Source organism: Tinamus guttatus, unplaced genomic scaffold, assembly GCF_059628265.1.
Source record: "Tinamus guttatus ecotype Peru unplaced genomic scaffold, ASM5962826v1 Tinamus_guttatus_pri_ptg000296l, whole genome shotgun sequence".
NCBI lineage: Eukaryota > Metazoa > Chordata > Aves > Tinamiformes > Tinamidae > Tinamus > Tinamus guttatus.
Genome location: NW_028288830.1, coordinates 361,514 through 614,577, shown reverse-complemented (window position 1 = coordinate 614,577; position 253,064 = coordinate 361,514). Strand labels below are relative to the sequence as shown.

At 51.6% G+C, this 253,064-nt stretch overlaps 15 protein-coding genes and 3 non-coding genes across 26 annotated transcripts; 9 read left to right on the top strand and 9 right to left on the bottom strand.

Moving 5' to 3' along the window:
- The first annotated feature begins 2,158 nt into the window (after positions 1-2,158).
- Positions 2,159-8,191, top strand: E2F2 (E2F transcription factor 2). Its single transcript, XM_088527915.1, has 6 exons — positions 2,159-2,425; positions 6,293-6,398; positions 6,624-6,843; positions 7,037-7,195; positions 7,420-7,534; positions 7,748-8,191. The coding sequence occupies exons 1-6, from the start codon at positions 2,159-2,161 to the stop codon at positions 8,189-8,191; spliced, it is 1,311 nt and encodes a 436-aa protein (XP_088384041.1).
- A 2,944-nt stretch (positions 8,192-11,135) lies between these two features.
- On the top strand, positions 11,136-25,723 carry ASAP3 (ArfGAP with SH3 domain, ankyrin repeat and PH domain 3). The gene is made up of 26 exons (XM_088527932.1): positions 11,136-11,261; positions 14,511-14,583; positions 14,832-14,977; positions 16,125-16,199; positions 16,385-16,434; positions 16,693-16,819; positions 18,757-18,842; positions 19,246-19,321; positions 19,478-19,564; positions 19,811-19,920; positions 20,028-20,097; positions 20,994-21,081; positions 21,611-21,659; positions 21,911-22,098; positions 22,210-22,343; positions 22,621-22,715; positions 22,904-23,084; positions 23,192-23,277; positions 23,389-23,504; positions 23,604-23,671; positions 23,763-23,870; positions 23,956-24,211; positions 24,430-24,715; positions 25,171-25,306; positions 25,444-25,566; positions 25,643-25,723. The coding sequence occupies exons 1-26, from the start codon at positions 11,136-11,138 to the stop codon at positions 25,715-25,717; spliced, it is 3,015 nt and encodes a 1,004-aa protein (XP_088384058.1). The 3' UTR covers positions 25,718-25,723.
- A 1,504-nt stretch (positions 25,724-27,227) lies between these two features.
- TCEA3 (transcription elongation factor A3) lies at positions 27,228-33,333 on the top strand. Its single transcript, XM_088527931.1, has 13 exons — positions 27,228-27,482; positions 29,059-29,121; positions 29,269-29,374; positions 29,586-29,754; positions 30,111-30,164; positions 30,280-30,357; positions 30,726-30,803; positions 30,884-31,035; positions 31,123-31,184; positions 32,117-32,266; positions 32,800-32,946; positions 33,046-33,117; positions 33,265-33,333. Exons 1-13 carry the CDS (start codon positions 27,414-27,416, stop codon positions 33,271-33,273), a joined length of 1,209 nt encoding a protein of 402 aa, XP_088384057.1. The 5' UTR covers positions 27,228-27,413; the 3' UTR covers positions 33,274-33,333.
- A 7,410-nt stretch (positions 33,334-40,743) lies between these two features.
- Positions 40,744-45,033, top strand: OPRD1 (opioid receptor delta 1). The gene is made up of 3 exons (XM_088527939.1): positions 40,744-40,937; positions 43,834-44,183; positions 44,425-45,033. Exons 1-3 carry the CDS (start codon positions 40,744-40,746, stop codon positions 44,955-44,957), a joined length of 1,077 nt encoding a protein of 358 aa, XP_088384065.1. The 3' UTR covers positions 44,958-45,033.
- A 4,753-nt stretch (positions 45,034-49,786) lies between these two features.
- Positions 49,787-53,360, bottom strand: RCC1 (regulator of chromosome condensation 1). Its single transcript, XM_010214499.2, has 9 exons — positions 53,280-53,360; positions 52,967-53,154; positions 52,590-52,769; positions 52,402-52,498; positions 51,325-51,447; positions 50,942-51,097; positions 50,425-50,544; positions 50,158-50,310; positions 49,787-49,995 (listed from the first exon to the last, which is right to left on the bottom strand). Exons 1-9 carry the CDS (start codon positions 53,350-53,352, stop codon positions 49,820-49,822), a joined length of 1,266 nt encoding a protein of 421 aa, XP_010212801.2. The 5' UTR covers positions 53,353-53,360; the 3' UTR covers positions 49,787-49,819.
- A 7,426-nt stretch (positions 53,361-60,786) lies between these two features.
- Positions 60,787-62,391, top strand: GJA9 (gap junction protein alpha 9). The gene has a single exon (XM_010214489.2). It carries the CDS (start codon positions 60,832-60,834, stop codon positions 62,389-62,391), a length of 1,560 nt encoding a protein of 519 aa, XP_010212791.1. The 5' UTR covers positions 60,787-60,831.
- A 1,016-nt stretch (positions 62,392-63,407) lies between these two features.
- MYCBP (MYC binding protein) lies at positions 63,408-67,334 on the top strand. Its single transcript, XM_088527938.1, has 5 exons — positions 63,408-63,497; positions 63,654-63,726; positions 65,123-65,171; positions 66,024-66,153; positions 67,236-67,334. The coding sequence occupies exons 1-5, from the start codon at positions 63,483-63,485 to the stop codon at positions 67,278-67,280; spliced, it is 312 nt and encodes a 103-aa protein (XP_088384064.1). The 5' UTR covers positions 63,408-63,482; the 3' UTR covers positions 67,281-67,334.
- A 1,474-nt stretch (positions 67,335-68,808) lies between these two features.
- On the top strand, positions 68,809-79,972 carry RRAGC (Ras related GTP binding C). Its single transcript, XM_088527928.1, has 7 exons — positions 68,809-69,094; positions 73,567-73,770; positions 74,517-74,716; positions 75,540-75,654; positions 76,950-77,092; positions 78,277-78,425; positions 79,460-79,972. The coding sequence occupies exons 1-7, from the start codon at positions 68,837-68,839 to the stop codon at positions 79,609-79,611; spliced, it is 1,221 nt and encodes a 406-aa protein (XP_088384054.1). The 5' UTR covers positions 68,809-68,836; the 3' UTR covers positions 79,612-79,972.
- Positions 79,973-87,291: 7,319 nt separating this feature from the next.
- On the bottom strand, positions 87,292-149,168 carry PUM1 (pumilio RNA binding family member 1). 8 transcript variants are annotated; one of them, XM_088527920.1, is made up of 22 exons: positions 149,064-149,168; positions 144,738-145,111; positions 131,670-131,738; positions 124,982-125,090; positions 122,519-122,697; positions 121,014-121,180; positions 119,815-120,085; positions 114,910-115,003; positions 113,461-113,577; positions 108,446-108,597; positions 105,044-105,182; positions 103,734-103,877; positions 102,748-103,044; positions 100,476-100,712; positions 96,172-96,439; positions 95,535-95,664; positions 94,937-95,071; positions 93,590-93,727; positions 92,153-92,278; positions 91,056-91,177; positions 89,601-89,793; positions 87,292-87,423 (listed from the first exon to the last, which is right to left on the bottom strand). In XM_088527920.1, the coding sequence occupies exons 2-22, from the start codon at positions 145,098-145,100 to the stop codon at positions 87,292-87,294; spliced, it is 3,582 nt and encodes a 1,193-aa protein (XP_088384046.1). In that variant the 5' UTR covers positions 145,101-145,111; positions 149,064-149,168. The 8 variants fall into 8 exon arrangements, with proteins under 8 accessions (XP_088384046.1, XP_088384048.1, XP_088384049.1 ...); XM_088527922.1 differs by having other exon boundaries at positions 94,943-95,071; XM_088527923.1 differs by having other exon boundaries at positions 113,461-113,565.
- On the bottom strand, positions 89,270-89,352 carry LOC148594112 (small nucleolar RNA SNORD103/SNORD85). The gene has a single exon (XR_015913567.1). It is a non-coding gene; the product is annotated as a small nucleolar RNA SNORD103/SNORD85 (small nucleolar RNA).
- On the bottom strand, positions 110,321-110,406 carry LOC148594111 (small nucleolar RNA SNORD103/SNORD85). Its single transcript, XR_015913568.1, has one exon. It is a non-coding gene; the product is annotated as a small nucleolar RNA SNORD103/SNORD85 (small nucleolar RNA).
- On the bottom strand, positions 114,616-114,696 carry LOC148594110 (small nucleolar RNA SNORD103/SNORD85). Its single transcript, XR_015913569.1, has one exon. It is a non-coding gene; the product is annotated as a small nucleolar RNA SNORD103/SNORD85 (small nucleolar RNA).
- Positions 149,169-160,630: 11,462 nt separating the features above from the next.
- NKAIN1 (sodium/potassium transporting ATPase interacting 1) lies at positions 160,631-172,655 on the bottom strand. Of its 2 annotated transcripts, none has more exons than XM_088527936.1 (7): positions 172,581-172,655; positions 164,072-164,209; positions 163,904-163,984; positions 162,855-163,052; positions 162,063-162,123; positions 160,976-161,057; positions 160,631-160,694 (listed from the first exon to the last, which is right to left on the bottom strand). In XM_088527936.1, exons 1-7 carry the CDS (start codon positions 172,632-172,634, stop codon positions 160,685-160,687), a joined length of 624 nt encoding a protein of 207 aa, XP_088384062.1. In that variant the 5' UTR covers positions 172,635-172,655; the 3' UTR covers positions 160,631-160,684. The 2 variants fall into 2 exon arrangements, with proteins under 2 accessions (XP_088384062.1, XP_088384063.1); XM_088527937.1 differs by having other exon boundaries at positions 162,885-163,052.
- Positions 172,656-180,795: 8,140 nt separating this feature from the next.
- On the bottom strand, positions 180,796-190,567 carry SNRNP40 (small nuclear ribonucleoprotein U5 subunit 40). The gene is made up of 10 exons (XM_088527919.1): positions 190,364-190,567; positions 190,097-190,226; positions 189,436-189,529; positions 188,552-188,717; positions 187,832-187,954; positions 187,040-187,160; positions 186,201-186,283; positions 185,709-185,770; positions 182,750-182,853; positions 180,796-181,027 (listed from the first exon to the last, which is right to left on the bottom strand). The coding sequence occupies exons 1-10, from the start codon at positions 190,562-190,564 to the stop codon at positions 180,978-180,980; spliced, it is 1,134 nt and encodes a 377-aa protein (XP_088384045.1). The 5' UTR covers positions 190,565-190,567; the 3' UTR covers positions 180,796-180,977.
- A 463-nt stretch (positions 190,568-191,030) lies between these two features.
- ZCCHC17 (zinc finger CCHC-type containing 17) lies at positions 191,031-206,323 on the top strand. Its single transcript, XM_088527929.1, has 7 exons — positions 191,031-191,096; positions 191,472-191,529; positions 193,055-193,155; positions 194,940-195,031; positions 195,811-195,911; positions 197,187-197,335; positions 205,988-206,323. Exons 1-7 carry the CDS (start codon positions 191,055-191,057, stop codon positions 206,165-206,167), a joined length of 723 nt encoding a protein of 240 aa, XP_088384055.1. The 5' UTR covers positions 191,031-191,054; the 3' UTR covers positions 206,168-206,323.
- A 2,360-nt stretch (positions 206,324-208,683) lies between these two features.
- Positions 208,684-212,209, bottom strand: FABP3 (fatty acid binding protein 3). Its single transcript, XM_088527934.1, has 4 exons — positions 212,100-212,209; positions 211,322-211,494; positions 208,888-208,989; positions 208,684-208,791 (listed from the first exon to the last, which is right to left on the bottom strand). Exons 1-4 carry the CDS (start codon positions 212,170-212,172, stop codon positions 208,738-208,740), a joined length of 402 nt encoding a protein of 133 aa, XP_088384060.1. The 5' UTR covers positions 212,173-212,209; the 3' UTR covers positions 208,684-208,737.
- Positions 212,210-216,198: 3,989 nt separating this feature from the next.
- On the bottom strand, positions 216,199-217,124 carry LOC148594109 (cAMP-dependent protein kinase inhibitor beta-like). Its single transcript, XM_088527935.1, has 3 exons — positions 217,027-217,124; positions 216,757-216,908; positions 216,199-216,338 (listed from the first exon to the last, which is right to left on the bottom strand). The coding sequence occupies exons 2-3, from the start codon at positions 216,899-216,901 to the stop codon at positions 216,256-216,258; spliced, it is 228 nt and encodes a 75-aa protein (XP_088384061.1). The 5' UTR covers positions 216,902-216,908; positions 217,027-217,124; the 3' UTR covers positions 216,199-216,255.
- A 20,303-nt stretch (positions 217,125-237,427) lies between these two features.
- SERINC2 (serine incorporator 2) lies at positions 237,428-244,267 on the top strand. Its single transcript, XM_088527933.1, has 10 exons — positions 237,428-237,496; positions 240,884-241,045; positions 241,459-241,646; positions 241,726-241,805; positions 242,109-242,246; positions 242,403-242,572; positions 242,749-242,839; positions 242,954-243,089; positions 243,404-243,616; positions 244,102-244,267. The coding sequence occupies exons 1-10, from the start codon at positions 237,458-237,460 to the stop codon at positions 244,238-244,240; spliced, it is 1,356 nt and encodes a 451-aa protein (XP_088384059.1). The 5' UTR covers positions 237,428-237,457; the 3' UTR covers positions 244,241-244,267.
- Positions 244,268-253,064: the final 8,797 nt, after the last annotated feature.

Below are 253,064 nucleotides of genomic sequence, written 5' to 3'. Positions count from 1 at the left end.
TATCAGCCTTTCTCTCCGGTTGCTCTCCAGTCCACATGTCCATTACTCCCATCCTGAGGGATTTCTAGGAAAGGTGAAGGCTGGGGGGCGATGGAGCAGAGCTCCAGGCTGAGTGGAACTCGGGGGCTGCAGCATCACCAGCGAGATGAACGAATGTTCCCTCCTCTCATGGTGGCGTTTGGGTGGTGGGTCTGATGGACAGGATGGGTGGAGAGCTTCCTCCTAACGCCACCGCGTTGTGCCTCCCAGGATAGTCGAGGAGGTGAGGGCCATGGACTTCAACCAGGCACAGGAGCAGGAGCTGATCATGCGGAGCTACCTGACCAGCGCGGACAACCCTTACTCCAGCGATCGGTGAGGTGTGGGCACGTCCCCAGCGCTCCTGTCATGCTGAGGGTCCCCATCTGCAGCCCTCCACGGCCGAACCCCCTCCCCGCTCCCAACCAGCATCACACCAGGTCCACTCTGTCCCGGTGTCCTTCTTCCAGGGGGGTCTCTTCATAGCAAATGCCATCCCACCATGTCCCAACAATCCCACCTGGTGTCCTTCACACTCCCGCTTTGCTCCTTTCTCCAGGCAAACATGATTGCCACCGAGGAGATGCAGGACACACTGCACCGCAAACGGGTCACAAAACCAGTGGCCCCAGCTCAGAGCGCACAGCCCCGAGGATGGGACGTGACGGTGGAGGAGAGAAGAGGTGCCTGGCTCCAAGGACAGCATGTCCCGTCCCAGGCCCCCCATGTGGGATGCCCGGACGGATGGAGGATGCGCAGCGGCATTGGGACGGGTGGGACTTGTGCTTGCAGCGCGACACTGGACCGATGTGGCAGCAGGCGATGACATAGCGAACTGTGTCCCCAAGGAGGTTGGGAGAGAAGCAGAGAAGGCAAATCCAGCGTCCTGGCACGTGTCCTTGCCCACTGAGCCTTGCGGGAGAGCGGACAGGCCACCTGGACTCTGCCTCCCTGCTGTGATGGCTGGAGTGAAAACACAGAGTTTGGAGACCTTGGGGACCTTGGGGGACCAAAACCCCCGATGCCTGAGTCGCCCTCCAGCCTCCTGCCTGCTGAACTGCTCCAGCCCCCCATATTCCTGGCTGTGAGGGCATTCGCTGCCAGGCAGGATTTGAGTGCAGGGCTCTGAATTGCTTTTTTTTTTTTTTCTCCCAAACAGATGGAACCCCCTGGGACTGATCCCGCAGCTCTCTGCAGCCTGAGGGGCAGGGGATAAATTTGGGAGAGGTGGTTTTTTTTTGGAGGAGGGGGAGCAGGGGTATTTTGAGGGGGGTATTTGCAACCCACAGGCTGCAGCTGCGGGCCTTTCCTTGCAAAAAGTAAAAAAAAAAAAAAAAAAAAAAAAAAAAAAGAAAAAATTGCAATCGCGGTGACGACCAGTCGTGCCCCGGGTTAGAGAGAGGGGTCAAACCCACCCCCACGTCCCTCTTTAGCAGGAGCAGGAGGCGCCAAAGAGGCCCCGCCTCCTCATTTGCATGCGGACCCCTCCCCGCTGCGCGCCGCGCTGCCCCTTTAACGCCCCCCCCCACGAGGGGTGGGAGGAGGCAGTGGCAGCCAATCAGCGCGCTGCGTTTTCCGCGGGAAATCTGAATTTCGCGGCACGTCGTTTGGCGCTTAAAAAAAAAAAAAAAGCTAGCGAAAGAGAAAGGGAAGGGAAAAGAAAGAAGGGGAGAAAGAGCGAAAAAAAGGGAAGGGAAGGAAAGAAAAGGGAAAGACAGACGGGAGCGCGGAGGGGAAGAGCCGGGGCCGCCGCCGGGCCGTGCCGGGCCGCGCCGCGCCGCGCCGCTCCGGCCTCCATCCGGTTCGAGCGCGAACGGCCGCCGGGGGCGACTCTGGGGGCGAAACGCGCCTTTCCCGCAAGTTTTTGCCGGCCGCGGACTCTCCCCGCTCCCCACTTAATTTTCCTCTCCCCGTGTTCCAGCTGCATCTGCAGCTTTTGAGCTGTTTTTTTTTCTCTCTCTTTTTTTTTTTTCGGGAGTTCCGGCCGCTGTCAGGGCCCCGCGGATCCCTCTGGCGGCTGCAGGCGGGCAGCTCCCGCGGCCCCCCCGCGTCTTCCTAGCCTCCCTCCCCCGCAAAAACACAGCGATGCCGCCCGCGGGCTCGTGACCTGCCCGCCGGGCCTCTCGGACGGGACTCGCCGATGCTGCGGCTCCCCCGGGGAGCGTCCCCCGGCGCGGGGGCGGCCGGGCCCCGCCACCCGCCGCCGCCGCCAGCGCGGGCCATGTCGGCGCCGGGCCCCGCCGAGCGGGCGGCCGCTGCGGGCCGGGGCAGCCCCCCGGTGCCCGCCGGGGGCTTCACGCAGCTCTGCTCGCAGGGGGTCCCCCCGGCGCGGCGCGGCGGCCTCTACACCACCCCGCAGGGCCCCGCGGGCCCGGGCATCAGATCGGCCTCCGCGGGAAGGCTGCCGGTAAGGCGTCCTCACCCCCACCCTGCCCCGACCCCAATCCTGGCTTTGCACCCGCTCTTCTGAGGGTCTCCGGAAGGGAGCGGGGCTGGGGGAGCTCCTGGCCGTGCTCCCCCCGCCCCCCGCTGGGGTCTGCGACCCACAGGGTGTCTCCCCACCATGGAAGAGGGCAAAGGCCAAAATCAGGGGTCGCGGTGAAATGGCTCGAGGGTTTCTCAACTTCCCCTGGTCCTGTGTGCCCGCAGAGCTGGCCCTGCTCTTCCGCTTCTCTCCTTTTTTTTTTTTTTTCCCTTCTCTCTCCCTCTTTTTCTGTCCCTGCTTGCTCGGGTGGTGGCTCCAGTGGTGGAGCCGAGGCCCTTTCAAAGTCCCATATCGTGGTAAGGAAGTGGAGGCTGCGCAGGCACCGTCCCTGCGCTGTGTCTTCACTGCCCCGGCTTTGGGCTGTGACACCCATGGTGGCCTGTCCCCCCCAGGGGACGAGGGCCCTTTCTGCTTCACTGCAGAGGCTTGGTTCCTGCTGGGGCAAGGATGAGATATTGAGTTTGGAGGGTCACAGTGGGGCTTGAAAAGTGTTTGCTGGGGATGAGATTGAGCTGCGAGGGGTCCCCTGCTGTCCCTGTCCCCCCGGGGATGCCCCTTCCCCTCTGGGCTGCCTGGGCAGAGCTGGGCTGGGGTACGTGGCTTTGGGGGGACAAGGGGATTCCTGATAGCTGTGTTTGGCAGTGCCTGTGTCATTGCGACGCAGGCAAGGTTTGGGGCCAGGGCTGTGCTTGCCAAGCCTGCTGGGCTAAGGAGAAAATGGGAGAACTGGGGGTAAGAAGTGTTGGACGCTGCCCATCCCGGTGCTGAGCGGGTCGGACACAGGACAAGCCCTTGGCTGGTCTTTTCCCGGCTTGGGCTCTCCTCCCGCAGGGCCCCGCTGTGCCAGGCAGCTCCCTGGCAGCTGGGCATTTAATTCCCGCCTGTCCTGCTTTGGGCGCGTGTCCAGTCTGCACTGGGAGCCTCTGTTCTCCCAGGGCTGGGGGGGCATCCCAATGCGCCTGCCGCCCCACTCCGGCTTTGCCTGATGGATGGGTGGATGGATGGATGGATGTTCCCTGCCCGCTGGGGCTTGGTGCCAGCTGGGGATGTCACTAGGGCTGATGGTGTCTCTGTGGATGCGGGGCTGGCAAGGAAGGAAGCACCTGTGCTACTCCCCCTTCCCGAAAAATACTCCCCGAATCCCGACGAACAACCCTTCCTGCTTTTCTGAGCATAATGGCAGAGCTCATCCAGGCTCCAGTGGTGCCAACGTTGGAGCATTCCGTGCTACCGGTTCCGGAACGGTTGTGGCCCCTCTAGGGATCCTGGCTCACTGTCCCAGCCGGAGCCGTTGGAGCTCTTCGTTTTCCAGGCCCAAATGGTTCCTCAAGTGCCAGTATGGATCCTCAGGGATGATGGCTCCGCTGTGGCAGCCCGGAGTGCCAGGGTTTCCAAAGGCCGGCACAGCAGCGTGCCAGGAATGCCGTGTGGCACCTCGCCCTGATGAATTAGGACTCGGAGCGGTGGCCTTTGCACGCGGAGCTGGAGCCAGTGGATAAGGAGCGTTTGCTCCCGCTTCCCAGCAGGCGCCGGCAGCCGCTCCCACGGCGTGCCGGCCGCGTGGCACCCACGGCATGGGGAAAGGTCGCTCGCTCCGGCTGCCCAGCGCGGGAAGGAGGGACCGGCATCGCGCAGCTGCCGCTTTCCCTTCGCCTCGGGCTTGGAGATGTCCCCCATGGATGCGCGTGTTTCGGAACTGTTTTACCCAGTGCAGGGTAAATCCCAGGGCCATCCCGAATATTTGTGCTGCTTGTGGCCACTTGGCATCTCCATAGGGCTACAAAGGAGTCTCGGGAAGAGTGTTGGCTTTGCTGGGGGTTCCAGGCTTTCTTAACCCTGAGAAAACTGTGTCCGCAGCGTGTTGGTGGAGCCGTTTGGATTGGCGCTTGCAGGGGCCTTTTCTGCTTCCATTGTTTATTGCCTCTTGTGCCTTTGGAAAAGGGGGAGCAGAAGTGGCTCGGGAGGCTGTTGTATTTGCAGGAGGGCCCATGGGCACCACGTTTTATCCGGGGATGCGCCTGGGGGGATGTTTGGCATCCGGGGGGGCGGATCTTGGGGGCTCCTCTATCCAGTGCATGGGATGGGGGTGGTTGTTTGCAGGGCCGGGCTGGCGGTGGCTCCGGGGGGACGCTCTCGGGGCGCCGCGTTCCCACGTCCCGGGAGCGCGGGGGCCGGAGGAGGCAGGAGGTGCGGGCAGGGCCCGGGCAAGCCCGGAGCGCGGGGCGGGCGCTGCGGCGGCGCTGGCAGCGGCGCGGGGGCCCCGGGCAGCGATGGAGCCGCTCTGATGCTTGGGCTGGGCGCAGGGTGCAGCCCCTGGCGCCGCGGCTGCGCCCGGGGCTGCTTGGCGCGGTGCCCGTCCCCCCCTCTTCCCGTCCCTCTTGCCCTCTCCCAAAACAGGGATCCTGCCTCTTCCCCCTGCCGCATCCCACCCGCATCCCCCCAGGTGGGGGGGACTGTGCGATGACCGGAGAGGGCAGTGGAGGACACAACCCACCGCGCTTGGGGACAGCAGGGTGGCTTGTCCCCTGCTCCTGGGCACTCCGTTTTGCTCCCGTTCATCCGCCCCGTGTGCTGCCCGGCTCAGCTGTCGGCCCCCTAATCCCACCCGGCAGCTGGGACTGAGCCTCCCCCTTGTCCATTGTGTGTCCCCAAAGTGGGGGGGCTGGGGGGGAACAGGGATACATGGGGAGCCCCCAAAGCTGCTGCCAGGCCTGGATTCCGGCCTGGGATCTGGCAAGTCGGGGGCATGTTGTTCCCACTGGGATCTGGGGGGTCTCCGTGCCGAATCATCGCAGGGCTGGCGGATGCGCCGGGGTCTGATCCGGGGCAGGTGTTTCCCACGCGCTCAGTGCCGGCAGCTCCGGGGCAGAGCCGGGGGCGGCGGGGCTGGTGACGGAGCCGCCTTTGCCGGGGAAAACCTGCTTGGGGAAGGGAGGGGAGGGAGCGCATTCCCACAGGAGCCAAGCTCCGAGCTGGCTCCCTAGCCGGCTGGGGGGGCGGAAAACCGCCGGCGGCGTCCTTTCCGCCTGCCCCCTCGGATGCCAACACCCGCGGAGGCTCCAAACCCCTCCCCGGGAGCCGGGTGCCGCAGCGGAGAGCGGAGCCGCTCCGGGCGCAGGGACCATGCGGGATGCGCTGGTGGGGACCCTGTGGCCCAGCCCGGCCTGGGGACAGGTACTGCTTGGAGGAGGGCACAGAGCTGGGGCGGGGGCTGCCCTCAGCCCAAATCTGCTGGGGTTTGTTGCCACTTTTTGGGTTTTGTCGCTGCTAATTCCAAGGGATCTGCAAATCCTGAAGGATTTGCACCACTTGAGGACTGGGGGGGCATTCGGGTTCATTCCGGGAGCTCCTCAGGGCTGCACCTGCTGCACATCCCTTGTCCTGCCCCCTGGGTGGCACCGGCAGGTCCCCCTGCCAGCCGGAGCGGTTGGGTTCGTGGCGGGGGCATCCACGCGGTGTGGAGCAGGGCCGGATCCAGGTGCTCCGGCGCCAGCCATGTGTTCCCACCACGCGGGCAAGAAACCGGAGGAGCCGGTGGTGCAGCTGGTGCCATTCCTGGGGCTCAGGGCCAGAGAAATCCCTGCGGATGGCGGAGTGCCGGCGGCTGCGGGAAGCGCTCAGGCTGCCAGTGCTGAGAGCATCCGGACGCATCCTGGGAGCTGCTGCGGGAAGGAGGGAGGCGGAAGGTCCCTCCGTGCCATCCATTCCAGCATCCCGCTGGGCTGGAGTGGGGGCTGGTGCCTGGCTCTGCCCTAACTGGGTTGTTTTTCTCTATTTCTCCTGCTCCAGGCCAAGCGGAAGCTGGACCTGGAGGGCCCAGGCCAGCCGGGCTGCCCGGAATTCCGCACGCCCAAGGACAAGGGCAGGAGCCTGGCCCAGGTGCCCAGCCCCAGGAGTAAGTGGTGCCGGGCCGAGAGGGGAGGAAAGCGGGAGGCTGGTTTGGGATAGAGGGGCAGACCCCATTGCTCTCCCGTTTAGAGCTGCCGCTCTCTGCACTGTCCCCTCACACTGCCCCAAAATGACCCAAACCTCTTTAGAGTGGCGAGGACCATGTCTGGCCCTGGGGCATCCGTGTCCCAGCCTGAAGCAGGGGCCGGAGGGGTCTCTCATTTCCCTGCAGCCCCCAAGTCCCCCGGTGAGAAGACCCGCTACGACACCTCGCTGGGGCTGCTCACCAAGAAGTTCATCCGGCTGCTGAGCGAGTCTCCCGACGGCGTCCTGGACCTCAACCGCGCTGCCGAGCTGCTCGAGGTGCAGAAGCGGCGCATCTACGACATCACCAACGTGCTGGAGGGCATCCAGCTCATCCGCAAGAAGTCCAAGAGCCACATCCAGTGGATGTAGGTGAAGGAGGGAGGGAAGGATGGATGGATGGATGGATGGATGGGTGGATGGATGGATGGATGGATGGGGGAAATGGGGTGAGCTGGCTCCCAAGGGCAGGTGACAAGTGGTGAGCTGGGAAGGATGGGGCGAGGTGGCTTGGGGACATGGGACACAGTGATGGGTGAGTGGAGCTCGTGTGTGGCACAGGGGGACGGGGATCTTCGAGGACGTGTCAGTGGTCACCAAGCAGCAGGTGCTGCGCCAGGAGCTGGCCGAGCTGGCCAAGACGGAGAGGACGCTGGACCGGCTCCTGCAGGACTGTGCCCTGCAGCTCAAGCAGCTGACGGAGGATGAAGCCAACCAGAGATATCCTTGTTGGGAGAGAGCCGTGCATGGGACTCGGAGCAGGGGCTTGGGTGCCGTCCAAGTCCCTTGCCCTCTCTTTGCTCCCATCCTGGGTGGACAAATGCACTTCCTGGGATGGGGAAAACGCTGGGAGCTGCGTGTTTGGCAGCAACATTGCGGGGCTGGGGGGAATGGAGGGGTCTCCCTCGCAGCTTCGTGTTTTCCTATACCCCTTCCGTGTCCACGCTGGCCTACGTCACCTACCAGGACCTGCGTGCCATCGGCACCTTCGAGGAGCAGACGGTGATCGCGGTGAAGGCTCCGCCAGAGACGCGCCTGGAGGTGCCTGATTTGCAGGAGGTGTGTGGGGGCCGCTGCGGGGCAGGGGGGCTGCCTTCATCTTGAGTGGCTTCATCTGGAGCATCCCGGGGGACATCTCCAGGTGGTCCTTTCTCCGCTGCATGGCAGGGTTGGGGTGTCCGTGTGCCCCATGGGGCTGCTTGTCCCTTGAGGGGCTGTGGGAGCTTGGGGGACACTCCAGAGGTGCCCTGAGCCCCCCTTTCCCCCTGGCAGGACAAGCTACAGCTCCATCTGCAGAGCACCAAGGGCCCTATCGAGGTCTATCTGTGCCCGGAGGAGATGCCAGAGGAGCCCCCCGCTGAGGAGCCCATCCCTGCCACGCACCGCGATGTCCCCTCCCCTGAGAAAGGTACCCAGGGGGGCCAGCGCTGGTGGCCGCGGGGACGGCTCGATGCCCCCGTCCCCTGCTCACCTCCGCCTCTCGCCGCCGCAGCGGAGCCCCCGCGCATGGAGGCCGGGCTGCTGGGCTCTCCGCGGCACCTCCTGCAGCACACGGAGGACCAGCTGCCCTGCGCCCCGTCCTACCTGGACGCGGGGCCCTTGGTCGGCTTCTCGCCCCCGCTGGCCCACGACGACTACCTGTGGGGGCTCGAGGACGGCGAGGGCGTCAGCGACCTCTTCGAGGCGTACGACTTGGGCGACCTGCTCAAGAACTGAGCTGGCCCAGCCTCGCCGGCGCCTCTTCCTCTCGACCTCTGCGAGCCTTCGGCCTCTTCCTCTCCCTCGGTTACTTGGCGCGGCCAAGGACCCCGAAGGTTAAACCGATGGCGGCTCCTGCGGTGGTGTTGGTGGCATCGTGGTGGCGGGTTGATGTCTGCTACCCTTGTGGCCTTTCTTCCCTCTCTGCTGGTCCGTTGCGGAGGGGCTTTGGGTGCCGGGTTGGGGCTCCTTGCTGGGCTGTGAGAATTCCCAGCTCCCATCCAAGGAGTTGCTCCGATCTCATCTGATTACTGCCTATAGAAAAAGGAAAGAAAGAGAAAATAATCAAGCGATTCTTGCAAGATGAGGCCGTCTTGGTGGTGCCCCAAAACCTGTCCCTGGGGGGGCAGCTTGTCTTGATGTCCTTCCCCATGTCCCCCAGTTAGGCCAGTTCTTTAAGGTTGGGACTGGTCCCTTGGGGGCATTTTGGGTAGGCAAGAGCCATATGGATCATGTGCATGCAATTCCTCATTCCTGGCTCTAGAAATTGTGGGAAGCACCTTGGCAGGATGCCAAGCGCTCGCTGCAGTATTTTTTTAGGAGGATCCAGCCCCTCCAATCCTCCACTTCAGTGTCTTAAAGCTATTTGTACTGGGGATATTTAAACTGGATCCCAGCGCCGATCTGGATGTGGCCGCTCAGGGGTTATTCTTGGCCTCAGCACCGTGGGCGCCGTGGGGACAGTCCTACTGGGAACGGCATCCTGAAATGCGGGAACGCAGGAGCTGGACTTGCCGACAGTGAGCAGAGCTGATCCCCAGTGATGTCCCTGCCATCACCTCGCATCTTCGAGCCCTTCCCCTTGGGAATTTGCTAGGAATTGGGTCCCAGAGGGGTTGCTTTTGGCTCCAGGTGTTGTAAAATGTACATAGCGATTGCACTGTATTTATACGGGACCCACCTTCCAACGCAGCAGTGTTGAAGCTTTGTTTGGGATTTGGGTTTTTGGATGTGTATATTTAAGTTCTGCTGCAGTTTGGCTTGGACTCTTGTGGGTGAGAATGTGTTTTATTGCAAAAAAAGAACAAAACAAATCAAGAAAAAAAAAAAACTTGTGGCACTTGATGTTTTCCGCTCAGTGGGGGATGAAAAATAAAGACTTTGAGTCAAAGAGCTCGTGCTGCTTGGGGGTTATTTGGGGAAAAGGTGGATGTAGGGCTGGCTTCTCTCCTTGCTCCTTGGGTCTAAAATGGGAATATAGAAGCTCCAGAGCAAGGAGGAGGCTGGGGTCTGTGCCAGGCTGGGATGGGCTCGTGCTCCTACCTTCTAGGACAGGGTTTGGTGGCTGGAGAGTGAGGAACCTTTTTGGTCCTTCTCCCTGGTGCTGCCCCAGCAGCACTGGACCAACCCAAGGTCTTGGGGCGCTGAGAGCCAGTGACATCTCGTGGTATTCGGTGACATCCCACAGTACTCGATGACATCCTGTGATGCCTGGCGGCTATGAGCCCTGCCATCACTCGTCCTATGGTATCCGGATGGGCAGAAAAGGAGGAGGAGGAGGAGGGAAGGGCAGGGCGAGGGAAGCCGAGTGAGGGGCACAGAGGGATGGGGCCATGTCCCGTGTCCCCAGCCCCCGTTCCCGGGTCGCTGCGGGTCCCCAAGCGGCCCGGCGGGACGGAGGTGGCACCGGCCCGGCTGGCAGTCCCCACGCTGGCCAGGAGGTGGCAGGGCCACCCTAGGAAAGAGAGCCCGTGTCCCAGCCCCTGTCTTGCCGGGGGGACCCGCTCTGGGCCTGGGGGGAGCGAAGGGGACTGCGTTTTGGCGGGGACGGGTCCCGGGGCAGGAGAGGTGGAAAACTCGGGATGCAGCGGAGAGAGGAGCCCCCAGACCGCGGGCGGGTGCGATCGGGGGTCCGTGTGCTCCAGACGTGCTGGACTGGGCCAGAGACTTGGGCTGACTCCGTGCATCTGGCCTCAAAGCTGCATTTTCCTGGCCCCTTTTCCAGGCAAGAGAAGGATAGAAGGGAGGAAAAGGAAAGGGAGCAGAGGGGAAGGGAGAGTCTGGCACCTCAGACAAAAGGGATCCTAAATCCAGCCCTTCCTACCAGGCTGGGTTCACCCTGGGCGGCCACAAGTGATCAGCAAGATAAAATCCTGCTTTTCTGTTGCTGCGAAGGGCCAAGTGCTCTGAGAAACACGCTGGCCAGAGGAGCTCTGGGCAGTCTCCACACGGAGACGTGACCCTGGCCTCCTTCCCTGATTCTCTTTCCTGTTATTTGTGACCAGCTCCTTCTTCCCCTTTCTCCTTCCCCTAGAAATCTGTTTGTTACTCCCAGCCCTCATATGTCACTTTGGGGCTTTTTGGAGCAAAGCCGTGGCGCAGCATGAGAAACTGGGGACAGCCTCATCCTGCCCTCGAGCTCCAGGCTGTGACCAAGGAGACTGGCGGCCCCCATGTCCCCTGTGGTGCTGGACCACCCCCACAGGCTGCCCTTTCCCTCCATCCTGGGGACACTGCTTGTCCCGTGGGTGCTGGATCCAGGGACATTGGAGTGATGGAGCGGGGGCTCTGATGCTGGAGCCCTGAATCCTGCTGACAGCAGCGAGGCCGAAGGGTTTAGTCTTCCTCGACGAGGCCGAGCAGTTTTGTGTTCCTTGCCCCCGACCGGGAGGCGACCGGCGGGGTCCCCGCGGCTCCCGGTGCAGCGGGGCGGCCCCGGGAAGGTCCTCGTCGACTCTTCGCCTTTAACGGGCCGGCGGCCAAGCGGCGGGGCGGGCGCGCACGTGACGGCGGCGGCGGGGCGGGAACGAGCGAGCGAGCGGGCGGGCAGAGGGAGAACCTCGGCGGCGCAGCCCGGCTGGCTGCGGGCACGGGGCGCTGAGCGGCGGCGCCGCCGGGACCGAGCCCCGGTGCCCCCCGCTCCCGGTGCCGCCCCGCTCCCCGGCCCGCCGCAGCCCCCACCATGCCGGAGCAGATGAGCGTGGCCGAGTTCCTGGCCGTGACCGGCGAGGATCTGAGCTCTCCGGCTGCCGCCGCCTTCGCCTCCAAGATGCCCAAGTGCCGGGGGGCAGTGGGGGCGCTGGAGGAGGTGAGCAGGGCTGGGAGGGAGGGAAGGGGATGCGCTCCCCACTTGGGAAACAGCCCCCTCCATACGCACACACCCCCCTTCCCCTTTCTCCCGGGACTTGCGGTGCCTCTGGCACCCATGGGTGCTCTTGCTTGCAGCATCTGCCCTCTCTGCTGCGTCACCCTCTGTTTATTGGGGTGCCCTGCTCGGCCTCCCCCAGCCTGGCAGGGAGGCCGGCGCAGTGTTTGCGTCACTCGTGTTTTTTGTTGCTTGCCCGGGTGCCGCGTCCTCCTGCGTCCTCCCCACAAACGGCAGCATGAGGAAACTGGGGATTGGAAAGCTTTTTGGGGGAGGCTTGTGCCATCCCTGGTGCCCTTCAAGGTGTTGGGTGGGCCGGTGTGGGGACCGGGTGCTGCGTGAGACCGCGAGACAGCCCACGCTCAGGGCTCCATCCCCGCAAAGTGCTTGTGCCACCTTTCCATTGATTGCACCCTCAGCACCGGCGGTTCCTCTCGGAGTCGGGAAGAGCAGCAGCCTCTAGCTCTGCCGTTTGGGGAAGAGCCCGCTGGCATCAAGCAGGAGCCAGTTCCAGAGGGATGCCCCCCCGGCGTGAAAAAGCCAAGCAGGGTTTTAGCCCCCCACTTGGCAGCTTCAGCAACCTTTTTTGGGAAGGTCCAGGATACGGCAGGCCTCCTTCCCCCTCTCCTGCCTTTAATTGAGGCGCTTTCCAGCTGGTCCCGTGTCCTTTGCCAGCTCCTCTTAGCCGAGGAATGGCTTTGAAGGAGAGCCAGGCCGCGCCGGGAAGCGGGGCCAGAGCCAGGGGCCCCTGCTCAGCCCCCCAGCTCCAGAGTCCATCCTCCAAGCTGGAGAACGGGCCGGCGGGGAGCATCCTGGCACGTGCACCCGCTGCTGGCTCTTCCCTCCTTCTCCCCTGGCCTGGGGTAGGAGGAAGCAGTGGGAATTTCATTCGGCTGCTTGGCATCCTCGGGGGCTGCAGTGGATCCGTGTCCCGCAGAGGTTCAGTCTCTGCCGCGAGGCAGCGGCGGGGGGCTCTGCCGCGTGTGCTTGGGGAGGGGAAAGTGGGGCCCGCATGGGATGTGACTTGGCCCGGAGCCTGTGTGAGCTTGGGGCTCTGAAGTTGAATTTTCCTGTGAACTGATGTGTTTTTGAGGCCTGAATCCTCCCCGCTCCTCCCCTCTGTGCTGCATCGGGGACTCCACCAGCACTGCAGCCACCCAGTGCACGGGTCTGTGTTGGCTTCTTGCAAGACCAGGGCAGCAAAGCAGCTCCCTGAGGTCTGAATCAGCTCCGGTCGCTTTCCTGTTTCCATCTGTTGAGCCATTGGGAAGGGAGGGGAAAAGGGGAGTGATCATCAGGGTGCTGGGGGGTGCTGAGCCCTCATTCTGCTCTCTGGGGTGGGCTAAGAGGTCTACCCTGCACCCAGTGGTATAGGGTGGCACTGGGTGCTGCTTCAGGCACTGGGCGCTCTGGATCCGGGCAGGATAAGCATTTCCCCCATGGGGGATGTAGGTGGAATGACAGGGCAGGGGTGACAGATGTGCTCGGGATGCCGATGCCGCTGCCTGTCCCACGGGGATGGAGGACGGGTCGATGTCCTGGTAGCCACGGCGGCTCCTGCACCGAGCGGCACGAGCTGGTGGCAGGAGGGGGAGGTGGAAGAAAGGCCCCTATTGAGCATCCACGAGGGATGCAGGAGGGATCCAAGTGCCCTTCACCAGTGGCTCGTCCTGCTCCTCTGGGTGCAAGCGGGAGCCGGGGTGACCTGGCCTGTTCCCGCAGAACATGGAGCTCTTCCTTCCCTCCATTGCGGCTGAAGTGTCGAATCCAGCCTTGGTTTCCTCTTCCCCAGGCTAAGCTGGGCCCCTTTTGGCAAGCCAAGTTATCCAGAGCTGTGCCCGGGGGTACCCCGGGGGCTCCAGAGCTGTGCCCAGGGGACATTTGCTGCCACTCCAAGGCAAGTAGGTGCCCCAGGAGAGCCCATGGGCTGGTGCAGCAAGGGGACACGAGTGGCTTGGGGACCTCAGTGGCTCCTTGAGGCACAGTGACATCTCCCAGGGCTGGGACAAGGGTGGCAAGTCCTGGAGCTCATCCCGCGGCTTCCCTGTGCAGCCATCCCCTGGATGACAAAGGTGTTTTCCTCAGGCCTCCCCAGCACCATGGGGCAACCATGGCCGGGGGCGGCCGCTTCCCGCCTCTTCCCTCCACCCCAATCCTCGGCCCCGCCAAATTCTGCCTCCCTTGGAGCCGGGCTGACCCCGCTGTCAGGAAATCGGCCTTGACATCAGCCCGAAAACCTCCGGCGAGCGAGCGAGCGGCTCTTTCTTGCAATTCCTCCGCGGTTTCATCCCTCGCCCTTCTTGCCGTTCACGCCCTCCAAATATTTCCAGTCTGTTATCATGCCTCTGGTACCTGCGGCGCAGCCAAGCTGCCTTTAACTCTTTCCTGATGGAGCCGTCCGCAGCTGGCTGCCTGCAGTGCTTCTTTTCCCGGTGTTCCATGTTCAGCGGTTGCAGGTCAGATGCATCCCAGTCAGATAGAGGTGCTGGCAAGGGAGTGATGTGGAGGGGTGATGACCGGGGAGTCTCCATTATGGGATGAAATGGGAAGGGATCCCCACAACCGCTATCCTGCACGTCCATGGTTGGCAGCATTCCTGCTTCTGGGATTTGCTGTCTGCGTGTTTGAAGGCCTTGTTGGGCCTTGGAAAGGTGGGGGATGTGTTTTGTGCTCTGCGTGGAGCCCTGCACTCTGCTGTGCCCACTCTGGCTGCATGGTGGGGACAGGCTGGCTGTCCCCGTTACGTGATGGGATGTCCCTGTGTATCCCCATCCCAATCACGTCTCCCGTGATTGCTCTGGAGGCATTTTCCATGGTGACTGGAAGCTGCTTGGCTCCAAACAGATGCTACCCCCCACTGCTGCAGCCACAAAGCATCCCCGCTCCCCGTGTGCCAGGAGCGCTCCCCGAGCCCATCACCCGGCGCTGCCACCTCGCTCGCGCGCAGCCGCTCCAGGTGCAGCCAAAGCCCTTCCCGGCAGCGCACGGACCCCAGGACGGAGCCACGGCTCTTGGTATCCCCAGGCCGGTGCTGGGATCCCTGGGGCTCGGCAGCTTGGCTGCGGCCCCGCACATCTGCGTGGCAGAGCAAGCGCCGCTGCAAGGGCCCAGTGTGGCCAGCTGGGCCGGGGGGGCCGGCCGTGCTTGGCGAGGCGCGGGATCTCATTGGGGTTTGTTTCTGCGCTTTCACAGAGCCTGGATGGGGACCAAGCCATACTCCAGAGGATAAGGAAATATGTGAAAGCCATTCATGTCTCCGGGCTCAGTAAGTCGGGCTCTGGGAGGCGCTGGGCATCCCCCTGCCTGGGCAGTGCCTTGGATGTTCCCATGGTCTGTGAGCAGCCTCCATGCCCATCCACGGGGAGGCAAGCTTAAAAAGAGGGAGGGAAAGGGGGGTCCTTGAGCATCCCAGAGTATCCTTGCTTGAGGATGCAGGGATGTAGGGGGGATGCTCCGAGCATCCCGCAGGCATGGGGTGCTGCGGGGCTCTCACCGGGGCTGTATCCTGCCCAGCGCACGCGGAGAACGAGGAGCAGTACAGCGAGGCCCTGGAGACCTTCGGCAACAACCACCTCTCGCAGAACAACCACGAGCTTTCCACCGGCTTCCTCAACCTGGCCGTCTTCACCCGCGAGGTCACCGCGCTCTTCAAGAACCTGGTAGGTGCCCAGCATCACGGGCACAACATCCCCAGTCGGATATTGCCTGGGGTGGGTGGGCGGTCGGTGCTCCGAGCACAACCAAGACCCCTGTGCTGCATTTTGCTGCTCCTTCCCGGCTCTGCCGGGGCCGTGACCGCCACGATCCGCTTTGGGCTGTGCTCTTCGCTTGTTTATTTATCCCTCTTTACCCCATCTCGCATCCATTGCACCTCTGCCAAGAAAGCGAATCCAAGCAGCCCCGGGGAGCGGGAGGGAGTGCCGGCTCCCTGCTTTCCTGAGAGAAGCTGCTTTTTGTTTCGTTTTTCTTCCCGTTGTTTTCCGGGGAGGTGAGGGCTGCCGGAGGCCCAGGCGGGAGCTGGAAAGCTCCATCTTGGGAAGCAGGTTGCCAGAGGGAGCCGGGTGTGTGGTGCCCGGGGCAGCCGCTGGTGCCCTGTAAAGGGACATTGCCGACTCTGGAAAAAGACGAACTGCCCAAGTGCCCCGCTGTGGGTTACCTGCGTTTTGGGGGCACTTTCAGTGGCCTTCCCTGACGTTTACCCTACCAGGCCTCCCTGCCGCCTGCCCTCCCTCCTCCCAGTTATCCCTGCCCGGAGCCCCCGCGTGCTCTCCCGACGCTTTTCGGGGAAGCGGCCGGGCAAAGAAGTCCAACCGGTTCCTGGGGCGAGGGAAGCGCTGCGCGCCCATGCCCCGCACGTGGGAGAGGTGGGAACAGGCACCGGGGCTGCTGCTGAGACCCCCCGGCCACGTCCCCCTGCTTCATCCTCCTCCTCGAGGCTGAAGGCAAGTGCAGAGCCGCGTCTCCGGAGCAGGGATGAGCTGCATCCCTGCAGGGCGCTGGTGATCCCCGCTCCCGGCAGCGGGGACGCAGCTTGGGACGATGCCGGGAACCTCCCAGTGTCACAGAGTGGCCGCTGGGGTGACCCTGCCAGGGAAGGGGGACGAGGATAGAGCAGCGATTTCCCCAGCAGGCGCCAGGGCGGTTAGTGGGAAGGGCCCCACGTCACCCGTGTTGCAGCAGCGAGCCCCGGCCTGCCCCGCCGCTGCCTGCGGCCGCCCATCGCAGCCTCCTTAACCCTTGGCGGGGCCGTCCCCACGCTGTGGGGACGCTGGTGCCATCGCCACGCTGCCCTCTCCGCCGCGGCAGGTGCAGAACCTCAACAACATCGTGTCCTTCCCTCTGGACAGCCTGCTGAAGGGGCAGCTCAAGGACGGGCGCCTGGTGAGTCCCCTCTGGAGGGACAGAGCGGCCGGGGGAGGTGGCATCGTCCCCCAGCTGCTGCAAGGGGTTGTCAAGGGCTGTGATGGCTGGAGCTGGGGAATGTCCCTGTCGGGTCGCCAGACTTGGGTGGCCGGACACTGCTGCAGTGCCGTGGGGTCCCTCACCGCTGCCCTGCTTCTCTGCAGGACTCCAAGAAGCAGATCGAGAAGGCCTGGAAGGATTATGAGACCAAAGTGTAAGTCACGGTTGCCTCTGGCCTAATCCCCCAGCGCACAAAGGGGTTTTGTCCTGGGGCTGTGGCTGGTGCCGCATTCCCAAGAGCTAGAGAGGAGTGGGAAAGCCCTTGTCCCCTTATCCCCACTCCCATCCTCCCTGCTGGAAGGACATGAACATGGAGGGAATTCTTCCTATTCCTCCCTGCGGGTGCATCCTGCTGCCCCATCCGCACATCCCAGCTCTGCTGCGGGACCCTTTCCCGCTTCCTGCCCAGCAGAGGGAAGATGGAGAAGGAGAAGGAGCGAGCGCGCCTGGCCGGGCTCCCCCAGGCCGAGCCCGCGGTGCCGGAGGCGGCCGAGGACGCGCAGAGGGAGCGGCGGCTCTTCCAGCTCCACATGTGCGAGGTAGGAGCCAGGCCTGCCGCAAAATCCTGGGAGGAGCCGGGGCGGGATGCGGGATGCAGCGTCCCCCGTGTCCCACGCAGGGCTGCGCGGCGCCCTCGGCCCCACGGGAGGCTGGGGCTGGGCGAGCGGCGCGGGGCTCGGCGCGGGGCCGCGCCGCTGGGGCCCGGCCAGATGAGTCATTCCTTTGAATAGCAGCACTGTTAAATAAATAACAGCACATGGAGAGGCTGCTCCGAGCGCCCCGGCCGGGGAGGGGCCAGGCAGCCCCGCAGAGAGGGGCTGCGCGGGGGTCTTGCACCCCTGATGCTGCTTTCGGGGGGACCCGGGCTGCATGTGGGCCAGGGGCTGGTTTTGCATGCATTGCATGCATGCATACATATACATGCATCTGCATGCAGGATTTGCTGCTCCTGGGGTGGGGATGTGCTCCATTTTCTTCCCGAGATTGATATTGAGGGGGTTTGGAATGGCCAGATCCTGATCCGTTGCGGTGCTGGGAGTATCCCCCTGCTCCAGGTGGGAGGTCGGAGAGCTGGGACTCTCCCGGCACCTCCCTTGGCAGCAGGGAGCTTCCGTGGCAGCCAGGCATCTGTGGTCCTTTCCGGCTGGGACTTTGCCCAGGGCTGGTCCAATGCTCAGGGCTCCGGGTTGGGAGTCCCTCCGGCTCCGCAGTTCCTGATGGGCTGGAGCGGTTTAACAGGCCCTTTGTCCCTGGAAGCTCCTGGTTGTGCCTGGGTAGAGGAAACTGAACCCTGAGCAGCGACGTGGCCCAACCACGCACTCCTCCCAAGGAATCAGTTGGAGCCCGGACAGGGACCCAGGCGTCCTGCCCCATCCCTGGCCGCACAGCAGTGGGAACCCCCCTGTTCTGAGCGTTGCTCCTGCATCCTCTCCCGCTCCTGCTTCCCAGCCCGGCATGGTGCATTCCCCTGGGCCACGCTGCCATTTTTCACGGCTCTCGGCACATTAATCCAGCTTCTCGACACGTTTATCCACCCTGCAAATTGCTACACCCGGGTTTTGATCCACAGCATCCCATGGGCATCTCTGGGGCCAGTGCAGAGTTCGGGCCGGGATTGCCCTGAAGTGTTTTCCCCTCTGCACTCCGCCGGTCCTCCCAGGGTTTCCTCGCCATGGAAAAGGCCCGGAGCGCTCCGCAGCTGGAGGAGCGGCTCGAGCGCCTCCCCCTCCGCTCGCCTCCTGCTCGCAATCCCCAGGAGAGCGCGCGCCGGCGGCCGGGAGGAAACTTTACCTCCTGGGCAACTTGACAGCTGCGCAAGCCTGGAGATGAGCCTGCGGAGGGAAATTTCTCTTTGCTTTGCTTTTTTTCTGCTCATGTGACCCAAATTTTGAGATTTTTTTTCCTGCCTGTGGCCGATTGATTGGTTTGGTTTATGAGGCTGAAGCGCCACGGGCGCTTGTCCCCCAGGATGTCACCGTGAAGGACCGTGGCCTCCGGGGCTGCTGCATTGCAGGCGCTCTCTGCTCAAGATGTGATTTTGGGAGCAAAGGGGTCGCGTCTTGAAAATATTTGGCCTATTTTATGTTTTCTTCAGCTGCGCTGGGTTGGGGTTATTTATTAACTCCAGAAGTAATAAGCAGCGAGTGAGGCATGCTCTGTTGGTAACCCGAGGGGCCTGTCTTGGCCCCTGAACTTCCCAAGGCTTGGAAGACTTCCAAATCCAGGTTTTTTTTCCGAGGGTGGTCCCCAGCGAGTTGCCTTCAAATCCTACATCTTGACTCGGCATCTTGAAAGCAAGCCAAAGTTTTAACCCTCCTCCCTTTCAATGTGCTGTCCACTAGGAGCGAGAAATCCCGGTTTCTGAACTGCTTTGCTATGGTCTTCACCACTGTCTCACCCATCGTGCTCTTTCTCCTGGGAGTTTTCAGGTAGTCCTCGCTTTTGCTGCCTAACCTGGTGCCTTCTCCCTCCCCAGTACCTGCTGAAAGCCAGCGAGAGCCAGATGAAGCAAGGGCCAGATTTCCTGCAGAGCCTCATCAAGTTCTTCCACGCTCAGCACAAGTAGGTGCTGCTCACCAGTGAGCCTGGGACGAGGGTCACCTCTGTTGCACCAGTGGGGAAACCAGGGCAGGGAGGATGCAGTTGTGTTGGCCAAGAGCACGTCCTTGCTTGGGGTCCAGTCCTCACAATCTGGCCAGCATGGATCCTCATGAGATGAGAGAGGAGCTTCTACTGAATGCAAGGCCAGTCCTGTGTCCCCAGATGTTTGGGTTGTCCCAACCCTTTGGGCTGGATCATCCTTCAGCAGTGTCTATCCCTAGGCCCTACTAGCAGGGGAGCCGCAGAGCAAAAGCAGCTTCCTGGGAGGCTGCTCATTTCTCCTGTCACGTTTTCTGTAAATAACCTCTTTTTCTCCATCCTCCCCATTTGCATCTCTCCTTACTTGAATGAAATAAATGCCCAGTTTCTTCCAAGATGGCTGGAAGGCTGCCCAGAACCTCTACCCCTTCATTGAGAAGCTCGCTGTGTCCCTCCACGCAGTAAGTGCTCCATCCTTCTGTCCAGCACTGCTCAGACACCCGCTAAGATGTCACGTTTCCCTCTTGTTGCATGTCCCCCGGTCCCCTGCGCCACCCCGAGGTGCTGAGAACACATGCGTTCAGCACAGCAGTGACAGCAGCTGCTTCTCTTCCCAGCTCCACCAAGCCCAGGAGGAGGAGGTGAAACAGCTCACGCAGACGCGCGATTCCCTCCGGAGCATCCTGCAGCTGGAGAGCAAAGAGGTGAGACCCGGGACAACGGGCAGCAGGGACAGGGAAGCCGGGGATCAAGGGGGACATCCGCAGGAGGTGGCAGAGCAGGAGGATTGGGGAACACTGGGAGAAGGGCAAGGACTGCAGGAGCTCTCCTGTCCTGATGGGCACGTTGCCGGTATCCAGGCAGTGTTCTCCAGCTCTAGGTCACTCTGGCATGGACACCGCAACTGCTTCTCATTTCTTTTAATACCGTTTTTTCCCTGGTGAGCTCAGGAAAACCTGAGCAGGAAGAATTCTGGCAATGGCTACAGCATCCACCAGCACCAAGGGAACAAGCAGTACGGGACGGAGAAGTCGGGGTTTCTGTACAAGAAGAGCGATGGGTGAGGGCGAGTACAACAACCAGAGAGCAATCGGCGGTGGTTTGGGGTGATGGAGAGATGGGGGTGATCAGGCTGGGTAATGATTCCTCTTTCCTTCTCCGGCTCAGGATTCGGAAAGTGTGGCAGAAGAGGAAGTGCGGTGTGAAGTACGGCTGTCTCACCATCTCCCACAGCACGGTAAGCAACGGGGATGGCAGCTCCAAGAGCAACCTGCTGTCGGGCATGCCTGTGTGCAGACCCTGCCCTTTGGGAATGTGACCCGGAAGCCTCCACTCCTTCATATCTTCCAGAGGATCCCTCCTTTAGCTGGAAAGTCCCAACTACACCCTGTGGGTCTTGGCAGGAAAACAAGCCGCCACCAGACCACGACTTCCAAGTAATGCAAGACCAGATGGGGTAGACGTTTTCTGTAGGACCCACCTGGTCCTTGAATGCATCCTTCGAGTGTTGTTGCTTTGAGGTCAGGTTTAGTTTAGCCCACGCTGGCTTGAAATCTCACCTGGAGAAGCAGGGGCTCAGCAGTGCCTGAGCCCAGGCCTGGAAATACCCAGTGGGGAGCTCCCTGCTCGCGTCTCGTGTCCCCCGCGTTTTGCCATGTGCCAACGCCAAGGAGACGTTTTTGGCACGGGCAGCGAGATGGGCGTTGAGGTTCCAGAGTGGGTCAAAGGGGCCGAGGCCGTTCTGGAGGCAGCTGCTGCCCTCTGGGGGCGGAGGCCGTGAACTGCAGAGAGGAAGGAGGACGGAGATGGGTCCCCATGGGCCCTCCTGCAAAGGGAGCGCGCGCAGGGTCCAAAACCTCCGGCAAAGGGAACGTGGAGGGGTCCAAGACCTCCTTCAAAGGGAGCTTGCAGGGGCCCAAGACCATCTGACTGGCACTGTCATCCCACCGGGATCAAGAGGCTGAGGGACCATCTGGGGTTGGTTGCCCTCCTGCTGACACAGTGGCTGCTGTAGGAGATACATGGTTGGCCATATCCATCCACCGGTGCATTTGAACAGCAGCGACTCATTCCGCCTTCCAGCTCCCTGCTCACCCCAGCCCTTTCATGTGGCTCTGTCCTTGCTCCACACAGATAAACCGGCCCCCGGTCAAACTGAACCTCCTGACCTGCCAAGTGCGGCCTCACGCCGAGGAGAAGAAGTGCTTTGACCTGGTGACCCGTGAGTGATGGGGAGGGAGGTTCCAGCACTGTGTATGCTGTTTGCTCCGTCATCCCTCCTGCCCCGGCTGGTGGGTGGCTCCGTGGCCAGGATTTGCCCTGGGGTTCCGATCCGGAGGCGGCGAGGGGCGGGAGTGTTGACATGTGCAGCCTGGCCGCCTCCAGATCAGCTCCCTTTGCTAAGGGAGTTTCTCCAAACCAGTCCCAGCGGGTTCTCCCGGCTCCCCGTGGAGCTCTGCCAAGGTACCTGGGCACACTTTGCCCTTCTAATCCGACTGGGCGTCTCCTGGGCTGCCCGTGTGGAGGAAGGACAAGTTCCTCCAAGGAATAGGGTGGGATCTATCACGGTCAAGACATCTGTGACCCAAAGGAGAGTGTGGGGCAAGGATGTGGTGGTGAAAGGGTGACATGTAGTGATTTTATTTTTTTTAAAAATGCAGCCCTTTGGAGTCGTTTCAGACCCTCTCTTTGGCTCTCCTGAATCTCCCCCTCACCTTTTTCTCCCCTCTTCCTCCTCCTCCTCCCTGCAGACAACAGGACATATCACTTCCAAGCGGAGGATGAGCAAGAGTGCGTTGTGTAAGTGACACGGCCCATCTCCGTCCCACGAGGTGGGCACCACGGGTGGGCAAAGGCACCGCTTTAAACCCCCATCGTGAGTAAAGCGGCTGCCTCGGGTGCAGGACACGGGGCTCCTGCTCCAGGCTGGGCAAACCTCATCCTTCTCCTTACGCACTCGGAGACCCCGGGGAGCGTTGGGCCGGCCTGGCACGAGGGCCGCTGGCCCAGGGTGGCAGCGGGTGGCCTGACCTCAGCTCCCCGCTGCCCAGCTGGGTGTCGGTGCTGCAGAACAGCAAGGACGAGGCGCTGAGCAACGCCTTCAAGGGCGAGCCCAACGGCAGCGCGGCGGCGGCGGGCGCCGCGGCCGACAGTGCCTTGCAGGAGCTCACCAAGCTGGTCCTTGGCGAGGTGAAGAACATGCCGGGAAACAAGCAGTGCTGCGACTGCGGGGCCTCAGGTGGGTCGGGGCTCGAGGGCCCCCGTCGGCGGCTCTGGGGATGGGGACAGGGCTTGAGGTTCTGCAGAGGCTGCTCTGGGGTGATGTGCACTGAGAGCATCCCACCTGCAGACCCCACGTGGCTCTCCACCAACCTGGGCATCCTGACGTGCATCGAGTGCTCTGGCATCCACCGCGAGCTCGGCGTGCACTACTCCCGCATCCAGTCCCTCACCCTGGACGTCCTCAGCACCTCCGAGCTGCTGGTAAGTGGTTCCTCGAGCCCGGCTGCTCTGGCTTTTGGGGTCGGGAATGCAACCTTGGGGAAGCAGTTTGCGAAAGGGAGGGATGCTGGGAGCCCTGTTAAAAGCAGCTTCCCCCATGGACCTTCTCTGTGGCGGGAGGCCCTAGGAAGATGCCAGTGCAGGAAAAGCTTCCAGGAGTCGATGCACCTATGGGGTTGCGGGTTGACAAGTCACAAAAAGCCAGGTTGGGTCATGGGCTCAGCATTCCCTCTGCCCTGACTGCCCCTTTCCCGCTCAGCTGGCCATCAGCATCGGGAACAGCCGCTTCAATGACATCATGGAGGCCGCGCTGCCCGCGCAGGACAGTCCCAAGCCCACGGCTGGCAGCGACATGTGAGTCGGAAGGCCCAGAGGTGGGACAAGGATGCAGCGTTTTGCCCTGGAGGGCTCCCACCTCTTGGAGGGGAGCTGCTGCCTTCTGGGTGTTTCCATCCCATCCTGAGTCTCGGAGCAGGAGGCGCAGGGCAATGGGCCGGCTGCTCCGCAGTTCCCCCCGCTCAGCTCCGACGCCATTCCCGCAGGAGCGCCCGCAAGGAATACATCGTGGCCAAGTACATGGAGCGGCGCTACGTGCAGAAAGGCGGCCGGGACGACCCGCAGCGCCTCTGCGAAGCCATTCGCACCCGGGACCTGCTGGCCCTGCTCCAAGCCTTCGCTGAAGGGCACGACTTGACCAAGCCCCTGGCTAGCCCCGAAGGCCAGGTATGTTGCCCGCTGCGGGCATCCTAGCAAAACGGGGGTCTTTTCCTGCCCCTGTTTTGCTCGGAGCATCCCGGGGCGCTGAAGCCGCTGCTCTCCTCCTATGGCAGGAGCAGGGCGAGCTGGCGCTGCACATGGCCGTGCGCTGCGCGGACCGGGCCTCCCTCCCACTCGTGGACTTCATCATCCAGAACGGGTACGTGGGGCTGGGGACATGGGCACAGAAGGGAGGAGGGTGACAGGATGGGGACCTGGTGGCTCTTCGGCTGCTCCCGGCCTTGAGTTTCCTCCCTGTGGCTCGGCGCAGGGGAACCCTGGACCGGGTGACGCAGGAGGGGAACACAGCTCTGCACTACGGCGCGCTCTACAACCAACCCAACTGCCTCAAGCTGTTGCTCAAAGGCAAAGCCTCCTTTGGCATGGGTACGGGGCACTGCGCGGCTTGGGGCGCCCTTCCCGTGGGCATCTCCCGTGGGATTTGGGTAGGGGGCATCATCTCAGCTGCATCCCTCCCTGGCGCAGTGAACGCGGCGGGTGAGACAGCCCTGGATGTGGCCAGGCGGCTCAAGCACGCCGAGTGCGAGGAGCTGGTAGGTAGCACGGGGGGGACCCACACGTGGGCCAGTGGCGGTGGGCAGGGGTGGCCATTGCTGAGCCCTGCACCCCGGCCCGGGCCCACAGCTGGAGCAGGCGCAGGCGGGGAAGCTCTCGCTGCAGGTGCACGTGGACTACGACTGGGAGCCCCCCGCTGAGTACCCCTATGACAGCGAGGACGAGCTCGAGGAGAAGGTACCGCTGCCATCCCCAGCGCCGGGCACGCGGGGTGGCTTTGTGGGGCTGTAACTGGTGATCTGGGTCCGTTCCCCCTGCCCAGGTGAGCCCCTTGCAGCGCTCCTTCAAAGGCCCGTCACCCCCGGGCGCCAGCCCCCCCGCCGCCTGTCCCCAGAGCGCCCCAAGCTGTCCCCAGAGCCGCTGGAGCTGCGCGGGCATGGACATCACCAACAGGACCTACGAGAGCATCCTGGTGGCCGCGCGGCCCGCGCCCCGCCGCGCGCACAGCGACGAGATGCCCCCGCCGCTGCCCCTCAAAAACCCCACGCGCGCCGGCCCCCGTGCCAAAGCACCCCCCGGTGAGTTGGGGATGTTTGTCTGGACCCACAACTGCTCCGGAGCCGCTCTGCTCCCGGTGTTTGGACCAGAGGGATATAGGGAGGAGTGGAGAGGGCTGCTGTGCGGGTTGGGTTTTACTCCAGCGTTGCCCCACTGCAACCTGCTGTTTTTTTGAGCACCGCTGTACTCTGGTATCACTTGCTTTTTCCAATGCGTCCCCGTGCTCTCCGGTCCCCAGAGCGCCCCGAGCTTCCCCGGCAAGCCTCAGAGCCGCATTTCCCCGGCCTGCCGGAGGCGCCGGCATCCCGGAGCCTCTCCTCCTCCAGCGCCCCGGGCACCCTGGACAGCGCGGCCGGGCACCTGGCCCCTGCGGCCCGCAGCCCCCCGGAGAGCCGCCGCGCCGCATACTGGGAGACCCGCTCGGAGACGGAGAGCGGCAGCGCGCGGAGGGCGCCCGAGCTCGGCCAGGCCCCGGCGCAGCCGCCGGCCCCCGACGTGCTGCAGATGCCCCCCGTGAAGTTCAGGTGGGGACAGGAGCCCGGGTGGGTTGTGGGGATGGCACCGTGGTTTGGAGCCCTGCTGGCCACCCACAGGACATGGGCAACCCTACGTTGTCACCAGCGGTCCCCACTGCCACCCTCCTGTCCCCTCGGTGGTGACCCTGTGGTGCAGGCCTTGGGGTGCTGGGCTATCCCTGGACACTAGGATCAGTTGGGAGGAGAACGCGGGATTGGAAGCCCACAGAACTTACCAAGCTTATTCTTTTTTCCACCCTTTTTTGGAAATGAGGTTGGTTAGGGTGAGAGGGGACAGGGCGAGGAAGGGCACAGTCTTGGGTAACCCACGGGCCCCCTCTCCCTCAGCATTCGCCTGGGGCTGTGGTTGGGAGCAAGGACCGTGTCCCATGGGTCTCATCCATGTCCCCCTCCATGTGGAGTGGGATGGGGTTTATTGACACTGTCCCTGTGGTCCCTGGCAGCTCAGAGAGCACCCGCTCCTACCGGCGCATCAGCAGCATTGGGGGCAAAGCCACCTCACCCGTGTCCCCCCAGAGCCCCGAGGACCCCGCGCCGGGCAAGGCGCCCCCCGTGCCCATGCCCAGACGCTTCGCTCCGGTAGGTGTCACGACTTGGGGGGTCTCAGAGGGGCCTCATTCCTGCATGGAGATGTCAGGAGGGGTCACATGCATGGCAGGGTGGCATGAGGGGCTGTCGCAATGTGTCCCTTTTCCCTCCTCGCTGCTGCTCGGCAGGCCAAGGGGCGGCAGAAGCGGGTCAAGGCGGTGGCCGACTGCAAGGGGGACAAGGCCCGGGAGTTGACCTTCTCCAAGGGCGAGGTGATCGTGGTGACACGGGAGGAGGACGAGCAGAGCTGGGTGAGGATCTACACCCTCTCCCACTCCTCTCCCGCACTGCCCTGCTTCCCACTGATGCCCCTTTCTGCATCCCCAGGTCGGCTTCATCGAGGGTGACGGCTCCCGCACTGGCGTCTTTCCAGCCAGCTTTGTCCACCTCTTGCAGGACTGACTGAGCTGCCCCTTGTCCCCCTGTCCCCTCGGCATGAGCTGGGGCCTGGATGGACTCACAAACAGAGAGCTCAGCAGAGCTGGGGCACGAGGGACAGGCACCCTCGTCCATTCCCATCCCGTTCTCCGCATGCTGGAGTCTGGAAGCTGCAGCCGACACTCTCAGGCTCGAGACCCTGGGGCCACCTAGGGACAGTCCCCCATGGCTGGTGGCTCTGGAGGCTGAAGAGCTGCCCCTCGCTATGCGGTTAGCACAGAGAACAGACATGCTCGCTGCATGTGTGGGATGAGATTTCGGTGCTTGCAGGGGCACCCTCCTCCCTTAGTGGCCTCAGCTGCCTCTGAGGAGGGGATGCCCCCCTTTAGCACTGTCATGGGGGCACAGAGCAGCCAGGGGGTAGCAAGGGGCAGTGGGACCCCTGGCAGCATTGACCCAATGACAGTCACCACGGGGCCGGGGCTGCAAAAGGCACAACCTGGGTCCTTTTGCAACCTGCTCCCCTATTTGCCCCCTGCCCAGACTGTCCCCCTCCCCCTGGCTCCTTTCATCACTTTTGCTCCCTGGCTTCCCCGGGGAGGGAATGGGAAAGGGGAGGTTATTAATTATAGGTGAGGTGGCTTAAAAATCACCCAACCCTCCTCACGCAGTGTCACGTGAGGGTTTGGGGATGGACGCACTGGAGCCAGGGCCCCATTTGAGGGGAGGGGGGCTCACCCCAGGCTCCCCCTGTGCTCCCGTCCCTCGAGCAGGGGCTGATGCTGGATCACAGCCCCCAGCTCAGGCAAGATGTGGGGCCTGGGGAAGGCACGGACCCCCCTCCCCAGGCCCTTGGGGCCTCCCTGGGCATTTTTAGGGACCAATATTCCCCCAGGCTGCTGCCCCCCATCAGCTGCCTGCCCTTGACCCTTGTGCCACGCTGTGATTTATCCCCGTGCCCGTCCCCTTTACATGGCAAACGGTTCATTTCAAAAAGCCGTCCTTTTTTGTAAAGAAAACCAAACATTTCCTCTCTCGGATTTCTAATAAAACCACAGGTTTTGTAGGCGTGGGGTGCCCGTGTGCAGCAGACGTCCCCCTTCCCGGGTGCGATGTGTTGTATTCGCAGGGAGGCCGCGCACGCAATGCACTTACTGCTCGCGGCACCCCTACCCGCGCTCAACGCGCTGTTTATTTTACCCCGGGCGCTCCGGGGCTGGCACCGGGGCTCCTTGCAGTCGTCCCTGGCCACCAGCACCTTATCTCCGCCCGCAGCTGCTCGCCTCGGGGCTGCTTATCCCGGCGCGGCGGAGGGGGGTCTCCCGCCCCGTTCCCCGGGACCCCTCGCGCTCCCTGGGCCCGGTCCCCGCGCACCCTCGGGGCGGGCGGCCTGGGGACCCCCGGGCCCGGCCGCGCTGCGGTCCTCGTCCCCCCCGCGCCCCGCCACCCTGCGATCCTTGTCCCGCTCGGCGCTCGCGGCTATTTTTAGCCCTCCCCCCGTGCTATTCCGCCCGCCTGGCAGGAGTTTATAACTGGCCGGGGCAGCCCCACCTCCTTTCTGCTTTCTCCGACTTGCTTCCCTTCCCTTCCCTTTCTTTTCCCCCCTTTTTCGCCCCGCCGCCGCCGCCCCTTCCAGCCGGGGGGCAGCCGGGTGCCCCGCGTCCCTCCCCTCCAAGCCCCGCATGTCCCCAGAGTCGCGGCGCTTGTTGGGCCGCCGAGAATGGGGCCGGCCGAGGAGCTGGTGCGGATCGCCAAGAAACTGGATAAGATGGTGGCCAGGAAGAGCACGGTAAGGCGGCCGGGATACGTGTGCACGCGTGTGCAAGCGTGTGCACGCGTGTGCAAGCGTGTGCGTGTGTGTGCACGCGTTAAAACTTTGCAACGTGGAGCAGAACAGGGGGAGGGACAGAAGCCGCGAACTTCGCGGCGTTGGGAGGGAGGAAGAGGGGAGGCTGCTCTGCCCCTCCTCCCGCTGCTGCCTCGCAGCCCAGGAGGGGCCGAGGGGGTCCCCGCGTTGCAGAGCCCCCCGTCCCGGCGGCACTGAAGCCCCCCGGTCGCCCCTGGGCCGGGTTTGCTCCTGTCTGCGGCCGCTGCTCCGGGCCGGGCGACACGGAGCGGCCGGGGGCGACAGGTGCCTGGCCCCGGCCCAGCCGCGCGAACCTGATCCGGGCCGGGGACAGAGCCGAGAACGTGTTCCTTGCACGAGCGCGTGAAGTGCCCCTTGCACAAGCGTGTGCCGTGTCCCTTGCACAAGCGTGTAGCATGTCCGTTGCATGAGCGTGTGCCGCTTTCTCTGCGTGTGTGCCATGTCCCTTGCACATGCGTGTGCAGTGCCTCTTGCACAAGTGTGTGCAAGCACACTCGGGCGAGAGGATCTCCATGCCGGGCTGCTGAGCCGTGCGTCTGGCTTTGCCCCCTTCACGCCGGGTGCGGATCCATCCTGGGATCCGGTTGCACACAGGCCGGCGGGGCCTGGCCCTTGGGGTTAATATTTGACCGTCGCAGGCAGCCTTTGCCCCCGCAAAGTGCGGGCTCGCGGGCAGGGGAGGTGGGCACAGCCTCGAGCCCCTGCACTGGGGCTGTTGGCAGAGCCAACCCATCCCACAGCCTCCGAGCCGGAATCCCCCCTCCTCAACACTGCCTGGACGTGCCGGAAAGCAGGAAAAACTCGTTCTTGCCATTGGAGATTTGTCCTTGGGGCTTTGGTGACCACATCCCAGGAGTTGCTCTGCCCAAAGCCTCGGCCACACGGGGCTGGTGGCTTCCAAGCTCCATCCCCGCTGGGGACAGATCTGTGTGGCTCTGGGGCAGCATGGTCCCAATGATGATACCTGGGCATTTGCTTGTGTTCATCCAATGCTAAAAATACCTGGGAGGAAAACAACCCTATCGGGATCTGGGCCCAGCTATATTTAACGCCACCGACATTGCAAGCCCAAGGGCTGTGCAGAGCCCCCATCCCCTGTGAGTGCCTGGAGCTGCTCAGGCCCTTCCCAGTAGCCGGGTTTCCCTACGGAGTTTGTTTTATTTTATTTTCCCGTCTCAAAGCAGATAGGAAGAGAGGAGAGCAGCTGACGTGGCCAGCAAAAGGGCTTCCAGCCCTTATAGCTGCAGGATCCCATGGCTGGTGCCGAGGGGAAACTAAGGCACGTGCCCGTCTGGCAGTGGTCACATCTGTCCCCATCTGTCCATCCTGCCTGCTCTGCAAGTCACCCCATTGGGTGGCACGAGGCCACCTAGGATGTGCTCCCAGCTGGTGGCTTTCACTGGGGACAGGAGAGCCGGGGGACACGGCTCCCTCCTGCACAGCCACAAGGCTTCCCCTGAGCTCCTGAATGGCTTCTCGTGGCTTCTCGTTGCTCCAGGAAGGGGCCTTGGATCTGCTCAAGTCACTGACCGGCTACACGATGACCATCCAGCTGCTGCAGGTGAGAGACCGTGGGCTGATGGTGGCCCTGCAGTGGCCAGGGCCATCACTCCTGCGTGTCCTCCCTCGTGCGCCTGGCCCCGGGCTGGGGTCTAAGGCCGCGGTGCCACTTCCCTCCTCCCTAATAATGATCCACACGTGTCTCCAGACCACGCGCATTGGGGTAGCCGTCAACTCGGTGCGGAAGCACTGCTCGGACGAGGAGGTGGTGGCCTCGGCCAAGATCCTCATCAAGAACTGGAAGCGGCTGCTGGGTGAGCGATGCCCAGGACACCTGCCCTGGGGTGTCCTGCTCCACCGGCCCCCAACTCACTTCTCTGTGGGGCTGTGGAGAGCGGAGAAGGGTGCAGGGTGGGATTGAGCTTCCAAGGTTGGTGCTGCCACCTCTCACCTCCTTCCTCTCGCTGGGATGCAGCTCCCGGAGTGCCTGGCACTGGTTTAATCCACGTCCCTTCTGCCCTCCAGAGTCCTCTGCGACGCCCAGGAAGGAGAAGGAGGTGGATGGGGAGAAGGAGAAGAAGGAGAAGGACAAAGGGCTGGATTTTCCCAGCTGGTCCAGCGAAGGGGCGAATTCGCACGTGGCAAAACATGGCAAGAGCCCAGCTGAGAAGCACAGGGAGAAGCACAAGGAGAGGTGGGGGCTGGTGCACACACAGGTGGTGCCCCGCTGGGGTGGCCTTGGGGACAGTGGGGACAGCGGTGCGGGGAGGGCTGTTTCCAAGGCGCTGCTCTGACACCGCTCTCCCCCCAGGAAGCCCAGCAAGCCTGGCTTGGACCTGGCCAGCCCCAAGGGCCAAAGCACCGACGCCAAGGCGGAAAGGTACTGGCCCAGTGACGGAGGAGGAGCAGGGGTGGCTTTGGGACATGGGCAGGGTCCAGCCCACCCTGCCGCTCCCTGGGGTGTCAGCAAAGGGACGTGGGCGCTTTTGGAGCCTGAGGATGTGGCTCGTCCCGCTCACTGCATCCCTCCTTATCCTCGTGCTCCTGCAGCAGGACCCCACCAGCTGCCTCCAAAACGTCCCCTCCACCCGGCAAGAAGGAGAGGTGGGTGCTGGGGGTGACTTCCCGGGGGCTGCTGGGTCCCCCGGTGCCACACACGGGGTCTGGACCCACCGGGGAGCTCATCTGACGTGTGGTTCTGCTCCCCGGGTCCTTCCAGGAGAGACTCTGCAGACGCGAGGGGCTCCGCTGCCGTCTCCTCCTCTTCCTCACCGCAGAAGAGGCCGTCAGGGGAGAGGTGAGAAAGGGGCGCAAAGCGAAATATCCTTATCTGGCAAAGGCCTCTGCCCGGCAGCTGATGGATGGAGAAGGCCGGATTGCATTGCAGAGGGTGCAGCTGGTACCTGTGTGGTGGTGGCACCACTGCTGGGAGGCTCTGGTCCTTAGTTTGGGGGTGCTGCCACCATGGGCCACCTGTATGGAGCAGCTGGAGGAGGCTGCAAGCCCTGATCCCGCTCTGGGCACTGGGAAAGCCCCATGCGGAGCAAATCCTCCTGCCTGGGGGCTCTGCGTTGCACTTGTGCCTGCCTGCTCGTGCACGAGCATCCTGGTCCCCATGCTGCCGTGTGTCACCTCCCGTGCCATTGTCCTTGTTGTGTGTCCCAGGAGAGCCTCCACGGGCTCCAGCCCCTCGCCAGCTCCCGCCGGCGCCCGGAGAAACTCCAGCGATGCCAAGGAGGAGAGGTAGGAACGGGCCTAAGGATGCACCCGTGGATGGGGGTCGCTCCCGCGTCCCCGTAAGCACCGTGGCCTCCCCCCTGCAGAGCCAACAGCAGCAAGGGCAGAGCGGAGCCGCTGCGGAGCTCGGCCAGCCCCTCGTCACCCAGCGCCTGCCTCCTGTCCCGCTGCTACCTCACGGGGGACTCGGTGCGGGACAAGTGCATCGAGATGCTCACGGCCGCGCTGCGCATGGACGGTGAGCGGGCGCCGCGCGCGGGAGGCGCCGCTGGTGCCACCCCCTGCCCGGGCGCGGGGCATCCTGACACCTCTCTTTGCCCTGTAGATGACTACAAGGAGTTTGGTGTCAACTGCGAGAAGATGGCGTCCGAGATTGAAGAGCATATCCTCTGGGACACGCGGGGGGCCCGGGGGGACAGGGACGTCACCGCCGCCCCCCAGCTGGAGGGGTGGCAGGGCCGGGGGCAGCTGGTGATGGGCTCTGCTCAGACCCGACGGTGCTCGTTGCCTGCGGAGGGAGGTTGGATCCCGGAGAACCGGTGCCAATGGGCAGCCCAGCACATCCCAGCCGGCACCATCGGAGCTGCTCATGTGTTTTGCAAGCCCCAACGCTCGCGGGAAGCAGCCGGAGCCCCCTGCTCCCAAAGCTCACATCGTGGCGACGGTCCCCGTTGTCCCACAGCCTGGATTTACAGGGGGACATGAAAGAGCATCCAAAATCATAGAATCACAGAATCATAGAATGCTGAAGGTTGGAAGGGACCTCTAGAGGTCATCTAGTCCAACCCCCTTGCACACACAGGGTCACCTAGAGCACGTGGCACAGGACTGCGTCCAAGCGGGTTTGGAAGATCTCCAGAGAAGGAGACTCCACAACCTCTCTGGGCAGCCTGTTCCAGGGCTCTGGCACCCTCACTGTCAAGAAATTTTTCTTTAAGTTCCTGTGGAACTTCTGGTGCTTCAGTTTGTGGCCATTACCTCTAGTTCTGTCGGTGGCCACCACTGAAAAGAGGCCAGCACCATCCTCCTCGCCACCTTCCTTGAGGTACTTATAGACACTGATTAGATCCCCTCTCAGCCTTCTCTTCTCCAGGCTGAGAAGAGAAGCTCCCAAATCCCGAGCTGAGCATGGCCTTAAATCCCCAAAGAGGGAAGCCCTGACATGTACTTTTGTGCGACCACAGCCACCCTCTTTGAGGTGCACATGGGCCTTAGCCCCAGTGCCAACCACACAGAGCTTGCAAAGTGGCAGCTGGTGCCTGGGGCGCTGGTGTCCCCGCCACATAGTGCCCTTGATTCCTTGACGGGCAGCACATATCTTCCAGGAGCTGAAGAGCACGGACATGAAGTACCGCAACAGGGTGAGGAGCCGCATCAGCAACCTCAAGGACCCCAAGAACCCCAACCTGCGAAGGAACGTGCTGTGCGGGGCCATCGCGCCCGGCCTCATCGCCCGCATGACGGCCGAGGTGCGCAGGGGGCCAGGGCTGGGCAGCAGCCTGTGCCCACGGTGATCCGGAGATTGGGAGCAGGGATGGAGCCTGCTTGGCTCCCCAAAATCCACTTGGCAAGGGGGGACCCAAAGGCCAGCTGGATCTTGGCTTGGTGGTGCCCATGTGGTGTATGGGTTTGTCCCACTACATGGCACAAAATAACCATCTGTCAGACCCAAGGAGCTTTGTGTGTCCATGGCTTCCTGGTAAAACTCTTGGTGGGTCTGTGGCTTCCTGGTGAAACTCTTGGAGATGGTGTTTGCTCGGGCATTAGGAGCATCCTAGGAGGTGGCATCAACCCAAAAGCTTTGGGTACTGCTCCCCCAGAGCACTAGGACCAGGACAAGCCACTGCAGTCTCTAACCAGCACCCGAGGATGGGCTGATCCATTCCCAGAGGGAAAATTTGGACCCAATGCAATGCGGTGGGTGGTGGAATCTTACCCACAACTGGGACAGTTGCCTTGGGCATGATGTCCCCACGCTGACCACAGCCACCGCTCGTGGCAGGAGATGGCCAGCGACGAGCTGAAGGAGCTGAGGAATGCCATGACCCAGGAGGCCATCCGCGAGCACCAGATGGCCAAGACAGGTGGCACCGTCACCGACCTCTTCCAGTGTGGCAAGTGCAAGAAGAAGAACTGCACCTACAACCAGGTGAGCCCCGCAGGACCACCCGGGCTGGGGGTCTCCCTGTCCCTGTGGTCCAGGGACAACGTGGGGACTCTGTTGACCTGTCTCCTGCCTTGTCCCCAGGTGCAGACGCGGAGCGCCGACGAGCCCATGACGACCTTTGTGCTGTGCAACGAGTGCGGGAACCGCTGGAAGGTCAGGATGGGGCAGCAGGAAGGGATGCGCGGATGTCCCTCGGGGTCCCCAAACCTGTTCTCCCTGCACCGCAATGGGGTGCAGGGGGGTGGCCCCTCGGGGTGCAGGTTGGTGCAGGTGTCACCCCCCTCTTTGCTTCTCTTGCAGTTCTGCTGACGGCGCCGCCTTTGCTGCGGATGGAGGGGAGAGGCCCCAGCGACGGGCACGTCCCTGCGCAGGGGGACCGGGGCTGGCATGACCGGGGGGCAGTGGAGATGTTCACACCAGGGGCTGTTCTCTCTCTCTCCGAGGGGATGGGAAAGGCCTGCCCCCAAATCGTCCTTGCCCCTCTCCTAAATGCACCCGGTGGGGGAGTTGAGAGGGTGCTCCCAGGAACATTGCTGGGATGCCACTGCTGTCCCTCCGTGTGGTGACATCTGGCTCCAGGGACCTGTGTCCCCAGGAAGGGGATGGGATTGCGGGGCAGGAAAGTGGGAAGTGACCCTCCAGCTGGAGCAATAAAGGCGTGAAACGTCCCTGCGACGTGGCTGCTTTCCAAGGAGACCTGGCCTGGGAGAGCCGCCGGGGCTGCCAGCGCTCCAGGGTCCCTTCCCGAGTCCCCACATCCCCTGGCTGCTCCCTGGGGCCTCCAGCTTGATCTGAAGCCTCCTGGTTTGAGTCCTGAGGACATGTCTTGGGAGCACCACATCCCAACCAGCCCCTGCATTTCAGAATTCCCAGCAGGATGGAGCCATTGGAGCTCCCTTTACATTTTGGCTGGAGATGGGGATGGGGACAGTGGCCAGTGCGGCACAACCTGGATTTGGGATGGGAGCCTGGATGGGAGTGTATGTCTCGCAGCAGCGCATCCATGAATCCTGGCAGTGCAGTGGGACCAGAGGACCCCGAGGTGGCCGGTGGCTCCACGGGGACGCAGCCCTGGGCACCGGTGACTCCTGGAGCCTGTGGGAAGGGAGCAGGTGATGGATTTGTCACAACGGCTTTGCTTGAAATTCCAGTACAGGAACTAGGGGGATTGCAGCCCAGGCCATAATTCCAGGCAGGCTCCGGAGCTGCCAGGCTCCAGAGCAGCATCAGGGCTTGGAAGAAAAGAGGGAGAGCTGAGGGCAGGGCGGGCTGCAGCTGGAGGGCAAATTTCCCAGCTCTTTTCCCATCAACATCTACTCCTCCCTCTCTTATCCCCAAGGGTGTCCCTGGCCGAGGCAGATTTTCCCCAGTGTTCTGCAGGGAGATGTGGGATTTGGTGCCTGAGCCATGGACATCAGTGGTGCTGGGGGGTCACAAGGGTATCCTTGGTGTCCAGCTGTTTCCAGTGGTCAGGATGGGCTCCCAAGCTTTCCAAAAGGAAGATTTCCCCCTTGCTCTCTGCAAGGTGGGGTAAATTCCCACCCCACACATCCTGTTGCAGGGCAAATTGTCTGCCTCGGAGTGACGTCTCTGGGGTTTTCCCTTCCCTCTTGGCTGTGGATGTCACGGATGTCGTGACTCCTCTCCCTTCCCAAACCGGGTAAGGGTTAAACCCGGCAGTCACTTTCTGTGCCCGCAATCAGCTCCCAAGCACCCTCTTGCTCTGCACTGGAAGTGGCCGCTGCACTTAGGATTCCCCGTCAGCGCTCGAGCCGCGGGGATGGGTCTCCAGTGGGCGCGCAAGAGCGGCTGCCTCCCCTGGGGCTGCACCCCAGAAGCAGCACATGCAGACGGGCAGCACATGCAGCATGAGCAGCACAAGCAGCACATGCAGATGGGCAGCACATGCAGCACATGCAGCATCCCCGTGGCACGCTCAGACCCAGGGCTGAGCCTTGGTGCAGGCTCTGCAGCTCCTGCCCCTTCTCGCCACCCAGAGTCACTCGCCGCTGCTTTTCTCCCCTGCAATTTTAAACCCGGCCTTGGGAAAAAAAAATATAGAAACGAAAGCAACAGAGGTGCTGACAGCTCAGCGGTTTCCGTGGCAACCCTATTCCTCATCCCCTCGCACTGTAGCCTCTCTTGCCCCCTCCCCGTGGTCCCCGTGGCCAGCGGGTCCCTTGGGACGGGCAGGGTGTCCCCCTCCCCGCGCACCCGCGGGCTCCGGTGTGAGCAGGAGGGCGCTCGGGCCCTGCAGCAGCGCCGGCTCGCGGCCGCTCCGGGCGCTCGGAGCCCTGGCTGCGCCCGGGGCACCCGCTTTGCAAGGCGGCACCGCCGGGCGCGCGCTGCCAGCGTCGCCGGCGCGCTGATGCCACATGCAATATTCATTGGCTGCAGAGGCGCACGCTCGCGGCCCGAGCGAGCCACCGGCGCGTGGGATTGGGCTCCCGGGATTTGGCTCCTGTAGCGGCCACGTGGCTCCCTGAATTTGTGTTGGGCTGAGCCAGCTCGCTGCTCCTTTTGGGAAGCCCCCAAAACCCCGCGTGCCAGACGGAGGTGGAGTGACGACGCGCTCCGAGTAGCTCTGTGACGCACCAGGAGATGGCAATTAAGATTGCAATTAAAACAAATAACCCAAAAGCTTGTGCTTTATACGCGGGGGCTAATGCAAGGCCTGGCATCAGGGTCAGATGGCAAATCTCAAGTTAACCCCATCCAACACATGCAGGAGGAGAAAACCCTGCAGCCTGATTGGGACTGAAGGATCCCCCCAAATCCAGGCAGCTCCAAACAGGAGCTTCATTTCTCTCCCTCTCCCCTCTTTTTGGGCACTGATTTCTCATGAAGCAGCTGCCGGGTGCAGATCTGAAGCCTCTGCTGATTGCCCGGTGCTTGCAACTCCACACGGCGCCGTCATTAGTGCTGCCACAGCTCGGGGAAGCCACTTCTGCAATCTCCTTTTTTTTTTTTTTTTTTTTTTTTCCTACTTTCTTCCTTTTTTTGCTATTTTGTCCCCCATTTTCCTGCTTTGCACAGCAAAGATGTGCCGTGACAACAGACCTCATCTGGACCCTGCTCTCCCAAGCTGGTGCCCGGGGCTGAGCAGCCCCAACGTGCAGAACAAAAACACTGATTCAGACTGATAGGACTCTGTTTTTCCTCTCTTTTAAAATATTTTTCCCCCTGAAAAGAAAAAAAGAAACAGGACAAAAATCAATCTGTCGCCGGCAACCTTTGCGAGTTGAAGGGCTGGTGGGTGCACAGCCGCGGGTGCCGAGCTCGGCCGAGCCTGCGCGCGATGACTCAGACCAGCCCCAAATGAGCTGTGCGGAAAAGCACAAAATCGACCTTTTTTCCTTTCTTTTTTTTTTTTTCTCCTCCAAAGAAACATCAATGCCCTGATATTTCTGGGCCAAAGGAGGCCTGCGGAGCTGGCGGAGCACTTTGATCTTGGCTGCTTGGAATTGCAATACTTGGCAGTGAGCTCGTTTTTCTGCCTTAGCTAAACGGGTGGAGGGGGAAGAATGAAGCAAAGATCCCCTTGCCGGAGGAAAAACCTTTCCAGGGAGCAGCACAGCTGGAGCAAGGCCTGTCCTCCCGTCGTGGGGCCTGGAAGGAGGTGGTGGCCATGGAAAATTGCTCGTGTGCGGCGCTCGCCATCCCTCCGCAGGGCTCTTGGCCCTGCTGGCGCTAGGCAGATTGCTGCGGAAATGCAGGATTTGGAAGGGGGAAAGGAAAAAGAAGGTGCCGAGTGCTACAGGACACATATTTGGGGGAGCAAATCCTGCGCACGTGCAAGATCAGACCCCGTGTGTATTTGCTCTGTCCCGCTCGGCGGTGACGAGTGGCTGATGGATCATCAGTGATCGGATGCCGTGCTGGAGAGACCTCTTTCCACTTGCTTTGCACATTCCCTTTCCATGCAATGTCCTCGTCCTTCTCCTGGACTCACCGACGGGCACGGGTTTCGGGGTGCTGCCGCTTTGCTGTCTCGCAGCTCCCCTGCAAGCACGCGGCGTGCGGAGCCCGTGATGGTCACCCGGAGCCACCACCGGCCCCTCGGAGCGAGCCCGGTACCTGCAGCAGCCAATTTGCTCCTGCATCTGGCAGGGTCAGCAATCATGGGGGAAGCAAATGCTAATTAATTGCACTCTGCAAAGCAGCCCGCTCGTGCGCGCAGTGCAATTAGCGAGTTAACTTCAGCCTCCACCGCTAGGAAACGAGGGCCGGAGGGATGACAGAGCTCCTGCTTCCCGGAGATGCAGCCGCTTTGGCCCTGGGGTGGCTCCTGTTGCAGCTCTCCATTTGCAGCAGGGACATGCGTGCCCATCACCTTGGCGTTGGGGCGGCGCCCAGGACCAAGGCCAGCCGGCCCTTGGCTTGTCAGCTTCCAGGTCTGCAGGCAAACCCATCTTGTCCTCAGGGTGGAAATGCTGCTCCGAAGGTAAAAACTCCAGGCAAAGGGAGCTGCAGCGCCCAGGGGCCTCGGAAGGGGGGGAATCATGTGCTGATGCCCTTCCGATTCGGAGGCGGTGAGTCATCCAAGGCCTCCAAGGATCCAGCCTGCGCCAGGATACGGAGGAAGGTAGAAGCACAGGGAGAGAGAGAAAAAAAAGCCGTTCTATGATAGCCTGGATACAGCAAGGAAAGAATATATATATATATATATATATATGTGTGTGTGTGTGTGTGTATATATATGTATATATATAGTCCCTCTTGCCATCTTTCATGGTGATGCCCAGGTGGCACAGCGGGAAAAGATGCAATAAATAAAATAAATTTCAATAAAAAGGCAGAAAAAATATATATTTCCAGTCTAACCCCCAGTCAATAAAAGCTCATATTAGGAAAGAGTTCCTTTAGGCATCGGTCATTTCATATTGCCTTTAAATACTTGTGTTCAGCGCTCAGCCATGCAACCTGCTAAACGGGCATCTGGCTTTGAACAGGGGTGCTGGCACTTTGTGTTTAGAAAATATATATCTCTATCTATATTTAGGCGCCCTGCAGCGAGCCCTGAAAACAGAGCTGGTGCAAACATTAAGCAGCCGCACGGAGGCTCTCCATAGTTTATTCTTTATTTTGGAGCACATCGGGAGCCTGGTGGCCCCCGGGGATGTGCGAGCTGGAACCTGCAGGATTTCTGCACTAAAAGGGCCTTCGGCAACAAATAGGTAAATAATTACATAAATAAAAAGACAGGATTGGGGAAGAGAAGAGAGAAATACCCATCTCCTCTGTCTCTGGTTTTCCAGGCTGGTGAGGAGGGAGGAGGAGGAGGGCGAGAGGAAGATCCCTGTGAAGCTGCAGGGAAGATAAATGAGACTCTGGGAGCTGCTGCCTCCGCTAACGTCTTCTCCCTCATCCAGACACCCTTGGGTCCAGCACCCACCTCTGCGCTGGCACCCTGTCCCTTGGGCACCCATCCCTGCCAAGCTAATGGAGCTGTTGGAATCCCCCATGGAAAAACACCCGCTCAAGGCTGCTGGTTATTAAATCGCTTGACTTACGCATTCGATACTTATTTAATTGCTGCTATTAATCAGCACGATCGATGCAGACAGGTCAAGCCTTGGCATCCCCAGCTTGGTGGCCAGAGATCCCTTCAGACCTCAAAACCTCCTGCTCTTTTCCACTGGGAAAGCGGCTACCTCCTCCCCTCTGACCCCAGCTGAAGCCACAGCGGGTCCCAGCCTTGGTCCCGGATCTGGGGATGGGGGAATCCCAGAAAAATGAGGCATCATATCCTGGAGCTCTGGCAGGAAGCTGAAAAGTTGCATGAAAAAAAATATATATATTTTAGATGCCATGGTGGAAAGACCTTTCGGATTTGCAGAGCGAGGTCCCAGAGCAGTGCTGCTCTTGACGTGGCCTCTTTGGTTTCTTCTAAATGCAACGGAGAGATCCTGGGATGCTCCAGGCATCTCCATCCCAGCATCTCCATGTGATCCAGGCACTGAAAAAGCCAAAAATAAAAATCCCTTTGCCAGACCCAGGGTCTCCTTGCATCCTTCCTCTCCCCAGCACCCACACACCCAGCACATTTTGCCCAGCAGAAGGGAATGGGGCTGAGTGTGATTTTTTCCTGGTGCCTTTTCCTTCCTTCCCCGCAGGAGGAGCTGCCTGGGCTAAAAAAGAGCAAATCCAGCCCAACAAAGTTGCTCACTTGGCAGGGAGCGCCCGAAATGGGAAAGGTGCCCAGCAGCAGCTGCTTTCAGCTTCTGGAATTCTGAATTTGCCCACGGTTTTTAATCCTTTGCTGCTACAGGGAGGGAAGCACTGGGAAGGATGGAGACAAGTGGGAAGAAAAATGTGCAAGTTCCTGTTATACCTCCCAGCCCTGAGTTGTCCAACACCAGGTTCCCAACTCCTGGTGGAAGGCCAGGACAGGATGGAGGGAAAAGGCACATTATATCAATATTTTCTATACAACAGAGGAAATCATCATCATTTGGAGCCCCGGAGAGCTGGGAAAGCCTTGGGAGAGAAATCAGCTCTATTATCTTCCCATCCATTCAGGGATTCCCATGGATTGGGCTGGAGCATTGCCAGAGCCGCTCACAGGCGCCAGTGTGATTTTTTTTATGGATGTTTTAATTAAAAACAAGGAATTCTGGCGAGGAAGAACGTCTTCCCCGATGGTGCCGTACACAGTGACAGGGGCTGCTTGCAGGGGATGGGGGCAGCAGCTCCAAGGTTGCTCCAAGCAAAGTCGGGACAAGGTGGAAAAGATGTATGTGGACATTCCCAGGGGATGGTCCCAACGTTCCCTTGCAGGTGCCCTCCCTGCCTCAGTTTCCCTCCTTTTGGAAGCACTTTGGGCACCGTGGCATTTGGCCAAGCTGAGCGGCTTGATGGCCAAGACTGCTAAAGATTTTCCATTTGTTTTCCGCAGCCGTTTGGTTTATTTTTGATGTTCCAGCTGAAAAAGGAAAAAGCAACAACCAGCACAAGCAGGGAGCGTCTCCCAGCCCCTGCTCTGCCGCATCTCTTGTGGCCCCCTCCCCAGACACAGCGGATACCCGACCCCCTCAGCCCCAAATCCTCCCTCTCTCCTGCCTCAATTTGCCCTTTTTGGGGGGATTTTTGTGCCCCTGCCGCTGCGTTGGGCCCCCTCTGCCCCCCAGGAGCAGCTCTGGCCTCCTCCTTGCCTGGGGGATGGGTATATGGGGGGTGGGGGGGGGGGGCACACGCAACTCTCTGGGCATCGGTGCTTGGGGACCGGGACGGCAGGATACGGCCCCTCAAGGATGCAATAGGGCAATGGGGGGGCTGCAGTGGGATCAAAGCCACATATAGAGGCGGGGGGAGCAGAGGGATAAGGGGCTGTTTGACCCCGCTTCCTCCCAATTCCCTGGGATCTGCTCCCAAGCGCTTGCTGCCGGGGCAGGAGAGAGCGGGTGGGATAAGAACCGGGGAGGGACCCGGCTTAGAGGATGCAGGGACCGGGGGGAGGCAGCAGGGATGGAGGAGAGCGCGACACTGAGGAGGGGCCCAGGCGGCGATGGGGGGTCGGGAAGGAGGGATCGGTGGCCGCGGCGGGGGACGGGCAGCGGCAGCGCTGCGGGTCGGAGCTGCGGCGGGGGGAGCAGGCGGTGGGCAGGGACCGGGATGGGGGACGACGGGCCGGGCCCGGCCCCCCCGGCCCCACGTGGGACGCGCCAGGGTTTATAAGACCCCCCCTCGCAGCGGGCGGCTGCGCGCGGCGGCGGCGGCGGCGGCGGCTGCGGGACTCGAACCCGCGTCCTCGGTGCGCGCGCGGCGGCGGCCCCGGCCATGGAGCTGCCCGGCGGGGACAACGACAGCGCCTGGGCCGCCGCCTTCGGCAACCGGAGCGCCAACGACACGGTGCCGCAGCGGGCCAAAAACGCCACCTCCATCCTCATCGCCGTCGTCATCACCGCGCTCTACGCCGTCGTGTGCGTCGTGGGGCTCCTGGGCAACGTGCTCGTCATGTACGGCATCGTCAGGTGAGAGCGGGACACCCTGGCCACCCCGGGGGGACGTGGCCCATGGCCTGCTGTCACCTGCCTTTGCATCGGGGAGGGTGCGTGGGGGTGGCTGCGAATTGGGCTAGCTGGGTGAGTGTGCGCTAGGAGTGAGTGTGCAAGCGTGCGAGATAGCGCCTGGAGCGAGTGTGCACTGAGGGTGAGTGTGCACTGCGTGCAAGAGAGCAGCAGGAGCGCAGCAGGAGTGAGTGTGCACCATGTGCGAGACAGCACGGGGATGAGCGTGCACTGGGGTGGGCATGCACCAGCCTGAGCTTGCAGGGAGGTGAGTGCGCACTCAGGTGAGTGTGCTCTGGGATGAGCATTTACCACGTGTGAGACCGTGACAGAGGGCCGGTGGGTGAGCCTGGGTGTCCATGAGCTCAGGTAGCCCTGAGCTGGGTGTGTGCGCAGGGAGAGCATGCGGCATGCGCGTGCATGGCGTGCAAGGGCATGGCATGCATGTGAGTGAGGAAAAGCTGCCTGTCCTTCTGGGGCTAAAAGCTCAGAAAAGAAGATAAAAACATGTGTGCATGGGGCAGGGCAGGAACCGGCTCTGTCACCAGGACCTGATGGTCTCCAAGAGAGAATTACTGAATCTCCTTGGATTCGTGGCAGCAGCTCCTGTCAGCCATCGGACTCCAGATTTCCCCTGACAAAGAGCAGGGACTGACACAGCCCAGTGGCACCTGAAGCTGATGCCACCCCCTGGGCACCCTGTACTGGTTCTATCAACCACCTCAGGAGTCCTTGGGTGTCCAGTCCCCACTCCCACCAAAGCCCCTCGGGGACGGTCACCCTGAAGCCTCAAGGTTGCATGGTGACACCCACACACTCGTGTTTCAGTGGGAAGTGCCATCCTGGATTCCCCCAGCCAGCAGCTCCAAGTTGCATTTTTTAGTCTCTTTGCAATGAGGAAGAGGGGGACAGATGGATGGGCAGCAGGGTGGATGTGCCATGCCCTGACCCTACCTGCGATTTTTGCATCAGCTTCGAAACCAGCCCCAGACAGAAAATTAAATGGAAGGAGTCGGTCCGGAGCACTGGCCGTGCCGTAACAGGCTGCCTTTGCACGGCCTGAGCTCCCGCAGCAGCCGCAGCCACATGTGCATCCCATCTCCATGGTTTCTGGCCCCCCGGTCTCCAACCTGATGCTGCAATGGGAGCGATCGGCGCCCTGCGAGTGCCTGCGACAGCGACAGGGTCTGCGGGTGCGCTGCGAAGTTGAGCGCACGCCTCTGTGTGCCTCCGTTCGCCTCCGTGCGCCTCCGCGCGCTTCCGAGCGCCGGCCCGGGACCGCTCGGGAGCACGCAGGGAAGCGGGAGGGGAGCGCGGCTCCAGCTCAGAGCTCTCCGCCCGGGAACCGCTGTTGGTCTGTGTCCCTTGGGACACCTCCTGGGCCCTGGGGAGCCTCGGCGGAGCGCACGGGCAGCCGGACGGAGCGGGTCCCCCTGGGCTTGGGGACCCAAGGGACACACTGGGATGAGCATGCTGCAAAGCCTGGATCCACGATCCCCTTGGAGCCGCATCTATCCCCACATGTCCCCATGGGCTCACGCCAGCCGTGGAGACCCCTTTGCCGTGCCGGGCGCCCTGAGCCAGGCTCCTTAACCCCAAGCTGGCTGCTTTAAGCATTCCCAGAATTTTTCCACTAATTTTCTTCCCCATTCACTTATTTTGCAAGCGGTGCAGCCTTTCAGATGCACCCCAAGGCCTCAGATCTAGAGGGGCCAAATCACAGCATCCCCCCACGGCTGCCCTCGCCTGGGAGGGGACACAGGCTCCAGCCCCTGGCACAGCTGGCAGTGGGATGCGGAATTGCTTAGACAGCAGCAGCGGCAGCGCTGGCCGCATCCCCATCCTTCCCCTTCACTGCCAGCACCCAAGGAAACAAAGCAGACATCAAAGCACTGTAAATGCTACAAAAAAAAAAAAAAAAAAAAAAAAAAAAGTCTATTTTTAATCAAGAGGAGCCAGAGACCTAAAAACACCAAAAATATCTCAAGATTTTGGGTTTGCCCAGAATGAAAATTTTCCATATGCTTTCAAGATGGAAGCATCTTTTACCATCGTGCTCCCCTCAGTTTATTGCACATACCCAGCCTGTTTCCACCCAATTTATTGCACATCCCCCACAGAACCTACGAGCCGAGGCCAACGTATTTCAACGCAGCAGCAGCCGGGTCAATTCCCCCGGTGCTGGGCACAACCCTGGGCACAACCCTGGGCACAACCCTGGGCACCGTGACACAATTGGCCACCCCTGCCCACGGCCGAGCCCTCCAGCGCCGGCCCTGGGGACGCTCCCAGCAGGTTCATCCATGCAAGGAGATGTCCTGATGCAGTTGCTAATTCCGGAGCTGCCCGGGATGCTCGGAGCCGTCTGGGATGCTCGGAGGTGGGACTCGCTGGAAGGAGTTAAGCCAGAGGCGCTCCAGGCTGGCCCGCCGTGCTGCTTCCAGATGGCCGGCACTTCCGGGGCTAATCGATCCAATTTCTGTGAGCAACCTTGATAGGGAAGCAGGCTGGATAATCACGATTTACTGGATGGAAAATCAGATACAGTTTCAGGGAGGTAAAGGGCACCATGCAACTTGCTCAGGGAAATGGAGTAGATCAATTTAATTGAGAAAAAAAGACTTCTCCCTTCAGGTTGCCTTTGTGCTCTGAGTAAAGGAGCTGCAGGAATGACCAGCGCCTCCCTGGTCAGGTTGTGGGTGAGACCTTGAGAAGGCCTGAGCACGTCCTACAGGCTGGGATCAGGGTCCCAGCACTCGGGGTGCACAAGAGTGTGACCCCATCGCCGGGATGCGCGTGGATGTGCATGGTGAGCCCGCCCTGAGCACGCGTAACGGCCCCCTTCTCGGCTACCCCCCAGGTACACCAAGATGAAAACAGCCACCAACATCTACATCTTCAACCTGGCGCTGGCGGACGCGCTGGCCACCAGCACGCTGCCCTTCCAGAGCGCCAAGTACCTGATGGAGACATGGCCCTTCGGGGAGCTGCTCTGCAAAGTCGTGCTGTCCATCGACTACTACAACATGTTCACTAGCATCTTCACCCTCACCATGATGAGCGTGGACCGCTACATCGCTGTGTGCCACCCGGTCAAGGCCCTGGATTTCCGCACGCCGGCCAAGGCCAAGATCATCAACGTGTGCATCTGGGTGCTCTCCTCTGTCGTCGGGGTGCCCATCATGGTCATGGCGGTCACCAAGACGAAAGGCAAGTGGCTTTTGGGGATGGGGCCCCATCTGTCTATCCCAGGGGTGATGCCTTGACCAGACCCTCATGGCAAAGCAAAGACACCTGGTCCTGGAGCAGGTTGGAGCTCGGTGATGGGCACCCCTCCATGTAGCAGCATGAATGGTCTGCCAAGTAAAAATCACCACAGTGTCATTTTTTAAGAGAATTTCATAGTATTCTCTCTGTTTTAATCCCTCTTTGATCATCTTCTCTCCTGCAGATGGGATGGTGCTGTGCACTCTCCAGTTTCCTGATCCTCCCGTCTACTGGGACACCGTGACCAAGATCTGCGTCTTCATCTTTGCCTTCATGGTGCCCATCTTGGTCATCACCATCTGCTACGGGCTCATGATCCTGCGCCTGAAGAGCGTCCGCCTCCTGTCCGGCTCCAAGGAGAAGGACCGCAACCTGCGCCGCATCACGCGCATGGTGCTGGTGGTCGTGGCGGCCTTCATCATCTGCTGGACGCCCATCCACATCTTCGTCATCGTCTGGACCTTGGTGGACATAGACAAGAAGAACCCCTACGTAGTGGCCAGCTTGCACTTCTGCATCGCTTTGGGCTACACCAATAGCAGCCTCAACCCCGTCCTGTATGCGTTCCTGGATGAGAATTTCAAGAGGTGCTTCCGAGAGTTTTGCCTGCCTTTCCGGGCCCGTATGGATCCGAATGGCTTCTCCCGAGGCAGGAGCACCACACGGGAGGGCATCTCCACCTGCACCCCCTCCGAAGCCCTCCACAAGCCGGCATGACTAGCCGTGGAAAGCCACGAGCGGCGCGGGGACGACCTGCCCTCCGAGGTGACTCAGGTCACCACCACGGAGCTCTAGCAGGACCGACGCAGTGGCACGAGGACTGCTCCAGAACACCACTGTTTTCCCTCAAAAAAGAAGAAAAAAAAAAAAAAAGAGTGACTGCAAAAACCTGCAAAGAGGGTAAAGAAATAGGATCTTTTTTCCTTAGGAAAAGCAAGATATTGCAGGAGACGCATCACTTTGCAACCCTGCAGCCATGGCAGCATCTGCAGGAGCTGCTGGCTGGGCGGCTTGGGCTCCAGGAGAGCAGATGGCTCCTGCCGGCCCCTGCTCGCTGCCCTAATCACTTTTATTGGGCTAATTGCTGCTGCCGGAGGAAGCAGGCGCGAGGCCGGAGCACCTGGGGCCTGGTGGCTGCTGCGAGCGCCGGCGTCGCTGCCTTCCCCCCGGCCGCTTCTGTTGCGCATAAGGGAGGACGTTACCTCTCCAGCGTCAGGACCACGCTGCCGAGGTGGCCTGAAGCCATTGCTCTCCATCTGGGACAAAATGGGATGAAATTGCCCGTTTGGAGCTAAAACAAGCATGATCTCCCGCAAGGAAGGGCCTCTCGCTCAGCATTGCCTCCTTCCAAGCATCTCCGGCTGCACAAGATGCTGCAAGGAAGGACTAGCCCAGAAAAAAGCAGAGTGGAAATTTAACCTTGCTTCCACCCCAGGAGCTAAGAACTGACAAATTGAGACACCTATGGGGAAAGGCAGAGGGTTGTTAATTTTTTAAAAGCTTGTGGTGTCTTGCGCTTTTATCCTGCCTTGGTCCCCGCTGCTGCAGCCCAGCAGCTGTCCCGGCTGCCTGCACTTTGAGTCAGGTTTAGCTGAATAAAATAAATGAATTTTCCTGGCATAGGACAGATACCACATTTTTAATAGGCTTCAATCCAGCCTCCCCTCCCGAAAAGCAGCTTCTGCAGCTGCCACTAGGGAAATGGAGTGAATCCCAGCAAGCTGGGAACCCATGGCTACCTTGCTGCATGTCTCTGTATACCTATGTATATATATATATTTATATATAAAATGTATAACTCAGTCTACAAATCTCTGGAATTAAAGTGACTCCTGGTGTCCCAACGCCCCTGCTGTCACGTGCACCGGAGTCACATCCGGCTACTGGACCTGACCCTTCTCCCGGGGTTGAGCTCATATGTCCAGCCGTCAGTTCTGGGGTTTTGATGACATTTCTGTACAAGAAAAGCTGCTTTCTAGAATAAATAAATACATTAAAGCGCAGCAGAGGGTTTCCGGCTCTCCTTTGCCATCTGGGTGTGCAGCGAGTGCGGCTCCGGGCACGGCTCGGAGGAGGCTCTGGCTCTGCGAGTCCCAGAGCATGAACGTTTCAGGCAGGTTCGAGTGTGTCCCGTTGTCAGCCCCACCAGGACAAACCAGGGCTCCCCACTCTGCGAGGGCAGCGCCAGCCCCATCTGCAAAAGCCCAAGGGAAAAGCCAGGGAGAGAGAGCAGCCTGAACCCTGCTCCAGACCATGCTCCATCCCTGCGGGCACAGGAGCAGCTCTGGCTAAAGCCGAGACAGACAAACTGTCTCCTTCCAGCAGCATTACATCAACTTCCAAAACACCCTTATTGGAAAAGTGCACCCCAAGCTTTCCGTATTTTTTATCTCTTTGCATTCACCCCTTTAGCTCCAGTAGCTCTGCAAGTCCTAGCAGCCAAAAGCCTTTGCCTGGGATCTGCATCACTGCTGCAGGTTACCCAGACTGAGATTTGTTTTAATAGCTGGGTCCTTGGGCCTTACTTTATTTGCAAATAAGGATTGGGTGTGAATGCAAGACAGGGGGGTGCTGCAGGCTGTCACCCCACTCCTGCATGAGATGACATGGGATATTGGAGCATTTATCACCTCTGCCAGAGCAATTCATGAAGGTCCCAAGGAAGCAGGAGACTGCAGGCTAGGAGATATGTCCATGCACTGTCCCTGCAGTCGATCACCACGTCTGCTTCTGCAGGGAACATTCCTTCCTGATTAATCAACCGCCTAACGAAGTCTAATGCAACAGGCTTGATTCTTGCACATGTGATTAATTAAACCTCCGCCCGCCCCTTTGTCTGCACCGGCGTCATTAGTGCGCGCGGCACCCGCGGAGCTGCTGCTCGCCTTGCAAATCATCCGCTAGAACCGCAGCAGGCAAATCCAATGGGAATAACTCAGAATTCCCAGGCATTTCTTATCACTGCCCTCTAGCTGGGTGGGAGCAGAGAGGTCCCAGAGACCTGAACCAGACACCACCATTGGGCTCCTCTGCCAGCAGCTCTCTGTGTATATGTATATATATATATTTGCACACACACACACAAACATATATACACACACATATATATATGAATATATACCAGCAATTCTCTACCAGCCCCGGCGGCTCTTGGTGCGCACGGGTGGCTCGTCAGCATCGCCCCATCGCCGCCGGAGCCCCGCGTCTCCCCTTATTAAATCTCCCTGCACTTATCAGCTATAAATAGAGCAGCAATGTTGGGAGCGAGACGTGCGTCACTGCGAGGAGCACCCGAAATAGGGACTTTTCGCAGCGGGCGACGCAGCCGCCGCTGTCACCGCGGGAAAGGGCTCGTGCCGGCGCCTCCACTCCTGTTCTTCACCCTGGAAAGGATGCAAAAATAACCCCTCTGGGTTTGGAAATGAGGCGTTAGCACTGCCAGGAGCTCCTTCCTGGGAATCGGACCAAGGCAAGGCGGTTTTCCCGGCGGGGCCACAGTTCCCAGGATGGAGGTGCATGGGGATGAGGTCCCCTCATGGCAGCGGTGCTGGGGAAAGTGAATTGCAGGGAAGGGCCTGCAGCCCATTGGGAAAACATGTGAAACTGCCTCCAGCCCCCTCAGCACTGGGATCAACTTAGGGTGATGAAGGAGCAAGCAGAACCAGGGAGCCTTCCTCCTCCTCCTCCTCCTCCTCCCATCCATGCAGCTCCCAGCACCAGAGCTGGGCAATTAGCAAGCTAACGAAGGGGCCGCAAGGCCCGGCCTTTCCCTGTCACCATGGTGCAGTGGGGCAGAGCTGGAGTATTTTGCAGAAAGAGAGAAAATAAAGGTTGATTTGTTTGTGCTATCCCCACCTAAAGCACCAGCCGGCCCCTCCGCTGCATCCGAGCCCTGCTCCGGGCCAGGGACAATCGTCACCGCGGTGCCACCGTCCCCTGCGCTCCCAGCGCCTGCTCCTGCTGCCATCCCGCGGCCGCGTGTCCCCATCACACACGTGCACACGCGTGCGGCGCCGGCATCCCGCAAACCAGCGCCCACCCTCTGCCGCAGCCTCCCACCGGGAATTCCGGCTGCTCCGGGGAGGGCTGTGATCCCAGCGGATGTTCCCAGCAAAGCCCCCAGCCCCTCGTTTCATGGCAGGTCCCAGCCTGCACCCCCCTGTCCCCCACTTATCCCATGGTGGAGCCATCGGGGACAGGGCTGGCGCTGGGAGCGACCGGCCCCGCTGTCCTTGCAGCACCAGCGTGGGGAAAAAGAAACAAACAGGATTTATCAAAACTCATTTTATTCCAAAGATTAAAAGATTACAGTTTTTTGCCTCTCTTTCTTGTTTAATCAACCAAAATACTTTACATTTTCTTTTTAAAAAGTTCAACCTATTCTGAGCATTGTACATCCCCCCACCCCCGCACACACACACCACTTTTCCCCTATTGCTATAACTTAACTTAAAAAACTATCTTTGCAGCAGCCCCTCCTCGGGCTGGGGACCTGGAAGGCAGCAAGGAGGGAAGAGACGGGGCCGGCGCAGGGAGCGAGGGTGGTCAGGCCACGAGCTGCACGTGCTGGGGACGAGGGACAGGCCGGGCACTTTGTGCCATCAAATGCATAGTTGGATTCTGCCCTCTGTCTTCTCAGGGAGGCCCCAATGGCAAATTAACCTTCTTCCTCAGCAAAGCAAGAGGAAAGGAAGGACAGTAGAAATGACAACCCCCCAAAAGACAGGTTTTGTTGGATTTCCAAAGGTGGCTAGATCGTAAAAAGCAGGGAGGGAGGAGGCTGCTCCAGGCAGATGGCAAGTCGAGGTATTTGATGGAGCGACCTGCTCCCGGCCTCCCTTCTTGTGGGATTTCGGCTCAGACCCCCAAGCAGCCAAGCGAGAGAGGCAGCAGCCACCACCTCCAGCAGCAACCGAGTCTCCGAAGCCGAGGACACATCCGTGCGGGACACGGGCCAGGCTCCTGGGACGTTCCCAGCCCTGGGAGCCCCAGGCTGGGAGGGAGTCAGCGCCCTCCAACACAGCAATGAGATTCCCGCGAGGGAGTCTTCACGTGTGGGAGAAACAAGAATGAGGGATCCCCCCATGCGCCCTCTGCACAGGAATGTTTCTGCTGCACTGGGATTTCACCCCAAACAAGCTGAGAAGGGCACCAGGGACCTTAGAAGCCTAAGAAGCCCAAATCCTTCTGCGTAGGGAGGGACAAGGCCCTCAGCTTCACTGGGCCAGGATTTTTTTTTTTAATACAACAAAAACCAGGTTGCAAACCAACTTAACCACAGTATTGGACCGAGCTGCACTGGGGGAGCTGAGACAGCACCTCATACCAAGGGAAGACAGACCCAGCTCCCAGAGCATCCCTGAGGAGCCCTGCTCCAGCCACGCAGACACTGCCCGGGCAGCCTGGAGCATCATGGCTGCAGGGCCCAGCTCTGCAGCCCCCCGTCTCCCTGGCACAAGGACACGGGGCAGCAGACCCGGGATCCGGTCGCCCTCGCGCCCCGGGGCCGGGGGTGGCCGTGGTGTGTGTGTGCGCGGGGCCCGCGCCGCTGCCGTGCTCGGCTGCGCGGAGCCGCTTCATCAACTCTGCTCCTTGTCCTTGACCAGCAGGACGGTGTGTTGGCCGCCGCTGGACACGGCCAGGACCACGCGGTTCTCCAGCTGCTTGCCCGTCATCTGCACGGGGCTCCAGACGTCGTCCTCCTCCCCCGTGCCCAGCTGGTAGTTGGTGCCCATGCCCCAGGCGAACGCTCGGCCTGCAACGGAGGCAACGCAAACGGGGCTCGTTGGGGAGCGGATGCAGCAGCCAAAGGAGAGGGAAGCGGCTCAAATCTGGCCCGGGGGCAGGACCCGATTAAGCTGCTTGGGAATGGGACACGAAGCGGCGTTCCCGAGCCCACGGAGGGCCTGGCACTCACCGTCGCTGCTGACGGCGTAGCCGACCGACGCGCCGCACGCGACGGAGGAGACGCTGGGAAGCTCCGGGATGACCGTGGGGGTGCTCTGCTCCTCCGCCCCTTCGCCAAGGCCCAGCCGGCCGTACTCAGCCCTGCCCAGGCTGTAGGCTTTACCTGGGACACAGGGGACACAACGGGAATGATTCCAGCAGGTGGGAGAAGCCTGCGGCAGGACCCTCCCTTCCCCAGGGAGGAGCATTGCTCCTTCCCTACCACATCCCCACTCACCCTCCGAGTCCATGCACACCGTGTGGTGCTGCCCACCGGAGAAGCCAACCCAGGACTTGGTGGAGTTCTTGAAGGACGTCAGGTTCTGTGGAGAAAAGCAGGGCTCGGTGCCCTGGGTCCCTGCGGGACGGGGAGGCACCAAACCCAAGCAAATCAGGAACGCAAGCACAGACGGCCCATGCCAGCCACGGGCAACCGAGACACCCATCCAGGAGCTCATCCCCATCAGAGACCAGCCCAGCTCCGGAATCCCCAAAATCGAAGGTCAAACTTTTGATCAAGTTCACTGGCTGCAGGGACTTAAATCCAGAGCTTTGCAAGGTGACTTCCCACCCCAATTCCCAGCTCCGGGATGACCTGCGGGAGACACCTGGAGGAGGGTGCACGAGGGGTGTAAGGTGCTCTTGATCAGGGGAACCCTGCAGGGCCCCCATTTTGAATCAACACAGCCAGGGAACGGGGAGTCTGTGGCCCCACCAAACAGGCAGGTGAGCAAGGGCACAGACGTGATGCTTACCCAGCTGGTGATAGTTGGAGAGGCCAAAACCATAGACGTGTCCCTCCTGCGTGACGGCGAAGGTGAAGTAAGCGCCACAAAAGGCATCCTGGAAACGCATCTTGCCTCGGTTGCCTCTGCCCTTGACAGGGACACGCTGGGGGACCAGGAGGCGCTCTGGGGGCAGCAAACAAGGGATCAGACATGAACTAATGATTTACGGCCTCTTCAACCCCACTCAGATCCAGATCACTGCATTCAAGTATTTCATTTACAAGCAGCCCTTTGGTACCAGGGGAGGAGACTGGGTGCAGAAGAACACTCAGGCTCCTCGGCCAGGCTAAGTGTTGGTGCTCAAGGACAGCTCACCACAGCACCAAATATCCCTTAGCAAAGCGACTCACGCAGGCCCTTCCTTCCTCCTCGGTTGGCAAAGATCTCCGGCACTCTCCCCAGCTGGCCCTGCTCGCCACAGCCACACGTGAACAGGTCACCGTCCACTGTCAGCATCACTAGGTGGTCATTCCCTGGGAGGAAGAGTGGGAAAGGTGAAGCAACAGTCACAGGCTCCGATCCCGCGAGAAGCCCACAAGAGCCAGGGTCGGAAATCTCGCGTTTTATCCCCAGGTATCCAAGCTCTTCAGGTCTCAGCAGGGTTTATTGCATCAGATACCTGGATGCCAGTGTCTGCCATGGCTGAAAACACCAAGATCTCTCTCCAGCTCATTTCAGTCCCTGGTCTGAAACTCCAAAGAAGTTTGGCTGGGCACATTTAGAGGCCTAGGTCACTCTTGCCCTCACCTGGGCCTCTCCTCAGCTTCTCCATGTCTACAGGCCAGGGCTTTGACCCCATGTATCAAAGAGTTTCAAGTCAGATTGGATTGAACCCAAGAGGGATGTGGATCTACTGGAGAGGCTGAGGGAGCTGGGCCTGTTCAGCCTGAGGAAGAGAAGGCTGAGAGGGGATCTAATCAGTGTCTATAAGTACCTCAAGGGAGGCAGTGAGGAGGATGGTACTGGCCTCTTTTCAGTGGTGGCCACCGACAGAACTAGAGGAAACAGCCAGAAACTGAAGCATCAAAAGTTCCACAGGAACATAGGGAAAAATTTCTTAACAGTGAGGGTGACTGAGCCCTGGAACAGGCTGCCCATATTGGTTGTGGAGTCTCCTTCTCTGGAGATCTTCAAACCCGCTTGGACGCAGTCCTGTGCCACGTGCTCTAGGTGACCCTGCGTGTGCAGGGGGGTTGGACTAGATGATCTCTAGAGGTCCCTTCCAACCTTAACAATTCTATGAACATTAATGATACAGCTGGCGCTGGAAGAGACTCAGGGCCTGCTTGCTCCAGAACCAGGAGGGAACAAGCACACCCTGCACCCAGCTGACAGCAGCACAAGGACACTGCTCATTCTGGACCTGCACCCTGAAACAGTCTCCTTCAGCAGCCTGACCCACACGCACGCACCAGGCTCTCACTCACCTGAGACAATTTTAACCACCGGCACGTCGAGCTGAAGTAACACAGGGACCGAGCTCTTCTTCATGGGCTCCAGCAGCCCAATCACCCCGTTGTTGTCCTGCACGAAGAGACAGACACGGGCAGGTGAGTCACTGACATCAGGCCAGCGATCACTGGCAGAGCCTCTGGCGTCCAAAGAATCATCGTACCCGGAAAGAGCCCCAGACAAAAACCCTGCCGTCATCCGTCAGCGCAGCTGTGTGACTGTCCCCCGCTGACACCTGCACCACCTTTTCCTGCAGCTGCACCTCCCCTGGCTTCATCTCCGAGCCCTCTGCGGAGGTGTCACGGCCGAGGGCGCCTTCGTCATTGCAGCCAAAGGTGTAGATCTGCAGATGAGAGCGGCCTGGTGAGCAAGAGACCCCAAGGACAAGACGAGCACAAAACCAGCAGACGGAGACCCACCACGCTGAATTCTCCTCCTATCCCCAAACTATGTGGCCCAGCACACGGAGACCAGGCTCAGGCCAGGAGCTGGAGTGTCCCTGTGCGTGTCCCTGTCCCCAGAGCTCCGTGCTGCTCTCACCTTGCCCGTCTTGCTGAGACACACCGTGTGCATCCCTCCTGCTTCTGCCTGCACGATCATCTCCGGGAGCTGCACCAGGGCCGGCTTCTTCCTCTCCATCACATCCTCCCCCAGGCCCAGCTGCCCGACGTCCCCCTGTCCCAGCGTGAGCACCAGCCCAGGCTCTGTCCGGTGCGAAGCATGGCAAACTGCAGCAGGGGAAAGGGAGGAAACACCTTCAATACTGGACACGGAGATTAAATAATCTGAAAAAAAGTATTTCAGCAAACAGTATAAAACCAGGACAAACTCAGTTCCCAGGTGGTTTTCTTACTTTTGCGCTTCTTCCTCTCTGGAGACCCTTCTTCTGATGTAGGGCTTTTCCTCGCAGTGCGTTTTCCTGGCATGTTGCTTCAGCTCTAAACAAAGACACTCTGTTAAGGCACCAGCCAGCCGCCAGTTTGGGGCAGAGCTGCAGCTGTCCATTAATATTTTCCACCTAAAGAGACACTCGGATTGCTCCCCTTTGCTTTCGGATCCTGGATCTTCCAAGCGGGCAATGAAAGCAAAGGGGGATTTCTCACCAAGCTCAATCCCCTCCATATCCCACGTGCTGCCCCTGCTCTCAGCCCGCCAGGAACCTTCCTCGCCTTCCCAGTGGGGAATGACAGACAGGCCCCGCGGGAAGCAGAGCAGAACATGGGAATGCCCTGAGCCCTCTGCCTCCCTACGGAACACTCGGCTCTTTGCACACAAGGGCTCAAACCCCAGGTGCTCCCCGCAAAGGAGAACGGGGAGTTGGAGCCTCCTCCCACCCGCAGGCCGAAGTTCCCGGCGCTTTTGCAGGAAGCGCTCAGTGCCCTGCAGGAAGCGCTGGATTTTCCCGCGTGGATCCCCGCCATGTCCCTGCGGTTCCCGCCGCCGCTCCCGCTCTTCCCGCCGCCGCCGCACGTGGGGCCGCGCAGGCCCGGCCCAGCCCGGCCCGGCCGCTGCCCCCTTCCCCGCCGCAGGAGCGGGCCCCGGCGAAGCACGTCGAGAAGCGGGGACGAGTTGGGACGAGGGCCCCGCGCCCGGCCCGGGTCCCCGGTGCGGCCCGGTCCGGCCCGGTGCCGCCCTCACCTCGCTCCGGCTCGCGGAGGCTCCGCCGCGGCCCGCTCCGCTCGGGCCCTTCCCGAGCATGCGCAGAGCGGCGCCCGCCGCCGCCGCCGCCCCCTGCCGGCCGCCCGGGAGCGCCGCCCGCCGGCCCCGGGGCGCCCCGGGGGCAGCGCGAGCCCCGGGATGGCGGAGGAGCCGAGGCCGAGACCCCCGAACCCCACGAGCCGAGGCCATGGGAGGGACCCCCGAACCCGAGGAGCCGAGGGAAGGCCATGGGAGGGACCCCAGAATGTCAGGAGTCAAAGCCGCAGGAGACCCCCAAACTCCAGGAACCGAGAAAAGGCCGTGGGAGGGACCCCCAAACCCCAGGAGCCGAGACCATGGGAGGGACCCCCGAATGTCAGGAGTCGAGGCGGCAGGAGACCCCCAAACTCCAGGAACCGAGAGAAAGCCACGGAGAGACGCCCAAATCCCAGGAGCTGAGGCCATGGGAGGGACCTCCAAACCCCAGGAGCCGAGGGAAGGCCATGGGAGGGAACCCCGAATGTCAGGAGTCGAAGCCGCAGGAGACCCCCAAACTCCAGGAACCGAGAGAAAGCCATGGGAGAGACCCCCAAATCCCAGGAGCCAAGGCCATGGAGAGACCCCCAAATCTCAGGAGCTGAGACCAGGTCACAGGAGATACCCCCAGATCCCTCAAACTGAGGGAAGGCCTTGGGAGAGCCCCCTAATCCCAGGAGCCGAGGCCAGGCCGTGGTAGAGACCTTGAAATCCTTGGAGACTCCTGCAAGCGGAGTCTGAGCGAACATTCCTGCTGTGCCCCTGGGGCCTTCCGCACACCCTGCGCTCCCGCAAGGAGCGTCAGTTTGGAAACTGTCTCCGTTACGGTTACTTGGTGCCCTATGAGGGCTGCGATCACCACCCCAACGCACAGGGAGACGCAGGCACAGCGAGTGGTGGGAGACGGAGCCATGGTCAAGGAGGGAGAGGTTGAGGAGGAAGAAGTACATGGGGGTGTGGAGATGGTGGTCGCAGGCTACGGCTGCGATGGTGAGTCAGGTAGATGCCCAGAAAGAGCGAGAAGTGCGAGACTGGCATCTCCTGCGTGTTGGCAAACGGCTCCCGTGGAGCTCGCTGACACAGCTGCTGTTGGACGCTTTGTGCCCTCCATGCATGGGAGGAAAAGACAGTGTCAAACCAGGAGAGACTTTGTTCAAAACTTCTTCCCTTTCTCACAGATACCTCCCAACACATGAGCAGACAGGTGTGCTCCCCTCCACAGCATTTCTTCTCAGCAGCACCTTCATTCATTCAGCTCCCTGCCTTGAGCTCCAGGTGTGAGAGGCAAAAGCTCTCGCTGTGACTTTGTACAGAGCCACCAGAGCAGCTTTCCACATCACATTCCCAGCTGCCTTGGGCATTCACCTCTCAGCTGGGGGACAATCTCACCCTAAAGTTACCCTTGAAGGACACAGGCCAGCACTGCCATCGGTGTCCACTTGCAACACGCAGATCTACAGACGTGCCTCCCTTTCTCAGCTCACACGTCCCGACAGTGATGGAGAGGGTGTGACAGCACATGGCTCTGGTGATCGGAATAAAGACACTGATGAGGTGCTGATCTTGAGGGAGATTCCAACGCTTCCCTTCTAGGCAAAGACATATGGTGCTTAGCTCTGTTGCCCACTGCCAGCCGTGCCCAGCAGCATTTCATAGAATCATAGAATCACAGAATGCTCAAGGTTGGAAGGGACCTCTAGAGATCATCTAGTCCAAACCCCCTGCACACACAGGGTCACCTAGAGCACGTGGCACAGGGCTGCGTCCAAGCGGGTTTTGAAGATCTCCGGAGAAGGAGACTCCACAACCTCTCTGGGCAGCCTGTTCCAGTGCTCTGGCACCCTCACTGTTAAGAAATTTTTCCTTAAGTTCCTGTGGAACTTTTGGTGCTTCAGTTTGTGGCCATTACCTCTAGTTCTGTCGGTGGCCACCACTGAAAAGAGACTGAAAATTCCATTTCCTTAGCCCCTCTGTGGCTTCTGCATGGCACATTCAGCCACCACAAATGTCCCACAGAAGAGCTGTGCCCCTCTGCAGGGCAGCGCACAGCCCAGGGAGAGTCAAAGGCCTCAAATAGGGGGTCTCCTGAAGGACAACCAGCTCCTTCCCCAGCCCCACAGGAACTCCTTGGAGACCTGTGCTCTTATAGAGGGAAACAAGCACTGCTCGGAGTGCCAAAGGCACTCGAACAGCACCCAGGGGCCCTACGGCTCATCATCTGCCCCCTCAGTCCTTCATGTGCACGGGACTCAGTTGCCCTCTTGGCCTTCCTGCGGCCTCAAGGGGCCTCTGTGCACACAGGCCCAGGGGGCCGTACAGGCCTCCATGCGGCCCCAGGGCCTCCCTATTCACCTGGTCAGGAGGGTCCTACGGGCTTTCATGTGGCCCCTCGGGACCTCCATGTGACCAGGGCCAGGGGGACACTAGGAGTATTCGTGCGGCCTCCCAGGGCCTCCATGTGCAAGGGGCCAAGGGGCCTCTACGGGCCTGCGAGTACACGGGGCTGGGAGGCCCTATGGGGCTTGGGCAGCGCCCTGCGGCCTCCGTGCACATGGAAAAGTCTTGGAAAAAATCTTGGAAATCTTCACAATCTTGGAAAGTCTTCACAAATAACGCATGTGCAAGTGGAAACACAAATCTGCACCTACCATATTGCACACATATCACTGAAATAAAAAGCTATTTTATAACTTAGCATGGATAACAGTCAAAGGTTAAGGACATATGCCTTTGCCTTTAGAGTTTACTCTGTTAGCTGCCTTCAAACACTACTGCCAGATTTTGTACTCAGCAAGACTATATTGAGTTGTACCATCACCCAAATTTCTCATTTTTACAGTTAATTATTTGTGAATCTAAATTTACAATTGCAATAGAATGATCGGAGTAAGTCTCCATTATCCTGAAAGCCAGTAGGAAATATCCAAAGGATGTTTGTGCCTCTAGTTATCACTTTGTGGGTCAGACAAATACAGCAGAAAATGAAAATCAATTGTACATACAAAGTACATATTATTGATGAGTAGGAGTGAAATGCTCTTTATCTTAAGAGAATTTTTCCATGACGGAATGATTTTTATGGTGTTTGACCTTGACCTAAGAAAACATGATCAATATAGCAGTTAGATAAAGTTTGGGGGGATATATAATAACCAGCAAACAAAAAAGCATTCAAGACAACTTCTAGACCAGGGAGAAAAATGAATATTTTGTACATGCATCACTAAATATTTTGTTAATAAATACTGAAGGTTGATATGACAGTTTATATAAATATTCACAGAATGTCTGAGCTAACATAAAACAGCAGAATCACTACTATAAAATTGTGATCAGCACTTCAATTAATTTTGTGAATTTTCCCTCTGGACTTGTCAAGATGTCATTTGACTAAAATATCATTTTAAATGAGATTATGCTTTTTTTAATATCATGTGTAGATTTTTAAATGTTCCTTTTAACATAAATCTTTTACAAAACAAGTTGTTCCTCAGAATCCATAGTTCATTCAAATAAACTTGGCTTCAGTGTTGGGCTGGGAGCGGGGAAAAGCCACTTTAATGGATCAACAATCTTTCTAACCAATAATAAAATTCTTATGGCAGAAATACGTGTTCAGAAACTTGCTTTGCGCATTTATTAGAAATGTTCTCTCTAGACAAACTGCCAGCTTGCAGAAACAATTGATTACTTGTGTGTTAGCTTTCATTTAGCTATGAAATCGGACATGACCTATTGATTGATCTTCAGCACCAAAATTAAAAGATACTGATTTGCTGTTTAGAGTTTTCAGTATAGGAAGTTTATCTATTCTACATAGGCTGTTTGTATCGGTAATACATTTCTGCAGTGCACTGATGAAAATAACCTAAAGAACTTTTCTAATGGTATATATACTTCTCAACTCATTGATCCTAGCAGTGAAAATTACACATGATTAACAGGCTTGTGTAACGAGTCTGTATTCTTGGTCCATATGGTGCTGATCCCAGCTCCAGGAATCTCTTTGCACACAAAACAAGCATATTTCCTTCTTTATCCTCTCTTTGCAAAAAGGAGGCTGGTTTCCATCCTCTCCTCACAACATTTTTGCAAGCATTTACCAGGTTATAAAACATTTGAAAGAGTGTTCTGCAGCCTGCCATCACTCTCAAAATGTACTGTCATGGTACGATCAGCTCAAGAAATTCTTACTTGAATTTTAAGCTATAATAAATATATTTTTTGCATCAGCTCAACTTACAAATTACAGTCTATCCACAGCTGCCAGGCAGGTTCTTTTAAAGGTATTGTTTGCTGTGACAGGGTACCTTAAGTCTCTAAAACTTATGCTACGACTGTTCCACATTAATCTTTCCTTTTTTAAAAAACTTGGTGAAGGGCAATTTAGGGCATGGAAAGCAGGGGAGCCTGGAGAGATCACAAAAGCCACTGCTGATTTTTTACATCACAAGTGTAATGCAGAGCATTCTATTCCAGTAGAATAGATTTCCAGTGTAAAAGTTACATTGTATAGTGATCGTAAGGACGTTATTTCCTGCCTTTTGCTCAGGCAAGCTGAGTATTCCTTGCTTTGAGATATGCAAACAGACTAAAACGTCATCTGCAAGTTGGTAGTTCCATAACTGCTGAGTATCTAAATATGTATCTATAATTTTGTCATTCACTGAGTCAGTTTGGCTTCTGTTCATATTCTGAATCCATTTGTGGTGACATACATTTTCATCAGAAATGTCTTCGCTGATTCAAAGTATAAAGTATCTTCTGTTGCTTGACAACGGTCTGAAGCTGAGGATTTTTCTTACAGTTTGGAAGAAAAGGGATTGAAAGAGGAAATAATCTAAAGGAAGTTAGAACTCTGTTTCATTTCTAGCTCTTTGAAGAAGATTCTTTCACTGCAATTAATAATTTGGCTATAATTAAATTTGCTAGGAGCCATAGCAAACTGAACGACAGATTGATTTTCTCCTCCCTCCATCCCTCGCAAATATAAGCTCAATGTGCAAAGCTTGCATTCCTTTAATTGCTCCCATAGTGAAAGTATGTGGTGAAACTCTTCTAAAATATGAAATTTGCTCACACAGATGGAAGATGGCAGGAGTTATAAATTTTCATTGGATGCCTTGGACTTTCAGTTTTGCAGATTTTTGTAAAGAAAGGTATGTTTTATTTTTAAAATGAAATTTATTTTTATTTATGTTATAAATGTTTAACTTGTCTATAAGCCATTTTGAAAGTGCATTTTCATATTTAATAGGCTCTTTTAGATTTCTCTATAATCATTATTGCAACCATATGATTTCAAATTCAATGTAATAATTGTATTTTACATTTGAACAGAAAGATGTCTTGAAATACCTTTCTATTCATAATATAACTGAATTATATTAATTTGCACTGTATATAAAATGTAAAGGTAAATCCCTTAACATAACTGTCTTCCCTGCACATGTAGAAGTAAAATAGTTTTATAAAGGTTTACAACAGCATGGATACTGAAACAGAATTTAAAATCTTGTGTACAACATAGTCTCCTGTAACAGAGATCAAAACAGAAACATGCAGGAGTTGTGACTACACACAAAAATATTACCAACTTATTTGTATTCAGAAGATAATTAGAAATGCAAATACTAGTACAGATTTTTTGCATAGATCATTTATTTGTAATAAAATCATGGCCAAAGAGAGCAAGAACTGACACCTATGCACTGTTTTTGGTATTTCAGATGCAGGCATTCCTGATCGGAGGAAACTGGACTAATATTACAGTGACTGTGTTTGCTTATTTATTGCTGTAATCTACAAATGAAATTTGTTCCAAACTCTATGCTCTTGTTAAATGTTAATGCTACATTTTTAGTTTAATACTTTGTTTCCTCACAAGATGATATATATATAAAAAAATCCACCACAAAACAGTTATTGGACATTACCGTAGACTTCAGCTGCAACGTGGAGTGCAACACACCTGAAAATGAAGACCTGGAAATATTTTTGTGTTCATTTACAAGGAAATTAACACGTCAGTTACTTAGGAGCTGTCCTAAACAAAGATGCTGCTCCCACATTGCTGTCAATTGAGTGATGACTCAAACAGGTCACAAAATGCTCTTCAAAATCCCCCAAGGGTCACGGAGCAGCCTGCTCTGATGGCTGCACTTAAGAAGGAAACACTTAATTATCAATGGGAACTGTAACTAGTTGCTACAATCTTCCTTCATAAAGGCCAATACTTTCACTTTTGATATATTTTCACTCTTCTCTATGACCTTTATGAACTTCTGGTGAGTATGATAATATTTGATCGACTTTAAAAATAAAACTCATCTTACAGTTTTTGCTGACCGCATGCGAGATCGTGATGTGTTTACGTATGAATTCTCTCAAAAGGACGTATTTAAGAACTAAGAGCTAAGAACCCAATCCTGTTAGAAGTCAGTAACCTCAGGTCCCACGGACTTTGATCCAGATTGAGGGTGCTTAATACCTCCTAGCTATGTCCTTATCAGCGTGTCTTTTACGTTATATAAATGTGGACGGACACTGCATTTCTGTCGTGATTACCAGCGAATAGCGGGTTATCATGCACTGGCTAAAATGTCAGATATGATGGTTCTTCTACTGCAATTTTGTTGTTAATATATTAAGGAATGACTGCAGCTTTTATGGTATTTGATTTTGTTTCTCTTCTTTCTCATACATCTTGGTGTTAAGATGGCAGAATAACCATGGGAGACTGGAATTTCCTTGGAGGCATTTTAGAGGAGGTCCACATTCATTCTACTATTATTGGAAAGATTTGGCTAACTATCCTCTTCATATTTCGAATGCTTGTCCTTGGGGTGGCAACTGAGGATGTTTGGAATGATGAACAATCAGAATTTATATGCAATACTGACCAACCTGGTTGCAGAAATGTGTGCTATGACGAGGCCTTTCCTATCTCTCTAATAAGGTACTGGGTCCTGCAAGTTATATTTGTGTCTTCCCCATCCTTGGTGTATATGGGTCATGCCTTATACAGACTAAGAGCCTTAGAAAAGGAGAGGCAAAAAAAGAAAGCTCAGATCAGAGTGGAACTTGAAAGTACTGAATTAGAAATGACTGAAAATCGAAAAAGGCTGGAGAGAGAACTCCGGCAGCTGGATCAAAGAAAACTAAACAAAGCACCCCTGAGAGGATCTTTGCTCTGCACTTATGTGATACATATTTTTACTAGATCTGCAGTGGAAGTTGGTTTTATGATTGGGCAATATCTTCTGTATGGCTTTCAACTAGATCCCCTTTATAAATGTCAGAGGGATCCATGTCCAAACATAGTTGACTGCTTTGTATCAAGACCGACAGAAAAGACTGTGTTCATATTATTTATGCAATCAATAGCAACTGTATCATTGCTCTTAAACATCTTAGAAATTATTCACCTAGGATTCAGAAAAATTAAAATGGGACTCTGTGGACTGGATAAAACCAAGGATGACCTTGATGATTTCTACATAAATAAATCTAAGAAATATTCTGCAATACCGCAGTCTTCTTTGGGAATATCTGCAACTCCGCAAAAAACTCTTCCTTCTGCACTGAGTGGTTATACCTTTTTAATGGAAAAGCAAACTGATGCCAGTGTCTATCCAGTTCTAAGTACTCCTCCTGTCTTCCAGTCTATTCAGAATAACCGTGCAGAAAGCAGCAACAATTGCACCCATCACAGTCATGAAAATAAACTGCCAGAGCAGAGGCCACATACAAATGCTTTAGACTATCAGATTCGAAATAGTAGCACAAATAATAATGAAGGCTTAATTAGGGAGCTGGTTACTGAAGAAAACGAGTCTCAAAAAGATGCTGAAAAGAAACATTTCCTTGTTTGTCCTCAGAACACAGATGCAGCTTCAAGCACGTGCTTGAGAAGCTTTCCTGAAATGCCATCTCAGAGCTCACTGCAGCCTGATACTTTTCCTATTAACTGTTTAAGAAGACAACGAGGAGCCGGCGGCTCATGGAACTGCTCCGCGGTGGCTGAGAGCGCCGGGTCCGCGACAAATCCTCTCCAGAAGAGCAGCAACAGGAGAGCAAGCAGCTTCAGGGCAAGGAAGGGCCACGCTGCGGCCAAAGCGGACCCGAAAAACCCCAGCCGACCAGGCACCCCGGACTCCGGCGGGGAGGTGAGCTCGGAATCCAAGCAAAGCCGAAACTGTGACAGCCCCCAGCCTTTCCCTCCGCCCAGGCGGGTATCGCTGTCGAGCAACGCGAGCAGCAGGCGAGCTCCCACCGACCTGCAAATTTAGTGGGAAAGCCGCTAGCGACGGCTGCGACACTTACTGCACGCTGCAAAACAAGTAATAGCTGCATCTAAGAGTGATCAAATTAATCAGCTTTAACCAGGTCTTCCACATAGATACACCTTTGCTTATTAGTGAAATAATATTTAAACAGCATAGTTGTTTTGTTGTTCTTTTTAATAAAAATGATGACTGAAACCACCGTGTATAAGCTTTTCCTTTATCCTTGCAACTAAAGAGGAAATGTAAAGCAAATAAAGCCACATAATAGGGAAAAGTAATAAAGTTTAGGTTAAAACTTTAGGCTCCACAGAACACAAGGATTAAAATTACAGTTGACAGTATTTAAACAGAATAAAATTAGAGAACAACAACAGTCTAAAGGTATATATCCCAGCTGATACTGCTATAGTAGCTTTAATCTTTGAATTTTCTGGTGTGACATTACGGTGGACATGTAAATGTGTGCTAAAGTGTATTTGCATTTAATGTGCCTGTATTAAAAAGTGTATTTTTTACTGCAATTCCACTGTCTAATAATAGAAACATTAGATTCAGATGCTCACAAATAGAATTTGTAATTGCAAAATTTGATGGTTAAAGGCAAGATACAAAATAATCTGTTTTCTTCCTGCTGTTAATAGGGTTGTTTGCTTTGCCTTTTTTTGGGCGGTGACGTGTCAAAAATAAACCACAACAAAAAAGGGTTAATCGCAGTAACTTTCCAATAGGGAAATTTAACCTTATTCCACAGCAAACTTAGAACACTGCAGAGAAAAAATAATTTAAAAAAGGTGCAAAAAGACTCTGGAACTGCAGGTGTAAGACTATATATATATATATATGTAATGATGGCAATAAGGAGTGTATTGTTTATCACTTGGTGTCGCCGTGTCTCGCCCAAAGGACACGGAATCTGCGCGTATTGGACCAGGCTCGGGCCGTGCCGGGCCGGGCCGGGCCCTGCGCGGCCTCACGCAGAGCCGCGGGCGGGGCCTGGCTGCAGGCCCCGTCGCCATGGTGACCGCCGGGAAGCGCTGGCGCCGTAAAGGGCGCATGCGCAGAGCCGCGGCCGTTGCTGGCGCCGGGCGGGCCTGATGGCGCACTACAAGGTAGGGGGGCGCGCGCGCCGCTCCGGCGGCCGCCGGTTCCGCCCGGGTCCGTTCGGTTCCGCTCGGCTCGGCCTGGCCCGGCCCGCCTCGGCGGCGCCGGGCCGGCAGGGACGCGGCACGGGGCCGGCGTTCTGACCTGTGCGCCGTCTCCACAAGGCCGCGGACTCCAAGAGGGAGCAGTTCCGCCGCTACCTGGAGAAGTCGGGGGTGCTGGACACGCTCACCAAGGGTAAGTGCCGGGCCCGGGCCGCCTCCGCGGCCCGAGAGCGCCGCTCGGCTCGGGGGGCCGAGCCCCGGCGCTGCCCGCTCGAGCGCCCGGTGCCGCGGGGGGGGCCGCCGCCTTCTCCGTGCCCGGTTGCACTGGGAACCCCACGCGTGTGTCCGGGCCCCTCCTGGAAGCAGCGTTGAGGGCTCCTGCGTGGGCAGAGTGCCTGAGGCAAGACATAAAACGGGCTCTTAAATTAACAAAAATAGAGCAGAAGCTCCGAGTTCCGCTCGATCTCATGAATTTAAATGACTAAGCATCCGTATCTGACTAGAGCAATACTGATGTTATGCTTTAAGCCTCCCCTAACTGTATGTCCCAACGTTGGTGTTTTTTCTTCAATCACTATGTTAAGGAAGCCTGTTAACATTCCTGCTTGACAAGGGTGTTGTTTAAAAGGAGAATAGGGGAGCAGGTGTTTCAAGAAAATTAATACTTTGCTCCTAGGAGTCTTGGCCTATGCTGAATGTAATAGCTGATGATTCTGTTGATGCATTTGTATTATCACAGTGCTAAACATCCTCTGTGATGGCAAAACACATCCTCCAAGCAGCAGCCTCCTATTTTTGTTTCTAACTTGGGTGCTTAGCTTAAAACCCGAGTGGCTCTGCAGTGCGGAGATCAAAAGCTGGGAGAAGGGCACCCAAGTTCCCTGTAAACATTACTCGGGAAATATTTATAAAAGCAAACATTGTCTGTGGCTGTGTGTGTGGTTGGTGAAAGTGTATTTTGGGGAATTTTCTCATGATTCATGAGACTGAGTATTCTGTGTACGGAGTTGGATTGCTTGGAGGTGGTTTTATTTCAGCTTGTTATGGTAGTGATGCTTGTGCCTGGTCTTCCTGGCACCCTGTGCAAGGGAACCCAGATCCATAAAGAGTGTTAGTGAAGTGGTGAACCTCGTCTACTCAAGATAGCCATGTAGTTGCCTGATTGTGTTTGGTGGAGGTTTGCCTTTATGGAGAAAGTTACAAAAGAACTGGTGATGCTTGCAGTACAAAGATTTGGCCTAAGCAGAAATAATAGCTCCTGAAAGGAGAGTTTCAAAATAGCAGGAATTACCACGTTGGCGATTGAAGCTAATGCTGTGATTGCGTGTGGAAAATGCCACGTTTGTCCTGGCTGTTTGTATGTGTGTTCTGAGCGAGAACAGCTTAATTCTGTGGGCATGGGAATCGATGAAACTTCAGAGTAGCTGTTCTGGCTACTCCTACAGTCAAAGGAGGTGAAAATCCTGTTAAACAGAAGCTTTTTCTCAACGTGGTACTCCAGCCTGTATGCTTCTTTGACTGCTGGAACATCCTGTAAATCTGAAGTTTCATCTACTGTTTGCAATTGCTGAGTTATTTTCTATTTCCAGTGTTGGTAGCCTTATATGAAGAACCAGAGAAACCAAATAGTGCATTGGAGTATCCTTTTTTATTTGTCAACTGTTCATAGAAACTTAATGCAACACACAAGTGGTATTTTTGACTCCTGGATGAACGAGAGAGGCTTGTATGGAACACTTAAGCTTAGAAGAAGCTTTTAGATATTTTAGTTAACAATAGCAGTCTTGCAAGTGGCTCTTGATCAACAAAGTACAACAAACAACTGGAAACTCCTCTTAAGCTGAACTAGCTGCTCTGTCAACCTCCAGACTGCTGACATTTCCAAGCCACTGTTTTTCTGTTGCTGGCTGCTGTTTATCACCAAAGAATTTAACAAACAAATGTAAAATTCTTCGTGCTGAGAACCTTTCAGGTCAGCGAGCTAACTCCAGCAGGGGCAAGAAAGCCACACACATCAGTGTGACAGCAGTTAGCCCAAACCTTATTTGTGTATTAAAGAATGTTGTATCTGCAACATCAGATTTGATTGTTTACTGTATTTGTGGTGTCTGAAGTCTCTTCCATTTTCTGACACTGACTTTTTTTTTTTTAACACAAAAGAGCAATGAAAAAAATATGTAGTGTTTTGTCTTGCTCTTTCTAAGCTTTTATTTTATTTTTTACTATTTTTGCACCTGGTGTAGCAAAACATTTGCTTTTGTCTAGTAATGCCTTTATTTTAGGAATTTGCTAGTAGTTTTAAAGCTTTCTTATTTGTGTAACTTCTGCAGAATAGTAATAATTTTTAAAAAGTAGCAATGTAAATGGTTTAATGCAATTTTAGGCATGTTTACATATTTATTCCAGCCACCAGTAGCTTAATCATAAGTGTTAGAACTAAAATTAAGTTATACTGTTTAACTGAGGAAATACTTAACATCTAAATATCAGCTTTCTAAAGCATCATCTAGGAGCTTCAGCTCCTGAAAATCCAGAAATAGAGGCACTTCGCTTGGAAGCAGCAGAGATGAAAGAAAAATATGAAGCTGTGCTGGAAGAGAATAAAAAACTCAAAAGCAAGGTAAAAAGTCTGCTTAGTGTTCCTAAGGAGTTCTGTATTTCACAGCAGAAAGACTGCTTTGATACTTTCAATACAGCTACCTTTATTTCAACGTAGTAAGTAAATGTTGTTTCTTAGTCACAAGCTTAACAATGCAAAATTAATTCATTCCTCACTTCCACCTACTGAAGGCTTCTTGATTGGGAAGAGACTTGTTTTCTGTAATATTGTATTGTTAACATACATGCATATTTTGGTATGTATATGTATTTTTAAGGGTCAGTTAATCACATATCTTTGATCCATCTGGATGTTTTAAAATTGTTTGATACTAAATTGCTCATGCTTCCTCAAGAGCTTTTTTTGTAATAAAAAACAAGCTAACATATAAAAGCTATATAACCATGAAAGCTCTCAAAAGGCTGTTTGAGGGAGGAAACACATATGTACTAGTTCAGGCCCCCACACCTGATTTGCCTGTAACAGGATATTATGGGTAGAGGCACTTTATTTCCCCCAGAACAACTAATTTTACTAAAACAAATCTGATGTGCTTGTATCTGCAAAGAGAGTCTATTGGAAGTGCTAGCCAATATAAACCTGTGCTTTTATGGGTCTACAGGCTGTCTGAAACAGTTCTGAGATGTGGACAACTTTCTGCATACGTTCCAGAAAGCATAATGAAAATTGTGATAATTGTAGGAAATGTTAGTTTGGGTGTTATTGCTAATAACAACTGGTTAATTCAATCATTCTGGTGAAAATTGAAGCATAAAAGATACTAATCAATATTACTGATACTAATCAAGCTGCTATTTTTGAATAAAAGCACTCTTAAGATGCAGAGCAGGAAACAGGTAAAAACTAAATGCAAGACAAGTTTTCAAGTATATTTGCAGATCCTCCTTTTTCTAGCTGCAGGAATAGACAGTGCAGCAAGCAGGTGTTTTCAAAGAATTATTATTTTGTTGAGAGGACTTGCATAAATCAGTGGTGATTAAGAATGCACAAAGTAAGTGCAGCACTACTGGGGCAAACTGTTTACTTAATATGGGAGTTTTATCAAAAATGCTGCAGCTAAGTTCCTCTTTTTACATCCACAGCTGGCTCAGTATGAACCACCTCAAGAAGAGAAGCGTGGTGAATAGCAATAGTTTCTTCTTTAATGCCTTGACTGAATAAAGGGCTTCCTGAGAACTGCAGTCCTGACTTCTTCTGTGTGTGAACTCTGCATCTTTATCGAGTTATCTCTTCTTTAAAAGAAAAAGGCCGTATTGTGTATACAGCTGTTTTTGTGTAGCTAAAGCAGCAACTGGTAGGTTAATACAGACTTGTCAACTTCTTTTTTTTTTTTTCCTTAAGAAATGCTGATGGTTATAACAAACCAGAGGGTGATAGGTCAAGCATTCATTCCATAAAAACACTCATTCCATAAAAAGAATGGATATGGTTTTGTTAAGTGATGGACATACCACACTGTTGGAAAGGCATTACCAACTGAACTTTGTTTGCATAACATGTACCTATTTCTCTGTAGCTCGCATCCACAATCCTATTTCACAGACTGGACCTTGGGGAGTATCTCAAGATACATCTGGATTGTTTTCCACAGGCTGCCTAATCCTTGCTCCAACAGCTACGTCCTGTGCGATTAGAGTGCCTAGCAGAGTGAGAGTTGGGGAGTTTGCCATATGATTCATATAATGTGGAAAAGAAAATCCCTGAGGCCAGTTTTGTGGGCACAGCAGAAAATCCAGGAGGTGTGACTTGTGATTTCTCATTTCCCTTCAGGTTCTGTCCCCTATTATTCCCAATCAGACTCACAGCTCTTCTCAAATACAATGTTATCCTTCACAAGAGAGGTGCATCTCTGAGAACGTTTTTCTTTTTTCCTAAAACTAGGTAATTTAAAGGCAATTGCTGGTAGGAAAAATAATGGGGGGAGGGAGGGAAAGGCTATAGTTCTGTGTTTGATCTACTTGCTATTTTTTTTCCTTAGAATGAGAATTGTAGCTGGTGTACAGGGGTAGTAGCACGCAGAAGCTTATTTTGTTAACAGCAGTGAATAAGGGCTACTAAATGTAACTGCTACTCTGCCTCTTCTTAGCCCAAAGAGAAGAAAGAAACTAAAAAGAAGCATGTTGTGTTCAGTTAAGGAAAGACAGTAAAAGAGTTAAGATTCCCATGTGGGTGAGGACATGTCCTCGCTATAAAGCTGTGCCCATGATGGGGAGAGATGAATAACGCCGCGAGGAGCTCGCACGGCTCAAAGCGTGAGGCGAGGAAGCGCAGCGGGAAGGGTGGAGGAGCCGCCGCAGCCGCGCGAGGTGCAACACAGAGGCGGCTGCAGCTCCGGCAGCCGCGGCCAGGAGGGCAGCGCTCCCCGCGCCGCCTTCCGTGCCAGGAAGCGGCTGCTGGCGGCGCTGCCGCCTCGACGCTCCCTGCAGCCCCGGGACGGGCAGGGCCGGCCCCGCGGGACCCCCGCGCGCCCCGGCCCGGGCGGCGCCCGCCCGCCCTCCCGCTCACGTGCGGCAGCGCCGTCACGTGCCCCGCGCCGCCCGACCGGCGACAGCCTACCCCGCTGCCTGCCTGAGCCAATCAGCGCCGCCGGAGCTCGGCGCCCGCCAATCCGCCGAGGGCTGCACGGCAGCGGGTTGGGTTGGGCGAGCGGGGCGGCGCCGGCGGGCGGGGGCGGCGGGCGGACATGGCGCTGCAGTTCGGCGCGGCGGGCGCCGCGGAGGAGCCCGCGCTGGTCGGGGGCAGCTTCGGCGCCGCCGACTCCTTCCCCAAAGACTTCGGCTACGGGGAGGAGGAGGAGGAGGCCGAGCTGGAGGGCGGCGCGGGGCCCGGCGGGGCCGGCGGCGGCGCGGGCGGGCCCGGCGGCGGCGCGGGCGGGGCGGACTCCAAGCCCCGGATCCTGCTCATGGGGCTGCGGCGCAGCGGGAAGTCCTCCATCCAGAAGGTGAGGGGCGGCCGGGCCTCGCCGGGCCGCTGCGGGCGGCTCCTCCGTTCCCGCGGGCGAGGCGAGGCCGAGGGGCGCCGGCCTCGGGCCGGCCGTGCCGGGCAGCGCGGCTCGGAGCCGCTGTGCCTCCCCCTCGGAACGCCTCAGGAATAAACAGCAAAAAGGCCGGGGTGAAGCTCATCGGCAGGCTTTTTTTTTTTCCCCTCCTTCCATGTAAAACTTTTCCCTGGACGTGCACCGAGCTGAGCTGTGGGGGAAGCGCTCCTGTTTTGTGCCCCCGTCCCACCTTTTCTGCCTTTGAACGAGTCTCCTGCGCCTGAGTCAGCACAAGAGCGGCCGCTCCGTGACTTTAGTGCTCCAGCCCCGCCGGAGCTTTCCTTAACGGACAGACCGGAGCGTGCCCAGGTGCAGCCCCGCTCAGGAGAAGGGGTGCCAGGGATCCTCTGCGTTCCTCTTCCAACGTTTTTGTGTGCGCCGCCTATTACAGAGTTTTCCGGTGATGTTTGTGGGAAGGAATCGCGTAGCAGCGCACGGGCTCTTGAGCTGTGGCCCTCAGCCTGCTTCTAATGCGAGTGCTGAGTCCTTGAGGCTTTTCCATAAGGGTTTTACACAGGGAAGCAAATAGGAATTGCCTCTTAGCCATCCCATGCAGACTACTTCGTAATTCACAGACTAGTATAGCAGTGGCTCCCAATCTGATGAGCTCTATAGACTGCTGTAGACGTGTCCCTTTCTTTGGAATAAAGTTTGCAAAACGCTCTAGTTTTGCAAGGAAACTGTTCCGTTGTGCTAGTGTCAAATATAATAGGCTGGACTGTCGCTGCCTTTCTTGTTGTCCCCACACTGTTCAGGCCTGGTGCCCCGCTGCGCATCCCCGTGCAGTGATTTCTTTCTGCAAACCTCTAGAACAGTTTTTTGTTAACTCTCATTAGGGATCTTGTTACATGAAATGTGAATTTGAAAAAGGTAAAGCTAGGCGAATCCAAATTCAGCTAGATTCTTAGACTTTGCAAGACATAGTCTGGTAAAAACATATATAAACAGTGCTTTTTTTTCCTCTTTCTAATAATTGTGGCTGGTAGCATCAGTTGTCTGAACACCAGTTAAAGTAGGTATATAGGAAGAAAGCAGTGAGTGTACAGTAAGAGGTGGGATTTAGCTGTTGGAAAGTTGCATATTTAGCTTGAGAACAACCATGGGAATAGTGTGTGATTGTCCTCTGGGGTACCAGGTTGTTCCTCTGCAGCTGCCTGCCAGGCTTAGATCTGCCAGGTCCCGACGCAGGCAGCCCTGGACGTCACCCTCTGTGTGCAGCGTTGTCACCCTGGCAGAGAGAGGAACGAGCAAATTCCCTGTGTCAGGAAGAGTATTGGCTTGGTGGGGGCAATCTGGAATCTTGTGTGAAAGCAGTTAATTGCGCTGCCCTTACGGCCTTCTGCCAAGTGCAATATTATCAGGAGCCCTTTTACAACAGACACTGATGGCCCTGGGGAAGGACGTTTTGCTTTGATTTAGTCAAGTGGATTTTCTAGACTGAAAAATCAGAATCAAAGTGGAGTTTGGGGATGATCTTGGGAATGCGATTGTTGCTTCAGATCATAATTTTGTGTGTGTGGAGGGAGCAGACTTGCAATTTATGTAACTGGGCTTAATGTTACTTAAAGTTACATGTGGAGACAGTTGAGATGGAGCACCTGGAAAAACCTAGAGCAGCAGCTTACTTGGAGCTTTTGGGTACCTTTCATGTACACCTCTTTTTCTTTAAAGGAGCTAAAAAGACTTAACAGATTGAGGGAGCAGGGAGATAGTCAGAACAGGGCAATTATCTAACATCTGTTACGTAGCAGTCTCTAATGCTCCAGGAAATCTTACAGCAAGGTGTAATGTTGTGCTCCTTGTAACTGGGGAATTCCTGTAATCGCTGCATGTTTTCCTTCCACTGTTTCCAGCTCTGTTGCTCCTATGGTGTCCTATCCCTAGCCCATCCTATGGGAAGGAAGGAGGAATGCTCTATTGCTGTTAGGGAAGCCCTTGGATATTGCTTTTCGTTGTAACCTGCGATGCAGATGTTCACTTCCAAGTAGTAGCTTCTCCAAAGAATCTTGCTGGAATACGGTACCTTTTCGCTCTTTTCAAGGACCTCCTTTGCCTGAGCAAATTCTTTAATGGGCAGCGGGGCAATAGAAATAGGCTTACATTACGTCAAGACAAAAAAAGGGCTTTTACAATATCTAGGAGTGGGGGAGGAAAAAGGGAGAAGTTTGAAAACCTGTTGTGCATTTGGACTTACAGGTAAAGGCGCCTGTTTGTACGTGCAGAACGATGCTGTGCTGCAGTGGAGAAACTGGCTGGTTCTGGTGGGTAAACCCCAGTGGTGCTGGATTTCCCCGAGTGCTCCGTAGCTGTCCGAGACGACTCCCAATGGGGGGTTCTTTCCTACAGCTTTCCTGCACTGGAAAAGCTCTGGCTCTCTTGTTGCCTCCTTTCTGAGGAAAAGGATATAGTTTTATCAACTATAAGCCAGTAATTTATGCTTGCAAAGTGTATGCAAAAAGTGCCAAAAAGGGGAATTTATCCTGTGTTTGTTACTTGTCTTAGTACTCAGCAACTTGCGATTTCTCTGTTAACTCTTCTTCCTTCTTGTGATTTATAGGTGTTGTTGTAGTGTGACTGATGTGGTGCCTTGCAAGGGCAAGGTGGTTGGATCACGTGTGGATGTTGTGGGAATCATACCTTTCACCTGGAGTATAGGATTGAGGTCTGGGAATTTTGCTTTGCGTGGATTCAGGCAACACTTCAGCTAGGGTGACATTCTGAGAGGTACCTCTGACAGGTAAAAACAGATACCCCTTGGGGGAGTGAAGAGAGAAGCTGAGAAGCTTTACTGATTCCGAAGAGTTTTTGTGGCCTCGTCTGCTCTGTCTTGTGTAAACCGCTCGGTTTCAATGTGAGCCGCATGATTCCCGTTGGATTCTTCCACAGCCTTTTTTTTGCTTTATCAAAGTTGCTTAAGCAGGTAGCTATTGGGTAATAAAAAATGGAATTAGACCCAAACTGTGCCCTGGTTCACCTGTTTAGTGTAAACCTACCTGGGGAATATTCATCTGAAGAAACACTTTTCTTTGGGAGGTGGCAAGATGACATTGCTTCTCAGCCCTGTTTTCAGCTTGATTCACTATTTCTGTCTTGCTCCCTGTGAGTTCCAAAGAAAGAGTATTGATTTCCATAATCCCTTAAAACTGTTCTTCAAACCCTGGGGAGTTTCAGCTCTTGTCAGTTAGTGCCCATCTGAGAACTGTTCTTTCCATACAACTGTTTCGTTGCCTTAAACCGTGTTTGGATTTGGGTTCCTCAAGTGTCTGCCTCCAGCATGGGAATTTATTTCCTTTTGCTCTTCAAAATCTAGTTTGATATATTATTTTGGCTTCACTATGCAGTCCCTTAACTTTGCTGGGGCAGGGGGTTGTCTGGTGTTGCAGGGTTCGACACAAGATTGCTGCATCTTGGCTCTTTTATGACTGACTTCTAGAATTGTGTGAAAGGGGCTGTGTGTGTATGTATGTGTGCATATTTTTTTATATGTACACATATATATCCATATACACACATACATACATACCCAAAGTAGTGTTTCATAAGTAACATCTTTCTTTCTGCTGTCTTAGCCTTAAACGAATTCACAAGTTGGGATGACTTTTATAATATGCACTTTAGTCTCTTTAAAATAATGTTTGCTGTTTAAGAGTGCTTGAATTACAGGCTGTTCTGCTGTGCAGATATTTGCTTGCCTTTTTTTTCTTCAGGAAAGAGCTAAAATCCCACTGAGGTTTCTGCATACTAGCAATTAGTACATTTATTATCACTGCAGCATAACTATTTATTGACTAGCTTATAAACTTTAATCTTCTGTTTAGGATGCTTGAAAGGAGAGTGTCAACAGAAATAATTCATTTGGCAGCAGCTATTAGCATATCTAGAACAGAAATGTTATTTTTGTATACTTTTATTGCAGTTCAGGAGCAGTTTGATTGTGTTGTACCGCGGTACTCAATACTAGACTAAAAGCAATACTAAGAAGAAATTCCCAGGACTGGAAAGGAATTGTTCTTAACTGCTTAACAGAGATTTATACCTCATGGTAGTTGGCTGTTTATACCTGATGGTAGCAAAGAAAATACTGTTAGATTTATAAGGGGAAAAACAAAACAGTCAGTGGTTTGTCTTTGTTTTTAGTTGATAGCTTTATTCAGACCTGTAAATATGTTTAACTGAATTCAGTTGTGTAGTTCTGGTCACCTGTGTATAATCTACTGATGCAAGAAGCTGTCTCTTCACTAACACAGAAGGAATAAATATGTGTAGGATAAGCTGTACACTTCAAAATGGACAAAGCTTCTTGTGAGATTGAATTCACAGAGCTTTTATTGATCTTCCCTACTAAGTTAGGACTATAATTAGTGTTCTTTTAACAGGTGGTATTCCATAAAATGTCTCCCAATGAGACTCTATTCTTGGAAAGTACCAACAAGATCTACAAAGATGATATTTCCAACAGTTCATTTGTGAATTTCCAAATATGGGATTTTCCTGGACAGATGGACTTTTTTGATCCAACGTTTGATTATGAGATGATCTTCAGAGGAACAGGTGCTCTAATATATGTTATTGATGCCCAGGTAAGTACAAGTCACTAACAACACCAAAGTTTTCTTGTGGCACTATGTGTGTGAGGACTGATCAGGAAAATAATAATTTAAATTTTTAGGTAAGTTCTTACAGCATCTCTTGTGTATGAGTGGCTGTTTTTGAATTTGACATGTTGTCTAATTTTGTGGATTCACCAGGTAGGACACACTCCCAAGGGAGAGTGTGGAAAAGGGTAAGTTCTCCAAAGCCCAGAGTCTGCTGAGTAGGGAGAACCTGCTCTACTGAGTAGTCTGAATAATCCCCTCCCTCTTCCATTGACTACTACAGAATTAATTTAATAACAGCTCACTGCTGACCTCGGTCTCTGGGATCATTGGGTATCTGGTCTCATTAGATATCTGGCAGCTCCTAATGAACCCAGGAGGGAACTCTGAGGGTACCTGGCTATTGGGACTGTCTTGATGCCACATTCTGCTGGAGTTGAAGTGTAGCTACATGTAAGAAAAGCTTCCTAACACCCTGTGGAAATTCATTTTGCACTGTGAAGCCCTGGGGCCTGGTTTGTACAGCTGAGCCTTATGTAGCTAATGACACTTACATTACAGAACTCAACCTAAAACTTGTTACTTGGGTTTCTGATTCTCCAAATCCATGTTTCTCTTTAGGAATGAAAGTAAAATCAAGTTCAAATACCGAATTATTTTATCCTTGTGCAGAATAGAATAGTTATTGTAGCTAAGCCATTTTATTAATTCCTGCCAAAACTGATTTACAGGATGACTACATGGAAGCTTTAACAAAACTCCACACCACGGTTTCTAAAGCCTACAAGGTCAATCCAGAAATGAACTTTGAAGTTTTTATTCATAAAGTTGATGGTTTATCAGATGACCACAAAATAGAAACTCAGAGGGATATTCATCAAAGGGCCAATGATGACCTTACAGATGCTGGCCTTGAAAAACTTCACCTTAGGTGAGTGAGACATTCTGGCATATGTGATCTTACCATTGCTGATACATGTACAGATTAATAGCACTTAGTTTTAATAGTGGGTTGGAACAAGGTTTTGTTAGTTTCTTAAAATTGTGCAGACTTTTGTTATAAAATACATCCCATTGGCTGAGTGTCAGCTGTTTAGCTGACTAAAATAAGGTAAGCTATTACATCGAATTCTAATCAACAGACTTGTTCATAAACTCACTGGTAATTCAAGGTCCATTTTGTCTTGTTTTCATGCAGATTAACAGGCTAAAATTGTGCATATGGCCTAGAGAGGCAAGGAAGGGAGACAGGAGCTGCTTCTCTGTTCTAGCACTGACTAGCACTGACTTTTCAGTGTGATTGTTTTTAAGTGCTTAGTCTCTCACCAGATATTTGGCTCATAGCTTAAGAAATTTTGTAGAGATAAGTTTAAAACAATGTATCTCTCTCTTTTTACTGTTGTATGTAATCTCATAGAGTGCTAAGGTATTGCCAGTATTTCAATGCTGAGAGGCCAGGACAGCATTTTAAGAGATCTAGTTAACTGCATTAAGCATTCTGTAGGCAAAGTCTGGTTTGAAAATGTGCTCAAATTTCTCTCACTTCTCCCATTTCATGGAGAGGGGAGAATCTGTTTCATTCAGCAAAGGGGTTCTTGATGTAGCAGCAGCAAAATGCACTTGTGATAATGGATTCTGGTTAAAACATCAAACTTTGAGTGTTATATTACACAGCTTTAACACCTCTATTTCAACTCTAATTCTGTATTTGAATATTTTTGCTTTTTTTTTTCCTCCCTCCCTGCTCATCCCAGCTTTTATTTGACCAGTATCTATGACCATTCAATATTTGAAGCCTTCAGTAAAGTGGTACAGAAGTTAATTCCGCAACTGCCAACACTGGAAAATCTACTAAATATCTTTATATCAGTAAGTGTTAAGCTAACTAATCTAAGAGAATTCTAAGCAAAACCTTTGGAACAGTAGGACAGATCACTTTGATAGGGAGCATCCGCTCGAGCTGTGTGCGGGAGATTCAGATGCCACCCTGATGTTGGTGTTTTCTGCTGGCACTGTTGTCTGCATCTGAAGGTCTTTATCAGGTACCTATGCATGATTTACCAGGTTTCTCAAAACACTGACCAAGCAGAGTTTAGTTAGAACAGTTGATGCAGCAGGTTTCTGCCAGCACAGTGTACTAATTAGTCCATTAATGCAGTTATTTATGCAATGTGGCTGTGCTGGCAAAAGGCTTTTTTTCCTAAGTTAAATTTGGCCTTAAACTAAAGTGTTGCTTTCATGCAGCCTGAGAACCATTTGCCCTTTTTCTTGCAGTGTGGGGCAGAAGCCTCACGCTGTGCTGCTCTGCTGCTTGTTTTCTGTTGGGAGAGGAGCCCAGTAATGCAGCTCAGCAGGTAACGGGCACGTTCACGGGACTGAAGAGCAGAACAGTAGGGAATCAAGTGCACCCTGATGCCAAAGGATGAGCTGGATGTCTCCAAGGCATTGCCTTGGCTGTACCAACTGGGCAGGTGGAAGGAAAGGTTCCTGGTATATAAACTGCAACGAAGCTTTGCCAGAAAACCCTGTTGGTAACTGGTGTGTGACAACTCACTGAAGAGCAGAAGGCTTCTGCAGTCATTATGAGCACGTGGACTGTGTCCAAGTGCTCAGATACAAGTAGGAAAATACAATTGTTTTGGTGCTTTCCTTATTCATTACTGCCATACTGTGATGCTGTTCTGAAGCTGTAAGATTAGAAGGTGACTTTATTTGCTCTGCATGTCGAGTTGTATAGCAGCTGCCTCATATAGAAAGTATGTGTTGACACTTAGTAAGTTTTACTACTTAAAATAACTCACCTCCAGGATTATTCCAGCAGGTGAATGTGAACATATACCTCCTCTATTTCAATAGATTCACAAAAGGTGAAAACTTCTAAGTTTGGGCCTTGAAGTATAGTAAAAAGTAACATGAATTATGGTCTGGTAGCTTATAAACTAAAAGAATTCTAACCAATCTCAAGTTTTATTTTGTCAATTGGAATGTGATGTTAGTATGCTCTACAGCAACTAGGGTACTGTACCTATAAACTGTACACTTCGCTGTTTTAAACGTCTAAATTGGTTATGTTTAAACCATTACCTGCTTTAAGAATGTGAAACTATATGACTTCTTCTGAAGATGAAATACAGTTTTCTTAAAAAGTCTTTCTCTTTCTGAAGAATTCAGGCATTGAAAAAGCTTTTCTCTTCGATGTAGTCAGCAAAATCTACATCGCAACAGACAGTTCCCCTGTGGACATGCAGTCGTATGAGTTGTGCTGTGACATGATTGATGTAGTGATAGATGTTTCCTGTATATACGGGTAAGTGATGAATACTCTTAGGAAAAAAAAATCCTTAAAAGTTGTAGAATAGGTTGCAAACTACACAAGTCATGTTGGCTTCATCATTCAATCAGACACTATCAGCTGGTCTGGAAACCACATTCTTTCTGCAAGCAATTAGGAAAAGAAAAAGCTAACTGATTAGCAGTCATAATCATAGCATTCATAATCAGTTTCCTTCTCCCTCTACTCATCCTTGGAAAAAAAAAACATCTGACATTTCTAGAAGCCAAGTACTTAATGTAAAATGTGAATGCTGCTGTGTCACATTTGGGTGGTGGATGCGTGTTGGTGCCTACAGCAGTTGGTGATGGACACATCCCCTCGCTCATGGTGTAACTCGTAATCACAGTGCCCTGTTCCTTCTGCATAGAGCACCTGTGCAGAGTTAACTCAGCCTGTGTTAACTCTGCCCAAAGAATGCATGTAGTGCCTGTTTCTTGAAATTTATGGTTGAATTCTGTGTCAAAATAGTTTTTGAAGTGCCTGTGGGGAATACCTCCCTCCTGGCGATAAAGTTGGTCCTCTTAAGGGACACTTTTAGCTGGAAGTGTAGTCATTGTATGGCCTGAAGGGTATCCATCCTAAAAGCAGGAATGTATTGGCTACCCTTTCTCTGGAGTGGCAACTCTGAGCCCTTCTGAGAGACTTGTTCCATCCCTGATACTGTTCTTCCTTTATATTTTATGATACCCAACTGAAGCAGTTAGAAGAGCAACGTGTGGAAATAAGTGCAACTGGATTCTTGTGTTTAACCTTCTTTCTATTCACTTCTGTGCTGTTAGGTGCTAGATACAAGGACGATTATTTTTTGTAGAGGGCATGGTTGCACGTAAAACTCAGTAACAAGCATTAGGAGAAAGCAATATTTATTGTAATTTGGTTTGTGCCTTGTGTGTGCTGAGAGCTTGCTCTTAATTATGTTCCTAGAAGATATTTTATTCATTTTATTCTAGCAAAGTTTTTTTTTTGTTAGCTTTGTGATAAGGGTCGTACTGGTATGAGAATTACGAGACTTGCACTTCAGGTTTTTCACTTGCTCACCATTCAATATATGTAATATTCTTCCACGTGTTGTTATGCTGCATTTAACAGGTATTAAATGCTTGTCTTAGTTACATGTGCCTTGCAGCTTGGGGGTGCTCTAACTTTTTCTTTTTTAGGTTAAAGGAAGATGGCACTGGAAGTGCTTATGATAAGGAGTCAATGGCAATTATCAAGCTCAATAATACCACCGTCCTGTACTTAAAGGAAGTAACAAAGTTTCTGGCATTAGTCTGTATTCTTAGAGAAGAGAGTTTTGAGCGCAAAGGTAAGGACTTCCCTGATTGAATTTACTCAATAAACATTATCAACTGTACAGGTTATTATGACTTTATAATTCACCTGAATTTCATATGACTGAATTTGTTTAATTTATTGGGGAGAAGGGGGTTTAGCCCTTCCAGGGAGATAATAGGGGTCTTATTTTTATTTTGTGAGTCACTGCTCTAATCCATATCCTCCTGCTACGGGTTTGCAGGCCACCTTGGTCTGTGTCACTAGCTTCTGCTGTAGTAGGATCAATCAAATGCAGTAATGCTCATTTTGTCCTGCAGGAACAGAAAATTGTCACCAGGTATATGCTCTGTGTGTCACAGTAACCTTTTTAGCCTATGACTGAAGGAATCAGCAGAGTAAACTAGTGCAGCATATGGTGGGTACTTGCAGCAGTGCTGAATGCAATCAAGGTTTAACCAGCTGTGAAGCTGCTTGGATTAGAGTAGATAAAAGGGAGGGTTGGTCTCGTGGGTGCTGCAGGGTAGAAATGAGAGCTCTCTGGTTTCAAAGAACAGCTCTTACATCGGGGCAGTGCCTGCCTTGGCATTCACACGCTGTTCGAAAGAGGAAAAGCAGGTGTTTTCTCTTAATAACTGCCACGTTTGGTCTTGAAAGTTAGGAGATATGTCAGTGTCGCAACCAAAAATTGCCTGATTGTGTTCAAGTGACAGTCACTGCCGTGTCACACCGATTCATTCATGCAAGACAGTTTTGTGTAGGGTAGAGTCTCGTGTTGTCCCCCCTTCCGCTGTTTAATCCATGTGTGTGTGTATATGTGTGTATATATATATATATGTATATATACACATCTTGCCTTTCAAATTAGAACTTTATATCTAAATACTGAGAGAATCTAAAATAATGTTGGCATTGGTAAGCTTGATTGTTAAATATTTTGAACATGCTCAGATAGTGAAGTAGCTGTTTAGTGAATGAAAGACAAGTGTTAACCATCAAGCTCTGTTGATGATATGGCCTTGCCAAGCTGAGCACACTTCCCCTGTCCCTTTCTCTTCCTTTTCCCAGGTCTGATAGACTACAATTTTCACTGTTTCCGCAAAGCTATTCACGAGGTCTTTGAAGTAGGTGTTGCCTCCCACAGATCCTGCAACCATCAAGCAAGCACCTCCAATATGAAAGCAGTGACTCACAACGGAACACCTCGGAACGCGGTCTAGAGCACGGCGAGGACACGGGACAGACTTTGGGGAGCTCTTCAATCCAGTCCAAAGTTAAGTTTTTGTGGAACAAGAGAAGACCAGTCTGAAAGCCTGGAGGCCGCTTCGCGGGAGAGGAGCGACGCTGGCCTTGGATCAGCAGCTTGGAACTCATGTTGGACAACTGCAACTACTGTAGAAACGCTTCGAGGCCAGTGGAGTTAGAAACGGCAATTTGAAACGAGCTTTATTCCAAGTATGGTGTTTTTGCAGTTCGGAGTCTTATTTTAACAGTCTGGCTGTGACTCAAGGAAAGACTTTGTGGTCAAAGATTACAAATGATTGAGTTGAGCTTAACATGAAACACCGAATAGTCACCTGCTCAGCCTTTTTTTTTTCCCCTATTTTTTTTCTCTCTCTGTAGAATATCTTTTTAATTTTTTTTTGTTGTTGTTGTTCAGTAATCTTTTGTCATGCAAGAAAAATTGCTTATGAAAGTCATGCTTTTCTGTTTTGTGAGGCTGGTCTCACAAATCATTCCATAAATTTTTTTTTCCTCTCTCCAGTTTGCTCAGAATATTCCCATAAATTCTGTATTTAAGTGGATGTAAAATAGAGCTCTGTTCCGATGATTCTATGTTTGCTTGGAGGACTGAGCTGCAGCTTCATTTTAAGAAATCTTGATTACATTGCTTTCAGAAAACCCTTATTCATAAATCCCTTCCATTGGGAGGGAAGTAGCAAAAGCTGAATGGCCTACCTGCTTTATTCTGCAAAAACATGGATGTCTTAAATCTGTGTGAATAAATCTAGTCACAAACAAGTGCATGGTTAACTAAACTGTCTGTCATCTGTTGGATTAAATCACTTCCAGCTATTTCTGTATGAAGAAATGACCACATATGATAGAAGAGCTCTCTTTACCCTCTGATAATCAAGGCAATTCTTAGGAAACTGTCTCAAGGTGTTGTCTTTGCATAGCAATTAAATATCAGAGTGGTGCAGCTTACTAATACCAATAATTGAGATTGCAGTGATGCCATGCAGTGGTAAACAGCTTGTTTGCCACCATGCAATCTAAATAAAACAGCAAGTTCTATGACCTTGTGAATGCTGAATGTCATGTTATGGGAAGTATATCTGAACCGTTTTTCCCTAATTTATTGGTAATATTACTGCAGATGTCATATTGTACATCAGTCTTGTTGAGCAGCAGGCTCAGCGGTTGTTCCATACGGTTGTTCCATATGGTTGTTCCATGCGGATCTCTCCTCTTTTCACCTGTCCCTAGGTTTGCATGGCTGTTCAGAAGCCACTGGACCAACTGACTGTACAAGTGCCACCATAAAACACTTGTGTCAAATCTGTGTCTGTAAATGGTGTTTGCAAGTGCTGTACTTCTGTGGTCAGTTCTATCCAGGGTTGCTTCTCTATTTATAGAATGGATTTTCATTGAACTATGTAAAAATGAATAGACATGCACATTAGGGTGTGGGCACATACTGGATAACTGCATTTTTGCTTTCTTTTAAAGATGATGTATGATAATCAATACATAAAGAATCTGCTCCAGGAAGTAACTCATGTGAGTAGGAGACTTGGGAATTGGAGTATTCGTGTTCAGGTCTCTCATGGTAGTGGTATTCCTAAGTCTAGCCTGGCCCCTTTTTTGGTAATGGAGCTCTGGTTTGTGGAAGGGCAGTTTTTGGAGGTGCTTTTGGCTTTTCAGATGGCGTTTGGTGCCCTGCAAGCTCATCCGTGTTCAGGTACCTCAAGGGGAGAGGAGAAAGAATTGGCAAGAAAACAAGTAACAAATCATTCCCATCTGTGTGGTGAGATTTCCATGTTCTGAGTACACCTGTATGTCCCCATCTTTCTATCTTCAGTCTCTATATGATTCTGTGCTAATAAAATTAAAAATGATATATATATATATATTGTTTCTGTGGGAGAGTGAGAAAATTCCATGGAAGTCTACTGTAGTCAGCCATATGGTTAAACAAATAAGAAAAATACCTGCAACTTCTCTGATTTTCAGAAAGACTTTAAATGCATTCTTCCAACATGAGACTCTCAACAGTTCGGTCAGCCTTAGCTTCCCTCTTGATTTAATGCTGATTATGAAATACTCAGTTTTCATAAGATGTTTCTAGACTTTTAAGGAATATGAATGACAAAGCGACTCTTGAATCCCGAGTATTAGGTTGCATGCTGAAAATCTGCCTTTTTTAACATTGCTTTTTCCTCACAATAAATATTAGCCTCTCAAAACACACCACTTCTCTACTGTTAGCAGCAGAAAGGTCTGAATTTTATTAGCCCTGGAAGTTAAATTTGTGCATTGCACGGGGGAGATTTCCTTAGCTTCCCAAGCCCAGTTTGAGGTTTGTATTGCTCTGTCGGAGGTGAGCTGTGGGCTCCTTCCTTAGGGGAGGCTGTTGCTCACCTTGCTGCTGCTCTAGCAGGGCTGTTTCTCAGTTTGCAGGGAAACGTTCGTGTCGCGGGAAGGAGAGGGCGAATCTGCATCCTTTTCCCCAGGTGCAGGGTCCTGTCTGCTGACCTGGTGCAGCGAGAGATGCTCGGAGAGGTAAGGCCGGGCAGGGAGGCGTCTGGGTGAGGGACGGAAGGAGCAGCTCGAGTACGTGCTCCATTTCCTTTATTTCTTCTCCTCTCTGTCTCCTCTCCTATTACCCTGGGCCATCGCAGCTGCTCTGTTGTCCTTCCCAGCCGCCCAAGGCGCGTGTGCGTTTGTGAGGGAGAGGGCGGTGGGCAGGGGGGACAGTCCTGGTGCCGCCGATCCCTGGGGCTTCCCTGTGCTGGCACCTCTTGGCGCCGGGAGCCGTTGGCCGGGCGGATGAGCGAGCGATTCCCTCCTGTCCCCTCCGCCCTCCCGGCACCGTCTCGGTGAGCGCGACCGAGCTCCGGGTTTGAGCGGCCCCGCAGCATCGAGTCGCGGGCGCTGCCCCCTCCGAGGCGCTAATGGTGGCGGCAGCGCCTGCTTCCCGCCTGCGGCCGCCGTCCTCCATGACAGCACCACACGAGGTGCCACGGCCACGCCGCGCAGGCCGTAAGGTGCCATGGCCAGGCAGGGCAGCATGAGGTGCCCTGGCGCAAGCCAGGCCACACGAGGTGCCCCGACGCAGGCCATGACGTGAGGCCCGGCCCGATACGCCCCAAGTTGCCCGAGGTTTGGAGCGTCCTGCTGAGGCGGCACCGTGAGGCCTCCGGAGCTGCTCGTTAGTCTGCGGACTGACGTGTCCTGCGTGTGGCCTGCTCTGCCTCTAAACATGTTCTGCTGTTTTGCTGAGTGGGTTTTTGGTAGTTTTTAGGTTGCGCTCACGGTAGATGGCAGCCTTGTAACACGTCTGCGAGGAGATTTGCAATGTCGCTTCTCTTCCCAAAGCTGTTTCCTTTACTTATTTCCTTTGCTTTTTGTCTCAGTAAGTCCTGCCAGGGGCAAGTGTGTGTCCAGCTGTGCGGTCAGATTCATCAGGGCGCTCGTGGGTTTCCTTTATTTGAGAAATGCCTTTTCTCTCCGTAAATTCCTGGGTTTTTTAAAGTGCTGTTGCTGTATCGTGGGTGAGGTGTTTCTTACTGTTTGTTCATTTTGGTTTTGCTTTTTGTTTTCCTGACTTTACCACTTGTACATGTACTAGGAGAGGAGTATGCTTGGAAAAGTGGATATGGAAGTGCCTTTTCTGAATGTTGGAGTGTGTCTTGACTCAGGATGCATTTGACCAATGCCTCATGCTGTCTGCATAAATAGGTTCAGTCTCCTCTTGGTTTGCTCAAGAACAAAGTAGATATTTTTAAAAAAACATAAGACTTCTCTGAGGAGCTCCGTTATTGGAATCAACTGATAGAGACTCTTTCTGGTAGGTTTTTAATTTCCAGCATTTTACTACGAACAAAGTGATAAATTTCTAGTTAGACTTGTGGGCTGCATAGTAAAGAAAGAACACTATACTTTTATTAAAAAATATATATATATAAAATAAAATCTGCACGAATTATTACCAGACCAAGAGGAAAAAAAAATGCCACTTATGCTTTCTCAGCTATTGATTATCCAGAAATATTGGGTTAAAAATAAAGTTCATGATGGCTAATGGTAAAGTGGATCTTTTTATTTAATTGGGCTTCTTGTTTTCATCTTACAGTGACTGAGTCACCGTGTGAGCTGGCGCCGGCCCCGGGCGCGTGGAGGCCCCGGCAGGGCCGTCCCTGAGCTGTTCCTGGCACGGCCCCGAGAGCAGGCGACGGCCGAGTCCTGGCACGGCCCCGCGCCGCCCTGTGCGTGTCCTGTGCATGTCCCGTGCATGCTCTGTGCATGTCCTGTGCAGTTCCTGGCACAGCCCGGAGTGCAGATGACGGCTGAGTCCTGGCACAGCCCTGTGCCGTCCCGTGCGTGTCCCATGCAGAGGGCTGTCCCTGTGCTGTTCCTGGCACAGCCCGGGGAGCAGACGATGGCTGAGTCCCGGCACGGCCCCCGCCGCCCTTGGCAGGCCCTGCGCAGCCTCCCGCCCAGCTGGCAGCGACGCGTCCTCCCTCGGCATCGCGTCCTCCCTCGGCATCGCGTCCTCCCTCAGCATCACGTCCTCCCTCAGCATCGCCACCCTGGCCGCGCTGCGCTCGCCTCCCCGTTTCTGCCTGACCCTCCTGCTTGCTGGCCCCGTGTGCACTGGTGTAGGGTAAGTTCACTAGACGATGGCTCTCTCTGATATGAGCGCAGGGGGCACAAGTGACCCCATCATCACAAAAGCGCTCGTGTATGAGCCCAGGGGAGGTCAGTGCCACGGAAGAGGCTCCTCTGGGCGGTGACGGGTCCCTGCGGCTGCTCTCACCGTTGCTCTTGGTGCTCCTGGTAGTTGTGGCCTCGATCTAGACTAATTGCCCGATAGGGCAGTGCCACAGGTGGCCTGTAGGCAGCACAGAGCTGGCCCGGGCTCAGCTGCTGCCTCTGAGCCCCCTCAGCTGGAGGCTTTTTGACCCAGCTATTTATTTATTTATTTATTTTAAACCACCTTCTCAGTCCCTCCCTCTTTTTTGGAAACCAGCTGGACACCACACACAGCCTGTGCAATTGGCTCTGAAATTGTGTTTTAACAACTGATTAAAACTGATTAAAGCCAGGACTGGCTCCCACGGACAGTGTTTTCCGTGGCTGGGTGGTAAACACGAAGCAGCAGTGCCAAAAGCGGCAGCAATTTTTGCACTTGTCCTTGCACAAGTGCTTAGTGAAGAAACGGCCTTGGTTTCCAAAATGATTTTGGCAATATCCTTCAGAATCACATCTATAAAACCACAAGCCCTTGAACTGCAAAGGAGTAGGCGGGAAGATACTTAGGAACTGGTCACTCCATGGAGCAGGAGTCTCAGTCGGGCTGCAGGGATCCCTGTGGTGGGAAGGGGCCCAGGAGAGGGCAGGAGACGCCAAGAGGGACGGTCCCTTGCGGCACTTCCTTCAGATCCTGGACGTGGTCTAAGAGCCCCAGACATTTGGCAGCTGGACCCCAGCCTGAGGATGAACCAGGAGTGGAGGAAGGTACAGAACAAACCCAACCCCGCACCTGGCCCTGCACTCCAAGCTCAATATTGCCTCTTGGAATAAGGTTTTGGGATGGTGGAGTTTTTCCCTGGAAACCTCAGCTTCACCGGCTGCAATGATGTTCTCGGGTCCTCTTGTAACCCTTCTCCAGGGCTGCAGGGAGTATTAACCCCAGGAAACCGGCCCCATGCCCAGCTGGGGCACAGGGTGCTGCTCCCCAAGCCCTTCCTCCCCCAAGGCCCAAGTGGAGGAGAAGGGACCCCGGGAGCCAAGGAAGCCCCGTGCTGGGAGCGCCAGAGCACCGGAGCGACCAGGAGCCGCTCTGAGCCCCAAACCCTTTGGGTTTTAACCCAAAAAAGGGTTTTAACCACCTCCAAGGACAATACCAAAGAAGCCCTCGGGGTTATTAAGCATCTGCAGAGCAGCAGGTCCCGGGGCGGCTTCGCTGCGGCCCCGTATCCCAAGAAAGCGGCTGAGACAGATTCCAAAGTTCTGTATTTTTCAAAATAAAGATCACACGTTGTTTAGAGACAATCTACACAAGAGTTACAAAAAATAGGCGCCCAGGCATAAGCATACACAGGTTTGTTAATTATACACATATGGTTACAAGTGTGCTTGCAAAAAAGTTCATTGGAAATATACACAAGGCTCTGTAAATGTACACCGTGTAGTGTTACAATTCTATATTCAAACAAGGAAAATTGACAGTATGTTACATTCACTTACAAGTAGACAAAATGCAAAATACAGTTCATCTTCTGTACAAAAAGGGAAGGTGATTCACACTTTACAAGGTGAAAAGGGACTCTGATTGTAAGGAAAACTAGGGGGGTTTCTGTACTTTTGCACTTTTTTTTCTTTTTTTCTTACTGTCACAAAATAAGCAAAACATTACTTTTTAAGATTCAAAAAAACACTATTTTGAACTGAATCATTTTTGTATAACATTTAGAAAGGATTGCTACTGTTCAACTAGGTGACAAATAAAACCAAGCATTTTATTTTCCTTTTTAAACATTAACTAGGCTGTATAAAGAGAACATTTCCTTCAAAAGAAAAAATTTACTTCCGGTTGAAATTACAATTTACAATATACAACACTATATGCTACGACCATAAAAGGTGTGAATATACACTGAAATGCACAGGTTTTGCTAATTCTTTTTTTTTTTTGTTTTTCTTACCAAAAAACGGGTTTATGTCGATTCAAACTTCTCCACATTTACATTACAGAGGTTTACAAATGTACAATTGTACAGTCAGAAGTATGTTCCACTACTAGGGTACATTATAGATACAGATCAGACATCAAAACAAGAAAATACTACAAATTTTTATATATGTAAAGTCTACACCAAGTATACACTATATATTTATAGAAGCAAGACCAAAGCCGAGTTGGATTTTTTTTTTCCTCATGCTAAATAATCAAATTTTTGTCTTTCAAGGTTAACAGAACAAACTGAGGAGGCAGTAAACGAATCCACCGGCCCCCACCCTGTTGCTTTAAAACCTTTCTGGGTTGTGGATGTTTTTCTTCCAAAATCCCATCGCTACCTCCTTTAGCAGGTTATACTCGAAAACAGAACAACAACAAAAGAAAGCAATTAAAAAGTTTCAAAAACTTATTTTTTTTTAAACTGAAGCTTTAGCAAGTTGAATTTCCTTTTTTATATATTTATAAACAGCGTTAAATGCGTCTTTTGTGCCATTTAACTAAAATTCAAAACTTCTTGCCGACTTTTGACTAAAAGGAGAAAAAACAGGTATTTGCAAAAGAGTTGCCTGCAAGGCAGATGAATTAAAAACTTTTTTTTTGTGTTTTTTTGTTTTTCCTTTTCTTCAAACCAACCACCCTGAAAGTTTCCACATTTGGAATATAGATACAACAGTGAACAAAAATGTGGCCTTCCATGTACATTTGAGACCTATGTACAAGTATTCTATACACCAGTAAAACAGCAGGGCAATTAGTTAATTAAAAAAAATAATTAGTACATGTTATGCATAATAAAATTAAAGAAATTTACAAAGGCTTTTTTTACTCTTTTTGTGTGTTTTCTAGTAGTTTAGCAACCATGAAACGGGTTCTAGGTGTATCCTGGGGTCTCGGTGGTTGCTGGTTGCGGGTGCCCGATGCCCGGCGCGTCTCAGATGATGCCGTTGGGCGGCCCGCAGATGGGCCCCAGGTCCACGCCGTTTTTCATGTAGTATTTCTCCAGCTTGGCCAGGATGTGTTTCCCGTAGGTGTATTTGCGCAGGGTGGCAATGTGAGGCCGGATCTGGAGGAGAGAGAGAGAAAAGGGGGGAAAAAGAGGAAGGGAGGCTCAGCAACCAGGCGGCAACGAAGCAGCGAGGAGCAGGAAGCGCTCGAGATACCCGAGTTTGCTGCAGTCACCCCAATGGCAACGTGTCATATTCGTGTTTCATAACTCACTAGTGTTGTTCTTAATGCCCAAAGGGGACTCCTGGGCACTCGCTGCCCTCCAAAGGCACCGGTGACACCGCGGGGCCCCCCGGGACTGCTCTGCCCTCTGCCACCCCCGGGGGCAAACGGGCCCGGGCTGATGCACAATGAGCCCCACTAGGGCACGCGAGCGGCTTCTACCCAACTTGGCAGCAGCAAAATAAGCAAAAATAAGAGTTCTGCCCTCCTCCTAGGCTGTGTTTTAAAACTGCTGAAAGGCTGCAAGAGCTCCCAGGAGGAATATCAGGAGTCCATGTGAAACTACGTCGGGAAAAGCAAACAAGAGGCCTGGACTTAAAGCAGTTACTGCTTAAAAGCAGTTTTACTGCTTAAAAGCAGTAACATTTTTGAACCTGACAATTAAAGTAGATTTTTCTAGGCAGAGGAGATCTGTGGACACAACCTGCACGCTGTTCACAATAAGAGCTGCTTCCAGCTCCGCTCTCGTTGCTCCTCGGAGAGCACAGCCATCCTTCCTGCACATTACAAAGGCTCCTTCCCGTTTTAGCCACAGTTAACACCATTTCACTGCTCAAGTCCTGCCGGACGGCTGCAGGAGATACGAGATATTAGGACGATTCGTTTTCATTACTCTATGAGAAATACCCCAGGCCCCAGGCGGGTTCTTCACTAATGCAGTTAGGATGGACCTTTAACTCCGAAGCAGACGCTGGAGAAAGGAGGAGGAAGCATCCTGGGCAGCGCTCCCTTCTCGTCCCGCGCGCCGGGACATGGATCATCATTACCTGCCTGTGCCGGGACTGTCTGCAAAAGCCTCACGGGAAAAACGGCCCTAGTTCATCCTATTTTGTCACCTCTGTTCTTTTTCAGCTCCAAATCCTTCTTCAAAAAAAGTCATCAGTTTATGCTGTGGCTCTCCCTGTTCCTAGGAAGCTCCGAGTGCTACGCTGTGATTACGGAAAAACAAAGCATCCGAGGTCCAAAAGATCCTTCTTTCTTGCTCTTTATTCCCAAGACAAAATTCGGACTGACAGAACCCAGGGCTTATTTTTTTCAACATGGAAGGTGCTGTTGTTGGCAAAAACATAGTAAAAACTCCCTGTTTGTACTAGTGGCAGTTTTTACCATCAAAAAAGCAACAGTTGATAGGCTCAACCCTGCCAAGCTTCCCTCGGCTTGACAACATCATTAAAATCATCACATTCAGGCAGGCTTATTTAGCTGTCATCCTCGTTCTATTTTTGACAACCCCACTGATAACCTAGTTACCATTTTACTCAAATGCTTGGCTTGACAGCAACGAGAACATACCAGTAAAGATCATTTGTATATATATATGTTTATATATATGAATCAAGATACAGCAAGAGGTTAGCAGAACTACAGGTCACTCTGCTCCAACTTTAGCTACACCTATCCCTTTGTTGAGACCTTTTAATTAGTTTTTCCTGATAAATCTGTATTAATCCAAAATAAATTGGTTTAAAAGAACTTCTCTGAGTGATTCCTAGGCCTCAGACAGAACTAACATTGTTGCCTGAGGCGTATTTAAACCACATGCCTGCTTTTGGTTAGGAATAACACATGTGCCCTGCTGATACAACGATCCCAGCGGCTCTCCTGACTCTCCGACCAGGATGGCAAAGCTGGGACAGGAGGTGACAGGCAGCGGCTCTGGGCTGGGCTCCAGTGTCTGCAAGGCTGGCTCAGCTCTGCTGAGTACGTAGAGCTCTCATCAGCGAACAGTGTTCCCAGTGAGGGCAAGAGCGTCATCACTGCCAGGCCCTGGAAGGCACCGCGAGGCACAGGAGCCGCAGCCAAAATCCCTCCGACGTTTCATTATTCACTACATCACGGGCAGGGAACTAGGTTACTAGGTCAGGAAGAGAGCGCTGCAAGCAACAGACTGATTTTAAAACCCAAGCTCATTATTTCACATTTTGGTATTTCAGAAACGTCGTCGTCGCTAGGACCTTCCGTCTCTCTCGGGCAACCAGTCCCGCGCCCTTGCGAGCCCGTGGCACCGCTCACCTTGTGCATGACGATCTTCCGCTGCGCCGGCTCTGCCACGTCGATCATCTTCTGCACCACGTAGTTGGCGTACTGATCCTTCATCATGGTGTATAAGGCACTGTGAGGGCCGTCGTTCATAGTGCACACCTCGTCGATCAGCATGGCCCGCTCCGTGCGGGACGCGTGAGTCACGCACTTCTCCACAACGTTGCTGCAAAGGTAAGAGAAGGGCAGCCCGTGAGCACCAACCACCCTCACGAGGTCTTCTGCTCAATCCCAAGTCACTCTCCTTAAGCTTCTAACAAGGGCAGATCATTTGGGGACAACGTATGTGCTGGCATGGAAATCCAGCAGCGTGAAGCAGAAGAGCAGCCCAAGGAACACGGACACATTCGCAGGGCACATTTTCAGATCAGGGAGTTGAGGGGGAACTGGCAGCAGTCCAGGTTTTCTGTCCCCCAGGTTTATTTGGGCATCTCCAGAGTGACACCGGATTGGAGAGTAATGTCTGTTCTCCCACATTCCCCTTTGCAGAACTCGGGCTCTTCTTTGGCTTTTCTCAATACAGGAGCTCAACGGGAAGGGAGGTACAAGGTTAAAACAGGACGGAAATGCAATTCGGGAACAGAACAGCTTAGAGAATACAGAAACCTTCCCAGATTCCTGAACACAGGAGATCACTGGCCTTTGCTCTCTGGAGATCCATAAATGGGATATGGGAAAGGGGAGGGAGAGTTTTGCCAGCCTTATCTTCTGCACCCCTGACTGAATTGAAAAAAATCACAGTCATTTGCCGCAAACAGCACTCAGCTCGGGAGACATCATATACTAAATAACACATCTGGAAAGAAGGCTAAAACAGAGAGCAGGATCAGCCATGGAGGAAGACGCCGATAAAATGGCATTAAGACACCTTCCCTCCAAGAAACCAGCATTAAGACACCTTCCTTCCAATTCTTGTCCATGCATGGCTTGCTTCGAGCCACGTCTGGCTCTGCAGCATCTGGAGCAACAACCTCAGACTGTTTCAGCTTCCCTAATGGGTTATCATTATACATTTATCTCAAAATGCCTGCAAGGCTTAGCATATAGAAAGAGCAGATTCTTTTATGAAACAGGGAATGAAAAAGAGGTGTTATTCCAGTAATTTCCCTTGGGTAGACAAGGCCTTCTGGAGTTAGTGAAATTCTCTACAACAAGTTGCTATCCAAGGTATAAAGTCCACTTAAAAAATAACTCTTGGTCAAGCTCAGTGATTTGGATTAGAACTCTGATATTTTCACCCTTCCTTACAATACAACTTACCTTGCCAATCGCTCGTCCCAGCTCCTAAGCAGTTATAAAGAGCATCCTGCTGTTAAATAAAGAGTTATTGCCACCTCCTTCCACCTACCTACAACCCCATCCCTGAACTCTTCTGCAAGGCCAGAATGTGTCCACAGGGTGTGGAGACTTGAAGGAACAAATTCATACCTAGCAAATTTATGTTGACTCAACACGAGCACGTTGCCTCTGATTTCTGCTACAATCTTGCTCTTATCCTCAGGCCGACCGTGTTCTAGTACATGCTGGATAACATAGTTCCCATACTGATCCTGTTTTGAGAGACAGCAGAAGAGCGGGACAAAAATGTGGACAGGAACCATTAGTATCAAAGTAGTTCCCAATGTGCATCAAGACTTACACACTTAGACTAGACACTAATTCAAATATCTACTGCTTAGGTCATGTAAATGCTTTCTACTTCTACAAAAATATGCATTCTGCACCTCCATCAGGAGAAAAAACACTAATGCTTTGTATCAAATGAAAAGCTTAAAACGATTTCACTTCATCATTAAGTGTCATTAACTGCTTATTTCAAGTTTCTTGGATTTCTCCAAGATCTAGAATAAGAAAACACATAGTGGAGGGCTAAGGCATGGTTCTAACTACACAAGAGTGTCCATATGTGTGTTCTTATTCCAAATATGTGTATACTTAGACCACAGGATGTGTATTTTTTCACTTAGTATAACCAAAGGCACTTCTATGCCCAACCTCTTCCCACTTTCCATGTGCTTAACACATGAGTATACAGGATACTCATCCGGAATTATACTCATGGTGTCTGACAGCAGAATCCTAGAAAACATGAGTTTTCAGAAAACTGCAGAGGGAAGCAAGCAGGCAGGAGACGTGCATAAAAACAACCCATTAATCAGAACCCCACTTACTAAGCAATATCTTTTCCTAAAAGTAATTGCATCTTCACATTAAATCCCTTAGGATCTTATTTGCATTGGAACTTCTGGGGTGAAGCATTTGGACACACACCCACTCGATACTGAGATACTTTTCGTAAGGAGTAACTACAACTTTGATGCCTTCTGGATGTTTACACATAGCCCAAACTACTGCTGACCGTGTTGTTTCTTGTCTGCCGTGTTCCTCCCCATTCCTCCTCAGAAATGGAGCTGTTATGTCCACACAACCCCAGCAGCACTGTAACTCCAGCCTCACTTAGGCTGCTGGCAGCCTTCCTATTGCAAGGCAGTAGTCAAGAAGCACCTGAGAGCAGCTGCACCTACCTGGACGAGCTGCTCAGTGTGTTGGTGAAGCTCCTCCAAGATGGGAAGAGTCTGCTCGGGAAGACAGTGCTCCAGGATCCTCTGGATCACGCGGCAGCCGTACGGATGGGTGGACAAGGCGAAAACCTGCGTTCGACACAGACAAACACAGGCAGCAACGCGGCCGTCAGTCCCCGTGAATCCTGGCAAACTTCCCGAATTCACCGAACACTCGGCAGCTGCTGCCAGCCCTGAATCTCTGCTCAGCTCTAGGTGGCATAAACTGGCAGCAGAAACGTCTGCTCCCCGCGGCCGCGGGAGCGCTGGGCACGTCACGTCCCTGTCTGTCCTTCAGCATCTCCACTCGCAACACAGGAAACCAACAGCAACGTGACTCGATTAATAAAAGCACTGGGAGAGCCAAGCAGCAGTCAAAGCTGTGCTAAAACACTGATTTGGAAGGTTTTGATTAACCCAGCTAAGGCTATGCAAGAAACAGCATGAAACACAAAGATTAAATACATGTGTGTATAGATATGTTCAGCAAAAGATTCTGCTTGACTACTTGGATGTGTGTGGTAAGTTTTGTGGTATCAATGGGATGTCAAAGATAAAATTCCCTATCAACAGGGTTCCCAGCTCAACGGCTGCCTTCTCAGCTCCAAAGGATGGCCCCATCACCCAACTCTAACTGGCAAATTTGCTGAGCAAGTTTCCAGCTTGGCTCCTGCTTGTTTGGACATAACCGAGCAAGTCCGGCTGCTCCAGGAGCAGAAAAACTAATAAAGGCTCCTGGTTCCTGCTCTAATAAGCCCAGGTCCTCCTGGCCTCCCTGCAGTGAAAGCCTCAGCACTTCAAAGCCCTCTTTCCAAAGCCAATTAGGGTGAAGCTGGAGACGCCCAGGACGGCTCTTCTGTAATGAAAGAGGCCAACTGTAACAAGAATAAAGCTGGCTACACAATTAAATCAACATCCAGGACGTCGATTCAGGAGAGGATAACTGAGAAGAAATAAAACGTGAGAATGAAGCATGAGTTACTGGCTTTTCCTAGACAAAATTCATGTTTTCCCCTTGGTTTGGGACCCTTGGGAAATAGTCTTCTACCAACCTCACCAAAGGATCATACTGAGGTATGTCCAACCCAAATCTCTGCTCCCCACTTTTAATGTGAATGCGGATTAACAAGAGACTTGTTTGCTCCCCATCAGTGAGAAATATCAGATGTTGCAGGAGAGCAGCATTTTTGGGGGGAATGGCTGCTTTATTGTATCATACTTGCACAAAAATTGCAACAGAGATGTAACCAAAGAGTTTCTAGGCTCCCATTTTGCACAAATCTTCCAATTTGTGCACAGATTTAAAAACCCAAAGACGTGTCCAAGTTACGGCTACAAAAGCGCTCCTCAAAGCAGCACTGAAGGAGACAAATAACAAGAGTTGAGAGCTTAAGCACTCACCTGTCCCTTAAATGCATCGATGATGAACTGCAGGGACTGAGGCTGCACGCACTCAATGCACTTCTGCACCACGTGGTTCCCGTTCTGGTCTTTCACACACTTGAGGACGTGGCCGTCCAACTCCCGGACCATCTCGTTCTATTGGGGGGAGAGGAAGACAAGCAGAAAGCACCACCAAGATCCACGGGGAACAAACGGCCAGGGCCTGATGTCTGCTGCTCATTACACTCAGTTTTAAAGCTTGCACCAACACCCACGCACGTGAACTCGGAGTGTATCCCTTGCTCCTCCTCTCTAAAAGAAAAACGCCTAAAATGTCCAAACTTCAAGCTATTAACTTTTCTTTTTCTGGTTTTATTTATTTATTGACTGACTCATACACTACTGAAATGGAGTCATCGCTAGGATAAGACCTTGCTAGCAATTTCAGAAAGAAGGGCAATTTTGTATGGTAATTAAGGAAGCAAAGTCAATGAGACTTACGTATGGTTAGTGTAACGTATGGACAGGTTAAAAGCTTCATGACTGGGAAAGACAGAACTGCAGATTCTTGATTATTCAGCAACACCACCAAAGTGTTAAACTTCACTGTCGCATCCAAAATAAATGGGTATTTTAAGAGCAGAGAGTACTCAAAAATAATCTAAATACGTGGACCAGCAGTGCCACGATTTGGACCATGACTTGCCACTGCTGAAACACAGGGCTGTGCTAAGGCCAAAGCTTCACCCAGCTGTTTCTTCATCTCTCCCCCTCCACCCCCTAGTTCTCTAACCTAAATTGAGGTTCTCACATTAGGATTCCTGGCGTGCACAGTGGAATTTTCATCTCAAATCTCTGTAAAGAAAATCTAGAGGAACTGCTTTATTTGAGAGGATTGATTTGAGCAGAATTCCAGCTATTCCCCACATGGATCCAATGCCTGCTCTGCCTTCACAGGACCCAGGAGTTGCTCCTGTGTCCGACTGTTGGAGACCACCGGCCCATACATTCAAGCAGCCACAGCTCAGTGAATGCTACAGGCAGAGCTCTGCCAACTGCTGGCAAAGACATCTAAATCATCCATTTTACTATTATTTTTCCCAGCAGGAAGACTAGGTGATCGGATGGCAGGGAACAACAAGACTCAACGGAGAACTGACGTTGTTAAGTGGAACAGTAAGATGACAAGACCCTGCGAACTGCATCACGTACTGGTCATGCACATTAAATATTAAGAAAAAAAAATCACATACCATAAACCAAATCAATGGGAAACCAGCCACAGACAATGTAAAGGTTGAGGTTCACGGCACCAAACAGCAAGGAACGTTCAACATCAAGAAGAAAGTTAAAATTGAAACTTACAATTACCTGCTGGTCTGGGGGGATAAACTCCAGGGCCTTCTGGATCACCCTGCAGCCGTACATCTGCAGCGCCAGGGACAGCACGTGCCCACGGATACGCTCCGCCAAGGCGAGCTTCTGTTCCAGGCTGCCAAACTGGAAAGACAGAAAATCCAATCAAAATAATAATAACGAAAACTAAATGGATCAGAACAGGCACAAGAGAGGTGGCTGTTCTTTGTCCGATACCTCTGGCATGCAGAAGAAAATGCAAGAGTCCAAGGTGCTGCAACCAGAGGAGGGATGTGCACCAGATCACTAAAGCAGCAAAACTCGTGACACAGGTGCTATAAAAATCACTGGGTAAAAGAATCACGGCCAGCTTCGTGTAGAAGGAACTGAGCGCTCTTCAGAATAAGAAATGGGCATCTAATCAACCATTGCTTTCCATCAAACAACACAGCCACAAGCGAGGAGATGAAGACCATCAGTGTTGCCAGAGAGTCCATCCTTTCAGACAAACACCGAGGTTTTTTTGGAGTTTTACTTGAGCCCACCCAATTACCTCAAGACAGAAGGCACCTGAACAGCCCTAGCAAAGAGGGGAACGAAGACCTACCTCAAAGAACTTCTGGATGACGTAATTTCCAAACACATCAACCATTAATTGATAAGCTGCCTGGAGGATCTCGTTGAACACGAGCTGACGTTCTGCTGGGGTAGCACGCTCCAGTTTCAGCTGAATAAACCTGGAAAATAGGGTTGCTGTGATGCCACTGGCACGTACACACTCACCATTTTTGTTATCTCAAGTCCATTCAAGAGCCTCACACATCAGCTGCTTAAAAAACAGCCTCTTTTGAACGTAGTTTCCTCTGCAAACGGGCTTGGGTGTTCCCATGTGTCACAGCTATTGGATGGTGACAGTTTGTGCCTATGTCACCGGTCAGCAGCCCCAAATCTCTCTTTTCCAAGCAAAGCAAATCTCAATAGGGGAACACTGCAAAGTCTCATGCCCACACAGCTCCTTAAAATTAAAGAGTTGGGCTATGCCAATGGGACTAACAGGCAAATTATGAGAAAAGAAGGCTGCTCCTTAGAGAGGAAACTTTGCAAACACATTTAGATAGCATAAAAACAGTGTTACACTGCTTGGCTTCATGGCTTTCTCACAAAGATACGACCTGCAAACTACGCTGCGCCCAAGAGCAGCCGTCTCCAAAGCCTCCCACGAGGCACAAGGGTCTTAAACCTACCTGGATCCATGCTGATCCTGGGAGAATTCCATGATGTGGCCGGCGATTTCCCTCAGCTGCAGGTTAGGGTAGCGGTTGTTGCGGAAGTCCTCGAGCAGCCGGCTGCGGCCGGAGGGCATCACGTCGGACATGCCGTAGCGCAGGCGCGACGACGGGAACAGGGTGCTGCTGGGGCTGAAGAGGCTCGAGGCGCTGCTCGCGCTGCGGTACTTGGCCTCCGCTCCGGGGGCGGCCGAGATGTAGCGACCGCTGCCGTTCGTGAGCCCTCCTGCAACGGAAAAAGCATCTCCAAGGATGAAGCCGTCAAAGGAGTCATTTGCAAAAGCGTTTACAACCTGAGCAGGATGTTTTACTTCTAAATCACTTTTTAAAAATTGTTTTTATTTTACCCAAAGAGCTGGCAAGTGCTTCCAAACAAGCTAGACAAACTGCTCCAGAATTAATTTTGGTGAGGACACATTCAATACGTGTTAATATCTGAGGGGAGAATGTAAAGAGGATGGGGTCAAACTCTTCTCAGTGGTGGCCAGTGACAGGGCAAGGGGTGACAGGTATAAATTGAAACATAGGAAGTTGCATCTCCATGAGGAAGAAATTCTTTTCTGGGAGGGTGACAGAGCCCTGGAACAGGCTGCCCAAAGAATCACCATTCTGTGATGCTGGGTGATTCTCTTCAAGCATTCTTCCTTAGCGGAGCACCGTCGTATTCAGTGAGGATGAGCTACATATTTCAGCAAAGAGGCTATAAGAGGCTTCTGCTCCTGGCTTTGTGTGGAAAGTGTATAAATCAGACAAAATCACCGTTTTTTCTACCTGTTTTTTTCACTTTTGTTTCATAATCACTCTTTTTTCCTATCATTTTTCCCCCACCTGTCCTGTTGCTGCACAAAAGACTAATTTCAAAGAAACCAAAATGGTGGGTTTGGTCCACCATGACAGGAAGGAAGGAGAAACGAGGAGACAGAAAGGCAGCCAGAAATGAGTAAAACAATCAGGGATTTAGAAAGTCGCTCTCTATTCTGCTAAGTGCAAATAGATGTCACAAGGAAAAGTCTGAATAACAACAAATAAGTCCCAGTAAACAAATACCTCCAGAAAACCCCTGGTTTTGACAAATACCCTGAAAACTTTCATCTACACTAAGACAGCCACTGAATAAAGCAGCATAGCAGCAGGGAATCAGTAATAATTCCTCATTTATTTAGGAGACTGTAGGTGCTGAGGAGTAACCTGCTTAACACCAAAAAATGTTGATTTCTCGGCCGTATTTCTGGCGATCCGTTCTCTTTCCGAGTTCGCTTGCCTTGTTGCTTCTCAGAGCTCTGGTAGGATTTGCCGAGTGTTTTTCCTCCTCTTCCAGGGCTTGGGATCCCTCTGCTGGCCAAGTATCCCCAACGGCTTTGCCAAGTATGATTTTAGGTGAGCAGGATGAGAAGGATGGCGTGCCCAGAGGACGTCCTCTCCAACAGAAGCTTCACACCAAAATCTTGTTGTCTCTTTGGAGACTGCTGTTCCTCTAACAGAGGGGCTGACTGCAGATCCAGGCACTTGGTGCTGGTCTGAGAATCAGAGATTGTGGCAGGGGGGTGACAGGTTTCCTAAATACAGCGAGTGCCACCAGGAAGCCACCTGTGACCATCACAAACCTCACAGGACCTCGGTCCTTCGTGCCTGGGTGCGTGAGGTCTCTCCAGCAGCTGCTGTGGTGGCAGGAGGCTGCAATGGGACCTTACCATCGCTATGGCAAAACAGCCTCTGCTTCAGGAGGTTGGAAAACCTCTTGGAGACACTGAGATAGGATGAAGGGGCAAAAATCCCAAAGAGGAGACGCCTGGAAGATGTTGGGGTGGCACCTGAGTTGCTCCTGTGTCCAAGGAAGTGACAGATGTAGCACAGACCTCCAAATGGTCTAAGCAGCCAAAAGAAAAAGCCTGTATTTGCTTAAACATCTGGGATATATAGAAACACATCAACCTCTGGGGAGCACAAAGAGCACAGACTCCTTACCCTGGTGCCTCCAAAACTGAGAAGTTATTCAGACTCACACTGTGGCCATAAGGACTGAGAATCTCCTATTCTGAAATGGTCAGTCATCTTCTCCATGCTTGCTGGGACACTTTATGAGACTGATGTTAATCAGAAAGAATTACTGAATTCAAGGGAATAAAAAGGACAACCAGAGGATGAAACAAGAAGTGGGAAAAAGAATGAAAAAGAAAAAAAACAGAGGAGGGAACACAAAAGCTGCTGTGTGAAAATAAAGCAGGTCTTAAGCAAGCTTCCAGGGGAACTTCCTAAGGTCCCCGAGACGCCCTGAAATGTAGGAGGTCTTGGTATGAGAGACAGGAAACTGATGGAAAACAACAAGACGAAGAGACAGGGCCGGATGCCCGCCCAGCTGGTCACAGCTCACTGCTTTCCAGCTCCCTGGCCAGTTTTCGTTTTTTTCTGGCCCAAAAGTGCATGTACAGGTGTTTTACCTATCTGTTGTAGATACCCTCGAGCACAAAGCTTGTTATTCAGCTAAGTTTTCCTCTTCCAGTAGTCCTTTTTGCAAGAATTGCTTGCGTGTTATTTCAGGTACTTGCAAGTGCCCGGGTATTTCACAAAGTCACTTTGCAACACTGGGAAAAAAAGCCTAACTTGATAAATATGCACCATTTTGCACAGCTATGAGTTTTCCAAAAGCTGAAAGGGCAGGAGGCAGGAGCTGAACCTCTCCCTGCTTTGTGCAGCCCCCTAAACCAAACGGGGAGCAACTTCCACACCCACGACGCACGGCAAAGCCCAAGCCTTATTTCTGCAGCATTTACCCACGGATTAAGTGATTGCAAATGAGATTCATGGGCAGCTTCAGCTGTCATCCAGCACTCCTGAAATCAAATTACTTGGAAACATCTCCTCCACCTTGGCTTCCCTGGAATGATACAATAGTGGGACTTGCTTTGAAAGACGACTGCTCTAATTCTTCCTTGCAAACAACCTGTTGGAGAGTTCCCACTTATCTTTTTATTTTTTTAGATTTTTTTTTTCCTCACCCTCTTCACACAAACTCCTTTTGCTAGTGAGCTCAAAAAGGAGGCAGCCTCATGCTTCATATGAAACAACAACAAAAAAAAGGCAATGCCCCTGCTCTTTCTGGAGCACTAGAATATATCTTCTAACCAAAGGGAAGTCTGACTTCACTTAACACTGTAACTTATATTATAGATGAAAAATAAACATGGAAAAAAACCTAAATGACCTTGCACAGATTCTAAGGTGAAAACCACACAGACACAGTTATTTCCAAGAGATCCTGCTGAGCATGAAGTCAGCCACTGCGAAAAACTGGCTACAGGGAGAGGAGTATTTTGTCAAAATGGGAAGCTCACATGCTAACTGCTTTGGGGCACAGTCTGTGTATGTAAATGGTATCTCTGCTTTCTCACCAGTACTTGTTCTTGAGCAGATTAACCTTTTTCTGATCCAGTTTTTAAGATTCATTCTCTTTTGTTTGCCCGCAGGGGCAACAGACTTCTTCTAGTGCCAGACTTTGAATCTGGTTAGTCCTCAGCATTAATTTATCGTTGCTATTTAACTGTCAGCATAAGCACTGTACAAGCACATAAAGGAAGCTAAAAACCCTTCCAGTTCTACTAAATCTAAGAACAAGGAAAGGTTTTAAATGTAAGCTTAAGCTGAAAATTTGTATTTATTGCTATTCTATCTTAATCTTTAGCCAGCATCAAGTTTACCACATGAGTGTAATAAACATGATAAATATGCATACACAGTCTTATGCATCAAGCACTATACAAGAGAGGTGCTCTGATAACCAAATGTTTTGTTATATGCAGACAGATACTTGACAGAAGCAATATCAAGTGGCATTTAGAGCATATATTGAATTATTTTGTGCAAATGTAGAGAATAAGTCATTTTCTTTGTTCCTTTGGCCTGAAAATGAACACCTTGGGTATTTCAGAAGAGCACTGCTTTATTTTTTAATATTTGCTTTATTTTAAAAATCTATCTTATGGTGCGTAGAAGTTCTGGCTCAATTATAATTTCTTATCGAAGACGTAGCTTTTAATCCCACACAATGATGTGCTTTTCATAAGGCAAAGATTTGTGGGCTTCCATTTGAAAAGGCAATTTTGAGAACTGCCCAGGAATAAGAGCTCTGAATGCCAACTGGATGGCATGTATCTCACCTACACTGCAGCAGGACAGGGGGTCAGGTCTCTGCACAAGAGGAGAGCTGTTTATCAGCAACCAATCTCTGATATTAGGTAGCCCCTAAAAGTGGCAGAGACTCTTACCCAGGTTTAAACTTGAAGATGACCCATGTGAAGATAAGGAAGGTGGTGGAGTCTGCGAGTGGCCAGGTCCTTGGCTGGGCAAAGGCATTCCAACAGGTCCAGGAGAGGAGGAAAAGCCAAGGCCATTATAAAAACTGTGTCCTATAGGAGTCAAGCTGCTGGATGTCCTCTTGTACAGGTCGCTGCTGCCTGTAAGGGAGTCCCGGCGAGAGCCGCTGCCAGTGTTGGAATTAGCAACTGAAAAGGGGAAGAAAATAAAGGAGAGACGTGAGCAAGCTGCCCGGGACAAGCAAAGGTACCTTCAGAACGACAATTCAGCAGCACCTAGTACAGCTGTACGGCACCAGGCTGCTGTTATCCTAAAGCATGCACGTGCCCAAGTGAAATGCAATAATTAAAATCATGTTTCTAATGAGCAAGCAGAAACCCTTGATTTAAATAATTGGCTCTAATCCTGCCTTTGCACTCACACTTCGGCAGCTTTTGCGCTAGCAGAACACATCAATAAATACGGCCCCAAATATCTAAAAGCAGAAAGATCAAGAAGATACAGTGTATGTGAAGGAAGCCAGGGATGAGAAATGACAGTGAACATTTTGGCTTTGGGGCACACCTGCTTTTTTCTTTCAAATCTTCAGAAGAGGGGTTGTATACTTCAAAGCACATCCCTTGGCTTAACAGAAGATATTGGATCTCCTTACTGTGCCTCACTTTTATTCTTTGACCAACAGAGATAAAATAAATGCAATGCGAGATTTTATCTATTCGTGTTTACTTAAGAGGATGTCTAAGCTTAGTGCACATTTACTTAAGTCTTGTTCTCACCTTTCATTACATTAGAAAACAGCTGAGGAGTCATCTCTTTTTCACTCCTATTTGCACCAGAGAATCAAAATTCAATTTAACACACACTAAACCACCTTTTTTTAAGAGCTTTCTTGCAAGTTAAATAAATTGTCCTTAAATGCACTGCGTATTTCAGAGGGAGGAAAAAAAGGAAAAATCAATTTTGCATTAAAATCTTGTTTGATAAATAGTGGAATTGGGGCCTGTAATGAAGGAGTTATTTTTTACATCTGCACACCAAGTTCTAGAAGCAGCAGCCTCATATTTTTATTCAGAGGTTGAGGGAAAACGAGTTTGAGCCTTTCAGCTTTGAACAAACTAGTCATTGAATCCAATTAGCTGAATAAACTGCAAAGAAAGCAGCAAATGAGGCATTTACCAGAATCCAAGATGGTTCAAATCCTCAGGCTGGGTTTAAGAATAAATATTTGAGTAACTTATTGAAAAACTTGAGATCTGATCCAGTGATAGCATATCAATCTTTTCTGCCAGCCCAGGCTCAAAAGGCACTTTGGGACTTGCCCTTCAGATTGACGAAAGCAGAGAAATCAGGCTATAATTACTACCTCTAAGACTAAACAGTAATTAAAACAATTGCTCTACTTCAAACAAAGAAAAAACGAGAAAGAAGAAATAACAAAAAAACCCCAACCCACATACATCTTTCTGGTTTAGTTTTATTCTGAAAAATCTTTTGTCTTCAACTGCCTAACAAATACATCAAAATAAACCAGGCATATCATTTTTCTTGCACTCTAAATGACTTGGTTTTGCTTATGATAGCAGCAATTCCCAGAGTAACACGTGGAAGCACTTCAGATGATAACGCTGCTCAAGTCTGAGGTTGGACTTAGCACCCAGGCTCGGGAACTGATGCCTTCGTAGTTCAGCATCTCCCCCAAGAATAAGCAAGTGAAAGCGAGGAAACCCCAAAGCTGTCCAGCACCTCATGCAAAACGTGTGAAGTTCCACCTAGTTTGGGCAAGTGTCTGACATGGCTGCTCCTTAAGGATCCATAAATTTAGAGCTGAAATGAGTTTCAGCTTGTGGTACAAGTCTGTCAATTTTGCAATCTCAAAACATGCCCTTTTTTTTAGCTTTTTCTTTCTTTCTTTTTTTTTTTTTTTTAAGAAGGGGCGAATTCCATTCCCTACTTCAGGAATCTGATTTTTAGAGCATTTTTGTTCTCTGCAATCCCTCGGGCCATGTATTCACACAGCTGAATCTGTCCCAGCACGGCTGTATAACACACCAAACGTCACCAAACGCGCCTGAGAAGAAGCTGATTTTGCTACTTTTAATACACCGCCCACTAGAAGAAGCTTCATCAGCAGGTTTTGAAGTCTAAACAGTCCCTCCAGCAATATTTCCACCTGGCCACGGTGATTTCTCCCTCTTCCCCATGCAGAATGCAGCAAACTCCTACCTGCTGTTCCAAAGCCTCCCAGCGCCGAGCCCAGCGTGGCACCGAGAGAGCTGCTGCTTCCGAAGCCCAGGGAGGTGTTGGCAGGCTGGGCAGAGCCCTGGGAAAAGAGCGAGCTGCTCTGGGAATTGCTGCTGAGCGAGTTGTTGCCGTAGAAGGAGCTGGACGCCAGGTTGTTGGTGGGCTGCTGCTGGGGCTGGGGCTGAGGCTGCTGAGTTCCCAGGGGGCGGAACGGTCCGTTCGTTGCTCCGGCCAGGCCGCCGGCCGCCCCGTTAGCCGAAGCCGCGGCCGCCGCGACCGCTGCAGGGAAAAGCAATTGGAAGCAGAGGCTGAAAGAAATCCGTTTTCCTATCAATTCTGGAGGTTAAAACCTAGCAAGGTCTTTCCATACGCTATATATATATATTTTTTTTCCTCTCAGGATGAAAAACGTCCCTGCTCGTAAAAGCAGCACAAAGTCTCCTGGTCTTCTACCTATCCTCTGCATAAACTCACTGAACGCTGACACTGCCAAGTTATTACTACTGCTCTCTTTGTTACTGGAGCGCAGGAGATCTAAGAAGGGAAAAAAAGTGACCTTTCTCCCAAGATCTAATATTTAAATCAATACAACCACACATTCAAGTATTGAATTAAGAAAGGCAGGTTTTGAAAACACCAAAATGACCCATTAATGATGAAACCCACCCTGCAGCACTAAAGAACACCAAAATCAAGTCCTTTTGCTTTGCAGCCACCTCGAAAGTGAAAAAAAAAAACAGAAGCAGCTTGGCAAAGTAACAGGGTCGGGTCTAGAGCAATTCTCAGTCTTTTCCTGTGGCTCAGGCCTGGAGCACAGAGCAGGCTCTCAGCAGGGGTCCCGGCTGGGGGATCCCCGCGAGGGCAGGCGGGTCATCACGGCCGCCGCGCAGCGGGACCCCGGCTCGGCTCCGCGCGGAGCAGCGGCATCGCCGGAGCGGCGTGGAGCCTCCGGCTGCAGCGGGACTCACCTGCCTGCGCCGCCGAGGAGCTGATGATGACGGGAGCCGGGGCCACGAGGCGCACGGGGGCCCCCAGGCCGTTCCTGGCCCCCGCGTTCACGACGAGGGCGCCCGTCTGGTCGTAGTAGGCGGCGGGAGCCAGCACCGGGTAACCTGCACGGGGAACGCGAGACGCACGGCTCAGGCTCTGGGCACACGGCACACGTGCGCCGGCTCACACTGAGCAGCATTTTTACAAGAAAATCAGAAAAGGCCGAAAAAAAACAGGGGGGAAAAGAAGACAAGAGTTTTTCTTCTAATGAAGCGAAAAAGCCTTCTGTCTCCACAGCTCAGGACTTTCATACCAATATTTTTACACTAATGAAGTTTTCACTAATAAAGCTTTTCCACTTAGCCAACTATCCTAACATGGTGCAAATACATACTAGTTATAATAATACATACTACTACCACTAATATATAATAATAATTGTTATATTTTTTCATTTTTTAAAATAATTCTGGTAATGCACAGAGCATCAAAATTTCAGCAATATAGAGCTATTATTCAGGCACCAAACAAGCACACCTAGAAACTACTTAAGTGTTACCATTCACACTGGAGCATTCTTTTTAAGCGTAACAAAACCTGTGATGCTGCCAGTGAGGAGACCTGAAGACCTGAGGCTGAAATAATCAGGCTCTCTTGCATGGGGCCAATCAGACAAATTTGTCCATTATTCAAAAAGCAAAATGCTCATCTTTGCATTTTGCAGTTCCAGTAATATCCCATGTGTTGCACGCCAAAAGCGTTTGTACCCCACGATCTCATGGACAACGGAGGGGAAGTCTTTGCTCTGTTAAAGTCAAGCACCTTGCAGGGATGGAAGGACAGTTAATCCATGGGACTAAGGCATCCCAGAGATCTTAAAATAAAGATCACATAAGATACCGTGATCCACACAAGTACCTAAAAGCACGTTTCAAAGGAAGCCAGCAATTCCTTTGAGCAAGATAAGGGCTAATGCTCCAGGACAGCAGCACAGGTGATAACACAGGGGTCTAAACCTGTTCCATTTAAATGCTGCATACAGATTTTGTGCACATCTAACAGTGACTTCAACTCCTTGTGCATACACAGATTAGAAACAAGAAATTATAGAAATAGAAATTAGAGTATAAAAATACATACTATATATATATATATATAATATATACTGTATAAATTATAGTCTAAAAACTAAACGTTGCTGAATGCCGGGCAATCACGACACCGCGCAGACTCATGAGAGGACCTTCTAGGTGCTCCGAGGGCTCCGGAGAAGCTGCCGGGTCCCTACCTGGCATCCCCGCTGCCAGCCCCTGCCCGAAGGCAAGGGCAGAGTTGACGGCGGCGGCGGCCACCAGCGGGTCGGTCTGCTGTCCCTGCTGGTTCTGGTTCGGGGTCAGCGGGCGCTGGCTGGCTCCTCCGCGGAGGACCTGAAGACGACACAAACAAGGACGTGTTTGAGACCCAGGTGACACCGCGCTCACCAGACACGTCCAGGCACCTCTGCTGCAGGATGGATGAGCAGTTTTTGGTACCCAGCAGCAGTCACGTCCTACCTAGCAGGTCATCTTCCCCTCTTACTTGGAACAAGCTTCTACTGTGGATAAAAGCAGAAGACTCAATGAAACCAAGACCGCTCTGTCTGAGTTTACTGAGCATATTCTGGAAGCCTTTCATCTTCTGGCCTTCTCGAGCGTCTCGACAGACTTTCAGTAAATGTCCTTCGTGCAAGTCATCTGTCCCGTTGTGGATAACACAAAATCATCCTTTAAAACCCACTTGAGCAAACACCTGACTGGCTCTGTGGGCCGGTGACACAGGGTAGCATGGGATTTTTCCAACTTGGGAGCCTGCATATGCAAATGGTGGCACCGTGACATGCCACTTACTCACTGGAAATACTGACACAACGTGACACACGGTCTCCTCCTCGTCGCTCCTGCGGTTTAAGGCCATGCGCTCGCAGGGGGAAGGCAGCAAAGTGAACTTGGCTGTAATTGCCTGTGACAGGACTTGTCTGCAAAGCCTTTTACTGCGGGTGGCAAGGCCAGAGTGACACTCGCTCGAGAGCCGCTTAATGCAGGCAACTTGGCTGCCTCTTTAGGGACACAGCGTGTCCCGCTGCTGCAAGCCGACGGGAGCGGATGCGTCGCTCAATGAAGTTATTCAAAAAAAGAAATGACCCCGAGCACCGACAGACCAGGAGACAACACTGTGGTTGGGGAATTTAAATAAAAATCCCAGAGTTGGCTCTTTGTCAAAGCTGGAACATCCGCCCCCAAGAAAAAAAGAAAAAGAAAAGAATTCTTTGGAATTTTACAGAAGCAAGGTTTGCATTAGAGGCAACACACATGTGTGCACCCCTCTCGTAACTGCTTTGTGGCTAGATAAGCGAAAAAAATACTTTTTTTCAAGGCTATGGGTGACTGATATATCTGACATACTCTTTCAGCTGGCGGCAGGGCAAGGGGTGCCCGATGCGCTCCTGGCAGCGCGGTGCCAGCCGGGCAGGTCTGCCCATTCGCTGGGCCGAGAAGGGAAGTGTCCTCCTCCTGAGGGCTCATCCAGAAGCCCATGTGTTTTATTGCTCTCGTGATCTGAAAAGGCCTTGCAATAATACAAAATATTGCGATTTCTTTCTTTCTTTGCTCTTGTTTTAGTGGTCCTCTGGGCAACAGGTAATAAATTCACACACCGTAAGCCTGACACCGCAAAAGCACAGGGACCAGGAAGGAACTCTTCAGGTTAAGATGAAGAAGGAGCTTCCTTGCTGCTCAAAAATATCACCAAGGTGTTTTTTCCCCCCAAGGCACAGATCCTCTACTAAACAACCCACCTGGGGCTGTGCAGGAGCCACCAATGGAAACCTGCACATAGATCTTGGCTTCTACCTTACAAACCTTCCTGAGCTCCAGAAGAAGAAAAGTGCTGCAGATCCCAACTCGGAGAAACCCCACGCTACCCTGTGCAACCCCTTTAGCACTGAACTTCATTATACATTTTGTATCAATAATTCACTCTCACCATCAATGTAGTTCGAACATTTGGATTACTTGTTTTTTAAAGGTGAATTTAAATAGTAAACTAGCACTGCTACACAAACTTATACAATGTTTAAGACAACTCCTCACTAAAGCAAAGGAAAACGTTTATTGTTTCGTGCTAATTCTCCTCTCAATTCCACTTTCTCCTGCAATAAGTTACTAAATCAACATTGGTGTCATCTGAAGAAGCGCAACTGCCTCAACTCCCAACTCTAAAACTGCTTACTTTAACTAAAGCCAGTAATTTATCTAGGTTAAATCCTTTTGGCATTTTCCAAGCATAGACACACAGTGAACAAGAAATTGTGCTGTGATTCATCAAGAGGAACACGACTTCCCATGAAAGAGTGAAAGAACAAGCGATGCCATCCAGTATTTTGTCGCTGCCAGCAGACTAAGAGGGTGCAAATCCCACCAAACACATGATTTGCTATAGCATGCAAGGAGAATTTTCCCCTCAGTCACCTGCCAGTGATCCTTTCATGCTTTTTTCTGTTGTATTTTGGAAAAAAAAAAAAAGATACCAGGTAAATAACTCAGTCTGAGTACTCGTTGCTAACACACTTCAAGGGCAGCAGTGGTTCGGATGAAAAACCTTCATTTATTTTCTTTTAGGTATCAAGTCCTCTTCTTTCTCATATACATTACAGCAATCTTCATGACGAGACCATGCCATTTACTGACATTTAGTATTTAACCCACATTTTCAAATTCTTCATAACAATACTCTGGCACACAGGAAACTGGGTTGTATGACGGTAATTTCCACTACGGCACCGATGCGAAGTGTTCGCCAAGGCAACAAATTCACAGCACATCTGTTCTATCAACTGCATCAGGTATCTATTTTACATGAAGTATCATCCCATCCTTACCTTTAAAATTCACACACCACATTATCTATTGTGCTTTTTGCTGGTTTCTTATGTGTTCATCTTTTCAGTTAGGTCTAAGTTAGGTTAAACCTAATTTTAACCTGACTTAGCTCTAATAAAACCTCTTGCTACATTTTGGACTCTTTTGTGTTGATTGTTCTTAGAGATTTTTCCCTAAAAGCTAATGCACGAGAGGACTTCAGCTCAATGCAGAGAGCTGCACTGAAACAAGATTGCAATGCAGATCAGCAAGCCTGCTGGTTTACCAATGTTAACACTAACTGCTGCTAGTTCTACTTTTCACAGTTTCTCCTCTTTAACAGAGTTGGTGCATTATTCCTATTCTTATTTCCAGCAGGAAACACACAAATCTGTCCTAAAACTACCTTTGCTTTATCAGGAACAGCTTTCCCCATATTTTTGTGCCTATCAAAAAAGATCTTCCTCTCCCAACTGTTCCGGTAGGAGCTTCCAAAATGGGTTATCCAAGTCAAGAGCAACAGGAACGTGGCACAAGCTTCTATCCACTGCACCCTCGCTGCTAAATTCAGATTGATAGTGTACCAAAGAGCTCACAGCCACAGGAATCCCATGTACCACACAGCAAGGCCAACTATGTATAAATTGCACAGAAAATAGTTCTTCCCCGTTGTCTGCAAGAGGCCAGGGGGGTTTTTTGCTGCTTGCAACTGAGGGTAAGAAGCTCGAAACTGCGAGTCTTCCACACTGGCTCCTCTGTGAATGGTTTTACCTGCAGGGACTTTGGCCACTTACCTGCTGCTGGCCCTGCTGGGTCTGCTGCGTGGTTTGCTGGTTCGCCGAGTTGGTGGCGGCCGCGGCGGCTGCCGCTTGCTGCTGGAAGAGACTGGCCGGATAAACTCCCCACGGAGTGACTCCGTAGTACTGGTGAGGGACAACCGCTGGGCCTGAAACGCCAAAGGGGATTCCATGAACTCCTGCAGTGACAAGTGTTAAACAAACTGCAAACGGCCCCCAAAAGCACTCGAATGTCATCTTGAACAAATCCTATTTTAAGGCAATCTGTGTGGAATAATCTGCAAGTCCAGGGGGATTGTGTCTTTTGGGTTGTTCACTTGAAAACAGCCTGCAAACCAGAACTCAAGTTTCCTCTTTTCCTTGTTATTACCTTAGTGGATGAGGTCAAATTCTGCTGTTGTTGATCCTGCTGAAACCTCATGTTTCTATGGCTGAGCCCTGCTTTTTAGAATGAAGGAATCTCTTAACAAAAGTTTGGACAAAGGAGCTCATTTAAGCACAGCAGAGACACAAGTCCCTCCAAACTAAACTACAGGAAAATTCTTCCCAAACGGCCAGCACCGGCTCTCGAATGTGTACGATGTGTTTTGTTAGCCAGTCTGTCCTGCTTTGCATTTGCAAAACTCCATAAAAGAGCTCATGAAATCACAGATCTTCTCATGGACCCTCCTCCCCCCAAACTGCTGGTTATATGGAAGAGGGAGGAAAAAAACCATGGAGAGCATCAGAAGTGTGACTTTTGCAGATTCGTTTTGTGTTATATCACGTCTCGGGACACTATATCCTTAATTATTTTCGCCAGGGAAGATTGGCATAAAAAGAAGAAATGAGCCCTCTGCGCCAACGATGCAGTTCTTCCCAACAAATATCACATTAAACCCATTAGTGGGTTTGCATATATGTCTGTGCTGTTATCTTACTTTTCCCCCTGATCCCAAGGGTTGTACTGCTTATATTTGAGACCACAGAGCAAACAAGTATTTAGACCACACATTCTTTTACAGAGTAAAAATAGCTTCTATGTGAAGAGAAACTGCATTGGAGCTCTAAGCAAATCATTAAGTATTTCTATGAGTTACATCCTTCAATTTGGAAGTCACTGCGAGGAGAACTTAAATGCTCATATTCATCACGTGTCTTAAGCAGAGACTTAAATTATTCCAAGAAAAATGAAGGATGATGGTAAAAGGGAGACAAAAAAAGACATCGATGACTGCAGCTTGGGTACAAAGAGGGAGAAACAAAATCCAGCAAGTACTTTTTAAAATAACATATCCTTGCCTCAAATAGAACTGCTATCTAATGCAAAAGCAATGCAAAAACGGGTGCCCAACAGCCTGGATTTCTCATGTATAAACTACTGCTCCTCCAATCCACACCACAAGCTACCAGCAATAGTTGGAAATACTTCATTTCAAATTTGGCATTAAACATGGCAGCTCTGAATTTCAAGGTTTTTATCAGGGAATGAAGGGCGCTCATCTACATGTGATAGTAGTTTAGTTTATCCTACTAGTCTCGTTCTGTGGGGTCTTTTTAAATCATTGCAATCCCCATCAGTTTAGGATTTTATGAAGGGGCATGTTTGTATCTCACACTGAAGCCTAAGAAACCCATTGCAGCTCTATTGCCTGTACGGTCTACTGGAAAAACTAACTTGTTTTTGGCCCAACATCCTGTATCTGGGCAAAATCTGGGGATCCCTCCCAGTTCATCATGGTTCCAATTATCACACAAGTGTATCCAGATGGCTTTTTCTTAGCTAGAGATGGCTCATCAGACCTGCAAAGGCCTTAAGTGCTTAAAAAACAAGAGGAGGAGGTGCAAATCTTTGCAGTTTGCAGCGGGGCTCGAAGAGCGGTGCATTGTGAGGCTGGCTCAGCTCACCTGAGTACACGGTGACGCTCTCAGCAGCGAACAGGGTTCTCAGTGAGGGCAAGGTAGTCGTCATCGCCAGAGCTGCACCCACAGGCCGAATCCTTCCTCGTTTCAAGAGATACTACCCTTGTTTTCACACTTATTAAAAGACACGTGTGTGCATGCAAGGAATAAAGCCCATCCTAGTGCCTCTGAATCCAGGTGTCACTCCTCTCCTCGCGTGCTGGCCATGGGCAACCACAATTTGTCCTTTGGAGAACCATTAGCAAACCCAGCTGGAAGTGTGTTCCTAGCAAAATTAATTAAGCCCTTTAATCTCAGCCTTTGCACTCAACTCATTTTCAACCAGAAGCCCTATCTATTTGCTGCAGAAACAGCACCAAATATCCCAGGCTTCTTGTCAAGGACTAGGACTTGGCCACCGCCAGGATGAAGCGGTCACTGCCACTGCCCAATATGCGAGTTCCATGCCAGAAAAATGCAAGGTTTTAACTTACTAGTGTTGATTTGCAAGCTGATCATTTCAGAATTAACCGTACTGCAAGCAGACCTCCAAAACTGGGGTCTTTTCTGGATGATGGTGGGAAACAGCCAAACTCAGTGATTCTGGAGAAACCCACATGAACTTCCCCACAGATCAGGAGAGGAGAAGACACATTTGTGTGCCATGTGCCCAAGCTGGCTGGGGAAGAGGCAGCTGCACATGCTCCCCATCACCCCAGTGTGAGGAGGGATGTGCAGCAACCAAGTGGAGAAGGCTTCGAAGCAACCCAAGTTGGAGAGGCCAAATGCACATGCCCCCAGACAGACTCTACTCTTCATCCAGAAGCACCGTGTTTCTCCTTGGGCCAGATTATTCCAGCATCAACGTTCCTACAAAGGACAGAATCACCTCTACTCATCGAAACCATCTTGGAGGGAATCAACATTGCCCAACTTGACTTACAAAAGACAGGATTTCCTTTTTTTTTCTTTAGTAACATCCTTCTAAAATGACAGAAGAATTCTCTTAGCCACAAGACACACACATTCCCATGCTTTCTAGAAGGGACAGTGGACAATAAACTAGTAAGAAGTCCAACTTCATTTTTCCATCTCATTAACTACTTCTGCCAGTCCTCCCAACACAGCAATCCCACACAAATCAGTGACTCTTTCTGGTAATGGAGTTTACGCATAGCTCTAAATAGTGAAATAGTCCCACACCCCTGCAGTGTATCACTCATTTTTATTACCTAGAAAAAGGTTTTCCAAGTTGTTCGAGTCCAAATGGAGTAGATCGTTGCTAAAACCTTTGTTAATACAAACACCAACTAGAAGGGAAGGTTGGTAGATTGCTGCTTTTAGCTTTCACAGTCCAAAAACTCGTGGGATTGGTGAAGCAGCTCACATTGCTCAGAATTATAACACTTACTACACTGCACACCACTTCTTTTTGATTTTAAGAGTTTTAAGGATTAAAAACTACTCAAGTATAGATTTTGATGCATGGTTTTGAGATGCTTTAGGTATTCTGAGCTGTGTGTTACCTAATTTAAATTTATGAGACCTCTATCACAGATTCATGTAATTGCAACTTCATCATTGCTAAGGAAAAGGAAATGGAAAAGGAAAATGTGCTCCAGAAAAGGTTGTTTACTTCCCAGAAATCTGGCAGCAGTTACATGTGGTCTTTCTATGAAATCAAGACACTAACCTGCTCCATTAAACTTGAGCCAAATACTTACAGAATGAGCACTTGCTTCAGGAGCACCAAAATGATCATTCACCATCACATGAGCATTTATTGACTCACAGACTATTGGAAACCTCCTCGTAGTCGAGCTCTTGGCCTTCTTCCTTTTAATCACTGCCTCGTTTGTTTGGCAACGACACGCTGTTACCTATGCTCACCTTTCATTTTTATTAGGCAATCAGCATACAAATTCGTGGCAGCCAACAAATTTGCAACAGCCAACAAATTCCACAGCCCACATCTTAACATCACCTTGATTCCTAACGCACTTTTATATGAGCCATTAGAAAGACACCGTGCACCCTGGTAACAGTTGCTGCAATCCCATTTCAGAGCTTGACCTCAGACTGGCCCCGAAGCTTAAAAGCTAAGCAGTGGTTATGTAACAGCTGTTAAACATGACAAAAAGTCACGTACCCACCCGCCGACGTGGGCTGTGCTGAGCAGAGCGCTCTGCCTAAGTTTCTGGGTTAGATCTGGTACAAGCTGTGCCAGAGCTGGAAAGGTTTACATTAAGTACACGAGCTGCACATATAGATGCAACGCGGCAGCACAGCACAGGCGCGACTGAAACCCACCACTCCTGTGGAACAGGCAGATGTGATTTGACATCCAGACGACACCTCCAGGTGACTCACGTGAAGTGAGGAATGGCCGTAAACCTACCCAAGGACAAATTTTGCTTTTGTTTTCCCCACTCGGGCCCAAACTTTGTGATGTACGCAGTGATAGTTCGGCACGCGATGTGCTCTTCGTGCCGTCGGAGAAGCTGTTTTACCAAGCTGTCATCTCGAGATGCAACAACTTGGGCTATGACAGTCGGAAAGGATTTAGAAACCAGTACACTTGGGAGAAGGATCTTGCATGAAGACAAGAACCACCATCTTGGCTCTGCCATCTGGAAAAACTACGTATTTATCATCTAAGCTTCACAGCGGATATCGGATGTTTTTACTCAGAGAACCTATAAAGCATAAATGCTTGACACATGTAGAGAAGGGGAGGGGTATCACAGTGCAGTAAAGCAAGCTAAACAGCAACAAGACATAACTATCCTGGCAGGAAACACATCCTACACCATTCTAACAAGTGTGTATTCAAAAGTATCTTTTAGTTACAAGGAAACTGTCAGTTACAAGAAAAAAAAAAGTAACATTTGCCTCCAGAAGTTTTTAATTTCACGTTTGCTTTAGCTCTTGTCCTTAACAAGTGCTATACAATAATTAACATATTTGATCTAGAGAAAACCAGATGTTCAAGTCAAAGCACTACACTGATATACATTATCATCTCTCCATAAAACTTACAGTGTACTAATATTTGATAGCCACAGTCAGCGCAGAGTTAAGGCCCGTTTGGGTACAGAAATGGCACCGAATGACAACTGAAGGTGTCTCACCTAAGGTTGCGGCTGCTGCAAGTCCAGCTGCATACGGATCCGTCCCCGGCGGAGCGGCACTGATGATGTAGGGGTTGGGTACAAAGGCAGCAGGAGCTAAACCTGCTGAAAACATACCTGTCAGTAAAAACAAACTGGACTAGAACTGCAGCCCTACCAAACGGGCTGCAACAGTCTGGCTGGCAGACCTGAACAGACACAGAGCAACAGCTCGTGTTGTTTTAGTGTTTTCAAGGTTTCTACAGGTTGTCTTCTATAGATAGCCAGCAGGTACTATGTTTCCCAGAGTCTTTTTACAAAGAAAACTATGGAGGATGTGACTTGGATAAAAGAAATCCCATTGCCAAGACGCACTGCCCCATGTGGAAGGCTATACCCAATGCCCATACCTGTTCAGGCACGGGTAGCACAGATCTGCAGCACATATACAACTTCACAATCACAGAATCATTAGGGGTGGGAAAGACCTTCAAGATCAGGTCTTACTGTTTCGGTAGCTGTTAATGCCAGCTAGGTATTAATCTTAGCAGGATTGCCCATTATCCTTCTGTATTTTTTTCCTATAGCAAGTTAATCAAGAAGCAATTTACCCTACACTCTGAGTTCCTGTCCTCCAATTAATTAGTTGGAAAGCAGCTCAGGTTTGTCAGGGTAACATTGCCGTCACTTAGAGTGACTCCTGGCACTGCTCTGCAAGCTTTATCTTCCCCTGCAAAGGAGTATTTTAATTAAAGAAATTACTGGGGCCAAGGAGGAGGGCAGGAAAGAGGAGGGCAGAAAAGGTAAGGAAGTTAAAAAGCTTTCAATAATTTTATACTGGATTTCTATTCAGGAAGAACTATCATTTAATTTGCTGATTTTTCTAAAGACTTTTAATCCAGAGGTGTTAATATTTTTACTCTCACAATCTACGAGAAGCCTTTCTACAGTTCTCCTACTTTTCTGTGCAGGACATTAAGGGCATTTTTCCCAGTTAAGCCATACTGTTTTAATAATGAGCACTGTGTTAGCATAAATTATATCCTTAAGTTGAAGTCAGACTCTAGAAAGCTTAAAATCTATAAATTTTAAAGATGAACTACAGGAAATACTTAGGTGTACACCAAACTGTGCATTTTTCCCCTCCTTTCACTGTGCTACTTACCCTAATTCATGTCTGACTCAGAGCAAAAACTTCAAAATGTTCCCAGGACTGAACAGCATTCTCAGCAGGGCAGGAGTGTCATTCCTGCCAGACACGAATGCTGTACAGCTTTTAACAAGTTATCTCCATTGTGTTTTTCAAGAAAATCTTGAAACAGCGTGCTCCCACTTTTGTGTCAACTACTCACCAGGTGCAAAAACATCGTGAGGATTCTCTAAAGTCTGGCAATCCTTTTTTTGACCTGTCATTTCCCAAGCACTAAAGAGAAGTCTAATGAAATGCAAATCCTTAAGTGCAGGACTTACCTATGTGAGGCTGGTGGGCAGCTGCCAATGCATACTGCTGCTGCTGGGCTGCTGTTAGCTGCTGAACAGCCAGTGCGTTCGGTCTTTGGAACAACTGGAGGGACAGAAGAACAAACACGGATCTTTACTTGTGCACTGGAAAAGCCTTTTCCTTCTTCCTTTTAAAGCAATTTCTTCAACTAGATGAATTTTCACAGCTACAGACATTGTGCTTTAAGAGAAGTAAAATCTCAAAAGGGCATAAAAAAAATCTTTGAAATCAAGCGCTTATGTTAATCCGCCTGAAAAATTATCTTTAATGTACGGCTAAACCACAGCCAGGGGGTTCCTTCCAACCCGCAAAAAGCACTTCTGCTGAGAGGCAATGCCCAGAAACCCTTTTTTCCTCCAACTCCTCCTCAGCTGCAGCCTGTGGAGCACTAGTAGCTCTTGCATTTGCTCTCAGGCCTTGAACAACTCTGGGTATGCTGCAACGCAGTCGGATCCCCAGGCAACCCCAGCTATTTTTACAGATGCTCAGAGACAGCAAAGGAGACAGCAGGCAGACTGTAAAACTAGGGAGGGGAGAGATGAAGATGAGAAGGTGGAAAATCTCCTTGGATCCAGACAAAAATCAGACCTCAGGACTTTGTGGTGAAGTCTTCCAAAGCACAGATAGGTTTGCCCAGGTTACAGCTCACTATAATCTTCAGAAACCATGTGCAATATTACTATTCTCAACAAGGAAAAGGAAAATTATCTTAGTATTTACAGGAAGAGTAGTTTCACTTAGATGTTTTCCATTCATTTAGATCACCCTAAGCTTATTTCTTTCCTTTCTGGGCTAGACTAAATGCTTGCAAGTGAAATTTGCCACTTTAGACAATCTTCATTCAGCATCAGTTACATCAATTAATACAATACATGTTGAGCAGCTACTTCAAAAATCTCTCCTCCAAAACGCAGTTACTTTTAAAGTGATTATTTTCAAAGTGTGACCCACTGCATGAACCGTGGTGATAAATGTGTTCTTTCTTTATTCACTTGAAAATTACGGGCTTGAATGCTCTACAATTTCTCCCTCCATTAGTGCTGCCCTCTCTCAGGTCTCGGACAAGACAACCCAGCTATTGAAAGAAGCAGCAAACTTAATCCTGCCCAAATTCTGGTGCACAAACTTACTGGCATCAGGAAGCAGCACAGGATCATTGGAAACATTTCCTTATGGGTCAAAATTGGAGCTGGTGCTCTTCAAAGCAGGACGAGCATCTGTGCTGTTTAGATAGCAGACTTGAAAAAAGATAGCAGAGAGCCTGCATCATCTGTTTTCTTCTCTTTTATGGGTTCAAGAAGAGGAATGATATCTAGAAGCTCAGTATCAGATTTGAGATCCAGAAACTCAATATTAGGAGATGGACTGCTGATCTTGCAAGTGCTAAAAATACAGCTGCAACTATGTTTTCTCCAAAGACACTTAATGCCTTAAGAGGCCGAGGACCCTGCACACCCACCACGTGTGAGTGACAGTGCCAAAACAGCCCCCTGCTCCATTACTGGGTGCAGATACCCCAGAAGAATTATTCTTGCTGCCTCCTTTTCTATTGAATTCTGCAATAAAGTATTCTACCTTTTACTGGAACAGGAGATATTAAAAGGATGCTCTTTTCTTTAAATTACACCTGGTGTAACAAGCTGTGACAGAACAGGCTCAAAGTGACCTGTTCGGCTTGTAAACAAGCTTGGAAACACAGTTCCAGAAGATATGAAGTGCAAGAGAGCGCAGCCAGCGGCAGGATCAGCATGTAAAAACAGCTGGAATCTCTGGGGTGACATTTCAGTGACTGCTTTTCAGAAGAGATTTCCCAAAGATTCTCCAAACTGGCTTCAGCCCGGGCCATTTTGATGGGGAAAAAAGGCATCATCATGGTCTTGAAACCCAATTTCATTTGTGTCACAGAGTCTAATGCCTCTTAGTTTGCTGTTAAAGGTGGTTACCAAAGTTCCATAACCGAGGCTCCAGAGTGAACTTACCCAGAAGATATTCAAAGTGAACGGCTAAAACTTGTTGTAACTGTGGATTTTTTGGAGCATACAAAAGGAGACAGGGCCAACAGACCACGAGCAGCATTTCAGGCTTTACTTAGCCAGATAAGCTCACACGCCAGCAACATCAACCCTACATATTTAAGCAGCGTTATTAAGCCCTCAATGCACTTTCTCCATCTGCTGACAGCAGCGACCTATATTCCAAGAAATACAGAGGAGCAAAAGGCGAGGACTCCGTTAAAAGCTTGTTGTCAACCTATCTGGAAGCCTACTGTGCATCAAATAAAGGCTAAACTTCTTACCAAGGTGAAACAGCGCTCTCTTGCAAGTGGAAGAATGGAAAGAAATCCCTTCAGAAGGAGCATTAACAGGAGTCAGCCAAGTGAGGCTGAAGTTAAATCACATTTATACAAGATCATGCCCGTTAATGGTGAAAAATACACAACTGGGCGACATAGTCTAAGAGAAATTCAGCAGTATTGTTCTGTACTTCAAAAATGAGGGTTTTTTTGCTTCCCCTCATGCATTTGTGTACAAAGTATCATTCACTATCATTTACCCGTCAAAGTATCATTTAAAACCTATAGTGGAGCCATAGATGGATCTCCAAGAAAGCAGAATATCTATTTTGCAGTTAGGGAAACCCTCTAAGATTAGATTGCTGTAATCCAGTTTCTCCTGCAATATAAACATCTGACTTCTCTAATCAGATTACGGCTGGCTACGACCTCCCCCTTCTTAATATTGCTTTGAGCTGCACTTGCTTGTAATCCCTTCAGAGTACATGACGCTTTCCAGCAGTCTGGGAAAGACACTTTCACAAAAAACACAAAGGAAAAAACCCACCTTGGCTTTGTTCAAGTTTTATTTCCTTCTCAAAGTAATATACTGGGAAAACTAGACTTCCAAAAGGCAAATTTCCTTCATACGAGCTCTAACTGGCAGGCAGTGGACACCAAGAAACCCTGGCTGCTGGATATAACGTATTAAAGAAACGGGCTCTATTTGTTGGGCCAAGGGACGTTGCCTTTGTACAAACACACTCTGCGAAATTGCACCTGGCAGCGGGGCGAGCGAATCCCTCATCCTCACTACAGCCTTGATGTTTACAGAACACTGGCAGTTGGGTTAGCTGCCAGGCTTAAGCAGCCACTGCAACAGAGGGGGAAATTTTAAATAAGTGAAATGCATTAAGTAAAATAAATCCCTTTTCAATAGATTCAACAGATTCTGTTCTGCTTATTCTCTGCTTATTTTAAGTGCAGCAGCCACATCCAGGGGATGCAGAAGCTGCATGAACCGTGCCAGGGCCTCTGCTCTCCCACCGCGATTCTGTTTAAAGAGAAATAGAGAATTGCCACTTTCCAGATAACCCAGAAGAAAGCTGGAATCATTATTATATTTGTGTTGCATCAGCTGCAAAGCACTATTACCCTCCACTTTATAGAAAGAAAAATTGAGCGTGTCCATGGAGTGTGGAATGGAAGGCCCTACTGCAATGCATCCTGAAAGGGAACTTTCCAGGTGTGATTTGCTTCCAGAGATGTTATTGCCACAGGTACATACAAGAGGTGCCAAATTTCTAAGCTTTATCTTCTTATTTTGTTCTACCCCTTACTAACTGGCAGAACTTGTGAGTGAGCCTTAATTTAAACAGAAAACACAACAAAACGCGAATTACACTCAGCATTTCGGCAGTTACTTTCCAAAAGCTAACTGTTCTTTAAAAAGCAATTAACTTTGTTGGCTCTAACATGATGTTTTGAAAACATACACACTGATTTTGTTGTTTGGAAGAGCAGAAGTAATTCTTGTGTTCTTGGTTTTACACCACGGAGTAAGGCAAAGACCTGAAAAACAACTCATTTTCTCCATTTCTAAAAAATGCAGCAGCTATTTAGCTTAATCATTAAAATCATTTTCCATCACTAGCCTCCCAAACACCCTACATAATAAAACAACCAACTAAGCTATAACAGAGATATTTACATTGCTTTTAAGGCTCTGATAACTGTCCAAAAGAAGGCTTTGGGTACGAACTTGGCAAAAGTCTTTCCCAATTAGGCTGTTTTGCTAAAAAAGATCAGACGTTTTGGGAAAGCCAAGAATAATTATATACTCCTCCAATCAACTAAAACAAAAGGTTTTATTCTTCTCTGACTGACAGAGTAGTAACAAGAGGAAAGCAATAAAAGTTTATGATTGTCACCCAAACTAGCAGGAACAGCGGTAGATTAAGAGTTGATCCTTGGATCTTGGCCCAGCACTCGAGGGAGGCCAAAGAGTGAAGCAAAGTCTTGTTTTACTCTTCCAGGATGAGGAGCCCGGGCTGCTCATGTGGGAGAAAAGGTCCAACGAGCCCACTGGGCTGAGATAAAGTTTCAGAGTGCTGGACTCTGACCTCGGTAGGTTTTAAACCACGCAGGTAAGAGCAAGGCAATCGAAACTCATTTTTGTTCATATTCCATCAGTTTAGTTTGGCTCAGCACTGCAGAGATCCCAAACCAGGACTCCAACACCTACAATGAGCCATACCCCAACCTTTAATTCACTTTTAGGGCTTGAGGGTTTTTTGCTTAATTGTTTTTTTTTTTTTTACTGATTACTTTTTTTCCAATGCAAACTTACTTGAAAGCTAACCATTATTAATCAGCAGCACAACTGCTGTCATTACAGATCCTTAAGATTGGTTTTCAGATTGCCTTATTAAGCCTATCAGCCACATGGAGCTCACGAGGACGTTACCTGCAGCACCCTATAGAGCCATATGGCCATATACATCACGGAGCAGCTCCAATCTGCCCACTGGGACCCACGGCGGGTCTGGGGAGGACCCACAGCAAGGCGGGCAGGGGGGAGAGCAGCCAGCAGACACTCTACCTGCTGCTGGGAATTGTAGTCGAAGAGCCCCACGGTCGCGGCGGCCGAGTCCACGGGTACTTGAGTGCCGGAATAGTCAAACTGAAGCGGCTCCATGCCCACGTGCTCCATGGGATCCAGCGGGACGCTCTGGGACTCCATGTTGGAGAAATCCTCCACCGGCTTCGCGCCGTTGGTACTCGCCAGCTGGGCTAGGCCCTCTGATCCGTTCTGGTTTGGACCCAGTAGATCCACTTCGCTAGCAGAGTTCTGGCAATTGCCAGGTGTACGGCTGCACAGAAAGAAGAGGCTCCTAGCAGTAAGGACATTTATTTAATGCAACGTCAGACACTATCAGTTAACAGCAATGGGCACCTATACCAGACTGGGTTGCTTGTAGAAGTTGTTATACAGAAAATATATCTAATTCCCTAAATGAATTCTTCGGAACAAGAATTGCTGTGAATAATAATTTTTAAAGCACCCAAAATTAACAAATTGAATCCTTCCCCCAAGACACACTAAGCTACATACAAAAATGTAATCTCTCTTTTCTCAAGTGAAGAGTCAGTCATGACAAGGCAGGATTTCAGAGCAGCCCAAATTATTTTGCATAAACCTACACAGTAATGATTCACAATTTAGCCCTCTAACACTGCATCCTGCTTGAAAGTTTGCTGAAGTAGCTGTCACAGCTTCCTAATTACCCAACATAAGCACTGAAGAGAGGAAAGGTTCATCTCAATTTGAGGGCCGTCACTATGTGTCTCAAGGCACATTTGTTTTGCTCTTACAGTTTTCCTGTATGTCAACAGAACAAGGCTGCAATGAGTAGGTAAGCTAGCAAAAGTTTCAGAAGGCTATAATTTTTTGAGAAATACAAAACTTTTTGTATTTTGGATTTTTGTATTTTGAACTTTTTTGGGGAAAAAAGATGTCCAAAATCCGAGCTGTAATTTAGATTGATCACCATCTTCAGTAGGTATTTCCACAGGAATTCCACAAAAGGTAATTAAAAATAGGCATGTAAATAAAACAAAAATGCATTATACCAAACTAAGTCTGTGCAGACAGGCTAGAGCTATCAGTTCTCCTCTGTATCTCTGCAGTGTTTTCCTGGATACAACGTCGTGTCCCTGGTTCTCTTTCCCTACTGTTTATCACAGCCCAGAAAGTCTTAAGTGTGACACTCGTTAATTAACACCTAACGAGGCACATACCTGAAATCTTTGACATCTGCATCGATACCGTTCTGCACAGGCAAACCATTTGTTTTATCCATCACATCCCCCTCCTCCTTCAGATCGCCCAATTTATCACCATCAAATGTGCCCTTATTCTTCTTATCCCCTTTGTCATTCTCGTCGTTCTCTGCATCCCTCGGCCCCTAGGCAAAAAAAACATTATTTTAATAAGCTTAGTTTTCAGATCAATTTTACTTTTTTCTTCTCAGAGATGGTTGAGAATCAAAGGAGCATGTCATAAAGAAATAAATCACTTTCAAGCATTAGCTACAACAAATAATACAAAAGAGCAAAACAGTCAACCACAGTTGAAGAAACAAAGGAATTTAGTTTTCATTTTCTTCCAAAAGAGGTTTTATCATCTATTCTGTTGCTTATTTTTTGTAAATCAAGGTCTGGCTCAACTCAACTAGTGTCTCAGCAGCCTCTTTGTAGTTGGATGTTACTGTGACACAGTTACGAGCACTCAGGTCAATCACTAATGTAACCACAGGTTCACTCCATCAGTGGTGTTACATGTGAAGCACGTCTACCCTTAAATGTTGGCATTTCACCTCACCTAGGAGCAGACTAAAGGCTGATGAAGCCCAGGGCAGGGTTCTGAACGGCAAAAGGGAGAGAAAGACAAGGTAATCTGTGAGATGAACCAGCAAGGGAAGCATAAATGTGTATGTTCTAGATAGCTTTGGGGTAGTCATGAGGCCAGATATTCGAAGGCCATCTTCCACTGTAACTGGGAGACAAGTACTTCACATGACAGGGCATCTGAATGCTGTTTCAAGTAAATCATTTTTCTATTCTTCTCATTTGGGATATTTTTTTCATATTTAGAACAAAAGGTGGGTTTTGAGCAATTGCCACCTGACACTTTGTAAATAAAGTTGTTCTTAATATCAGAGAGCAGAGCTGGAAACGCTCACTATAAATGCAAGTTCTGGGTCCAGATCTCATGCACACAACACTATTCCCAAATGAGACCCTTGGTTTCAGAACTAACACCCAGATCATAAGTGCTCTAAAGCAGTCACAACTCTAGCTCCAACCCGGGGTGACAAGCTGTCTCCTTGCTCTGATTGTTCAGTTTCCCAAAATCATCTTTTTTAGGCTCAAAGGTTCAACAAAACTATTAGGTACTTACTAATGATGGACAAAAACATGCAGATGGATGAGGGAAACCACAAATGGGCTCCCCAAAGAGATGAGTAAAGGCTGGCAGCAACAAACCTTTCTTATTATGCTTTGTGACACTTATTAAATACCACTCTCAGCTATGGGATAGAGCTGAGATGGAGCCTAGAGCCGCTACCCTACCTAATTAAGCAAGAGAACTAAACAAAGAGCAAGTAAAATGAACAGGAATTATCTGTCTCTAAGAAGAGACTAGAATAAACGGACAAAAACTCCACAGCAACAACAACAAAAAAGGAAATAGTGAATGGAGAAAACACCATAATTCAAATTTTCTAATGAGGCACACTTACAAATCCTCCTTTCCTTAGGCAGGAATCCCCAGGAGACGAGCTCAACACATACTCCACCATGCTGACTCCGAGCCCTCCGCTCTCTGACCGCGGTGAAAGCACCGAGTTGACTTCGCTATTCACATGAAAGCCCTGACCAGGTCTTCTCTGAACCATAATAGGCTGGGAAACCGAGTGATCTGGAAGAAAAACATGTTTGATTTGTAAATAGATCCAGCTCTTGAAAGGAGGCAAGTTATTAAATGCATACTCTTTATTAATTGTACTAATGGGTGCCAGCTTTGACTGATGTCCATTAGAAGGCTGACTTTCTTGTGAAATATGAGAACCTGTAAAGCTGGACATAACTACATTTAAGCTCTAAAAATACAAAAATCAAGTTTCAAAAATTTAAGTCTCTAAATAAATGCTGCAATTAATAGAAGAGCTTTATTAAAAGGGAAAAAATGGAACTTTGTTTTTAGTACAGTGTAAAATGGGCAGTCTCAATTTCAGCTACAACTGTCACTTAAAACATCACCATAAGGTTGCACCACTCTACTCTCATTTCCTTGGGTCATATGAATTAACACTTTCTTATGTCATGATCACAGTTTCTCTTTGCAGCTATTTCCTCAAGAAAAAGAAGTTTGAGAACTTCATTCTGTCTTTCTCACCTTTTGCACCAGTTCTATCTTTTCATCCCCTCTTACACAGGGATTTGCTTGCAAATTCAATCCAAACTGACCAAAGATAGGTCCTTTTCAGTCCGTATAAGCTCTGCAAAAGCTGATGGCCAGGTATGAGAAGGTGACCTTGCATATGCACTTAGGAAACACAAGGAGCACTTGGTCCCTACTCATTCAACCCAGCTATAGTCACCAAGTCAAAAATAATAGGCAGAATATGAATATTTGGCAGGGGATGGGGGAATGGACAGGGAATGATGTTGATCTGATAGTTTCCAAATATTTTAAAGCAGGCGTATGCCATCAGGAGAATTAGTTCCATTCTGTCTTTGTTCCTAGCCATGTTTTCCTGTCGTCTCCCTGTGTGGCCACAAAGTGAACTGGGGAAACTCTTGATTAGCTTAATCCCGGGGAAAATAAAAGCTTGTTTTAAGCCAAAGCAATTCCACAGCAGGCTTCATGGTACTGCTGCGTATTTCTATCATGAGCTGAGGACTGAGTGACTTGCATGAGAGAGCACTGCTTCTTCTTGCAACGCTGCCCTTAGATACCTCCAAGGTTCAAGCTACAGCACTGAAGCAACGAGCTCTGTGAGGACTTCAGTGAACATGGAGTGAAAATGGATGAAGCAAAAAGTATCTTATAGAAAAACCAAGCTTCATTCATTCTGTTGCTCACGGAACAAAGCAGTCTGCTGGCCAAGGACACCCCTACATTGCATCTCCTTCTTCCAAGTTCCCCTTCTCTGTGGAAGTGACCTTGAAGTGCTCAGGCCATGACTGGTCTCTTCCTTTTGGATGAGCCCAAGGGAAACTCTTCCCTGACTCACAGACAGCAGTGCAGGGCAGAGCCCAGGAACACGGGCTGCAAGGTGCACTGGATCAATTGAAAATAAACAAGGAGCAGATGAGACAGGGCTTTGACTCATGGAGGTTTTGTGATCGGCCAGCGGAGGAGGTTGCCTCCCGCAGACATCTGCCCTGCTTCTCTAGTGGATGCAACCAGCCCAACAAGCGAGGCAGCCACAGGAGAAAGTCTCACCCAATCCTGCCCCTTTAATCCAGCCTCAACTTCAGATGACATTAATGCTGCTGTGGTTGAGGACTGGATGCTCGTGCTGCTGCGGAGATCCGCTGGGGACCTGCAAATCAAGGCAGCCAGAGGCAAGTCCCCTAAATGTCCCCAAGATTTGAGTCTTCAGAGACCACAAATCATAGCCAAGATTCTGCTAATCACACTTGGAGCAGCTACATCCCATTTTCCAAGAAAAAAAACAGCCAATTTGAAATTTGAAACAAGTGTAAAAATATCGGAGTACTCTGCCTTTAAGTTCAAAACAAGGGAAATTTTCTGAGCCAAGAACTAAATTCTTGGCAGACAACTCCAGCATCACTAATTCGAAACACCATAGCATTCATATTGCTTAGCTTTGGTCAGCTAAGTAATCACCAAAATTGTTTCTTTTTCACTAATTTTGCTTTCTAAGAACTTTATACTGAACTGAAAAAAAAGGCAGAAAATATACCAGAAAATTTAAATGTTAATGGCAATCTAAACATTTTAAGCAGCTAAACATAAGAGTATAAGTTCGCATCAGACAATCTTTCCATAATTATGAATATCTTAACATTATGACAGAGCAAAGTGGGCTTTTAAAGTTTTCTCTTATGTAAAACAGATGGTTTTCACATCTTTTAAAAGCTGGGTCATACAAACCGGCCAGCATTTCCGAGTGAATGAGCTGCATATTTCCATATCCAATCCCACCCCAAATTAACTATAATAATTGAGCTACCTGATGTTCCCCACGCACTGTCTCTCCACTGATCTCCCAGGAATATCCCTTTTGGTCCATCTTTGCTGGAATCGTCAGATTCCCAAAACTTTTTACCTGGCAACAGCTGCTGCAATTAAAATAAAAACACACACATACAAAAAAAAACACAAAGCATGATTAAAATAAGTATAAAATGCAAACACAAACCATAAGCATCTCCCTTCTGTACGTGAAGCAATTGTTAAAACACAAACTGATACAAGCTTCGATCAAAATATTTATATACTCTTTGGATGGCAGCAACTACAACAATATTCCAGTCTCAGCAATGCTGTTTTAACAGTCTTAAACACTTTTTGAACACGCTGAAGCAAGCACACACAGACACCCCACACTCTCCAGTCTCCAAGCACAAGAGCTGTTGCAAGAACAGCATTTGGGAGAAAACCTGGTCTGGGCAAAATACTGTTATTGGGAAGAGCCCATGAACCTCGCAGTGATTCCCACAGCAATTCGTGCACACAGTTCCTGCAGCTCCCATCCTGGCAGGGCCAGGAGACCTTGAGAGGTGTCAGGAGCTCCTACTTGCCCATTATTTAATGGGTTCTGAAAGCTCTCGAGCTTGGAAGGTTGTTTGTGAACACTAATAACACGAGGGAGCCTTTCTGGCGTGTGGGCGACGCGCTCCTAGGAGAGCAGGAGGTTACTGGGAGGAGACCACAAGCCACCCTTGGCTTGAATGAATCCCAAGGAGACCGTGCTGAATTTGGAAGATGGCAAAAAGAGCATTTTGATGGCACGTTTTGAAAATACCAGAGGAAACAGGTGCCACATGGCATCTCCACCAACAACAGGGACAGTTTCAAGTCCCATTCAAGTGCCTTCTGTGTGAGGGATGTGGTCTTCAAATTGCATCTTCAGGCTGGATGAGAGGCAGCGTAATTCACACAGGGAACAACAGGGCATTCATAGTGGGTAGCAAAAGAAATGAACCTTGATGAATTAATTTGGAGTAAAACTAAAGGAAGCGGAAGAGCTCACGTAAATCTATAGGAAATTACGACAGCACAAGAACCATCAGATCTGTCAATGCTTCCTATAAGCTACGGTAATTGGTAACTACATAACCTGTTAGCAAGTCTGCACGTCTGCAGAGAAATCCAAGGCTCACAGGTTTGGATAACGAGGGAAAGCGGATTACAAAAATGAGATATGTTAATGAAAGCATTACCAACTTTACCCAATGCATAAAAAAAAAAAAAATCCTTCCAAACTCTGCAGAAACCGCTGCAGAGGAGAGCGCAATGGCATTCAGTTATTTAACTAAGAAAGAGACAGTGATGCTACTGGGCTATCTTTCAAAATCAATTTTGCTTTCTGCAGCCCAGGGAGCTGAGAATGAGAGCGGGAGATATGGAAAAGGAACCACCCGACCCAAACTTCAGCTGCAGCCAAACGGTTCTGTCCCCAAGAGGGTGTAAGGATGCAATCTGTTACACAGCCACGTCAGCAGAGACAACAAAGACCATGGGCTTGCACAGGAGAGTGTTTAACTACACCTTACACTTAGTCAAGAAATGGCATATAATAAAAAGGAAAAGGAAACCTGCCTCTCCCTAGCAGAGAAAAAAGGGGTGGCAGCTCAAGGACTGTCTGACAAGTGCAGTCAAAGAAATATCCGCTCGCAGCATCTTTGAAGCAATCCTAAAATCTGGACCGAGCACAACTGAAGTCTCAGGGGGATTTTTGCTAAGCAAGTCTGTTGCAAATAACTACATTCAGTCTTCTTGCTTGGCTTTAGTACTTTAAAATATCTGGCTTCTTGGGTAATGTAAACAACAACAAGAGAATTTTTTTTCCTTATTTTCTGTTTTAAAATTCACAACAGATTTCCAATCCAGTAGCTCCAGCAGAACTTTGCTTTCTTAGGACGGCCTCGGTTTACCAATTCTTTCTTTCTTCGCTTTAGGAAGAACAACCCCGAGCAGCTTTGCTCCAACCAAAACTAGGGGTTTAGTTATGTATTAAACACCTTGTACTAGATTATAAAGATGCCTCCAAAATAAAGCTTTCCCCTGGCAAGCACTGGCATTGCAATGGAGGGAAAGGGGAATAGCAAAAAATGAAAACAAAACAAAAAAGTCACCCACACACCTATTTTAAGTGAAAAATCACGTTGCAAATCAACTCCTTGGGTTGGAAAATAAGAAAGAAAATGCAGGAGGTTACAAAAGTTGTTTATTTGCTCCATATCTTTATTAAAAATTGACCCTATATAGTATGAAAATAATCCCTCTAAGCCCTCTTACACAGGGCTTAACAGAGTTAGGCCAATATTCAATTTAGCAGGGTGGGAGCCGGTGGGCAAGGGGGAATATACACCTCTGCAAAAGCAATTCTACAACCAACAAGAGACGGAGCCCACAGATCCCACTGAGACGGGATTATGAATTAGACAAATTAACAAAACCAATCGCCTTTCGACAGGGCGAATATTAAGACAAAAGAAGCCATCTGTGCTGCAGCAGAGCCGTGGGAGAACTGGGCTTAACTGGCAGAGGAAAGCAGAACCTGGCTCTGCAAGGTAAATTCGGACAAGTGCCACAGTTGCAGTTGCAAACGCTGCAAATGCAGTTGCAAACGCTGCAGCGTTTGCAACTGCATTTGCAGCGTTTGCAACTGCAACTGTGGCACTTTTGCAACTGCTGAGACTTTTTTTGCCTTCTTAGCAAGCTGGGAAGCCAGGACAGGGTTTAACTGCACGCCCTTGAACCCTTGGACGTGAGCTGCCTTTCTCAGAAGCCAGTGCTGCCCCAGTGCTGCTCCTTGGGGTCTTCCTGCTCAGCTGCTTGGCCGTGGATGAGCAGAATCCTTCACAAACGCTATCTCGACGGTCCCATGGCCACAGCCACTAGATAAGTAAAGGAAAGAACTGGACCAGGATTTCACGCAAAGCTTTCAATATTCTCCATCCCAGCTGCCAATGAATCATTGATTTCCAAGATGGCACTGGTGTCATCATTAGTGAGGAAAAGAAAGCCTTTTGGATTGTTCTTTTGCAATATATGTGCATATGTACATGTATATATATGTATGTGCTGGTTGCTGGAGAAGCAGGATCTTAGGCAAGACCCAAATGACTGCATCAAGGGCACACTGCAGGGCCCCCGTGGGCCGCCCATCACCTTGGCCGTGGCTGTTCAAGAACCGTATTACAGCAAACTGTGCCCGTTGCAGTAACTGCTCCGCGTGCCTGCGGCGAGATGCGCTAACGCCAGCGCTCAAACCTGGCAGATGGCAGCACCAAGCGCAATAATTACTCGCCTGTCACATGAAAATGGAAAATATTCATTACTGGCCTGTTTTCAAGAGTAGGAAAGTCACTCTTCTGCCAGATGTTCGTACGTCAAAGGTTTTGGTCCATTTTTTACGGTTTTTGAAGTTGAGAACCCACCAGTTCCCTAAGGTGTTTCTGTTCCTGTGCTCCGCCCACGCTCTGGATTAAGCAGCAGCCAGCAACTCACCCAGCTGCTCTCCTGTTCTAGATGCAGGCTTATCTCGTGGCATAACCTAGCACCAAAGCAAGAGCGCAGCAGCAGTTTAGAATGCCTGCAGGACACCGGTGACAAAGACAAATAACACCTCACGCTCTGTTTGCATTCTCCAGAAGACCAAAAAGATACTGCACAACCACTTCATATTGCAAAGGTCCCGATAAGAGAGATCCAAGTGAAGAAAAGCTGCCCTGAAGAGCTGGGATGAAAAATAACTTACAAAGTTTGTGTTAAATCTCAGAAAAGCATCACTGCTGTATGATCAAAGGCCTCACTGCAAGGAGCACGGACACGTACTTGGATCCATGCCCGTTCTCTGAAGTTTTTCCTTCTTCCTTTACCAATCGCTCTTCGGCCTCTTCCTTCGTGACTTTCCAGTTCAACGTCTGGATTTGCACTTGGATTCACAGAGAAATTTAGGGGGGAACGAGGTTGGCTGCAGTACAGGGAGGCTGGGATTTTGAAGACTGAGAGGACCGTAATGCAGATGAAAGCTGTGGGACTTGAAATGGTTCTTAATTTCCTCAGATTAGGCTATCTGCTCATCATAAATCAAAAGTTATTATCTATCCTGATGTCAGAATTCAGAGAAGACGTTAAAGTGTTTGACAATCCCTCTTTTAAAAGTAAGCGCCGATGTCTTCAGATGCACAAACTCCTTAAACTGCCACAGTGAAGAAAAAGCCTACAAAAACATGCAGCATAAAACATTTAGTGCATCTTTTTGTTTTCCTGAACCCAAATAAAATAAAATAAAAACAAAATAAAAATCCTTTTGCTCATCTTTCTCCTCCAGGGTTTTTCACATCAGCTCAGTGCTTGAGATTACTAACACTTCCTCCAGGTAAGGTTTAGGAATTTAAAAAAGAAAACAAACAAACAAAAAAACAATGCATTTTCCTTCATATTCAACAGAAAAAAAAGCTAAAACACATCAATGCTCTACTGCAATAATGTTTAAATTACAAACATATAGGGCATGCTGCACAACACCATGTCTCAAAAAAAGCATATTGTCTTGAAAGCTAAGGCACATATTATGCACTGAGGTCCATTTACACAGTTTTCTTAGTTGCACTTTTACTAAGGATATTGCAATATCTCAGGAAATGTAGAGCTATCTCACGGAGAAAATCCAGTGCATAATGACAGGAAATTCCACGGCTCAAAAAAAAAAAAAAAAAAAAAAAAGAAAAAATGTCCAAGAGAAACAACAAATATTGTCTTAGGTTAGTGAAAGGGATGGCTGAAGCATTACCTGTCCTGGAAAAACCCACTTGCTCCCATGCATGGACAAGCACAAAACAGAAGGATGCATCTCCTTGCAGCAAGTAGGAGGCAACTACATCAGAGTTGCAACATTAAAATAAGTAAATAAAAGATGAGCCATCATTTGGACAAAAGGTCAAAAAATGCCAATTCCTTCAAAAAAGAATATCACCAAAGAAGTGAAAGAGTTGGTAAATATCAATGTATTTAGAGACGTCTTCAGGCATTTAAATTAACATGAGCTAATGCCATGTTGAGCACAAAATGCGTGCTTGAGTACAAAACTTACTCTTCACGGTCTCAGGAAGCCTGTATATTCTATGTCTGAAAACAAACACCTTCCCTAAGTGATATGCTAAAATATAAATATATAAAATATAAAATATAAATATATTTATATATATTTTATATATATATATTATATATTTATATTTATATTTATATATATACTATATATATATGCTATATATATATACACTATATATTTATATATAATATATATATATAATATATAATATATAAATATATATTTATTTATTTAAAGAACACTCACACTCCCACCAGTCCCCTGACATGTTTCCTATCACATGCAGGCACATCAGCTGGTTCTTCGCAGCTTTAGACTGATTTTTTGATGTCGTGTTTTCTCCTTCGAAAATCATTTCCATCTACTCTTAAGTTAACAGACTTGATGTATGCTAATGTAACCTGGAAAAAATTAAATTTTCCTACGTAGTGCCATAAAATTAACTTCAACTTGGTATTAGGATCTTCCAGGGATGGAAAGAGGAAGGAAAGGGAGATGCTGCAATGCTCAATGAGCTCCATGAGGTTTTCACTTTATGGACAGCACCCACTTGTGAATCACCCCCCACAATAATCCTGATTACACATTTGCTCAGAAATTATCATTTCTGAAGCGTTCAAGGGACATAGATACATTTTTAAATCCGATTTGTAATTTTGACAACACAGAAAAGATGCAGGAAAGATGGAGAATATAATGTTTGAAGACAGGATCACAGGAGCCTCTCCAAAACAACAGACACTCTTTAAACCTTAATAGCCTCCTATAACACAAGTTTTTCTCTTCCCTATCCTTCCATAAGCCTCTGAGAGGAACAAAAAGGAAGTGAGGCATGGAAAAAAGCATTTACACCCAACCTCCATGTACCTAACGCAGTCAAATACACCGACTTGCTGTTCTTCCAAGAAGCTCCAAACAGTTATCTAGGTAACTTCTCTTCATTCAAAGCACTGGGCACATTCCCCAGATCTGCTGCTTGTTTACTGCACTGGGTGATTAGAATGATGCCAACATCATGGCAAAAACAGTGAGAACTGGAGAACTCATTATTAGACGACTCCTGCTTGGTTCTTTGGCCTGTCTGGACACTTACTGCTTCTGCAGCCCCAGCTGAGGGCACTGAGCTAATTTCAACAGTAAACACAGTTCTGTGATTTGGGAATGGCCAGTAGCGGCCAGGAATCAAAAGGAGGCAGCAAAAAACAGGACACTACTAAATCCCCAGTATTGTGGTGTCTCAGGTCACCGCATACTAAAATAAACAGGCTACAAGCATCGTAACACTTGTCACAGGACATATTTCTGCCTGTTCTTTTACAAGCACCATTTTACCATTTGATGATGGAACAGGTGGAGGGCTTAGCTGTTCCTCTAAGACAAATTCCAGCCCGACGGGTTTTTATTCTCTTAAAACACACACAAACACACACACACCCCTCCGAGTTATCATGGAGAATGTTCTCGAGCTCAAAACCACTCTACCAGGCTTAAAAAAAAAAAAAAAAAAAAAAAATCCCTCTTCCCTCCTTCCCCTAAAATACACATTTTTTTTTCCCTGCATAGGTCATTCACTTACCTCTCCCATAGTCCTTCCTTCCAAAGCAAGCGCTTGAAAATCATGATTCAGTTCATCCATGGAGCGCACCTATATATAAATGGGTGAGAAAAATCTACCATCAGCTGTTTGCATTTCTCTAAGATAATCAGGGTTTATAGCATTTTTTCTGATACAGACAGCAAGTCATATTCCAAATTCCAGCATATAACAAGGCAATTGGGCTCTAGGATGCAACTTACCTTGAAGACTCCCAGAAGCTACAACTTAAAGAGGGTCAAGTTTTTATACAGGCACAAAAAAGGCAAAATAAGCAATTAAGACAACCTACTGTAATTTCCTTTGCCAAGCTTATTGTAAACATTTATATTGCACATTGAGCTGTATTAATTTCAGGTGATGAAGGAGTCAATGCATAAGCAAGTCAGTCTGGATCATTTCCTTTCAGGCCAAGCCAAATAACTCTTGTGTAAAACAGATTTATATTCAACTTACATTGACATGAAAGAGAAACTACAAGAAAGACAATGGTGGGAACAAAAAGTAAATTAAGTGAAGAAAAAAAAAAAGTCATTTGAAGCTAAGGGCAAGGGACGAAGAGAAAGAGAACAAATAACATCTTAAATTCCATTGCCAATTTTAGCTGCTCCACCCGGAGTCTCAAAAGCCGCTAACACAATGACACAAAAATGTATCGTGGTGCAAAACACGACAGACACGGTGGGTTCAGGCCCTGGCTGCAGTATGTGGATTTGGGAGAAGATGAGAGGATACAGAATGTCGGAGTGAAGTCTGACGTGCAGAAAGTTCGTAAAGTGAAAAGGGGAGAAGAGACAAAACTGCATCGAGATCTGGGGAACCACTTCGAGTTAGAAACCTGCAAGGACGCAGCTGCATAAATGGATCTGTACTTATCTTACAAGGGTTTTTAATGGTTAAGCATTTACACAAATGTTTGCCATGGAACAACCAACTTTTACATTAACACAAGTCATTTCTGTAGCTATATGTTTACTTGAGCAATTACAGAATTTTCTGCTCTGGATCATGGCTTGAGGAAAGTGGATTCAATTAAAATAATTTTTTTTGAAAGGGCTGCAATTTAAAACTGTTAGCTAAAGAAATCATGCAAAAAATACAAAAGAACAGGTTTTCTGATTTTCATTCCTAAATTTTACCCAAGCAATTCCCTATGAACCCAAAGTACTGAACACACAAAGACGCACACAAAGGCCTACAGCCTTGAAGGCAGCACTGAAGCAACACCATGGTGCAAGGATCCAGATTAAATTATCATCCTCCCTGGACAGGGTGTCTGCATATTTAAGCTGTGCTCATGACAACAGCTGCAGGTCGCCTGTGCTCAGCAAACCCTGAGAAACCCACTCGATCCAAAACCTATCTCCTGCAGAGCGGCCGCAATGGTTCACACGACATTTATGAGTAATCCAACTCATACGGGTCCCCACATTCCTTTTTAATCTGTTTTGGGCATGTTGAAGAGTAATAACGCAATGTTTAGTCACTGCTGAAGACTTTGATGGATGATTTGGATGCTTTTTATCATGAAAAGACCATAACGGTGCTAACGGTTCTTGCAAATGACCAGCGCTAGGTGCAGTTACACCACATTCACTGAGCTTAAGCCTGACGTAGCCTGTGACACTCCTGCCACAAATTCCAGCAGAACCAAGCCAAGACTTCATTCTCGTTATGCTTTATTTCTATTTTAAGACAAGATTCATCACACCTCATGCAAGAAAATAAAGAAAGCATTATGGATGACCTCCAAGAGTCGCCTCCAACATAAACACTTCTACCGATCTGCGACAACACTAATGCAAAGAGACATTAATGATACCTGCTATATAATAATAACAGGTCCTTATGGAATATGCAACCCCTCAGTGGCCAGGGCACTGCAATTTAAATATGGTATCTTCTTTAGCAACTCTCAGTTGCAAATTATTGACAGTTCTGCCTGCACCGCGACACCAGCTGTGGCCACGTGAGCTGAGCAGCAGCAAATTATTGTTTGAATGAAACACCTGAGGAACAGGGGGGCTAAACAAATAGGTTCAGGAGGTGATGCAGTTTGTCCCCATTAGATGCAAGCACATTTGCCCAGATATCTTGGTTCGAGGGTCTGTATGTAGTAGAAAAACATGTTATCAATTACTCAAACCAAGTAGAGCAGTGCAAATACCTAATTGCATCCAGGTGTGAGGCCAATCTCCTGTGTTCACCTTAGACCAGTTTCCTTTCTCCACTATTAACAGTGCCCTTATCTTCAACGCCACCAAAGCCTTCAGAGCAAGTTTGTCCACCAGGACATCCACTAGAAACCACGGCCATTCAGCAGCTCCGGTCCCATTAAACTGCTCCTGTCCCACATGCTTATGTGGCTTCCTTCAGTGCTGAACATTTACTCACTCACAAAGACGCACATTTGTCCGCAACCAAAGAACACCCTGAGAGTTCACTGCTACAGAGCTGGTGCACAGATCTAGATAAGAGCAGGAGTAAAGGGCAAAAAGCAGCATAAACGTAACGGCTAAGTGCACTCCAGCTGCCTTACAGCTGGCTTAGTTGCAGACCTAATTGAGCACTTCCCCTCCTCTTGAGGACCTGAAGGAAACATTTCTTCAAACCTTTTTGGATTGCAAATACCACCCTAGTCTCCCTTTTTAAATGATACCCAGCAGAAATGGGCTGCCTACATTGCCTTCCCAAATATACCTTGCCTCAATTGCTCTGTCAAAAGCTAAAAATAAAGCATCTTCTCCTCCATCTCCTATCACAGGTCTGATAACAAAACAAATAATTCATTACAGAAATCCAAGTCTTACTCCTGCCTATCACCATTTCACCAATACGGACAAAGGTATTTTCTAAATCAGGTCTTTGTGCCTGACTTTTGGGCAGAGTCTTTATGCTCAGAGCCTCTGTATCACCAATTTTGCAGCCTTTCCTCTCAGCCACACGCTCCTTTGCCTCCACTTACCATTTTATTTATTTGTTTGCAAGATGGACTAATTTATTAGTCCTCTTTCAAAGACTGCTCTCAAAAGGGCTCCTCACAGCTCCCCTCTTTTATAATACTAAATAGCAATACCTCTTCACCTACATTCTCTTATGCGACGATGTGTTCAAATAGCACAGGCTCCCTTCATTGCCCTTTCAAGGAAGAAATGGCAGAATTTAAAATGACAAGTCCATCTTTTTACACACCTCAGCGTTGCAAAAAACAGGCGATACTCTGACATGGTCATGTATTGATAGCCTTTCACTTCATTACAATCCATTCCCGAAACAAACAGGGATTTGTGAAGCACAGCCACAGTCAAACACGACCGCAGGGCTCCACAAAGGAAAAAGAAGAGACTGAGCTGCAAGATGAGCACTAGATGTGGATACGATTTGATCACCATAAAATCTGGCTCACTGCTGAAACAGAACTCTGCAAAAAACCAGCCGGCAACGCCAAGATGCACGGGCGGCACCGGGAAGCAATGCCCTGACATCTGGGTAGCCCATGAGAACCTGATTCCTCAGAGGAAGAGGTGATCTCAAGAAATGTTTGGAACCACAGGAAGACAAGGCAGCTGCAGCAGAAGTGCTTAAGAGGTGATTGAACGAAACCCAACTTCTGCTCCGAGCCAGCAGCACCTCCATTTCCACCTCCACGAAACTAAACGCAAAGCAAAGCACATATCCTTACACATTACACTGGTACCTTCTTCTACCAATTCCTATTGCTTTTTGATAACACAGGAAATCCAGTAAGCTCATCTTTGAAGCCTAGGCCCCCAAATAAAAGCCCAGAATCTCCAAACGTTAATATTACTGCTACTGAAAGAGAGCTGCAATGCAATCTCACTGCACAAGAACATCCCTCACCTTCCCATTACTCCGTACACGCACTCTGGCGTTACGCAAGTTAATGAGCGTTTTGCTCAAGAAGAGTGATTTGCACATGCAAGAATATACAAATAGATGTCATTGTAACAACTCCAGCTCAGAGCTGCTTCACTGCCTTCAGTTCAGGAGCATCTACCCAAGAACCTCTTTGCCCAGCACTCCAACTCCAAGCAATGCTAAGAAGGGAGAGAGAGAGACACCACAGGGGTTGCTTTCCTTTGCATGGGCTTAAGTTGGTTCAGTGTCCCAGAACTGGATTATTTTCACCAATTTTCACCTTTAAAAACACACAATAAAGCAAGAAACAACTATGCTACTTGCTACAGCGTCGCTCCAGGGCAGAATCTTCAGTCTCCTGAAAAAAATCCCTTGGCCTCACCCATGCTGCAGAGAAATCCAGGCCTTTCCATGTTTCCTATGCCACTTCAGAGAGGACGAGACAAAACACAGGACACTTTCAACCGTTACCTATGCCCAACTTCAGCAACGCCAGCCCATTTATCTCTAGGCCAACCGCCGCTTTCAAAGCGGCCAAATAACTGCTCAGCGACCTCCCGCATTAGCAGTATTTGCTGGGGATTTTCCAGCCCCTTGCAGCACACAGATAGTTTGGGCCAGGTAGACATCATGTCAGGTAGACATTTAACACAGGTCCATGATATGTGGTGGGGTTTGGGGTGTTTTTTTGGTGGTTTGCTTTTTTTTTTTGGTTTAAGATTAGGGGAACTCACCATGAAACTTAATGATAGCAACTCGGAAGCAAGCGGCCCTCCAGTCCCAAAGGTGTGCAGAGAGTCCCTGTGCATCTCTGGATGTACAAATATGTAGTTATGGTAAAAATAAATTTTAAAAAATGCTAAGAACCTGCCCTAAGCAGAGCAGAGAAGCCTGCAAAAACAGCAGCTATGCACCAGCATGCCCACAGAAAGAAAAATAACTAAAAAGGCAATATAAATACACCCCAAAATGAAGCAACGAATATGGACACAGTGCACTACTGCTGCTTAAAACCTGCAGTTAAATTTTAACCTAGGAGAGAGGGAAAAAAAAAAAAAAAGCCCACAGGGCTAAATGGCACTTGTCAAAAGCATTTCTGCAACCACTTAAGTGAACAGGAAATGGGGCCCTACACTGCCTGTATGATTACTAAACACAGGGGTGAAGGACACAACAAATTAGCATGAACACAACAGCATTTTATATATATATATGTGTGTGTGTGTGTGTGTGTGTGTGTGTGTGTGTGTGTGTGTGTATGTGTGTGTTCTCAACACAAGGTTTTATATCCTGTAATAACTGAAGTCCCCTTCCAAAAGAAAGTACCTGAATTGTAATTTTAAGTCAATATTAATGTCAATAACTGTAGTGTTAACACCACGGCGTATATTAAGCAAATATAGGTGAATACAGAATCTTAATATGACCTTTACTTTTAAATTCAAAGTGTAATACCGTATCTCATTTCATGATCCCCAGGTAATGCAGGATTGTACTCTGGCCTTATACACGAAGGAAGTTTCATTTGCCTGGAACTTATGAACCATCTAGATGGACAAGCAGCAAAACTAGAGGTGAAATATCCCCCTTAATAGCAATGGAGAGTCCAACCGAACTTTTTTTCCCCTCTCCTCATGTAACAATGTTTCCTAGTAACAGGGAGGTGAGATGGTTTAAACACTCTTCAGAGAGAAAACCTGTGTATGGAACAAAATTTCAGTTTTTTTTGCCTATCGCTATTGTTTAATTCTATCTCGATTTCTCCATCTCCCAAAAGCTGCTTCCCACATACACTTGCCAGACCTATTTCCAAGACTCCCTTTCCCCATCACCTTCTTCTGCTAGGATCTACTCCCCACATAAATGCTGTAATCTAAGGAAGAGTTTACCTTCCCAATATCCCTCTTCCCCATTATTTCTGACTAGGAGGCAAAATCCTCAGGACAAATCACCTGAGAAACAGAGGCCAGGTAGGTGCTGCAAAGACAGGATTCAGTTCAGTTGTAACAGGCAAACATCCGTTTGCAAAATTTCTTCGATCCAGAGTAAATTACAGAGTGGACTGCTGCTTGGCCAAGCGAGCAAACCCCTCTGCACCCCACAGATCCTACTGGAAAACGCTTCTCTGTGCTTCCCAGAAACCACAAGCAGGGCTCTGGGACCACAAATCCAAGGGAACTTGCTCCAGTCCAAGGAATCCAAGGGTTCCTTGCTCGCTCAGCTGAGTTCTCAGGAAGCCCAGAGGGAGCCCTCCAACAACTGCAAGTTCTGGCACGAGCTTCATGGGTTAATGTTTGCATGGGTTACACTACAAATGCTCACCCAGAGCAGCTTAGGAGCATGTTTATTTCTTGGATTTTTTCTTCCTTTTTCCCTTTTCAACCTCAATTGCTTTTTCACAGCAATCACTATGGAGTGGAAGCATCACACTTTAACGTTCCCATCCACTAGGCTTTCATATTCTAGGTTTTGCTCAATTCGGTAACGGGGGGGAGAAAATAAGATAAAATAAAAACTTTATTTCCTAGTAAAGCATTCCTCAGGAACGGTCAACAGGTCTACAAAAACAACAGTACTGAGACAGTAAGAACAAGAAACATCAGAAACATTCAGTCAGATCACTGCCTGATTAAGGCATTATTTAAAAGGAGAGAGAGCTTCTAATGGCTGCACAGCTTAAATGCTTTGCAGCACGTGATTTATATACTTATAAGTTGTTAAAGCCTTTTAAATTAACTACTACCAAAGGCTTACACATTTTGGATGGAAATAAATGCCTCTCGCTAGGCTGTGGGAGACTGACTGCGTTTGTCATGTCTGAATGGCTCACACAGCAGATTATTTGAGAGCTCTACTCTGCGTGCACATACACACACATATATGCGCTTATATATAGTATCTGGGGGAAAAAAAAGCATTTACCAGCTGGCAATGAGAAAAGCACCCCACACTAGCAACAGTCGGCTTGCCACCAACAGCTACATGCAGGGTTAAAATATGTTGTCCCAGCGACTGATTACAGCACTATTTTTAGAGCTCTCTTATAACAATAGTCAGTAAAGAATGTGAAGTCACAAGTATTAGACAGGATTAGGTGGTTTAACTACTATTTTTGTAGTAAGGGGTTCATCGTTAGAATTGCTACTACCATTAGCATTCGAAGCAAAACACTATTGAAATTGCAGATTGGCTAATGCTCTGCATGGCATTTAGCCAAGACGATTAATGATTCAGGGTACAGAAATAAATGCAAGAAAGGCAGCCTTTCAGAATGGCCTGGCTTAGTTAGCTAATTATGTTTTTCCTCAGATTTTATTCACCGAGGAAAGCGCTTCATTAATGTGGAATTTAGGTTACCCTGCGGTGTCTCAAGCACCCACCATTGGGGCACAAATTGTCACGATACTGGATTATAGAGAAAGTAACCTTAACTTTGCCCCGCTGGAGCTGGTAAAACGCAGTGAAAACCACCTTATGCCTCCCAGACGTGCGTTTGGGCGCTGATTTTGTGCAAGCGGTCGAGGTTACGGCAAAATAAACGTCACTCGGGCTCTGCACAGCCTCAGTGCAGGGTGATTAAAGCAGCCAGGTAGCTCCTGGTAAAACCAAGCAAAGAGGAAGGAGTAACACAATATCTCAGAGCTCGCTTGACTGGAGGGATCGCAGCATCACGTGGCATCTGCGAACAAAGGCAAGTTTGTTCCTTACAGGATCATCTGTCGATCCAAGACGGCTTCAAAATCATCTCAGAAAACACCTGTGATGTCTGGGCTGGTTTTCAGACATGGGCATCACTGAATTCAACACGCAGGAACAAGCTTTGGCAAGACTTCCATTCAGCATTTTTTTTCCATTTTTCAACAGAAAGGAACAGAAAGAAACAGTTTGGTGAGTAGGGGTAAGAGAAATTCATTGTCCAAGTTCATTATGTAGAAGCTACCGTGAACGGATTATAGGGCCTGGACCTGGTGTCAAGTCTCTCTTCAACGGAAGACATCCATTTCTTCAGCATCATAACGTGTTTTACAGACACACAGATACGTTACCAACTTGGAGAGATTCAGCAAACCACAGAAAACCCAGTAAGGGGAAACCAAAATTAGCGAGAAGAGGAGGCACAAAACATGTCTTGGGAAATGGAACTTCTCCGTAAGAGGACTGAGCGCAGTATAACTGGATTTTCTTTTTAAGCATTGGCATTTTCAAATTCAGTAATGTGAAAATATTTTTCTCTTTCCAAGCAAACATCACAAAATGAAGACTACAAAAATTCCAGCAACACATGAAGAAACCCCAAAGCCAGTACACTAGATTACTAGTGCTAACTGAACTGGAGTTGGGTGTATGGCACATGGCTATCAGGGACAGCAAAACCTACAACAGATTGAGAACTGGCAAATTCTTACATTGCCTTTCAGAAGATTTCAGGATTTTTCTATACAAGACAAGGATTTTCCAACGCTCATCTTTCAACATCTAACTTAACCCATCTCTCTGTACTCCCTCTATCCCAAGAGGGATTTTCAAAGGGCACAGTAAACCAGAAACATTAATTAAAGTGTTCTGAATCCCCTCCTCCAAGATATCCCTTCTCCCATTTACTACAGAGAAAACCCTGCAAAACAAATTAGCCAAGCTAGACTCTTGATTCTGGCAAGTTATTGCTTTCCTAATTATCCGAGCATTGAGTGAGTACAGTCACTGCACTGCTAATGTAAGGAAAGCCCCAGCTAGTACGATACGATACACAGAAGTACTCATGAAAATTCAACAGATTTAATGAAACATACATCAGAAAACGTTCTTCAAGAACAGAAGCATAGATTATATTGCAAGGGACACATCCTTCAAGGACTCTCCCCATGCCTTCAGCTGTAGCACAGACAACCGGATTATCTGGACCACTGTAGCCCTTATGCAGCATACACCTGCCCAGAGACAGGCACACAAATCTTTCCTATAGCATTAAAAGTCTCTTAAACAGGATTTCACTCGGGGAAAACATGAGGGCTGCTGCTTGCGTAGCTTGCAGGATCATTCTGGAGAGCATTAACGTGACTTGAAGGCAAACCTTGGTAATGGAGCCTGCCAAAAGAAGAATCAAATCCAGACATTTACACAGCACCAAACGGTGTGGTTTGAGCAGCGGTGTTTTATGAGGGCAGCTGCCCAGAGACTTATCTTCTGTGTTCACTTATATGTAAGTTCTTAATATGTTGCTCAGTCACACCAAGGACAAAATGAACTACACAACTCAATTCCAGCCCTGCTGCTTTCACTATTCTTCATCAACTGAACATGGAAAAATTCCCCACATTCAAGATGACAACCCTCATACAGCTCTGCTGTCTCAAATTATTACTTAAACATGGCCTCAAAGAAAGTAAATTCCTAAAATCACTTGCCACTACTGAGCAACACTCATATTATTCTAACTGCAACTTCAGTCCGAGATTGAATATACGCATGTAATGGCATTCGGAAGGGGGCACCACTAGAGAAACTCTCTTGACTGAAGTTCAAGAACACACATGCGTGCAAAAGACACACAATCCCAAGAGGCCCTCAAACCAAAGCAGTTTTCCTAAAAGCCTGTCGGGCAGTGATTAAGTTCTTCCAGCAGCCCATCTCAGCTGCCTTCTCATTCCCCTTAGTAGTAGTAGGTGGCTGTTTGGGTTTGTAGCGAGATACACCAACTTTCATCACTGAGTCAAATCCAACCTAGGCCGTGAGTCATCAGGAGTCATCTTGTAACTCCTTACTAACCAATGGGAAGCAAGTGGCCGATCTCAACCCATTTCCTATGGGATGAAAAGTTTTCCAAGTCTGTCTAGAAGTTCAGAGATTCCAATCTAAAAGGAGAGCCTGTTTCACTGCTGCATCTGCAGGAGAGCAAGAGGAATTTCGAATATCGTCTGTTTTGATGGGCCGTGTACCTTTGATACGTGCATATGAAAAGAAGCTGCGGCCTCTTTTATTTATATATAAAAATACATATAATGAAAAACATATTTTCTCCTCTCTCATGGAGTAGGGGAAAAAAAGCAAAACATCAAAAGAATGAGCATTTTTCCTGTTATCCCCAAACTTCCTGTCTACATCGAGATGCCACTATTTCATTGTGGCCAGAAAGCAAGTTCTTTTTAAGCCACCCCTACAAAAGCTTTTCACTGCTGAATCTGTAGAGTTGCTAGTCAGAGGATGAGCAAATGACAAGGAGAAATAGCAAGTGCAATCAAAAAAATGAAAAGCAAGGATATACTGTATGTAAATTATGACTCAAAACATTCATAAGCCTTCAACAACACACGATGAAATGCTGTCATTTGGAAGAATCACAGGAGTATTATCACCAATACAGACAGAGATAGATGGCTGTCCACATACGTAAGACTGAAGAAACTAGGATTCAACAATTAAGAAAATAATAATAATCACTCTACCTTTAATTATGACCTTCTAAGCTCTAGGTAGATATTAACCTGCAATACCCTATAATTATTTTTTTCTGACTTTCCATTATCTTCTAGCTACTTATCTTCCCAAACAGTTTTTCAGCATCAAGTAGGGCCCTCGCTGCCTCTACCTTTAACGCAAAAGTTCAGCGGAACAAACCTGACACCACGTCCAACAAACCGTCCCTTAAACCATCCCATCACATCCCATCTTCCTACAAGTGTCAGCACCTCCTTCCATTTCTTTTATTTTTGCAGGGAATACTCAGCTCTACTCCAGTTAACCCCAAGTTGAATTCAAGGATTTTTGTATGCGTAAAACTATTCCTTGCTCCAAGGGATTTGTAACTAAAGGTGACAAATTTGCAAGGATGGGTGACCAAAAAGTCAATAGAAACGGCACTAGCAAGATTTACACATGCCCTATGCACTGTTTCCCATGAGTAAAACTCTGAGGTACACACAGAGCATCCTAGAAAAAGGACTCAAGAAAGCCTGAAACAATAAATATATAATTGTAACTGCACAGCAATCACTATCCTATACAATAGAAAGTGAAAGAAAATGGTCACTGTCCCATCCAGCAGTGTTGACTTAAGTATAAAGATGAGTTGAAAGATGGATATAGCATGTAAAGTACCAAACATGTACAACACATTACAGGCACATAAAAACCATTAGGAAATAACTCAGATTAGAAAAAATACCATAGTGTAATTGAAGATAAAACTTTATGCTTCAGGTCGCATGGCAGGAAAACCCAGAACACATCATATGCAACATCATGAACCTAATCTTGCAGGCATATTTTGTCCACACGATCATCTTAGAAGTGTTCTGCCTCAAAAAAGCACCTACATTGTTTTAAGTTCATTCAAAATAGTATAAACTAAGAAATTTTTGAAAACAAAAAAGTGGTACAATTGCTACTATTATTTCACTGAACAACTTTAAAAAAAAAAAAAAACAATAAGAGGAGGAAAAGTAACATATCTGACACCAGGAGGGATTGTTTCTTAGAAAGTGTCACTAGAAATAACTAGGTTATTAACAAACACAGTAAAAATAAGTAATTAAAAACAAAGCAACAGTGCAATTTTTAATGACCACAAGATTTTTCTTTTTCTTCGCCACCAATACATTTTGTTGTCGTTGCTTTTAGGGATTTTCATAGAAAGGGAGTGAAAAGCAAAAGGTGGAGGAAAAGAGGATTAGGAATTTCATGACAGGTAGTTCAATTTTTTAAGTCATCTTTACAAAAAATATCCAAACAGCAGTTGTCTCTGTCTAAGCGTTTCCATGCTAGACTGCATGATTTTTTTTAAATCTAAAAAAATGAAGCCATTCAGTAGGAATTTTTTGCTTACTGATTCCTACACGACCTAAAGCATATTGAGACCCCTTCCATCTACAGCTCTTGAAGCTGACTATAAGCTTATATAGTGAAAAAAATGCATTTTACTTCAATGCAGTATTTCCTTTAAAATTACAATTTAACTAAATACTTTGTTTCCACAGAAGGGAAAACTAGAGTATGCTTGGGGCCGCTTGCTTCACATTACAGTACTTTCCGCTGGTTTTCGTACAGAACCGAAATTACCAGGGCATTTGGGTTTACTTCCTTGTTGATGCACACACTGACTTTGGCTAGGTTGCAAAATTCCCTGCAATGTTTGCTTTTAAATGGTCCAGATGACAACACACCCCCCAGAGAGGCACAGTGGGAGAACGAGGGCTTGTTCGTTTTTGTTTCAAAACCTCGAGGCAGGCGATGTTAAGGAGGGTCATAAAAGCTTCATTCCTGCTGCTCTAAAAAGATTTGTGGGAATCGCTCGGTTTTAAAATGCGCTTACGACTCAGTTTTGCGCCCATGCCTCTCTAGGAGAGGCAGAATCCTTCCTTAGGTCATTACTATATTTGAAGGGTTTCTTACAGCTCAGAAAAGCTGCAGTGAGTCACACACATTTACCTCGTAATACATCCCACAATGAAACTAGGGGAGAGACATCTAGCTAGTAAACATTACCACTAAGGCACGTTTTGGCCCACTACTCTTTTGGAGATATAAGGTGAATGAAAAAAAAAAAAAAAAAAGAAAAAAGAGTTACTTCTGCTTCTACAAGTACTATTTCATGCTGTTCTTACCACTGTCTTCTCCATTTAGCTAAACCCATTAATAGAGCTGCCCCCCAATTGTAACAAAACCCACAAAACTAAGCAAAAAGCAGAGTAACACACACTGCAAGCTACTTCCAGAACGGTGTTTTTCAATATTGGGAATGCCACAAGCTCAGCCTACATGCATTGGCTTTTAAAGCAGTTTTGTAATAACATTACATAAGAATTATTTAACTACAGCAACAGATTTGGAAAAAGAAAAAAAAAAAGCAAGCTGCAGCAGTCACTGCTAAACTGGTTCACACATACAAAAATCAATAAAGGCAATGATAAATTTGGCAAACAGATACGTTCAACTGTCACAGAGAGTGGACTGGAATTTGAACACCCTCAAGAACAACAACATCATGGTTTATAGCTAGCAAGGCATCGCAATCCTGAAAAGAAAACAGAGAACAGAAGCATGACCGTTCTAATGACAACATAACCACATAACCAGCTAAAGCCTGAAAAAAAAAAAAAAAGTTTCATTAAAAGCATCTATGGTAAATTGATTCATTCAACACGTTCAGTTTAGAAACATTTAACTTTTTTTTACCTGGTGTTCTGCATGAATGTTATCCCCAGTAGGCCAGCGATGTTTGCTGTTATTATAGCCGCCTCCACCACTTCCTCCTCCCCCAAGCTGCTCACCATGCTGCCTCTGAAAGAAGTAATCCACCATAGCGTCGTCCTGGGAGCGGCCTGCGACTCCTATGGATCCGGGAACAGGACTGGAGTGTGTCCCTGCTGCAAGGGCTTGATTTGCAGCTGGCTGTTGCTGAGCCTGGGACCCTGTTCCAGATGTCAGTACAACAGGCATGTTGGGATTAGCTGTATCTTGAGTGTGCTGCTTCAGGTGGGGGCTGAACGAGTCCTGCCAGAGCACTGCTTTTCTCTTCAAGACACATGCAACGCTCATTCCACCAACACCTGCAGGGGCAGGAGGAACAGACAGAGAGAAGCAGAGGGAGACAGAAAGGGAAGAAACTCACTGAGCTTCAATTTGAAATATTAAATAAGACACCCACCTTAAAACTAACAGAGAAACAGCGAGTGCCAAATCTGACATGCAGGATCCATGTCAGGTGCCTACTGCACTGGAAGCAGACCACCGTGCAGTGGAAATGCTCTAGGCTGGCCAAAACTCCAGAGCAGTGCTACAAAAACTGCTGGAATTACAACACTGGCACCCGCCACGTGTTCACAGCTGACGAGTTACAGAGTCCCCAAGCCCTCCACGTGAGGATGTGCTCATTCAGTAACACAAAATACAACCCCTTTTGCAAATGTAAACTTGAAACCTTAGATTTCTACCATTAATCTGGTCTCAAATATCGCACACCCTGCCCTGCAAACTCAGGAGCTGTCTTTGGCTCCGAGATGAGGAGATATCTCCACGTTTTATATGGGATTCCCTGGAGAAAGACCAGCCAACCTCTTAGTGCCTGCGAGATCGGCAGAACCTTCCAGAGCCGGAGCAGCCAGCAGGGTCCGTTCAGCCACAGATGACACACGGGAAAAGCTCAACTAGTTATCAGAATTACCCAAATATCCCAAATTATTCACACATGGCCAGAATTATCTACACACGGGACAAGCAACAGATTAAGCTGACAGCAACTTATCAATTTACTACCCTCCAGGATATTTTGATAGCAGCCCAGTAAAAGTTTATTTGGTATAGTGCAACTACAATTCTGATGGCGAAAGCAATGAAAACATCACACATGTGAGCAGAGAAGTGCTTCTCCCTTGTTATGCAACACTTGCCCAGTGCAGAAAGCACATTGAAATGGAATTGGTATTTCAGAGCATGTTTTACAGCCTGAATTTCTTTATTTTTTAATTACCTATGTACAACCCATAAGATCGCGGATCACTTCAAGGATGAAACAAGGGGCAATTGGGCCCTTGGTGACTGCTACCACCTCTGCCTACGTGCAGAGAGGACTTTTCCTGCTGCACCCTGCCTGCTCTAAACCTTGGCCCTGTTCCTGCAAGCCCCTCGGAAGGGCCTGAAAGGAGGCTCTGTCTCCCCCTCTGCTCCTTGTAGTGATTCTGAACAGAAGTGAAACACGACATGCAACTTCCAAGAACAATTCGGTGACGGGGAGAAAAAGCTGACAAAAAAAAAAAAAGCCCCAAGCCTTATCTATGATCTGAAATATTCAGACTTATCCCACTAATAGAGTGTAGCACTCCTATTTTAGAAGGAAAAGGGTTAAAAGCAGCACAACAAAATGGTTTTGATTACATCTACAAGGGGCCTTGTCACCTCCCTCCTCACCTCCCTGACCATGTAAACAAATAACTTTGCAAGGTGTTTTACACGTTTAAATAAATGCACCATTTAAGATATTTCTACTCATTCAAATGCTACTGTCTTCCGGAAAGTCTGGAAATCCCTATCAGATTTCTCAGACACTTATTATTTAAAGCATTATGATTGATATTACTAATCCATCACTCATTTTCTAAAAAACAATACACTGATTTACTGGTATTTTTCCTTTAGTGTTTTGGTAATAAACATAATAAAGTGTTTCACAACAGTGAAATGAACAACTAAAGCTCCCAGTGTCTCTTAAGAAATAAACAAAAAAATATGAAAAAGATGGGATTACCAGTAAGAAATTCACATATTACCAAGCTTTTGGAGGCATGGGGGTGAATAGTCACAAACAGTTAAAATGAGAATGTAGGATTCTATGATTCTGATTCTGCAAAAATTTGCAAATATATATAATGAATAGCTCTAGAAACTTCAATGAAAACATCAAAACGCACAAATCTACATGTGCAAGTCTGAGCAGCACTAACAGCTACATAACTTTCCTTCCTCAAAACAGGGCAAAATGATTTCTCTTTTAACTGTCCATAGAGACTTAGTGCCCTAAAGGGGGATTAAAACATCTTTAACAAACAATCAATAATAGAATATAAACAAAAGTGGTGTTTTTCCTCAAAGACGGGAAAATTCAGCCTTTGAAAACAAGGATTTTGGAGGAACTTGCTTGTTTACAGACAGAGCCATTAGAAGGGAGGCATTTCGGGCCTTGTCCACTTATGCACGTGGATAAAACACTCAGAGCTTCAAATAAAGAAATAACTGAAGCTGTTGAGTTCCAGGCCGCAGCAAAGCAAGAAAGAAAACTATATGTATATCTATTTATATATTTTTTTCTTTTCTTTTTTGGGACTGGAGAAAATCTCAGCCAAGAGCTAGCAGAGGTACCAGCGAGAGCCGCACGACCGCGCTCCGAGACGCTTCCTCTTTCATGCAGCGTGGCCGAGGCGGCCCTAAAGGAGCCCAGAAAACTTGGCAAAGGAGACATTTTGAAAGGGAGCAAAGGGGAAACGAGAATTGTGGGTAGTTCACGCTTAGTTCCAGGCCGGGTTTTTATAGAAATGCCGTGTTAAATGTAGCAGGCAGCTGAATACTGTCATTCAAAGCACACCGAGCATCGGAAATATGTGCAGTCACCTACACAACACGCGTTCGTTAGGCATCCGGCAGCTGCAAACTGCACCACCCCAAACATCTAATGGCTCCGGAGAGGTTTTTTTTTACCCAACTCTTGCTAAAAAGCCGGAATAAACGGCTCAAATGGAAACGGCTCCCGAGAAGAGCCACACATGTACAAACAAAGGCTCCTATTTAGCTGAGCTGGGGGAACGAAGCCCGTTGGAAAACCAGGGTCTGGCCTTTCCCCTCCCGCCCCAACAAAAATAATAACACAAAAATAAGCAGCGTTACGGACACCTCCAAAACAGGCCTGACAGGGGGCTCCCCTCAACAACAAAACTTGGAGGTGCCACTGAATCCGGGACACAGCTGGGGTTTTTTGTTTTGTTTTTTCTTTTTTGTTTTTTCCTTGGAGAAGTTAGGCTGGGAATTCGAGTGGCCTCCCCATTGTTCAGGCGCTGCGTGGCCTGCGAGAACTTTTCCCTTTTTTAAGGGGAAAAAGCTCATGTTTTCCCTGAAAAGCTGCCAGGAAGCAGGCAGAACCATCACCCAGCAAGGCGCCCACTCATCGCCTCCTCGGGCCCCCCCAGCCCCAAACTCCTTCCTCGCCATCGGCTTCATAATAACAATAATAACATAAAAACAAAGCTTGGCTAAGGACAAAGTTATTAAATGTGGAAAAAAAAAAAGAAGGAAGGAAAATAATTAAGAAATAAAATATTTCTCAGTTCAGGGCAAAACACGGGTGGCTTTTTTTTTTAATTAAAAATGGTCAATTAGAGCTATTATGTGAAAGGAAAATAGGGAGAAAGGAGAAAAACAGCCCCCAGGTGCCTGCAGCCCACGCGGAGCCCCGCGTCCCCCTCCCCAAGGGCCCCCCGGGGCCCCCTCGCCGTTTGGGGGGGCCGAGGGGCGGGTGAAGGGACGCGGGGGGGGGGACCCGCCCGCAGCGCCGCGGCCCGGGCCCCCCCCCCCAGCCCAAGCGCCGGGCAACAAAGAGGGGCCTCGGCCCAGCCCTGCCCCGAGGCCGGGAGCCCCCGGCGGCACCGAGAACCCCCCGGGACGAACCGGGACACCCCGAACGGAGACCGCCCCCCCCCCATCCTCCCGGTGGACGGTGTGGGGGGGGGGCGCTCCCCACCCCAGGCCCCATAACAATCCCCCCCCCCAGCCCCGCTCCCGCCGCCCCGGGGATGCGACACGGAGCCTCCGCGCCGCCCCCGCGAACAAAGAAGGGGCCGCGGCCGCCGCCGAGCGCGGGCGGGCGGGCGAGCCCGGCGCCGCCGCCGCCGCCAGCGCTCGCCCTTCGGGGCGGCCTGGCAGCGCTCCGCGGCCGCTGCCCGCCAAGACGGCGGCGGCGGCGGCTGCCCGGGAGTGCGCGGCGCGGCGCGGGGCGGCCGCGGGAGCGGTACTCACGGGCGGAGCGGCTGGATGAAGATGGATCCCGGCCCCCCCCAGGCCGCTCGCCGCCTGCCTCTCCCGCGGCCCTCTCACTCCGACAACATGGCGGCCCGCTGGGGACTGGGGCGGCGCGCGCTGCACGCCGGGAAGGCGAGGCCGAGCCCGGGCTCGGCCCGCGGCGCCTCGGGGGCGGCCCGGCCAAAGCGGCGGGTCCCGCCGGCGCTTCCCGGCTCGTCCTGGCGCTTCCCGGCCTCTCCCGGCGCTTCCCGGCCTCGGGGTCGGCGGTCCCCGCCACCACCCAGCCGGGCAGGGGCCGCCACAGTGCCCTGGGCAGAGGCGCAGCTGCTACCAAGCCCCAGCGCCTCTTCCCTCCCGCCCTCCCTCCATTTTATCCTGCCCCTTTCCCCCCTTTCTTTCACCCGAGTCTGAACAAGGCCGGCTCCGTGGCCCCTGCAACGCATCGTCCTCGTTGCCCCCCACTGCCCCGCACACTGTTCAGACCAGCTCTCACCCCTTCCTGTTCGCCCATCCATTTTTCCCCCTTTTTTCCTTCCTGAGTCTCAACACAGCATCATGGTGGCCCTTGTTGTTCCCCATTGCCCCCCTCACCCTACACATCATTCTCGGTGCCCCTCATCACCCCCTGCACCATCCCTGCTGGGCCCTCACACCCCTTCCTTTTCCCCACCTCCATTTTCTCTCCTTTTTTTCCCCCTAAATTTGCGCATCCACCACTCTCATCCCCCCTTGCTCATTCAGCCCTTTTTCCTAGCTGTTTTTCCCAGTGCAGGTGGTTCCAGATGGCATTCAGGGACTGGGGTGCCGCAAGCCCCTCGGGCAGCCCATGTTTGCCATCTTCATCCCAGCATCAGCCCCAAAACATGGGCTCAAACCTCGGAGGGTTCCACAGCTCCCTCGCGACCCCCACTACCGTGACACCCTCCTGGTATAAAAATGGCAATTTCCTCCTTTCTGAGGAAACGTCTCCCAGAACGTTTTGCCGGCATAAATTCATCATGGCATTGATGGATGCCCCCAAACCACATCCCCCATTTCTCCATGAGGCCCCAGAGCTGTGGAGACCTCTGTGTTTGCTTAATTTTCCTCCTGCAGACATTTTAATATCAAGCTTAGCTCCAGGATTAACTGATGCCCCAGCCTTGACTGAGGCTCCTGTACCCCACAAAAATACAACATTTTATTGGAGTTATCACAGTCATTATTGCCACTAACGCGGTTCCTCACCAGGTGTAACCATCCGGTATTCCTATTACACTGTAACTACCATTGGGAAAACAATTACTAATGCAATAAGAATTAATTGTGTCCAATGCTTTTAATTTTTCCCAAGGGGAAAATTACAGTCGTGCCAAGTTGGGTTTGGGATCGGCGGTGAAGACGATCAGAGAATCCAGATCATTCCAGCTCCTTGCCAGGTGCTTTAACCGTTAAACACTGTCTTTTCCCAAATTCAGATGAGTGAGATAGGCTAAAACATAGGAAGTTTCTGTTTATTTGCAGGGCCGCTACAGGGCTGTGTTTTGTGCCCTTCAAACCTCTCCAAAAACCTCCACGAGGGATCATGCCTGAGTGCCACACTACAACCTGCCCTCCCATGGCTGCCAGAAACCAATTTTTCAGCCCGCCAGTAGGAAGTAACAAATATTTAGTTTGTGAAGGGCCTTCTCATGTGAAGTCAAAGGAAATGCAGATCCAGACTGGAAACACAGACCAAAAAGTGTATATAGACTTAAGTGTAGCTTCTATAATGTATAGAGCAATACTCATTCTTTGTGTTTATGAGCCCAGCATTATCAGCCAAGCACATAATCTTTTTTTTTCTTTTTTTCTTTATTTTGTTTTGTTTTTCATGTGTGGCCCCAGGTTTCCCTGTGTTTGCAGACAGGACAGCTTGGACTACACAACCCAGTGTGCATTTCTCCCCCTCCAGCCGGTTTTGCCCTCTGGACATTAAAACAAAGCACTGTACTCTGGGATCAGTAGTTTTTGCGATAACACGTCCATGTTAAAGGGACAGCTTGTTTGAAACCTTCCAACAGGAATTTTGCCCTCCCTCCTGAATTTCGGTGTTCCTCTCCCATTTTTAGAGCAATGTTACAAAGATTCCTGACACTGTAATAAGGTTTTCTATGATTGTTTCTGCTAGCGAATCACACAAACAACAAGAGGAAACTGCCCGTGCAGGGAAATGGAACAGGGCATGTCGTCACATGCACAAAGTAAGCAAACAAACAGCACGTCCTCGGCAAGATTACAGGCTTGGAAAATGGCTTTGTAATGCGACCATGTCCCTCCAGCTGCAGAGAGCTCTGAGCTGGAGACTTGGGTCCCGAAAGTCTGAGCTTTCGTGCTCTGATCAAGCAGGTGTGGTTTAAGTTAGAAGTTAGTTCAAGCCTTGTTTATCATAATAATGATCTTTTCACAGGACTGGAGCCAGTGGAGGTCTAGCTGGATCATTTGGATCCCTTTCCCTGTCAGATGGTTGCAGGGAATGATGGATATCCCAGCCCTCCTCTGCCGTGCCGCCTCTTCCAAGCCATTTGGGCCGCTGTGGCTTGTTTGACACTGCAGGACAAATCCAGAGGGAAGGGCTGTATTAAACTCAGCACAGCTCCGTTGAGTTAAGCCATGTCTGCTGCAGGATTTTGCCCATATAGAGGTGTAACTTCTACTCTAGCCCCATGCACCCTGCTGATGCGAACCCCTGATCCTCAGCTCCTCAGCGGCCTAAGAAGTGCTGCCAACATGAAGCCTGTGGAACAAGTAGCTCCTGTTAGCGAGGCCTGGCTGCCCCAGGCCTCTCCGAGCCCTTCACCAGAATAGGAACGTCATCGGTTGCTCTGGCAAGCTTTCCTAGTGAGGATGCAGCTAATTCTGCCAAGCTGCGCTCTCCTGTTACACAAAAACCTCCCCGCTGACATGAGTCAGCCCACCAGAAAGAAGCAGGTAGTGAACCCCTATTAATACTTAAATTTCCTCCTGGTGAAGGTCTACTTTGGCTTCTGCCATGCTATGGTGCAACATCCCCAAATTACTCCAGTGTGAGTGAGGCCAACTTCATGGTGGAGCCCTGGGGGCTCCATGAATAATAAAACTGTGTCATTTTGTCACGGGAGCTAATAAATCTGAGCGTGCACCCCTCAGCATCCCTGCAGAGGATGCCTGAACCTCTCTAGGATCCCCTGCACCACTGTGTCTTGGGCTGAGACACTGCAAAGCATCAGCCTTGAGTCTTGCGTTTTTAATGGTTTGGGCTGTTGAATGTGACAGTTTGGGACCTGTGTCACCGGCAGTTTATCTGTCCTCACTGCACAGTGTGAGGAAAGGAGGGTTTTGGGGACAGCACCCACTTTTCCTGGCTGTCCCTGGAGCTCTGTGCTAGCAAACACGGAACAGAGCAAGCGTAATTTGTGTGGGCGAATTTGGGCAAGCTCAGGACAAGGGCTTGCCGAGGCGGCTCGGTGGCCCGAGGCTATCACGCTCAGAGATCCATGAGAAGCCCTGGCCACCCAATGCACACGAGAGATAACAGCCGGTATCACAGGAGGCTGCAGCACACGCCCGGGCTGCAGGCAGGGTCTCTGACACCAGAACCATGTTTTGTGTTAATTATACCTAGGGTAATCTCATTTATACCAGCCTAATGAGGGAGGGACAGCAGGAGTCTTTCTGCAGGTGAAATGTTAGTGCTTGAAACCCTCTTCTGCCAGTATCGAGTTTATTTGGTTTAGGAGGAAAGGCACAGGGAAATGACACAACGGGACCCCTTAGTTAGAGGAGCAGGAACTTGAGTTTGAGCCAAACTTGCAGCACCTCAACCCTTCTAGCAGCCAGTTCTTCTGCTTTCCCACCACTCCGATCCTTCCTCCTGCCCTTGGGACCATGTGGAGCTCCAGGTCCTCGGTGCTCATTCTGCCCAAGGATTGGCGAGTTCACCGCTGCCTGGATGATTGTGAGAGCATTGGGAGCAGGATTTGGGGGTGCTCTGGGCAAAAGGATGGTCTGGGGGGAAACACAGTCCTTCCTTACAACAAGCTTCTATATTAACTTACCAAATGCTTCCCTCTGCTTCTGTACACGCAGGAATGGCTCAAATTGATGCACCAGGGATCAAGTCTCAGCTCAAGCAGAGAGGGTGCTAAAGGGAGTTATTGCTTTACAAGGTTTATGGAAACACCCTGTCTTCTGCTTGCGATAGGCACTGTTCAGTCCCAGGGGAAACGTGCTGCTCCAGACACCGCACACGTGCGATGGGATATGTGAAAGACCAGGCCTAGGGGAGACAGCACGGCCAAGCACGGGCCCTCCGGCAGGTCCCGGAGCCCAGGGAGGGCATGGGGGCACCCTGCGAGTGCGAACAGAGCTCCTACTTACAACATGCTTATCATTGTATTTTATTTTATTTTATTTTATTTTATTTTATTTTATTTTATTTTATTTTATTTTATTTTATTTTATTTTATTTTATTTTATTTTTATTTTATTTTTTCCCCCAGGACAATCGTGTCTCCTGGAGCAGAACAGCTTCTCAGATCTAAAGGCCTCACTTGCAGCTGGCTTGTTTACACCAACCTCCTGCCTTTGGAGCAGAGAAACAATCCTGGGACACGATCAAAGGCCGTAGTAGCTTAGTAGCTTTTTTTTTTTCTTTTCTTGTTTTTTTCTTTTTTTTTTTCTGGAGAGAAAGAGTGAGAACTGCTGAACTTAACACTCAGGCTCTTTAATAAAAGCTGACTGGAGGGGCTGGCAGGCTTGCGGTTTAGGATAAGGTTGCCAGGCATTTCTGTTTGACCTGATTTTCTCAGCCAGCCAGGCCGCCTGCACTCTTTGAATGCCGAGAGCAGGAGGAGCGACTGCGGCCTTTAAAACAGGGCTCAGACCGCTCTATTTTGGCTTAAGACAATAACAGTGTGTGCCGGCCGGAGGGCTGGCTTGGAAACCCCATGCGCGTGGCCCGGAGCGGCTCCGGCAGCCTCCCTGTCTGCAGCTGGGTGCTCCTCGGTGGCTGCTCCTCCTTCCTGTTCCCTGTTTTCCTCTTTGGTCTCCATATAACTATGCAGAATAGCTTCCCTGGCTTGCAATGGGGGGCACAGACCTGGCATCACAGTTATCCCGGGCTTCATCTTCCATCTAAGGAGTGGAAAAGGCACCTCCAGATGGTGGTTCGCTCCACCACGACCTCTAAGGCACTTACTAGAGGGTCTTTCTCCCTCCGCTGACCGCAGAAGGGGCCTCAGTCACTCGCACTCTTCATTAAGCATCAAAGTGACATGCCCAAATCCAGCTCCTCCATGGGCATCCAGACTCCCCAGTCCTCGGGTTACGAAGCCCGGCTTACCTGGATCTTGGGATCTCATCTTTGAACCAGCACCATAGTCTACGAGAAAGCAAACCCTGCACTCCCGTGATTTGTGCTCCTGGGAGCAGAGCCTCCCCCAGCTCCATACACCAAACACTCACGGAGGACACAGGATTTAGCTGGAAAATGAAACAGACCCAGTGATCCCATAAAGTAGCCTTGGGGCCTGGCTGAGCAGCCCGGCTACTTTCCCTTCCCAGGAAAACCTCTTGCTCAACCTCGGAGAGACACAGGCAGCTCCACCAGCTGCTTTGTTTTCACAGCCTACAGTGCAACTTTATTAAATTAAAAACCAGTCTAGAGAAAGTTTTACCCCCAACTGTTAAATTATTCTGTGGAACAGGAAAATTTGAGGGGGCACTTTTTAAATTTTACTTCCCAAACCAAGCCAAAAGCTGCTGGGAACTTCAGGAGAGCTGCTTTCAAAATACACAGGCTTGACCAGGAGGCTCTAAGAGCCAATGACTCCATGCAGCTGCGTTACGGGGACAGCATTTCCTCCAGCTCAGCCACTCCAAGACAACAAAAAAGTAATATCCAGTAATTGGGCAGCTCTTGTATTTATTCAGGAAGGCGGCCTGCATGCTGACACACCGATCGCTCGATCTTTGCTTTGCAAAGACAGAGACCTAAATTGTGGACAGCGGGAAAGACCAGTTTCCCTGCAAGTAGCTGCGGGCACCCCGGAGCAGAGGACTCTGCCTGCATTTCCAGCCCTAACCGGAGAAACGGCCTCCTCATTCCTGGAAATGCGTGGAGCCCATGGTTGTGGGTGTAGACACAACATCCCAGCCTCTCGTTGGAAAGTCTCGAGGGTCACAAGACAAATCCTGGCTGTTTTCTCTGCGCGTGCCAGCAAGGAAGCTCCCAAAGCCGCGGCACGTGGAGCACAGAACGACACCTGAGCCCTGCCAGGGCCTTCATCCACGTCCCTGCAGCGTCTCCTCCCAAGCTGCCGTTTGTTGCCTGCAGAAGCGGAGTTTTATGGAAAGTCCAACCAGCTCGTCGTGCCCTGACCTCCCTTCCCTACCTCACGGCCAGCAGGGAACACATGGATAACCACCCGAAGCAGGACTGGGTGTGGGATTTCTCTGTCACCAAGGTGGCAAATGCTGTTAAGGGACAATTCTTACCCCTGGGTGACATCTCGCCAAGATCTGCCTGACCATTCCCTGTCTCCTTTCACACCACCTTCTTGAGGAAAATTTATGAGAACCCCCTTTTTTTCGGAGGACAGGGAATTTTTCCTCCATGCGACACCTTATCCCCATTTCTAATCATTCAAGCTCTGAAGCAGGAGGCTGATTAAGCTTTCCAGATTGTTTGTTATCATTAAATATATCATCTCTGTATATTCTCGACAGGCAATTACATGACTAAGCCCTTTGGAAACTTGCTGCATTCGCAGCCTGAATGACTTCTCATTGCAACAAGTCCCGGGGACGGATTACATTTTGTGTTGAGCGATTTCCTCCTATCAGCTCAGCATTTCCCATTTGCATTTCATCAACTGCTCCGTGGCACTGGAAGATGCAGAGATGGGATACTCCAGCTGATTCCCTTGGGAACATTTCCTGAGTTTATCCAGGCAGGAGTGTTGCCTCTTCTTGAGACTGTCAGATCCTTTCACTGCAGAGAGATGGATTTACCACAAAGGCCAGTGCTGGCACAAGGGGGGTGGATATAAATCACCTGCCGTGGAAACAGGTGATTTAGAGGCAGGGTCGATGCTGCAGGGCAGCAATGGATGAGCTGGGGTTGTTGGAGGCAGCTGGAGATGGACTCGGACACTCAGCAATCATTGCTGATCCCCATGAAGACCTTGTCAGGGTGAGCTCTCACAGCACAGCATACTATATTTTGCATTTCCCACAAGCACTTCCTGTATTTTCCCAGTTCAGAAGCCCAAAAATCCCACTGATACAATTAGAAGAACATTGTCACAGCAGCAAACCCATGCGCTGGAACGCATGAGAGTGCAGATCTCCATTTGCAGCCTCGGTGTAGCCCCCTCGGGCACCTGCTTGGAAGCCAGGCTGTAATTACAGGTTCAACAGCTTTTCCCACAGCGCCTGTGGCCCAGTTCACATCCCGGCTCTGCTGGGGCCGCGGGACGGGAAGGGACAACCGTGTGACCCCCCTTGTCCTCCCATGCAGGAGCAGGAAGGAAGGCGTGACATGAAGCTGAGACAGAACGGCGCTCTAAGGCTTGGAATGCTTTTTAATTTACTTAATTAACTAATTTCTTACAACCTGAGTGATTTAGCTAAATTTCAGGGTGCTGTGGAAGGACTCGGCTAGCAAGAAGTTGGGAAGATAAAGCCAGGAGTGTTTGGCACAACCCTGATTCCTGACGGGGAGCTCAACTCCAGCCCCAACTCCGCGCAGCTCCCCATGGATGCGACCACAGGGGCCTCCTCCCTTTGCTCCTCTTGCACAGAGTCCGCTTTTAACGTTGGGCTCCGCACGCTTTGGGTTTGGACAGGGATACGCACTCGCAGAAGGAGCAGGTAGGAGCCGGCAAGCGGAGCGAGGGGACACCAGAAAAACAGCTGGCAGCGGCTCCGCTTTTGGGATCAGAATGGAGCTTTTCCTGCCCTGCCAGCCACCTTCCCCCTCGGATGCCCTGTCGCCATGTGCTTGTCTTTACTCCGGCTTTCTTGGGAGGCTGCCTGGACCACGCATACATATATGATATGTCTATATATATATATGGTGTCCAGCAGCTCTCGGGAGGAGCCACATGGCTTTGGGCCTCGCTGCCGGAGCTGCTGGGACACGTTTCAGGCCCTCCAAAGAGGCTCTGTGCCGTTTTTCCCGATCCATGAAAGCCGTTTTCCTCGCCCCTCCGCGTCTGCAGAGCTGCGGGAGCGAGAGGGCAGCACTGCCTGGAAAATCAGCTCTTGGTGGCCCTTCTCCTTGCCCTGGCTGCGCCGGAGGAAAATCGGGAAGCTGAGAATGTGGCGGACGGTCCGGCCGTGGCTTTTCAATCCCTTCAGGTTTTCCCGTCCTGGAGCAACCTGGATGCTCCCAGAATTTCTGGCAATACTGAAGCACATCTGCAGGCTCAAATCCCTTCTCCTGGTGAGCGGGGATCCCAACAAGGGCCTCCCAGGAGCCACCAGCCAGCGCATCCTTTGCCTTCCTCACTGCCCATTTCCCTGCACTCTTCCTCTTACCTTCCCCCTATCCCTCCTTCCCATGCCCTGCGGTGACAATATTCCCTGGGAGTTTTAAAGGCTTTTTCTATTTAGCTCCTATTTGCAGCAATTTGGCAGGACGCAGTTGTTTAGCCCAGGGAAAGGCTGCCCAAAACGCTCCCTGCTCCCCGGATCTCCAGCTCTGATTTCCAGCCCGTCTCTTTGCCGACTGCAGGACGACGATCCTGAAATCCTGCTGGGATGGATGGCAGCTCGGCTGTCGCTGGTGCTCCATGCACTGCTCCGGCTTCGAGGGTGCCTTGGCTAACAGTAGTGAGTTAATACATGCAGCATTGCAAAATGCCACGTACAGGAAAGGTGCTGTAAAAGGGGAAAAAAAATCATCCAAATCCCTGTGAGCACATCCAACATTAGTTTTTCCTTGTTTCACCCCTTGGCAGCTGCAGGATGGGGAATTTGCTGGGATGCCGCTGCCAGAGCGGTCCCAACCCTGCTCCGCTGGCTGCCACTTGCTGGCATGGAGATGGTGACGTGTCCTGCTCTCCAAGAGCCTTGGAGACACCTTGAATACCAGATGTTAGAGCATGCTACGAATTTGGGAATTGTTTTTCCGATCAATATTAAATGGGGTTTCTATGCTGGTCACTGGATCGCATCCGGATGTGGGGGCCAGTATCAGCCCCTTCCTCCCAATCCGCAGCCCCAACCAAACACGATTTCATCACCTGCAGAGCCAATTCCCAGTTTTCCGCTTCCTAGAGGGTCTCACTGGCAGCAAACATGGAGCAGCATCACCAAGAGCCAAATTCCCATGTCCGAACCAAACCCAAGAGCTGCCGTGGATGCCCTGTCCTGAGCCACTTTCCAATCCATTCCCACCACAATATTTACCTGGAAAATACGTATCCATGGCATGTTTTTATTCCTCCTGACTGGGTTATTCTTGTGGAGAGTGATAGCATCTCCCTGATCCCTTAATCACATTGTTTTCCCAGGGCCATCCAATATCCATCTGCTAAAGGACATGGAATTTTTGTGATGGCAAAGACAGAGCGGCCACTGCTGCCCCCTCCCCTCTGCTGCCATTGATGGGTTCAAGAGAAAAAAACCTCTAATAACTCAAGTGTTTCTCCATATTAGGGCTCTGCCCATAACTGTCACTTTGAATCCGCCGGCACCGGCGCAGATCCATGGCCTCTCCCAGGAAGGGCCCATCCTCGCTGCCCGAAGCGGGTGTTTATCCATGTTTCCTCCACCCTGGAGGTGGTGATTTTGGAGGAGAAAAGAATCCTCCTTTGACCCCCTGTTGTCAGAACAGGGATGTGGGAGCCCCCTCCAGCCCTCTGCCTCATCCTGCTTTCCCTGGCGCCGGTGGAAAAGGGGATTCACGCCAGAAGGGAATGGAAATCCTGTTGTGGACGGCGCCAGGCCCGAGGTGCCCGTGGTGGGGCTGGCTCCATGGAGCCGATGGCCGGAGCGCCGGCGGATCCTGACCCGCTTCCCAACGGCTCCCCATGGCCGGATGGCCTTGGCGTTGCCATAGCAACACGCATCCATCCCTGCCGCCTCCCCCCCACCATTTTGGGCAGGGGGTATCCAAGAGCTTTTGTTTAATCAGGGAAGGAGCAGGAAGGAGCGGGATCATATCCTGCCCTTTTTTCAAGCACTGATGGAAACCCACTTTTTCGGCATACAGAAAACCACCCACGAACCATGGGCCCAAAATTGCTGCAGCGGCAGCATTTGGAGGCAGGGAGAGCCCTTTCGGGTGTCTAGGAGCTGTTTTCCTGGCCCTTTTCCTGGCCCTTTTCCGCCCTCCCTTCAGCTGCTCAAAGATGCAATGAGTTGGTGAGGCCTCTGTCCCACTCGCCTTGTGCCTCAAAGTCCTGGCATCTCCTTCACCCCTGGGTGAAACTCTGCCGGCTTTTATGATTATAGACTAAAAGAGAAAGCCCCAGGGCATGGAAAAACCATGGTTTTGTAGGAAGGAAAAAGTGAAAACCAAGCCCTTGCTGCCAAATTTTCATTGGCGACCCCGCGGCCGCTCGCGCGTCTTGGAGGCCACACGTGCTGGGATGGAGCCGGGTGTTTGGCACGGAATGTTCGTGCTGGGAAAAGGCAGCCAGGGCCTGGAGGGGCTGCCAGGGTTGGGGGCGTTGGGACCGAGAGCGGGAAAGCCAGGGATTTTAATGGGAAAACTGGTCATTTTAACTGGAAAACTGGGGATTTTAGCTGGGAAGCCGTGTTTTGAGTCCAGATTACCCTGGACTCTGGGGACAGCATAGTGACACTGCGCAAGTTCCCAGCGCATCTGTGTGTCCGACCGAGGTACTGGATACCCCGGGGCGGCTTTGAGGGAGAGACGCAAACGCTGGGACAGAATGACGGGAAGAGCCCATGGGACCCGCCACAAACCACCAGCTCAGGCACTTCCAATAAAAACATTCGTTATATTAATTAAAACGGCCGCGAAGGGGCCGTGTAGAAAGCAGCGTCCATATTGCCAAATTCCAATGTCCAAACGGCGGCTCCGGAGCCTGAGAAAGTGCCTGCAAAGCGGCCGCATGGGATCTCGGGCAATGTTTTTTATCCTACTGGCAAGTTTGCAACTTCCTTGGAGGAATTAACCCCCATCCCAGGTTTTCTGGCCGTCCTGAGTCCTTGGCAAAACACTCCGCATATCCCAAAGTGCCGAGATGCTCTGGAAAGGGCCCATTTCCACCTGGAGAAGTACATGGTGCTCAATTTAAAAGGAGGGAAAAGGGAGGAAAATGGGGTGCAGCGGGAGGCAGACGTGTGCTCTGGTCCTGTGGGAAACGCCGCAGGAACCTCGGTGCTCCAGAGGGTTGTTCATTCCCATGCCGGGGGAATGATGCTCAGAGAGGTCTTGGTGGTCCGGGAGCTGCCAGCCACATTTGGGAGCTGCCCATCCAGGGAATCCCTTGGACTCGCTCCGTTCGGACGTGTTCTCGGGGTGTGATGGAGACGGGGGGGCAGAGGGTGGGTTTCTTTCGGGCCGTATCCATCTCCATGGGCTCGGATCCAGGGATTTGTGGGGTCTCGCGCTGGCAGCGGCGGCTCTGGGTGCACAGAGCTTACCCAGATCTGCGGGAGCAAAGCAGAGAGGTGGCATTAGGGACACCCCCATTACCCCCCCCATCCCACCACCTTTTGCCACTGAAAAAGTAAAAGAGGAACATTATAAAATAATAATATAATAAATAAAATGGAATAAAATACTTTGGGCGACTCCTCCTCCCTGCAACTGCCCTCTGGGTTTTGCAAACCCACCTTAACTCATCCATGATTTTGGGCACCTGGCAGATCCGGGGGATTGTTGGAGCCTGGTGGCATTTTAGCCTTAGGGACAGGAGCCCCCGACTCACGTGTACAGGGGCTGCAGCTGCAGGTGCGACGTCTTCTGCGGCGCCTGGTAGCCGTAGGAGTCGAAGCCGCCGATGAAGTCGACTGCGGGCACAGAATGGGGAGCGGGGAGGTGACCGCCCATCCCGACATCCTCCTGCATCCCCATGCCCCCCATGGAAGAGTTTCCTGGGTTTTCAGGCTTATAATATTAAAAGTGGCTTGAATGCAGGAGTTTTGCCTGGTGCCCATGCAGCATCTGGCAGCATCTGGCATGGATGTGGCATCCAGCGGCATCCGAGCACCCAGCAATGGATGCAGCACCCCAGCATCATCCCAGTGTATATGCAGCATTCCAGGGCAGACACAGCATCCCGGAATCATCCTGGTGCCAATACAGCAGCCCAGCAGCATCCCAGCACCCACTGCCAATGCAGCATCCTGGCACCAACCCAATGCCCAATGCTGGATGCAACATCCCAGTACTATCCCAGTCCAATGCAGCATCCTGGCACCATCCCAATGCCCAATGCTGGATGCAACATCCCAGTACTATCCCAGTCCAATGCAGCATCCTGGCACCATCCCAATGCCCAATGCTGGATGCAAAATCCCAGCACTATCCCAGTCCAATGCAGCATCCTGACACCATCCCAGTGTGATGCAGCATTCCGGCACCATCCAGCACCATCCCAGAGCAATGCAACATCCTGACACCATCCCAGTGCCCACTGCCCGATGCATCCCAGCAGCATCCCAGTGCAACGCAGCATCCTGGCACCATCCCTGTGCCCAGTGCCGGATGCAGCATCCCGGCCTGGACGCGGCATCCCAGCACCTGCCGCGTGGGGGTGCCCAGGGCCCATCCGGCAGCCACGGGCGCGGGGAGCAGCTGTGCAGCCTTCGCTGCCTCCACTCCCCCGGCGGAGGCTGCCAGTCGGTCTAATTAATTAGCAGCAGCCGAGCGTTTAACGGGGCTGCATTATCGCTGCCGGGCACTCTCACCCATGGGGGAGCGACTACAGTCAAAGCAGGCAGTGACACCACCCAGCACGGAAAAAATACCCCCAACTCCGCTTGAATCCCCCTTCCCGAGGCCAAGGCACTCACAGCTGTCCTCCTCCTCCAGGAACACTTTGCTGACGTAGCAGGCGTAGACAAAGCCAAAGAGCTGCAAGACACGAGCGCCCGGGAAGAGCCGCTCAGCGTGGGACAGGGCAGGGGGTGACAAGGGGCTTCCCCCCGCAGCTCCACAACCCTGAGGATGGGGAGGCCGAAGGCTCGCGAGGCCGGGAGAGTTAATAACAGCAATAACAATAGTCATAGTATTGCTACTAAGAGCAACAGTAGCAATAACAGTAACAATAGCAATACTGGTAGCAATAACATCAATAGGAGTAGTAATAGTAATAGCAATAGTAGTAGCTGTAGTAATAGCAAGAGTAGTAATGATAACAATAGCAATAGTAACAATAGTAACAGTAGTACTACTTGTAGCAATAATGATAGTGGCAGTAGTAATAGTACTTGGGTTAGTACTAGTGGTAGTAATGACAGCAATAGTCGTGGTAGTAAAAGTAATAGGAGTGGTAGCAGCAATAATAAGTGTGGTAGCATTAATAGCATGAGTAGTAATATTAATTATAGCATCAGTAGGAATAGCAATAATAGCAATTATGATGGTATTAGTGATAATCAATCATGAGAAGTTATTCTCTCTGGCTCTGGTGGAGCTGTGCCGGGGGGATGCCGAATCCAGAACCAATCCCAGCAGGTCGCTTGTGGAGCTGTTGGCATCACGGGCAAGGAGGGGATCCCGGGTGCCATCCGCCCTCCCAGGGCTCCATCGGGACCAGCGGGGCCCTGAGGACCCCCTGACACCCATTCCCAGGATATTCTTACCGCCAGGAATATCTGCGTGGCGCTGCTCACCACCTCGATGTACTGGTAGTCCAGGAGGCAGCCGGTGACGGTGATGACGTGATGGTCCTCGGGTGCCAGGCGCGCGTTGAGCACCGGTGTCACCAGGCAGCCCGGGCCGTTCTCCATCCACCAGGAGCGGTGCAGGGACGTGTTGAAGGTCATGACGAAGTCGCGCTCCTGCGGCGGGATGGTGCACGGTGGGAGCCCCGTTCCCGGGGTACCTCCTGCCCCACGGATCCATCGGGGATCCCGGCAGGAGCAGCAGGCGCTCGGCTGGGGTCTCCCAAGGGTCGATCGTGGGCAAATTTGGGTGCCGTGGGGCGTTCCAGCACCCCACATGTGCCCCAGGGAATGAGGGAGGTGGATGGGATCAGAAGGGATGAAGGGAGGAAAGGAGGTGGGATGGGATGGGATGGGATGGGATGGGATGGGATGGGATGGGATGGGATGGAAGGAAGGAAGGAAGGAAGAGGGAGGTGGGAAGGGATGGGATGGAAGGAGGAAGGAGTTGGAAGGCATAAGATGGAAGCAGGTTGGTGGGATGGGATGGGATGGGATGGGATGGGATGGAAGGAAGGAAGGAAGAGGGAGGTGGGAAGGGATGGGATGGAAGGAGGAAGGAGTTGGAATGCATAAGATGGAAGCAGGTTGGTGGGATGGGATGGGATGGGATGGGATGGGATGGAAGGAAGGAAGGAAGAGGGAGATGGGAAGGGATGGGATGGAAGGAGGAAGGAGTTGGAAGGCATAAGATGGAAGCAGGTTGGTGGGATGGGATGGGATGGGATGGGAGGAAGGAAGAGGAAGGAAAGAGAGGAAGGCAGAAATTAGGACGAAGGGAAAAAAAGGAAGACAGGAAGAAGGGAGGAAGGACAAAAGCAGGGAGGAAGGACAAGGTAAAAGGAAGGGAGGGATCAAGGAAAGATGGTGATGAGGAGGAGGAAGACAAGAAAGGCAGGTAGAGAGCAAGGGAGGCTGGGAGAAGAAGGAGAAGGAGGAGGAGGAGGAGGAGAGGGAGGCAGCCTTACCTGCGACAGGCGCCCGACCTCCAGGTAGAAGCAGATGATGAAGGCGTTCCAGCCCACCCAGAGCACCAGCCACACCGCGTACTGCAGGACACAGACGGGCTCCGTCGGGCACCCGCACGGACCAGCGGGCGCCCCGGGACACGCACGGATGGACCCGGGGCTACCTACCAGGATGAGGTACCTGGACCTGTACTGAATGGTGCCGAAGATGCCCAGGATGACGGCCAGGATGTGCACGAAGTTGGCCAGGATGGGAGCCCACTGGTAGCCCAAGAAGTCAAAGACCTGACGCTGCAGAGCTGCCACCTGCGGGGACGCGGGGATGGGTCAGGAACCGGATCCAGCGTTCCGTACCCCCTGCATCCATCCCGAAGGAAAACCCACCTTGCGCCGCTGCTGCTTTGCTAAAACCCCACTTAAACAGCAGTAAAAAGGGCAAAAATCCGCATTTCCCTCCGTCAGCCTCTTGCCGGCAGCGAAGGGCCCTTCCCAAATAACCCGAAAAATTCCTGGCTGGGCAGCCAGAAAGGGAAAGTGGGATTCAGTTCTTTTTAATGCATTTTCCTCTTTTCCGGGCCCTTTCAGGCTCTGGCACAATGTGGCCGGGATAGGGGAGAAATCAGGAACAGAGGGTTCGGCATCATCGCTAGGATAGAGATCATTGCTTCCCCCCGCCTCTTTTTTCTCCTTTTTTTTTTCCCCTGGGTATTTATTTAATTTCCTGCATCTGCTGCATTGCCATGGCAACGCAAGCAGCCGCCGTCTAGACGCTGCCCCCAGGGGCACCCATGGGTGCGGGGCCAGGTGGGTGCCGGGATGGGGGCGTCTCCGACTGAGGCTCCTGCCGCCCCATTCCCGGTTTTTCCCCTTGCTGCGACGGAGCAGTGGCTGCCACGCGGAGCCGGGAGCGCCCCCCAGTAGGAAAACTGTTTTCCCATGGGAAGGGATGGTAAAAAAACACCACAATGGGAATTTATCCAGGAAAAGCAGTGGCGGAGCAACTGTCAGAACTGCCTTCCCTCCATCATCCACTTTTCCAACCAGTGCCCCCCTAAAGCACCTAGACCCTCCGAGATTCCAAAAAAAAAGGGGGTTAAATGGGAAGCAGGATCTGAGTCCTATAGACATGAGCGATGGTTGCCCCAAACCTGGCTGGATTTGGCTCATATCCCACTTGGGGTTGATTTCCAGGCAGGGCAGCTCCAAAATGCCACCAGTCCCCAGGTGGCACCCACAGGGACCCCCAGGACTTTGGGCACTGCCCTGGGGAGATTTGTAATCTTTTTTATTTTTTTTTCAGTAATTGGCAAAATTTCCAGACTCTTCTCCTTGGAGGCTGCAAATTAAAATGTAGCAACCCCCCTATCCCAAAAAACAGTGACACTGGGACTCAATCCAGGCTGAAAAACATCCTGGAAACACTTGCAGCATCCAAGAGCCTGTGGCCATCCCCGAGCATCCTAGTTTTGCTCAACAACAGCTCAGTTTTGTGGTGTTTCAGGAAAAAAGAAAAAGAAAAAAAAAAGACAAAAAGCCGAGCGGCTGTTGCACAGGCCACAGGTTCGAATCCTGGCCTGGGTGGCCCCTGCTGGGCCGGAGCTTGGGGCTCCGGTAAAGCGGAGCCCTTTGGAAGCGGATTAAGCTGAGAGGCAATTTCCATGCTAATGCCGCTGGTTCAGGTCTTCCAGGTGACATCTGCACCCCGGATTCGTGGCGGGCACCTCAAAGCCAACGTTAATATAATCCGATGGGAAGAAGGGGGGAAGAAATGGGAAAAAAAAAAAAAGGAAAAAAAATCTAATTTACTGACTTATTTAGTGACACCTTTCGTAATCAATTCTCCCAGGGAAGAAATACTGATTAAAGGCAACCTTATCTCTATGGCAACCAGCAGCACCTCCTTCCCGGCTCGCTGGCTGCCAGGGAAAAAAAAACATCGGAGCAGGGAATCTGCCCGGTAACAACGACAGCGCGGCCAAGACGGGGCCAAAAATCATCTGGTTCCCTAGGGTCTCAGTGCCAGGGGCCGCATCCGAAAGGGAGGAGATGCTCCTGCATCCCCACTGCACTGGGAAAAGGGGATTTGGGCACTCAAACCTTGCAGATTTCCATGGAATTTGAGCGATTTGATGGAAAAGGAGCAAAGTGGTGCCCGGCTGCATCATTCCCACCCTGCGAAGATGCTCTGTCTGCTGGGAAGGGGCTTTTCCCACCCTGTCTACCTCGCTGGGACACTGTTCTCTTTCCCACAGGAACATTTGGGATTTGTTGCTAATTCAGCAAATATTGCTGCCCGCTCCCTACTGGATTCATCTCATCCTTTGCAACCCTGGCGGTCTGTCCTTTCCCTAAACTCTTGCCTTTTCCTATAAAAATTCCAAAAAAATATTGCAAAGACGATGCAGGCTCCTTGAGTCCCACCTTCCAAGCTGGAAATCCCTGGGGATTACAGGCCTTTCCTCTTCCTCAGGCTCCCAGCAAGGAAAGGGACCCAGGTGTTCCTCGGACACTTCAAGCACTTGCTGCAACCCAGTGCCAGGAGGTTTCCAGGATGGATATTCACCGCTCCCTGCCCTGCTCCTTGGCATTGCTTTTCCCCTTAAGCACAAGGATTTCAGCTTCGCCAGGAGATGAAGAGCACAGGAGTCTTCCTCATGGCCGAAGAAAGCTAAAGGAGCAAGTTCAGCTCTGTGGGCACCATCTGACAGCAATTTCCCATCTCCGAGGCACATGTTCACTCTCTTCCAAGGGGAAAACACCTTCCTCTTCCCTATTTCTTTTCCTTGGTGTCCCCCTGGACCGTGGTCACATCTCCTAAACCAGGCTGATCCCAAAGTCTTCCCCAGGAGTTTTTCCATGTTCCTTCCAGGTTCTTGGCTCCCTCTTGGAGCGGGTCAAGCAGCCTCACATGGACTGGGGTCCTGGTCTTCAAACGCCCGTGGAGGATCCCGCAGCTGCCGTTGGGAATCATCGCGGAAGAAGCCAGATCCAGTGCGGACACGTGCTGGAGACATCCATGCCCAGCTCATGCCACTGGCGCAGCCGTGGGGACCCCAGAGAATGGAGCCACGGTCCCATCCTGCCCATCCGCTTCCAGAGCCCATGAGCTCCACAGGCTGGAAGGACGGATGCTGCTTCCATGGGGATGGACAAGGAGAGCAAGAAGAGGTGATTTTCCCTCTTCCTGGGTAATTTCCCTCTATGATATGAAAGCCCTGGATCCTTTCCAGCACACAGAGGACCCCAGGACTATCCCGCAGGACCAGAGGGTCCATCCCAACCCCATCCCGGGTGGAGATGGGGGACGCGACGGCAACAACAGCAGCAAAGGGGCTGCTGACGCTCCCCTTCCCCCGCCATTGGGGATGATCCCTGGGACAGACGGACGGACGGATGGATGGACGGGGCTGCCAGCGGCACTAATTGCCCCATGTTTAATGCATGGCCCAGCGGGGGCTTGTTGGGCTTTGTGCGCCCCAGCGCTGCCTCCTGCCAGGAGCATCGCCGGCCCCGCGGCCCTTTGTGCTGACGGGCAAATTAAAAATAATTGGAGCCGGGAGGGCGTCACGAGGCTGGAGAAGCATCCGGGGTCAGGAGGCACCCGGACTTCCCCGACACAGTCCCCTCTCTTCCCTTCTGGTGCTGCTCCCAGGTCACCCCAAATCTGCCCATGTCTTGACCCCCAAAACTGGCCTTCAACAGCCCTAATTAAGGCAATTAAGCTGGGAGCAGGGCGGGAGGATGGCTCTGGAGCTCAGCACGGACAAGAGCATCCCTGTCCTTGGCTTGTGTCCCCCACGCACGTTGTCAAGGCACGGAGCCCGGGCAGGGCGGCCACATCCCCCTGCTCCATTTGAGACCCCCATTTGGACAACGAGCGACACGGGTGCTGGGATTCCTGACCAAACCCCAGCCCAGCGTCAGGACGTGGCTCTTTCCATAGGATCGGGCAGGATGCAGAGCCCTGCTTTGGGCTCAGCCCGTTTGGCGATTGGTGCCGAGTCGCTATCCCGGTTGTGGCATCGCAATTTTCCCCCCGACGGATCCTCCTGTCGTGCTGCGGGAAGCTCAAACGTGTCAAATTCCCCAGCCAGGCACACGCGAGCAGTTATTAATATTCTTAATAAACCAGTCAGGGCTTTAACGTCCCATTTAAACATGATTGAGCTGCTGGGTGCCGGTGTTCCCTTTCCAATTTTTCCAGGCTGTTACATGTTGATTTTGAAAACTGCAAGGAACAGTCCCTTGGAAGTGGGGGAAACCTCTCTGGCAGCTGCATCCTGAGCTCTCCTGTCTCCTCTGACCTTCCCGTGCCGTTTGGGATGGGTTTTCCCACCCTGCTCACATTTCCACCACCACCGCTTCCCGGGACACCTTTAACTCCCGATGTGGCGGCGCTTCCAGCCCCAAACTCCTGCCAGCTCCGGCTTCCTCCAGGTTCCCAGCACTGGCCAGACCCAGGATCCTCCCAGAATCTGGCACTGGATATCCAGAACATCCCTTTCCCTCTCCGTCTTGCCCATCACAGTGCAGGACATTGAGTCAACAATGACTCGATTTCTTCATGCTGGAGACAACCCATGAGCCCGAATCCTTCCCGGCAGCATCTCCTGGAGCTGCACGGGTTCCTGACAGGGTCCCAACAGACAGGATTTGGTTGGCCCTTGGCCATCCTGCCTATGTCAAATGCTTGGGTTTTGGCATGGTGGAGTTCAGCTTATCTCATCCCAAATCCTTGTCCTTCTCTCCCGCTTCCCAGAGGAACACGGGAAAGAGGAGCATTTTTCCAGCTCTCTGCCTTGCTCCTGGCTTCCTTACAAACTGGAATTAGCAATTTTGGGAGAGTTTTGACGACTTCCTTTAATGCTCTGGGTTGTGCATTAGCACCACCCTGCAAATGTGGGAGGAAAAAAGGGGAAAATGAGCCCGAAGAGCTGTTTTAATTGAGGACCGTAGGGCTGTGCCTATGCAAACGCGCACCTCGAGAGCAGACAGGCAACACTCTTGACATGAATAATGCAAACACAGATATGCATATGGATATATATGTATATTTATACATATATATATGTAGTATGATGCATGCTCATGCCAGTGCCCATTGTCCAGGTGCTACAAGACAAATTGGGCTTTCAGTGCCTGCCCTGATGCCCTTCCTGGTGAGGCGATGCCCAAAAGCCACGTGCTTCCAGCATCCCTCCCGGAGCATCCCGGGTGCAGGACCCCTGGAAAGCTCGTGGAGCTTGGGCTGAGGACCCCGTGTGCCCCAGCATCCCCCGAATCCTGATTTCCAAGGCTATTATGCAAATGGGAAAGCTTCCCGTAAGCATTTGGGAGCAGAGCTGCAGCCATCTAAGCAGCGACAGCAGTAGATTACGTGCCCATTACCAACAGTCACAGCTACGGAGCACCGGTAATTATACCTAATTGTGCATTTAATTGCGTAAATGAAAAGTCATATATAGAGTTCAGGCCCCGCGCCGGCAGGAAGGCAGCTGGGGCTCTGCTCCGGCCCCGGCCGCCTCTTGCTGACGGGAATTGCGGATGGACAAAGGTTCCCGCAGGCATCAGGGGAAGGAGCTGCTGTTGGAGCAGCCAGAGCTCATCCATCCCGGAGCTCCTGCTGCGGGAAGGAGCAGTGCTGCATCCTGGACCGCATCCGGGGGCTCTCCGTGCCCATCTCCAGGCCTCAGGCCAGGTGGGATGGGACAGATCCACAGCCGGCTACCCGCATGGGAGACACTGCCCGAGTGCAGCTTTTCCAACACATCCAAGGGAAAAAAAAAGAACGGAACTGGAAATGCTCCCCAGGTCCTCATCCTCTCTTTGCTCCATCACTAGTGTTCAGAGTGAACAAACGCTCCTCAACTCCACAGCTCCTGGTGCAGGTTGGCTCTAGCAGCCACTTCATTTTTCATTCTCGCCGTTCGGCTGAGCAGCTTTCATCTTCCCATAAAGAAAACATAAATTCTCCTGACAACAACGGGCTTCCCATGGAAAGGCTGCTCTAATAAGCAATGATGAAGCAGCAAAATCCGCTCTCTGCCCATGGCCCTGGAGGCCTCACGGAGACGTCCCCTTCCTCATCCCGAAATGCTGATTTCATCAGGCGGCTCCTGGCTCTTAGATTATTGGAGGCAGGAGTAAAAGGAGCAGATTGACCTTACTCCACTTCGTCCTTGCAGACACTCCCAGGGTGTCCCCAAGGCCCGAGGGCTCTGCCAAGTGACGCATTGGTGTATTAGCCTTTTCCTTAAAATCAGCAGGAGGGACCATCTTCAGCCCCTTCCCAGTGGATGGGAACACCTGCCATTGGCAACGCTGGCTCTCCTGGTATGTGTTAAAGTTTTAGAGTGGCAGTGAAGTGTCATTTGGGAATCTAAAGGGAGAAAATCTAGGATCAAAGTGCTAATACGCTCTACTGCTGAGATAGACCAGGGTTAGACCTGGGAACATTGGGATAACAGGTGGGTCCAAGCGTGCGGCCAAAGCCACTCCAGCCAACCTGGGAAAACTCACTGTGGGGACTCAACTCCGGTCCAAAACCGGGGTAAACCCGGATCCACGGTGCTGCCGGGACAGGGGCATCCCGATGCTGACACCCGCCGGGGTGAAAGCAGCGGGGACCCGACCCTGGTGCGGGACCACATCAGGGTGTGGGGACCTGATGGAGGTGGGGACCTGCGGGGACCGGCGGGAGAGGAAGGCAGATCCCCCCCAGGCAGAGCAGGGCTGTTGCTGCATCAGCGGTGACATCGGCTGCGGGGACGGAGCAGCGCCACAGAGCCAAGGTGATGCCGGCATTGGAGCCGGGGAATCATCCACCCCAGTGAAAACTGACACAAAGAAGCCAAAAAAGTCCAAGGTTTAGGGACTTGCAGCTCATGGTTGAGCTGCCCAGTGGCCACGTGGGCAGGGTGATTTGTACCACCCAGAGCATCCAGGCTCTCCGGGACCCCCAGGACAGCGTCCTTCTCCTGCAATCCACCTGGATGTGCCCCTGGGACCAGGTGGGAATCTGCATTTCTGGAGCACGGAGCTATCCCCATGGCGGGGTGATTTCCAAGCCCACCTTCCAGGACGCCCGTCCTCGCTGCCGCAGCAGCCGGACGCTGCTGTCCCAGCTCCCATCCGTAACACAAAGTTCCTCTGCGCAGCCGCCCGACCCGGGGAGCTCACGACAACTCATTTCCCCCCTAAAACAGATTCCCTCAAACCTCCTCTCTCTGCAGACCTGGGCTGTTTCCCCGCAGAGGAGATGCCACCAAAGCTGCTTGAGAGTTGAGTGTTGGAGAAAAAATAGTGACTGGGAGCCAGGAATCTCCCACTACGCAAGGAAAATACCCGGCGGGTCTGAATAAATGAGATCATGAGCAAATGGCAGAGCGAACCTCTACGGAGCAAACCGGAGCCAGGAGGGGAAGGCTGCGGGCGCGAACGGGCAAAGGCTGCAGCTGGCAGGACCCAGAGCGAGGGCTGCTCCACGGGGCTGCTCCACGCGCCAGCGCCGGGCAAAGGGACACAGAGCCCCTGGATGTCCCTGCTGCTCCTCTGCCCTGCTGGACCTGCTGCTCCGCTCGCCCTGACCCGGGGAAAGATGTTCACCGCGTTCGGGAAGAGAGCGAATGACTCTCCAGCTGCTGAAAGTGTTGGAAGACCAACGGCATTAAGGGAAGAAGCTGCCTGGTGGCAGGAGGCCACCAAAGCCTCCGCGAGAGCAGATATTGAGGCAGTCTCAATCATATACATTGCAGCCTTCATCAATGCTGCTCTGAGCAGTGGTGGCCCCAGTATTCCCCATCCCTTACAACCCACAGGGACTTTGCGGAATGAGCACTTGGGCAATTCCCGCTCTGTTTTCCTCACTGCCGCGAATCCCTGGTAGTCATCGGAGAGCCCTGGCAGCCAGGCAGGTCGGAAGGTGCCTCTTCACTGTCGGGTTTCTCCGTTAACAACCCACCCACCTGGGAAAGCGCCTTGATTATTAACTACAAGCCCCTGGGTTCTGGTTGTACCAGGACCTTTCCTGTGTCCCCCCAGGTCCCTAGCCTGGTGCCAGCCTGATGGAGATTGATTTGTGTGCAGTGGAAAAGCATGACACCTAATTATTGCCAATATCAACAACCCGATTGGAGTGAAACCTGCCTGTTTTCGCTTCCCCACATGCACGGGCTCCCTCCAGCCACCAGCAGACGGGTCCCATTAGAAGGCAGGAGAGTTTGCAAAGCGCTGGCTGCGGTTTTAAGTTTCGCCAGGGCCACATCTCAGGGCAGCCCATCCTGGAAGGACCCACAACCCCACAGAGCATCTGTTGAGCCACCCGGCGCACGGCTGACCGGGAGGGCAGAGATTGCAGGTGTGAACAAAGCTCCCACCTGCCCAAGAAATATCTCCCAGCCCTGGCAACCCGGGGAATTGTTTCAAATCCATCCCTCTCTCTGCAACTCCAGCGAGCACTGGCTTGAGGCAGGGGAGGAGGGTCACATTTGTCACATTCCCCCTTGGTGCTTTTATTTAGTTATTTATTTATCTATCTATCTATCTGGGGTCGCATTAGAGCATCCCCGGGCTGGTCCAGCAGCAAGGTCACCGCCGAGACGGAGCGGGCCCCGGTGCCAGGCACCGTTTCACACAAAGCCCAGCCCGGCATGCTGATGAGCGCGGCCCCGCGCCTTACCAGCTGCAGGCAGCAGAATCCCACCAGCGTGCACCTCCCGTTGCATTTCCCCATGGTTTCCCAGCCGGAGCCGCCGATCTCCCCGCGCCGTGGCGGCGCCTTCCTCCTCTTCAGCAGCCTCCCGCGGGCCAGCAGGACCCCCGGCGCTCCGGGAGCATCGGGCGGCCGCCCGCGACGTGTCCCGCCGCTCTCCAGCCGCCGCCGCCGCCGCTACTTTCTCGGCGGCGCCGCCGCCGCCTCCCGCATCGCGGCGGCTTCAGCGCGCACGCGGGACGCGCTCACGCGAGGGGCATCGCCCGCAGCCTCCGCCGCTCCGGCCGCCCATGCCCCGAGCGCGCCCGCCCCGGCCGCTCTATTGTCTCTCCCGCACAGCCCGGGGGCGGCGGCGGCGGCGGGCGCGGTCGGGGCGGGCCCGGCCGCCTCCGCCCCGGCGCGGAGCGGAGCCCCCGGCGCGGCCTCCCGCGGGATGGGGACCGCGGCCGGGCGGTCGCGCCGCGCTCGGGCGTTATCTCCCCTTTCGGGTCTAACGGCGTTTTCGCGTTCCGCCCCGCGCCGAGGGGGGGGACCCGCAGGGCTAAATCACAGCGGTTCCCGAGTACAAAGAGCTGGTTCTTCCCTCCCCCCCGGCAGCCTCTGAAGAGCGCGGATGGTGGCGGGGACCGAGACACGGAGACCTCGCTGTCACCCACCGCCAGGAGCACCCTGGGGTGCTGGGCGCGCGGGAAGGACACGCGGCAGAGCCCGGGCCATCCCCGCTGCAGGCTCCAGCGCTCGGCCCGCACGTGGTCCCCAGGGCTGGGGGCCACTGCTGGCCAAAGGGGACCAGCAGCAGCCGGGAGTCCCCATTGAGGTCCCCCCAACACAGGGCTCTGGCAGCCTGGACACAGGGCAAGGAGGTGGGTGCAGAGGGGCTGGCAGGGTGCAGCTCCTGCCCTCGCCTTTGTCCTTCTGCCAGGGTGGCTTCTGGGGAGCTGGAGAGCACAAATCTGCCAGGGAGTAACTGAGCAACTGGGATGGTGCTTCTCCATCCAGCCAGAGCTTTAGGAACCTGCTCTTTATGTGTCAGCCAGAAGCACAAATACTTGGGAACAATTTGCTGCTTTTCAGTTCTGTATTTTCTTAAACCTCAGCACCGATTTTTTTCTTTTCCCCAGCAAATATCTTCTGCACCAGCCCTGTGCTGGGCCAGGGTCTAACAGATGCGTTTGTGCTTGTGTCTATGTGGCCATGGCCTAACCTTGGCCCTCCGGGTTTGCAAGGACGAAGCCAGACCAGTCTGGGAGCAGCCGACGGCAGTGACCACCCCCAGAGCTTCTCCTACATTTCCTGGGGTAGAAATTTCTCTCCCTGCCCATGCAGGGAGCTGTTGGTCCCCCCAGGCATGTGCTGGAAGGCCAAACCCAGGTGGATGCAGGAAATGCTGTGAACACAAGAATCACACCACAAAAATTCCAGGGCATCGCATCCTAAGCAGGAGAGCCGGGATGGCTGGAGCCAAACCGAGCGAGGGGATATTTTAAACCCTCCCCCTGGGTCAAAAATGACCCGGCCCCAACCTCCCCTCAACACATCTTTGACCATTGCCCAAGCCTTTCCCGTTGGCACAAGACGTTCCAGTCAATAACAGAGCGACGACGCACAACAGCGCGAACAGCCCGAGTGAAAACACCCGTGCAACGGCAACGAGGCTGCAGCCGGCTCAACCCGGCGGAGTTTTGCAAGGAATCAATTTTAGATTAAAAAGGTCAATACACCACGTCAAGCCGCTTCTCTGGGAGGAGAGCGGACAACTTTATTCACCCACGGGTGGGAAAGGGGAAGCATCGGGTCGCTGAGGAGCAGCCGTCCTCCCCCCAGACCCCACGACCCTCAGCATTTTGTCTGCAGAAGCAGCAAGCAGCTGACACGCAAATTACGGGGGAAATATTAGGAGGAAATTAAATCAGGGCCGCATTATTCATTCATAGAGATGGGAGGAAGCTGTGAAGATAAGTGCTTTGATGTACCCAAGACGCATTGTTTGTGGAGAAGCCATTCTTTTCTAATATCGCCTCCTTTTTTTTTTTTTTTTTTCCCTTTTCTCTGGTTTTTGTTCACATGGAAATGCCCCGCACCCCCAAGGCGACAGCCTGGGCTCAGCTGGGCTCTCGTTAGGGCCGTGGGCTGGTCCCCGTGCCCGCTGCGGCGGGCAGAGCCCTGCTTTGTTTGCAGCATCTGTCTTGCAAGGCCAAAATAAATATATATAGTGTGTGTATAGGTATGTATATGTATATTTGTATATACACACACACATATATATATATATATATATTATTTTGGAAGCTCTGGGATAAACTTTTTCGGGCATCTCAGCCATGCAATATCCTCACTAGCAGGACTGAGGCGTTTTCCCAGGCACGAGCAGGTCGGCAGCCATAGGAAGAACACAGGGATATTGGCAGATAGTTCTGGGGACTTCCCAGGTCCAAAGTTGTTTGGCAGTTTGTTCCAAACTGTGTCCCAAGATCCCACCTGGGAAGAGCCGCTACATCACCCTCTACCTCCAAACGGCTGCGGAATCAGAGCAGTGTTTGCCTTTATGCAGAGGTTAAAAAAAAAAGAAAAAAAGAAAGAAAAACAAACAAACCACCCCTGTCTTGGGGTAATCCGGTCTGGAATTGCTGTTGACTGTCTTGAGAAAGTCAAAAAAGAGGAAAAAATAGGTTTAGACTCACCAAAAAGCACCCAAGGGGTAAAACCAGCGTGGGAAGCCAATCCCTGGTTTTGCAGCTGTCAATAAATACATATTTTTTCTCCCCTGGAGAGTTAAAGGCTACTTGGTCCGGATAAAATCTGATGGGCAGCTGGATTTTGTGCCACGCTCCGCATAGCTCTGCTTCCCCCGGGGATGCAGCTCTGCGGGAGCCACGTTAATGAGCCACTAATTAGGCAGAGGCCAGAGCAGCCAAGCGGCCCAGCAAGGCCAAGGTCGGGGAACGGGTCAGGGGCAGAGCTGGCCCTCCGGGATCTGCATGCGCGTGGTGGCAGCAAGGCCAAAGCTGGGGAGGCTGGAAGTCAGTCCAGATCCCAGGGCAATCCATCCTCATGGCGGGATCAGCCCCAAATCCTGCCGGCTGGGGCACTGTCACCCTAGGGATACTGACTTTGCATCAGCCTGGGAAGAGCTGGTGTCCAGCACGGCCAGGCAGGAGGGATGAGGTAGGATCATGGGCACCAAGTCCAGCTGGAGCCTGTAGCTAGAGGTGGCCCCGAGGGTCAAGACTGGGTCCAGTATCACTCAACTCACTCATCAAACACCTGGATGAAGAGACGAGTCTTTAGCACAAGCGTGACTGAGCCCTGGGAGAGGTTGCGCAGGGATATTGTGGGTTCTCCATCCTCGGGGACGTTCCAAACCCACATGGAGACGATCCCGGGCAGTGCGCTCTAGGTGGCCCTGCTTGAGCAGGGAGGTTGGACTCGATGATCTCCGAAGGTCCCTTCCAACCTCAGCCTTTCCCGTGACTCTGAAAATGAAGGGATGTTCAAGTAGGGTGCACAGTTGCCCTCACCTCCTCCAGAAATGACACATATTTGCTTAAACAATGATTCTCTGTTTTTTAAATATCTTTAGCTGCCTGCCTGCCAGTCAACATCGGTTCCGGCGGATCACCCTTAATAGATCACAATGCAGCCGGCTGCGATTGAATCGATACAGAAATTAAAATGCACCCACTTCCATTCTTGCTCGGTTGTCATCTTATCGCGGGGAATAGCTGAAAGCGCCACAGATTACAGAATCCATCATCATTTAGCCTTTGGAGCTCACAAATTCATAATTAACAATAACACCAAAAAAATAAGATTCCTTTCACTTTCTCATGTAATTTAATTAGCTGGCCATTAAGGGGAGCCTAAATGTCATCTAATCCCCCAGCAGAGGGAATAATTGTTTTCCATTCTTTTAGAAATTATCACTTGCTTATTGTTAACTATCAAAATTCATTATTAGCTGCTGAGCAGCAGTCGGAAACGGTGTGAAAAGCTCTCGTGAAAGGGCAGGGCAGAAAGTGGTGAGGAAGCTTGGGGGGCCGGGAAGGGTGGCAGTGCAAAACGCATTCCCTGGGTTTTTTTTCCTCCTGTGATTGTGCTGTTCTCTCTCCCAAGTTACCGACCCTCTGTCCCTGTCCCCATACCCATGGGGTGACCCCGGGATGTGCCCAGGCCATGGTGGGTCCCAAATGACCCCAGTAAAATCCCAGAACGGTTGAGGTTGGAAGGGGCCTCTAGAGATCACCCAGTCCAGCCCCCTGCTCCAGCAGGGACACCCAGAGCAGGGGCACAGGGTGACATCCAGGCGGGTTGGAGATCTCCAGAGAAGGAGCCTCCACAGCCTCTCTGGGCTCTGACACCCTCACAGGAGAGAAGTTCTTCCTCACATGGAGGTGGAACTGCCTGGGTTTCAGCTTGTTACCCATTGCCCCTTGTCCTGTCACTGGACACCATGAAGAAGAGCCTGGCCCCCTCCTCCCTACACTCACCCCTCAGGTACTCGAACATGTTGACCAAATTTCTTCTCAGTCTTCTTCTCCAGACTAACCAGGCCCAGCTCGCTCAGTCTTTCCTCACATGATAGATGCTCCAGTCCTTTCATCATCTTTGTGGGCCTACGTTGGACCCTCTCTAGCAGCTCCACGTCCCTCCTGTCCTGGGGAGCCCAGAGCTGCCCCCAATGCTCCAGGTGCCTCCCCTGAGCAGAGGGGCAGGATCCCCTCCTGGCCCTGCTGGCAACGCTCCTCCTGCTGCAGCCAGGAGCCCATTGGCCTCCTTGGCCACGAGGGCACATTGCTGCCTCATGGGTAACTTGGTGTCAGCCAGGACTCCCAAATCCCTCTTCATGGAGCTGCTTTCCAGCAGGTCAACCCTTAGTCTGTGCTGGTGCCTGGGGTTGTTCCTCCCCAGGAGCAGGACCCTCATGTTGAACCTCATGAGGTTCCTCTCTGCCCAACTCTCCATCCTGTCCAGGTCCCTCTCAGTGGCAGTGCAGCCCTCAGGAGTGTTGGCCACTCCACCCGGTTTGGTGTCATCCGCAAACTTGCTGAGGGTGCCCTCTGTGCCCTCATCCAAGTCATTGATGAACAAGTTGAACAACCCTGGGCCCAGAACTGCCCCCTGGGGACACCACTGGCCACAGGCCTCCAACTACACTGGGCCCTGTTGGCCACCACCCTCTGGGCTCTGCCATCCAGCCAGGAAAGCCAGCAAGCCAGAACCCACCATCCAGCAGGTTCTGCTGTGGGGTGGTGGGTGAGACTTGCATAGGCTTTGGGGTGCGCTTGCGATTTAAGGGCTATGTGACACTGAGGACAAAACCGTTCCCCTCATGGGGAGGGATTTGGGTGCCATTTTGCTGCTTTTTTGCTGCCTGGTGAATCTTTGCGTTGCAGCTGCCCCAGTGCAGAAGCAGCCTTTGCAGAGGGGAAAATGCTGCATTGAGGGAAACGACTCAGGCAAGGCTAAGGGGAAAGCACGTGTCGGAGAAGCGATTATCCCGTCTTGTCCTGCTCGGAGCGCTTCCAGCACAGCGCAGCTCCGGCACTGATCTGGGGGACCTGGACACGGGGGTGGCTCCACGCTGGAGACGAGCTGGCCAGGATCATCCTTGCTGGGACAGGAGCATTCGGTAGGGACTGGCTGGGAAGCTGTTTTTCTAGATCCTGGACCAGATTTCATTTCGAGTAGAAAAGCCCTTTGTTTTAGGGATTTGGGTGGCCACTCATCACACCTGGGCTCTGCGGAGTGAGGAAACAGCTCTGACAGTGCCCTTGGGGGCTGTTAGCCACCAGGCAGGGAACCGTGCTAACTCAACCACCCTGCCAACCCCCTTGGCAAACTCAATTAAATTCACAAATTGTTAACCGGGGACGTGGTTACGACTCACCGAACATGGGCCCCATTAACAGCAGGTCGGCTCCCCTCTTAGATCCGTCTCTGCTTCTCCAGGGTCTCCGGAAACCAGACGGCAGCCGCTGAGCTCCCACCATGGGCACGAGCCTGTGTGGAGCGCCTGGAGCTGTCAGAAGCTTTAGAAAACATTTTCTTTTCTTCTGGTCATGGGTACCTCAGCGGGATGCTCTATCCCGAAGGCAGAGGTGGGTTTAGGCAGGTGGCCACGTGCAGGCCGCATCCCAAACGCTGGGTGCGCTCGTGCTTTGAGAATGTCCCAGCCGGCACTGGCATCTGCCTAGATTGTCACCAACCTGCACCACTCTGGGTGCAAAGCCGCCTTCAGTGCCTCTCCTTCCTCCCCATCTTCTTCATCACAACTTCTTTTTGGTTTTAAACAAGTCCTATGCAGGGAACAGTTATTTTCTTGAACTACCAGCTAGGCTTGGAGATGATGCAGCTCAGCTCCGAGCCTCTCTTCCCTTTGACACTTTATATTGAAAGAAAACAATGATCCCTCAAAGCTTGTAATAGGGGTCATTAAACATTAAGCCACCCTTCCAGCTGGGTGGCTCTGCGGACAAGACCCCATCCCAGCCACGGTCCTGGGTGCAGAGAGCAGCAGTGACTGCGGGGAGGCCCCGGCCACATCGCAGCTCTCCTGGTTGGATCCACAGCTCTAACTTACTTGCGTTTCAGGGCATGTTATTTAATACACTGCAGTTAAAAATAAATCTTCCCCCAGCCTCCGGGTCTCTCCGCCTGCCTCTCTCACTGAAGGGCGGCTTGTCTGTGTTTAGACGCATTTGCTTTCCACGAAGGATCTGGTGATGTGTCTTCCCTTGTCTTCATCATCATCCTGCCAGCCCCTTGTTATCACCACTGACTTCAGACACAACAGGGTTTCCATCACCAGGAGGGACGGCCGCAGCTGGGGACAGCAGAGGATGAGGATGGGCAGTGGCAGCTTTGAAAATGGGGTCTAGATGTCACCCACCGCAGCCCGTGCGTTGCCCTAAGCATGGGGAGATGCTCACCTCTGCTCCAGGGGAATATGCAGCCACCTCTCCTTCCTCCTTAAAAGCTGAGCAGTCTATTTGGTCTCTCTCTGCTCTCACTGCAAGGGCAGCGGGGAGTAAAAATACTCTCAAAAAGAAAGAGGCTTTGTGCTTCTTCCCTTTCTGTTGCTCAAAGAGAAACCGATTTTCAAGCTCTCAAGTACCTGGGTGCTGCAGCAGATTCCTCCTGGTCAAACACTTGCTAAGACCACCTGGGACAGTCCCACATAATGTTGCTGGAGTGGAAACATCTTGTGTTCACACCTCCCCAGGCCTCCCGAACCACAGCCCTACACCAACCTCCTCCTGAGTAGGGCAGGAAGCCAGCAAGAGGTTTAGAAGAAGGGGTACAACATCAGCCAAGGCAGCGAACAGAAAAACAGAGGGAAAAAGGATGAAAAATCCTAACAGAGAGAAGCTGAGGCTGGACACATTCCTAATAGAAGTGCAGCACATACCCTTCACGCTAGGTTAGTTAACAACAGACACAATTACCTGCAGCAGAGGGGCACCTACCTCCGCTGCATGTTCTCACAAAGACCAACTGTGGCTCAGTCTGAGGTTAAGGTCTTGATGCCAGTTTCAGCCACGTGGGCTGGAGCAAACAGCTCTGTTTTGGCTTAAACCCTGTGAAAACACTAAAGCACAACACTCCGGTACGACTGCCTACGACCCAGCGCTACCCCTGCACACACAGCCTGGTGTGGAGAAGGGGATGTGCAACCAGTCCGGTTCCTCCACTGTTGAACGTCATAGACAAGGAGGTTATCATAGAAAACTCACTCCCTTTACATTTATTTTTAACATAAGGCTGACTTTTACTCAAAACAAGAAAATAGGATTCAGCAGTAGCCAAATAATTATTTCCAGTGTGGTCATTTTTATTGCCACAAATAAAAAATAGAGCTGCTCTTTTGAAGTTGAAGTGTATGGTTTCCTTTGGATTATGTATGAGTGAGGGCCTTGATTTAATGTTGCACAACAGAAAAGTAAGACAGAACAATAAATCCCATCGACACAGTTCTTGTAAAAAAATCGTCTTTTTCATTTTTGACCGTACAAAAACAATGAAACTGGGCAGGGAATGTACAAGCTACATGTCGAATTTAAACTGATTTTACAAATTTCAAAGGATCTGGGTAAGGGTTCAACAGTCTCTGGCACAGCCAAGCCAATTTTTTTTTTCTTTTTTCTTCCTCAGAGGAGATTAAAAAAAAAAAAAAAGCAAGCTGTACAGCAAGACCATGCAGGCATTACTACCTGCAAAGAATGCTCCTTGTTTAATCAAGCTGCTTCAACTTTTTCCCATTATCACAAGAGTGAGAAGGGACTGGCATCAGTTACAAGCAAGTTAATCCTGCTTCTGTAAACTGAAGGTTTCAGGGGCAAAAATCAACCCATCTTCTTTTCAGCTTCACTGGATCTCCCCCATATACAGTCTTTTGTCACTGGAGGCAGAGAGGACTATGGAAAAGAGAAAAACAGAAATAAAATTAAACAGAGCATTTTTAGATCTCGAATAATGACGCAGCATTTGGATTTAACTACTCATTCCACTTGCTGGAAGTTATCTATAAAGCTGAATTTGATTTGCTCCCCACGAAATACTCCAGGGAATTACTAAGTTGACACCTAATCACACGCTGCACGTTCTGGCTGCCGTTGCCCTATCCCAAGACAGGCATAAAGCTTACCCACAGTAATGGCCAAGCATTAAAATGGTAGAGAGAGGCCTATAAACCTGCTGTTAAGGCACTCAGACACCCTGAGGTGTTATTTACTTCGCGAGGAGCGTTCGGATTGCAGCCTGGGCACTGCCAGCAGGACGGGGTGCCACTAGAGGGCACAGCATCTCCAGGAAAACCTCTTTGGGCTGTTGCTCTTTATCACAAGTGAAGTGAAATGCGGCTCTGAAAAGGCTCTTGGGTGGCTTCAACACACAAGTGTCAAAGGGGTGACAATCCCAACACAGTCGCTGCTCTTCATGCTGACGACTCTTTCATTCAAGTCCGTGAGAGATTTTGGGGGCGTTTTTTGCATCGAGCTTATAGACAGGTCTGTTATCTCACCACCTTTTAGGTTTCTGTGTGCACCGTTCCGTGCAGATGAGTATTTTGGAAAGGGTGGAGCAGTTTTCAAGATTAGCATTTCTCAAATGTTAACAGAAATCAATTGCATAACTCACATAAAAGGAGTCACTTAATTTTTATTTTAAGATGACTGACTGATTCAGAAAGAGGAGCTCAGCAGAATACAACTGCAAACAATTCCTTCCAAGCCAAAGATGAGAGATTGCTCTGCTCCTTCAACACAGCCTCTCCTCTCAAGACAGAGTGGCGAATAACCAAGGAACAAACCCATATTTCACTGCCCTGAATTCCAGCCTGCTGCAGAGACCGTCTTCCTCGGCACTGCTGAGTTCCTGGCTGCACTCAGGGTTGACTTTTGTCAAATTTTTGGCCAAACTGGTGACCTGGCTGATGGTTTGAGCGTTGCCATGGAAACAGAGTATCCTACAAACCTTCCTGTGCTACAAACCACGTTAAGAGGCTGGTCTGAAGCCCCGACTCCGCTAGCAAGACCTAGAACAGTTCTGAGAGGGCCACCATGAGTGGCTTCTCAGCCACCACTACCTGGTGGCGCCTATTTCACCCTGGAGCAGGACACCTCCAGAATGGGGACAATATGACTGTATTCAGAGAGGCACGTTTGCTACCTAGAGCTTTTAGGATAAGTTAGATGCCCTGGGACGGAGACATGCTCCTAGGCTACTATAACTGTCCTCATGTGAGCAATGACTGCAAGTTTTACTGCTCATCTCCTACCAAGGTACCTCAAATCCTTTCTCCATGATTCTTGGGAAGCCTCCCCGCAAGTCCTGGAAACAGCAGCCAAGTAATAACTCATAGCCACCTGTAGCTCATGAACAGTCCAGGTCACCGCAGGACCAGGACTACACTCCTGGTGAAGGGTTGGTGTCACCCAGGTCCCCATGAGCACCCTGGATCAGCCCAGGCACCCAGGACACAGCTAGGAGTGGTTGGATGAATTCCCTTCCCCACAAACCTCCCTCTGGTGCCCAGGGCTCTGGGCCACGGGCAGATTTGGGGTTGTTGTCTGGAGGAACAAGCTGTTATGCCATCCCTGAAAGCAGTTCCCCAGCGACTCCAGTTGGGTAGGACTTACTAATGGGTTCCTCAGGATGGAAAGCCAGCTCATTCACAGAGCCGGCGTGGCCTGGCAGCTTGTACAGAATCCTCCTGGATGTGGTGTCCCACACGTAGACAAACCTGTAAGAGAGTCGTTATGAGAGCAAGGCCCTTCAGATTGGAAAGTAGATGCCTCCCAAAGCCAGGGCTTCTTTCTGCAACAGCTCACCATCCAGCCTACAGCCACTGCAGCTGTGGGCACAGGTAAAGGAGGAATAAAATGCAGCAGGGTTGAATCCAAAATAAACAAAGTTCAGAGCAGGTAAGGGCTGACATGACCAAATGTCACGTTGTGACAGGACAGACCCATTTCATCCATCACTGCGTGAAGACAGACTTGAAAACATGATGCCACAGAAACCCTTGACGCAGCAGCAATAAACAGGTAAGGGACAAGAGTGGCATCAGGACTGTCTTCGTCCTCACAACAACCTGCCTGCGAGCCCTGCAGTTGCTTTCAGTTCAGGCTGGCAAGCAAGCAGTGAGGAGGAGACATCACGATCCCACCTGCAATTCCTCACAGCCAAAACCCATTATATATATGGATTTCTTCCTGCTATGCCATTAAAGTCATGATTCACGTCTTGGCATTTATTAGGGACTGCTCAAATTGCATCAAGCACTTTGATTAATCTCTTCCAGGTCTCTCTCCTCACCGTGGGCTCACCCAACTCCTGGGTCCTGCCAGTGTGTTTCACCTTGGCTGAAGGACAGCACAAAAACCACCAAAATTCTTCAGGTAACAAGTCAGAAACAAACTGCTGGCACTATGCACAGCGCCAGCTTTTAAGGGACATTTTTTATTTTTAAGAACAAATTCAGAAAAGGGGAAAAAAAACCCACCTTTCTGCACAGTGCCCAAGAATGCAGAGTGCATCTCCACATAAATGCAGTCTGCTGCAGGTGGTGATGCTTGTCTATACAGTGCAGCAACCAACTGCTCAGTTAACACCTAAGTTCCAGGAGGAAACAAACTGGTGCTTTAACCCCAGCTACAAGGAGCTTTCATTGGACTGTTTTTTAAATAAATCGGAATGAAAAGAGCTCTGAGCTGCTTGTTACAAATCAGGGAAGACAACGCTGTATCCCACCCGCATGACTTCCCTTCCAAACAGGGCTGCTCACATTTTTTATGCCATTTGTTATAACATGCACATCTCTTCAAATAAGAGTAAGAAAAGTATCTGTGGCTGGGGAAAGCTGCCAATTCTGTGTTACACTCACACTGCCTTCTTGCTTTGCTCTTTAGGTAGGTGACTGGCATCTAGACCTGAATCTGTCAGCAGGCAGGAAAAGGCAAGTGGCAGTGCAATAACTGGACAGGTTCAGTGTGAAGAGCTGCTCTATTGTCCTCAAGCTCAAGAGGCTGCTTGAAGGGGACACTGCAAAAGGGTGAGGGTTTAACAGACAAGCAGGTAACAGCAAAACATATGTAAAAGCCACCTACAACATTACGGGCCTCCAAAACACACAACCTAAGTGTGAATGTTATTTAAGGCAGCTTTTCTTCAAGTACAGTTGTTTCACCTTAGTAAGCAAGAACTGTATCAAATCCTTTCTCAAAGGACTCTGCTGTTGTTTTTTCCCTTTGGCGCTGCAAAGTGGGAAAGCATTTAGAGTTGTTCTTTTAACTATAATCACCTCTGAAGGGATCAAAAGCAAAATCATTACTCAGATAACTGTCCCTCTGACATAGACACGCATGCAAAAATGTGCCACGTAAAGCAGAAACGAGCTGCACTGGGGAACTATTTTTTACTCAGAATAGGGGAACATTTAATCTTGCTTTGCTTTCCCAAAATTAAAAGCTCGCAGATAGCAGCAGAAATATTTGTGGGTGGCTCTATCCAAGCCACACTGGGGCTGGGCTGTACGGTCCCCACGCATTGCACAAGACTGCTGTGAGACTGCAGAGCTACACGAGCACCTGCAGAACCAACCTAAGGGCCCAGTATTTCATGCCACATGTCACCGTATCAGCCTGCTTGCTCTGGGATCTGCCACGGCCATGGGACGTGAACAAATAACAGGTATTCTGTCACTTATGTGCAACGCTGATATTACCCAGCCAGGCTGCAAAGCAGTCACGTCTCAGGCACTTGAAGGGACAGCTGGCCTGCTATAGCAGGGCCATAAGAGTTAGTATCTTCCCTATCCACTATCAGGAACTCATAAATTTGCTGATTACTACTGCTCCATGCCTTGCACCCTGGCCTGCAGGAATTCCTGTCTCGATGTCCCTGAAAGGGCATCGGAATTTGTCCCAGTGGGGTTGATACCCTTCATCGTGACCTTCAGTGCCTGCTGTGGACCTTCCACAGGCTTCCTCCTGCCACCTGATTTTAGTTCCCAAGATCCCTGTCTCGGTTTATAAAATTTCCCATTTAAAAGACCCACAAATGCTAATCTGGTCAGATCTTTATTCCTTCACACTTATTAATAAAAATACGGATCAAAAAACCCACCACTGGCTCTTCCTGAGAGCCATCATCCAGCAATTTAATTGATATCTGTGGCCTTATTGGTATAATTGCAACATTATGTGCCAGTTCAGCAGACCCACTGCTTCCAGGAGAGACCCAGTCAACCTTCCCAACATCCCATCATCTTCTACTGCCAGATCCAGTGACTGAACATGAGCACTGATGCAAATATTGAGTCAAACTTTGATAATAACAAGTCTTCTTTTTTTTTTAAACTCTGTAGTGCTCTCCCTTGGACACAAAGTCAATATAATCACATCTCCACTATAAGCAGTGTAAATAATGGTCACAACAAACCACAGGGTTTGTTCAGGTCTTCACAGCTCTAATCCTAATTCTTCTTCACATTCGTTTCTGAGATAATCCAGCTCCACTGCTTTCATGGACCTGGACTAAGGAACACTTGCAAAATGGTTTGGGATTGAAGGTAACGGAAACACAGCTACTACTCACCTGTCTGCTGATCCCCCTGCTATTTTACTCCCATCTGGGGACCAAGAACATCTCAGAAGATTCTAAAATAAAAAAATGTGCACAGGTCTAATTCCAAAATAAGATGGACTTCTCTACTCAAAGTAAAATCACCATGACACTTCAAGTATCTTGAGCACCACTTTAATGATTTCCTTTTAGAAGATGAGATGGTAATTACAGGTTTTATTTTATCACTGGAAATATCCAGTGCCTTGTTATTTTATGCAAAGTAGACAGTAAATGTAGAAAATACTTAATTTACAGCTAATTATATCTGGACTGAGCAAAGAAATCTTGTTACTGCAGCTTTAATTGGAATCCCACTTTATACATTAATCTTTCTTTGAGTCCTTATTAAAGTCTTTCTGGTTTATTCTTGAATTTAAAAAGAAACAATCTATAAGCATATTAAAGATGACAGCAGCATTTAAAAAAAATGCAATATACATTTTTTTCCTGCAGTACACTTACCTTTTCAAAATTATGCACGTTCCCCTGGAATATCTTTACACATCTCTCTTTAGGGGCAAACGGTCGCACATCCCAGATACGAACTGCAACAGACCCAAACTAACAGTAATTAGCTGAAGATCACAGAGTTACGGGTTCAAGATGAGTTTCTGGAAACATTATTTCTGTCCTGATCAGATTTGATCAGGTTCTTTGTATATCTAGGTTTCCCCAGAAGCAAAAGGAAACCAGCAGCTCCCACCCCCTTTGCAAAAAGCTTTGTTACAAAAGGTCAAACACAAGAATTTATTGTTACACCAAGGAACAGGAAGGGGAAAAGAAAATGCAGCTCTTCCACTAACGAGGCATCACCACCTTGTGTGAGCATTTGTTGTATTTTAATACACTCCATGACCACGCTTCTAATTAGATGGGCTTTGCTGAGCACCCACACTTGGAAGACAAGCAGTTTGGGAAACAGTGCTGCCATTCCCTGCTGAGGGGAAACAGCTGAACCACCCTGACAAAAGGCACCAAGATACCCCGAACTGCCTGCACAAATAACTTGTGCTCTGGTGTGTGTCCTTGTCACCCTTTGGGAGACGTGACAAGCCCTGCTGATACAGCTGCTCCCTCTCTGCAAAGGGCACAACTGTCATAATGGCAAAAATTCCAGCTTTATCTCTGGAGCCCGAACTCCCTTCAGCCTATCCCATGTGTGGCCTTTTTTGTTCTTCTATGTGAAACGACTAGAGCTGTTCCTTCAAAAATGTCACACAAAGCTACCCAAGAGCTAATCTAAGAAAGCAGTGATGAAAAGCTGCTCTTACAGCTGCACTTTTACATGAGGTAGGATGTACCTGTGTTGTCCATCGCATTAGAGAGCAGGTAGGAGCCTTCTGAACTCAGACTGAGGCCTGTGACGGAGTCCGCGTGCCCTCTCATGGTGTAGGTGAGCTTGTTCTGGCGCAGGTCCCACACCTTTAGACAGCAGACACAAAACTGGCTTAACAGACACACAACGAAGGCCACAGGAATGACTGATTCCAAATTATTTCATGCAAACACCAAGCAGTCATTTGATGGAACTGGCTTTCTATTTCTGTGGGGCAGGATTTGAACAGCTAGACTATAAGGTGAGAGTTTGAGATGTGTGATAAATAGGACCTATGGAGCTATCCAGGGAATCTCAGTTGGGAACTGAACAAAACACTGAGCTTGCTGTTAAACAAGGTCTTTCCACAGTAATAAGAGACAAAATTAAATACGAGAGAGTGAACACATCACCTTTTTTAGTCAGCTTCATACATGACCCTATGTGCCTCTGGGTTGGACAATAAGCCAAAAGCACTAACAAAAACAGATCACTCATCTGAGAGTGGCAGTCACCTCGACTGTGTGACAAAAGTGCTGGCATCTATGACCAGGAATGCCTGTAAGTTGCCTTGAAACAACTCCTTAAAAGTTTGCAAGGCTTTGGAACAACTCCTTAAAAGTTTGCAAGGCCAGTACCAACAGAGAGGTTGGATGCGGTGGAGCTGCATGGCTATCCACGTTTCTCCTTGACCATTTCTGCATCTTGCTTGTTGCAAAATGGGATAAAAAAGGTGTTTAAAGTCAAGAGTAGATGCGTAAGGAAGTGATCATCATACCTTAATATCGTTGTCAATGCCCCCTGATATGATTTGGTCGCTGGTGTCATTGAAAGTCACGGCCAAGACTTGGTAAGTGTTCTGAAATGTTTGGACAGCAGCTTTTTTCCTGATATCCCACAGCTGAAAAGACATGGCAGTTTTAAACGTTACAGACATTTAAGAATAAAATTTAGAGAAAGTTGCAGACTTTGTTGCAACAGTAGTTGCAGACAGTATCTCAGACTGTTCTACTAAAATTCATTTCTAGATCTCAAGAGTTATCTACAAAAAACACAGAAACAGAACTTTCCTAAATCAAAAAGGATGGGGGATAGGGCAAGAAGGGAGCTAGAATAAAAAAAAAATCCGTTATCTTTTGCCTTCCTCATGCATTTTTATGCTTTTTTGGTGGAAAAAAACTTCAGTAGAACTTGGTTTCTTGTGCATTAGACTTAGATTAATTACAACACACCACCACCAAGCACACTGTTAAACAGAAAAACAGCTGCTCTTTAGAATCAAGAGCTTGTTTAGGCTGCTCCAATATGGTATTTCGACTGAATCTACTTAACCTATACCAAAGAATTACAGAAGGAAAAGAGGTAACAAATGCTATTTCTAGAACTGAAGTTGTCAGATAAAGAAGTTATAAGACACTTAACTGGGAGGAACAAAAAATTCTTTTGCAGACCCCACCTTACTTGCATTCCAGACTGTCTCTTTATTCAATACACTGACCTTTACTGTCCCGTCGTCGCTGCCCGTGCAGACGAGCTGGGGTCCTCGCCTCGCTGGGTAACAGGAGTTAACGAACGACGTGTGGCCCTTCAGCCTTTTCACTCTCTCGCCTGTCTCACTATCCCACACAGCCACGGTTTTATCTGTGGATGCTGAGAAGAGCATGCTGTGGAGGAAAACAGCTGTGAAGTTCTGGTTTTCAGACACATTTCTCCCATTCTGCTTTTTTTATTCCCAAGAACTGAGATCAAAGGTTAAGGTTATGCTCAATATGCAAAGGGTGGTGCAAGGACAATTCTGGTATTTCAGCACAGCTTGACTGAAAGTGGAACAACTATAGGGGAGCTACTCCTGTGAAAACCCATTTTTAATCGATATTTATTAGCCTTCCACCCCTTCAAAAAATATCTGTGTGAACACAGGAGAAAAAACCTCCTTAGCAATCCTCGATGGGATGTAATATTGGAACAACTTTCCAAATTAAGAAATATCTTGCAGCATTTCCCACGTGTCCAACTCAAACTTTCACACGTTCCTCAAGATTGAAACCAAGGGAACTCATGGGTCACAAATGACTCTGCATCTCTTGCTTAGTCTCAAACAGCCACACAACTTTCCTGGGAAAGCCAAAGGGCTCCTCTTTAAGCACCATTAATGAAATGGGGATTAATGAGACAGCGAGAATGAATAGAAAGAATTCTAAAGGACTTCAGCTGGCCAGCAGCAAACACTTTTCCCTGGAAAACTAAATGTTGCCACGATCCGCACAATAAAGCAGCACGGATGAAGTGCATGACAGATGCTGCCACTCTCCCAAAGCCACCTGGGGACTTTGTTCAGGAAAAGCAAGGAACGAGGCAGAAAAACGTCTGTGTGACACTCACCTGCCGTCTGTGTTATAGTGCAGCTCCATCACTGCTCCACTGTGTCCCTTCAGGGTGGCATAATTATCACAGTCCCCATAGACGTTCCACAGCACTAGAAGAAAGAAACGCAGAGGGAGGCAGGTAAATGAGTGATGTAAACGTGTGCTTGCTGCAGAGAGCCTGAATCTCTGGGAATTCATCCAAATGACCCATCTATGGCAGCCTCCACCTCCTCAAACTCAGGTCACACAGCAAGGGAGCCAGGGGAACCCGAGAGACCAGGGCTGGATGTTCCGAGGCGATTTACAACTTCAGATCAAAATGAGTTTAATACTAAAAAAAAAAAAAAAAAAAAAAAAAAAAAGCCTTTTTCTGTTTCAGATACAGGATGAGCAGGTTGGTTTGATCGCCTGGCGGTCAGACCGACCATGGCTGCAATCCCAAAAACCTTAAAAAAATAAATAAACGGGATGCATTTCCAAAGACTGATGCTAATCCCAATCTACGACAACTGATGGACAGATGGTTGCTTAACAATCAACCACGTGTCCGTGAGTTGCTGTAGACTGCGATTACAACAACCCACACAAGAGATGTGGAACCGTGGCAAGAAAGACCCCGTTATTGGTCCCATGGGCGCCAGGGCCTGTGCTAGCAGCCCCGCGGCCGCGGTACTCACGGATGAGCCTGTCGAAGCCGGCCGAGGCGAGCGTGTTGCCGTTGGGGTGGAACTTGCAGCAGTAAACCTCGCCCTCGTGCCCCGAGAGCAGCATGATGGGCGCCTGCAGGGACGAGCATCGCGGCGGGCCCTGCGGGGGAGACGCGTGAGAACGGGCGGGAGCCCCCACGGCAGCGCGGCCGCCCCCGCTTCTCCTCACACAACCCCCTGCACCCCGTTCCGCCATTTCCCCTCCGCGCCGCCGCCATTTCCCCGCCGCCGCCCTACCGCCTGCAGCAGGGCCCCCCCCGCCGCCGCCCCCTGCCCGGCCGCGCCGCCGCCCGCCGCGGGAGCTCCCGGGACATCGTGACGGGGCCGCTTGGGCGCCGCGGGCACGAGCGGGAGGTCGGGGCCGGCAACGGGGCCGGGGGCGGCGGCGACGGGGCCCGGGGCGGCGCCCGGGACCTTCCGCTTGTGCTGCTCGATCATCGCCGCCGCCACGGCCGCGCACGCCCCGCCCGCGCGCTCCCATTGGCCAGCGCCGCCGCGTTCGCCCGCGCTGATTGGCGGGCGGCTCCCCAGGCGGCGCGCGCGGTAACGTCACTTCCGGAACGCGGCGGCGCAGAACGCGGGCGCCGGAGGAGGCGGGAAGGAGGCCGGGCGGCAATAAAGCTACACGGCATTGGCTGGGCTGGCGCCGCCTGCCATCAACGCGCGCGGCCATTGGTGAGTTCGAGCGTTGCCTCGGGGAGAGGGGGAAGCGGGAGGGACCAAAATGGCGGCGGCAGGAGGCGGGGGTGGGTAACAGCTGCGGAGCCGCTTTTAATTTTAAACCGTAATGCAATAAAACATACGTGTTTATACTTGTGCATTTACATGTTTCTTTCTTTAAAGGTTTCTCGTGACCTGGGGGATGCCCGCGGCGCAGCGAGGCGCGATGGAGCCAGGCGGCCGGTGAGGACGCAGCGGGCCGGGGAGGATGGAGCCGCTGCCCGAGCTCTACGCGATCTTCCAGGGAGAGGTGAGCCGGGTGGCGGAGGGAGCGCCGAGCGGGGTGATGTTTGTCTTTAAATAGGTGCTCGGGTCAGTGGGGTGTGGGTAGCTGCCAACTCTAGGGCTTATTTGTGTAACTATATGTCTTTATTGATGATTTATGTACATACATGCTTTTGTATGTATTCATTTATACATGCGTGCATATGTGGTTGGTTGGCTGCACCTGCTGTCAAGTTATCCAGGGCGACTGTTTCTTGCTATCACTGAAATCCAAAACTATAACAAAATATGAGGACCACTTTGGCTTTTTTTTTTAAAGTGCATGTTTTAGATGGGAGTTGAAAATGTGGTTTCTTTCAAGCCACTTCCATTCAGTTATTGTATTGATGTTTCTTTGCAGGTTGCTACTGTGACAGAGTATGGGGCCTTTATAAAAATCCCAGGCTGCAGGAAACAAGGTTTGTTTGGGTTTAGTTGTGTGTTAACTTGTTTGGGCCCCGTGGCATCCCCAGAATGGAAGATTTGTCACCTTTAGAAGAATATTAGATCTTTTGCTTCTCTTTTGCTATCTGATATATTAGCTAGCACAGAAAAAAGCATGTAAATTAGAACAAGAAATGTGGATTCTCATAAACATCTTCAAGCTTAGTGTTACACTTGTAATTCTCTGATGTTTTTCTTTATTTCTATAAGTGTTTCTTTAATTATTGCTTTGTTTGACAGCCTCAGGATATCTTTGAGAATTTATATGACTTACAGGCAAGCTATTGACAATTCCTAAAGATACGTATTTTGGCAACTAAAGAGAAACCAAAAAATCTGACTTAATTGCTTATAGTGGTGGGAAACCTGCCAAGTAAAATAAATTGCTCTTGCAAAAGAGGCAGTTTAAGCTGGGTGTTCTGTCGAGTGCTTATACAAATAACCCCTTCTCCACTGTCCTCTTGAAGTGTGCACTTACGTTAGTGCCAGTTCTAGTGCAAGTTTTTGGATGGAAGTGTGACTACTGGAAGGGTGTCTCTTTGAGATGCAGTCATGCCCTGAAATAAGAGCCTGGGCATCAAGGTGTGTTTCCATATTTATCCTTCTTTTCATAATCCTCTAGCCCGCATATGTCGTTTGTGTAAGTTTTATATATATTTATACATATATTTAATTTTCTGGCTGTGTGACCTTGTAAACGCAGCAGAAAATCAGGTCAGCCTGGGTTTTTAATGGTTTTGACATTGCCAGCAAAGTATTGTGCTGCTGATGCGTGAAATGTACTTCTCTTTTCTCTGGTGCTTTTGTTGGTGTTGGAGGACTGAAATGAAGAGAGAGCTGTTAATGCCTGCTAAAACAGAAAGTTTATTTTCCATGTGGGCATATGGTATTTTGAGTATAAAAATGCTGCATCAGGACCTGCTTCTCTGACAAATTGTAACTTAAGATCTTAAATATGGAAGGTCTCGTTTCCATTTCTGGAGCTGGTGTCTTGATTAGCAGCAGCTCATTGCACCTGGTGCTGAATCAGCCATCCTGGGAGTATCTGGGTCCAAATGAAAATTTGGACCAGTGAGTTCAGTCTGGGGGCTGTACAAAATGCTCTCTCCCTGTTGCTTGTGGCTTGTTCAGATCCTGTAGTTTTGCTTGTGTTTGGTTTGGCAGAAAACTTGAGAATCGTTTCTGGAGTGTGAGAATACACAACTATACACACTTGAGAACTGTGCTTTTCTTGTAGCTTCCTCTGTCCCTTTTGATATTTGCTCTGTGTTGCCCTGCTTCCTAATGGCATGGAGTAAGTTTGGAGCTTGTACGTGTTTGGAAACAAACCTGATTAAGTTGACTGATTTTCATCTGCATATTGATTTGGGAAACTAGTTGCTTAGTTTGGCTTAGGGAAACCTCCTTGTATGTGCCCTCTGACTCCTAGAGCACAAAACAGGTATTCCATAAAGACTTTATATTTTTTTCCTTCTTTTTCTCTTCCAAAATTGTGACCAGGCCTTGTTCATAAGACTCACATGTCATCCTGCCGTGTGGATAAGCCCTCAGAGATAGTAGATGTTGGAGACAAAGTATGGGTCAAACTTATTGGAAAAGAGGTAATGTTAATTCTTATTTCTTTAAATTAAATTCAAATTCTTATTTATTTATACACTGTGTAAATAAAGTATATTGCAAAAACAGTAAATTAAGAATTGTTAGGTATGCAGAAATGGAGTCATTTTGTCAGATATTATGTGTTCTGTTTTACAAGCAGGTGAGTTGGACTCACCTTCAGATGAGACCTGAGAAACAGACCTTGCCACAATGCGATTCACAAAAGCTTTAAGCTTAAAAGGAACAAACCACTTTCCTTTTCCTATGTTCCTGTTTGCACCTTGCACCCCATTGTTGTGTGAAGGGTGCCCAGATGAGGAATTTGAGAGGATCCCAAGATGAGAGGCAATGTGAGCACAGTCTGTTAACAGCTATGAGACAGGACCATCCTTAGGAGGAGCTGTCTCTTTTTATTGGTTACAAGGAAAGATAATTGACTGAATTTTGCCTAAGAAAACGATACTATTTTGTTGTTGTTTTGTCGCTTTTTCTTCCCCCTCCTCTTTTTTTTTTTTTTTGGATATATTTTCTTTTCCAGACTTCATTACATTTGTCTTAATACACAAAAGATTTATCTCTAGTCCTGTCCTCTCTATATAAAGATTTGTGGAACAAAGACTCATGAGCACTTGAAATGATGAATGGAAACACACATGCTCTTGTGGACTATATGTATATAGTAGGTATAGTCCCCATTCATCATTTCAAGTGCTCACATATATATTTATAATATACATACTTATTTAGTAGGGAAGAGGGGTGGGAAGTTTGGAGGGTTAATTCATTTTACAAACACATGCAGTTTGAAACTTGTGGCTTTATAGAGATGGGGAGGATTTTTGTCATAATTGCTTTACATCTCTTTTTTTTTTTTAAATGATAATAGAGTTGACATAAATATTGACTCTTTTACAGAAGATGAATAAGTTTAGTAGCTTTTGGTGTGTATTTACAGTATATAAACTATGTGAAAGATTTTACAGATCTTTTTTGTTGATCTGTAATGTGGATTTAAAAAAAAATATAAAAATATTAAGCTACAGTTTTCTTCATCTGAAACATAGTTTTTCCTGATTTCTGGCTTCTCTGCCCTTAGACAGAAAGGGCAGGAGCATGTTGGGGAGGTAGAAGGTGGAAGAATTCTCTATTAGCCTATTTGCAAGCAAATACATGAATTTCCCAAGCACACAAAACAGCAGGTAGTAGCATTAGGCAGAATGCAGAAAGATGAAAGAAAGAATTAAAAAAGTCCTGACCTTTTGCCCTTGCTTCTAAAGTGATAATGTGGCAATCAAGGGCTTATTAGGATTCAGAAAAGTGTAAGCCCCTAATACAGATACTTAGAAAGTTTCTAACCCTATAAGAGGATAGAAATGCAAAATGAGATATAAGGTCTTATTTTTCCAGGGTGCAAATCTGCTGAAGGCCCAGGTGAAACTCCCTTACGGATGGATTCCTTGAGAATTATAGCAAAGTTCCTAAATGTACTCTTTCTTCTTTGGCACTTTGGTTCCCTCTTATTAAATGCAGAGTGTTAATCTGAATGGACCTATAATTTGATACTGTTGTCTTATTTCTGAGGGAGCCCCTTAACATGCTCTGTTTTATTAACTTGAGTACTCTAAAATATGTAAATATAGATTAAAATATAGTAGTTTTCACATAGTATCTTTAGTAGTTCCTTTGAGTGTGACAGTTATGTTCCTTCTCTGTGGGCAACCTGGCAGATTGCATTAGTGAACATCACCCTCACCCCCTCCTCTTGCTCCATGCCTTTCTCTTTCAGATGAAGGATGACAAACTGAAACTTTCCCTCTCCATGAAGGTCGTTAACCAAGGAACAGGAAAAGACCTGGATCCAAACAATGTTTCCCTTGAGTAGGTAAATCTATTGAACAGAGTATAGCAGAGCAGACAGGTTGTTACTGTCTTTAATTCCTGACCTTTCCACTGTAATAATCCTTCACTTTGGAGGGTGAGGGGTGCTCAGTGCTGAGTCCTTTGAAGATGGACTGGTTAGATGAAGGTAGGACTGAAGGTATCTTCTTGGTTTTGCTGGTTAAAGGCTAGCAGGGGCTGGTAGAGGGAGAGATGCAGGAAATTCCATCCCTTCCCAGCCTGGCAGGATCTTAGTTCTTGCATTTTTTCATGGCCACATGCTTTGTGATGCAAGGACTGTTCATTCCAGCCACAGATTCATCTAAGTTTCACATACAGTGAAATCAAATATTCTCCTCAACTGTTCAGATCTGTCAGAACTTGCTTATATGTGTGTTGTGTGTGGATTTCCCCACCCCTCTCCGTGTGATATCTCTTGTAGGTCAAATAAAAATTGTTTGTTTTTATCCTGGGCAAGTAAGAGTGTTTGTTTACCTGTGTAGTATAAATGTTAGTGTAAACGACGTAATTGCAGCTCCTTATTTTTGTCTGCTTTGTTTGGGGAGAAGTCGGTGGAGCTGAAGAGCCATATAACATGTTTTAACTACATGAGTAGTTAAATTACATGAGTAATTGGTCAACTCCATTCTTTGCTGTAGCTAACTAAGGGTTTTTTTTAGAGCAAAACTTGAAAAAAATGCATTTAGACTTTGTCCATGTAAGTATACTGATTTAATGGTAAAGATTGCTTGAAAATTAAACTCTCTTCCTCTTTCCAGTCAGGAGGAGAGGAAGAAACGTACGTTCAGAGACTACACTAGTCAGAAGATCACTCTGGAAGCTGTCTTGAATACTGTGTGCAAGAAATGTGGTTGCAAAGGTATATTCATGTAGGGTTATTTTAATCTTTTCATCTAACCCTTTGTGCTAGCTAGATTGTGACTTGGTCACATGGTTGTAGTGATCCCTGCCTCGTGATTGTCTTGTCCTATAATAAGGGACATTTACAGTGCAACTGCATCTTGCATCACTTTCCTTTTGTAAAGCAAAGACTCAAATGAATTTTTAAGATTTGTTTCTTAAAACTGCATCCACTTGACCCTTCTCTAAGGAACCATTCTTTCAGCACATTTTTTCCCTTCCTTTGTCTGTTTTGGTGCATCTTACAGCTGAACTCTTATTCTAGTTTTGCATTTTAAGACATTAAAGTTGACTTTAACTAGATCACTTCTTTCTGACAAGAAATGGAAATTGCTTTACTGCATAGTTGGGAATACTGTTAGATAAGCTCTCCTAGAGCTGAAAATGAGTATTTTTACCTGGTGAAACTCTTGTTTGCCTCGCATACATGTGGAAAGTTGGCTTAACTGATGCCTTTTCTAGAAACTTTCATTGACTAACTGCTAATTTGCCCGAGTATAAATTGGAAAAGCTTTTTGCACATGGAATGTTTGCTGCACCTTCCTTACTGTCTTAACATTATTCAGCCACAGAGTAGTCGTTTTAACGCTGGTGTTAACGCTGATCTGGAGAAGCTTAATGAAGACAGTTTTAAAAGCACCTGTTCTAAACATTAATATGGTTCTCTCTAGTGGCAGATAACTATCTTTAAAATACTATTTTAAGAAACCCCAAAACTTTAATCTACATTCTGAGTATTTGCCATCTGCTTCTTAATGATGGTGTCTATTCATAAAAGCCAGGCAGATGATATGCAAGTGCAGTTTCCACTACAACTGTTAATAGATCAGCTTTGATGTCTCCAGAGTAGAACCAGATTGAGCTGATTTCCCAAGTGTTTGTGGTTTTGCTCTCATTTACCAGATGTCTGTCACACCAGTTGATTCCCTTTCCTATCCACTTTTTTACCTGCTGCTTAAGCCGTTGCCCAGGTGTGTCTCTACTAATTTCCCTACTCAGAGAAGAGTGTCTTAGTGTTGCACGATTAATCTTTCTGGAGTGACTTATGTTGCACTTGCTCTGCTGGCGTTTTTAATCTGGACATGTAAGGCTAGTTGGAATGCTAGGGGATGGGAAAAAGTGCAGTGTAGATTCTCATAGTGTGACTAATGATCAGAGGTTTGTTGTCAGCACTTTATCTAAAATGTGGCTTTGAAAAAAGGTCTGGGTTACTACTTTGAATGCTCTTTTGCAGGTCATTTTGCCAAGGAGTGTTTCATGCAGCCTGGAGGTACCAAATATAGCCTGATTCCAGAAGAGGAGGAGGAAGGGGCAGCAACAGCAGAATATGAAAAAGATAAAAAGACCAGCCTGACTGATGACTCTTCCAAAAAAAGGAAAAAGGTACAAGGTGCACTTCTGCTAGAAAAGTGGGTCAGATGTGTTGTTCAGTAGAGTTACGTTTGTGTTTTTTTATAACTGATCTCTAGTGTGGTTTTGTACCATAACGTATAGACCTGTCAGGTCCTGCAGCGAGACAGAGGGATGTTTTTTCTTGGCCTATCTGAGGCCCTACTGAAGTTTTTCTGAATTTCTGTGACTCTTGCCAATAGCTGCCTGCCTTTCTTTGACCTAAATGCTTGCAGCTGCCTAGGTGCAGCAGGTATCCTGACCTGGCCTGAGAGATGGAACTAGGCTCATGCCAGGGTAGAATTGTGGGTTGTGTTTGCGCAAGGAGCTTATTGCATTTCTAACCTCTAAAGTAGTTTTGAGGGATAAGAGAATTCTCATGTCAAGTGTTTGGACTCTGGCTTCTGGAGTGTGCTGGGATGGCAGAATAGTTATAAAAAGTAGGTGGGACCTGAATCCAAAGCAGAAGCGTTTGGTGGTCATTCTATTTGCACAGAGAAGTGTCTTGCAATTCTAGACTTAAGCAAATAAAACTGTTCCATCAACCCCTTTCCAGCTGAGTCCAACTTGCCATTACACTTCCAGAGCCGTTTTTCTCCCATGCCAGCTCTTCAGCCTGTCTGTATCCCTGTAAGGTTGCAGCCGGCAGGGAGAGCGGTGGGATTTGTAACATGTAGAAACAGGTTAAATCAACCCAAAGTGTCCCTAGGACCTGAAGTCTCACTTTCAGTTGTGCTTTTGGTTGACAAGGTGGTTTTTGGAGCTTTGGCACATCCTCGTCTGAGAGGAGAAGTGCTGTTTGGGGGGATTGTAGCTGGTACTTGCAGCAGAGCAGAAAAGTCAAGTGTGTAGTGAGTTTCCTTGTGTTTGCCTGTGCCCTTTGGTGTACCTGTTTCTACCCAGGAGTTGGTGCAGATTCAGGGTAACTTTAATTTGATTCCTAATCTGCAGTTCTCATTTGTGCAGTTAGGGCTCAGGATGGCTCATCCAGTAGTAGGAACTTAATCTCCCCGGTTATATTGCTGGATCCTGGTATCCAGTTCCATCCTGAGAGGTGTGCTGTGCTTCCCTGACATCCAAGCTCTTATTCAAGGAATGCCTTGGACATGTATGACAGTGTATGAGCAGCAGCACTCTAGCACTCTGCAGATGACATACACGTGCATATATATATATATATATATATATTTTTTTTTTTAAATTCTGGCTTCATAGCAGACAGCTGAACAGAGTCGTCTCTCGGATCCTGGGCTAAATGTGACTCTCACCTTTCCCGACTTGTCTGGTAAAGATTTGCTTTGCTTTACAGTGGAAGTAGCTGTTGTTTATATGATAGTGGGAAGAATTATATTAAGAGGTGCACAGATACTGCTTTATTTTATCAATGCCTGTCTGCTTAGGGTAGGGATTCCCTGTGGAGTCTTGCCTTGCAAAGACTACAGGATATGTGGATATGAGAAGGGAGGAGATCAAAGATTTTCAGATGTTTACCAGTGCTGGAAAATAGAACTTTTGAGCTTTCTGGAGACAGGATGTGGGATCCTCAAAATGAATAGCTTCCTTGTTGCGTCGGGTGCCTGCTGTGATCTTGTCTGGGAGCCACCAAGTGCTTCCCTGCTTTCCTGAGTCCCCAAAGGGACTTGCACAGAATTGAAATAGCTCAATCTACCTAGTAACAATTGCTTTTCTGGCCAGGTCCTGTCTGAGGTTTTTAGTGTAAAAGTAGAGCTTGCAATTTCTAAATTAATATGTAACAGTTTCCTATCTACCATGTATCCATTTAATGACATAGCAATATTGACCTTCCTGGCTGTGTTAGTAGTATTTTTTGTACTTGATCTCTTTCCCTGGAGATTCCTCTCCTTATGGAGACACGCTGGGGTCCTCACCCCCTCTTGTTTCCTGCTCGGTTTTCCTGTGGGCACCTTTATCAGCAGTTTATGCACAGGGATGCTGTATAGCTGGCAGTATGGTTCCCAGAACTATAGCATTAGATTTCCCAGTTTACTTCTCTTACCGTGACTTAAGGCTCTCAGAAGGAAGTGGTCCTTCTAACTTTTTTTGAAGTGGTCCTTACTAACTACAGACCTACAGGTGGATTTTAGACCACCTGAATCATGACTGAGATAGAACTGAGGAACTCGTTTTTTCACTCTTGTCCCACCTCCACCCTGCAGCATCTACTAGAGAAAAGACAGATGAAGACTTCAGCTCTCTGTGCTGGCTTAATCACCTGACGTGACCTTGGGCACAAGTTTCCTGGTTACAGATCACCTTGGTGTTAGGCACGTGAGGGCACTGTCCTGTCTCCTGTTGACCCTGAGAAAATAAATAACTTGGAGAAGCTCAGATACTGCTGTGACAGCACTAACACGGAAGTACCAGCGAGCAGCTGAGGGGTCTCTGAGAGCTGCTTGTTACTGCATCTCTTTCACTTTTATTCTCTTTGGGTCACAGGGTGAAGGAACTCCTATGGGAACACTTGCAGTGTGCCTATACTGGGGTTGTGTAGGAGGGAGACATGCTGGGAGAAAATAAACCCTACTGAATCTTCCCCTCATCTGCCTTTCAAGAACAGGTCTGCTGTTCCCGACGCCAGGAGTAACCCCTTGCACTTGCACCCTGCACAGCTGCCCCATCTCCTGCTCCAGTGCCTTGATTAAGTTATCCCTGCTGTAGTTTTGGGAAGGTCATTGGAGTTGCATGATAAATGTGACCTGTGATTGCTCTTCTGCAGAGTTTGCTGCTGTTTCTCTTGTCATGTGAAAGGACTTAAGTCCTGCTGCAGATGTTGTCTCCTTACTTAAAACCACACCTTGAATCGGTGTTTGTTCAGCGACCTGTAGTTCATGAAGCATTAAGCCATCCTAGTACTTAGTCTACTCCTTGTTTTACTAACTCTTAAATAGTATTAACTTAAGGCATAGTAAAACTGTGTTCACTCCCTTTGCATGCATGCTGTTCTCTTGTTGTCCTCTCCTATGCTTTTCAAAACTTTGCTGTATTAACATACATGCCCATGTGCTGGATTCTTCTCATCAGATTACTTCCAACTAGTTCTTAAGCAAGGGATTGAATAATATCCTTGGATTCACATCATCTTGTTTGGAATTAGGCTAACAGTATTCTCTATTTTAAGAATAAAAAGCCAGTAGTCATGCTGCCACTTCTTTTGGAGATGTAGAAATGCTGGAAATCCATTTTAATTTTCCCCAAGAGTGGATGTGAATTCTCAGAAGGCCAGAACTCTGCAGAGGGTTTGGGGAAAGAATATTTAGGCTTCTTGGAGAGTTCTGGACACTCCCCTCTTATCTCAGGATCAAATACTTCTAGAAGGAATGAACTGCTGTAGCATTCCTGAAGCATAGCCCCGAGCAACTTGTCTTAGGAAGAGGAGGAAGCAGGTCCTGGTGTGTTGGCGTGGTCGACTCCCAGCACCAGCCTTTTTGGAATAGCCACAGTAATTGGGAAGGCAGCACTTCAAGCTCTAGCTCAGTCTGTTCTTCTCTTTGCTAATTCCCAACACAAATCTTACAGTTCTCAAAAATATTACTGACTTATCTTGAAACCTCTAATATATAATTTCTGCATGAATTGGGCAAGATGTATGAAGACCTATAATGCTCAAACCTCTGTGCTTGTTGGCTCTGTCCGAGCCAACCAACACCTTTATATTTGGAGTCTGTATGGACAAAACTGTAGTATTTATACAATCACAGTGTTTGCAGTGCTCAGCCTGAGCTCCATCCATCACTAGGGCTCTGTTCTGGAGGGCAGCCCGCAGCTAGGGTGCGGCAGGGCTTTTCTGAGGGCAGAAATTGGGCTTTTTACCTTGGCCCTGCAGTCTCTGGTGCATAACCCAGAGCAGCACTCCCCTCTTGTGCAATGCTGCTAAGCCCTGGGATCAGCTCAGCGTGGTTAGCAAGGTGCAGGAAGGCTGTGAGTACTTCTCATTCGGTATCAGGACGCTGGGTTTGAAAGAAACTGGCAGTTGTAACAGAAAAATATTATTTGTACGGCATAATTTCAGAGGAACACTGTTTTTAGACACGGAAAATATCACACTCAACTGCTTTGCTCCCTGCAGTGTTTGCAGTCTCTATTCTCTGTGTCCAGTGTTGCCCAGTCGTGTGGGTTTTGCATTAACAGTCTGGAAGTACTTGTTCTGTGCTGGTCCAAAGAGTTTGGCTGCTAAAATAGGACCGTCCTAAAAAAGAGACTGTGATTTTTAGCCAGTGCAAAATCCACATGTGTATTTCTGTTTCCCCTGTCATCCTGAAGGGACTGATGTGACATCCTGTCTCATCTTCAGCCTTCACATGCTGAGAAGTTTTCCCAAGCTCTGGAATGAAACTGTGTTACAAGATCTTGTCGAACTTTCTCACCATGTGCACGGGAAAAGCTTGAGAAAATTCTCCTTGCTGCATCCTTTTCTCTAAAAGATTTAACTCTTTACCATCATCACTTTCTAAAGGCTGTTGTGGCTTGGTTCTACCCTTAATCTGTAGATACAGGATTTTGTGATGACTTATTGTTGTCTCACAGAAAAACCTAGACTATGGCAAATATCAAAAGACCTAAATTATCAAGATTGATAATAGAAAAACTGATACCTGATGAAGATCTGGGTGTGTAGCACCCTCTCCCATCAAGTCTTGGAGGGTTATTTGCTAAATGTGTGGCTCTAAGTCTTATCTTTGCTTTTCCACCTCCCCAAAATAGTTGCTCTGTTTCACATTAAATAAGGTAGTTGTTGCCTTTCTTCTGTGCCCCTAATTGATGACAGGTAACTGGTGCAGCGACACTCAATCCATCCTACACTGATGTCTTCAGCTGAGCCTCTCGTGTCCTCCCTGCTGCAGGAGAAGGTGTCTCTTTAAATGAAACTCTCCCGACTCAGCTTGTCTTCCTGTACCTGGTGTATTAATCTTCATATAGAAACTGAACTTGTCCTGAAAGTGGCTGAACCTAATGGAAGAAAAGTCTCATGGGGAAGAGCTAGGAGAATCCAGACTTCTTGTGGCTGTCTGTGCCCTTGCTGTAGCTTTGCTCCCATTCACCAGCTCATTCTCACTTAACTCGAGCATCCTGCAAAGCAGTGGCTGAATTCCTGTTCCCTCCTGCTCTGCTCTTATCTATGCAAAGATAATTCTGCGCTTTTGGCATTGAAATGCTCCTTTTGGAGAGCAAGCCTGGGAGAATTTGCCTTGCAGGAGCAGCTTAAGGAAGATACGAGAGGGCTCTTGGCCACTCAGTGAAACACCCTGTGCCCTCCCTATTAGTGCTTGCCTAAATTAGAGCATGGCCTTTAACATCTCCCCTGCCTTGCTGAGCTCCTGGGGCTAAAGCACTTTCAAGCCTACAGCAAACAAGGCAGAGTAGGGGTGTAAAGTAGATTATTGCAAAGGATTTTTCCCTCTTTGCCTTGTTTTTCTTACTGTCTTCAGTAGCTCCCTCTGGATTTTCCTTGGTTACAGAGAAGTGCCAGCTTCTCAGCTTGCAGTCTAGTGTGTGAATATGGACATGTTGCCTTTATTTGTTCATTTATTTACCTGCCTCTTTGCACAAAATGTGGTTGCCTTTACGTGGATGCTTTCCAGCCAACTATCAGGGTGGTGGTTGTGTCTTAACCCTGGGTAAAATGGTGGGTGTGGAGGGAGCCTTGGGCAGCACCTGCAGCCATCCAGGGGAGGCCAAGTGACTCAAAACTGTCACATCTTGCAGCTCCCATGCACGGCTGCGTGTTGGAACAGGTGGAAAATACTTTACTGAAAGGGGTTGTTCTCATTTTATACAGGCCTTTCTAGTACATCTCCTGCTATTGTTCCCCTTGTGCAGTCAAACATGGGTTTTCTCTCCTTGGCTTCGTTGGCTAGGTTGGCTAGCCATCTAGGTTGGCTGCTGGTCAAGGCCTCCCTGAGGACTCATTTTATCTGAAATCTGGTCACTTCAGGTCCTTTTGTCCTGCTGTTCCTTTCTGTTTTCTCACAAAATGAGTGTGTGCCGCTAGCAGACCCACCAAAGCAGAGGTGATTTGCAGCAAGGCTGTTGTAGCAAAGCTCGGAGAGCCCAAGGATGGCCCTGAGATCACTGGGGACCTTCTTGGTAGAGAGAATAAGCCAAGCTGTTGGTTTGGGGATTCTGGCCTTCTCCCATTACACAGATTGATGTGACAAACACTTAGTTATGTTTGGGACCTTCGTTAAACCCTTCGTTAAACTGCTGCCCGCCTAACTGCGATGCTCCCCGTGGCTGTGCTCTGGACAGACCATCTTTCAACCTGCTTCAGCTTGGAGGTGAAGGGAAAACACGGCTGTTTGGTTCCCCAAAACTCCTTTGCCTGGACCAGCGACACACTGAAGGAAAACCCTGCACTTCCTCCACCCCTGGCACAGGCTCAGCAGTCCTGTCACTGTCACCAAATGGGGAAGTGACCCCTCTGGAGCTGGTGACCGCGGGAGGCAGAGCCCAGCTGTGCCAAGGTCCTGTGTCCGCGTTTGCCCTCTGCATTCAACGTGTTTTCACAAGTCTGCGTTCGTCCTCGACCCCTGCTGAACGCGAGGGGTGTTTTTAGGTGCCTGAGTTCCACATGTGGCAGCAGAGGATTCCTGGGCCTAGGCAGAGCGCGAGGGATGCAGCATCCGTCCCTGTAGCAGGGTGGTGTAAGTGTAAATGAAACACAGTGTAAATGAAACACATAACGTGAGAGGCAGGGGGGAAAGGAGCTGGGCTACAGCTAGAAAATATCCCAGGTAATACAGTTAACATCAGTCCTTGTGCATTTTCAGGCCTGGCTGCATATGGAGGAGAACAGGATGCTGTTTTGCAGCAAGTTTTGGAAAGATTGAGCCCTGTTTTACAAGAGCACCCGTTCCCAAGCAGCTAACCCACGTGTTCTGCAGGAACGTGTAGTTGCAGTGAAAATGCCAGTATATGGTTTAATCAAAGCAGCAAGATTTGCTTGCTGGGTTGCATTCCGTGCTGGCTGTGTGTGCCTCTATCACGGGTGATTGAGCTGGTTTGGTTTGTCCTACTGGCCCATCTCTGCTTCAGGAAACCCTGTTTTGCTGCTTTCTCATGTCTGCTTTATGTTCTTGAACCGTAATGAAAATTCACAGTAATCCCCTTGCACAGGGAGGTCTGTTTTTAATGCTCATGTTGTGAAAGAAATCATTGGTACCTCCTTAGAGGTGAACCTTGCTGGGCTTGAGCAGAAAGCCTGGATCTTTGCTGGGGTTAAAAATCTTTACAAAATACCAAAATCTCTTAGTATTTATAAGCCTACTCATCTGAATGCTGTTTTCACTTTCTTTCTAGGATCTTGTGGGTTTGGCAAACAGCATCCCATTTATTTTGGGAAGATCTTTCTAAGTATCTTCCTAAAACACCCTCCCCAAAACCTTCTGCCTTGTGCCAAGAGTTGCTTAGCATAATAACCATGTGGGTATTTGGGGAGCTGGCATCACACTGGTGTTTGATCCAAGAGCCAGGGCCTTTGGATCTGCTTGTTTTCCTGTTTTAATTTTCAATCCTGGAGATGGATATTCATCATGGCACTGCTTTGGTGAGTGGAGTGCTGCCAACACAGGCAAATCGCATCCTCTCCCTCAGAATCACTGTCTAATTAAATAATTGTGACCCACAAAAATGTGTCATTTTGGATTTGAGATCATCTGCCTGACGCAGTTTTCAGGGCTAGTATGCTGCAGTGCTGGGTTTAGGGTAATCTGTGCTTTAGTTACCTGCAGTTATTGTGTGATGCTTAAGAATTTGAGGGTTTAGCTCCTTTTCAAAGATGTTTAGTGTTTATCCAAACACCAGCTATTCTCATGCTGTGTGTAAATGTCAGGTCCCTCTTGAACCCTGCAGCTTTTGCCTCGGGGCTTTACAGAAGTAAAGCACAGAGAGCTCCTTAATGCCCTTCTGCTGATGCAGAAGGGAGGGAAGCTGGGAGAGCAGGAGGATATATGGTGTATTTGAGGGCCATGCAAAGAGAGCACGGATATGGCTTGGGAAAGGGCACTTTCTCCATCCACCCCTCTAGAGACAGTCGAGAGAAGCCTCGGATTGTCAGAAGCAGGTTTAGACTGTTGTGGTGGGAGGGCTGGGGTTGGATGCTGCTTGCAGCTGTGCTGGGAGCTGTGGTCTGTGGCACTTTAGACTCATAGCCTGTTTTCCTGGTGGAATTTCTGGGAAATTCAGCTGGGCTCAGGCTTTCCTGCAAGGAGAAGGTGCAGTGTCAGTAGTGCCCCATTGCATTGGCATTGATTTCCTGGGATTTTCTCTGGGACTTCCAACTATCTCTTTTAAAAACCCATTTTGTTGTCAAAAGGCCTCATCTTGCCAACATTATTAAAAAGAGTATCATTAAACAGCCAAGAAAGCCCTGATTCTGGAGGGATTGCAGGGACTCTCTGACACTGAAGCGAGTAATAATCTTGAGGCTTGGATTGACATTTTGTCCACAGCTCTGGTAGCTGTTACATTGTCCCTCATGCTGTTATGGCCTGACACAGCTAGTTAAGTCCCAAGCAGCTGGGGCAGGAGCTGTGTGGCTCATCCACATCAGAGAACAGGCTTTGGAGGCACCTGCTGAAGTGTCAGTGACAGTTCTCAATGTGTGAGACTTCATTTTTTTTCCCATAGGAGAAAAAGAAGAAAAAGAAACACAAGAGCAAACAGTCTTCCGAGTCCGACTCCGACAGCTCCGACTCGGACAGCGATGGGGCTCAGCCAGCCAGCAAGAAGGCCAAGCATTCGGGGAAAGGCAGCAAGGCTCAAAAGAAGAAGAAGAAAAAGAAGCATAAGAAGAAGCACAAGGAGTGAGTGAGCAGACGCACAGGGGAACTGACATAGCAAATCCCTGGAAAATACTGCTGGGAGAGCAGGACTGAATCACTTCCTTGCCTCAAGGGCAAGGTGTTTCCTTCTAAAACTAATGCTCAGCCTGTGGTGTTTGAGACTTTGATACTCGTTTTCACCGTCACCTTTAGATCTGGGCTGCTGTTCTCTCCCACCGAGGCCAGTGGGCAATGCCTGGAAAAAATAGGCTAATTCCCCGTATTCCGCAGCACCGCTCCCATCCCGTAGCCTTGCGTTTTGCTGGTGAGACCCCGTGCCCTGCGTGGCTGCTTAGGACAGCATCAGCCCGTCGGGAGCCTGCATGACATCAGTCCCTGGATCTGGTTGCCTGTAAAAGGTGGAGCCCTGCAGCCCTCCGTGCTTTTCCCTACCAATCCCTGCAGAGAGCTCCAGGGGGAGTTGCCCCCGTGGCTCTGTGCTCACCGATCCGCTCCGCAGCTCTGTGTGTTGGATCCGTGTAAGAATGCGGAGCCCGAATCGCAGCCCGGTGCTGTCATCTCGGAACAGCTCCCAGAAAGGACAGCTGATGTCCCTGCGGTTGCCTGTTTCCTTTCCCAGCATAAAGCAGGATTGTAACCACCTCCGTGCTGGAGGAGCTTCATTCATGGTTACGGTACAGAGCCCCACTAGGTTTTGTTCATTTTCTTGGCAAACAGTTGGAGTGGGAAACTCAGAAGTAACGCAGGGAGTGGAGATACTTTATGTAAACACGGTGTGGCGTATTCGCTCGCTTTGTAAATGATGGAAAATAAATTTATCAAATCCCCATTGAACTTTGTACCGCATTTTTTCCCCCTTCTGTGTGCTCTGCACTTCGTCTTGGCCAGGAACACAAAGGCAAACCTGCAGGAGCGGGGAGGTGAGCGGCACTGGAGCGTTTGGAAAGTCTGCTGAGGACAGGGAGGAGGAAACACTGGAGTCGGAGCCACGGTGGCTTTTCTGGAGGTTACCTGGAGTGCCTAGAGCTGGTGAGGTGACCCTGAGAGAAGCCTCGTGGAGCAGATGTGTTTTGGCAACAATGCAAGGTAGCAACTGAAGTAAAAATCTTAATTAGGAGCAAAGGTCTCTGCAGAAGGAATCATAAAGGGTCAAGCAGGACCCGCAGCATGGGACTATCTCAGCTCGTCCCCATGACCTTGGTGACCACAGAGGAAAGGCTGAGGGAGCGATTCCTGCTCTCGGAGCGGATGTTTCAGACGGGGCTGCTGCCCCTTCGTGCTGCCAAGCGAGCGTGGCCCTGTGCAGGCCCCGTGCAGCTGCGGCTCTTCTCACTCCTGAGATTGCTGCAGGCCTTGGCTGTCCTGTGGAAACAGCACCCTGGCCCGGGTCCCTGCGCCCCGTAAAACCAGGCGCTTTCCATGAGCTGCTGCTCCAGGATGGGGCCGCTCCCGAGCGGAGCAGGACACGCTGGAGCCCGGCCTGACCTCAGCCGCTTCCCCAGGGCAGCGTCTCCCTGTGGACAGGCTCCTTTCCCAATCCTGGATGCCCTGTGCTCTTGACCTTGGCTGCTCGGCTGTCAGGCGTCAACGGCAGATGACGCTTTGGCAGCGCGGGTGGCTTCGGGTCTGCTGTGGAACGTTTGCTTTTGCTGCAATGCCGTGTGCTCCTATCCTGGATGATTTATAGCAGAGCTGCCACTGTAGTAAACTAATACCTGCCCCCTCCCAAAAAAGAAAAGAAAAATGAAGCGTGAGCTACGTGTCCCCCTGCGACGGCTGTGTCCTGCTGAGGGGGAGAGGGGGCTTGCAGCAACCCTCAATGCAGCTGGCCTGGCCAGAGTGTCATTTCACTGCTGTGATTTGAGGGGCTAGAAAAAGCCCTAGTGACCCTCCATGTTGTCCCAGTGTGGGCACATGGGTGGCTTCAGTGTCTCCCCCTTGCCCCAAGGCTGGTGCTGCCCTTTCCCTCTCCACCCTGGTGCCTCCTGCCTCTGTGGTGACCCCAGACCTGGACGGTCTCACAGGGGGACCTGCCTTTCTGCTGCCTGTCAGCAGAGCTGGGGCAAAGGGGAAGCTCCTCGGTTAACCTGTCCTCTCCCTCTGCTGTTTTAGAGCTGCTGGATGACCAGGAGACCTGCTGGGACCTGCTGGACTTCACTAGAGAAGCCACCGCTGGACTTGCTGCTGTTCAGACCCAGGGGCTGCTCTGCACAGGGCCCAGGCGCCCACGGTCTCCTGGGTGGAGGTGCAAGCTCCAAGCAGGAATTTGCCCCACTTCTCCCAAAGCCCCATCTGGGCCAGGACGCCCCCACCCTGCTGCACATGGCCAAGTCCTCCCAAACAAACCGCTCGCAGAGCTGTAACAACATTGGCTTTATTATTTTTCCACAGGGGTTCTTCCATTATTTAAAAAAAAACAAAACAACAAAACAACCACCCAACCCCAAGCACCCCCCGAGGCAACAGCCCTCAGGGCAGCGCAGGGATCCGGCAGCTCCGGAGGGCTCCAGTGGATGCTCTGACGGACGCTGCTCCCACGGAGGGGACAGAGGCAATTTGGCGAGTTCGGCACCGGCACGGGGCTGGCAGGGGGCCCTAGGAGGCCCTCTCGTAGGTGCGGATGGACACAACGCTGCCCATGGTGAGGGTCTGGGAGGAAAAAACAAAGCCAGGGGTTGTGGGGGTGGAATGAGGGGTCATCACCGTCATCCCGGCAGCTCCACCGGACATTTCCTAGGCACTCACCAGGATTAACTTGCCGTCCTTCAGCTCCCGCACTAGCGATGTCTCCTTTCCATCCCACTTCTGCACGTGGACGAGTTTGCCACCTTCCAGCTTGACCACGGACTGCGAGGGGAGAGCGGACACGTCCCATCACACCCAGTTCGGTCGCCGGAGAGGAGAGGGGAAAAAAGGCTCCAGGAGCCCCCTTGGCTCTCACGCTGCCAACCAGATCCCGCTCCGTCCACGGCTGGACCGCGGCTGACAGAGCAGCTGACGCCTGTGCCCCGATAACCCGGCTGGGGTGGCCCTGTCCTTTCTGGGCCACCACGGCCAGCCTGGCCTGCGCCTCGTCCTGCTCCGGAGGCGCTTTCGGAGCGGGGATGGAGTCACCGCGCGTTTGCACAGCCCCGCTCTTGCCTTGGGCCCGATGAGGTTGGTGCGACAGCCGGCTCCGGAGGATCCCGGGGTTGGGTGAGGACAGGCAGCGCGGCTACACCCGCCCGACCCCCTGCTGTCCGGAACGTTGTTTGCCCCGGGTGTCCCCTCTGTGCCCAGGTCCTCTTGTGCCAAGGGGCTCCTCACAGCAGGGATCAGCCTGCAGCCCCATGGCTCAGGGGTCTCCATGGTCTGGGCCCCCCCTTCCCAATGCACACCCACACCTTTGGTCTTCCCAAGGCTCCTTTCCCCACCTCAGACGTTCCCGGGATGCAGGTCATCCCAGAACCCGGGTCTCTCCATGCATCAGGTGAGCCCTTGGCTTAGAGCCCTGCAAGCCTTGGTGCCCCCCTCCCTGGCTGTCCTGTGGCTCAGACACCCCTCAATTTGATCTTCCCAAGACTCATCTCCTGCCCTGCCTCAGACACCTCCACAGTGCAGATCTCCCCCTAACTTGGGTCTCCCCACAGCTTGGGTGTCCCCTTTTCTTGGTGTCCCTGTGGCTAGGGTGCCCCACAGCACAGCTCTCCCATGGCTCCTATACCTCCCCCAGCTGGGATCTTCCCAAGGATCCTTCTCCCTCCTCCTCCCGCAGCCCAGCTGGCCCCCAAAACTGGGCTGCCCCATGGCCTGGCTGCCCCCTGGCTCAGCTCCCCAGCCTGGATGTCCCTGCGGTCCAGGTGTCCCCACAGGTGCCCCCAACGGCACTCGCAGTCCTTCGTCCCCTTTGTCCTCCCTGGCTGGTGGCCGAGGGCCGTTTGAAGGACGTGTCCCCAGGCCGCAGGAGCCGCCCTTCACGCGTCCCCGCGGGATGCCAAGGTGCTTTCCACATAGTTTCCAGCCCGAGCGGCGTCACGAGACGGGGCAGGCAGCCCCCGGCACTGCCCGGCGCCGTGCATGGAAATAGCTCCCGGCGGAGCGGGGGGAGCCGCTGCTGCCGCGGTGGGACGAGGACAGGGACAGGCTGCCCCACGTGCCTGGTTGGCGCTGCCGCCTCACTTGAGCTCCTCACCCATTCCCCACTGGGAACGATGCCCTGCGGCCACCGCAGTGGCTCCGATCCCGACTCCCCTGGGGTCTGTCTTGGGCCGTGGCACCGTAGGGACACTCCCCTGTCCCTCCTGCCTCCATCCCAGGGGGGTTCCTGGGCTTTTCCTTGGACAACAGGGCTGCAGGGACACCTGCTCAGCCAGGTTCCGCAAGGCTCCTGCTGCAACACGACAACCCTGGGCTGGGGGGCATGGACAGACAGGCAGGGACAACAGTGCCCGTGCCTGGAGCTGGCTTAATGGACCGTGGGTGCCCACAGGCACCCGGGGCCACGAGGGGAAAGTTCTCAGCAAAAACAGCTTTGCTAGGGGAAAAAAAAAGGGCAGGGGGAAGATCGTTCCTGGGAGGTGAAAGAGGCCAACAAGGAGGAGGTTGAAGTCTTGACCTCTTTCCCCTTGCAAAGGCCAATTTCCCCAGCTCTTTCCCTGCAGGGATGCCCTGCAAGCTGTAAAGTGAGGCAAAAATCATCTTTTGCCCAGCCACGTTCTCTCTTTCTCTTGAGCAAGCCCTGGGCCCGGGCCGGCCGGCGGGTGCTTGGGTAATTCTGCCTTGCACCATTTTGCTCTTGCACAACCTTCCCAGCAGCTCCATGCCCAGGGTGGCCCCACTTCCCTGCCCAGAAGGTCCCGCCAGGCTCTTGCAGCAACTCCAATGCCTTCAGTGCAGCTTTTTTTGCAAAATCTGGCTGCAAATTGAGGGGAGGAATCGGGGAGAGAGGTGCCAAGAGCTGCTAGGGCAGAACACCAGGCCCTGTGGGCAGGGAGATTTTTAACAATTGCATGAAAAAGTGAACAGAGAAAAGATGGAGCAAGAGCTCAGGGATTCAAGCGTTGGACTATTGGGGGATGCGGCTGTGCCCACATCAGGGGGAGCTTGGTGGGAGGCAGATGCTCTCTGAGGGATGCTCAGAGATGCTCTGAGGACTGTTTTTTGGCCCCTTGCGTGTCCCCGCTCCCTCGCCTCCGCTCACCTTGACGTGCCGGTCGTCAGCGGTCGTCTCGTCAAACTCTTCGCCCAGCTTGAAGCTGATCTCCGTGTTCTTGAACGTGCTCTGCGTCTTCACGGTGACCCTGTCGCCGCTCACCTCGATGATGGTGGTGGGTTTGGTGAGACCGGCCACCTGCCTCGTGGCGAAGCCCACGCCTGAAATGGGGGGGACCATGAGGCCACTGCAGGGCCCCCTTCGCTGTCCCTGTCCCTCCCCACATCGCACCAGCCACCACCCAGCTCCTGCACCCCAAATTGCCCTTTCCAGCCCCAAATCAGGGGCTGGGCGGAACCCAAGGCTGGCAGCACCCGCTGCCCTCCCAGTGCTGCAGTCAGGGACTCGCCTGGATGTTGCGGGCGAGGAGGAGGAGGGATGAAGGATGGAGCAGCAGCTCTGCAGTCCTCTGCCTCCACCAACCATCTTGGTCCAAAATGGAAGGGTGGGAAAAACCTGTCCCTATCCAGAGCCTTTCGGGAAAGCCTGGACCATCCCCGCCCCCCATTCCGCATCCCCCACCCCGACGCGGGGCCGCTTTTTTCCCCCCATTCGTTTCCTTTAAGCTCATTCAAAAGGGAGGCGCCCCCCACCCTCCCCCTTCCAGCTTGCAGGAGCCGCAGCGAGACCCGCGCTGCTCGGGGGGTGAAATATAAAGGAGGAAAATATTAATAATTAGAACAAAAATATTAAATAGCAAAGCCACGTGCGCCTGCCGGGCTTGAGGGCGCTCGCCCCCGGTCCTCCCCCCTCCAGCCGCGCTCACCCAGCGCCTTCATATACTCGTCGAAATTGGAGGAGTCGAGCAGCTTCCAGGTGCCCGCAAAGGCGTCGGCCATGGCGAGACTGGGATTGGGAACGGGATCGGGATTGGGAACGGGATCCGGATCGGGAGCACGAGGGGAGCGGAGCCGCTGCGCGCACCGAGCCGCGGGGCCGCGCCCGCCGCGGAGCCTCCTTAAATAGCGGCCGCGTCACGTGAGCGCGGCCCGGGGCCGCCCCCCGCGCGGGGGCGGGGGGACACGCGTGGCCGTGGGACGGGGACGGCGCGGCCGTGAGCGGGGGTGGCGTGTCCGTGTGTGCGGGGAGCGCGTGTGCAGGGACCGCGTGTGCAGGGTGTGTGTGCAGGGACCGCGTGTGCAGGGACCGCGTGTGCAGGGACCGCGTGTGCGTGGCGTGTCCGTGTGTGCAGGGACCGTGTCTGCATGATGTGTGTGCAGGGACTGCGTGTGCGTGGCGTGTCCGTGTGTGCAGGGTGTGTGTGCAGGGACCGCGTGTGCAGGGACCGCGTGTGCAGGGATCGCGTGTACGTGGTGTGTCCGTGTGTGCAGGGTGTGTGCAGGGACACGTGTGCAGGGACTGCGTGTACATGGTGTGTCCGTGTGTGCAGGGACCGCATGTGCAGGGATCGCGTGTACGTGGCGTGTCCGTGTGTGCAGGGTGTGTGTGCAGGGTGTGTGTGCAGGGACACATGTGCAATCCTGCTTGTGGCGTGGCTGTGCATGGGGACACGCATGGTCATGGCCATGTGCAGTGTGTGTGTGCAAGCACGTGTGTGAGCTCAGCCGTGCGTACAGGGACACACCTGATCCTGGTTGTGTGTAGCACGGGGGCACAGGGACAGCTGTGGTCCTGGCCATGTGCGACGTGTGTGTGCAGGGACACGCATGATCTCAGGCACATGTGAAGGCACGCGCATGGTCCTGGCCATGAGAGCAGCGTGTGTGCACAGGGACACACGTGTCCCCAGCTGTATGTGCAGGGACATTCGTGGCCCTGGCCACACACAGCATGTGCGTGGGGGACACGCGCGATCTCTCCATGTGCAGCCTGTGACGTTGCAGGGAGGGACCCAGGGCTGCGTCACCCGGGGCTGCCTTTGCGCAGGGTGTAGCAGCCCCGGCGATGTGATGATGGCATCACGTTGTGTGACATGAGCCCCCCGGGCAGGTACCAGGGAGGGGACAGAGCAGGGGTGGAGGGCGCCAGGCCAGCAGGATCTTCTGCATCATCGCCCGACAAGCCCATGGGGACCCTGGTGATGGAGAGGGGGGGAACCGGACCTCTTCGCCTGTCACTTGTGGTGGAGGGGACAGAGATGTCCCTTCCTGTGGTTGTTCTTTAACAGAAGGCTCCCATGGGGCAGAACGGCTGCTCGGAGGCCTCTGTGGCCGGACTTGGCCCCGCAGAGGTGCCAGTGCCGGTGCCAGGAGCTGCCTCACCCTTCCTCTGCTCGCGGCCCCTGTTGGGACACGGCTGGGCCGACGGCGAGAGTGTCCCCTGGCCCACTGGGCAACCAGTGCGGTCCCCATGGAGCACCCGCTGCAACCCCGGTGTTTCCCCTTGCCCCTGGCTTATGGGAAAGTAGGTGCTGTGGCCGCATTTGCAGAGCTGCACAGGCCGGGTGCTGCCACCCTTGGGTGCCCTATTTGAGCTCTTCCCTGCTTGGTGTCCAGCTGGAGGTGACGTGAGTCCAGGAGGCACCAAGGGACACCCTCTGCCTGGCCCCGCAGTATCATTGCAGGCACCCAAAAATAGCCGGGAGCTCAAGTTCAAGCTCCTGTGGGATGCTCGGCCATGGCCGCTGTGCTCGTCACCAGAGACCTACCGTGGAGCAGCTTCACAGGAAAAATACTCACAATTTATTACCCAAACACGTCCCCGGGGCGCCAGGCCCAACACCCCCGAGGTGCTCAGTGCTCTTTTAACACGGCGCGTTCAGAGCCCCCTGGTGCCACGGGACAGGGATGGGGCACCGCTGGGGCCGGTGGCTTTCCCCGCTCCTGCCCCATGTCCTGCAGCCTCTGCACAGCTCTGGCCTCCACGCTGCTCCCAGCCTCCCCGCGAGGCAGAGGGATGACAGACACGCCACACGCGTGTGTCCGTGCACGTGGGCACCCACGACACGTGAATGTCCATGCATGCAGTCACCCGTGCACACAGATGCTCTTGCACATGAGCACTCACGCACACGGTGAGCACAGATACCCACACACACGAACACCCATGCACACGGTCACCCTTGCACATGAGAACCTCTGTACGAGGTCACCCATGCACACAGCAAACGCGAACACCACACACATGAACACCCATGCACATGGTCACCCTTGCACATGAAAACCCATGCACGAGGTCACCCATGCACACAGCAAACACGAACACCACACACATGAACACCCATGCACATGGTCACCCTTGCACATGAGAACCCATGCACGAGGTCACCCATGCACACAGCAAACGTGAACACCACACACATGAACACCCATGCACATGGTCACCCTTGCACATGAGAACCCATGCACGAGGTCACCCATGCACACAGCAAACACAGATACCCACACACGTGAACACCCATGCACACGGTCACCCTTGCACATGAGAACCCGTGCACACAGCAAACGTGAACACGCACACACACGAACACCCATGCGCATGGTCACCCGTGCCCATGAACACGTGTGCGCGTGGCAAGCACAGACATCCACACACATGAACACCCATGCACAAGGTCACCCGTGCACACGAGCACCCACGAACACGGCAAGCACAGTCACCCCCACGCGAACATCCATGACAAGGCCACCCCTGCACATAGCAAGCACGGATACCCACGCACATAAGCCCCCAGGTACTCGGGTGCCCACCCACACTGACACCCATGTCCCCGGACACCCGTGGATGCCCGTGCATGCCCACACCCGTGTGCACAGGTGCCCATGCACATGAGTGTGCAAGGCCCTGGCCACCCGTGCACGGATGCACATCCACGGACACACAACATCCTCCCCTGACAGAGCTGGTTCCACCCCACAGGTCCCAAGACACCCTGGGTGCTGTCACCAAGGCCGCCTTGCAGGGACTGGTCCCTTGTGCTGCTGGAGAGCTGCTGGCCTCGCTTCGCTGGTCCCACAGCGACAGCTATAGGTTGGCTGCTCCGTCACAGCCCTGAGATCGGATCCCGCGTCCCGGCTATCTCCCCGATGTCCTCACTGGCCGTCGCCGCGTGGGACTGCGAGCCACGAGGTGGCATCGGCCCTTGGAGGTCCCAGCCCCTTTGCTTGCTGCTGGTTTCCTCGCTCCGTGTTGTCCCAGGGCTCCTTGCAGGGCCACAGGTGGCTTTGGCAGAAGGAGGTGCCCCAGGGTGTCCCAGGCAGCAGCATCCTGGTTGTGGCCACAGTCTCCAGCGTGGTCCCTGTAGCAGTGACAGCTCCGCACGGGGGGTGTCCCACCTGGGGAGGTGAATATGGGGGGGTCCTGCTGTCTGGACCCCCACGAGGCCACCTTAGCCCTGGGGTGCTCCACTCCTGCCCATGGGCTTGTCCCCCGCCCTGGTCCTGCTGCCCATGCAGGGATGGGGCTCGGTCAAGGCCGTTTTCCCTTGTGACCCTCAAGGATCACGCGGTGCCACCACTGCGAGGCAGGACCTGGGCTCCTCCTGTGCGCTGGGGGCTCGGGGGAGGCTGCAGAGCCATCGCGGGGGACGTCGGTGCTGCCCCCCGGGCCTGAAAAGCGCCATCCCCTGGACAGTGGACAGGACACGAACACAGCACCCAAAACATCACAGTGACCAAGACGCTGAGATCAACCCCCCGCAGGCAGCTGTCCCCACTCCTTGTGGTCGCCACCAAGCCCAGAAGATGCCCCCCCCAGAGCCCAATCCCACCGCTTGGTTCTGGCACCACCGGAGAAGAAATGTTCCCTCCAGCAGGACAAAGCTCCCCATCCCGAGGGAGGTCCCGCGTCGCTACCGCAGGTCCCGCTGCGCTCCGCTGTGCCGGGGGACGGCAGGTGTCCGTGCTGCGCTGCACCAAGGAAAACGCGGACAACTCCAGGCTGCGCTCCTGGAACTCGCCTGATGCTCCACATTGTCCCCAAGCCCTGCTGGCCAGACGCGCATTGCCACGGCCACCGTGGGGTTAGGATGTGTCCTTCAGCTCTGGGCTTTGAGGCTGCGGAGGGGGCACCTCTGTGGATGGTGACTGCATCTCCTGGGACCTGTCTATGAGGAGAACAGGTAGTTGAAGGGACTCCAAGCACTTTCCACCAACTTGTCACCACTTTGCTGAACACTGTGGTCTTCACTCATCTCCTCAAGCATCATCATTCACCTCCTCACACACCATGGTCATCACCCAAACACACAAATGCCATGGTCCTCACCCACCTCCCCAAACACCGTGGTCCTCACCCATCTCGCCAAACATCATCAACCACTTCCCCAAGCGATGTGGTCCTCACCCATGTCGCCAAACCTCATCATGCACTTCCCCAAACACTGTGGTCATCACCCAACCACCCAACCACCATGGCCTCTGCTCTGAGGAGCCCCCGCATCGGTTCTTGTGGAGCGATGGGCAGAGCTCCCCATTCCCACTCCGCGGTGCAGCAGAAGGTCGACCCCCGTGGCCGTCACCTACCTGCGCTGAGGGACATCTCGGCGAGCTTGAGCGGCAGGTCGGAGGGGCTGACGCCGGCCGGCGAGCCCAGGATGTCGGGCAGGGCGTTGCGGCGGCCGGTCCTCCCGGAGGACGCGAAGTCCAGCACGGGCTCCACCTCGGTCATGCTGCCCCTGGGGCGACACGGCCACCACCCCGTCAGCCCCGCTGGCTGCTCCGGAGGCATCGGGGATGGCAGGGACCCCAGCGTCCCAGAGCGGGGACCCCCGTGGGAATGAGGAGTGTCCTTACCGGGTGTCCTCCAGCCTGTCCTGGCGCTGCGTCCCTGCGCTGCTGTCACCTCCCTGCTGCGGCGTCACGGAGGCTGTGTCCCCTCGGCGTCACCCTTCGGGCCGGCCTGGGGAGGCCAGAGCAGAGGGTCACCGGGAATGCCCACAGGGCCAACCCGGCTCTTTGCTTTCCCAGGAATGGGGTGATCCAAGGTCCCCGAGTCCTTGGTGGCGGTGGCGATGGGATGTCGGGAGCGGCTGGCCTGGCTGGAGGGAAAATGAGTTGGGCTTGGGCAGGGTGTAGGGAGGAGGGTGAATGATTAACCCGGCCGTTAGTGCGGAGCCTGCGCTGCCGGGGCGGCTGCGCAGGGAGGAGAGAGGCTGGATGCAAAATCCCCCCCTTAGCCCTTGTGGCGCAGGGAAACGGAGGCGCCGCAGGGCAGCTGGGGCGTGCGGGACCCATGGGACACAAGAAGGGCACGTGCGGAGCGTGCACATGCATGTGCACATGCCTGCTTGCACAGGCGCGCATGCGTGCACATTACCTGCATTTGCACACGCATTAGAACGCGCACACGTGTGCAAGGCTGCACACTCGTGCACGTGTGTGCCGCTTGCTTGCACGCACGCACACGTGTGGACATTTGCTCGCTCTGTGCACAGCACCAAGGCAGCGAGACAGGAGCCCTGCGGTGCTGGATCAAAGCCGGCCACGCCGGCTCCTGCTGGCTCAGGCGCTGCAGACACATGCAATAAAATCCTTTCCAGCATGGGCTGCGTCCTGCCCTTGTCCTTCATCTCTGGAGCGCCCTGGGATGGCGGGGACAGGGCCGAGGTGGCGCTCACCCTCCGTGGGTGCCTTGCAGGGGACACTGACGTGGTCAGCAGAAGGGATGGATGATCCTGCTGCCCCAGGGCCAGCTCCTGATCCCTGTAGCCATCAGGGTGTCATGCGAGCAGGTCCATGGGCTCTCCCCGGTCCCTAGGATGGTGACCCGAGTCCCCAGGTTCATGAGCACCAAGGCATCTCCCCACGCCCAGGAGGCCACAGCAGCGCTGCTGCCCGCAGGTGCCCGTGTCCCCAGGCTACGTTTTCTCCTGGATGGGGAGGTTCAAGGTGCCAAGCCCTGACCTTGCAGGCAGCAAATCGAACCAAGCTCTGATCAAATAGGGCAGCAGGAAGCCCCAGGAGGAGGCCCAGAGTGAAGGGTGCGTGGGGATTTCCGGGCTCTCTAAGCAGGGACATTTTCCAGTCTCTATTTAACCAGGCTCCTGGTGTCATATGGAAGGCACTGGGAGCTCACACTTTAATTCCGCTAATGAGGATGTAGGGCAGAAATAGGCCTTAATCCCGCCATGAAATGGGTTGCGGAGGAAGTTGCTGGGCAAGGGACAAGGTGAGGGCAGGACATGGGACCCCGGGGACCTGGTGGCCACTTCCACCTGCAAGCCCATTGCTGCAGCCCCTTGGGGTCATCTCTGCTTGAAGCCCCTCGTGCTCCTGATGTGGCCACCCCTCCATGCGCTCCAGGTGCCCTCCTGCAATGCCTGAGCCTCATGCATCCTCAGTGCACCACCATCCTCCTGCTCCTGTGGGAAAGAGCTCCCTGGATCACTGTCTTGCGGTTAGAGCAGGCTGCTGTCCCCATTATTGTCCCCACTGCTGTCCCCTCTGCTGCCAATAGGGCTCAGGCCCTTGCATGGGGAGCAAAAGCCTGGCTGGGCTTGGGGCACTAACGTGGCCAAGGGGACCTGCAGGTCTGGGCTATGGAGGCCAAGGGGCCACCCCATGGTGCTGGTGTTCTCCGTGTTTCATGCCCAGACACTGCTAGGAGGATCCAATGCCCAGGGCTGCCTGCGATCTGTCCCGTTTTCCCATTTTCCTGCTGTCTCGGGCTGCGAGTGGGGAGCCCTGGGAGAAGGAGCAGGTATGGCTACCACAGCACGGACACGGTGATGGATTTGGATGTCTAAGCTCTCTGCTCGGCAATGGCTGCGGCGGTGCTTTCTGCACAGGAGATGAAGGTGAACATCAGGCTGAAGGAGCTAGGTGAACCTCAGGGGAGAGAGGGTTTCTCCTCCTCCAGCAACAAGAGGCAACGCTCACCGTTCACGTGGGGGTCCGGTTTAATACAGGGAGGAAGGAGAAGGGATGCCAAGGTCACATTTGCACCAGGAGAAGGATGGGACGGCCAGGCCAGGAAGTGCTCCCAGCTCTGTGGCCCGGCCGGCTTCTCTGTGGAAGCCCCACACCCTCTGTACAGCAAAACAGTATTTTGGAGTTCAAATATTCCTTTGCAAATTCAGGATGCTCCTATTCTGGTTTGGTTTTCTTGGAAATCATCATCCTCACATCCTCAAAACAAGTGGCAACCCCTGCAGACCAGGAGTTTGGAGCTCTGTCTCCTGGCCTGCTGGGCTGGTCATGATTTATCATCTGGATGGTGGCTTCAAGGACACGGCTATGGAGACAGGTAACCACAACCATCCAGGGGACGGAAGGAGTGGGAAGGCTGAGATTTCCATTTGAGGGTGGCTGGAGGGGACACATCTGAGGTTTTCAAAATCACAGGAGCAGAACTGTTAGTCACCAAGTCGCCCAGCACCAGGGCAATCCCTCAAGCCTCCATGGACGACACTGTTGTGGAAAGAGGTTGATGTTGTCATGGGACAATGAACACAGTTAAAACTGGAAGGGAACTGGAAGGAAGACACGACTGTGAAGCTGAGCACTGCAAGAAAGGAAGAGAGCAGCCATCCCATCGCAAAAGGGCATGAGAGCAAGGAAAATCCAACGGGGCTGGTTTAACCAGAGACCAACAGCCACCAAACAGACCGAGCGGCCCCTGGGGACTGGAATAGCAGATGGTAATAATTCAACACAGGATAAAATCTGGAGCGCTGAGAGATCTCCCACAGAGACAGCAGATTTGATCCCAGCTTTTTGCACAGAGATTCTGGTGTGTTCTGCGGTTCTCTAGGCTGACTCTAAAGCAAAGAGCCACGGGTTGAATCCCAATGCTGGACCAATCCCTCTACTACGGGATAACCCTGTGGATGTTCTGAGGATCTCCAGTGAACCCTCGATGCCCCTTGCAGAAGCTGCCACCAGCTGTGAGCAAATCCGTGCCCAGGAGCAGCTCCAGGGACACCAACCCAGGCACCCGCTGCTGCAGAAATGTAAAGTTTATCGGCTCCCACTGTCATCAGCCCATAAACAGCTCCCAGAAACAAGGCAGGGAAATAGGGTGTGGATAAGTAGTGTCACAGCTTGGTGTTCTCCAGTTCCCGGGAAAGAAAATAAGAGGCAAAAAGGGCTATTCATTGGTACAGGAATATCTGACATGGAAACACAAAACAAAACAGATGCATGCACTCATGGGAGGGTACTGATAGGTTCGTACTTCAAGTCTAGAGCACAGAAAAATCCCATCCTAGTCACTCCGAGGTTAAATTCCCTCTTGGAAACAGTGTGTGTCTGGGAATCACCAAAGGGAGACCCTGAGATCCGGTGTAAGGGCAGGAGAGATGGTCAATATCGTTGACAACACAACTGTGGCCAGTAAGGACCACAAGGCTGCACAGAAACACCAAACACATGGGCCTCCACCACCTGCCTCAGGTTCCCATTGCTGCTGAGCAGCAGATCTTCCTTCCTTGTGCTAAGACACTTAACATCAGTCATTCTCGTTACCCTCTAAGCCCCTTCCAGTTGTGCTCTGTGCTTTATGTCTTGTATTCATCCTGGTAGCGTGACCTAGTTTCCATTTTCCCTGTGTTTCCTTCTCGGGCTTGGAGCTGGGGAGAACTCGTGACTCTGCCGTGCTGGTCCCTCCCAGCAGGTTGGGGCCTTGTGCCTGCTCAGGGCACGACTCCTCCGCTCCTCCTTAGTCTTTCCAGAGAGATGTTCTCCGCCAACGCATCGACGTGTCTCTTCCTCACCACCATCTTCTCTAAATCCATGCTGCCTTTCTTTATTTGTCAGCTTCTCCATTTTTGCATGGTTTAGGAAGTTATATTCCTACAATTTTCCCTCCAGCTGCAAGAATTATAAATTTTCTGTCCACATGATAACCTAACGGGTCTCCTAGTCAAGCTTCCCTTCTCTGGGATGGCAAAGGGCAACACATCTCATCTCAGAGAGGGACAAAATCCAGCTTCCAGCTGAAGGGCTGTTAAATATTTGTGTCCAAGCACCAGTTCAAGGCAAGTAGTGCAAACGAAGGGCTCTAAAGGGAGAGGCCAATTATATTAGTCACCATGAATCCTGGATCCCAAAAAGGAGACAAATACAAGAGGTGTTTTTTTTTTTTTTTTTCTGAAATCTGTAGGCTACATCATAAAGTTACTTGGAAAAATGAACAATGTGTTATTGCTCCGTGAATGCCAGTCTTAGGATCTTTGCTCTCAGAGATGACAGCAAAGCTCAGCTATGTTTAATACCCTCATTAAAGCCAGGAAAAATGCAACCTGAGTCTCTCCAGACAGGATTTCAGGCTATTTGTATAAACTGTCACTTTTGCTTATAATACTAAAAACACAAATCAGAGCAAGTTCTGCTCTAGGGTAGCAGTGAGCCCCGCTCATGCACTCACTGACATCCAAACTCAAAGTTTCTCTGAGCGTCTGAAGGGCAAACCTAAACGCTGCCAACACGCATTTGGATGCCTCTGCGAGACGGAGATGTCCAGACCTCGACCTGCCCTGAATTCCTGGGGGCAGCGTGGGGATATCTGGTGCTCCAGGACTGGCTAAATGATCTCAGGCCACAAAGCCCATTAATAAAACACCCCTATGCGGCCAAGGCAAGCCCTGAAAAGCTTGGGAATGAGAGGAAGACTGCCAGGGCAGTGCGGATGTAGCCCTGCTGTACCAACACATTGGCAAGGGCATGGAGCATGACCTGAGACCATTTTCCCCTCTCCCTAGGCATCTCCAAGCTCCTAACCCCGTCTCTCATCCCTAGTTCTTGCCCCAGGTTGTCTGTCCTCTCCTACAATTCTTCCTCTGGTGCAGAGAGATGGTCTGCAGGGGCCTAATCAGCCTAACCCAGCCACATCCTTGCTGAGCATCTGCAAGCCTAGATTTCCTAGAAGCTCATAAATTGGTAAAATGGAGGCATTTCTTCCCATCTCCTTCTGAAGCTGCCAATCATTTCCTGAGAGGAGGACGCTAGCGCTGTCCTGAAAGGACCGAGGAAAAATGAATGAGAAGCCATCCAGATTGTCCTAATTTCACTCCGAGAAAAGCCAGAATTGCTCTCACTGGTGCTTTGAGCAGCACTAAAAGCTCAGCGGGATGAGGCAGGCGCTGCCGCAAGGACGTGAGTTCAGCATCGAAGCTCCACGCTGGGGGACTGCAGGAACCTCTGCCCTTGGGCAGCTCCCGCGTGTCCCGGAGCCTCCCCTTGCGACTCCCCCCATTTCGGGCTCCTTGCTCTGTCCTCCTGGAGCAGGATGGACTGGAGATTTCTTCCTGTGCTGGCTGGATTTGCAGTGTGGCATCCCCAAGGAAGCAGCCAGCAGCCCCATGTCTTGGGAGTCGTTCCCACCAGGAACCACGTCCCCAGACCCTGGAGCGGGACACACAGCCCTCACTAACACCATTCCTCTCTCCTTCATAGAGGAGATGCTGGACTCTCTCCTTGCCCGGATGTAACCTGCAGGCTCTCAACATCTCTTCTTTCCCCTCACTGGCCTCTACTCGGTCCCAGTGGATGGGACAGACATAGCAGCAAGGATGTGGGACCAAACAAAGCTCTCCCCATCACCCTTCCACCCCCTGCAGCCCTGTCGTGGGTGACTTTGGCCTCCTCTAACTCTAGCCAAGGCTCTGCTTGGTGCTTCCAGCACCTTTTACCATGGCCATCAACTTCCATCCCTGCATTTGGCCTTGAAAAAGGTGGGAGAAGCATACAGCGAGGCAGAGGCATGTGAACACAACGTGCCCTTTCCCATGGGGATTCATCGGCCTCCTGCAGCCCCCGGGAGGAGGGATCCTGCACAGATCTGTGTTTGCTCGGGTGGCAAACGGAGGTAAATAGGAGTTTCCCTTACGACGTGTCTCAGTTGCAAAGAAGGTGATCTAATGGGAGGTAATTATGATGATTGAACCCTCAGCAATACAGCTCCCACTGTAACCTTTAGTTAGCTGCTCTGACGACTGCACAAACTGTAATTTTACATAATAAACGTGTCACCCACATCTAAAGTGGTTTCATTCTCTCACGGTTTCAGGCGCTCTCCTTGCCAAATGGCTCTTCAGCAGCTGCTCCAGGCTGGGCGCTCCTGGGCTGGAGCCAAGGGCTCCAATCCGTGCTGGGAATGGCCTCCTACCTCCCTGCTGAACCTGGGGCTTGCAGGCCTTGGGCAAGGGCCAGGGCAAGCCTGAGAGGGTTTCCTGGTGAGGATGCTGCAACTCGAGCCATGGGTGGGCGCAAAAGCTTGGGATGAGGCTCCTGGGCATCCGTGGGAGCCGACTGGATGCCATGAAGCAAATGCCAGGCCGTGCTGTGCTGGAAGCACTGGGGACTGGGAGACACGGAGGCTTTGGGCATTTCTGAAGCACAGGGAGCCTCTTGCCCTGCTTCTCCCAGTGCAGACAGCTTTCTCCACCTTCTCCTCCATCTCCAGGGCCATCCTGCCCTTGCTTTCACACACAGCCTCATCCCGCTGTTCCCACACTCTTTTTGGCTCAGGGTGCTTTGCAGCCTGGTTTTATCCCCCTGGTCCCTGCTCCCTTGAGCACCCCTTGATCTGGCAGCTGATCCATGTTCCCTGTTCTGCTCCCTGCTCAGCCCTCCTGTTTCCCTCGGCATCCTCTTCCTTCACATTCCCAGCTGGCCAGGGGCTCTCCCAGGGCACAGAGGCTCAGTCTTTCTTGGCCATAAATCTCTGTGGGACCTGGGGGAAGTCCCTCCATCCTGACCAACAACCTCAGTCTGGTCCAGCACCACTGGATCCACCTTCCCGAGCAGCAGGGAGCGGAGGCTGAGGCATTGCACAGAGGCAGTCGGAGCCTCCAGATGTTTCCTCCCGTGCAGATGCAGGGAGCATCTCTGGGATTCTCCAGCCCAAAAGACAGCTCTGCAGGCAGCCATCACCCAACAGCACTCGCCGGCAGAGCTAGCAGTGATGGCAAAGGAAGCCGGGGAGGGAAGAAATCTGGGCAGCTCTCACAGGATTTGAAATCTGCACCCTTGAGCAGGACCAGAGCAGAGATGCATCCACTGTGCGAAGAGCTCGAACCACCTGCCAGAGGAACAAGCCAAGGTGCCAAGGGACTGTGAAACACCCATCCTGCTCCTGACTGCACCAGGGAACGTCCTGCTGGGCCCCTGTGTCCCGCAGGGTGCCCAATGCTCTGCTCCCATTTTCCACTGGCACCAGAGCATTGCCTAGCCAGGTCAGGGGCACAGGGAAAATCCTGGATGGGTTTTGATGCTATCCCGGACTCTGTCTTTGCTGTTTTCATCACGCATTAGACAGCCAGACCCTACAGGCAGACCTCATCCCTCCAGTCCTTCTGCCCAGGTGCTCACCCAGGGCTGGGATGCTGCTGCTCTTTGCAGATGTGAGGTGTCCACTGAGGATTTTTCCCAGGACAATCCCCAAGCCTGTTGCCTTGGGCATCTTCAGAGATTGGTCCTGCAGCCCTGCCTGCACCAGCAGCTGCTGGCTGGGCCAGACCCGTCCCATCTGCAAGCAGGTGTAGGGCCACCTCAGAGGTGGGTGCTGGAGTTTTGCTGGCTTAATCAGGAGCCAGATTTGAGGGCTAGACTCTGCCCCGGGTGCTTTGGCTCCCAGAGTCAGGGATACTCCTCATGGACTGCCACCATAGGGATCTGCAAGGCAAAGCTTTGGAGAGGTGAGTTGTGCTGGCTGCTGCCTCCCACCCTTCTCCCGAGCATCCCCTTCAGCCCAGTGCTCTCCAGAAAGCCCCAGGCACCTGCTCTGCCTCCACCTCCTCCCTGTTCACCTTGTGCCTTCACGGACACTGGCACAGCCCCACGGTCACTCCCAGGATCAGCATGGGGCTTAGCATGAATCTGCACGAGCTGCTCATGGCTGCATTCCCGTTGCACCAGTGCATCCAGCAGGAGCAGAGGGAGAGCATGGGAAGGCCACGCTTGGGGAGCTGTCAAAATCCCCTTGCCCAGCTGAGACCCTTCAGAGGTCTCCTGCTCCCGCAGGCCTTCCCAGGCCCTTCCTGACTCCACGGCATCCCCCTCACAGGCAGCAGTGCCTGTGGTCCCTGTTGTTCTCTGCTGCTCCATCCATGGGCCCAGCTGAATTTCTATGCTTGTAGATGGTCCCAGTGTTGCAGAGCCACCAGCCGGGGGCTGGAGCACGACCTCGGGGCAAGTCAGAAGAAGGCAGAAGATCTGCTTGCTCCTCATACATCACAAGGCGAGCAGAGCCCAACTCTGCCACATCCTTTCCCTTCCAAAACCTGCTGCTTGTAGGGCAGGATGTGGTTGGGCAGATCAAGAGAGGAGCCAGCAGGAGAGACTCTTCCCATTGCATTTTTCCCATTCCTCCCACAGGGGACACATCCCCGGAGCAGGGGGCAGGCCCGGCACCGGGCGCTGGTGCCAAGGTCACATGCGTGGGTGCTGCTCCATGCGAGCACAGGACAGCCACAGCCCAAGCCCTGCCTGTGCTAAGCCCTCGGTGGCCCTGCTAGGGAGCCAGGGGACAAGAACCAGCTCCGGAGAGCAAAGACATCCGACCCCAAGCATCCGCAGAGGGAACCATCTGGAGAAAGGCCCTGAAGGCAGCAAGGAGGGGTTGATCCCTGGGGGACATCTTTGAGATCTGCCCCTCAGGGTGTCTCCGCTCCCATAGGGAAGACACGTGCAGAGCCTGCGATCAGCCTGGGCTGGCTCTGCCCGGGCTGTCCCGGCACTGGGGACCTGGGATTTCCTGGCTCGAGCGTCCTGAAACACCCCCTGGCTAAAGGGATCTGCTCTTCCCAGGGAAGAAGGTCCCAGCGGATTCCCTGGAGCCAGGAGGAGAAGGGGGATCAGAGAAGGGTTGAAATGAAGAGAGGTCTTGTGACAAGCCTGGAAGGGGCAGAGTGTCCCCAGGGACGAGAGGGGATAGGAGGGAGTGGAGCAGGGGACTGGGTACCAGGATGGGATGGAGCCAGAGGGCCCCGAGGTGCCGCCAAGGGGGTTGATCCCGCGTGGCCGAGCCCTGCATGGGAGCAGCCAGGGCTGCTCATGGGAGCTTTGCTCTGTCCCCGCGTGCCGCTTGCCCCGAGGTGCCCGTGCAGCCGCCTGCTCCCAGCAGGGACCCTCCAGAGACACCCGGAGCAGCAGCCGGCACCACAACCGCCCCTCTTGCTTGCTGCAAAGTTTCCTCCCCCAAAACCCCAGCTTGTCCCCAACCTCCCTCGGGGACAAGTGTGTTCTGCTGGCAGCAGAGGTGCCCCCGGTGGGCACCAGCCCCCTGGTGCCCATGGGCACGCTGGATGCATCGTGGTGGCCCAGAGCCTCCCCGCACCCCGACGCGGTGCTTACCCAGGCTCTGCCGGAGCTGCCGCCGGAGCGAGGAGCTGCAGCGGCAGGAACTCAGGTGTCGCCTCCGTCCGCGCTCCAGACGTTAGGGCATCTCGGAGCGAGGCACGCGGAGCCGCCCGCACAAAGCCCCGGGTGCTGCGCGCTGCCTCCCCGCACGCACCACGCGCCGTGCAGGGGGAGCGCCCCGCGCGCCGGCCTGCTCCGCTGCCCGCACATCCCAACCCTCTGCTCCTCCGCGCCGTGCCCGGCCTGCCGGGGGTACCCAGCCAGGCTGCAGCCACTTCCGGGCTGGCTCTGCCCTATGGATGCGCCATCCCGGTCCTGGGATGCCCCAGAGCCACCCCTGGCTGCCTCGGGACTTGGTTGCTGCCCACTCGAGCTGTGCGGCTCAGGGATGCCAATGCCAGGATTAGTGGCAGGGCGGCGCGTCCCTCCTCCAGCGCTGCCTGCGTGTGTCCCCCCCGCTCCCCCCGCCACCAAGGAGCCGTTTGGGGGGTGTCTGGGGCTCCCCATCCGCACAGCCCGTGGCCCCTGCACCGTGGGGGTACCTGGATCACACACCTTAGGTTTTGTCTTAAGGGTTTGCCTTAGCCAAACCCAACCGGGGGACTCCAAATCTTCGGGAAAAAAACAGTGTTCCCTATGTGTGGCTGGAAATATCATAGATATGTGTGTTAAATCCACTCGTGGGAATCCCTTTGTTTGGCAGATCCGATGCAGGGCACCCTGGGGAGCCCGCGGCCGCACTGAGCACCCATCCTGCTTTACCTCCTGTCTGACCATCTCCGCTGGGTCCAAAATGTGAGGGAGGAGAGAGGGAAGCGCTGGATGGGGCTGAAAATCGGATTCACCTGCAAGAATGCAGCCTGTGGACAAGCCTGAGCGGGAGACTCCTCTACATCCTGGAGCGGGTGTGCAGAGGGAGTCCCCAGGGCCGGGGAAACGTGGTAGACGCGGAGCAATGGGGATGCAAGATGCCAATGGACACACACGTGCGCACCAGCGCTCTGCAAAATATAGGACGAGTCCCACCGTGCCGGGCAAAGGGAACGCATTAACCCAGCGCCACCGGCACGGCCAGGAATGTGCCGCTCCGGAGGCCCCCGCTGGGCTCGGGGGGTGTTTGGAAGCGCTGGGGATGGAAGACCTGGGAACGGTGGGAGCCGCTGGCCGGCGGGAGGGATATTTATCCCGGCTGCCGGCTCGTGCGCGCGGTGACGGGAGGCTCTGCCGGCGAGGGGGAGGCTCTGCCTGCCGCTATTTTTAGCTCCTGGTGCTCTGCTTTCTCCTTGACTCTCTCCGCGCGCTGCAGCCGTCTCGGGCTTTGGCTCTCCAGGTTGGCATTGGGCGCTATTCATCTCGCCTGGCTTCCCAGGAGATGCGATGCCCCTTGGAAGGGGTTTTCCGGCTCCTGAGGGCCCTGGGGTGGGGGGTTCTTCTTTCCACTGAGTGCCCCCAAGGGATATTCTGTCCCATTTCCACCCAGGATGAGCCCTTACCCCATGGACATTGTCCTTGGGGGACACCTAGGTAAACTGAGGCACGATGGCCGTGGCGCACTCCGGGAGCTGCCGAGTGCAAGACATGGTGAATATGGAGCTCAGCCTCCCCGCTGGAGCTTGCAAAGCCCTTGGGGTCCTAAGCCCCATTGCACGCCAGCACCTGCTCCCTTCACATCCCTGCTGATGGGGGATCTGCAACCACCCCGAATGGATGGCAGTCGCATTCCCAGAGTGACTCCTGCCCCCGGCAGTAAATCCTCCTGAAGAACCAGGCAAAGAACCAGGAGGAAACGGGCTCAAGAGAGGCTAATCTCTGCCTGAAACCTCCCCGTTGCCTTCCGCCGACACTGCCGAGCCGCTTTATCACACTCATGCAGGAAGGTTGCTGAAACCCGCAGCTTGGCCGGGCTGCCTTGCCCAGCGAGATGACTCCAGGCTGTGTCAGACCCCAAGGGCTGCATGCGGCAAAGCAAAAATGCCGCATTTGCCTCTGCAGGGCCATGGGAAGGAGCGGGTTGGCTCTCCTGCATGGTGCTGCGGCGGTGAGAGCTTCCATCCATGTCCATCCATCTTCCCGTGACTGTCCATTCGTCTGTCTGTAGTGACAGGCCTTCAGCCGGCTCTCAGAACCTTGAAGGTTTCCTGGCTGTTTTGAGCTCTCAGCTCCTGTTCAAAACCATCAGCACTTTGCTATCCCACTGCTAGGCAGATCTTCCTGATGTCCAGGATCTCCCTGATTTCTTGCTGGGCACCTGGCTGACACAGAGGTTATTTCCAAGCCACTCAGGTTATTCTGAGCTGTCCCCTGGCCTTCATCAGTGCTGGTGCTAGTTCCAGATGCACGAACTGCCTTTGGGATCTGCAGGTCCTGCCCTGTCTCTGGCTGGAGACTTTCTGCGAGGCTGGACCAGGTGCGGCCATGGGGCTCTCCCTGCTTGTGGACCCGAGGGATGGAGGTGGCTCCTGGGGCAGCTTTGCAGGTGCTTCAAGCAATGTGTTCACTGCAGGGAAAACCAGTCTCACTGCAAGACCTCTGAGGCCAAGGAGGTGTCACCATCTCGCCACCTCCAGAGGGGCAATTTGTCATGTCAGGGAGGAAGGTCACAGCCAGACATGGGTCTGGAGCACCTCCTTGAGAGGAGACTGCAAGGTCAAACCAGAGAGCTACATCCTGCTTGTCCTCTTTGCTTGGCCACGTACTCAGCCCTTTGGGCCCAAGCGTTCCGCATTGCCCTTCCCTGGGAGGAATCAGGACACAACATTATGTGACACCTTCTGCCCCGGGCACCAGGGGACTGAGGTCACATGGATTTTTGTGCCTCCGAGCTGTGCAATTGAGCAGCCCCCCTGGAATACGCACGTCTCATTCCGAGGTGGTGGCAGTGAGGGAGCCACACACAAGCTCCCGTCCCCACTTTCTGCATTTCATCCTATCTGGAAATCCAATGACGTGCTGCCTGTTCCATTGCGCCAGTTGGGAATTTCCCAGCAGAAGAGGAAAATCACACTAAAAACGATCACATTTATTGCAATCCTCCCATATGAAAGGTGCAGTGGATTGCACAGCCAGATGCAGATACAACTTGGAGTCATCCTACTGCCAGTTCATCATGGGAGCTGTGGTCTCACCAGGGAAATGAGGCACTTACTTATTTAAAAGTGCCCTTTTCTGAAGGCCCAGCCATTAAAAACCTGACCTATCTCATGCAGATGTCCATTAGTTGGCATATTTCAGCACAAATGGACAAGAAAAATGCCAATTATTTCTGGTGCACACACACAAAAAAACACTAGTATCCGTGATTTTTGACTACAATTCACCTTTCCTCAATAATGACTCTCTTTCTTACTGCTTTTAATCAGGTCACTTGTGGGCAGCAGACTGGTTTGCATGGGAAGAAGGTGAGCACAAGATGTGCCAGGGTAGGGAACAAGACCTCAAAGCAACATGCGAAGGCTCAGGAAGAGCCAGGTTGTGGCGAGCTTTGGCTGCAAGATGTCAGATGAGGGCAACAAGAGATGCCTGGATAAAAGTATAAAAGAAGAAAGGTGTGTCTGAGCTAACTGAGCATAAATAAAGCATGGACAAGGTAGTCTTAATGGGTAAAAAAATGAAGGCTGTTCTTCATGCTCCAATAACTGCAAGATGCCTCAGTGGGGTGCGGGGAGCTTCTCCAGCATCTCCCAGCCAGGGCTGAGCCCAGTGCACGAAGTTTAACGAGCCAAGGAGCAAATTGCTGCAAGGAGCTGCAAGGTGATGGAGCGGGGTGGCTGCCCCCACAGCCCCAAGTGCACTAGGATGGTCACAGCCCCCTTGGGTTGCAGCCCACCCTCCAGGAAGGAGATTTGGACCGACAGGGATTTAACGGAGACGTCTGGGTTGTGGGAGCAGGTTCAGCTCGTGCCGATCCCCAGCCTGGGTGAGCGCAGGGCAGGACGAGGCAGTGGCTGCATCCCCATGCCTGGGCACCCCTGCGTTACAGCAAAGCAGCCTTTGGCCAAAAGGAGCCACCAGATGCTCCCCAGCCCCGTGGGGACCTCAGCAGGGGTCAGCCAGCCCACGCGGGACACCAAGCCGTGGTTTAGACCACAGTGCAGACCCAACCCGCATTGCTCTGGGCTCCCTCCACCCCCAGCAGCGAGCAGGATTTGCATGAAGCTCTCGCGCCCGCGTTGGGCTTTTTTTATCCCTGGCTGCTCTTACATTGACATTCTTAGCTGTGCCACTGGCTTCGGCGCCGCTCGCTAACCCCTTTTACAGGGAGCTAAATATAGTTCACGCAGCTAAGCAAAATCTGCTCAGCGGGGCCACGTGGGGCTCGCCAGGGCTGCGCAGCCTCCGACGGAGCCCGGGGAACGGACTGGATCGGGTCCCCAGGGCCATGACAGGTTGCGCCCTGCTGCATCTCGTCCATCTTCCTCTTCACCCGATCCTCCTTGTTATCACTGATGTCCCGTCCTGCTGTCCCCATCCCTGGTGGCTACCACAATGCCTGGGGTCCCCCTCCCTTCCTGCCTCGGGGAGGTTTGGCTAGCAAAACCAGTGCTGGGGACACACCAAGGTGGGTCCTCCCCGTGCAGTGAGGGACGCAGATGTCACCCCATTCATGGCACCCCCCAGACTCGCTCATGTGGTTCCATATGGAAAAGAGATGCAGGGAGCTGGTGGTGACCTGCACAGGTGTCAGCAGCAGCCCCCTCGCAGGGGACAGTAGTGGCTCCAGGACATGTTTTGCCACTATTTCTCTCTTCTCTCCTGTCAGAGAGATATTTCCGTTGGAGTCATAAACTCATTAGGAAGCCACTAATCTAATTGTCTCTATGTTGGTGCTTGTGGCTTTTTTCTTTGTTTCAAAGAGAAATTCAAGTTGCAAAAATGCTGCCTGGAGAAGTCTAATTGGTTCCCCATGGCTTGTTACCCATTTCCCCCAAAGGAATAATCTCTTAAGGCTGCAAATGAACAGGCCAGTAAAATTATTTGTGCCCAAACCAGCTACCCGAGGGCGTCCCTCCTCTCCCACCCCAGCAGCTCCCTTGCTGAGTGAACCTGCTGGGACACAGGGACGCTGTTTTCTGTGACGTGAGGCCGTCAGGGCGCATGGTGTCAGGCCGATCATGGTTCCTTGGGTGCTCTGTCTCTCTCAGGAGCTGGGCTAGGAAAATCCTCCTCCGTTAATGACTCTTTCTGGGGGACATTTGGTGCTGGTGGCAGGAGCACCGCAGGCCTCCAAGTGTCACCTTGCAGTAGGTGCCCTGCGCGATGCGTAGCAGGGGATGGACAGGTTGCAGGAGGTCTGAGCCACAAGCAAACATCCCTGCATGGTCACAGCCCATCTGGTCCTGCTGCGCTTGCTCCGTGAGCAATCCCAGCATCCATGAACATGACAGAAAACCACCCCGTTCCTGGTGACAAGTCAGCGCAGTGAGAGGCAACATCACTGACTGCAATATCTGTTTGGCCTTGCAAGCGCCAGGGCTGCATCGTCCCGCACGGCCAGCGCTGCTAGGAGGGAGCCCGGCTGACGTCTCTCTGTCCCGACGCTCCCGCTCTGGCACGGCAGGAGCTAAAAGCTCAGGCAGATGCTTCGATTATTCATGGGGCTAAAAGAAGAACCATGTCCTTCTGCTGGGTGGATCAAGGACACCTTTAGATCGCGGTCTCAGCCAGCTCCTTCCTCCCCCAGCCTCCCTGCGCCATCGTCTCCCTTGACTCTTAGTCTTGGGGAGCCAACGCAGCCCTCGGTGGAGTCCAAGCCCCCAACACACACAGACACACACACAGATTTTCTGTCCTGAAAGAGCCCCGACAGCTGCTGTGGCACTGCGGAGACTCCTTGCTGGCGCTCCAATCCATCACCCACTCTGTGTCTGCCCGTGGTGAGGAGAAAGACAAACATTATCTGCCCTAGTTTGGCAGGAAAATACAAAAGCAGCTGCAAGCCACTGTGCTCAGCCCTGTTGCTAGTGAGTCGGGTTGACTACGAGCCCATGCTAAATCGAGCTTCAAGGGCAAAGGATGGTCAGTGGATTGGAAGGGTTTTCTTGGTCTCCATCAGGCTCCTCTGTTGGGTTGGTCTCAAGGAGGTTGGGGCAGCACTGATCCATGTGCCAAGGCACCCTTTGGGTTGGCAAGGAAGAAAACATCTTACAGTTATGGGCAGCTGAAGGTGTATTTGGTTGCAGTTCATGTTAGCTGCTCAGTGCTGGGAGCTGTGCAGTGCTGAAGAACAGAAGGGTCTTGGCAAGCAAAAAAGACGAAGTGGGAGCTCAAGAAACATAGAAGATAATTGCATGTGCCTGAATATCTCTCTCTTAAAAATCACCCCCTGACGGTGGAGATCTGGGATTCGTCTATTGGTAAACAGCCCAGCTGCTCAGCCCATTCCTTTATTTCCACTCAGTTTGAATCCTGGCTTTCGTGACCCAGCACACGCAAGCTCTGTCTGTAATTAAAGGCCATGCAATCATACATTGCTAGTCTTCCTGTGCCTCTGTTTATTGCAGAAGAGCTTAGCATAAAAGTAATTCCCTGACTTGAAGGCATCCTGAGACAAAGGGGGAGGGAGATGCATCATTCTTGGACCTCTGCATTTGTCCTTTCTATCCCAGCTGGCTTCCTGCCCATTTCCCTTCTCACCTCCTTGCAGGCTGGGCAAAAGACAAAACACGGCTGAGAAGATGTGATGCTGGTGGGAAACGGGGGGACCCCCACGAGACCCAAGGCCCTAGCGGTGGGGCACATTCCTTGGGTGTCCCTGGACACAAAAGCTGGATGTTCCTGGGGCCAGGAGCAGGATCCACGCTGCCTCCAGAGAGCTGGAGGAAGGAGAACCCATGCATCAAGAGATCCTCATGGACTCATATCCCCCTGGTTATAACCACTTTGTTGTGTCCACATTTCCCTGCACTAAACAATGCTGTGCAGAAAAGGTGTCTAAAGGGTTTTAAGTAGGAGTTATTAATTACTGTAATGTAGCTTTGTCTGCGAATAGCAGCGCTCGGGCTCAGCAGGAGCCCTCCTGGCTGCACCCATGGCTAAGCTGGTATTGTCCCAGATACAGCCACATGAGATCCTTTATTTTCCACCCCACAGGCTCTAGTGGGAGGGTGTCTCTGGCAAGCCGAGCTTGGCCCTGCTCGCTGCCAAGCTGGTGCCACCCCCAACTGCGCTGGCCCTATAACCCCCTACGACGAGGACAAAATTGTGCTGGCTGGTCCCTCAAGCATCACGGGTGTGGGGGAGGAAGGAAATTACGGCAGCCCTCTCTCCTCAGGGCCCCAGGGCTCCAGAGATTGGAGAGGATACTGAGGATAGTATTGGAGAGGATACTGAGCATAGCAGAGGACTACTGAGATGGGGAAGGGACTGGAGCCTCTCTTGTGGGAAAGGCTGGGAGAGCTGGGACTGCTCAGCCTGGAAGGCAGAGGATGGAAGGGCCTGCCGAGACGCCTGTGAAGGGAGGGTGTCAAGAGGATAGGAAGGGAGGTAAGGCAAGAGGGACGAAAAGGAGGGCCCAGGAAACTACAGGATAGGTGATGCAACAACTCACGCTCAATGCTATCCCCAATCACATGGAGGAGAAGAAGGTGATCAGGAGCAGATTCATTTGGATTCACCAAATGAAAAGCACGCTTAATCCATCCCTTCTATGACGGGATCACTGGCTGGTAGATGAGGGGAGAGCAGTGAATGTTTTCCCCCTTGACTTCAGCAAGACTTTTTTGTCTCCTATATCCTCCTCATAGGCCAGCTCAGAAGTGTGCGTTAGATGAGTCAACATGGAGGTGGATTGAGAACTGGCTGAATGGCAGAGCTCAAGGGCTTGTGACCGGTGCTGTAAAGCCTTGTTGGAAGCCTGTAGGAAGCAGTGTGGCCCTGGGGACAGGACTGGGGCCAGTCCTGCTCAAGGTCCATTCGGCTGTTGCTCGCTGGGCAGCCATGCTTCCCTGGAGCTGCTCCCAAAAGCCCAGTGCCAGCCTGGCCAGCAAACCAAGCCCTGGAAAGAAGCCCGAGGCCGGTGGTTGAGGTGGAGGCACAAAAGCAGGTCGCCTTGGGGGACGTGCCCCCATCTTCCCCCTTCCCCATGGACCATATGAGAAGCCAGAGCAATAAAGATATAAAAGACGTGCACAACCCAACGCAGGGCTCTGCATCCATCCTCACTCCTTCCCTGCTGGCACCTCTCATCGTGGCACTGCCACCTGGTGGCACTATCAACAGGGACCTGAGGGGACCAAGCCAAGCTTGAGGGAGCTCCGGAACCTCCCGGGCACTGAACAGCCCTGGTCTCCCTGCCCTCTCCCTGGCACAGGCAGGAACTCTGCTCCCTGCGCAGCGGCGGGATTCATCTCCCTGCGAGCATGGACAGAGGAAGAAGGACCACGCGGACAAATCGCTGTCTGGTCAATTCACCCTCATGCTGCTTTGCCTCGGTTGCACAGGGCACTGCCGGAGCTGCCCCACTACTGTGATAGGGTCTGATTATAGCATTTGCTCCACATCTGCTTGGGCCACCAGAGTGGCATCCAAGAGGGGACCTCCTGCCAGCCCTCGCAGGGCTCTGCATGAGCCCAGTTTGCCGCTGGGCCACCTCCACCGCCGGGCAAAGCGCTGGTGGGAGCTCCCGTGTGGAGGTAGCAGCTTCTGGAGGAGAGCCGCGGCATCTGGGTGGGGGAGGCAACGAGCACAGAGCACTTCTAGCTCACTCGATCTAGTGTCCCCCCCTAGCAAACGTCCAGGGTGGCCATTCAGGACGCGCAACCCAGAAGTGACCTCCTGGGATCTGCTGAGCCGTGGTAGAGACCTCCCAAGAGAAAGGCCATGGTGACACCAGTGAGCAATTTGTGGGTGCTGACCTCTTCTACTGAAGCACCATGCCCAGCGGGCAACTTTGAGGAGCCCATTGGAACTCTTCTTTGATTTGTGCCAGTCTGAGGCTGAGCAGACGGGCTTTTCCGAAGCCCCTGGAGCAAGGGAAATGCAGTGGCCTCCTCTGCCTCAAGGACACGGCAGAGCTGCACATCCATGTTCACTGGTGCAGTAGTGTGTCCACCCCACATGCTGAAGACCTGGCTGCCAGCAGTTGCTCCCTACGTACCCTTTCAACCTCCTGACCTCCTGGCCACCAGCATCCCCTGGCCACCCATGCCACTTGCAGCATCTCCTGCTCTCTGTGGCCAACTTCCTGCAGGAAGAAGGTCCTTGCAGAGCTGCCCAGCCTGTCCTGGATGCCACAGCACCATGACGGGAAGTCACCAAGAACCATCTCCTGCAGGAGTTTGCTCTGATCACAAACTGCTTTTGCCAGGTTCCCAGTGAGGACAGAAGGTGTCCCAGGCATCAAAACACAGCAAATCATACACACACATGTGGGTGTCCTCCAGAAAACTTGAAACAGAATCTGAAACTCTTATCAGTCATGAAGCTTTGGGACCAACTTTCACGTGACAGCAGCTCTGGATGTATGGCAGGCTGTTCCCTTTCAAGGCTGGAAGATGACCACGGCAGGAAGAGGAAGACAGGGAGACACTGAGGGTGAGGACGTCTTACAGGGGATCGATTTTCAACATGAAGGTTGAAACCTCATCTGCATCGGCAGCAGGGACAGCAGCAGTAACTCCTTCAGCTTGTGACAACCTAACTCAAAGATGGACTGAGAGCATCTGAGCTGAGCATGGCTGCTCTCCCTCACTGTCCCTGTTCCTTGCGGCACGGGGTAGCTGGCACACGGTGTTTCTGGGTTGTGAGGGCCACCACCAACTCCATATCCAACCTGGCATCTGATTGAAGTCAACTCACAGTCCACGGACCTAGAAGATCCCTTGTGCGGCCGGGATGCAGGAACAGCTCTCAGTTTTCAGCCATGTCACAGGAGAGCAAGGTGACGTCGTGAAATCAGATCTGATCCTTGGCCACCTGTTGCAGGCTGCTTTTAAAGGGGACGAGTCCGTCCCAGCAATGGAGCCAGGAAGGTCAGGGAGCCCCTGGAGCAACCTCTGTTCATCAGCTCGTTGCTGCCAGTTGAGAGGGGGTCTACGAGTCCCGAAGGGATCCACAGCCTGCAAATGCTTGTCTAATGAGGACCACACAATTAGGGCTTACATCGCTAGCTATTCACATGCAGATGCCCAAAGCTGGTGTGGTTGAATAGAGAGAGGACCAGCATGTTAAATTCTTCTCTTTGGGAAGAACTGGAATTCTGCCCTGGGCCTGAGCACAGGCCCCCTCCTCCTCCCATCAGGAGCCATCCCGGCCACGAGATGGTAACGGAGCAGGGGCAACCAGGAGAGGTTGCTGCAAGGCAGATCCGGACGTGTCCCCAGCAGGTCCAGCCTCTCCAGCGGTCTGTGGCCTCCAGGGAATATCTCGGACTGCTTTTGGTCCCTGTTCAACTATATTTTCATGGCTCTGTGGCTGATTTACAGCCCGGAGGGCAGGCTGGGCTGTGGCTCTGCGTGCTCTGCCCAACTGGGGAAATGCTGAAGGGGACAGCGGGGAAGGGGACAGCGGGGAGCTCGGCACGGGGAGCTGCGCAGCCTCTGTCCCTCCTGCACCAGAGGATCCCCGTGGTCCCTGCGGATGCCGTGTCCAGGCCCCAGGGCCACGGCTGATGGAGGGAGATGCGGAACCCACCCGCGTGGGGCCCGTGTCCCCAGGGCGGCTCCTGAGAGCTGGGGCCGCGGGTCCCGGGCACGGCGGGCGCTTCGCCGCCCGGAGAGCAGCGGGGCGCAGGGAGGCCCCGGAGCCGCCCCCGGCCCCGCAGGACCCGCGCGGCAGCCCGGGCGGGTCGGGCCGGGCCGCGGCGGGAGGCGCTTCCCGGCCCGGGGCGGGACGAGGCCCGACGCGACGGGGCGGGGCGGCAGCGCGGCCGCCGTGTCGGGCCGGGCAGGGCCGAGCCGAGCCGAGCCGGGCCGAGCCGCCTCGCACCATGGGGGCCTGTCTCGGGGTCTGCTCGCTGCTCAGCTGCGTGAGTGCCCGGGGGGCTGCGGGCGGCGGGGGAGGCTCCGCGGCGCCGGGCCGCGTTTGGCCACTGCAGCCGGGGCAGCTGCGGAGCGGGGAGGCGAGGGGGCGTCTGCCGGGAGAGGGGGGCAGCGCGAGGGGTTTGCACCTCGTTACACAGCGGGAAGCCGCAAGGAGGGGGGGTGTTGGTGGGGAGGCGGGGGGTCTCAGGACATCCCGAGGGGATGTGGCACCCCCTTGTGTCCAGGGGACTCTTGGGCGGGTCCCGGAGGGGACACGGAAGGTGTCCCAAAGGGGTGTCGCACCCAGCTGCGGCCAAGAGGTCTGGCTGGTGGCGTCGTGCCCCGCTGCAGCCCGTGGGTCCCGAGGGGCTGGGAATGAGGAGTCCCGGAGCAGAGGGGAACAGGGAGGAACCCTGTGCTGCGGGGGCCGGGGGCTCCTGCCCTGGTCTCCCCGCCGAGTCCCAAACCGGGGCCAGACAAGGAGCAGGGACATGGGTCCACAAGGGTCCTCTTGCTTTTGAGGCAAGGGCACCTTGGTGCTCGCACCCCTCCTTTTTCCCATCCGCGCAGCAAGGAGAGCAGGACCAAGAGAGTGAGGGACGGGACCTCCAGGCTTTCCATCAAGGGGCTCGGAGGAGCCCGTATGACGCCCGTGGGTGCCGTGCCTGGTGACATAGGGACCTTCGTGGCCTGGGTGTTGCCGCGGTTGCTGCACCTGTGGGCGAGAGGCGAAACTGCCCCGGGCAACGGACGGGGCAGGTTCTGCAAGGCGGAAAGCGTCGATACTCCAACAAGCTTCTCATATATGAACCTTGAGATTGGCCCACACACCCGAGATTGGAGACACTGGGCAGATCTTTTACCATACAGGCAGATGTCAGAAAACCCGCGAGTGAATCAGGATGGGGGAGAGAAGGACCCTGCCCCAATTTTAGATTTTTCCCCCCAGAAAATGTTCTGGCCAAGGGAATAGGGCAGAGGCATCAGTTGATTTAGTTGCCCTGTTCATTCCCATCGAGCTGGTGGACTGCAGGGGTCTCTGAGCTCAATTCTGGTCTGAAAAAACACAAAGAGGAAACAAAGAAGTGTGATTAATTTTTCTTGTTGTTTTGACAAGGAAACCTGATCCAACTTCTTGGCCTCCACTTGAAATGTTCTACTCAAAACACTGCTTTGCCATGCGTGATGTCCCTTCCAAATAGCCGAAAGTGCCATTTCCCAGTGCAATCTGTTGGCACTCGGCGAAAACCTCCCTTCCCTCGGGTGCAGCAGTCCCGAGGAAGTGGCAAGAGCAAGCAGAAAGTTAATCTTTAACCTGTGCTGGCTGCCGGCGACGCTCTGCAGCGACTCCGCTGCTTTCATGGAGCTGCTGCCGCCCTTTGGTTTCCTTTATCCGATGTGGCCCCTGTTGCTTGTGCATTAGCTGAGCTCATGCTTGTGGCTTTCTTCGAAAGTCCACTTAGGGTGTGTAACCAGGCATTCCTAATGCTGAATATGTATATATATATATATTTTCCCCTGGCATTTTGCTTTTTTTAAAAAAGAAAAAACAATGGGGTTGGAAATAAAGAGCTGCTGGGGCAGCACAGAGTTCTGCAGAGCCGGCTGGGATCATGCTCAGAGGGAAGGTGCCCCAGAAAGGCTGATTTCAATAAGCAGTGGTGCCACATTCCCATCTTCCCTGGAGAAAATCCCTTCACCGCACGGCCCCTACCTACCTACTGCAGGGAAAACCTATATATGCCATAAATGTGTGTCCTGCAGGTATTTGTAGGTGCTGTTATATGGACTTATATATATGGAGTGCTGTTATATGGATCTATGTTATATGCAAGGTGCAATTCTGCAATGCATAAAAAGGATGTTTTCCACGTATAATTCAGTCTCCTTGTCTTTTGCAAGCTTTTGCAAGCTGAGGTTTGCAGCTTGGGGTTCAGCCATGTGCTCCTCAAACCCCAAAGCAGCAGGTTGTCACACAAGGCTGGGGCTGCGTGCGGAGAGCTCGCAGTGTCCGTCCTCATCGCTCTGCCAACCGCGGGGCCGAGAAAAACTTCCAGACAGGAAGAGATGGTGCCCCAGGGCCTCAAAACCCACAGCAGCAGCTTCTCTAATGACAAAAACCTCAGATTTTTTTTGTTTGTTTTTTTAAGCTGGCAGAAATTCTGTCTTAAAAAAAAGGATTTCTTTTTTCCTGCTATTTTCTATTTTTTATTTGAAAGTGAAATGCAGCATGTTCTCCATGTGCTCTTGCACCCCTGCTGAATTGAATGGCCATGGAAAGGAGCAATGTGATAGATTTGGAAATCTAGGATTTTTTTTGGCATTTTTAGATTTTTGCAGTATGTCTCAGCCCTTCCATTCATTTACCCATATGGAAGTCTAGAGATACTTTATTAACCCGTTTTCTCCCTGAGCATTTAATATGGGATCTCTTGTGTTAAGTACGTTGTCCTTTGCAAGTGAATTAGCACCCCGGAAATTATCAGTTTTCCAACCAAAAACAGTCCTTACGCTCTCTTGTCTGAAGCTGCGGGGTCTGTGCTCCAGCTTGGCACCTTTTGAAGATTTGGGAGTCCCAACAGGGCCGCTGTGGCCGGTTGCACAGCGAGTTGGGAAATTGCAGCCTTGCCAGCGGGTGATTAAGAAGAAGGCAAAAATCTTCCCCCCTCCTTGCACAGTCCTGCCCGGATGGGAAGCAGAGAGCAGATACCGGTTACCCAGCCCTTGTGAGCAACCCCTCGTTATGCAAATCCTCCTGATTCCCTCATCCTCCTGTGTGGACGGGGACTCACCTGGCTCCTTGGCTTGGTGCAGGGAGCTGAGCAGCCGGCTGGGCTCTCAGCTCCCCTTGTGCCCAGGGGCTTATTTTGTTTAATCCCAAACTGAACTGCTGTGCTTAATATTGCTTTATCATTCTTATCATCATTCTTCTTACTCTTACTTTTTAAAATTCTTATTAACATTCATATTATATTATTATCATTGTTATTATTGACGGTAGCAGTTGTCAAAACTCAAGACATGGTGGGTAAAAGTGAAAAACTGGTTAAGGGAAAAAATATATTTATTTAATATGTGGGGGTAGGTTTTAAAGCATGTTGGTGTTACACAGGTGCGTGCATCTCCGTGTTGGTGAGGATGGTGCCCATGGGAGTAGCAAAGTGGAAAGCTCAGTGCGGGATGCGGGATGCGGGATGCATCCTTGCAGGGGTGCAAGCCCCCGCAGCGTGAGCTTGCAGTAGCTGGGGTGGTTGTGGGTATGGGTTATTAAAAGGTGCCTTTTCTCTGGGCCAGCCTTATTTTGCACCTGGGTGCTCCCAGGACAAATAATTTCGGGGTGCAGCCGTATGGTTGGGTGTCCTCCAAGCCCCTGACACGGCTCTGGTCGGCAGGCGTCCTGCCTCTGCGGCTCAGCCCCGTGCCTGCTCTGCGCCTGCTGCCCCTCGACCAAGAACTCCACCATCTCCCGCCTGCTCTTCACCTTCTTCCTCTTCCTCGGCACCCTTGTGTCCATCATCATGATCATACCTGGCGTGGAAAAGGAACTGTACAAGGTAAAGGGTACTTGCGTGTCTGCTGAATGGGGAAGCTGGTTTTGCTAGGCCTGGTGTTGCTCCTGTTTCCCTTTTCCAAAGTTCTCATTGGGGAAGGGTGTTTTTAATCCTGCTTTCTGAAGAAGGTGACGATTGCAGCTGGAAAAGCTCATGCATCGTCTGCTTTTCCCAGCTCTCTATGGGACAAGTCTTCTGCATCCCACCTTGGGGACTGAAGGGACCAAATGACTTGCAAGTTGGGATCTTGGCTCGTGCTGCATGTGCCTCAATGTATGGCCTTCACTCCGACTTGTCACTGAGCCCCAGGGTGCCCTTTAGCCCTGGTACTTCCCAAAGACGCTCTCCAGACCACATTGGAGCAGGTCCTTGGAGGATGCTCCACTAATGCTCTTCTCCCGCTCTGTCTTCCGCAGCTCCCCGGCTTCTGCGAGGGCAGTGACTCGCTGCTGGGAGTCCAAGGCCGCATTCCCTGCAGCAGCTTCCTGGGCCACAAGGCCGTGTACCGCATGGGCTTCGCCCTGGCTGCCTTCTTCTTCCTCTTCGCGGTGCTCATGCTGTGTGTGAGGAGCAGCAAGGACCCGCGCGCGGCGGTGCAGAATGGGTGAGCTGCGCAGCCCCGTGGCGGGTGGCGGGTCCCCGTGTCCCCACGCTGCCTCGGCACCTCTCGCTCTCGCCCACAGCTTCTGGTTCTTCAAGTTCCTGGCCCTGATCGGGATCACGGTGGGGGCCTTCTACATCCCCGATGGCACCTTCACGTCAGGTAGGGAGATGCGCGCTTGGGGGCTGGGCATCGCTGGTGACGTTGTCTTCTCCTGCTGTGGCTGGGCAAGTCCTGCATCCTCTCTGTGTGCACAAACTGTACACAAATTTATTATCTTTAAACGCTGTTGGGAATGGTTGCCCCTGCCTCGTGTCATGGCGTTTTTTTGGGCGCAAATTTGAACCCCAGGGTGGCCAGGCTGGGTGATCCAGATCCTAGGGCTGGAGCCACCATGGGGGTCATTGGTTGAGCTGCCAAATCTCCCCCTTTCCCTCTCTATTAACTGTCTTTTCTCCACCAAAGTGTGGTTCTTCTTTGGTGTGGTTGGCGCCTTCCTCTTCATCCTCATCCAGCTCATCCTCCTCATTGACTTTGCCCACTCCTGGAGCCAGGTGTGGCTCCGCAATGCGGAGGAGAGCAACGCCAAAGGCTGGTATGCAGGTCAGTGTGGCAGGGGAGGAGGTCGCTGGGGAAAGGCCTTTCCTGCTGGGGAGATGCAGGAGGCCCGTCCTGCAGCAGGAACCAGCACTAGGAGTTGGTCCCCGGGCTGGGGGCTGGAGGGCTTCACCTTTTCCCCTCCACCTTTTCCTCCCCCAGCTCTTTCCGTTGTCACCTTCATCTTCTACGCTACCTCCATCACGGCTGCTGCCTTGCTCTACGTCTACTACACCAAGCCTGATAGCTGCACGGCTAGCAAGGCTCTCATCAGCCTCAACCTCATCTTCTGTGTCATCGTCTCTGTTGTGTCCATCCTGCCTAAGATCCAGGTGAGGATGGGGTGAGGGGGGACCCTGGGCAGCTGGTCTCCCTGCCACCAGCTTGGTGCCATGGGCACCATAAAGTCTAGGGCAGATATTGGCTCCCCTAATCCCCATGTCTCAGGGAAGTGGCCACCATGTCCTTGCGTGGGCAACTTGTCCCAGGGACCTTGCTGTGTTTGCAGGCGGCTCAGCCCCACTCGGGCCTGCTGCAGGCCTCCCTCATCACCCTCTACACCATGTTCATCACCTGGTCGGCCCTGGCCAACGTCCCAGGTAAGCGAGGAGCGGCCTCGGGCTCGCTGCCTGTGTCCTGGGGACCTCTTCCGAGGCATCCACAGGGCAGTGGGGTTGGAACAAGGTCTTTGAGGAGGGTGTGTGTCTCCGCAGACCGGTTGTGTAACCCCACACTGCTGTTGAGGAACAGCACCAGTGTTCTGTCAGACACGGGGCAGCTCACGACATGGTGGGATGCCCCCAGCATCGTAGGGCTGGTGATCTTCATCCTCTGCACGTTGTTCATCAGGTGAGCACTCAACCTTTACCCGCCTCCCCGAGAGGCTCTTGGAGGCTGTTAGGGCAAGTTGGGGGTCATGGAGGTTGCATCATCCTCAGGGATTTGGGGAAGTCTCTCACAGCCGTCCCATTCCTGAAGGGTCCTGGGCCAGCTGGTCCGCAGGGTCTCAATGTGTTGGGAGAGCTCTGGATAAGTGGTGTCCTCCAGATCCCACTGGATCCATGGGATAGGCCCAAAGGAGCTGAAGCCCAGTGGTGGCCTGGGAGGGAGCGGGGACATCGCCTGCACGCTGGCCCTGAGCCCCCCGTCTCGTCCGCCCTTAGCATCCGCTCCTCGGACCATGCCCAGGTCAACAAGCTGATGCTGACAGAGGAGAGCGCGGCCGGCGCGGCCCATGGGGACGCTGCCTTGGAGAGCGGCCCGCACCGTGCCTACGACAACGAGCAGGATGGCGTGTCCTACAACTACACCTTCTTCCACATCTGCCTTCTCCTGGCCTCCCTCTACATCATGATGACCCTTACCAACTGGTACAGGTGGGCACCGTGCAGGAGTGGGCACCCCCCAGCACTATGGGCCCTTGAGGACTGTCTCCCGCTCCTGGGATCCTCTCAGCTCCTGCCTGGGGTGGGCATGGACCTTCCTGCGCACACTGGACTCTTTGCTCATGTGGCTGGAGTAAACGTAGCTCATGCCCTACCAAATTGTAATTATATTTTGGGAGTGTCGATGTTCTCGGGGCTTAGAGGGGCACCTGCAGCCAGAGCATTAAATACAGCGCTGAACCTGTGAGAGCAGAAGGTGCAGAGAGATGCAGCTGCTCCCTGTTTTGTAAAACTGGTACCACTGTCTCTAAGCTAGGAGTGGGGCAACCTCTGTGCATCAAAGGTGGTTTCTGACCTGGCTGGGCACTGCCCACGTTTGCATCCTACCTCTCTGCTGAGTCCCTAGAGCTCGTGACATGCACGATGCCTTCCCGGAGCTGCCGAGCGGTGCAGTGACCCATGGTTTGGTGTTTCAGGCTGGATGAGAGATTTGAGGTCATTACAAGCCCTTGGACGGCAGTGTGGGTGAAGATCTCCTCCAGCTGGGCCGGGCTCCTGCTCTACCTCTGGACGCTGGTGGCTCCCCTTGTCCTGCGTGAACGAGACTTCAGTTGAGGAAGCCCCGGTGACCCCGTGGTTGGACCTGAGTGGCTGAAGCCCCGTGGCTGGGAGCTGCTCCTGTGTCCCCACCTGGTCCACGAGCCTGGGGACAGCCCCAGCTCTGCCTTACTCTTGGACTTGGGTTTTGCACTTGAGCCACTCTGGCTTGTGCCTTCTTGCAGGTTTTTCTGGTTTAATTTAAAGGGATTTTTTTTTTAAGTGCTAAGTGGAGAAAACGAATAGGCAGGAGATGTGTGAAGCGATCGAGGATGCTTCTCAAATCTCTTGTAATAACCATGTTTATTTAAGTGCCTCCAGGCCTGCACGGCTTGGGACGTTGGTAGCTGCTGGCCTTGGTGCCTGCTGGGGGACCGTGGTGCCTTCTGGAGCATCTCTGGTAGCTGCTTCATAACCCGGATGGCAGGGGACCTGGCTCTGGGCTGGTGCCTGCTGCCTGCTGGACATGGCCAGGAGAGGGTTTGCCTGTCTGGATGGCCTTCAGGAGAGCGAATTTCACCCTGTCACGTCCCTAGGAGCTGCCTCTCTGCCCCGCACTGTCCCCATGGGGACATGGGCCCCTTCCTTGGGCGCTGCTTAAGTGCGAGGCAGGTTTCCCCCCTGGCTGCTCGGTTTTGGGTCAAACCCCAGTGAATCACCTTGTCAATAAAGTCTCATTTAGAAAATGAAGCTGCTGGCAGATGATTTCTTTGGGGGATTTTTCTGCATTTTGGGGATGAGCAGAGCTGTGTGCGTCGCCCATGTGGGCAAAATGGGATGGTGGGTATCTACCTGGGGCCTAGCAGCTTTTCTGAGGGTGGAGAATTGTAGTAATTGGAGCAAAATTGGAGCACCCTGTGGTCCGACCTGGAGCTGCTCTCAGCTCCCATCCATAGATGCGGCATCACAGAGCTGGGGATGTGCAAAAGTGAAATGCACCCCTAGGGTGAGCAGGGGCTACAAACTAGCTTTGCCCCCCAGAGTTATCATCCTGCCAACCCCGAAGCAGGACTGTGGACCCTGCTTGTTGGTCCTGTGCCCACACTCATATGTGTTTTGGGTTGCTCCTGCTGCAGGAGCCCAGTGTGAAGCCCACTGGGGTTTGCAACCTGTGCTGGGGTGTGCAAAGGGCACGCTGAGGTGTGCATTGCATGCTGAGGTGTGCATTGCATGCAGAGGTGTGCAAACCACGCTGGGCTGTCCGGACTAGAGGACTAGGACTAGGACTAGAGGAAATGGCCAGAAACTGAAACATCAAAAATTCCATAGGAACTTAAGGAAAAATTTCTTAACAGTGAGGGTGACAGAGCACTGGAACAGGCTGCCCAGAGAGGTTGTGGAGTCTCCTTCTCTGGAGATCTTCAAACCCGCTTGGACGCAGCCCTGTGCCACGTGCTCTAGGTGACCCTGCGTGTGCAGGGGGTTGGACTAGATGATCTCTAGAGGTCCCTTCCAACCTTGAGCATTCTGTGATTCTATGATTCTATGACTTCGGGGATGCCTGGGATGGTGTGCGCTGGGCCGTGCTGGGATGCCCATCGTGCAAACTGTGCACGTTGGGGCATGGTGCAGGCCTCGCTGGGGGGCACGCGGTGGTGGGGGGCACCCCGCGGCCTCTGGGGCTGCAGCTGGGGCTCCCGCTTGCCCCTCTGCGCGGCTTCCCCGTCCCGCCGGGCCCGGGCAAGGGAGGAGCGGGCGGGAGGCAGCGCCGGGGCCTGGGCCGGAGCTCGGGGCCGTTGTCACCGCGAGGTGGTGCTGGCGACCCGCGCTGCGGGCCCGGCTGGCGGCGGAGGCGGCGCGACACGGGCTGGGGTGCGCAAACCGGGCTGGGGAGCGCGACGTTCCGGGGTTTGCACCCTGTGCTGGGGTGTGCGATATTCCAGGGTTTGCACCCTGTGCTGGTGGTGCAGCCCATGCCGAGGTGTGCAAACCGTGTTGGGGAGTGTGACTTTGCGGGGTTTGCACCCTGTGCTGGGGTGTGCGATATTCCAGGGTTTGCACCTTGTGTGGGGTTGTGCAAGCCGTGTTGGGATGTGCAATGTTCCGGGGTTTGCATCTTGTGCTGGGGTGTGCAAACCATCCTCGAGTGTGCGACGTTCTGGGGTTTGCACCCTGTGCTGGGGTATGTGATATTCTGGGGTTTGCACTCCCCTGTGCTGGGGTGTGCGATGTTCTGGGCTTCGCACCCTGTGCTGGGGTGTGCGACGTTCGGGGGTTTGCACCTTGTGTGGGGTTGTGCAAACCGTGTTGGGGTGTGCGATGTTCCGGGGTTTGCATCTTGTGCTGGGGTGTGCAAACCATCCTCGAGTGTGCGACGTTCTGCGGTTTGCACCCTGTGCTGGGGTATGCGATATTCTGGGGTTTGCACCCCCCTGTGCTGGGGTGTGCGATGTTCCGGGGTTTGCACCTTGTGCTGGGGTGTGCAAACCTTGCTGAGGTGTTGGGGTGTGCGACGTTCTGGGCTTCGCACCCTGTCCTGGGGTGTGCGATATTTGGGGATTTGCACCTTGTGCGGGGTTGTGCAAACCGTGTTGGGGTGTGTGATGTTCTGGGGTTTGCACCCCCCTGTGCTGGGGCGTGCAGCCCATGCTGAGTTTTGCAAACCGTGTTGGGGTGTGCAACATTCTGGAGTGTGTGACCTGCACTGGGGTGTGTGACGTGCTGGCATCTGTGACACGCTTAGTGTGCAGCCCGTGCTGGGGTGTGCATTGGAGCTGGCTTGTGCAGCCCTGTTGGGGAGTGCAGCCCGTTCTAGGCTGTGCAACCTGCATGGGGGTGTCTGACCTGCCTAAACTAGGCCAGGAGCCCTTAGGTTGCTGGTCATGCTCTGCTCGCTGCAAACTCCCATGTGGGCAAGTGCCTTCAGGCTCCATCCCTGCTCTGCAACGGGACCGAGGAGCATGAGCAGGGTCCAGAAGCAGTTTCCTATGTGCAATATAATGCTGCACTCTCTCCTGCTTTGATGCCTCTCAGAAGTAGTAAATATCACCTCTGCTGGTCAGGTGGACTCGGTGGCCTCATGTGCTTTCCCCATTCACTGGGCTGAATCCACTAGCTTTGGTTTTGGCAGCACCACTGGAGAGGTTTGATGTGGTCCTTCCTTTGACTTTTTGGTCCCAAACTAGCCAGACTGGAGAAACTATAGCTTGTGCAATGCTCTGACACCAGATTCATTTTCTTTCAATCCTCCTACCCATTATTTATGGGAAAACGAATGATCTTCACTTGCTGCTTTCTTTATGAGACCTTTTCAAAGCGCTGAGTGAAGGGACCTTGATTTAATCAGTATTTGCACCCGCAGAAAGACTAAGGAAACTGCATCAGGGCGAATAGGAGTGACCCCTGCTTCCCACCACCTCCTGCCTTTTGGTTTCAGATATTTTCAATTTCTGCTTGTGATGAACAGGGCTCAGATTAGACAGCACCTTGGCCTCTGCATCCCTGTGGCTCCAGGAGATGCAGGATGCTTGCCCAGGAGCCTGGATGCTGTGGGGCAGCCTATGGCTCTCCTTACACCTTGGTTGGGTGGAGCAGACCATTTTATTCTAGTTTTCCAGGTTAGCAATTCTCTAGGAAATGTCTTATGCCATCTTTCACTAAGCAGGTTGGACTCCCATCCCTGTCCCTACCCATCGGGTGCCCAAGCCGCAGCCTCCATCCCAGCTGGCAGAGCAGGATTGGACCATGTCCGTGCTGGGAAATTTGGCTCTCAGAGCAGCCTGGGAACATCCACCAGCTGCAGCCACAGCTTTAGCTGCTCATCCTCAGTCTCCCTGCTGGGGGCACCTCAGAATTATGTATTTAGGGGAAATAAGGATATGGAAATGTTATATTCGCTGATGCTTAGTAACGTGAATCTGACTCTCTCAGGGCTGGAGAGCCCATGGTGAAGGAAAGGCTGCTGGGTCCTGCGTGCAGTGTGAACACGGTCAAAAATCTCTCCATAGTTTGCTTTGCAAAATTCAAGTTAATGATTGCTGCATTGCTGAATTAAATGAGTGCAAAACCCTGAGACAGACGGTTTTTGTCTGGGACTGCTGCGTTTCACTGCCGACTTGGCTGGTTAGGAGGCTGGTGAGGGGTTTGGAGGCTCAATCCCATGGGAATATTCCCCCCCACAAAGCCGTTCAGATCGTGGAGAGAGTGAGGACCCCATAGGATTATTTCCTCGGGAGACCTGGATCCTGCGCTCCCTCTTTTTGGTGATGCCTCCATATGCCCATGCAGGGAACAAGTCTCAGGGCTGGGAGATGCTTGTGGTGCATCCCCGGCTCCCGATGGCTCCGCGGAGCTCCGGGGTGCGCGGAGGGACGTGAGGCCTCCCCGCTGCATCTCCCTGCACGTTACTCACAGCCCAGGTGTGTGACACAGATGGAGCTTAAACGCTCCTCTCGCCCTCGCAGCACCGTGGCCTGTGGATGTGGTTTCCTCCAAACCTGCTCTCCAGCACGGAGCTCCCGCAGGACTGGCCCCGGTAATGCACCAGCAGCTCGTCCCCGAGGCAAAGCCCGCTCATAGAGGCTCTCTAGCATCGTTTTATTCGTTTTAATGCATGGTCTCCCTTGTTTTTATTTTATTCATGGGATTAACACATCGGGCAGCAGCCAGACTGGCTTTTGCTCAAAAGAGGAGGGGAAAGTGTTTACATAATTCATTTAAATGAGGCACCAGGGGAAATCCAAATTGGACTTCCAGCATGTTTACAGTGCCACGCAGAGACCCATGATCCGCATCTGGATCCATTAATGCCTCCCAGACGGACTACAGAGCATGTATAATTAATTGTGGAGCAAAGCCTTTGCCCAGCCTGCGAAGCAAATGCTCTCCCTTTGCTGAGTGTTGCCTGTCCCAGGGCATGGGGCAATGCCCACAGGCTGCCCAGGTCCTCCCAGAGAGCCAGCACAGCTGTGATTTATCACCGTGGGTCTTTTCCATCTCTCCACCTAGTTCTGGGCAAGAAGTTCAGTAAATTTGCCCTAGGGGTAGAAGGTGGCTGGGTAATCAGCTGGGTTAAAGCATGAAGAAGGTTATTCTGAGGGCTGGGAAAGAAATCCTCATGCTGATCTGCTGATTCCTCAATACCGTGCAGGTCTGCACCGTGCAAGTTTTGCCTTTAGCAGCTGGCAGGTAATCAAGGAAGGGGCAGAGGGTTTGAGGAAGCTGAGGCCACACGGGGTACTATTGCATGGTGCAAGGTGGACATCCTGCAGTTCCCCATCATTAATCATGGCTGTTAGCAGCTACGTGTGCAAAGTCCATCCAGCTCCACGGAGGGGTCGCTTCATGGTGGGCTGTGGGGATTTTTGCTGGGATTCCAACTTCCCTCTGTTAGCCGGATTTCAGCACGCACCCCTGGCTCGACTGCAGCTGGGGCCGGTTAGCTGGGTCCCCCTGTGACTTGCCAATGGATTAGGTGTGTGGGAATGGGAACGGAGACGGATAGGCCAGCTCCACCTGTGTGACCCAGCCATGCCGTGGCTGGTTGGGCTCCTTCCTCAAGGCTGGGACTGCCAGGAGAAGGTGTCGCCCTCCCTGTCCGCCTGTGTCCCCTGGGGATGCTGAGGGCTTCGCTGGCGGCTCAGCAGCTCTCACCACCTCAGAACCAGGTGCTGCCACGTTGCTTCACCAGGAGAACTGCCCTTCATTAAGAGATCAAGCTAGACCTCTTTCTCTAATGAAGCCACAGAGCTGTCAATTGGTTCTTGCTTGTGAGAGATCCTCCTTTCCAGTGGCAGCTCCTCCACCGATGGCTCCCAGATGCCCTCTTGTCTGTCCCATCCCTGTCCCTCTGTGGATGCTGCGAGGGGACTGCACGGCCCTGCTGACCTGGCATCCTTCATCATCCTCTTGCTCTCTTGGGGGCTTTCACATCACAGGTCTTTGCGGCAGATCCTGCTCCAGCCTGGGGTAGGTGCCAGCCTTGTTCCTGGGCTCTGGCTCACGGCTTGCAGTTTTTGGCAAGGCTGCTCTCTGCCCTCATCAACCTGCCCTTGCCTTGGGCCCCTGGGGACACAGGCACTTCAATGCCACTCAAGCACATTTTATTTCCAAACAGCAGAGCAAGGAGCAGTCGGTCTCCCTGCTGCTTCCTGCAGCTGCTTTCTCTACCTTCAGCATTGCTTCAAAGAGCGAAGAGGAATGAGGAGGAAGAGAGGAAAAAAAAAAGAAAGCAAAAGAAAGCATGAATCCTGCTGCTAGAGAAACATCTGTATCTATAAATAACCGCTGATGTGAGTGGGAACAGACTGTATCTTCAGCAGCTCCCTGAGGCAGCCGAGCAGCCTCGCCCCAGCTAACCTCATTCCAACACATGCTCCTGTAACACACAGAAGTTGCTGCAGATTTGGAGGCACTTTTTGAAAAAGAGCTGGGGTTTCTAAAGAGGAAAAGAGAAAGCAAGCAAACAAACAGAAAATGAGCATCATCATCATCTGGTTTGCAGCCCAGGTGCAGCCGCACTCCTGGAGCCAATCCCGAAGCCCTTGTTCAGCACCCCTGGGAAAAGTGACTTGCTCTCTTGGCTGTAACCTGGTCTTCCCATGGCCCTGCACGGCCCGCAGGCTGCTGTCGGGAGACCCAACGGGCCTGTCTGGAGCCCTCCTGACCAATCACTGTTTTATGCTTCCCATCTCCAGAAAGGTCTCAGGCTCAGCGCTCCGGTCCTCCTCAGAAGATGAAGTCCCCCTGCCAGTGCCCGCGCTTGGTCTCACCTGTTTCCATGAGACCAGGCACTGAGCCCTGCACTCACCTTCTCTGTTCCACCAAATAAGCTCGTTTGTGCTCTGAAAACACCCTGTCTGAAATGCATGCTCTCTGCTTCTCTGTGCACCAGGCTAAAGCTACAATTTCACAACTGGTTTAAGCCAATTGAAATCAGTGCAGTCACTCTGCAGCCATCTCAAGCAGATCTACAGGTCTAAAACTCCTGTCTGCAGCAATCACTTCATAGGAGGCAACACTCAGATGTTTGTGAGAGTTTCTTAGTATTTCCTGAGAGGAAAGATAAGAGGTCCATTGTGGGGAGCAGTGTATGTATGGGGCATATATGGGGTATGTATGTATGAACTCCTCCAGGTGATACCAGCATGCTCACTCCACATAGCTCAGCCTTCCCATAATGTAAACCCCTCCTTCATCCCTCCTGTGATGGTAGGAGCTGGCACATAATTCTATAGGTTACAGGATACCTCCTTTTCCATCTCCAGCAAAAAATACCTCCTTCAGTCCAAATCCCACAGCCCTGCGCCCTGACTTGGGGCTGCCCGGCTGTCTGCAGCCCTGCGCTGGGGTTGCTTCTGCCAGGCTGCTCTCCAAAGGCCCCTTCTTGGTGGCACACAACACTGTGAAGCTTTTTTGGTAGCTTTTCCTATTTGAATGGGGGCCACTAGTCCCCTCCCTTAACTTCACCTCCAGTCTGGGTCTGAGCACGGCATCATCTGGCCCATGGGAGCCTCCTTCAGCTTAAAAGACTTTGCAAACCATAGTGGCACAGCGGGGCTGCACAATGAATGACAGCATTTACTGTGGACGGCACTCCCGCCTGTAGCTCTATCATTTGTCAGGGTCACATCTACGCCTTTTTTTTCCCCCCTTTTTTTTTTGGCTTCCTTCCACCAGAAATGCTGGAGAAGCGACGCACGATATCCCAGCCTTGCAAAGCGCCTGCCCCGGGCCCCAGGACAGGATGCTGCAGGGCGCGCGCGCGTCCCCGGCCCCGCTCCCCGCTGCTGCGCGGCACGTCCCGCTCCTCGCAGATGTCCTCGCTGTCCCGCGCGGGAGGCGCTGGAAGGCCCCGCTGCTGTCACACGTGTGTCAGTATGAAGGGCGCACGGCCCTTACGTCACCCTGCCTCCCTGGTGTCTTCTCGGGAGCGCCGGGGCAGTTTTGTTTTTGTTTTTTTCCCACTCTTTCTCTCTAACAACTAGGACTCTTCATACCCTCCATCCCTCCCCCTCCTTTCTCTCTGACTCATCCTTTTCTCCCCACTCTGGCTGGAGATGTGCAGCTCCCCACGTCCTGGGGCATCCGTGCCCGCTCCGCGCTCCGGGCCTTGCTGGAAGGTCCCCGTTGGATGTGGGTGGTGATGCCCACAGCTGGGGCCAGGACAGGGGGTCCCACAGTGGCAGGGGGCAGCACTGCCCTGCCAGATGGGGCTAATACAGAAGGAGAGGTGGCTTCAATGTCCTTAGCCTTCCCCATCTGCCGTTCCCCCGCTGTAAACATACCCTGTCGCTGTTGCAATCACAGGATGCAGTGGTGAATTAATGCCACAAAGTGAACATTTTCTTCCCTTTTGTACTAATTATAGCAGCAAATTTCAAGAAAGCAAGCAAATTGCTCATCTTAAAGATGTTCTCAAAGCAGAAATCCCCCCCTTCCCGGCAATAGAAGGGGTCTTTGACAAAGCATCCACGCAGCTGGGGAATTCAATAGTATGAGGATCGCTTATGAGCCAAGCCAGCAAGTCAACTGCCCCTGGACTGCAGGCTGCAGCTTTAGCTCTTCTGCACTTACAAATTAGGAAATTATCCTGTGACACTTGTAAAGCCTTGTCAATGGCTAGGACAAGCATGCTGGCTGGGTTGCCCCAAATCCAGCTGTCCCCAGGGCCTTTCTAGGATCCTCAAGTTGCTATTGCAGCACTTCTGCTTGGGCAAAAGGCAGGGAGCAAAGAACTGCCTGGTCCCCAACGCCGTCCATTCACTCCCCCTTCGCTGTCGAGGCTGTGGCTGTTCCCAATCCCAGGCACTGACTCCCCTGAGCCCTTTGCTCCAACACTCCAGTCCTCCCTCTCATCACTGAGTGTCCCGTAACCTTCTCATCAAAGGCAATTAAACAACCC

What these genes read in the sequence shown, in the direction of transcription:
- E2F2 (XM_088527915.1), top strand. Translation starts at nt 2,159, where the DNA reads ATGCTGCGGCTCCCCCGGGGAGCGTCCCCCGGCGCGGGGGCGGCCGGG. An exon ending in CCAGGTGCCCAGCCCCAGGA is followed by an intron (nt 6,399 to 6,623) that starts GTAAGTGGTGCC and finishes ATTTCCCTGCAG; the next exon opens with CCCCCAAGTCCCCCGGTGAG. An exon ending in AGGTGCCTGATTTGCAGGAG is followed by an intron (nt 7,535 to 7,747) that starts GTGTGTGGGGGC and finishes TCCCCCTGGCAG; the next exon opens with GACAAGCTACAGCTCCATCT.
- ASAP3 (XM_088527932.1), top strand. Translation starts at nt 11,136, where the DNA reads ATGCCGGAGCAGATGAGCGTGGCCGAGTTCCTGGCCGTGACCGGCGAG. An exon ending in TTCTTCCACGCTCAGCACAA is followed by an intron (nt 18,843 to 19,245) that starts GTAGGTGCTGCT and finishes ATAAATGCCCAG; the next exon opens with TTTCTTCCAAGATGGCTGGA. An exon ending in AGGAGGACGAGCAGAGCTGG is followed by an intron (nt 25,567 to 25,642) that starts GTGAGGATCTAC and finishes CTGCATCCCCAG; the next exon opens with GTCGGCTTCATCGAGGGTGA.
- TCEA3 (XM_088527931.1), top strand. Translation starts at nt 27,414, where the DNA reads ATGGGGCCGGCCGAGGAGCTGGTGCGGATCGCCAAGAAACTGGATAAG. An exon ending in CCGAGATTGAAGAGCATATC is followed by an intron (nt 31,185 to 32,116) that starts CTCTGGGACACG and finishes GCAGCACATATC; the next exon opens with TTCCAGGAGCTGAAGAGCAC. An exon ending in TCGCCCGCATGACGGCCGAG is followed by an intron (nt 32,267 to 32,799) that starts GTGCGCAGGGGG and finishes CGCTCGTGGCAG; the next exon opens with GAGATGGCCAGCGACGAGCT.
- OPRD1 (XM_088527939.1), top strand. Translation starts at nt 40,744, where the DNA reads ATGGAGCTGCCCGGCGGGGACAACGACAGCGCCTGGGCCGCCGCCTTC. An exon ending in GTCATGTACGGCATCGTCAG is followed by an intron (nt 40,938 to 43,833) that starts GTGAGAGCGGGA and finishes GCTACCCCCCAG; the next exon opens with GTACACCAAGATGAAAACAG. An exon ending in GGCGGTCACCAAGACGAAAG is followed by an intron (nt 44,184 to 44,424) that starts GCAAGTGGCTTT and finishes TCTCTCCTGCAG; the next exon opens with ATGGGATGGTGCTGTGCACT.
- RCC1 (XM_010214499.2), bottom strand. Translation starts at nt 53,352, where the DNA reads ATGCCAGGAAAACGCACTGCGAGGAAAAGCCCTACATCAGAAGAAGGG. An exon ending in GGTGGTTAAAATTGTCTCAG is followed by an intron (nt 51,448 to 52,401) that starts GTGAGTGAGAGC and finishes TCTTCCTCCCAG; the next exon opens with GGAATGACCACCTAGTGATG. An exon ending in AGGAGGAAGGAAGGGCCTGC is followed by an intron (nt 51,098 to 51,324) that starts GTGAGTCGCTTT and finishes TGCTGCCCCCAG; the next exon opens with AGCGCCTCCTGGTCCCCCAG.
- GJA9 (XM_010214489.2), top strand. Translation starts at nt 60,832, where the DNA reads ATGGGAGACTGGAATTTCCTTGGAGGCATTTTAGAGGAGGTCCACATT.
- MYCBP (XM_088527938.1), top strand. An exon ending in AAACCAAATAGTGCATTGGA is followed by an intron (nt 65,172 to 66,023) that starts GTATCCTTTTTT and finishes TCTAAATATCAG; the next exon opens with CTTTCTAAAGCATCATCTAG. An exon ending in ATAAAAAACTCAAAAGCAAG is followed by an intron (nt 66,154 to 67,235) that starts GTAAAAAGTCTG and finishes TTACATCCACAG; the next exon opens with CTGGCTCAGTATGAACCACC.
- RRAGC (XM_088527928.1), top strand. Translation starts at nt 68,837, where the DNA reads ATGGCGCTGCAGTTCGGCGCGGCGGGCGCCGCGGAGGAGCCCGCGCTG. An exon ending in GGAAGTCCTCCATCCAGAAG is followed by an intron (nt 69,095 to 73,566) that starts GTGAGGGGCGGC and finishes TTCTTTTAACAG; the next exon opens with GTGGTATTCCATAAAATGTC. An exon ending in GATGTTTCCTGTATATACGG is followed by an intron (nt 77,093 to 78,276) that starts GTAAGTGATGAA and finishes TTTCTTTTTTAG; the next exon opens with GTTAAAGGAAGATGGCACTG.
- PUM1 (XM_088527920.1), bottom strand. Translation starts at nt 145,100, where the DNA reads ATGAGCGTTGCATGTGTCTTGAAGAGAAAAGCAGTGCTCTGGCAGGAC. An exon ending in GCAGATGTCAAAGATTTCAG is followed by an intron (nt 120,086 to 121,013) that starts GTATGTGCCTCG and finishes CTTTCTGTGCAG; the next exon opens with CCGTACACCTGGCAATTGCC. An exon ending in CTCCTCGGCGGCGCAGGCAG is followed by an intron (nt 103,045 to 103,733) that starts GTGAGTCCCGCT and finishes TTTTCCCTGCAG; the next exon opens with CGGTCGCGGCGGCCGCGGCT.
- NKAIN1 (XM_088527936.1), bottom strand. Translation starts at nt 172,634, where the DNA reads ATGGGGAAATGCAACGGGAGGTGCACGCTGGTGGGATTCTGCTGCCTG. An exon ending in CCACGCAGATATTCCTGGCG is followed by an intron (nt 162,124 to 162,854) that starts GTAAGAATATCC and finishes CGTGTCTTGCAG; the next exon opens with CTCTTTGGCTTTGTCTACGC. An exon ending in CCTGGAGGAGGAGGACAGCT is followed by an intron (nt 161,058 to 162,062) that starts GTGAGTGCCTTG and finishes CTGTGCCCGCAG; the next exon opens with TCGACTTCATCGGCGGCTTC.
- SNRNP40 (XM_088527919.1), bottom strand. Translation starts at nt 190,564, where the DNA reads ATGATCGAGCAGCACAAGCGGAAGGTCCCGGGCGCCGCCCCGGGCCCC. An exon ending in CACTATAACACAGACGGCAG is followed by an intron (nt 188,718 to 189,435) that starts GTGAGTGTCACA and finishes TTTCCTCCACAG; the next exon opens with CATGCTCTTCTCAGCATCCA. An exon ending in GCGACGACGGGACAGTAAAG is followed by an intron (nt 187,955 to 188,551) that starts GTCAGTGTATTG and finishes ATGTCTTTTCAG; the next exon opens with CTGTGGGATATCAGGAAAAA.
- ZCCHC17 (XM_088527929.1), top strand. Translation starts at nt 191,055, where the DNA reads ATGGAGCCGCTGCCCGAGCTCTACGCGATCTTCCAGGGAGAG. An exon ending in CCCAGGCTGCAGGAAACAAG is followed by an intron (nt 191,530 to 193,054) that starts GTTTGTTTGGGT and finishes AATTGTGACCAG; the next exon opens with GCCTTGTTCATAAGACTCAC. An exon ending in TCAAACTTATTGGAAAAGAG is followed by an intron (nt 193,156 to 194,939) that starts GTAATGTTAATT and finishes TTTCTCTTTCAG; the next exon opens with ATGAAGGATGACAAACTGAA.
- FABP3 (XM_088527934.1), bottom strand. Translation starts at nt 212,172, where the DNA reads ATGGCCGACGCCTTTGCGGGCACCTGGAAGCTGCTCGACTCCTCCAAT. An exon ending in CGAGTATATGAAGGCGCTGG is followed by an intron (nt 211,495 to 212,099) that starts GTGAGCGCGGCT and finishes CCCCCATTTCAG; the next exon opens with GCGTGGGCTTCGCCACGAGG. An exon ending in CTGACGACCGGCACGTCAAG is followed by an intron (nt 208,990 to 211,321) that starts GTGAGCGGAGGC and finishes CTCCCCTCGCAG; the next exon opens with TCCGTGGTCAAGCTGGAAGG.
- LOC148594109 (XM_088527935.1), bottom strand. Translation starts at nt 216,901, where the DNA reads ATGACCGAGGTGGAGCCCGTGCTGGACTTCGCGTCCTCCGGGAGGACC. An exon ending in CGAGATGTCCCTCAGCGCAG is followed by an intron (nt 216,339 to 216,756) that starts GTAGGTGACGGC and finishes TTCTCCTCATAG; the next exon opens with ACAGGTCCCAGGAGATGCAG.
- SERINC2 (XM_088527933.1), top strand. Translation starts at nt 237,458, where the DNA reads ATGGGGGCCTGTCTCGGGGTCTGCTCGCTGCTCAGCTGC. An exon ending in CGATGGCACCTTCACGTCAG is followed by an intron (nt 241,806 to 242,108) that starts GTAGGGAGATGC and finishes TCTCCACCAAAG; the next exon opens with TGTGGTTCTTCTTTGGTGTG. An exon ending in CTCTGCACGTTGTTCATCAG is followed by an intron (nt 243,090 to 243,403) that starts GTGAGCACTCAA and finishes GTCCGCCCTTAG; the next exon opens with CATCCGCTCCTCGGACCATG.